The sequence below is a fragment of the Nyctereutes procyonoides genome, unplaced genomic scaffold (assembly GCF_905146905.1).
Source record: "Nyctereutes procyonoides isolate TBG_1078 unplaced genomic scaffold, NYPRO_anot_genome, whole genome shotgun sequence".
NCBI lineage: Eukaryota > Metazoa > Chordata > Mammalia > Carnivora > Canidae > Nyctereutes > Nyctereutes procyonoides.
This window is the reverse complement of record NW_026575120.1, coordinates 32,814,621-33,058,413: the sequence shown is the minus strand read 5'-3', so window position 1 is coordinate 33,058,413 and position 243,793 is coordinate 32,814,621. Positions and strand designations below refer to the sequence as shown.

Here is a 243,793-nt window from a genome sequence, read left to right as displayed (position 1 = left end):
TAAAAAATAATAAATAAAATCTATATCTATATCTATCTATCTATCTATCTATCTATCTATCTATCTATCTATTCCCAGCTCCTGCTCTAGAATCTGACACATAGTAAGCAGTCACTGAACATTTGATGATTTGAATTTCTTGGTGGAAAAAGAAAAAGAGAGAGAGAGAGAGAGAAGGAATGGCTAGGGAAATTGAAAAGAAATTTTAAAAGTGCACTATTATGAGAAGTCAAGGGAGAGGACTGATTCAAGAAGGATGAAGGGATTAACAGTGTCTAACTAATGTTTGTTTAGAGATCAAGCAGGGGAGAGGCTGAGAAAGGGCACTGGATTTGGCATGGGAGAGGTCACTGGCAACCTCAGAGCACAGGCAGTCCTAACAGCCCTCTGCCATTATGGCCTTCCCCCCCTCCAGGGGTTGCCACATAGGGGCAAGCTCTTTCATGCCAGTGAGAGGGAACTTCACAATACAAAGTTGACACAGCACAGAAAATGCACGAGTCCACTGATTAATCAGTGAGTTAGGCTTAACTTGGCTTAACAGGATCCTCAGGCTTTTGAAAGAGCTCTCCTGCATCTACCTTCCTTTTTTTTTTTTTTTTTAAAGATTTTATTTATTTGAAAGAGACAGAGAGAGTGAGAGTAAGATAGAGCATGAGCTGGGGAAGAAGCAGATGGAGAGAGAGGCTGACTCCCTGCTGAGCGGGGAGCCTGATGCAGGGCTTGATCCCAGGACACTGAGATCATGACCTGAGCCAGTCAGAAGCTTAACTGACTGAGCCACCCAGGTGCCCCTTCCCTCTTTTCTTTTCTTTTTTTTTTTAAATACTTTACTTACTTATTCATGAGAGACATAGAGAGAGGCAGAGACACAGGCAGAGGGAGAAGCAGGCTCCATGCAGGGAGCCCAATGTGGGACTCGATCCCAGGACCCCAGGATCATGACCTAAGCCAAAGACAGACGCTCAACCACTGAGCCACCCAGGCACCCCCTCCCCTCTATTCTGTCTCCACTCAAGCTAGAGGCTTCTCTGGTGCCATTCCTGCCTAGTTTGTCCATGTTCAGCCTGGACTTGATATGAGGCAAACCGAGCTATTACGCATCTCTCATCATCACGGAAATTTCTCTGCAAGGCGGGATTGCTTCTCTGAACTGCTTCTCAGGTGCAAATCTGTCCTAATCTGCCATTTCTGAGACCTCCAACAGAATCACTCCATCTTCCGTGCTTCTTTTACATTCATAGGCTGATTGCATTTATTCTTCTGGCTGTAACTCCTTTCTGTTGAATGCCATTCGGGCCTCTCCTTGCCTTTCCTTGTATCCGTGATCGGATGTCTGATCATTTTTTCTTCTAGGAGCAGAAGCAGAAAATGAATGATGTTTCTGTATCCCCCTGATTTTGCCAGTGCGATTTCTCCTAGACTGCCATTTCCACAGCTTCCCTTCACCTTGCCAAGCCTTGCTCTATCTACCCTTTGCCCTTAAAGCTGTAGCTCCTATTGTTCCTAATTTGAATGCAAAGTCTACTCTTTCACATCCCCTGTCAGCGTCCCGTCCTGCCACTGAAGCCTTTGTTTGGGGAGTCCTGCAGTTATTAAACGCCAGTCTCTTACAAAATGTGTCATTTAAGCCTATCAAAGGTTTAAGGCAGAAATATCAAGTAATTTTCTTTGGAATACCTAAAACAAGTGTAGGTTGATATTATGACTCGTTAGGACATGAATCACAAAAGAGAGGGAAGGAGAGAAAGAAGAAATCGTGTGTGGAAGAGATAGGAAGATGCGTAGGAAAAGAAAACGAGGCAGATACATTCTCGAGAGAGAGAAAAATGGACACACATAGAGCCAGACACCAGAAGAGACAAGGGTGTCAAAAGACAGATCCTGAGAAAGTGAACCGCCTCTCCCCAGGCATATCCTCCAAAGAAAAGACCAGAGGCTTCAATACAGAAAGAAGGACCAAGCAGGAAAATGAGAGCATTGCTCACCAGGTCCGGATAAGATATAACCTGCACAGATATCACTACAAACACCCATAGTGACAGCAAGACACGAACGCCTGAATATAGATACCCCCCAAACAAATATCTCCGTCTTGTGGTCTTGGAGATATTGGGATGTTGTGCATTTTCACAACTATAGACATAAATAAGAAAAGGTGGTTTCTCATTTGCCCTATAAGCAAAATGAATTTGAAACCAGGTCAAAACTCCCCCACGTTTGGTCACTCCTGAGAAAGCTATTACTCATACCATTTGTAGAAAGAAAATTGAGAAGAGGTAACTGAGACAAATTGAGACGAGGTAACTGACACAGATGGCTACTAAATCCTCTCCAGTTCTCCTGTGTTGATTATATTTCTCAAAAGACACTGAAGTTACATGGTCTTATGGCAACCTAGAGTCCCACGTAGTGCAAAAAAATTTTTAAAAGGATTTATTAAATGGGTGAATATTTGCAAACTTGTTAGGACACTAAGTGCAAATGTGTTTATTAAGTAAGTGTAACATGGTGCACACTAACCTAGCCAAATGAGATGGCCCCTGGAGCCAGCTCCTTGTCTCACCCTGTGACTTCTTTGGTTGCACTGTCTCTACCCAGAATACTCTCTAGTGCCCTCTTCTGGAGTCTTGACAACCCTCCTCTTCTGGAGTCTTCTCAACCCTCTTCATCCTCTCATCTCCTATCATAAACCCTGCACGTTCTATTTCAGGCTAAATTTAAGAACCCTACATTTCCCCCATAAGTAGTCTCCCCAGAGTCACCTTGTTGCTAAATCCAGTGGATGCCTCCCCACTTGTGTCTCATGTGACCTCTCATGAGCACACAGCACTGCTGACCACAGCTCCCCTTGCAGGGGTCACTGCCCTACGATGTCAAGGTACCATTCTCTTCAGGTTGTCCTTCTCCTTCCCTGTCCTCTCCTCCAACAGGGAGTTCTTCTTCCTCTTCCCTTACTTCAAGTACTGGTGCTCCCTGGGCCTGTGTCTCAGATTCTGTCCCCTTCCCGCTCTCATGCTCTCCTTCCGTGGCAGTTCACAGTTAGGTTTATATCCTGCTTCCACATGACTGTAGTCACAGGAGGGAAGGGAGACAAACAGGCGTATCAATCTGCCAATTCATGAGAAAAAAACAATCTGAATTCATTTAAATAATACTTCCCCACCTACATGACACCAAGTGTGCTAGCTCAATTGAATGTTCTTTGCTGCAGTTGGGCATCACATAGGTACCGGTTTAGTCCTAGTGGTCTGAAGAGAAGGTGGGCTTACCTGTCTGGCTCCAGCTTGTTTTCCTTTCATAGGACTCACTTTCCATGCCCAAGGTGGGCACATGGGGAAGGAGACCACCTTAAAGATGTTTTCAGGTGACACAAGTGACCTTTCTTCATTTTAGTTCACCTTCCGTGAGGGTATCTTAGTTTCCTAGGGCTGTCATACCAAAGTACCACAGACCGTGTGCCTTTAACAACCAAAATTTATTTTTCTTGCAATCCTGGAGGATAGATGTCTGAGATTGAAGTGTCAGTGGGATTGGTTTCTTTGAAGGCCTCTGCCCTCGGCTTCCTGATGGCTGCCTTCTCCCCGTGTCTCACATGGTCTTCCCTCTACATGTCTGCAATATTGGATTAGGGCCTACTCGAATGATCTCATTTTAACTGCATTACCTCTTTCAAGACCCTCTCTCTAAATACAGTCAAATTCTGAGCAACCAGGGGTTAGGACTTCAACATATGAATTTTGGGAAGACAGGGGATATTCCAAGGAGTACTACTGCCTAGAATCACTCATAGCTTGACACAACTGGGATAAAGTGAGAGGCAGTTACTAAATATGAATGAGGGACATCCAAACAAGTATGCCATGGACTTTGCCCCAAGATGCTCCCAGCTCATCTGTGGAGACAGGCGACCTCCACAGGAGAGGGGAGTCAGACATCTAGGGTGGGGTACACCACATGACAGCACAGCGTATGTGAGAGGCACTGTTCTGGAAGCCTGGAAGAAGAGATAAAAAACAGTTAGATTCGGGACCTGGGTGAGTCAGTCGGTTAAGCATCAGGCTCTTGATTTCAGCTCAGGTCATGATCTCAGGCGCCAAGGATCAAGCCCCTCACTGGGCTCTGTGCTGGGCATGGAGCCTGCTTGGGATCCTCTTTTTCCCTCTCTCTCCGCCTCTCCCCCTCTTCCTCTCTAAAAACAAACAAACAAGAAAAACAATCAATTACATAGGTCACATGGAGTTTTTCATATAATAACAACCACCTTTTACTGAACTTCTACTCTCTGCCAATACTCTGTACAAGCTCTATCTCCAATCTAATCCCACCTCAGGGGCTGTGGGGAGCCCCATACAAAATAATTCATACCGTGTTCTTAGTGTTGTGCTTGGTGCACACAATGAGCACACAACAAGTGGTGGCTATCATCACTCCATGGGTATTTGTGCAGTACCTACCCCGTACTCATTGCCGGGGATGTAATGTCAAGCAAGATCAACGTGATTTCTGCCCTTGCTGACCACGCAGCTTAGGGTTGCACCATCCAATATGGTAGCCGCCAGCCACATGTGGCTGTGAAAATGAAAAATTCAGCTCCTCAGCCACATTAGTTGCGTTTCATGTGCTCAACAGCCACAAATGGTTACATTTCCATCACTGCAGCAAACTCTATTAGGTGGCACTGGAAAGGGGAAGAGAGATAATACCTGTACAGCAAAGGTCATGAGAGACCCAGGTACAAGGGAAGAACAGCGTAATCATTGCTACCTCACTGTGATGCAGATGCAGGAACTGAAGCTCAGAGAGGTTAAGCAATTTGATTAAGTCCACACAGCTACGAAGTGGAAGAGCTGGGCTCTCAACCCAGGTCTAGCTTAATCTCACACTGCCTCTGGCTGTTTTGCGGAGGAACCAAGTTGGGCCCAGGTAGAAAATCTGGTTAAAGAGAAAAGACAGAGAAGGCACCCTTGGTGGTAAAGTAGCTGCTTGAGCAAAGGCTCAGATGGGCAAGGCTGGCAGAAGTCCACGGGTAAACCAGTTTCCCTGGAGAGGCAGTGACTTGCTGAACTCATGTACTGGGAATGGTAATTCAGGGCCTGCCTGCATTTATTAAAAGCCAAGGAGCAAAAAAAAAAAAAAAGCCAAGAAGCTAGGTACTTCAGCAGCAGACGCTGGCTCCTTGGAGCTTAGCACCGTCAGAACTGTGTGTATGGAGGTGACGGTGCTTAGGGCTGACTGGACTGAGTCCACTTGAGGACAGCAGGTTAGATAGAAAGGAAGGGGAGAGTGAATGGTGCGAAGCAAAGAACCCCAAAGTGGGAGCCACACACACGAAAAAAAAATGCAACCTTAAGATTTAATGGTGTGCAATACTGGGCAATCGGCTTTGCTTCGATGGGCCTCACTTTTTCAGTTCTAAAAGGGAAGCTTGGCCCAGATGGCATCTGAGGCCCTTTTTTAGCAAGGGGTGGTCTAGGATTCTGCAAATGTGAATTAACATTAGGCTGGAGTAGGAGTAGGAAGCAGTAGCCCTGGATATAGGGGCGACGAAGATGACAGAGTCAAAGGTCACCCTCACGGGGGGGGGGGGGGGGGGGGACGACTATGGGCCACTAACAAAACCAGGTGTGTTTCGAGAAGGGCTTGTCTTTTTTTAGGGGGCTGCGGGGAGTGGGGGGGAGCGTCACGGGGGTATGGAGGTTGTGAAGGATATAAAGTGGTGAGAAAATCGTGACTTTGTTTTTAAGAAAGTTCTACAGTGATCGGTTACTTTACCGCCCCCAAGGTATAGATTCTAAACTTTTTTTTTGACCTTTGACCCACAGTAGAAAATACAATTTACATCATGGTCCGTACAGTTATATATATATATAACTGAAACAAAAGGATTCTGAAACCATAGTCACCCTCGCTGAGGACAATGGATCCTAATATTGTCTATTCCCTGACATTTTTTTCTTTCTTTCTTTCTTTTTTTTTTAAGGTGGTCCCCAACCACTGAACTAATTCTATGCTCAGTTCATGTGTCGCGACCCGCAGCTTCAAAACCACTGCCTGGGGGTGGACTGGAGTCTTCTCACGTTGGAGGGGACGGCAGGGCATGGGGGGGGTGAACCCGGGGGGGGGGTGAACCCGGGGGGGGGCTCCGGGCTGGGGGGGGGGAGGAAGGAGGGTCAGGAGCCCGTCCGTCTGGTTGAAGCCCCGGGGCGCGGGGCTGCGCGGCGAGAGCGCGGCGGCAGCGCAGGTTCCCGCAGGGCTCCGGCCCCCGCGGCGCCGCACCTCCGACCTCCAGGGGTCTCCAAAGCTGCTCCGCGGAGGCGGCGGCGAGCGCCCGCTCGGCCCTCGGTTCACCGCACACCTAGCAGCGGGCGAGGCGGCCGACCCTGCCCGCGGGCCGCGCCCCCCGCCCCCGCCCCGGCGCCCCGCCCCGCCCCGCCCCGCCCGCGCGCACAAACTTCTGTCCGCCCCCGTGTCCGCGGCCGGGACGGCCCCGCGCGCACCTCGCCCGCGGGCCCCGCCCCCCCCCCCCCCCCCCGCGCCTGCCCTGCGCTCGGCCTTCCCCGCCTCGCATCCGTGCCATCGGCGCTCGATTGCGCGCGGACTCCGCGCTCCGCGGCTCGCTCGCTCGCTCGCTCACGCTCGGCCCGCCGCCCCCGCCCCCGGCCCCGGCCCCCGCCCCCGCCCCCGCCCCTCCTCCCGGCTCCGCCCGCCCCTCCTCCGCCTCCCGTGCAACTTTTGCCGAAGCCCCCGCGCACAGCCATGCTGAGCTGAGCTCCGGCCGGGCACTGGCCGCGCGCTGCCCGCCCCGGCTCCCGCCCCCCCCGCGGACCCGCTCGGGGGCCGCGGCCGCCCGGCCCCTCGGCCTCGGCCGCTGCGCCCGCCCGGCCGCCCGGAGCCCCCGCGCAGGGCCCGACCGCGGCGGCGGCGGCGGCGGCGGCGGCGGCGGCGGCGGCGGCGGCGCCCGGCCCCCTCCCCCGGCGCCGGCCAAGTGAGGCGGTGATGCGGGCGCTGGCGGCCCCGGCTGCGCCGAGAGCGGAGACACAGGCTCAAGATGGCAGATTCCGACTGAGGCTGGGGGGGCCGAGCTCGCGCGCCGCGTTCCCTTCTCCGTTGCCATGAATCGCGGACACCCCGGCCCCGATGGCCCCCGTGTACGAAGGTAAGGGGCGCCCGGGCCGCCGGCCCCGCTCGCCCAGCGCCGCCCGCCGCCGCGGCCCCCGCAGCTTTGTTCTGCCCGCGGCCCCTCGCCGGGCAGCCCCCGGCCCGCAGCCCCCCGGCGCCCCTCCCCGGGCTGCCCCCGGCCGCGGCGCCGGCCCCCGCCCCTCCCCTCCCCTCCCCTCCCCTCCCCTCCCCTCCCTCCCCTCCCCTCCCGCCGCCCCCGCCGCCCCCGCCGCTGCCCACGGCGCGGCCGCGAGCCGGAATCCGGCAGGATCTTATTTCCAGGGTGGAGGGGAGAGGCGGCGGTGGGTGCAGGGGTGGGGGGCGCGAGGGTGGGCTACTGCCCGAAGAAAAGAGCCTGGGAGGGGGCGCCTGGGGGGGCACAGACCCGTGACGGCGCTTTTCATTGATTTGGCATAAATAAAGGTGATGCGGTTTAGCTCTCCTCCTGCTCCCCCTCCTCCCCTCCTCCGCCCCCCCCCCCGAAAATTCACCTTTAGGGTGATCCTTCTACCCTGCCCCCGGCTCCCCTCCGGTCCCTCCCCACACTCCTTTATTCTCCGCGAGCCTCTGATTTTTATTTATTTTTATTTATTTATTTATTTATTTATTTATTTATTTATTTGGGGGGGGGGTGTCTATGGAATCGGAATGTATGGGGCTAGGTGATGAGAGGAGGGTACTGAGGGAAAAGTCCATCTTAGACCCACAGGCAGAACAATGAAATTGGCTAAAATCTCCCCGCATTAGCGTGTGTAAGGGAAAATGTAGTTTAGGTTTTCGGGTCGGGGTTGGGGGGGGAGGGAGGGCGCGGGGGGGGGGCGGCCGAGAGGTTCCCCTCGGTCGGCCTGGGCAGGACCTGAGTGTGGCACCTTCACCTGGCCTGGGGTCATTTTTCGGATCTGTCTTTAGGAAGAAAGAAAAAGAAGGGAGGGCAAAAGCCCTATATACACTTCCCCTTGCCCTCCTTTCTCTCTCTCTCTTTCTCTCTCTCTCTCTCTCTTTCGTTTCTCTTCAGTCAGTTCTTGTCAGCTTCCAGCCAGAAATCAAACCAGAATCAACTAAGTTTTTTTTTTTTTTTTACACACTTCGCTGTGTTTTTGTGTGCTTGTAGTAGGAGGAATCTTAAACCAAAGGGTGCCCGAGTTTTTCAGTCATTTCATCGTGAAAATGTTTTTCTTATGAAATCATTGAAAGAGCAGGCTTTACATACTTTTTAGCGTCGGTCCATCTGGCTTTTCTTTCGGTTTTGTTCAGATATTCTGTGGACGAAACAGCAAATGAGAGAGGGGAAAGGGTTTGTGTGGAGTAGAGAGGGAGGGGCGGGGAGAGGAGGGTTTAATCCTTCTATAAATCCCGAGAACAGTGCTGGCGAGTGAGACAGGGAACGCATTAATACTTTTATCTCTGTTACAAGAGGCAGATTAAAAAAAAAAAAAACTTATCTGAAAAGAAAATCTGTTATTAGTTCCAGGGCTCCAAATGAATTTGGTTTCTGGATGGAATAAAGTTACCAGTCAGGCCCTGGATAATGAGGCTGTAAATAACCTATGGACTGTAAATATTTTTTTTCAGACTCTCTTAGAAACAAAGGGGCTGTTTAGAAGGCAACAGAGCGATGTTATTCCAGGGGCTTTCCTCTTTGATTCTGAAGAACACAAGGTCCATTTAACCATTCGACAAAACAAAACGCAATTTCTGATCACTCCACCACGCAGAATGGAACGAGCCGGTGGCTCTGTGAACCTGCTAGGAGAACCCATGTCGGGCACTCATTGTTCGTCTGTGTCTATGGGAGGGGGCTACAGTCAATGCTCCCACTGTCTATGGAGTGTTAAAATGAAACAATTTTCTCTTTATTAAGTACCTCCTTGAGACTCCCTCTGCTGGACACTCCGGGTGTGCATTAGGGAGGGAACTTGGCATTGAATTCAGAACTATAGTAGACGGCTGCTTTCTCTTTTGCAAGGGCTGGGTCCGTGGGTTTGGGATGTGTTTTGTCAACTTTGTGGAAAGCCTGTCTCGGGAACTGTGCTGCTCACCTCCCATTCCTTTCGTTCTGAATCTATACGGAAGGTAGCCATACCCTCGAGGCTAAGACTTGGTTGGCACTCTCGTTCTGACTTCAGTGTTCTTTTAGTGCATTACAACAGATAAAGAATTGTGGGTGTGTAAGATGTTAAGGTTTAAGCATAATCGTGGATCTCAAAGGTCTCAGGAGCTCACTTATTTTTATTTGCAGGCTTCACTCCCTGTTCCAGCTGACCTACCTGGTCACCTCTTTCCACCCTGAGTTTCTCTCAGTCTTGTCTGTGCGCTGTCTTAACTGTCCCTACACTTTGTACCCTTTGCCTCTGCTGGAGTTTCTGGGCCTCTTTATCCTTCTTTCCCGAGCACCCCCCCTCCTCTCCCCAGCCTCACTGGGCACAAGCTCAGGCCTAGGTCTTTTTGAAGGAGCCTGTTGGTCATGCTCTAAAACAGACAGGTGACCTCCATAAAGGATTGTACTCCTGGAACCTACATTCACTTAGCTTGATGAGTGCTTCTAAGACTCCGGTGACCTCCTTTTTCCCTTCTTGGCGATATCCACTGGATTCAGTGAGCCGGATTTTTACCACATCCCAGTCAGAATGCATGGGCCCCCTGTGTGTATCCTGAAGGAGCAGGGCTTTTCCTGGGGAATTTGCCAAGAAGATTTCTAATCGTTTCCAAGCTGCTAAAAAAAAAAAAAAAAAAAATTCCAACATGGGGTTCTTCTCAGGAGCAGTATAATGACAGGTGAGGCATTTGAGCTGGAATTCGGGCGTGCACTCATTCGTTTAAGTGGGGCGCAGTTGCCCCAGGTTAGGCTGTGGGGTGAAAGGCCTGAATGCAACCGTGAGGCATCTGAACTGCCAGCGGTTTAGAGAGAAATTCAGTCTTTGAAAAAGGGTATGTTTGATAATACAAATTAATGGGTAGCAAAGTGTTGGCAGTCTCCCGCTACTTGCTTTTAATGTTAGATTTATAAATAGCACATTCGTTTTCAGGAACTTGGTACTGATTAAGTTAAACTTCTTTGAAAGGGTTTATTTTCTTTATAAAGTTAAACATTTGCCTTGCAATTGTGTTTACTCCATCACCTTGCTTAGTAAGGCTATTTTCAATATGTAGTGCAAAGGCCAGCGACATAGGTCTATATTGCCATGGGTTCTGAATTAGAGGGCCCTGAATTCCAAGTTAATTATGTTCCACCATCCCTGAGATGTGTCATGTCAATTAGTATTGGCTTACACAGACTTCCCAAAACTCTAATACTGAAATCTCTCATCAGATGGGTCTGAAGACACCTACCGAAATGCCTACCAAGAAATGGATTCTGAATCATCTTCCATTAAAAGAATTTGATGACACATGTTCTAAAATATCTTTTCCTGTGTTTGTGTTTTATATTTTTAAAATGAGTAAGTATAAATATTGTTTTCATTCTCACCGCTTTTGGGTAGTGAAGCAAGGCTCATTAATTTTACCCTTGATTCCGGACAGTGTGGTAGAGTACTGGAATCAGAGAAACCTGGGTTCGACTCTAGCTGTGTGACTTTGGGCGTGTTACTTAACCTCTTGGAGCTTTGTTTCATCTTAAGCCTCACTGGACTGTGTGAGGATTCCATTAGAATTGAGTACGTGTACAGTGCCTGGCTGTAGCAGGCATTTTGTTAGTATGTTTTAAATCCCTCTGTTTTGGGGGGCTGCTTACAGGCATGAAATAGTTTAGAAAACCAATAATAGCAACATTTCAATTATTAATCTCCTGCTATTCCTCTTCCAGTTTGGGCACCAGCAACAATAAACCCCCTATGGCCACAGAAGAAAGAGCCTTCTTAACCCCCTCTGTGACCTTTCTAGATGTCTATTCCCACTGAGTTGCTGCTGGTTTCAGGTAGAGTTTCTCACATTCTATGCCACTTTAAGAATGAGGAAACAAACCGTTAGAGCCGAGTTTCAGGGGCTGCAGCTGCCTCTGTGAAAGTATCCCGAAGTATGAAAGATAACCTTCACCCCTGACCAGGATGCATCCCTACCCAAGGCAGGCCGGGAAAGGTTGCTGCCAGAGGTGGCTCACCAAGGACCTCCTGGGGGGGGGGGGGGCGTGATGCCCGCTTCACCCCTGGCCAGGGTCTGGCTCATCATACATTCAACATAGTTTTCCTACAAGAAGACATTTGGTGCTTTATGCAAGTTACGGCTGCTTCTAGTCTTCACATTTAATTTTTTTAATGTTTCTTCATTTCTCTTCCTTCCTCCCATAGAGAGACTAATCTGGGGGAACCACCTTTGAGGTTTATATGAAACAAAGTCATGATGATCAAGAGGGTATGATATGTAACCATTTTTTATTGTTCTCTGAACAATGTAATTTGCCAGTGCTTTCTGGTAGTCTTATGATGACAATTCAGGCACTTCGGGTTGCTATCAAAGACCGGATTCAGAATAATGCCAGCCAACTTCATGGAACCATCGATAGAGTGTGAACTTGAAAGGCCCAAACTGGTAATAGTTCCATTTCATACAGCAGTCCTCTGTGGGGGGAGGAAAAAAAGGAAAAATGAACAAAAATTGAAAAGCTGGAGTATAGGGAGGTCTTTATTTTTCCTCTAAAAGAAACGGAGATGCCTGAAGTTCATTGGCGCTAAGCGTGACTTAGGCTCTACTTAGTCTGTGCGGTACACTCCACTCACATGAAGTCACTCACTGTCCTTCCAGCCCCACCAGGGGGACGCTGTCACCCCGCTTTACAGACAGGGCACAGCTTTCATGAACTCATTAAGAAGATCTAGGTAGGGTCCCTGTCCTCGAGGAGTCTGGGGGTATGGGAAGTGAAAGTCAGAAGTACACGTGGGCTCACTGGACCATGGCCTGACTCAAGATAGAATGTGTGTGTGTGTGTGTGAGTGTGTGTGCACACGCATGCACGCGCCCTTGCAGTTTTTTAATTCTTAACTCACTGATCGTTCTCATGGTGTAAAGGGAAGACCCTATTTCCCTATTTTCTCTTGAAATATTTGCTTTTATTTGGATCAAACAAGTATTTCAGAATGTAGGAAATTCCTGTTACAAGTTTCCTTAGAAATTACCATCTCTAATTACCAACTCTTCCTCTTTCATTCCTTCTTTCATTACTTACATTTTGTATCCTTGTAAATGTAAATATGTTTTTAATTTGCACAGGTTGCTGGGAGATGTTCGTTGTTTTTTTTTTGTGTGTGTGTGTGTGTGTGTGTGTGTGTGTGTGTGTGTGTGTGTTTAGGGTTCTGGGTTCTGTTGTGAATGGACCCCCTGTATCATAGGTGGCTGGAGAATTAACTCCTGGCTTTGCCACCTGCCTGAGCTCTCATATTCCAGGTGGTTTTGTGGTACCTATTTGTGGGGCTGTAGATGGGCTGGTCGCTCAGCAGATGACTCCAGGAGTCATAGAAGGAGAAAACCCAGCTCTGTCCCTCAGGGGGCTTGGAACCCAGGGCAGGAGAGGACCTCGGGAGATGTGTAGTTCATCCTCCTGTCTTCAGGAACATCAATGTCCATAACTTGAAATCATCAGTTCATCAAAACAATTTTTTTTTCCAGGAAAAGGCCAACTAGGAACCCCCTCAGTAACCGGTTCCAGGTTACCCGAATGCCAAGAAATTCCTGAGTCCGCCTGAAATCTCACCTGCCTTCGTTCAAACCTGTTTTCTTTTGCTCCGTTCTTTTCTCTAAAACCTTCCATATATTTGAAGATAATAACTGGGTCTCTACAGCTCTTTCCTCATAGAGCCTGTTCTGTGTCCTCACCCTCCTCTGAACTCTCTCTAGTTTCTCCACATTAAAAAAAAAAAAAAAAAAAGATTGGTGGTGGTCGAAACCGAATACAGTTCTTTAATAATGGTCTCATTAGTACAGTGTACACAAGAAAAATGACTTCAAGGTTCTTGCATCATTGCGAACCCCTGGAGGGCAAGAACCAAATCTGATTCATCTCTGTATCCCCCACAGTAGCTGGGCAGTTGGTTAAACCTAGTAGGCACTTCATAAACAGTTGTTGAATTGATTCTTCCTTTAATATAGCTAAGTAATAACTTACATCACACCAGCCCTGGATTGGTAACTGATAGTTAGCTTGCTTTCACCTGGGTCCTGAGTCCTTATTTGCCTTCTGTGCATATCGAGCCATCCTTTACCCCAACTGTTCCACCTTCTGCTTGACTCTGAATCTGCTTGATTACTTTGAATTCACCCCTCTACTTCCAGATCTTTAGAACTTTATCTTCCTACAGATCTGACAGACAGTATGCAGGGACCCAAGTGTATAAAGTTGAACTGCTCTTGAAAGAAGAGAAGAGAAGACACAGAAGAATCTGGATGATTCAGTGTAATATCAGTTCATCCAGGTTTAGAAAGGACAGTTTGTCAAATTCTTTACAGATTCTGAGTCAGCTAAAGCCATACCTGTTTTTCCAGGTTCTCTGTGAGGAGTAAGCTAAGTGTTCACGAGAGTGGCTACCAGTCAGCCTGGCAGCCGGGATTCCTTCCTGTCTTTGGTCTCAAGCCAACAGCAGAAAAGGCAAAACGATACTGATGAACAGGGCCATTCAACCTGTGACTTTCCGATGAGCGACTTTACCATTACAAAGTAAGCTAGTAAAATAGTTGCCAGTGAAGAAAGAAAGAAAAAAAAAAGAGCAAACCTTGAAAACGGCAAAATAATTTTGTGGTTTTTACAGCCACTTATTTCTACACATGGCATTGAAGAGATTTGTAGTGTTTTGAAAGCAGTCTGTTTTAGCAATTCTTGCCTAACTTCTTTTGCTCTAGTAGGTTCTGATTAATTAAATGCCACTGTGTTTAAGCAGAATTAAGATTGATTGACTCTTGCACGTGCTAATGCTGTAGACTTTATAAAACCTTCACTGTCACAAAAAGAATGCAGCCTAATATGTGAGCAAAAGGAGCGTTTCCTCCCAGGTTGTGCTGCCCGTCCTCAGGGAAAGATCACAGCAGAAGCTGCCATAACATTGGGTAGAAAAGTGCGTTTGGTTCACGCAGTTACAGATTGCATCCTGATGCAATAAGGTTTGTTTCTGTATTTTTACCATTTTCCTTCATATCAGTATTCCCTCATTGAGTCAACCGATGGAGTTGCTATTCACAATATAAGATGATTTTTCCAAGAGCTTATCATAAGCAAAGTGATCCATCATGCCAGTTCTGTGTAGAACTTCTAGTTTCAGAAGGTATTAAAGAAAAAATTTTAATGGTATGTGTCCCTGCAGTCCTGTTAAAAGTCCTATGGCAAGGAGATTTGGAAAACCCTGGTTTATTGCTGGTTGTGGAAGTATATGCTCCCTCTCTCTCTCTTTCTCTCTCTCTCTAATGAAGAATTTATGGAGCACTGACAAAAACCAGCATGTAAATTCTTGAAATTGTGCAGAAAGGCAGCAAGTTACACTTTCCTGAGTTCTATGTGACTGCACCTACTCCCCAGAATCCAGGCTGATCGCAGCTTCTACAGGAAACTAAATTTCAGGGGAGCTCGTTACAGTCAAGAGAGAGCAAGCACGCTTGCACATGCATTCAGCGTTATCCCCTGAACCATCTACACCCGCGGCTCCAGCACAGTATGATGACTGTTATTCATTAAGTATGACCTGCCCCATCAGGGAAAGATTAATCGATATTCATTATGTTCCGTTAACTGAGACTGGGAGGTTCTCTAATATATTACAGAAATGTTTCCTTTAGAAAACAGTTAAAATAAAGAAGCTCTCATTTCATTGTACCATGACTTCAAAAACGGATTTAAGGCTGCATAAAGGGTTAACTTTCTGGAAGATGGGTAGTTGATTTATGTTGATCAATTTTGTGGATCAGCTGATTTCAAGGATGTCGGATAAATGAGGTATTCCTATACGAAGAGATGACAAAAACAGCCAAAACTCTTGTGCTAGCTTAACAAGGTGAATAAGCAGAGTGCATAATGGAATTCATTTGCAAAGTAATTTTTGCTTGGCTACAGTGGTAAGCACAAAATAGACCAGCAGACGAGAACGGTAAGTGTTTGGGATCAGTTGTTGAAAGGTTTAAAAGGGGTTCTAATTCAAGAGACATTTTATGGTGTGGAGAAGGGGACCAATATAATCAAAATGATACTTGAACAAGGTAATTTTTCCTGGCCTGGCTATAGTAGTAGAATGAGACAGCTAGAGGGTGAGCCATACTGGGAGGCCGTGTGCTGCAGGGGAAGGTGTGAGCACCGTGGAGATGGAACTGGGCCTTTTGTTGGGGTCACATAGGAGAACATGTGTAGAGCACTTATCAGCATGCCTGACCCAGGGGTTCAATACGTGTTCCCTTTTGCTTTCCTCCCCACACCTTATGGCCATCAGGAAGGCTTGCAGGGGTTGGCAATACCGTATTTATCCTGATTTTCTGAAGAATCTCTTCTTTATATGGGCTCTCTCACAGTGAGGTCAGGGTATCTCAGGGATCTTACCGGGCACAGTATAAACCCAGTGGGATCTGCACACATTAGTATCAACCTTTGACAGGAGGAAACAGGCCGAGAGCAGTGAAGAGGCTGCCCTGGTGTCAACCTAGAGAGAAGGGAGGAGGCAGGGCTAGCTTGTGCACAGAAGGCTCAGAACCCTGAACCCCTGAGGCGGGGAGCTTCCCTGGGCTGCGCTAGCAGGTGGAGCTACAGGGGTAGTGGCTGCAGCAAGGCTGTCAGAGCCACTAACCTCCCCCAGACCCACCTGTAAGGGAGCTGCTGAGGGGTGGTTCTCCTGGGTCCTGGCAGCCCACAGTGCCTCACTGAGCTCATTGGGAGGGAGTATCTCCCCCTTCCCCAAGGAAAGCAAGGTCCCATGCCTTCAGCTCCAGCGCTTAGTCTTCTCCTAGAAAGGTGTTCATCATGTTTCCCTGAGAAAGTTTGCAGCTTGTCATCATGAGCTACTTATTAACAAAAACAGAGAAGTCACAAAAGAGAAACCAGTACAACCATGGTGAGTTTCAGAGTACTGTCTAGCTATTAAGCAGCTTTTTTTTTTTTTTTAATTCTAATCCTCCAGGTACAGTTCAGAGTCTGAGTCGTCACCCCCCCCCCCCCCCGCACTGACATGACCAGAACTTGTAGCCAGAGGCCCTGGGGAAAGCCTGGCTGGGACCCTTGGCATGAGGCCTCTCAGGCAGGGATTCCCTGGGTCCCAGGGACCTGGAGGATGGTCAGAAGAGCACGGGGCCCAGCCCATGAGATGAGCACGATGCGTCCCTCCCCCTGTCTGCGGGCAGTGCCGATAAGGGGACTTCTTGCTGTAAAATCTGAGGCAACGAAAGCAACCTGAAATGTTTCCTGTTTATACAAGCCAGGGCTGGTGATTGCTTCATGGATATTTGGCTTTCCTTTTTCTCCCTCCTCAGTCTGGATCTTACATGCTGGTTGCTCCATAAAGCATAGTGGGTGAAACTGACCCATTTCCTGTTGCTTGCTAAGGTAGCTCAATAACCAGTATGTCCCTCCCACAGTGAAACTTGACAGAGAGCCTAGTAAATCCTACAGCTTTTCTGTTTTGTCTGTCTGAGCCCTTGAGGTGCACAGGTTCTCCTCTCCTTCCTTGATGTCATCTCACCTCTCTGCTTCCACCTACTTATTACTTCCCACTCATCTGTCCACAGCCAGGCTCCTTTACCTACCTACCTGTTTGTTCTTTGTGTACCTTGGCTATGCATTCGCCTTGATATACTTGTGGGTGCGAGGGTCTAAGTGGAGGGACATGTGGAACCCTCCTGGTCCACTTGTGTGGGGCACTGTTGGGAGAAGTGGCTCTCCGACCCTGGCATCCTCAGTCACCTGGAGGGCTTGTTAAAACTCATCAGTAGGCCCCACCCTCAGAGTTTCTGTTTCAGTAGGTCTGGGGTGGGGCTCGAGAATTTGCATTTCTAATTGAGAACCCCTGTTTTAGAATGAATGTATTCAGAGTGAAAAATCAGGACCTGTTTAAAATAAGATGGTAGTTGTTTTGATGACAACTTCCCTTGAACAAGTGAGAGTCAGAGACCCGACCTTAGCATTATTTTCAGTTCTACTGCCCTTTCGTGGCCTTAACTTCCTGAAGCCATAGGACAACGTACAGATCCAGCCCCTTGGCCTTCCTGCCTCTGGCTGCAAGAGAAAAGAGGCCCCATTTTAAAACTCCAGGGTGTGACCTACTGTCTCTTGTTCTACAAGAGTTAGCCAGTCTGTAGTTCATCTAGTTTGGCCCTGGGGTCCCAGAGTAGACTGGGCAGGCGTCATTCTTGGGATGATAATATATTTCCATTCACTAACAGAGCTCTGTGATCTTCTTTGTTTGTACAAGAGGACATTGAGGCTTAGAGATGTTAAATAATGTGTCTCAGGTCTCATAAGCAACTGGTAGAGCCAGGGCTTGCACTCCACCTGATAACTAGAGCATGCTCTTGTCTTGACCGGCAGCCCAGCCTGCGCCTCACAGGTGATTTGAAGTGGTCCGTGCACCACACAACGAGATACACCATGAGGATCCCTGGAGAAGGGGTAGCCATGGTGGAGGCAGATGGTTCTAGAGTGTTAATGTCACACACACCTTCCCGAGGCTCTGCTGTCCCATTTGCCTCCTCTTCATCAACCAGGATCATGTTGACATGATGATCTGGTGTTTAGTCTGCTGGTTGGCCTATAGGATGGTTATAATAAAAGGCAGCCAAGACATGAACCCTCTTTGAGCAGCAAAACAGATAAAACATCTGAGAACAATCTTACTGAGACCTCTAAGAAAAAAGTGTGATGAAAAGATGAAAACAACAGCTAATGCCTGTCAAGCCCTAGCTGTTGCTGGTTCTGTTGTAAGGTTTCACATGTGTTAACTCATTGAATCCTTGAAGCAGTGCTGTAGGGTAGGTTCTGCTACCACTGTGATATTCAGAAGCACAGAAAGCTTCCATGGCTTGAGAGTCCCACAGCTGACCCTGACCCCAGGCACTGTGGACCCAGAGCTCACACCCCTCACCACAAGGCAGGAAGTCCTCCCAACCCCTTCCTGGAAGAGGGAGTAAAATTTGGAAATACGGTCTTCTCTGGTTTTTCTCTAAATGTAGATGTTCTTTGTTTCACTCAAAAATCTACATATATGTCTTACAATTTGAGAAACTGACTTCTGGTCTTGAAGGATGAGGTGGTAGGCACAGAGCAGTCAGGCCTGAAAGAGAAGAGGAGCAAAGGGACTAGCTCTCCCATGTGTTAAAACCATAAAGCATCAAATTTGGCACGAAATTTGACAGACCCATCAGTGGGGCAGAATGCATGAGCCAGATTTAAGGCCCTGTTGTCTGTGAACATTTAATAGATGATGAAGGAGGTGCCACGAAGCAGTGGGCGAAAGGAAACCTGATTTAACAAATGGGAGTGGGACCATATGATAGCAATTTGAAAAATCTCAACGGAGATTCTCACCTCACATCATTATACCAACATAAATTCTATGTGATTAAAATGTTAAATTCAACAAAAATCTGTTGAGCACGTTCAACATGCCAGGTACTGTTCTAGATGCTGCTGGGTGTACTGCAATGCAAAAACAGGCCAAAAACCCCTACCTGAAGCAGTGTGCATTTGAGCAAGTAAAGGGAAGTAATCCTTTTTTTGTTGTTGTTTTTGTTTTTTAAAGCTTGAAAGAACTAGAAGCGGGTATTTATTAAACCTCTGAAGGAGTTGAAATTTCTAAGCTTAGAATGTGTGGAAGAAATTAGAGGAAAACATCAATAGTTTTATCAGTGTAACATTCCCCAAATGTTAAGGTTATTTCTGGGTTTACTATCACAAGATACTAGAATTAGTAAGTCAAAGGGTATGAAAATTTATTGGGCTCTAGATGATGTTCCTCCCAAAGTATTTATATATTAAATAAATCAAACCGCCTAAAGCCTTAAGTTTACCTAGACCTTTTCATTCAGGAAGGAAACGTTCCTCACTGCTCTAGGGACTGGGTCCTCTCTTCTCATTTCCAAGGGCTTCAGTGCCATCTACATGTATCAGTAACTCCCAAACTTCTGTCTCTACCTATAGTTATATTTTGAGTTCCAAAGTCGTAGAGCCAACAGTCTATTTGCCATCACTATTTGGATGTCCCACAGGTACCACATTTAACGTGTACAAAGAAAAACTCTTGGTCAACCCTCTGAAATACGTGCCTTTTCCACAATTCTTCATTTCCATAAATGGCATCATCTTCCACCCAGTAATTGACATCAGAAACCTGGGAGTCATTCTTGACTTCATTTTACTTCACATTTAATCCATCACCAAGTTTTATTGATTTTTGCCTCCCAAATATAGCCATTCTTGTTTCTTGCCAGAGTTATGTTCTGTAAAGCTGCCACAAATACTGAATTAGCAAATACTGAACCAGTGCTCCTAGGTTAGCATCCTGCAAGCCTCTGGTCACTTTCGTCAGCCTATCAATACATAACCTTGTCTATGTGTGCTTCTCTTTAAAGACACCTTCTTTAATATATATTGTTAATTTGTTAACATTGAACTCACAGGGTAGAACATTATTTGCTCATGCTTGAACGAAGCTTACCAGCACAAATAGTTTCTCTGTAAGGTACATCACAGCCTTTTTTGCATTAAAAAACCCTAGATAATCCTTTACCACTATGCTTGGGGGCCATTTTTAAATCTCCAATAAAAACCACAAAAAAAAATGCAAACAACATGGTACTAAAGAGTGAGTGGAAAGTGTACTTGCATATAGTACAAGAACAGAACCCAGAAGGCAAGCATGGCCTTGTTTGACCTCAGCTGGGAACACATGCATCATGCATGTCTGGGAAGGACTGTGAGAGCACCCTCTGAGTACTGATTTTGGGATTACAAATAAATTCTAGTGAGTTGGTGAATTTGCAGATACGGAGTCCTTGGATAATGAAGAAGACCCACCTGTATATGGTAAACCTATCCATTTCTCCCTGTACTGTCATCCCCTGGCCCATTGGTCAGCAAACTCATTCTGAAAAGGGCCAGATAGTAGGTACAGTTTGACCCTCGAGCAACGTGAGGTTAGGGACATTAAAACACAGAGTAGAAAATCCATGTATAGCTTTTGACTCCCCCCAAACTGTTAATAGCTTACTATTGACTGGAAGCTTACTTATAAACAGTTGATTAACATATTTTGTATATGTGTTATATGTTGTCTACTTACAATAGATAAGCTAGAGAAGAGAAAATTATTAAGATCATAAGGAAGAGGAAATACATTTTCAGGACGATGTAAAAAAACTTGCATACAAGTAAGTATGAGAGTAGGGTTCAAACCTGTGTTGCTCAAGGGTCAACTGTATCTTAGGCTTTGCCAGCCAGATGGTCTGCGTGACAGCTGCTCAGCTCTGCATTTGTGAAAGCAGCTGTAGACACATAAATGGGTGGGTGGGACTGTGTTCCAATAAAACTTTATTTACAAAACAGACTTTGGCTGGGTTGGCCCCCAGACCCTGCCAGCATCATCTAACCCACCACAGTGCCTTATCTGGACTGTCTTCCTGACCTGCCTATCCCCCATGGCCATTCTTGAACCTCTTGCCAATATCCATATTAAATGTAAGTTGGATCTGATTCCTCTCCCACTTCAGATGTCCAAACACTTCCATCACACTTCAGATAAAATCCAGAATCTTGACTCCCATGGCTGTACCAGGGTCCCTTGCTGATTCGCCCAATTTCATTTTATGCCAGGCTTCCCCACTCTGCCCTGTCCAGGCCTCTTCTAGGACTGTGACTGTTTGCTGCTTGGAATCCTCTCCTGCCTCTTGCCTGACTAACTGCTCCTCACTCTGCAGTCATACCCAAAATGTCGCTTCCTCCTGTGTGAATTAGAGGGGTATCCCTCTTCTGATCTCAAGGCACCCTGTTCTTTTCCTTCACAGAACTTAGAGTTTTCAGGCACCTATTTATTCAGGTTTGTCTTCCACCTGTTTCCCCCGTTGGACTGCAGTCTCTGTGAGGGTAAGAACACATCTTGGTGTGTCTGTTCTCTGCTCAAGGGCTCTTCACACCCGTTGCACACACTTCCTAAGACTTGCTAAATCAATGAATGATTGTGTGTATGGCACAGTTTCTGTTCACACAGACTTTTGTTGAAGCTACAATATAGAGACCTAAAAAAGTCACCCTTTTTAGAGCATACAGTATATCTTCTAAGATTGAGTGATGGTTGAAAAGTCACCCTGAGAAGTGGATTTGTAAATGGGTGTGAATGTGTCATTATTGTCCAAGGGTGTGTTCTGCCAACAGGTATATCCAGTCCCGTGTTTTCTCCCTGGGACTTGAGTGCTGTGTAAAGTCCTGCTGGGCTCCCTTTGCTCCTGGAGAGTTTTTGAATTCTGCTGGTAATGTTTTCTCACAGGGAAGCGGGGATCAAGTGTGCTTGAGGAGGCATTTTGCACTTTTTTTTAAAGACTGACTATGTGGTATTAGTCTGGGGAAGAAATCTTTGATTTGTCAGAGAATCATTTTAGCAATGAAATTCCAAATTAAAGATTGTTCCCCAGTCATTCCAGGAATCCTGCATGCTAGAGATGGGCAGACAACATATTTTGGAAAGATAATACATCATTTCTTAGATGGCCTTTTGTAGATTAGCATGGTGAGATTTCAAGTCTATTTAACTTCTTTTTTGTCTAAGATTTTATTTATTTGCTTGAGAGAGAGTGAGAGAGAGCGAGAGAAAGCACAAGCAGGGGGAGGACAGAGGGAGAAGCAGATTTCCCACTGAAGCAGGGAGCGCGAGGCAGAGCTCCATCCCAGAACCCCAAGATCATGACCTGAGCTGAAGAGATGCCCAACTGCCAGAGTCACCCAGGCACCTGTAATTTTTTTTTTTCAAATGTATTATAGAAATACTACTTGTGGAAAAAGAAAGTATACGCAAGTAAAACACACACACTGAGATTACCACTGCTGTATCTTGCAGGTTTTTTCCTATGCATATACATGTATAAATACTTTTTTAAAAGTATTTTAAAGTATTTTAAAAGCCAAGGTTAGTTATATTAACTATTTTTTTCAGTTAATAGTTTCCAGCCTTGTATTTCAGTTAAGTTCATTTTATTTAATTCCTTGTCCATATTCAGATGTCCTTAGCTGGCCCCCAAATGTCCTTTGAAGCTGGTTTGTTGAAATCAGTATCTAATTGGGGCCCATGCAGTATGTCTGGTTATAACTTCCTTTTGGTCTCTGAATCTGGCATAGTCTCTCATTGAAGAAATGGGCAGTTACCTTCTTACTTTTCCATCTGTGGGTTGCTGCTTTTTTTTTTTTTAATATTGATTTATTTGAGATCTCAAGAGAGGGCAGGAGCAGGAGGGCTAGAGGAAGAGAGAATCTAAAGCAGACTCCCTACTGAGCATAGAGCCTGACACAGGGCTCGATCTCACCACCCTGAGATCATGACCTCAGCCAAAACCATGAGTCGGATGCTTAACCGACTACGCCACCCAGGCACCCCTGTGGGCTTGTTTCTTTAGGACAGTGCTGGGCTTGCTTCTCCATCTCCTGTATTTGCTTTATCTAAAGGTTTCATGGGTTCAGGTTCACCATTTTATGCTAGAATCCCTGAAGGTGATTCTGTGCACTTTATTTACCTTCCACTGAACTACTATTAGTGAAGCTAAGATTGGCCCCCAGGGTTAGGTTTGTGATAACCCCAAACCCTTCACTGTCCAGTTCCATTTTTCCTTTTGATGCCAAAAGTGATCTATGTGGTGTAACTTTGGTATAGAGACTATTTACCAAATGGTTGTAGTACCGTATGAGTCTTGCCATCATCATACATTCATTAGGTTTTGTGAAATGATGTCTTTGTAATTCTTTCATTTCTTGTATAAAGTAGAGCTCTCATCTTTGGGGGCTGTCTGGTTACCCTGAAATAATAGTTCCAATAGGAAAGGCAGGATCTTTGCTAATCTTTCCTTAATTTTCTTTTCTTTTTTTTTTTTTTTAATTTTATTTATTTATGATAGTCACACAGAGAGAGAGAGAGGCAGAGACACAGGCAGATGGAGAAGCAGGCTCCATGCACCGGGAGCCCGACGTGGGATTCGATCCTGGGTCTCCAGGATCGCGTCCTGGGCCAAAGGCAGGCGCCAAACCGCTGCGCCACCCAGGGATCCCTTTCCTTAATTTTCAAGGAAAGGAGTTGTGTAGTAGCTTTTTCAAATGGTGAAGAAATTGGGTTTTTTTTCTGTCTTTATCATTGTACAGGCATGGGTTTTTATTGATTTGGTGTGTTTTAATTGTTAATCTTTTTGTTATATCTTCAAGCAGTGAGGCCCCTTCTGGTAGCTACTATAATGTTTTGACAGGCCCTTCATAAGCCTGAAAAGCTTTCTTACTAAATGCAAGATGCCTCAGGCTCATCTTGGACTTCTCAGTGGTCTCAGTGGTTTTAGAGACCACAGTTCAAGCATTAGGAGTGGTATTGCTATAGAGGTGACTTGTTTTGAAAATTTAGTTTCAGAAACTAGATTTTTTTGTTTCACAGAACTAAAAGATACATATTGTTAAAAGTTAAGAGTTTTGATGGACATTTGCCTGTGCTTTCACTCAGTTTCCTCAATTTTGTCATTGTAAATCCTTTTTGTTCTACAGAAAAATCTTTATTTCTTATTTAACTTATAAGAATAAAGTTCAGAATACCAATGCCTATATTATTAGAAACACCAAAAACTACAAAGGAGAATTTAACACATCTTTGTCATTTTTGTTGTCCTTAGAATGTGTCCACCTAAGGATGTGCAATTAAAAACTGTTCTAAAGTACCTAAAAATAAATTCTTCCTCGGGGTGATTGTGTCTTCAGTTTGACATATGTTAGATTCACTTCTTCTCGTATCTTTTCAGTTTAAGAAATTTTTTAATTTAGCTTTTTTTGGGATAGGGAACGCATTTATATGACTGAAAGGTCAAAACTATGTAGATATTAAATCTAGATGAAAGGTATATAGGGATTTATTATTTTCTCTATATTTCTTATGTTTGTAAGTTAAAATAATTAAACACACAGTAGTCTCCCCATATCTGCAGGTGATACGTTCCCAGTCCCCCAGTGGATGCCTGAAACTATAAATAGTGCTAAACCCTATATGTGCTACATTATATGATATATCCCTATCGTAAAGCTTAATTCATAAATTAAGCATAGCAAAAGAGTAACAGCAGTTATGACAGTTATAACAATGTACTATAATAAAAGTTATGTGAATGTGGTCTCTCCCAAAATATCTTATGTACTGTACTCACCTTGTGATGTGAGATGATAAAATGCCTGGGTGATGCGATGAAGGTGAGGTAAGTGATGTAGGCATGGCTACATAGCGTCAGGCTGTTTTTGACCTTCTGACATTACGTCAAAAGGAAGATTATCTGCTGCTTTACTGCAGTTGACCTTGGGTAACTAAAACCAGGGAAAGTGAAATCATGGATGGGGGAAGGAGGGGACAACTGTATATAGAAAGATATGCACAGTGAGCCCTTGCTTTGTTCCCTCATATAACCGTCTTTGTCAATGTCTTGTTAATTAAGTCTTTCATTTTGTAGATTCAAATTATGTGTGTGTATACATATTCTTATTCTCCTTTGTTTATGCAAAAGGTGATGTACCTTATATATTCTACATCTTAACTTTTTTCTTTTAATAATGTATTCTAGCTTTCTCTCCCTATTAGTATGCAGAGATTATCTTCAGTCTTTTTTATGGTTACAAAGTACTCCATTTTATTGACACACTGTGGTTTATGGAATATTAACATAATCTTGGATTGTAACCACTCCTCTGCTATTGTAATGGATAAGCTTATATATGTGTCATTTGATATTCCTGTAGGTGTATCTCTGGCATATAATCCTATAAGTGGGATTGGATGGCCAACGGGGGAGTATGTCTTGTAAATTTTTTTAGAGATATTGATAAATTCCTCCTGTTAAGATTAGTACTATATTTCACTCAAATAAACAATAAAAGAATGTGCCTGTTTCCCTAGAGTTTTTCCTACAGAATCTGTTGTCAGACTTTTGTGGATTTTTGCTGATAGGTGAGAAATGATATTTTGATGTAGTTTTAATTTACATTTCTTAAGTAAGGTGGAGCATTTTTTTCATTTATGTAAATGTCATCATATATGTTATTTTGAACTGTGTTTTGAACTTTATCCATTTTCCTACTGTGTTGCTCATCTTCTTTATTTCTAAGAGCTCTTTGTATATTATATTGCCTGTGATATGAGTTGCAAATATTTTTTTCCTGTTGGCTGTGTGTGTTTTGATTCCTTATGGTGGTGACTTTACCCTTCAAAAGTCTGTTTAATTTTATGAAATGAAATTTATATTTTTGTTTACAGCTTTTGTATTTTGAGTCAGAATCAGAAAGATATTTCCTATTTTAGGTTGTTAAGTTCCTTCTGGCACTTTTGTCATTTCATCTTTTCCTCTTACATCTTGGTTCATGTTCTCTTTAAAAACTAAGGTATGTTCTGAGGTTTGGAGCCAACTTTGTTTTTTAATACTCAGTTATCCCAATACCATTTACTGAAAAGCTTGTATTTTTCCCATAGTACCCATAGTATTAAATTCCTGTAGGCATGGGGTCTGTTTCTAGACTATACTTTTCCATTGGTTGGTCTGTTGTCCATTATTGAGGTGTATGCTTTTATTTAATATCTGAAGGATATGGAAGTTCTTCCCCATTACTCTTCCTTTTCAGAATTTTCCTGGCTCTCCTCCCGGATTTCTTTTTTCTTTTTTTTTTTTTTTTTCCATATGAATTTGAGAAATCCACAGGTCTTGATTCAGAAAAACCTGTTGGCATTTCTGTATGGGATCACATACAGATTATAAGATCGAGTCTTCTCATCTAAGATCAGGTTTTCTTTCCATGTGTTCTTGTTGTTTGTACTTTCGTAATTTTTTAAAAAGATTTTATTTATTCATGAGAGACACAGAGAGAGAGAGGCAGAGACATAGGCAGAGGGAGAAGCAGGCTCCCTGCAGGGAGCCCAATGTGGGACTCAATCCCGGGACTCCAGGATCATGCTCTGGGCTGAAGGCAGATGCCAAACCACTGAGCCATCCAGGGATCCTCTGTACTTTCATAATGTTTAAAGTTCTTTGTGTAGAGCTTATGTAGAGATCTCAAATTTATACTTATAAACAAAGTCATTGTCTTCTAACTGGTCGTTTGCATCTATGAGGACTGTTGATTTCCATGCATATTTTTAAAGCAGCTTTATTGGGGTATAATTCACTCATTTAAAGGGTAAAATTCAGTAGCTTTTAGGACTTTAACAGAATTGTACAGTCCAATTGTACAGTCCTCCCCACTATCCAATTTTATTTTTTATTTTTATGTTTTTTAAAGATTTCATTTATTCATGAGAGACACAGAGAGAGAAAGGCAGAGAGACAGGCAGAGGGAGAAGCAGGCTCCATGCAGGGAGCCCGATGTGGGACTCGATCCCAGGACTCCAGGATCCCAGGACTCCAGATGCTTAACTGCTGAGCCACCCAGGCATCCCCCCACTATCCAATTTTATAACATTTTCACAACCCAGATGGAAATCCTGCACCCACTGATAATCATTCCCCTGTCCTACCTTCTCTTCATTCCCTGGAAACCACTAATCTCCTTTCTATTCTACAATTTCCTATAAATGGCGTCATGCAACATGTGGTTATTTACAATTGGCGGCTTTTACTTATCGTAATGTTTTCAAGGCTCATCCATGTTGTGGCAGGTGTCTGTCTTTCTAATCATAGCCCTTCTTGTGGATGTGAAGCAGTATCTTGTTGTAGCTCTGATTTGCTGGTTTCTTTATATATTTAGTTTCCTTTTGCCAACACCACCCTCCCTTCCCCCACCAGTGAGACATCATGAGGACAGGGAGTAGTAGGCTTTCACTACTAAATCCCCAGTGTCTACCATAATGCCTGGCAAATATTTGAAATTTAGTAAAATCTTATTTAATGAATGATTGGCTCTATTATATTTCTGGGCCACTTCTACTTTTTAAAGTTAAAATGTGATTTAGCACATATAAATTAAATTTTATTTTACCATGGGCAAAATATAATTAGAGGGTGGTTTTTCCCCCTCTAGGAAAGTCATGTGTTAATCCAACAGCCCAGTAAAGACAGTTTTGTATGATACATGGTTTGTGATGATGAGCATTAATTTTTCTTGCATTAGAATGAATGAGAGTTGCTGGTACATATGTCTAATAGGCTCATTATCTTTTCAGGAGGATGATTTTAAGCCGTAGATTCTGTTGTTATTGTAGACTACTTAGCAACATATAAAAAATGAAGATAAGAACTTAGGTAAAGGTGTTCTGGGCCTGGGAACAGGGTATTTTGAATGAGACCAATCAGCTCACATATATTTGAGAAGTCCTAAGTTTACCAAGAGCTGTGTTTTAGAATTTCCTTTAGAAGGTGGCTACATAGACACAGATCACATTTAACAATAGAAAAAAGTGATATTGATTAAGATTAAGGTCTTAAGCTAGTCTTAGAGAATATTTAGCAGCATAGGGACTCTGGGGTAGCTCAGGCTGTTGTGTATCCATCTGACTCCTGGTTTCAGCTCAGGTCATGATCTCAGGGTTTTGGGATCAAGCTCTGCCTTGGGCGCCTCAGTCAGCAGGGAGTCTGCTGGAGATTCTTTCCCTCTTCATCTGCCCATCCCTCCCCTCTCTCAAAATGAATCTTTTAAAAAAAATAAATACTTAACAGCATAGCTGATGAATGTGTAGGGTAAGGGGTATAAGGGAAATCTCTGTACCTTCTCATTTTTGCTGTGAACCTAATGTCTATATTAAATTTTTTTTAAAAGAGAAGATAACCAAAATAAGTATTTTTTTTTACAGGAAAAGGGAAATAATTAAATGACAGAAAAATAATCTTGAATAAGAAATGATTATTTTTTCCTTAATGTCAGTGCATGAAGAAAGATATTTTAATTATAAAAATAGGTGTGAGAGTGTGTGTGTATGTGTATGCATATGTGTGTTTGCAGGAGACTTGGGGAGGCTGACAGTCCTGAATTTTTATATCACCATGATTTTGTTCAAAATATGTGACTTTGAGCATGATTGTTACCCTTAAATTAGGCATGTTTGGGTTGGGGGTAAGAGGGAGAGACAGATGGACTAATTCACTGATTCATTCCCTCATCCATTGACTGAGACAGATTGATTTTCCTCAAGTGTCTGGGCCTGAGATGGGGAAGGTAGAACAGGGGTCAGAATCATGTGCATTTGCTGTAAGGAAACATTTGTCTGAAAGGAACTGAGAATTGAACTGTATGAGACAGAAGCAATATCTGAAGGGCAGATGGATTAAGAAAAAAAAAAGTAGCTGTGGATCCAACTTGAACCAGTGATTTGAAAGCCACAGGGAGTAGATTTAATCAGACTGTAAAGAACAACATTATAATGCTGAAATCTCCCCACAAATGGCCAGTACTGGAGAACAGTGACTCCTTGGGAGGAATTTAAGATGAGCATCTCTTGCTGGGCCTGCTGGAGAGTAGGGTCCAGGATAAAATGGATGATTGATGAGATGACCTTTATAATTCCTTCTGACAGAGAACATGGTTGTCCTGATGGGATAGAATGTGACTGAAGGATGTGGTCCTGACTCTGTTCCTCATGACCTCCATGCAAAAGGATCTGATACACCCAGTTCTGTGTTCTAGCGATGCAAAATGAAGCTTCAGTCCAGGTGTTTCATTTACCCAAAACCAGGTGACGGCATTTCTTGAGCACCTAGAATCTGTGCTCCCTGAATGATGGGAGAGACTTAGGTAAAAGAACTATTGTTGAAATGGTTCTGAAATTAATAGACCAGGGCCTGATGGGCCCTCTCTTCTCCCAGCCCTTCAGTTGGGGCCTGAGTGTTGAGCATCTTTCCCCCCCACTTCCAGGGAGAGGCCAGTTCAGATGATGGGCCTCGGAGCTCACTTGGAACAGGTCACAGCCTGATGCCTGGGCCCGTCCCCTCTTCCCATTTCTGCCTCTGGCTCCCGTCTTTGAAGTCAGGTTGCAGCCCAACGGGCAGTGCTGTCGCCCTCCTGCTCCTTGGTTATTCAGTGCAACCTTTAGTCTAGGAAGAGTGCCAATCTTCATTTCCAAGAATCATATCTCCCTAAATGGGGCAATCTGCTTTAAATGCCTTCTCCACTGGCGCCTTCCCCATCTCACGATTGGCATCATTAAAGAAACAGGCTCACCCTTTAACTGCTTGTACCTTGCTGGATCGGGGCGGGTGGCCAGGGCCCGTGTTGGGTGTGCGCATGCACACATGCACAAATACCCCATCCTTTGGTCCTCCAAGTGATCGTTTGCAGAAGCACTAGGAGTCATAGACAGGAGTGCCTGGCTGGCTCCGTCAGTAAGACACACGACTCTTGATTTCAGGGTTATGATTTTGAGCCCCACGTTGGATGTAGAGATAACTTAAAAATAAAATCTTAAAACAAAACAGACATAAGTTTTACTTTTACAACTTTCCATGTTGTGCTCAACCAGAAAAAAAAAATGTTTTTTAAAGCAGGCTTGCTACTATATGCACAAGGCTTTTGGTATCTTGCAGGAACAGATGCATGGTGAGCCAAGAGCTCCTCTCTGTGTGTTGCCCCAAGTCGGAATGTGCTTTAGCACTCACGACATTTGGTATCTTTCTCTACTGATCCTTCCCCTTTTCCTGTCGCACGTCCCATCCTCAGGTGAGTGCCACAGCTGGGCTCCGAGAACAGTGTGAGATGCGGCAAGTCTGCCTGAAATGGAATAGAAAACATGACCACGCCCCTGGGTCACTGTAAAGGCGAGCAGAAGATCCCTGGGACACATGCCCCCCTGGGCCCTCCTGCGCGTAGGTAGAGACGCCCCCTTGTGGGACGCGCCCTTGGAGTTAGTTTCCGGGTTGTGAGGACACACCTGCGCTCCTGTCTGCCTCATCTGTCACCCAGGCCCCCTTCGGGACAGAATCCGAGGTGCCGAAGTGCAGGCTTCAAGGGTGGTGTCAGACTAATTGGAAGCGGGGACGTTTGCAGTCCGGCTGGAGGGTTGGCGAGGGGATCCCCCCCATACGTCAGCAGAGCAGGTGCAGCTGCTCCTCCACGCGTGTCGGCACAGTTGGTTGTTTTTGTTTCTGCTGCGAGGACATAGAGGTCAGTGAGAAACAGGCTTTGCTTTATAGGAGGTGACTTTGGAGAATGCTGTCCTCAAAAGCAAAAGAAGCCTGCAGATGTGAGGACTGAGGGAATATTGAGTGTAGGGGTCCTAACCTCAAGAAATTAGCTTTGGGCGCTAAATCGGGAAGATTTGGGGTTTTCAGCAGTTCAGAAGTGAGGTGGACGTGATCTGGTGCAGAAGGGAGAGAGGTGAGCGTGGAAGCAAGAGAGCACATGTGCAGAGACCCCGAGGAACGAGGGGCACCCCGGGAGGCCATGCAGAGCCAGGCCGTCGAGAGTTACTAGAGGATGAGAGAACATCCTTGTATTTTGCCATGTGCGAGATTTTTCGGAGAGTGGAGGAGAGCTGTGTGAGGGGTTACATTTCAGGTGTCTCCGGGATACCTCGGTGGGTGTCCTGGAGACGGCGAGGGGAGCAAGGCTTGCGCGGGACACCGCTGACCTCCGAGCGCAGTGGCAGCAGGGAGGCAGCGAGGAAAGAGACGGAACAGCACTTGGACTTCTTCCACCAGAAGAAGATGCATCGGTGGGGGGGAGGGGGCGGCCGAGCAGGTGGGTCGGAGAACATCTCAAATAGTTTCCACGCGTGTGGGCAGGCCCACGTGTGTCTGGTGTCTCTAAGAGAAAAAGCAGATTGTTGGTGACCCGAGCACGGTTGCATTTTAATGTAGAAGCACCATTACCTGGTCCGGAGAAGACGCAAATGTCCTTTGAAACAGACTAGCAAGCTTTCTTGGGCTTCCTCCTCGCCTCCTTCCCTCGCTCCTCCTTTCTTCTTTTGAGGAAGAACAGGAGCTAGGCCTATGTAGTGGTGGAGAATTTGGTATTTATGGGGAGTCTTTCAAAGCATTTATCTGACATTAACCTCCTGGCATTCCTGAGGTTCAGGGGAGCCCCTGGAGAGCTGCACTTGGAGGAGCCTTTCGAGGAGTGTTGTTCTTACGGCATCTACCTCCTCCAGCCCTTTGTCATTTCTCGTTTATCCGTGGACCTCCCAAAGTGTGCGGTTTAGTACCTAGCACTTATAGATGGTAAAAATTGGTGTGGTTGGCCCTGCAGAAATCCATGTTTGTCCATCCGTCCATCCTTCCGTCCATCCAGCCATGCAAATAACCCACTCATCAAACAAGGAAGCCTTCCCTAAAGGCCCCCAGCTGTCTCTTCTCCCTTCTCTTGGGTAAAACTGCTAACAGCCCAGCCCAGATCAGTGCCTCTCAGTCACAGGAGTGCTTAAGCTTAGACCAATCAAGGTGGGATCCTGAGCCACCAAGAGGGAAGATGGGAGGTGGTTGGCGGTGGTGGTGGTGGGGTTGGGGGTGACATTTGAATCTAATCAGCATTCTGCCAGAGGAGAAAGCAGGATTGGATGTTAGGAAGGCAACTTATGGTGTCAGCTTCAACATATTAATAATTTTCTCTGATTGTATCATATTTTTAAACTACGGGCATTCTCTAAATTTGGGTCTATTTGCTATGGTAATTATTTTCATTGAGTTCTATCCAACTAAGTATTTATACCTCACCTTAGTCTATAAATTATGCTTTATTTTATAGTATAAATACATAAAATAACCATTACACTATAAAAAAGGATTTAAGAACAGGAACAGGAAAAATACAAACATGAAAGTTCAAAAGCAGGAGGAAAAAGTATCAAATATTTAGACAGTGAGAGACCTCTACCTTGCTCTAGCTTAGCCTCATGTCTCTGAGCTTCATTGGGTCAAAGAGAAGGGGAAAATGTGGTCAGTTCAGTAATTCTTGCTGCCAGACAAGGAAGACATCCTGAAACTTTAAGAGAAGCAAAGAGTGTTTGTTTATTAACTGTCCTTGTACTATGGGGCTCAAACTCATGACCATGAGATCAAGAGTCTTCTCTACCAACTGAGCCAACCAGGAGCACCCCACTACCACTTTTTTTTTTGAGAGAAAGAGAATCTTAAGCCGGCTTCATGCCCAGTGCAGAGCCTGGCATGGGAGCTCAGTCCCACAACCCTGAAATCATGACCTGAGCTGAAATCAAGAGTGATTTCAAGAAATCAAGAGTGAAATCAAGAGCTGAAATCAAGCATGCTCTACCCACGGAGCTACCCAGGTGCCCTAGAGGCACCCCATCTTTAACCTAAATTTTGCATGTAGACTTTTTTCATCTAGGAAGAACCGAGTGATATCATGAACAGGGTATAACATTCCCATAGCAGATGAACAGCTGGGTTCTTAGAGCTCTTCCTCACAGTTGTCCTGATTGGAAGCTCAAGGCAGAACATCAAAATGCATCCTGGCAAAAGGAATTCTAGCCTCCAAAGGGTGCAGTTTGATGCAATGCTAGAACCCAAAACACCCGGCAGAGCTGCTCGTCTCCATATCCATCAGACAGTCTTCATAAGTGTTACTTCTGGTGTGTGTATATGAATGGATATATGTGTGTATCTGTATATGCTCTCATAATTCTCTCTCTCTCTCTATATATATATATAAATATATATATATTTATACTTATATATATGTATATATGTATGTTCAGGGTTATAGTCCATTGCTGACCATGCTGTATTCTTTCTTGCTCACTGATTGAGGCTATAGGAATCGACCTGGTAAGGTTGACATCTTCTGTAGAAATTAAGGACTCTATTTGAAACATTCACAGAGGAGAGTTCTATTTTTGTAAATAGGATAATTGGGTGGAAAACTATGCTAATATCTATCTTTATTTAACCACTCCCAGGGACAAAGCCTAACTGTTAAAACCATGAGTCCATAACCAAGAAACCACTATTTACCCAGGGACAGTGTCCTCTGTATACAGGCTAGCAGTTAAAAAGAGGAGGGGAGTCAAAAGCCAGACCATTCAGTTGCATATTATTGTCTCAAGTGTATAAACAGAGAATGAGAATGAGAAGGTAGACTGAGGCAGGGCAGTAGGGAAGAGGGGAGTGTAGTAAGTGACACCACCGACCGCTAGGTATGTAGTAAAAAGGGTATGAAAGAGGGTTTGGGGAAGTGTCACACGAGACAATAATTGTGTCCTGATAGAGGTGATAATTATTCCAAGTGACTTATGATGATCTTGTGTCCTTGTGCAGATTTGAATGGCAGTACAACATGCATTGTTACACACTGTGCACGATGCCAGTGAAAGGGGTAGGTGGGAAGCAGAGAGAATGAGCATTTATAGAGCTCTTACTATGTACCAGGCATATCATAAAATGGTTAGGAGTGTGGCTTTGCAATTATGGGATCCAGCTCAGCTCTGGGCTCTAAGGCCAAGTTCCTTTATTCAAAAAAATTGGGGCAGATGGTGCTTTACCTCACCGACTGGATTGGGAGGGATCATGAATACATCACCAACACTCAGTAAAGGTTAGTTATTAGAAGGATGGCCACCACTAGATCTTTCTTTAGATAGTAGTGTGAGGTGGACCTCATGCTCCCCGTTTTACAGATGGGCAAACAGGCTTGAGGATGCTAGTTAACTACCTCGTCCAAGATTTGTCATCTAGTAAGTGTCAAAGCTAGGATTCAAATCAGGTTTTCTAGCCCTGGAACGTGTTGGTTTTTTTTCTCTGTTCCTTGCTACCGGCATTTATAGGTAGCTCTCATATCTCACCCTGAGATGTTTGGGCAGTGAACTCTGGCACATTTCTGGGTGCGCTGTGCTGATGCATGCCTTCCTGCTCTTTATGCTCATGTCTGACCAGCTTGGGCAGGGTTTTTTGTGATGACTATGACGACCAAGTGCTCTGTTAGGGAGTCTCCTCAGGAGACATTCTCCCACGTGTGTTTGCCGTGCCACCTGGAGAACGTCCTGTATGGTGAGGTAGTGCAGCCAGATGAACACGGCAGAGGTTATTTTGTGACCATGACAGTTGTCATACTTTTCCTTTTGCACTTCTGCCAAAAATCTGTGTTTTTGTCCTTGTGTTTTGGACCTTGTTAAATCAAGTACAGTGGGCTTGAGCTGACTTTATGTATAATGGAAATAGCCTCATGCAGTATAAGCCTCTGCCTGGGGTCACCACCTGCTCCCACCAAGCTGAGTAGCGAGGAACTTCTTATGGATCTTTTCATATTAATAGAATAATGGAAAACAGATGGTGTGCCAGGAGGAGTGCTTTTTCTTGGAGGCTTTGAGGGCCTGTTATGGGTTGAATTGTGTCCCCCTTCCCCTCCCCCCACCCAAATTTATATTTGAAGTCCTAACCCCCCAGTATCGCAGAATGTGAGCTTATTTGGATATAGGGTCATTGCAGATGTGACTAGTTAGAGATGACTTCATACAGGAATGAACTAATCCTATATGACTGGTATCCTTAGAAACAAAGGGGAGATTTGGACACAGACACACTCATGAGAGCTGCATGAGAGCACAAAGGCAGAGATTGGGGTGATGCTTCTACAATCCAAAGGACACTGAAGATTGCCAGAAACCAGCAGGAGCTAGGGAAGAGGCCTGGAACAGATTCTCCCCCCACAGCCTCAGAAGGAACCAACCGTGCCGATGTCTTGATCTTGAACTTCTAGCCTGCAGAGCTGTAAGAGACAGATAAACTAGTGTTGGTTAAGCCAGTCAGTCTCTGGTTCTGGGTCCCAGCAGCCCTGGCAAATGAACACAGGGCCAGCCCATGAAGAGGTGGTGACTTCCTGACTCCAGAGAGAAACGAGAGTCACTCACATGCTTTGGTTATACTTTCCATAGGAGTGTGGAGTCAGATGGAAGGCAGAGAGGAAGTAGAAAGAAGACAAGCAGTACAGACAAGCAGACCAATGTCTGAAGAATGTGAGTGCTTGTTATGCGAAGGACATTGCTCTGAGGTGAGCTTTTACCTCATGGGGTGTTTTAGATAAAGCAGTTTGCCCATTGGGGTTGGAAATATATTTTCTTCCAGACTACGAGGTGACAGTTTTTTTGAAAACTGCCAGCCTACAAGTGTCACTGTCTAGAACAGTTTTGTCTAATAGAAAACTTTCTGCACCGATGATAATGTTCTAGATCCATACTCACTAAAATGGTAGCCATTTGCCACATGTGGCTGTTAAATGCTTGAGACGTGGCTGGTGTGGCTGAGGAACTAAGTTTTAAATTCTATTTAATTTTAATCTAAATTGCCACAGTGACTGGGGCCCCTGTATTGGACAGTGTGGCTCTAGAGCAGAGTCATATATTGGGATAGGACCCAGAGAAGAAAACATTGTTGCCTGGTTTTTCACGAGGCTCATAGATCACCTTCACATTCTCAGCTAAAGGGGCTTTGGTGTGAGTGGAAGTGAAGAACACAGGAGAATCTTCTAGAGATTTTACTGAAAGATGCTTAATACAGGGTTGTATTTCACTTCTCAGAACCCAAATTGTCTTACGCTATTTAGTGCTCAGGAGAGAAGCAGGGCAGAGTAAGGAATATGAGGAGGACGTGGGGAAGCTGGGTCTGTGGTCCAGGTCTGTTTTCAGGCTGTGTGTGCTGGCTCTGATGTACCTCGTGGGACTGGTGGTCCAGTGCTAGGACTGCAGAGATGTCCAGATTAGACTACCTTCTCTGAAGGCAGAAGGTTCTCCCTTGGAGTCTTTGGTATTAGGTTGGTTATAGCAGATGCCTGGTAAAGGGTACTGGGGCTTCCTTTGCCCCCCCGCCCCCCCTTCACTGGCACCATTGCATGTGACATATTCCCAGAGGATGCTGTTTTGGAGAGAGCAGACAAGGGATATTTCGGAATCTAAAACGGAACCCCAACCCCAGCATTATTAGATGAAAAAGAACGCACCCCTGTGAATGTTTTTGGCCAGCCCTGGACAAATGACTTGTCATTGTCTCACCACTGGCTTTGGCTCTGTGCCCAGTATAATTTAAAAATCCCTTCTTTTTCCAACTTTACTTTGTTATCATTTTGATTTCACAGAGAAGTAAAAGGTTCATCAGTCTTAGGTTTTTCTAGCCCCTGAGACAAATAATGGGTGTCATGCGGAGACACTGTATGGCGGAATGATGCCTGCTTCTCCCCGAGCCCCCCTGCGTTCTGGCGGACTGGACTCGAAGCAGTGGAACGGGATCTTGTAGAAGGAAAGGGCAGCATGCTTGATCAAATGGTGAGCGGATGGATGTTCAGCTGGACTCTCTGGGTCTTGGAGGGCAAGGGTTTCGCTTAAGAAGACGCTGAGAAAAAAGTGCTTGTCAGCCTTCAGCCTGTTTGGTAACTGGTGCCACTTGCCTGGGACCCGGGGGATGCCAGTAAGCAATGAAGGCTAATAGTACTAATGCTCATACAGTGCTACCCCATATTTGCCCACTTGACCACCAACTCTCTCTTTTCTAAGAACTTCTAAACGCATTGCAGATGGGATTAAAGAAAGCAACTAAAGATACCAAGTGATGCAAGGTAATTTGTGATGAGCGCCATCAAGAGAAAACCCAGAGGGCCCCAAGTGACCAGAGATGCCTTATTTGATCTGGTTTTTGAAGGATGGCCTTGATTTGGATGGGCAGCCAGGCAGCCCAATGTTGCTGCAGGCACGGATGCCCAAGGCACGGCTGGGGGAAAGCAAGTGTCAAACCTGGTACGACAGGCAAGTCACAGGTCACAGGGTTTTCCGTTTGAATGTCCTTATTTGACTGTGGTTGCCATCAGCAGATGGAGAGTTCAGAGGGACCACGCTAGAAATCATTAATAATTTGCAGATGCAGTCAGCGGCCCCAGTGTACTGGTGTGCCGTTCCGTTCCAGCAGAATACATGCAAGGAGCAGCTCACGGCCCCATCTGCTCTGCTCTTCCTGGCTCTATCTTTTATTTAATAACCTCTCTGTGACCTGCTCATGTGAGGTCATCTATCTCTTCTTCTGTGTTTAAATAGTCTTGGCTGCTACTTGCTGTGAAGGACTTACCTAGTTAGTGGGCGGGATCGACCTCAGTGCAGGAAACATATGGCGCCTAGGACAGCGCTTGCCATGAGTGTGCACAGGAGGCAGACTCCAGCCCTGGAGCCCAAGAGGAGTTAGAGCAGGAAGAGGGGAAGGATGGGAAAGGCGAGCTAGGTATTTTGCCCAGGCCGCTGGGGGAACGTAAGGATAGTATAGTCATGGGAAAAAGGGAAACGAGGGAGGGGTAGCTTTGTGGGATGAGCCTAGGGTAATGACCTTGATTTGGGACATTTTAAGTATGAGACAGGACATCCCCGTGGAGACATTTCGCAGGCATTAAAAACCCCCAGTTGGGGAGTACTCAGGGCCCCATAATACAGTGGGAGTTCATTTGGCTCCAGCTCTCCTCTCCTTTCCTTGGCAAGTGGTTCCCCATAGAGTCACTTCGGATTGGCGGGGGGAATGTTGCTCAAGTCTCCCGAGCCTTTATCCTCACACTTGAATGCTAAATCCAGAACTCCCCGTTCCTGCTAAGTAGTTCAAAAGCTCTGAGGGATCCTTGGAACAGTCGCACCCTGGTGGGACTTTTCAGAGCACTCCTGGGGTTGGGAGAGAAATTTCAGGGTAACTGCAGAATAATGTGAGCTATAACCGGCCTGAGTGATCTTCTAGCTGGGATCTGGATGTGAGACTGGCGTGTTTGAAGGTTGCTGAATACCTGTTGACCTGCATGCCCCAACTGGGTGAACTCCATCTACCTTTTGATTCCTAACTAATCGCAGTGAACAATACACCAGCTTGTCTTCTGTAAAACGAGAGGGGTGAACATTCCCACCAGCCTTGCCGCCTTGGTTGGACAGGTCAGTTGACTGCCTTGAAGCTCTGCTTATTCATCTGTAAATTGAAGGGATTTGGCGAGGTGCCCTTTAACACGACTTCCCACACTAGCATTTTATGTCGGTCAGTGATTCTTTGTCCAGGGAGTGCTATTTTTTCCATAGGAACCGTCCTGCAGTTGCTAGTTAGCTTATCACCTTGACGAGAAGCAGCATGGAGTGGTGGGCAGAACATGGTCTTTGGTGTCAGTGACCCGAGCTTAAACCCCCTCGGTCTCATGGCGACCTGTGCGACTCTTGGTGATGAGCCATAGCTCACCGATCCTTGAGTTTCCTCACTTGTGAAAAGGGGATGTTAATACCCATTTCAGGTTCATCGGATGATACTATGCATCAAGCATCTGTGTTTGTGCCCTGTTTTAGACAGTTTTATTGAGATATTATTCATATATCATATGGTTACCCCTTTTGAAATGCCTTGATTTGTACCCTGAACTCATTCGGTTTTAGTATATTCTCAAAGTTGTGTGTTGATCACTACTATCTAATTCCAGAACATTCTCACCCCAAAAAGAAAGTCTACACCCATTAGCAGTCTCTCCCCACCCTTCCCCCTACCTAGTCCCTGGCAACCACTAACTACATCCCGTCTCTATAGATTTGCCTGTCCGGGACATATTTCATATAAGCAAAATCCTATAGTATGTGGTCTTTTACGTCTGGCTTCTTTTGCTTGGCATAATGTTTTGCCACTTGTTTCATGTTATCAGCACTTCACTCCTATTCATTGCCAAGTAATACTCCCCTGTATGGGCGTACCACATTTTGTTTGTCCATTAGTCACTTGATGGACATTTGATTGTTTCCACTTTCTGGCTATTATGAATTATGCCATGAACACTTGTGTGCAAGTTTTTGCGTGGGCATATGCTTTCAGTTCTCTTGGTATCTCATTGTAGTTTTGATTGGCATTTTTCTAATGGCTAATAATGAGATTTTTCATGTGCTTGCTGGTATGTGTCTTTTGGAGAAAGGTCTATTCAAATTCTTTGCCCATTTCTTAAAAATGGGTGTGTGTTTTTCCATTATTGAGTTCTAAGAGTTCTTAATATATTCTGGATACTGTGCCTGGCATGCAGTTTTAAATAGGCATGCAGTCATTGTGCCTTCCTCTCTCCAGGTTTCTCACAGAAGTCTATAGCCTATGAGGTGACATCTGGAACTAATTGCTCAGACGTTGAATCCCCAGTATCCTGAGTCCTAAACCATTATGTCTTGACCAGAGCTCTTCTTAGCACAGAGCCATTCTGATGAGGCACTCTGATCCTGGAACCCAAATCTGGAACCTGGAACAGCAGGGGATAGTTGGCCTGGAAATGAGCTCCGAATGAATCTATGGGGGCAGTAGCTAGTTCTATTTCTAAGTCTTGGGCTTTTTTTCTAGATGGAGAGGACTTAGGGGGTAATTGTGCTGTGTTTTTTGGGTTTTTTGCTGCTACCACACCAGGGTATCCTCCATTGTATGCTGTGGGCATCTGGAAGTTGGGGCTGAGGACCACATAAGGATATATCTGAGAACATCAGCTTCTTTCTTCAGTACCACTGCCAAGATGAGTAGCATATTTTTCCAAGAGTGATCTGGCAATTTTAAGTCATATATAAAAATGTCCCAAGGAAAATCATGGGTCCGCTTTAAAAAGAAGGGAGTTTTATGAGAAACCTTTGAAGACCTGGAAATTATTCTCTGTTCTGAGAATTGTACTCTGTGTCCTGAGACATGTTTTATACTCTGCTGCCCCTTTACCTTTGCCCCCATTATCTTCCTTCTCCATCCCTCCAGCCTGGCATGTATAACCATCCCTCAAGGCCCAGTGGGGTCTCTATAGTTAGGATCCTTTCTTCCTACACACCAGGGGGAAAAGGTGCTATGGAGCAGTGGAGGCCTGGGCTGCCCCTTGCAGAGAGCCGTCTCCACCAATTTGCCAAACTGCCAACCCACGTATTTGCCCTAAAGACTAGATGTGGCTTTGAAGGGTCATGGACAGACAATATTGATTCCTCCTCTTAAGTATGTCAGGACAGGTAGAAATCTCTTTAATGCCCAGGAAATTTGCTTTGGGGGAACAAAGCCAGCCCAGTTTGCATTTGGATGTTGCTGACTTATTGTAAAACTAAGGAAAGGATAGGAGGTACCTCTTGGTATGCTAGTCCTTTGTAGGGAACAACCGTCCACAGGGGAGCTATCTCTGGCTCCCTTTGCTCCTCTGAACTTTCGGACCTGGCTCTCCCTGGCCATCCTCCCACTGTTTCACAGAGAAGCACACCCTGCCCTCAGAACGTGTGCCATCTAGTCGGAAGGATAAGATGAATCATAAATTATTCATTGTTAGAGCTGGGAGGTTCCTTGGGGATTCTCCAATCCTGAATTTTCCAATCTCCTTTCTTGACCAAAAATATTTTGCCTGGAGGAGAAAAAAAAAAGTTGTTCTCCTCTGGTAAAGAAATTTGGGTCAGAGTATGTTGTGTGACCCTCTTGGATACACACAGTGTTCATCAGTAGATTGAAGGCAAAAGAAGCTCACTTGGATGGGACCCAGCATTTCTTCAACCATCTGAGTCTCACTTTTTCCCTCCTTTTTCCATAGTAAGTATTAATAGCTCACAGGACACTAAACGTGCTTCGGGAAACATTGCATCCTTTACAGAGATGGAAACCTGTGCTCAGAAATACTAAGTGACTTGCTTAAAGTCAACAACAAAGAGTCAGACTCAAAATCAGGTTTTCTCACTCCCAATCCATTGTCCTTTCTACAAATAATAATCCTGTCATGCTTGAATGAGGGTGCGTGGCATTGAAAATGTTGTCATTTATGCTAGTAATGAAAACAACGCAGGTTCCGGAGTCCCGCCGCCGAGCGTGGGAACCCCGGTTCTGCCGTTTGACTGGCGCGTGGCCGTGGGCGGCTAAGCCTGTTCCTGTCTCTGTCTCGCTGCTTCTGTAAAGTGAGGATGACAATAATGACCCCACGGGGAAGTCGTGAGAATTATTTGAGATAATATACATAAAGATCAAGTCCGTGTTTCTCTCCCTGTTCTCGTCACACCAGGCCCTGCTGCTTGCCTCGCCCCTGGCCCGCTCCCCCTCCCGCCCCCCGATCTAGGACTTTTGAAAGGCAGAGCGTATTAAAAACCAAGAAGTGAATATAGATTATAACTGCTATTTATTGAATGATGACAGAAAGAGTGAATGAGCAGGAGTTAGGAGCAATTACCTGGGAACACTCAGAGCTATAGTAAAGCGCTAAACATTCATGACATTGAGGAAGAGATGACTGAGGGATGGGCTAGAAGGTGTAGATCGACTGGGGCCCAGGGGACAGGCCGTGGCCAAGGTAGTACACACTTGGCATCTCAGGCCAGCTTCCTTCCCTTCTGCATCCTCACAACATGAAACCACGGTCGAGGTCTCTTTATTAAGGAAGCAGCAATTCACCTTTGGAATACAATTTATTTTAAAAGATTTTGGGGACGTCTGGGTGGCTCAGCGGTTGAGCATCTGCCTTTGACTCAGGGCATGATCCCGGAGTCCTGGGATCGAGTCCCATAGAAGGCTCCGTGCATGGAGCCTTCTTCCCCTGTCTCTGCCTCTCTCTCTGGGTCTCTCTGTGTGTCTCATGAATAAATAAATAAAATCTTTAAGATAAATAAATAAAATAAATAAAAAAAATAAAAGATTTTGGCAACAAGGTCGGTCCTGAGGCGGGAAAGGGGGCAGAAAGGTCGACCCCAGCAAGGGGGTGGGACGGTGCCAAGCATCTGGCTCCGAATGGCAGAGGGCTCCCCAGGGGCTCCCCCAGTTGTCGGGGGAGCAGAGCGGAGAGCCGACCATCCCAGGACCTCTGTCTTTCCCTTCTCTGCCAAGGCCATCCTGCCTCCCAGCCCGGCGTCCAGCCTCGGAACTTGTGTAGCTCTGGAAGCCGCTCCTTCGTCCAGGGGGTCCAGTCCGGTGCCCTACCAGGGAGCCCGTGTGGCATCTGTTCGGCAGCAGCGGGGAGGGCCCGCGGGCCCAGTAGGGATCACCAGTTGCATCGGGGCCGGGCTCTGCCCGCGTTCGGGAACGTCTCCGGGCTAACGGGCCACAGGCCCCGCGGGCCGGCCTCGGCGACTCGGCGACTCAGCGACTCGGCCACGTCTTCCTCGTCTGAGGCGCTCACGCCCTCCCTCCGGCCTTTCTCCTGCCGCTTTCTCGGCCGGCGTTTTCAGGAGCACGATCCGATCCGTGGGCCACAGCAAATAACCCTAGCCGAGGCTTTGACCAGTGGCCCAAGCAGCTTTGCCACGGCGAGGGGACAGTCAGAGGGGGCCAGGCCGCGTCCTGCCGCAGCGGGGCCGCACACTCAGCCTCTCACCCGGCAGCCGCGCGCGAGGCGCCAGGCCTCGTCAGCCTTGCCAGGTGCTGGCTCGTTCTCCGGGACGACGCGAGGCTAAGCTCGCTGCTGGCACCGAGCGAGTCACAGCTTCCCCTCATTTATTTACCTCGAGTCAAACAAACCCTGACTCCTGCTTTGAGTGCAGGCTGCGGTAGTTCCCAGATGACAGAAGGGCAGCCACCTCTGGAGAGTTAGCGGGGACCGCTGGGTGGCACAGCTCCTGGGGACGCCAGGAGGCCACTTCGGAGCACAGGGCAGCAGCTCCTCAGAAGGCTGACCCTGGAGTGCCCTCGCGACCCAGCCCGAGAGAGGTGAAGACATTTGTCTACACGGGCTCGTGCACAGGTTCACAGCAGTGTTGTTCAAAACGGGCAGAGAGCGGAAACCGCCCAGACCTCCTTCAGCTGATGGGGGGACAAACTAATGTGCTCTGTCCACTCAGGGGACTATTATTTGGCAAGACAAAGGAATGAAATGCCGACACAGGCTATGACACAGATGAACCTTGAAAAAATTACGTTAAGTGAGAGAAAGCCGACGCCTAAGGCCACTTGTACAGGGCTGTTTGTGCAAAATGTCCCAGATAGGCAAATCCGTAGAGACAGGGAGCAGATTAGAGATGCTGGGGGCTGAGGAAGGGGAGAACGGGCAGTGGCTGCTGATGGGTGGGTGGGGTCATGATGAGAATGTTTTGGAATCAGGGAGTGATGGTGGTCCCACAACTGAATGCACTTACAACCACTGAGCTGTGCGTTTTCACGGGGTGACTTTTATGTGAATTATATGTCGGCAAAGCTATTAGGTAAAAACTGCCCTGAACTTGCCACTGTAGTCAAGTCCTCTGTGAACATACATAGGCTAAGGGAAGGAGGTAGGAAGGCCCACAGCAAGAGAGGAGCAGTACGGATCCTGCCCCTGGGAACAAGCACCAAATGATGGGTTTGAATGAGCAATGCTTTGTGCTTTGTCCCAAATTTTATGTGGGGCCTATTGTGTTTGCTCAAAATTTTAGGATGCCTTGAACCTCCTGGCCCCAAACCCCTACCTAGAAGTAAGTTCCTGTTGGAACCTGTTAGAGTTCATTGATGAATGAATAAATGTTCACCCTCATACATTTAAAAAATATATTTTGTCTGGAAATAATTGTAAGCTTCCTGAAAATTTGCAAAAATAAAAGTAGCTTACATAGGATAGCCCCATACCTTTTACCCAGATCGACCATTTTCATTTTACTCCATTTGCATGCTCGCAATGATGCACACTCACTTCCTCTTTGTTGTCACATGTGTGCTCACGTGTGTATATACACACATATATATTAACATATACATGTACTTTCAGTGAATGATTTGAAGGTAAGTTATAGGTGTCATGGCCCTTTATTTCTGCACCATCAAATCCATGAGTCACAAGCTCCACACGGCTACTTAAGTTAGAATGAAACCAAATGTAAAAGTGTGTTCCACAGTCCCACTGGGCACATTTTCCATTGCTCAGTAGCCCCCTGTGGCTAGTGGCTCCCATGCTGGTCCGCAGAGGTTAAAGAGCATTTCTAGTATCACATGGAGTTCAGGTGGACGGTGCTGCTTTGCCAAACCCAGCATGGTCTGCGTGCTTCCTGAGAGTAGGGTACCTGCCCCCCACCCCTGAATTACACAGCACGGTCACCAGCGTTAGAGAACGTGACACCAATGCAACAGTTTTATCTGACAGTTCGCATCCTAGTTCTGTCAGTTGACCCAGTAATGTTCTCACTCCTTTTGGAATGAGGTCTTCAGTCTTGTGTGTGTCCCAAATCTGTGTGGTTTGCTCCCAGGGGAGGCTTTGGAGCTGAAGCCGTTGGTCAAGCTTTGATGCCAGGGTGTGCAGAGTCCTTTGCTCCAGCCCTTCTTTCCACCGCCGTGGCTCGTGTGCTGGAGGCAGCTTGCATCTCCCCTGCTCAGAATTGTTTTGGTGTCTGTGTCACCAGCTAAAGCAAGGTGCAGTTCCCCTCTCCTCCTGCCCTGACATTAGGTCTCTGAGCTGGTGGGGCTCTCTCTTTAATCAGCAGGAAAGGTTTCCTGTAAGTAAAAGGAAACCGGCCTGCTAGCTAGCACAGTATTTTTCTTTGTTCTGATACCTTTTCCCAAATTTTAGCCTGCATCTAAAAAGAGGCTCGTCTTGGTCCTCATTTGTTTTCTGTTCTGTGGCTGAGTTGTGATCCCATAGCTCTGAGTCATTTCATGTAGCCCAGGACCCAGGAGCTTCCTGCCCCAAACTCCTCCTGCATGGAGGCCAGGTCTGTAGGCCCGGTGCTGTCCATCGCACATTCCTAAGAGCTCCCCCACCCCAGCCTTGGGCATCGCCGGCTCACTTTTTTCTGGCCTGAGGGAAAGGCTGACTCTTGATGATTTTCAGCTGCACTTTGGTTGAAGAGTGGGAGAAAAGAACAAATTGCAGTTGGTTTCTACTTTTGAACTGACTGGTATTAGAGCTTATCCTCTCAGGGCTTCCTTGTGATTTAATGGGATTCAGTGGCATGAATAAGCATGGAAAACAGGTTCCCGGGCTGCTGACTTCACTTCCATAGAGGTCCCCACATCCCCCCAGTAATTCCTAGCATTTTGTGGGAGTCAGAACTGGGGAACGAGACCAACAGGTTTATTCTCTTACTTTCTCGTCTTTGCCCCTTAGAATATTCTCATACTCTCTCCCACCTTTTATTTGGATTCGGCATTTCTTAGAAGAAAAGAATACTTAGCAAGGTAAGAGTCACTGAAGAACACGGTGGGAATCCTATATGAGCCATATAGTTTGAGCCAAGAAAGAAAAGGGAAAAGGATTCATGCAGAGAGAGTGGAAATGGAGCTGATGGTTCATTTTCTGCTTAACTAAAAAAGAATGAAAAGGGCTTGGCTGGCAGGGTCAAGACCACAAGGCGAGCAGTTGAGAGCCATGTGGTGCAGGATGGCGGTGTAGTTTCGTCCTTCACCACCTTTTGAGAACTGACATACGGAGGACTTTGAGCCCTGGGTCCACTTGGCTCCCTTGGTGGGGGACTCGGTGGAGTATATGTATTTGATGCTAGTGAAAGACCAGAGAGCTCTCGCTGCACCTGCCATCAGAAGGAACACAGAAATTTGGATGTTCTCCATTAATATCTTGTGTAACAAGAGGTACCCTCGTTGGCCAGGTGGTTTTGATTGACCTGTGTGCTTTTAGAAGTGTTGCTGAGTGTTTTCGCTCGAGGGTTGTAGGTCCCTGTCACTCCTGGACCCCTGGCCTAGGGATCATGGTTTCATGTTACCTTCGAGTGCCCTTCCAGCTGTGGCTGGAGAGCAGTGTCACGGGACAGTAACTCAGAGATGCAGTCCGAGAGCAGATTTCATTGTAGGTCAGCTCTGGCCTTAGAGACACGCTCACGGGGAATCTGGGAGGCTGGAGGGGTCATTGCCACAGCTGTACCCCTCATCCTGGGGATTGAGAGAACCCCCAGGCCTGGCCACGAACACCAGGGTGTGCCTCCTTCTGCCGCTCCAAGCCAGCAAGTGCCCCTGGTCTGTCACCTGTCCCCATGGCTCCACAGTGTGCTGGATTCCTCCCCTGCTTCTCTCTTCCCCGCCAGTCACCATGCTTTAGATTGCTCTTTCCATCTCTTGTCTGTGGCCTTGCCTTACATTTCCACTAACTCCTCCCTTTGTTCGGGATGTTACCCCCTCACAGATGCTCCTCCACGGCGGGCTGGGAGCCTCTTGGCCCTGACCACTCAAGGCCATGTTCTATTCAGCCGCCTGACTGGTCCTCTCCTCCCTTGCAAGCACCTCTCATGGCTCCTCGCTGCCTCCAGGATAAAATTGAAACCACATCTGACTGCAGCTCATCTTTCCAAATGTATGTGCTGCTCCCTATGGGAGCCCTCCGCTACATACAGGCATTCTGATTCTTCCCGAGTTCCCCTCAGAGAGGGCTGTCCCTGTTGTATCTTAAGTTATCTTATTTTTATATTGTATCTGCAAACTATTCCAGGTCCTGTGGGAAGTAGATGGCTTATAAATCTTAAATAAAAATGGGTTTAGTCTTATTCCCTAGCTGCAGTGCATGTCTTCTGATGTGCAGGTCTGTGCGCTTCTATACCCCCCTGCTCCCTTTTGGGGTGCTCTGCCCTGTGCTCTGCACACCGTCCTCCCTCCGAACCCTGCAGCACAGTTACAGCAGCCCTGGGTGGTCAGTTATTTGTTCTCATGGCACCCATGTCTTCGTGTTGTTTTCACAGCCCTCGGGTTGGTGCTCGAACATAGTAGGCTCTCAGCAGACATTTCCAGATGCTCACTGTGGCCTCTTGAATCCTCAGCCGGGCAGATCTGGAGACCTGACTCCATAAATTCATTAAGGATTATGAGGTTCTGAAGGACTGACTTGTAGTAACTCATCTTCTAGAAGACTGATTGATTAATCTGGATCATTACAGAGAGAGGCTGGGCATGCCTAGGCATTTCCTCCTCAATTAGGCCTTTCTGGAACCCCAGCAAGTTATCAGATTGCTTATTGAGCATAGAATTTGAGCAAAAGGTATTGTGTTTTCGCAGGTAACTATAAATTATGAAAATGCTCTCTAGGGATATTTCTCTCCAAAGAACCTGAATCAGGCATCTAAAATCAAATACCATCTCTCTCCCTTAACAATGAAAAATCTCAGACTTCACTAAGATCGCTCAGATGACTGCCACTTATCACTGTAACATCATCCCTCCTTATTTTGATACATTCAGCATGTTACAGTTCCCAAGTTTGCAGATATTCTCCTTAATTACATTTTAGGATGATGGTGTTTGAGTCACTAACACGACAGCATCTTAAATCCTGGACTTGTAATTTCTGTCTTTGGGGATCTGCAGACCTCTGTTCATAAGTTGGTATAGCGTAGCACCTCTACTAGGGTGGGGACAGATGCTGTGTATTAGTTCTAGGAGTCTTAGTCTGAAACTCCATGTAAGTAAGGAGTCCAGAATGGTGTTTGTTCATCCATTAATGAATCAGTGGTACCCTGGGTGTGGGAGCAAATGCTATTTTTAAACCCATTGCTGACTTAAGTGATAAAGAGGGTACAGAATGTGCCTTGCCAGGCTTGTGAGCTTATCGTGAGTAATACCCATGGTTATTATGATGTCAGAACTTGAGGATTCTTTACCAAGAACATAAACATTGCATCATGCAACTGGGGCAGGGCATGAAACGACTGTTTTTCCCAGGAAAACAGCCGCAGAGGGCATAAGCTGATGCTCCCGTTAGGCACACAAGCCTGAATGCAGCCATGCCAAACTCCCATGGTCAATTTGAAGAGCACCTTCCCATTTTAGCCACTAGGATGTCATTTGTCTCCAAGCTTCCAAGCCAAATAAGGCATGTGTGACGGAGGATCCTATACCATCCCCGTGTTTTGAGACATTATTGGGTGGGGATTAGTGTGTGCACACCTGAAACCCCTAATGGCTCTGAGTATCATAGCTGTTCCATCATTTACACATTGATCTCACAAAGCTTTTTCACAGAGCATAGAAGTGATGCCTAAATGTGGAAGATAGGGATTGAACCACTTAGAATTTTTAAAGTTGTCTCTAAAAATGTGTGCTCTGCTTTTGATGTGTGAGCATGATGAGCATCAAAATATAATTACATTCAACCTCATTAATTCAGACTCATTTGGGAGCGCGGCATTAAGGAAGATTATAGTGCTAGTGAGGATGGGCTAAGTTATATGGTGGGTGGCAACAAACAACCCTCACATCTCAGGGACTTCAAATAGCGACGGTTTGATTCACCACCACACTGCCTTTGCACCTTGTGGGGACTTAGCTAGGGTCTCTGCTCCTTGTTCTCCATGTTCAGTTCTCAGGCTATGGAGCCTCCGCCCCTGGATTGTCACTGGCAGGTGGATCAAATAGGCACATCACACAGTGGCTCTGCAGAGCTTCTGCCCAGAAACAACACTTCACACTCAACTTTTTATTGGCTCAAGTTACCCATGTGGCCAAGGCTGACTCTTCAGTTACTTGGTTTGGGATATCTGAGTCATAGCAAGGGATTTCAAAGTGAAGGGCTCGGGACAATTTATGGGGATACAGAAGAAAACATTGGAAATTTGTTTTATCTCATCCTTTTAAATTTTCTATTGTGTTTTTGATAAACATACTATGGTAGTAAAATAGAATGTATATAATTTATTAAAAACATATCACATGTATTAGAAATGTTTAGTTTAACCACATGCTTAATCAAAAAAGATCATAGCTTATGTAATAGATACAAATCTGCAGTGAGTATGTTGTACTTAGAAACTGGGTTGTATCACCTCACACTTGTCTGAATGGCTAGTATCAAAGAGGCAAATTAATAAGTGCTGGCAGAGGATGTGGAGAAATGGTAACCCTTGTGCCCTGTTGGTGAGAATGTACATTTAGGTGTAGCCACTATGGAAACTGTATGGAGGTTTCTCAAAAAATAAAAAATACAGCCACCATATGATCCAGGATGGTGGGTGTCTATCCAAAGAAAATGAACACTAATTTGAAAGAATATATGCACCCTGTATTCATTACAGCATTATTTACAAGAGCCAAGGTATGGAAACAACCCAAGTGTCCATCAAACGATTAATGGATTAAAAAAAAAAAGATGTCGGGATCCCTGGGTGGCGCAGCGGTTTAGCGCCTGCCTTTGGCCCAGGGCGCGATCCTGGAGACCCGGGCTCGAATCCCACGTCGGGCTCCCGGTGCATGGAGCCTGCTTCTCCCTCTCCCTCTGCCTATGTCTGTCTCTCTCTCTCTCTCTCTCTCTCTCTCTCTCTCTCTCTCTCTGTGTGTGACTATCATAAATAAATAAAAAAAATTAAAAAAAAAAAGATGTCACACACACACACACACACACACACTATGGAATACTACTCAGCCATAAAAAAGGACAAATCTTGTCATTGTTACAAGATGAATGGACCTTGAAGGTATTATACTAAGTGAAATGAGTCAAACAGAGAAAGATAAATACCACATGAATTCACTTATATTTGGAATCGAAAAAACAAAAACCAACCAACCAAAACAAAACCCAGACTCACAGAACAGATTGGCATTTGTCAGAGGGGAGGGGGATGGGGAGATTGGTGAAGGGGATTAAGAGCCACAAACTTCTAGTTATAAAACAAGTAAGTGATGGGGATATAATGTACGGCAGGGGGAAGATGGTCAGTACTATCGTATTAACTCTGTGAGGTGACAGATGGTAACTAGACTCACTGTGGTGATCATTTCACAGTGTATACAAATGTTGAGTCGCCACGTTGTACACCAGACACTAATATAATACTGCATGTCAGTTATACCTCAATAAATTAAAAAAAGAAAAAGGAACTGGATCCTAGATATGACCAGGGTTGAACTTCTTTTTTTTCTTTTTAAGATTTTATTTATTTATTTGAAAGAGAGACAGACAGTAAGCACAAGCAGGGGGCAAGGCAGAGGGAGAGGGAGAAGCAGACCTCTCGCCGAGCAGGGAGCCTGACACGGGGCTCGATCCCAGAACCTCGGGACCATGACTTGAGCAGAAGGCAGATACTTAACCGACAGAGCCCTCCAGGCACCCTGGGGTAGAACTTCTATAGAAAACATTCCAAGGAAAAGAATGCCTATGTTTTTTAGGTAAAATGGGTAAAATACAGGCTCTGTGTCTGAATCTTCTCAAGCTCTCGAAGTTTCCCAGGCATCCTCTCTGAGTCCTTGGAAGCTGCTTTCTTCTTGATCAAACCTGCCTTTCCTCACGGAATAGCATTTGAGATAAGTAACAAATGAGTCCTATTTCATTGTTCTTCTGTGTCCTTTGTCCGTTGGAAGATAGCATACTGGACCCGTTGTATGTGGCAGGCATTGTGCGGAGTAGTGGGAGCGCGAGTGTCCCTGCAGAGAGCCAGCGTGTCGGGCATGCCGTTAGCCCTTGGCGAGCCAGCGGACCTCACCGTCCTCCCCTTGCACTGAACACATAGTTAGGGCCGACTTCCCACCAGGCACTGCTCTGAGTGCTTTCCAGGGGACCCCCAGGGAAACTAATATTATCTGCATTTTACAGATGAAGACACTGAGGCATAAAGAGGCCATGTAACCTGCTAAGACCACACACCCAGCAAGGGGCAGAGCCCACAATTGCCATGGAGGCAGAGCCGATCTGGAATGAGCTCTCAGAACACGGACCATCCAGGGGCCTCCCTGTGTTATAAGGCAGGATGTAGGCATGCTCTCCTGCGTGTTAGCCCCACTGCAAGACCCGGTACGGTCAGAGCAGGCACCTTCCCTCAGTGCCGTATGCAGGTGGCCCAGCGCCGTGGGGTTGTTGGCTAATGACCACACCGGGACTGGTTTGATGACAGTGACTCATAGCATAAAAATGTCCTTGTGGCAGACCAAAGAGCCCACTTTAATCTGTACAGCTTAGAATCGGCTCCTTGCATTGCCAAGGGACCCTTTGACCAGCTTTCACCCCCACAACATCCATACACAAATACCTGTTTGAATGTCGCAAAGAAGACAGCGTCGCATCCTTCTGGTGTGTCTATAGCGCACAGGGCACTTTGCCACACTACTTTATTCCGAGTGTGCTTCTAGCACACTTTCACTTGCCAAGCATCTTCTCACTTTTCTCTCACCTTTTATTTTTCCTTTTCCTCCTCCCCTCCCTTCCTCCCAGCATCCCTTGCCTGCTTTCCACCCATTTCTCCGACTTTTCTTTCTTGCTGTCTCCCCACCTGCCTTCTTCTCTTCCCACCACGGGAGCGGCACTTTCTCTGCCTTTGCCAACGTGATCTCTAATTGAGTTCGTGAGATGTCAGTTAAGGCAAAGGAGAGGAATGAAAAAACCTACTAGGGAACAAAGGCATGGGGACGTAGAGTTACTGTCGTGAACGGCAGTTGAGCCGTTTACATCAAGGAAGAGGGGTGTGTTCCTGTGCCCTAAGAGGAGGGTGGAATGGATCCTGGATTTGAAGAGACCCTAAGAGAGAGGCTTTTGTGCACTTAGCATCATAGGCATAGCTGTGTGACTTCTTTCACAAAGTTTTCTTTGCGTGTAGATGATAGCCTACAAGAGAAATGATCAAAGAAATACATAAACATGAGCCCAAGAGGCAGCAGACAGGTGTTGCAGTGGGAGCAGATTGCAGGGGGTGGGCCTTTGTCCTGGTTGCTTTGTATAACAGCAAGGAGTGGAGGCTTCTACAGGGCAGGCCCCGGACTCCGTCACCACTAAGCACAGAATGAACTTTTTGAAGGCTTTTGATCCACATTCTGTAATTTTAAAGTCAAACGTGGGTCATGATGGACAAACACATTTGCACGCAAAGAGATGTGTTGTACCCTGGCTGGTGAGAATGGTAAGCAAGACAAGGGAGTACAGCTGAGGATACTTCTACTGCTTTTCATCCAGGAGGCAAAGACAGACTCTAAGGGCAGTCTGCCATTTGGCCAGCATGACCCCGTGGTTGTGATAGTTACTTTATCACAGCTTGCACACACCCGTATTTTTTCACTGAAATACATACCAAATTATATTAGAGTATATTAGTTTCCTAGCGCTATTGTCATATTAAAGTACCCTGAAGTGATTTCCTTGCCTCTTCCTAGCTTTGGGTGGCTCCTGGCAGTCCTCAACATGCCTCCGCTTATGGCCACATCTCTCTGATCTCTGCCTCAGTCACTATGTGGAATTAATTCTCTGTGTGTCTGTGTCTTTCCTCCTCCTCTTGTAAGGACACCAGTTATACTGGATTAGGAGTCACTTAATGGCCTCGCCTTAACCTTGATCACATCCACAAAGACCCTATTTCTAAAGGTTATCCTCGCAGGCTTTGGGGGTTAGGACCCCAGCATATCTTTTGTGGGGACATATGGTAATAGAATTACATACAGTAATGGAACTTACGTACTTTTTCGGTATAAAGGAAAGATGGCAGTGGCACAGTAGTAGAATACCAGATGGGAAGGAATAAAGTAGGCTTCCAGTTCCGATTCTGAGTGTGCCAAGCATTTCTGAAGGTGAACCTAATAAGCTCAAAAAGACAAATCAGTTGTGGGATGGGCATGAAATGAGTGAGTCGAGTAAGGAAAACACTTGATTTTACTTTACAATATGGTACCAAACATTTAAGAATAACTAATTATTTTTTGTGTAAAAGAGTAAAGAACCTACCAGATTTTTAGTCTTGAATTAGAGTTTATAAGACATTTCTAAAAGATAGAGAAATTGATAGGGCACCGGGTGGGTCAGTCAGTTACGTATCCAACTTGGGCTCAGGTCATGATCTCAGGGTCCTTGGATCGAGCCCCAAGTCAGGCTCCATGCTCAGCAGGGAGTCTACTTGTTTCTCCCTCTCCCTCTGGCCCCTCTACCCTGCTCGTGCTCGCTCTCTCTCTCTCTCCCCCAAATAAAATCTTTTTTTAAAAATATTCTATTTATTATTCATGAGAGACACAGGGAGAGGCAGAGACATAGGCAGAAGGAGAAGCAGGCTCCCTGCAAGGAGCCGGATGTGGGACTCAATCCCGGACCCTGGGATCACACCCTGAGCTAAAGGCAGATGCTCAACTGTTGAGCCACCCAGGCATCCCATAAAATCTTAAAAAAATAAAATAAAATAAAAATAAATATTGAATCTAAGGCTTACATAGCATTGCCAGACATATACCTAGCCTCCCCAATACCTGTTCTAGTTCTGGTTCACTCGTGTCTTGAGGTGGTCAGTCATGATTTTGGTACAGTGAAGGAAGGGGGATGCAGCTGAAAGATTCGGGGACAAGGCTTTTGCAAAGATTTGTGACACAAACACTTGGAAACTAGTACCATTGAAAGTTTAACTATCTTATTTAGAACGTTTCAGGAGCAAAAGGAGGATCCTTCTAGAGCTTTGAAAAATGTGTATTTGAATGGAATTCATCTATGTTGAAACCAGAAGTATATATAGCTCGTTGAGTTTTATGATTTGTGGATGTTTACCCTTTCTATGCTGCCAAGTTTGTTTAGAAGGATTATTTTCTGGGATCCCTGGGTGGCGCAGCGGTTTAGCGCCTGCCTTTGGCCCAGGGCGCGATCCTGGAGACCCGGGATCGAGTCCCACGTCGGGCTCCCGGTGCATGGAGCCTGCTTCTCCCTCTGCCTATGTCTCTGCCCCTCTCTCTCTCTCTCTGTGTGTGTGACTATCATAAATAAATAAAAATTCAAAAAAAAAAGAAGAAGGATTATTTTCTGGTGATCATTGGTTGGAAAGAAAATACAAAGTTGGGAAATGTAATAATAGCCTCTATAGGCTTTGCAGGGAAAGGACAACGTGGGGGCACCTTGGTAGGGTAAGGTCTAACTCTTGATTTCAGCTCAGTTCATGATCTCAGGATCCTGGGATCAGGCCCCACATTGGGCTCTGTGCTAATTGCAGAGTTTGCTGGTCATTCCCCCTTTGCCCTCCCCCGTGTGCTCGCTTGCGCCGTTTATCTCTTTCTCTCTCAAATAAATAAATAAATAAAATTCCTAAAGAAAAATAAAAGGACAGTAGGGATAGCAGAAGAGAATTAGCACATGTGAGACAAGTCTGACCCAAGGAGGAAGTGAAGAAGAAACTTCCATCCCCTGCCCAACCCACAAATGATTTCTCTTTTGTGCTTATTCATGTCCTACTTCAGAAATGTTAGATAAGCCCAGAATTAGAATTATAAACTTAGTTGACTCTGTCCCATTTTGGAGTTATTGATATATCATTGCCAACTCTCCTTTATACCAAAGTTGACTACAGTTACTCCTCACTATGCATTACAGGTACGTCCCTGCATGGCCTTTCCCAGAAGTGCTGTAACATATACTTCTGCAGAATTTAATTTAAAATAACCATATTGCTTGTGTTTGTTTCCATATGTAATATTTGACTAATTGAAATACCTTCATAGGTTCTTTGAGGCAAGATATAAAGAAATCACAAAATGAGACGTCTTCTCTCCAAGGAGGGAAGAACAAGGAGAGTTCTTTTGGAATATCCTGACTCTATATCCTAGGAAAATTATACTCTACTAGAACGCTTTTGGTTGCTTTAAAACTATTGTTATGGTGGAACTGTGCCTCCTCCCCCCATGCCCAAAAAATTGTCTTATTCCTAACCCCCAGTACTTCAGAAAGTGGCCTTATTTGGAGATAGAATCTTTACAGAGCAAATCAAGTTAGAGTAAGGTCGTTAGGGTAGGTTCTAATCCAACATGATTGGTGTCCTTATAAAGGGGAAATTTGGATCCAGAGACATGCATAGAGAGAAGAGGGAGTGAAGACAGAGACCTACAGACCTTGGAGAGCCTTGGTACAGATCCTGTGAACAAGTCCTCAGAGGAAACCAAACCTACCAACACCTTGATCTTGACTTCCAACCTCTAGAACTACAAGAGAACAAATTTCTGTTGTGCAAGCCACCCAGTCTGTGGTCCTATGTTATTGCAGCCCTGGGAAACTAATGACTCTTAGGAGTAGAAGTTTGGGTTTTTTTTAAATAATTAAGAGTTGGAATTAATGCAACTATTGTTTTGAAAAGGAGTTATTTTGTTTTTCCTTTCTTCGATTCTACTGGTTTCCTGGAAAAAGAAACTGAAAAGCATATGTGTCTTCCCTTCAGCCCAGCAATTGCACTACTAGGTATTTATCCAAAGGATATAAAAATAGTGATTTGAAGGGGCACCTGCACCCATGTCTATAGCAGCAATACCCACAATAGCCAAAATATGGAAAGAGCCCAGATGTCCATTGACAGATGAATGGATAAAGAAGATGTGATACACACACACACACACACATACACACATATGCATGCACACTCACACACACAAGTGCACACACACACACACACAGGAATATTACTCAGCCATGAAAAAATGAAATCTTGCCATTTGCAACAATATAGATGCAACTAGAGGGTATCATGCTAGGCAAAATAAGTCAGTCAGAGAAAAGACAAATACCATATGATTTCACTCATACGTGGAATTTAAGAAACAAAAGAGATGAACTTTGGGGAAGGGAAGGAAAAATAAAATAAGATAAAAATAAAAAAGGGAAACAAAGAGACTCGTAACTCCAGGGAACAACCTGAGGGTCACTGGAGGGGAGGTCAGTGGGGAGGATGGGGTAACTGGGTCATGGGCATTAGGGAGGGTACTTGATGGACTGAGCACTGGGTGTTATATGCAACTAACTGATGAATTACTAAATTCTGCCCCTGAAACTAATAATACAGTAGATGTTAACTAAATTGAAATTGAATTTTAAAAAATTTTAAAAGCAGGATCCCTGGGTGGCGCAGCAGTTTGGTGCCTGCCTTTGGCCCAGGGCGCGATCCTGGAGACCCGGGATCGAATCCCACGTCGGGCTCCCAGTGCTCCCTCTGCCTGTGTCTCTGCCTCTCTCTCTCTCTCTTTCTCTCTCTCTCTCTCTCTCTGTGTGTGTGTGACTATCATGAATAAATAAATAAAATCTTAAAAAAAATTTTAAAAGCATGTATATCTTAGTAGTATCATTCTTTTTCTTCACTAGAATTATATTAGACTGGTGATTTTCAGGTTGCCTGAGAAGAACTGGTAACATGGCCTCCATATAATCCATTTCCGGACTACATGTACTTAACCACTTCAGTGAAAGGCTGGTTCATCCATGATGGTTTATGGCTTAGTTCAGGCAATATGGCCAAACCACGGAAAGGTGAATTTGAGAGAGGCTCAAAGCTGTTATAGGTGAGGTTAGTAACTTTCAGAAAGAGAAGTAAGCCTGAAGGGTAGAAGAGTTGATATTGACACATAAGGAGCCAGTAGGTAGATAGATAATGGAGAATTTGCAAATGTTGGGAAAAGGGATTCAATCCCTCAATTGAAGGATTCCAGCCTGTGGTAGATTTTGTAGATTCAAGGAAGAGAACAAAAGATTTTGAAAGTCGTGAAGAGAATCACATTTCTTGGAAAAGCAAGGAGAGATAACATGGTGCATTTGGTTCTCTTCCCAGGAGGGCACCCCTTCTTTCTCTCCTCTTGACCCTGTGGAAAAAGAAGGCTATTGGCTTATTTCCAGGCAGGCCCAGTAGCTCTTTCTCTGTTTTCATTCTCCAGGATCAATCCTTTAATTATGTTTATCATCATTTTATCCTTGACTTTTCCCTGTGACTCATACTTTCCTCCTCATACTATTTGACCATGTCTATGCCCCCAAGGATTTCTTTATTTGCCATCTGCTCTACTTTCCACACCATTTCTCCTGGGAAACAGCTTTACCCACATGGATTCCATTTCCATCTAGGTGTTGATGACAGTCCTTAGGTCAATATCTCCAGGCACGACCTCTCGTCCATTCTCCTGTCCCAGGTTTTTGGTGGGTCGTTCCCTGGTACATATAGAACATTTCCTCTATGTTGTTTTAAATGCCTACAATGAAATCTATCCAAAATAGATCTCTTCCAGCTGGACTCTCCTCTCAAAATTGGCAACACCATTGCTTTCTTAGTCTCTTTGGGATGTGAACTTTTGATTTCAGTCTTTTCCCCTTTTGGTATATTTGTCACTTTGTCCTGCTGCTCTTTGTTTAGCAATATTTTTGGCTACGTCCCTTTGTCTTTGGCATATGCATTAGCTGATTCAGGGTTACCCTTCCCTCTTCCTCTGATTAACCCTGTGCAAGGTTAGTGCACCCTACTGAAATCATTCTTTTTTCAAAATGGTTTATCCTCATTCAAGATTCAATTCAACAAATGGGAACTAGATGTCAGTGGCCCCTGACATCTTAACTTTGGTAAATTAAGCAATTTCTTGCCTCAGAGTTTCAGTATGAATAGTAGAACATTGAACATTTCAACTTGGATACCTTGTCAGTGCTTGTAATTCAACTTGTGGAAAACCTATTCTGTTATCCCATCACCCCAGATAGATAGCTTTGCTTCCATTTCCCATCTTTCTATCATGGAACCCCACTCCTTTGAGTCCCCCAGACGTATTTGATCCCTCTCTCTCCTTTGCCCTTATATCCCACCTGTCAGTCAGTGTGTCTTGCCTTCTCTTCTCTACCAAGTTTTATGTTTCTGCTCCTTCTTTTGTATTTTCTCAAGCAGTTCCTTAGTCCAGATCCTCACTGCCTCACCCCTGGACTGCTGTGACAGCCTAGATCATTCTTACTCCAGACCAGTGCTCTGTCCGCTGTACCACTGTGCATCGTCTAAGTGAAGTTTGCCTCTTTAATGAGGTAAATTGATTTTATTTGCGCAATTTTGGTCGTATTTCTTGAATGTCCTCAGAAATAGATGATGCAGAAATGGTAGATGATGTAGGATCACTGTTGGGGGTGCCTATCATTTTAGCAGGTGGTGTGCAGTTGGGTGTGCCTCATACTTTACATCTGTTGCACCTCACATGTCAGCTTCTATTTCTCCTTGCCTATTGCTGTACCCCGTCTCCTTGTTTGGTGCTCCTAGTCCAAGAACATAAAAAATGAAGAATGGTTAATAGCATAGATTTGAGAGTCAGGCAGACCTCAGTTCAAATCCCAGCCCTGCTCCTGGTAGCAAAGTGACCTTGGACAAACGAGGTCATCTCCCAAAACTCCATTTACTCATCTGTAAAATAGAATGCACATCACCCTATAGTTGCTGTGTGTAAGCCTCTGGAGTCTGACACAGAGGGCAAAGTCAACGATAGTCCCTCTGCAGTGTGATTGTGTGTTAGAGGACAACCGGTAAGACCAGGTGAAGGCTGAAGGTTTGAAGTGAGTGGCAGTAGTAGCAGTACGGCTTCACCCCAGCTTTACTGAGTTTTTGAAACTTCTAGATTATTGAAGTTATCAGAAGAGGATAACTCTGGGTAAGTAGGTTATTGGTGCACATGGTTGTTTATTGGTTTAGCATTTGTTCATGTTTTGCTACTGTGTAAAATGTTCTTACATTGTTGTCTCCAAACAAAGCCTAAACTTTCTGAAGGCATAGACCATAGGGCTAGCTGATCTCTGCAGTTTGCTTACACTGGTTAGCAGGATCTGGAACAGAGTCCTTCTGCCTTTCAAAAGATACCCCATTTTTCTAACCTCAACTCAAGTCTTACTTAGCTCCTCTAAGCTCCTACCATGTTTACTTTGGCAAGTTGCTTATGTTGGTTAGAATTGCCGGTTTGTTCTTTTTAATTCGCAATGAACTTGGCAACGCCCATGAGATTTTAACCTCCTTTAGGATGATGCCGATGTGTTAGATTTCTTTGTGTTTCCTTTTGTGCCCAACCCCAGTCTTTTTTATATAGAGAGCTCTTAATGCAATCAGTAGTATTGCTATCATCATTATTGATGGAAGAATTCTGTAGAGCTTTGGTTGATCCTAAACTGTGCTCTGATGGAATACACTATATATTTAACATTACACAACTAGTGGATAAACAGACTTTGATTGAAAACGATATAAAAGCCCCATAGACATTTAATATACACTGTTTTAGAAATGTAGCATTGAAAATTGTCTAATCTGAAATTATCTTTGCACTACTTGTGAAATATAAACTTGATAAGCAGGATGACTATCATTAAAATTTTATGAATATAGTTTTGCATGTCCATTAAGATATTTTTTTCTAATACTTTTCAACCCCTGAGGCCTCAAATTACCGTGTTCTACAAGGTAGTCAAGAGGTTTTCAGATTAACTCTTTTCTAGATGTTTAAAAATGTCCATTCCAGTGCATATTTCTAACATTCGTATATTTTTGACATTCTTTTTGACTTATTCTATAACTTTGTAGTATCATATGTGAGTAATGTGATCCCTAAGACAGACACAGCATCCCGTTGGGTATGAGACTTAATCATTCGAGTTCTGATTGTTTCTATCAAATACTTATAATTCAGCAGAGGATTTGGGGAAGTAGGGAAGTTTGTACCTCCTACTCTGAGGTGCTCACAATTGTGTTCTCTTTAATAATATAACTAGATTCTGCATGGTAATCTGTTTTACATCTGCCAAACCACAATTAAACTTTATCCACTGCTGAAAATGGTGCCATTATTTTACTTATAATTCCTTCTCTCAAGCTTTGGTAGAATTCAGTGTAGTTGAGTTCAATGTAATTTCTTTTTAAATCATAGTTGAACCCTCACTCATCCCCGTGGTTTCACCAGAGTCTGATCTTCCAGTAGATAATTTTGGGGTGGTGAAATGGAAAGGAAATGTACTCAGATGTGAAGCAACTTTTCAGTTCATCTAGTTGTGAAATATAAAATTATGAAAAAACTAAGCAAATAAGTGGGGGAAAAAAGAACTAAACGAGCCAATCCTTTAATAAATGACATCTTAAAAAAAATCTTAGGAGTTAAGACTTCAGGAAAATCAAGAAGATTTTTAACTATTCTTATAAGTAACTATTCTTATAACTATTCTTATAAGATTTTTAACTATTCTTATAACTATCCTTTTTTTATTAATTTTTTTTATTTTTTATTTATTTATGATAGTCACAGAGAGAGAGAGAGAGAGAGAGAGAGAGAGAGAGAGAGAGGCAGAGACACAGGCAGAGGGAGAAGCAGGCTCCATGCACCGGGAGCCCGACGTGGGATTCGATCCCGGGTCTCCAGGATCGCGCCCTGGGCCAAAGGCAGGCGCCAAACCGCTGCGCCACCCAGGGATCCCTATAACTATTATAATTCTTTTCAGGTGGAAAAAAAATTACCCTTAACCCTAGAAAACGAAATTTTTCATTAAGCTGTTAAGACAGAGACAAAGAGGTATATAGAATTACCTTGATGTCAACTTCTAGAATCAAGGTCTTATTTTTCCATTTATCCTAGGAGCCTAAACCCATCAGCTGACTTCCTAACTTTCAAAATAGGATTCTTGCAAGATTGAATTGAAAAGGGTAACTCTGGACTGTCCTACAGAGTCTGGCTTGTGCTCACCCTTTCCATAAAACATCCAACTCAGAGCCTAGTACATGTAGGTGCTCAGGGTTTTAAAATCTGGAGAATTGTGATAACCCTGAGGAATAGTGTTTGAGTCTGAGGCAGCAGGCGTGGTGAAGGGCATTTCTAGCCATGCACATCTCCTCTCTGATTCTGGGCATCCATCACCAGAGGTAGCCAGCGATGATTTCCACAATTTTATGACCCTTGGCTGTCATCCCAATAACAAATAAGTCATAAGCCATCCTCTTTCTGTCTGTAAAATTCCACTTCAGCACCCTGGCCGTTCTACCAAAGTGTTTTTGAAACAGTGAAAATAGAGAAAAGAGCCACTTCTCCTTTATGTAACATCAGCATATTTCCTCTGCTGCCACCCACTCTTTCCCTCCCCAAGGACTTGAGGATTGAGGAATGAGGAGTCAACTAGGTAGCAAAGGACAAAGGAGATGCTTATTTGCTTTGCCCCCAGTGGTTAAGTTACTCTAAGTCAAGGGATTGGTGATTTCTTCCTTTCTTTCTTTTTTCTTTTTTTTTTTTTTTGGTTTGGTGATTTCTATATTGTATACAATATCTAAAACAATATGAATATTTAATACTGATAACTACAGGTAAAAACAGTGTTACTACAGAATTTGGGGGAGGTTGATGCACAAAAAGCAGCAATAGGAAGAAATAGATAAATTCTTTTTTTAAATTAATTAATTAATTTTTAAAAAGATTTTATTTATTTATTCATGAGAGGCACAAACACACACACAGAGGCAGAGACACAGGGAGAGGGAGAAGCAGGCTCCCCAACGGGGAGCCCGATGTGGGATTCGATCCCAGGACCCTGGGATCATGACCTGAGCCAAAGGCAGACACTCAACCACTGAGCCACCCAGGCACCCCCAAAAAATAGGTAAATTCTGAATAAGCAAACCAAACAGTCTCATCGGGCAGAAGGATGTATATGGAGGTGTAGTCATTTTGCATAGGTAGGTATTGGGGTTTAAGATCCAAGCAAGAAGGCAAGCCTCTGTCAGGTCAATGGGATCCAGGTGAAGGTGGGGTTCAGAGCATGTGTTGAGTGTCAGGCTGAGGCTGCTTATAGGAAGGGCACATCCAGACTGATGTGCTCTTATAGGAAGACCACATCCAGACTGAAGTACAGACAGAATGGAAGCGCTGACACTAGGACAGGAGCTGCCTAGCCCCTGCCCTGTTTTGTTTTAAGTCTTGGTTTTTGGTAGAAAAATATTAGCAGGTTTTTCTTTACTCTCCAGAAGAAGGCCAGGTTCCGTAGGTGCCTGTGACTGGTCATTGCTCTATAGCCAAAGAACTAAGCTCTCCAGGAGGCCTGGCCAGTTAGACTGCTTTATTCCATTAACAGAGTACCTACCATGGATAACAAAATTAGCTTAATATTGGGGAAAACACAAATATGAGTTATAAAACATATCTCTTGGACTCAGAATATAGCCTGGTTATGGAAACATGACCTAAATGTGTAAAAAGTGAAATAGCACAAAAGTAATTCAGTTCAACAAGATGAAAGAGATTTTGCAAGTCAAAAGTGCAATTTGTGGCCAAATGGATAGTTATATGTAAGTGCCATAGGGAAAGAGCTGTGGGAATGATCACTGTGTTTTGGAGAGGTCTGGGAAGAGAAGGGATCTGAATTGTCTTGTCTATGAATACTTTGAGAGAAATTGTGAAGTTATGCCAGATGAGGGAATGATGAAAGAGTGTGGAGGTAGGACCTGTAAGAGACATTCTAGAAACAGTGAGTAAAACAGCTTAATTCTGTTCTAGTTGAAGTTGGAGAACGGTTACTAGTTGGAGATGAAGCCAACAAGGTAATTGAAATCAAATGTGATGGTTTTAAATAAAAGAGCCCTCCACTTGATCACATAGACACTATAGGGGTCATTGTATGTTTTTGGACCGCTGTACCTGGGTGGTGCAGGTGGTTGAGTATTCAACTCTTGGTTTTGAATCAGGTCATGATCTCAGGGTGGAGAGATCAGTCCCCTCATCAGGCTCTGCACTTCCTGCAGAGTCTGCTTAAGATTTTCTCCCCTTTACTGTTTGTGTTCTGTCTCTGTCTCCCTAAAATAAATAAATCTTTAAAAAAAATTTTTTTTTGGGCAGAGGAGTAACATGCTTAGATATATTCTAGGAAGATTAACCTGGTAGCTGAATATGGACAAATTAAAGGGTAAAAGACTGCTCAGGTAGACCAGATGTCTATGTTTGGTCTAGTCCTACCAGAAGGTGAGAAATGTTTTAACTATGGAAGTGGCAGCAAGAACACAAATAAAGAGATGGATACAAAAAGACATTTTGACAAGACTTAGCACATTCTTGTGCATGGATAAAAGAAGAATGATCAAAGCTAAATCCACATTTTTGGAACCAAGAGACTAGAAGAGTATTCTGTGAACAGAAAGGGGGATGTTAGAAAGGGGTGTGAGATGGTTAAATTTTTAGGAGAAGATAAGGGAGTTCAGCTTCGGAAGATAGTCTTTGATGTAGCAGGAGGCAGAAATATATTAATGGAAGGAAAGAGGGAGAGCCTGCCCATGATAAAGGCAGGAGTTGCCTGCATAGACATGACAGCTCAAACTGTTTGAATGAATGTCTTCCAGAGAGAACAGAATCAAAATGTTGGAAATGCCAACATTTTGAAGGAGGAAGAGGAAAAGGAACCACTGAGGCACACAGTGTGCAATCACACATTGGAGGAGGAGATTACAGATTCTCATAAGCACAGATAAGAACATCAAGAAGGAAGTTGTGGTCAGCATATCAGATGTTGCAGGAAGGTCAAGGGGAATAGGGGCTGAAAAAGGCCCTTGGGTTAGGCAATTAGGAAGTCGTTTACCTTTAAGAACACAGAACTATAGTGTGTGGATGTGCAGGGGTGGGAGGGAGCATAGATTAAGGAATGAGCCTGAAAGGGAAAGGGAGCATGACCACTGATTATAGGTGAGAAGAAGGAAAAAATTAAAGGGGAAGAGGATGGCTGTTACTCCTCTTGGCTTCTAAGTTGGGAGTGTGTGTGTGTGTGCACACACACATGAAGGCAGAAGAAAAAGATTAAGTCATTGATTCACTCGGCAAAACTTTATTAAGTACCTAGTCAGGACTTGGATCTAATTAACAGGGAGAAATTGAAAGCTGTAAGAGAAGGAGAGGACAGGGGAGGGAATCCAAAAGGAGGAATCATGAAAATGGGAGGATATCTTGGTGTTGGAAAGGAGAGACACAGCTTCCTCTGAGACCTGAGAGAAGGAAAAAAGGATGGGGGTGGATATAGATTCTGCAATGTTCTGAAATGAAGAGAATAAAGGTGGGAAGCAAGGTTGCTGACATTGGACTCCTGGACAAAGTGGAAGATGTCTGCTGGGAGAGGGAGGGTGGCCAGGGTGACAGGTGACAGGGTGGGAAGGAAAATGTTCAATGACCACTCCAGCTAATGCGAAGGAGTCAGAGACATGAACATAAGGGTGGCTAGATAGTGGTGCTTGACGGAAACCCAGCTGTCCTTGTGCTTCTATGAGAAATGTTTATCAGCTGCAGTTAGATGATGAGCAGTGTTTGTCTTTACTTTCTCAAGAACTTACCTTCCTCACTGTCTTATTTTTTCTTGGTAGTTTTCTTGACTTTTTTGTTGTTGTTGTTTCTAGAATCACCATAATTGTAAATCATACAACTATTCCAGAGTTATGGTCTTATAGATTTCTGAGGTTATCTCAATTGTGGCTGAGGTGTTGGCATGAAATAACAGTACTTTCTAGATAAACATATTAATAGATGAATTTAGCAGGAAAAGTTAGTGAGTGCCCACGAATGGTGCTACTTACTCCTCCCCCAAAATAAATAAATATTTTAATGTTATAAAACATATAAAATAAATGATCAGGTGTTTTGTTTAGGCCACCTAAATGAAAATATCAGACCGAAAAAAAAATTAAAAAAAAAAAAAATATCAGACCAACTGCTGATCTACTCAGCTCTACAGAATTCATTTAAGATGTCTAAGATCCCAGGGAGTACTTATGGTTCATCCAGAAGCTAGCACATCTTGAGTGGCTCCATGATTAGACCTATGTGGGAAGATGTTTCTTCAAATGAGCTAACCTGACAGAGTGTGTGACAAGGCGTAGTAGACTATGCGGGACAACTTCGTATATAACAGTTACCTGGGTCACCTAATACAGTTGGTTTTAGTAGGATTGCAGCCCAGTGAGAATTGAGGAAGAATCTGTTTCTATCATGAACAATATTTATAAAAATATAAGTAATGAACAAAGTCCTGATACTCTAATTCTGTATCTGAATCTTGATTGTATTCCTGAGTGATTCCACAATTCCCCCATCCCCCTAATTGTGGCAAGGCTGAACACCAGAACTCCTTGGCCCCACCCAAACTTGAGTGGCCAGAATGAGCTTGGGGGACGGGGGGGGAGAGGGAATAGATTCTCTTTCCCAACCTTGCTTTGAAGTAGAGGGAAAGTATTCTGTAGGACCCAAGCCATTGGCCAGAACTGAGATAAATCGTTGAATTCATTCATTCAATGGTGACTAAAATATTGATTTTTCCCTTTCTTTTTCTTGTAGGTATGGCCTCACATGTGCAAGTCTTCTCCCCTCACACCCTTCAATCAAGTGCCTTCTGTAGTGTGAAGAAACTGAAAGTAGAGCCGAGTTCCACCTGGGACATGACTGGGTACGGCTCCCACAGCAAAGTGTATAGCCAGAGCAAGAACGTACCACCTTCTCAGCCAGCCACCACAACCGTCAGCACCTCCTTGCCGATCCCAAACCCAAGCCTACCTTACGAGCAGACCATCATCTTCCCAGGAAGCACCGGGCACATAGTTGTAACATCAGCAAGTAGCACTTCTGTCACTGGGCAAGTCCTCGGCGGACCACATAACCTAATGCGTCGAAGCACTGTGAGCCTTCTTGATACCTACCAAAAATGTGGACTCAAGCGTAAGAGTGAGGAGATTGAGAACACAAGCAGCGTGCAGATCATTGAAGAGCATCCACCCATGATTCAGAATAATGCAAGTGGGGCCACCGTAGCCACTGCCACCACATCGACTGCCACCTCCAAAAACAGTGGCTCTAACAGCGAAGGTGATTACCAGCTGGTCCAGCATGAGGTGCTGTGCTCCATGACCAACACTTACGAAGTTTTAGAATTCCTGGGCCGAGGGACATTTGGGCAAGTGGTCAAGTGCTGGAAACGGGGCACCAACGAAATCGTGGCCATCAAGATCCTGAAGAACCACCCGTCATATGCCCGGCAAGGTCAGATCGAGGTGAGCATCCTGGCCCGCTTGAGCACGGAGAGCGCCGACGACTACAACTTTGTCCGTGCCTACGAATGCTTCCAGCACAAGAACCACACGTGCTTGGTCTTTGAGATGTTGGAGCAGAACCTCTATGACTTTCTGAAGCAGAACAAGTTTAGCCCCTTGCCCCTCAAATACATTCGCCCAGTCCTCCAGCAGGTAGCCACAGCCCTGATGAAACTGAAGAGCCTAGGTCTCATCCATGCCGACCTCAAACCAGAAAACATCATGCTGGTAGATCCTTCCCGACAGCCCTACAGAGTAAAGGTCATCGACTTCGGTTCGGCCAGTCATGTGTCCAAGGCTGTGTGTTCCACCTACCTGCAGTCCAGATACTACAGGTAAGAGTGCTTGCTCAGGGACAGGAGATGCCAAGGGCCCACTGGCGCTGCGTGGTGGTTGCTGGGGGGGGGTGGTGAATGACACTTCTCCAGGGTTGCCCTCAAGGCATCATCGTTTAGTCAGACAATTAGGACATGTATATGGAAATGATGGTTAGAAGCCACGTAAGAAGGGAGCCAGAATGCTCCTTGGCATAGATGTTCAGAGTCCGAAGGGATGCCTAGAGGCCAGGGTGCAGGGCTTGACAGGGGGGGGTTAGGTCCCCCGACACATAGGGAGGATCCAGACCTGGGCAGGCTGGGCCAGAGGGGCATGCATTACTGAAATCACTGCTGTAGGAACACCCAAGACTCACATGGAAGACAAGGAGGACACCTGCCCCCCGTTAGGCCACAGCAGGGAATCTGTGGGTAGTGGCTGATGGGATTGAAAGAATAGCTTGGAGCAGGGTGTCAGGGGGGATCTTAAATATCACACTAAGGGGTTGCAACCATGGAGCACGCACTGAGGTGCCGGAACAGGTAGCAGGGTGAAAGTGATGCTGGGAAGATGGCTTTTATGTCCCTGGGGAGGCAGGAGGGCAAGCAGAGGCCCAGAGGCCAGTCAGCCCCGCCTGCAGTAGAGAGCTCCAGATTTGGATTTGGTCAGGACGGAGGGAGGCCTGTGGCCACCCAGGCAGGGAGTGCAAAGCTTACGCTCCATCACTCACTCAGCAAGAACTCCAGCATGTGCTGGGCACCAGCATGCGGCACAATAGCCCTGGTCAGGCCCTCGCCATCCTGGAGTCTCCAGTGGACTGGTTCCCCACCTCAGCTGTGCGTCGGATGGGGGATGGGGTGGGGTGAGGGACAGGGTTGAAAACTAACCTGGCTTGGGTCCTAATCCCCACAAACTGAATCAGCCCTTCTGGGTGTGGGGTCCTGCATGGGTGTTTTCTAACAGCTTTTCTGGGGATCCCAGTGCGCAGCTGGGGTTTGGAGCAGCAGCTCTGTGGGGACCCAGATGAGAGAACACTGGCTTTAGAGTCCGAGAGACCCAAGGCTGGCCTGAATCCCCACACTCAGTAAGCTGTGTGGTGTAGCCTTGTTGCCTTGTTTCTCTGTGCCTTCACTTCCTCACCCATAAGCTGGGGAAGTCCGGTCACCAGCCTCAGGGTTGCTGGGACAGTGGACCGCAGTGACGCGGCCGGAGTGCTTCCCTCACTGGCCAGCTCGTGGTCAGTGCGTGAGGAGTGGAGAGAAATGGGAAGCAGAAGAGTCTGTTCTGGGGAGACATTGATGGGCTGTGCTTGAGGGGATGTCGAGCAGTCCAGTGATTGTGGAGGTTAGCAGGAAACATCCTAAAACTCCCATGAGAAGATAGCACTGGCACGCATTTAAGAGATTGCCACATAGGCCGTAAAACCAGAGTCCCAAGACTCATGTGCCTGAGCCCCTGTGCCCTGACACTCTGAACGTAGGTGTGCTTTCTCCACCCTTCCCTCTAGGCCACAGAGAAACGCTGCAAAATGGGCTACGTCACGTGGGCCCAGCTGACTGGTCACCTGTCCCCATAGCTGACCCCTTTACCCATCCTCAGCCTGTGAGTCTCGGTGGATAACCTCATGCCCCCTTTCCTGAGAGATCCGAGCCACAGGTCATGTCCCTCCATCCACGGGGACCCTGCTGTGGCTCTGCGCTGCCTCCCCTCCCTACCCCTACCCCTGCCATCTCCTGAGCTGCAGTGACCCTTCTAGGCTCTACTCTCATCCTTCCCCAGTGTTCCTTTCCCACTTTGTCCACCAGCTGCACCATCACCCCACCCCAGCTGAGGAGGAGCCTCTGCCGGCCTCTGCCTCCCCTCCTGCCTCCCTGCCAGCTCCAGGAGGGAAGGCTCTACTGCTCACCGTTGCTGTCTGTCCCTTAGCTCTGGAAGCACATGGAGAGGGAAGCCAGGAGCCCGGTGCTGTGGCCACAGTGGGGTTGGGGGGAAGGCTTGGACATTGCAGGAGAGGGCCCTGTGTGAACCCTGGGGGAAGGTTGAAGGAGGAGAATGTGCAGGGGTGAGACAGCCGGCACATGTTCTCTTTAGAAAGTGCCTTTCTTTGAAAGGTAGCTCTGGGCTGCAGCAGCACGGGTCATCTTCGTGGATCACCAGCCCGGCTGCAGAGTAGCTGGTGCTCGGGCTTTTATTACTCAGTTACCCTCGGTTGCCATTTAGCAAACAGATACCAGTTTTATTCATCTCTACTAGAAACTAAGTATGGCAACTTGTAAAGAGACTTTCAAAAACTTTAAAAGGCAATGCACACTGAGGGCAAAACTTGATGTAAGTTGACTTTGGGAGTCTTTCTGTCCTCGCATCCTCATCTTGTGCCCCAGTGACACTTCCCACCCTTCTTCCCCCAGATGGTCTCTGCCCCTGTGTCTGGGACCCAGCCTCAGGGAGTCCGGTGGGTGCGGAAGGCTTGTTTGCAGATGGTCTCAGGGCACTCCTTAGCTCTCCTCTCCCTGTCTTCTACCTCTGGCCCCTGTACCCCCATTTCCCTCAAAGACCCTCCCTTTGGGTATGATGTCACCTCCTTCTTTAGATGACTGTTGCCTAAAATTCCAGGCAGGCTAACCTCTTCCTCCTCGTGGTCACCTTGGCCAAAAAAAAAGAGTGTCCTTTGGATCCCTATGATGGGCCTCCGTGCCCAGCTCTGGTCTCAAGGACATGGTCAACATGAACGCCACATTCTGTACCCTCCCCAGGCCTCATCTGAACCCCGGAGCAGTGTGCTACCATAGCAAGCAAGACAGGTGCTTGAGGACGGTCATCAGCTCTGCCTGTGCCAGTCCTAGCTGTCTCTGAGGGACAGCCAACTCCAGACCATGTTTATCATGCTGATTTTCCCAATTGCTTTGCCTCTTATGCGGGCAGGGGACAGGACAGGAGAAAACCCTCCAACTGTCCATCGTTTATCTGAGAAGGAAGACATTTTTCAGCCGCAACTTGAGACACTGTGCCTGTGTGAGCTGCCTGGGATAGGGAAGTGAACACTCTGTGGATCTAGCTTTCCATGGGGCCTGGGGTCCTCAGGGACCCCCTATGTCTGTACTGGATGCATCATCCACTGAGGCCTCTCACATTCAAAGGGGAGGAAACTTACATGTCCCTCATTGTAAATGGGACAGTATTAAATGTCTTACCGTGCTCTCTTCCCCAACAAGTGGCATGGAAACGGTATGACAGAGAAACGTTCCTGTCCTTGATCTGAGGTTCATGGAAAAAAAGGTGGTGTCACAGGGAGGGAACTCCAGCATTTGGTTGGCCAAGATTGGGGGCATATTCCTGTAGACGCAAGCCTGTGTTTTTTAGGAAACAGAGGCTCCTTTTTTAGTTTTTTACATATGATGCATGAGTATCCTCTTCCTACTTGACCTTCCAATCTGAAGGTCTTTTATGTAGTTAACTGCCAAATCGTGCCGTTTCTCAAACTGTATTGTGCATGAGAATCACCAGGAGGGCTTGTTAAGAACACATTTCCACCAAGATCCTGCTCCAGACCCACCAAATCAGAATTTCCAGAAGAGTACCCCCAGAGAAAGTCTCCACCCTGTGTGTGTACACGTGCACACGCCCACAGAGTTCAATGCAAGGAACTGCAAGTGAGCTTGTGCAGGGGGTCTTAGGCCCTTTCTGAGAAACACTGCTGGGGAGAAAGAGATTCCCTTAATGGTGTCACCTTTCACGTGCTCACACCCCCAGAAATGGAGTTGTAGGTAATCCTTGGTACTCCCGTTACCTCACCTTGGAAGTCCCTGCCATTTCCCTATGTGGGTCTACACTGATGCCAGTTTTTGTGGGGTTTTTTGTTGGTTTTTTTTTTTCTTTCTTTCTGTTTCGGTGGAGGGACAGCAAGCAATAAATTGATGTGGGGGGTATTTCCACTATTGGTGTGACCAGGAAACTAAAAACAAGACCAAATATTAAGCTCTACTCTCCGGGAAAACAAACAAAAAGGCATACCATTCAGGCAAAGGATAGTCAGTGATTAAAATGTGTAGATTTTCTTGTTTCTGCTCTGGACTGTTCAAAATACCCTATCTAGACTTAATTTAGAATACTTAAGACCATTACTGAGACCTCAAAAAAATGGGCATAAGATTTAGAACATCATAAATGTCCACTAGTCTCCATCTTCAGAATAATCTAACCTATTTTTGTCTGATTCTTTTGGTTGCAGAGATTATCTTCAGATTGGATACATGGTTGCTCGAGGGAGAGTGGAGATCTGTTTTAATCCAATTCATTAGTCATTCACTGGGGCCTACTGTGTGTCCTGTGGTAGATGTGCTGTTCACTGGCACCTACTGTGTGTCCTGTGGTAGATCTGCTAATGGGAAGGAAGTAAAGGAAGATCTCTAATCTTGAGTTTATGGTCTCTCTGAAGTGATCGAGGACACAAACAAATCCCCTAGAGTATAATTCTCATGCTATGATATTGCAAATGTTTGATCACTCTGTAGATATTCATTGAGCCTGTAGGGGACAAATCATGAGAAAAACCAGTTAGAGAAATTCAAAGTCAATGAAAAGACTTTGCCAGAAGGGTTAATAGGGAAGATTTATTGAAGGAATCTTGAGGTGGGTCTTACAGGCAGTGAGAGACCGTGGTGAGGGAGCCTGGGAGCCCCCAGGATTGACACAAATAAGGGAAGATGGTGATATCTGGAAAGAGTTGAAGTCTTGGGTCAGAAAGTAAGGGTTAGGGGAGTGAGGTCTAATAGGGGAGAATATTAATATAGGTGTTGGCTTGGATCTAACAAGAGTAATTTAATGAAGTTAAGGATGTTAAGGAAGTTTAAGCAAATGGAATGGGAAAAAAAAAGTTGGGGGAACCTAGAGGCTAGGAGACAATAGTAGTTCAGGAATAAAAGGCAGAGGCCTTGGATTATAATGCCCATCCCAACAGTATAAATGAGAACACTTTCAGTGCTTTGAACTTTCCAGGTACTGTGACTGCGTAATTGGCCCAGAGGGGATAGTTTTCTGTGTTTGTTTTGCTCTCTTTTGTTTATTGACTTTGCTTTCTCTAAAGCACAATTCGGAAGTCTGGTCTCTTTGGAACCTGGTGTCAAATTCCACCCCTGCTACTGAGTGATAGGTTCCAGAGGGGGAGTCGGGAGGCTCCACCCCAGTGCTCGCCCTGTGTGTCCCCAGCTGACTGTGTTCCACTGAGTCATTGGTGAACGTCAGAGTGAGCCATCCACACTCCTGCATCTGGACCCCATTATGACCAAGGCCTGTGTTGGGACATATGGTTGGTCAGAGTTGATGGTTTGTCCTGTGGTCACGGGACTGTTTTTTCTCCTGTGGGTTTAGCTTGACCTCCTCAGCCCAAACTGGGAGCCCTCCATAATCTCCTCCCTATCAGTTGGGGACAAGGGGCATGGCACATGCCAAAATGCCATACTCTCACTTCAGAAAAGGGGCACAGCTTCATAAAGCCATAAACATCAGTAGCTTCAAAAATTGTGTAACTTGTGCAGATAATAAAGTATAAAGGGAAGGGTGCCTGATTAGAAGTTAGGTTTGATTGAAAAGAAGAGCCCTGTAAGCAATCACATTGCAGGCGTTAGCTTTCTCAATTAATTTACTTTTATTGCTAGCTGATAATAACAGGAAAAGGCCCTAGTTTACACTTTGAGGATATTCAGTGAAATATTCAACCCACTGACAATCTCATCCACCCAGGGAGACGGTGATAAACATGTGAAAGCTTTTCGGTTGCAGCTTTGCTTTTCCGAGGAGAAGTAACCAGTAAGTCATCTGGCTGTTAGATTATCTTCAGTTTCCCTTTACTTGTCTCTAGGACCTTGAACTGTAAGGTGAAATAATTTGAAATTAAAATTTTCTTTAGCGGGAAGCTAGAGTGGGAAGCTTTGCATATACTTGAGTATATCTGCCCAGGTGCCCCCTTCCCTCCTGCACACACATGCATGCTCACACCCATATGCAAGTACTCACACTCACAAACACAGTAGCACAGCATAAGCCCATGCATGGCATACGCAGATGTGAGTGTCCACCACAGCATCACATGGAAGGAGACACACAGACATGCAGCAGACATGCATGTACATGCAAGGACACACACACACCTTCCATTCAGAGACACGGAAGTAACCTGCACCCTCACAAACCATGTGAGCACACCTGAGCAACCTCACAGAAGCTGTGTCCATGCCCCAGAAAGTTGGCCCAGTTTCCTGCCTTGCAGCAAGGATACCTGCTATACGTCCAGGACAGTGGGCAGTGCGCCTGGAACCACTTTGGAGCCCAAGGTGTAAACCAGTTGTTTCCAAAGTGTAATCCAAGGATCCTCCTACTACAGAACCACGCGGGTCCTTCTCAAAAATGCAGAGTCCTTGGTTGCAAAACAAATCTAATGAGGCTCTCTGGCAGTGGGGCCAGGTGCCATGCATTTAAACAAACTCTACGGCTACCTCTGCTATTAAAACTACATTACTGAGGTACAATTGGCATACAGAAGGCTGTGTGTAGGTAATGTGTGCAGCTTGATGGGTTTGAAGATAAGTATATACCATGAAACTATCACTACAGTCTATGCCATAAACCGATCCAGCAACTCCACAAGTTCCTCCCCACCCTTTTTATCCAACATCATCATCATCATCATCATGATTTTATCCTTTGAGAACTGTGGCTCTAGATGGTGGGGCTTGCAGAATCTGTCACCTTTCCACCCCTTGGCAGGTGTACCATGTGCCCTGTCGAGATGGGAGAAGCAGAGCCTCCAGTGACACCTGGCTTTGAGCCATGGATCATTCACCTGAGTGGCTGACAACCCCTCTCTGGGGCACAGTTGGTACATTGCTTGCAGTCAGACCCCTTTATGCCGCAGCACTGGTGACAGTGAAGATCCCAAAATAGTTGGTAAGATAGGAGAGGGTGTGTGTGTTGGTGAACTGGGAAGCAGGTGGTTAGGAAGAGGTGGGCTGCTTGGGTGGGGGAGATAGCAGATGAGCAGCAGAGATGACAATGTATGTCACTCTTTGGGTGATTTCCAGTAGACATAGCACTTACTGCCGGGTGGCGACCAGGCTCTCCCTGTAGCCACAGCTGGGTTTGGAGCTATAATCCCCATTTATGCATCGAACAAGTAATTTTTTGAATTCCGAAGATGTGCCAGACACTGTGCTTTGTGCTGAGGTTTGAAGAAATGAGTAGGAGTGCCTTCAACTATGCAGTTCTGCCCCCAAATCTGTAATGGAATGAGCTGTCCTAGGGGAGTCAGTGGTTGGGTGTGCCAGGCTCTGCTGTCCTTGCCCACCCAGTGTAGACATCTCTCATTAAACCAAGAGGGGAGAGGGTACAAGATAAGCCTGGAGTCTCCTTTCTCCTTTCACCTTCAGCCCTTTGGGCTGCTGGCTGATCTTAAAGCTAGATGGAGGGTCGGGGCTCTTGGTCTTGGTATTGGCCTGTGGCCCTCATTCCCAGGCAGAGACAGAGATGGTGGCTTTGTGGTAATGAAAGTCTTAGGTTGGGGATCCCCAAAGCCAAGACAGAGACAGAGCTTGGGTGCAGAGAGCCCTTTCGGGAGAAGATCTCAGAAAACAGGAGCAAGGGAATGGGGAAGTGATACCATAATTAGGGGGCTGCCCCGTTCTACCTCCAAGTAGCCCACTGAAGGCCTTTGGGATTGGGCCCCAGAGGGTAAGAGGCTGGGGCTCTGGTCCCCGAGAGGTTGAGGTCCATGGACCTTTGTGCAGGCCAAGCTGGTGTGAGGACTGGGTGGGCTAGGGCAGACTGAGAGGAGGCTGAAGCAGAAAAGCAAGGTAGGTGGTGCATGACGGCGGCTGAAATCAGAGGGAACGCAATACATGCCCTGGAAGGGCCCAAGGTGTGTGCTGCAGCACTCTGCCCAGATCTCCGGGTCCTCCCCACCAATTACATGTGACCTGTTTTTAAATGGAAAGAGAATAAAAGGGAACACCTTTTCAAGCAAATTTAAGGAATATATAGGCCAAGAATTCAGAGTTGAACTCTAAACTTTGGTTGTTTAGAAGTTGAAGATCTGATAAAAGCTAATTTTTTTTTAAACTAAAATTAATGAATCTTGCCAGCATCCCACCCATTTGTAGCTGGTGAAGTGCCAGCTGGAGGTGGGAGATGGGTTGGGCTCTGGAAAAGAATATCCGGGGGCCGGGGCTTGAGGACCTTAACATGGGAGCTTGTCAGAAGCAGGGGAGGGAGGTGGCAGGAGCTGCTCTTCTCCCTGTGTTCTGCACTCACGGGCAGTAGGTGTGCTGGCACCATTCCCTATGGCTCCTTTGTTGAATGAGTGAATGGCACCAGTGTCCCCGTGTGTCTTAGCCCAGCTCACACTGCCACACGGCAGATGCCCTCATTTGCCTGATTTCTTGCGGTCTTTCACTGGTCACCTAAACCCCAGGCCCCTGGCGTCCAGGAGCTCCGAACCCTGGACCATACGGGACCCCAGTAGCAGCCCCCTGGGAGTGTACACATCTCACCAGAAACATTCATTCCCATCTTGCCTTTCCACCTGTGAGATTTCAATTTAAAACCTGAAGACAGCTGACTCGGCTTTTAACAGATTAGTTCCCTGAAATCAGCCAACATCTGTCATGTCCCATTATACCTTTGCAGAAAATTAGAAGTGACTCCCCTAGCATGGAGCAGGGGCTGAGCACAGCACGATCCGACTGGAGAGCCTTGAGGGTGTGAAGATGGTGCCGTCCTCTGGGCCTCTAACCTCTTATCAGCCTCTCCATCTGGGGGACTTTACACCCATGCTAGACAGGACTCCCTTAACTTAGTCATCCTACCTGTGAGCTTGTGAACAAAGATTTCCTGCGGAGAACGGGGCTGCTCGTACACTGCTCCACATGTGCTCAGCACATGCGAAGCCCTCAGTAATTGTTAGCGGCTAATATTTTTACTGCTACTACTGTTATCATTGTCATTATTCTTCTCATCATTACCGTATGTGGCAACAGGCCTGGCTTTGAATTCCAGCTCTACTACATTATAGCTGTGTGACTTTAGGCAAGTTCCCATGCCTCTCTGAGCCTCATTCTCTTCTCCAATAAGGGAAGAATCACAATGGCTGCAGAAGCTGTTATGGAGACTCGATGAGGGAGCAGCCTGTGTCTGATGCACCTGTGTGTACCTTGCCCCCCGGCCTGGGGCGCTTCTCATGACCATCATGCTTTCCCCCTTGGGCTCCCTTCACAACGTGCGTCAGGTGTAGCATCTGTTTCACTTGGTCAGTGTGTCACTAGTGAGCAGCATCCCCAGTATTCCCAAGCTTCCGGGGATCACGCACAATTTCTTTTTCATCTCTGTAGATGTGGAGGCCAAGCACGTGCTTTACTTTCAGTCGGTGCCAAATTGAAGGAGGGCCTGCGTGCTGGAGCATGGTTGGTGGGTTTCCTCCAGTGTCAGGAAGGGACAGTATCCAACTCAACAGTGAAGGGGTCAGCATTTGAGGAGAGGAGTGACATCTCCCCCTCTGAGTTGGGAAAGACAGGTGACAGAACTGTTTTGGCTTGGCAAGAAAGGCGGGGGCGCTGTTCCTGACTTGAGGGCACCGGCACCATCTGTTGCCATCCTGCTGCCGCCACTGGTGAACATGAGAACAGCCCTGAGGTCCTGCACTCTTCAGGCTGGACACAGAAGCCCCAGAGTGGGGAACAGCACGCTGGAAGCCTCATAAAGTTAGATTGCATCTGACACCTGCTGTGACTTCCTGCATCCTACTCCCCATCTCTGCCCACATCACGAGGGTCAGGGAGCCAAGAATGGAGTGATGTTGAGAGACTGTTCAGAGACCCCCTGCAGGTGTGTGTGTATGTGTGTGTATTGGTATGTATGTACATGTGTTGGATGTGAGTAGTTTTGGTGTGGGTGTTGGATTTGTGAGTGTATGTTGGTGTGTGTTGAATGTGTGTCTAATGTGTGTGCATTGGATGTGTGTGTGTGTTGAATGTGTGTTTGGTATTGTGAGTACTGGTATGGGTGTTGGTGTGTTGGTATGTATAACTGTATTGTATATGTGTTACATATGTGTGTGTTGGTGTGCTTGTGTGTAGATACTGGATGTGTGAGTGTGTTGCTGTGGGTTTATTGTGTGTTGAATGTGTTTGGTGTATGTATTATATGAGTATTGGTGTGGTATATGTTGGTGTGGATATGTGTTACTATGAGTGGGGATGTGTATCTGTGTTAGATGTGTGAGCGTGTGTTGACAGTGGGTATATGTGGGTATTGGATATGTGAGTGTGTTGGTGTGGGTGTTGGGTGTATGAGTATGTTGGTGTGGGTGTGTGTTATATTGGTGTCGGTATGTGTTGGCCTGTATGAGTATGTGTTGTGTGTGTTGGATGTGTGTGTGTATTGGTGTGTGTGTGTTCGATGTTTTGGAGTGTGTGCATTGGATATATGAGTATTGATGTGGGTATATATTGGTACAGGTGTGTGTTGGCATGTATGAGTGTGTGTTGGATATGTGAGTGTGTGTTGGGTATGTGTGTGTGTTGGATGTGTGAGTATTGGCATGAGTGTGTGTTGATGTGGGTATGTGTTGGCCTGTATGAGTGTGTGTTGGGTGTGTTGGTATGTTGGATATGTGAGTGTGTGTGTTGGATGTGTATTGGCATGTGTGTTGGTAGAGGTGCGTGGCAGCAGATAGACTGGTCCGTGGGATCCCCCGTATGTGGCGCCCCTTCTGGTCCTGTTCCTTGTGACTGGGGACGTGTACTCTTTAGTCTCACACAACCTCATTTATGTAAACGAGGACCGTAAAATAAAAGTTCCATGGCCAGAACACCAGGGACGTTGTTCGTCCTCCATTGACCTCCAGTGAGGGAGTTCTAGCTCTCTTTTTTGTCAATTAGAACTTCTATTGGCAAATAAAAATGCACCAAGTAGTGACCCCCTAGAATATAAATAGACTTGGCTCTGAGCTCAGATGTCCTCTCTTGTGGAAGTGGACTATCCACCCTGAACAGCAGCAGGATGGTCTCGCGATGGGAGAGCTCTGTGTCCTGCTCGTGGCAGTGGAGCCGCAAATCCACATGAGGACTAAGAACTCAGGCTACTTACATCAAAAAATTAAATTAAAATGTTAGAAATAAAACCTTTAAATCTGTTTACCCTTCAAGACCTCTTAAGGAAATTGTTGATGCCATTAAACCCTTAAACCTTATCTTGCCTGGTTTTTCTTCCTGTTTTTGTTGTGTTGTGTTGCGTTGGGGCAAAAGAGATAAATTTGTTCATCCTGTCACAGGATGGCCAGCAGGGTAACAGTCATTTCTGGCAATGGCCGGATGGGGGAACCCATGGAAACAGCTTCGGGGAATAAACAGCTGCCGGGGCCGGAAGCACTTCTATCAGGCTGTCTCTTTATTCTGTGCATTGCTTCGTGTATAGGTCATAGACTTGTCCTCTAAAACTTCAGGACAGTGACCGCCAGGAACAGAGAAGTGACACTCTGTTCCTTCTGAAGTGTCAAGAGTCCAGAAAGAAGATTAAGTCTCTGTGGAGAGCGGTCATCCAGCTTTATTATGCCTACAGGGTCCTGCCTTTGGCTGTCCCGTTTTTGTGGCCATGACCAGCACACCCATGTGTGAACCAACCCGATTGTCCCCAAACCAGCTTTTCCGTGTGGTGGGCCTCCCGTTGTGAGGAGATGTTCATGCTTATTACAGGGTAGTAGCTGGTTTTGCAGGGATTTTCTTGTGTCCCCCACAGAGAGGGCGTTCAGCCATCTTGGATGCAGAGGGTTGTCTCGCCTGTGTCTGAGTGTCAGACCTTGGAGAGGGGCCCCTGTCCCCAGCAGTCATCCCAGGCATGACAAGGCCAGTTCTGGCAGCAGGACCCAGGTCATGCACCCCAATAACTGGGCCATGGCCCAAGGCCACATGCTGGGCACAGAGCCACGTTCCTTCTTCTCCCTCCCCACTGACAGGAGCTTTTCACTTGCTCCTTTGGATAAACGAGAGGGTCACCAGCATGTGAACATCGTGTCACTGTGTCCTCTGCAGCTCAGAGCAGCCAGTTTAAGATACAGGTCTTCTGCTGTGGCTCTCCTGGCAGTGAGAGGTCCGCTGGTTTGCAGATTTGAGCTCGCGGCTGCACTGCCCGTTTGCCTCGTCCCTGTTACACTACTCAGGCTGCTCTCTCTGCATTAGGTCCAAGGAGCAATGGGCTAGCCTTCCTTGCTCTTGAACATTCTCTTTTAAGATGCTCCCCACATCTCCTTCCTTAATTCCCTGCCCTTCCTCCATTCCCTGCTCTGGCTCCCACCTGAATTCCTAACCTGGAATTCAAAGCCCTGAGTCCCAGGGCCCCAGCCCTCCCCTCACCCCATGTGGCCTCAGTGTCTGCCAGGCAACCTACACTGCCACCTTTGCTTAGACTTTCCCCCTGCCCTCCACGCTACCTGGAGCCCCAAGCCCAGCCCTTGTGAAACTGCCATGACCGGAAGTGATCTCTCCCCTCCTCAAAATGTTTGGATTTAGTGTAATCTGCCTTGTTAGTCATCCGTCCATCTGATCTTCAAGGAAATTGTACACTTCCTGGGGCTAGGGTCTGGCTCTTCAACCCCGTGGAAGAATCAGGGCTGATGTTATCAACTGGTTTTATGGTGAGCTAACACCACTAGCCACCTCTGGCTCAATCTAGGGAGATGACAGGGGGATAGACCTGGGTCCTAGCATCCCACCAAATGCGGAACACAGGGTGAGTCTCTTAGCCATTTCCTCGGCTTCTGGATCCCATGATGTTCTGTGAAGGCGTTGGAACCCATGAAGGTCTCTGTATGTGTGCGGTACTGTGTCGAAGCTTCACACAGCTCCCCTGAGGCTTGTGTGTGTAGGTTATTAATTCTGATGTTCCTGGCTCTTCCTTTTTCTTCTCTTCCCTCTACGTGTGTTCCCAGGGTTCTCCGGAGCTAATCCAAGTGGACATACCAGCAGTGATGGAAGTCTTAGACACCATGTACTTAGGGCAGGAGCGGGGGGAGGACACAGCTAAGCAAGAGCCCAGCTTTCTGAGTGTTGTCCATTGATTGCTTTTCTGTCCTGTGCCAGAGCTGCCCCTATAAGAAACGTCTCCATGGGTGACTCTCGACTTGGGGCCATGCAGATCCAAACAAGGTTTCTGCTGGTGCTAACAAGCTGTGAGATTGAAGATAGATTTTCTTTGAGAAATGGGCCATTTAAAGTTTTTTTTTTCCCAACTTCTCATGTTTATATTCCGTGTCATGGTTCAAATGGAAAGGCACCCATTTTCATCTCATTGCTTTTCTTTATAAGCTCCATTCAGCAAGTAATATGGAACACGGACTGTGTGCAAAATACAGCGGACACCAAGGGGACACTGCGCTTGGATCTGGGGAGGGTCCTGTGGCATCCTTGGAAAGAACATCTCTTCTGAGCATACACATTTAAATGACAGCCTCAGAAATGGAAGGCACCAGAGAAATTAGCCCAAGGGCCAAGTGGACCAGACTTTCTCTGGGACGGGAAAGTGACAATCTGTATTTGCCCAGGCCTATGGGTATTATGGTCATTCATGTTTTGAGTATTCCAGGAATGTGGCTTTGTGTGACCATTATCCTAACTCTGAAGGTGGTTCAGAGAGCATGAGCATCCTTGTCTCACTGTGGGGTCAGTGCCTTGTCTGGGGTCACACGTGTGTTGGTGACCAACCCACAAGTGCAGCCTATGTCCATCCAGATGATTCCCCACTGAGGACCCTTGGAACGCCGAGGGATGCAGAGGGACAGCCTCTAGCTGCTGTAGGCAGGCCGGGGCTTCTGGGTAGGCTGAGAAATGCGTTTGCTGTGAGCAGTCTCCTGTCTGTCGTCCTGCCCTCCCCACCCTCCTACAGACAGGCGTCCCGTCCTCTAGAGAGTGCCGAGGAGCCACAATTCCTTGTCATGTTGGGAGTCCCGAGCAGAATGTGTGCTCTGCGTGGACACTGTGGATTTACATACCGCTTGGTGTTCTTTGTTGCTCCCTCCCTGTCCTAGTGGTAGTGAAACGTGGTGTCCTTGACCCTGGACAAGACGATGTCCGCACCCACTGTGAAATGAACACGCTCAGGTCAGAGGCCAGATGGCACGGGCACACAGCCACCACGCACATGCGCACCCGGTCTGCCAGGGCGTGCCACACATCTGCACATTACCCCACAGTGGACACGGGCATCGGGTCAGTCTTGGCCCCAAGAGCCTACCCTAAAACTGAGGACAGGATGAGTGCGGCTAACCATGATGCTAAAGTTCAGGCCCTGCAGGCTCCTGTACTGGGAGGGACCACCCTGCACAGGACAGAGGGACCCGCACTACCCAACTCGGGGCCCGCCCTGCCCGCTGACAGCAGGGTGTGCTGAGCCTCACACCCCCCTGCTTTCCCATAAAACTTCTCCCTGCACCAGATCTGACTTCTCGCTATGGAAGGCAGACACATACGGCTCAAGCGTGGTCGTGTTCTCCAGGTACCAAAGAGGAAGCAGGAGAGACTGTACATATTCACGTTATCCCTCTTTCCATCTAGCAGGCAAGACTCACCACCCTTAAATACTTTCAATTTTGCCTGCACAGCATGTAAATTGCTGGGTTTGTTTTGCCACAGAAATTGAACATTTCTAATGAAACATGACAACACTATCTTTCCTAGCAGGTAGGAGGGGAGCACTTCTGCAGGAGATGTGCTCCCCACCACCCTTGGGAAATGAGATGGTGCCCAGCGCTGGTGAAGGGAGGTGGAGGACTCCCAGCTCTCCGGTGTCTCCTAAACAGGCTGCTGGCCACCCCAACTACCTTGCCTTAACGGACTGGACGCCACCGTCCATGAGACAGGCCATTGGAGCAGATCGAGGAGGGCTGTGGTGCTGAGTGCTATGCGCAGTTATTGTTTTTCTTATTAATTATAACCGTCCTTCAAGGACTTAGGCTTCATTTCCCTATTCACCTTTCCCTGGCCACTCCGCTCTCCATGCATCTCTCCCTCGTCTGTTGCAAATTCTCTCTGCATTTAAAATCTGTATTTTATGCCTTCTTGCATTTGAGAGAACTTTTGGACTTACATTTGTTTTATAATTTGTCCTGGGTGTTAGTCTTGGGCAACCAGCTAGACTGTAAATGTCCTGGGTGTCCGTTCTGGTGATTAACATATTCTCCATACTTGATCGGGGGAGTTGAGGATTAGAGATTTCACAAGGCCGGTTAAAGGAAAGCTGTTCTATAAATCCCCTAAGCCTTTCATGAGCTGCAAAGGTCAGCAGTAATGAAAATCATTTCAGGAATTTTTTTTTAATAATTTAGGTGTGTTTAAAAAGCTTTTTCAGGAACCTTCATACCTTGCTAGTGGGAATGCAAAACAGTGCAGCCACTGTGGAAAACAACTTGGTGCTTCCTCAGAAAAGTAGAATTTCTATACAGTCCCCACAATTCCACTTCCTAGGTCTGCACCTGAGAGGATTGAAAGCAGGGACTCAAACAAATAACTTATACGTTATGTTCGTAGCAGCATTTTTCAATAGACAAAAGGTGGAAACAGCCCAGTTGTCCATCAGTGGGCATATGTAGGAACAAAATATCCATCTAGGGACGCCTGGTGGCTCAGTGGTTGAGTGTCTGCCTTCGGCTCAGGGCGTGGTCCTGGAGTCCTGAGATCGAGTCCCACATTGGGCTCTCTGCAGGAAGCCTGCTTCTCCCTCTGCCTGTGTCTTTGCCTCTCTCTCTGTGTCTCTCATGAATAAATAAATAAATAAAATCTTTAAAAAAAAAAAAGTCCATCTATACAACGGAGTATCATTCAGCCATAAAAAGGGAGAACAGTTGGCCATTTGAACAATGTGGAGTTAGAGGCACTGACCACCCCCTCAATCAAATCCACATATAACTTTCAGCTCCCCCCAAAACTAAACTACCAAAAGCGTACTGTTGGGGCACCTGGGTGGCTCAGCCAGTTAAGCATCCTGCTCTTGATTTGTTGGCTCAGCTCTTGATCTCAGAGATCAAGCCCTAGGTCGGGCTTCATGCTGGGTATGGAGTCTGCTTGGGACTCCTTCTCTTTCCCTCTGCCCCCTGCCCCAAAGCCTACTGTTGACCAAAGCCTTACCATTAATATAAACAGTCAACACGTTTTGAATGGTACATGTATTATGTACTATATTCTCATGGTAAAGTAAGCTAGAGAAAAGAAAACGTCATTAAGCAAATCATAAAAAAGAGAAAATACATGTATAGTGCTATACTTTATAAAAAAAAAAAAAACAAAAAAAATCCACACGTAAATGGAGCCATACAGTTCAAACCTGTGTTGTTCAAGCCTGGGCTGTACTAATACGTGCTACATGTGGACAAACTTCCAAACTGGGCCGAAGAAGCCAGACACAACACATGTTGTTGATTCCCTTTATATGAAATGTCCAGAACAGATGAATTTATGCAGACAGAATGCAGATTGCTGGTTGCCAGGGCCTGAGGGAGGAGGGGGAACCACTGCTGGTGGAGAAGGGGTTTTACTTCTGAGCGGTAGGAATGTTCCAGAACTAGAGAGAGGTGATGGTTGCCTCATGTTGTGAGGTTACTAGATGCCACCAAATGGCTTGCTGTAAAATGGTTCATTTTATGTTCTGTGGACTTCACTTCAATAAGTTAAATATTTAAAAAGAAGAAAGAACTTTTGTAGGCTGAGGATTTGGAATAGGATGGGATTTTACTATGAATCGAGATTGAAGCCCTTTTGGATTTATTAGTACATTGGACCTAGAATTGTTAAAAAAAAAAAATGCCAGCTAGAATAGGAGTGGTTTTGAGAGCTGTATTCGTGCACCAGCTATAGGAATGGATTGAAAAACCCTTACAAAAGCAGAATTTTGAGGATGATTTATACTTCTCTGGTGCTAGGCTGAAACACTAGAGTAAATTGGGGGTTTTCTTTTTTCATTGTCTTGGGAAGAAAAGAAACAGCTTTATCCTAGCTGTCTTTGTGGCCTCCAGGCACCCTGGCGTATGAAAGTGGAGGTTAGTGGTGCCCTGATGAACGCGAGATTACCTGAAGGCCGGGCGCCATCTGCACAGTGAGCCAGGAATTCCCAGCGTCTCTGTGGGGTGTGTGTGTGTGTGTGTGTCCCCTTTTCTCTCCCTCCCTCTCTCCCTCTCCCTCTGTCCATTTCTCTCTCTCTCTCTCTCTCTCTGACTCTCATTCTCCCTCTGTCTTCTAAAGAGAACTAATCCTGGTCTGGGGAAAAAAAAGACCTTTGTTTATGATATTTTAGTATTCCCAAAGTATACGGTAGAGCTGATTTTAGAGTTGGCAACCCTGAAATAAAGCTCCAGTCCTGCCCCTTCCTGACTCTGCGTTCGTGGGCAGGTTACAAAGCCATCCTGTGCCTAAGCTCTGTGGGTCCCCATGCTAGGGAGACTGACGCCCTCGTACGGACGTGAGGACCAAGTGAAGCACCCACGCAGGGCCTGTGGAAGCACCCGGAAAGCATAGCCTATGAAGCAGGTGTCACCTGTGGAGTGCTGACTCCAGGGGGTCCCTTCAGTCTGGTGTCTGGTCCCCGGTGTCACATACTTCCTTTGCCCTGCCACGCTGGGGAGGTGCAGAGTACCTGGGTCTTGTTGGGTCTCTCATCAACTGTCTTCCCGGGCCGATAAAGACTCCGGCCTTTCCACCTTCCCCAGCCCTGGGTTCCACAGAGATAGTGCTATTTTATTCTCCTGGGCCTTTCGATGAGAAAGAAATTGGCGTATTACCACATGTGGATCTGCATATTGTGTTCTTTCTCTGCTGCTATCGAGAAAACCAACCAAAGTTCAACAAACGTGACATTGTCATTGGCTTTCCGGGCACCGTCTCCTTGCCTCAGCTGTTACCCTGCAGTACGCTGTCCCCTTCTGGCCGGTTCGCCCACGTCTTAACCAGTCACACGTCCACCCTTCTCCAGATCTTGATTTGTTGTTCCTTCTCCTTCCCCCTTCATCGGGAGGCAGTTCCTGGACACCCACTGTAGCAAGGCGGCGCGCTGTAATGAGCATGAGGAGGCCCTTTCCCTCGAGGACAGTGAGAAATCACTGTGATCACAGAAAAGCTCTATTAAGGGGGCTAAGATTTCATTAAACTCTGTTTCAGTAGCCATTTTTCCCCCAGTCTCGCTTCCCCATAATTTTGGGTAATTTGTCCAAAACATCTTTCACAGGGTGTATTTTGTGTCTATTTGTAAATCTCCCGGCCCTAAGTTTTTCTCTGGAGTGTGTGTGCCTTCTCTTCCTGGAAATCTGTACTGGTTGTACCAAACAGCTCCACTTTATTCTGGTGCCTCGCCTTCCTCTGGCCTCCTGGAAAACTTTTTTAATGTCCCCCAGCTCAGATATATCCCTTTCTGTTTCATGGATACAGAACTTCCCTCCCTTGTGGCACAGATGTCACGTAATTGGGTTGGCATTATCAGCGCCATCGCACGGGTAGGTGGCCCTAGGAGGTGGTGTGGAGAATCCCCCAAGGCCACCCAGCCAGCCGGTGATGAAAGGTAGCCCTGGACCTCTCAGTGGTCGTGCACTTATATTTAGGCCTTTCTCTCCGATTTGGGGCTGCCCACTGTGCTGGTCACTTTGATGACAAGGACTGCTGTTCACTGGAAACCAGGCTACAAGCAGCCTCCTCCTTAATGACCGAACACATGTGGCTGCTGGCAGTGGGAGACAGTATGAATATTAATAAACTATATTTCACTTTTATTGCTTTTTTATTAGGTTTTCATGGAGATGGTGTTTGTGAGTGAAGTCCAGGCGCTGAGCTAGAGACAGGCGTTTTGTTTTCTTTACAAAATGGCGAACCCCGCAGCCAGAGGCAAGGGTGTGCTAGGAGCAGCCAGGTAGGAGAAATGCCGGTCACATGGCAGGCCATATAGAAAGGGAGGAGCCTGTGAATTTTTATACTGTAACTGTCGACTGTCGTCTGAGGCAGATAAGTACCACCGTTCAGCAGGTCTGCAGGGGATTTCTCACGTGGCTCCAGCTGCGCCCCTCCCCATAAGTGACTCTGACACCCGCCTCCCCTGGGGTTGTCATGGGAGTGTCCCCTCCATTGGACCCCACGGCCCTCATCCAACCACCCTCCCTCTGCTCACCTGACACCTTTCTGCCAAACCAGAGCAGTCACAACATCCCCCATCTCTCATGGCCTACCATCCATCTCTATTCTTGTGTGACCATGGCTGTGCTGGCCAGCAGGGAATGAGAGACCTGTCCCGACCCCTGAATCCAGGCTGGTGGCCCTTCGAGACCCAGGTAGAGCAGGACAGCGTTCCGGTGTGGCTCCAGAGACAGGAGGTGGTCCTGTGCTGGGACAAGAGCCATCCCTCAGCATGTGCCTTCAATCTTGCCCTGCAGGACACTCTCCAGAGCTCCGACCTGAGTGTGGCTGGGATGTGTCACTGTCAGGCCACATCATCTTTGTGGTGGAGATGGGGATATTCCTCCTTGGGCCGGGTGACATACCTTGAGTCTGGGTCAGCTTGTGAGTGCGTGTCTCTCAAGCGGGGACCATGACTGGGAGAGCTACAGGGGACAGTTGAGTGAACATACTTATTTCGTGAGTCAGGAAGATCAGATGCATTTCTGCTAACTTGAAATCAAATAGTCTGCTTCACCCAAAGTGCTGAGTAATGGAGAACACTTAGGTTTAACCGTTCTTGATTACTTATTGAATGGGGGGCTGGGAAGTATGTTCCTGCTTCTTCCATTGCAGACTCCATCTCCATTTAGAATTAATTACTCCCTAGAAAGACTGTACCCTTTGTGCACACAGAAGTTGCTTGTTTTTAGAATCGAGTTATTACGCCTTGCATGTCTTTAACTTGCAGCACCATTTATTGAGTGCCTACTGCATGCTGAATACTGTATTTTAATACTCTGATGAATGCAGGTATTTTTGGAAATGTTCACACAAGTCACAGGATTGGAGAGTAAAGAATGTCCTATGTGTATATGTTTTCCAAGTGATTGAAACCCATTTCAACACCATACTTAAAATGGTCTCATTTTTCTAGACAGAAATCTAAGCAAAAGACACCATAGCACCCATTTCCTTCTGATACAGAGCAGAGGACGAAGGGAGAACGGCACTGACATTTAGCAATCACCTGCTAAAGGCCACAGGCCTACATTTAATCCTCGTGACAATCATTATCAGTCCCACTTAGTAGATGAGAAAATTGAATCTCAAGAAACCAATTGCCAAGTGGCACAAGGCTAGTAGTAAGTAGCTGCTGGGATTTGAACCAGATGTGTCTGATTCCCACATACATGCTCCTTCTACCAAGGGGCTTTCTCTCTCCCATTGAGCCTTTTCCTAATCCCGCAGGGTTATCATTATGAGTGTGATAGATGTGCTCATCTATAGAGATGCACTTCGGCATTCTATTTAGATATTTAATTCTCTTTGCTCCAAAGTTAAAAGGCTCTTGTTATCTCTGTTCAGTGAATTCTTAAAATAATGACTAGAGCTGCCGTTTATTAAGTGCCTATTATGTGCCAGGAACTTTATATATATATGCACATCATCTCTATTCTACACGACTCTTGCAGCTAAATATTTTGCCTGTTTCATCAATGGGGAGACAGACTCAGAGAGGTTAACGAAATTGCCCGCGATCACATAACCACTAAGTGATAGAGCTGGGTCTTTCTGCCTCCAGACCTGTCATGTTTTCCCAGAGCAGTCGGTCTCTGGTCTTCTCAGGCCTTAGCCGCCTCTGCTCACTGATGTCAGTATGCCAACCCCTCCCCCCCCCCCCATGTGATGTTCTAACCTGCTCATGACTGCAGAACAAGTCACCAAACTTGTTAGAGGTAATGAAAAAATAGTGCATAAGAGCCAGAGGATTTGGATCCTAGCTTCAGGCTGGACCTGTGACCTTGAACAAGTCATTAACTCCTGGAAGTTTTAGAAGTGTAAACCCCTAGTCCCTGCTTCCCTGCCTAGGCATTTACCGCACATGTAGGAGCATTTCTGTATGCTTCATCCACATAATGTGTGTAGGCTGAATTGTGTTTAGTACATATGCACACAGCTTTCTTTTCTGATGCATATAGATGCTATTTTGATTAATATATTGAAAAACATTATGTGGGTGCCACAGCTTTTTTGGCATTTTATATTTTCTGTTGCAACAAAATAAAAGTACAGTTGTTATCATGTGGCTTTGACTGCCCCCCCACACACACCCCTGATTTTAGAGATGAGGATGGGCTTCCACTTGATATGCGGGGTTGTAGTCCCCACCACAGAGAGAGCACCTGCCCTGCACACTGTAATAGGATTGCTGTGCATGTCCAGGATGTGGCAACACCATGCAGGGGGCACAGAGCCAGATCCATGGCTCCGCCCTCGCAGAATGGTGTTTGTATGAAGCAGGCTTCTGGAGGAGGCCTCTCCATAGCCATCGTGCATGAGCTTTGTGCATGGACTTTAGGATACCTGTTTGTGGTACTCAAAGGCCTTTTGGAGTTTACTTCCGGGTTCTGGTTTATGTTCTTATAGTTGTTGATGCCAAATAAATGAGCTCCAACCATTACTAAATTTATATATAATCTCTACTAAAAAGAGACTACTGTGTCAGATACTTTGTAGTTAGAAATTATACCAGATTGGTCAGTTCTCTGAATACTGGTTTACTGAAACTTTGAAAACAACAACAGAGGCACCTGGGTGGCTCAGTCATGATCTTGGGGTCATGAGATCAAGCCCTGTGTTGGGCTTTGTGCTCAGCAAGGAGTAGGCTTGGGATTCTTTCGTGCTTTGCCCCTCCCTCTGTATGCATGAATGCTCACTCTCTCTAATAAATAAACTCTTCAAAAAATAAATAATTAAAAGAATCAGGGTGCCTGGGTGGCTCAGTGGTTGAGCGCCTGCCTTTAGCTCAGGTCATGTTCCCGGGGTCCCAGGATCGAGTCCCACATCGGGCTCCCTGCAGGGAGCCTGCCTCTCCCTTTGCCTGTGCCTCTGCCTCTCTCTATGTGTCTCTCATGAGTAAATAAATGTTTAAAATCTTAAAAAAAAAATTAAAAGACAACTGTCTATATGTAGAATGCATGTTGGTGCATTAAAATCCATTCAACTGGGATCCCTGGGTGGCGCAGCGGTTTGGCGCCTGCCTTTGGCCCAGGGCGCGATCCTGGAGACCCGGGATCGAGTCCCACATCGGGCTCCCGGTGCATGGAGCCTGCTTCTCCCTCTGCCTGTGTCTCTGCGCCTCTCTCTCTCTCTCTGTGACTATCATAAATAAATAAAAAAAAATTTAAAAAAAATCCATTCAACTTTCATAAATTTTATTTGGGAAGATAGGAATTTTTTTCCCCTTTTTGTACGAGCTGGGTGTGATAGATTCAATAGCTTCCCTGAAAGGAGAAATAAGTGTATCTCATAGTACATTTCCATTCCAAAAAATATCTGGGTTCGTTTCATTAAGACACAGTTTTTAATTCATTATTTGTTTTTAATGCCTAATTTGATACTTTACAGAGTACAATCATGTCTACTACTTCATTTAATCATCAGAGCCCACTCCTTTTCATCCCCACTTACACATGTGGAAACTGAGAAGCTGCTATGCTGCAGGACACAGAGCCAGGTGGGAGTCACGCCAGCCCGGCCCCAGCCCCAGCCAGCTCTCCTGACACCGGGCTTCCAGTTTAGTCCAGTTCCTCATGCATACATTGTGTTCCATACAGAAGTGCCAGGTCCGAGTTCAAATGATTCTAAACAATATAATACTGGTGGGAGGAAAAAAAACCACAAAACCTCAGAAGAGCAAGCCTCAATGACATCGTCTCTCTCCTGTGCAGCCTTATTATATAAAAAGAGAACATGAATTCATTGGCCTCCCCTCCACAGACATGGATGCTGAAGTTTATTAACTAGAATGGTAAAGGGCTCGTCTGAGTCTGAATTACCAGCAACTGCCACGTTATTGGATGCTGGGTTTGTCAGCAACAGTGCCAGGTGTTTGCACAATAGAAACTATCGGACTATAGGGACGTGCAAGCCAGGCTCTGCAGCTAACCACATATGTAGCCAGTCCAGGGCTGGGATAACAAGGAGGGGAGCTTTCCTTTTGTCTCAGGAGGACGGTTCCCACAGAACCCCAGCATCAGGGCACCAAAGCCATCTTGACAGTGACCTAATCCCCCCCACCTCCATCAAGCCGATCCTGTTCAACACCCTTATGTGGAACACATACTAGGTCTAAGCCCTTGGCCAGGTGCTAAGGAAAAGGCCAGGTCCTCAGCAAAAGCGGACCAAAGGCCTGTGAGGCAGACTGGCCAGATTCAGACACCTGACTGGTAGGGGCCTGCTGTGTGCCCCTCCCCTGTCCATTGGGCAGGACCAGCTCCAGGACTTTGGCCCAGTTCCCTGACTCCCTGTCTAGTGCTCATGACACCAAACATAGGCAGATGTGCTCTACAAGGGGACCGCGGGCTGGTGTGGGCTGACGTGGTCTCTGTTCCTTCATGCCAGCTAACAGGTGCTCTGCAGTGCTCCGGAGGAACTTGCCCTGCCGTCCCTTTAAAATCTATCGTCTCTCCTGCTCCCTGTTTTTTGAGTACCTGACATTGGGCCTCCCTGTGCCCCTGGGCCATCTCGGTCTCAGTCCTTGTCCCTGTCAGGGATGCTCTGTCTCCCAGGGTTACTAACTCATTTCTCTGGACTCTGTCCTTTTCCTGCTCCTTTTTTTTCTTTTTTTCTTTTTTTTCCTCTTTTTCTAATTTCAGAGTTAGAAATCTCTAGACCCCAATTAGTCCTGACTCTTGTCTGGCAACATTCAAGCCGTAATTCTGGAGTTCTGAGCCACAAAACTAAACATGAGGTCAAATATTACCCTCGGGCCAGTGGGAAGCCGGTGACAGGCAGAGGTGGGCAGGTGTGTGCAGGAGAGGAGTCCCATCAGGGCTCCGTAGGTGAGAGTCACCTCTGAGCAGCTCCCCTGTAACAGGCAGAGCACCAGGCACCTCCACCAGTTTCCCTAATACACATAAACGATGTGTGAAAATAATTCTGGGCTTTTCACATGAAATATTTATTTTCATTCCAAATTGGGGAGCAAGCTGATTCTTTCTCATAAGAGAGTGTATAACATAAATAACTTCAATATGATGCTCTTAAACTAGCAAAATCTTAATGCTGAGAACTTCAGGGTTCTCTTTTGCCCATGAACTTTATTGTGGTGGCTGGATTAGGTTGTCCCATTAACACCAGCATAATGCAAACCACTTGTGTCTGATGGCGCGTGTCCGGCTTGGTAAGTGTGTCCGCCACCCCCCCCCCGCCCCGCCCCCCAGCAGAGCCTCCCTGACAGCTCTTGGGGAGGAGACCACAGGGCTCATAGCACTCACCGGGCACCTCCAAGCTGTAACGAGATTAATCTTTAGCTATTGCTCTGGGTCACCAGCTGGCAATTAGGAACATTCTCATTTTGAGAATTTCTCTTCCCATGCTTTGGGAATATTAGGGTTTGACTTGCGGTGATACCATAAGACACGAGCTCTTAATTAAACTGAAAATAAAATTGTGATATATTTTAGTATACATAAGCTCCTGAAAGTACCCCAAAGTCTTCTGAGTTAATGATCCTTTTCACAGACTTTTTTTTTTTCAGGTTCTGTGCTGGTAACATTAAATATACACATAGGCTGAATTCTCCTTGTAATGAACGTTAGTATTTTTAAGTTTGCTGTCTGGGTGTTGGTTGAGTGGGAGGTGGGAAGAGGGAAAGTAATTTTACATGGGAATTCATCTCTGATGTTAAAAATAGTAGTCACCAGAGACGTACGATAGATACACAAATATTATCCCGTACCATGTTATGCAGGGAAGCATTTGATGCTAAAATTGTAGGACATAGTTGAAAATAAATAGGAGACCAGCCCTCTGAGATATTTACCTATAACTGGGATCAGACCCCTTCCCCACCACCCCAGGAAAGCCCTTGGAAGAGAACCAGACAGGAGCCATCAGCTTCTCCTTCTACCCTTCACATCTGACCCAGACTCTAGAGGTGAGAGTAAAAAGCCACTGCTTTCAGACCTTTCTGTGTCTTCCAGTCTGTGTTTGCCACTCGGCTGCTTCTGACATTCAGAGGCCAAGTTATCATTTACTTGACAGTCATTCCCAGTTAGAGGTAGGTATAAGGACAGGAGCTGGGAAGGATGGGTGTTGTAGAGAAGTGCAAGGAGCCTGCAAAACAAGAGAATGCAAAAGGGGAGCATCTTGGTCATGAGAGAGTCATTAGTGCCAGACTCACGTGGCCAAGGAGCAAGACTTCACTAGGCTGGGTCTGGCCAGACTTCTGGGGCAGTGAGAGGGGCAGAGTGTGTGTGTGTGTGTGTGTGTGTGTGTGTGTGTGTGTGTGTGTGTGTGTACACGTGTGCATGCACACTTGCACATGGTGGCCCACTGGATTCATCCTTCCAGGCCTCGTAGGCCATCTGTGTTTGCTGACCTGACCTGGGCAGCACCTCACCTCACAGTAGGTTGGGGGTGCTTAGGTATAAGGGTAGACTTTACCCCCTGGATGTGCTCAGACTCCACTTCCCAGAGCTTGGCTGAGGACACTAGACCTGGTTCTCCCCAGAGATCTTTGCCCTCTCTGTGGGAGATTTTGTTTCATCTCATATCTAGATTATTTTCACATTTCCTCAGCCATCCACCAGCTCCAGAACTGTTATTAAGCACAAAGATGAATGGTTTTAGCCAGAATTTCATTCAGTTTAGGGCAAGAAGCACTAATTATTAGAACCGCCCTTACTCCTTGAGGTCTGCGAGTTTAAGGGTCCAGGGGACTAGTATTTCCTCCAGGTGCTGGTAAGGGGTGCCTGGCGATGGACTTGACACATGGATGGGGGAGTGAGACAGAATGAAGATGATTTACTACTCATACCCTTTGTTAAAATTAAAACCAGGGGCATCCCGGGTGTCTCAGCGGTTTAGTTCCACCTTCAGCCCAGGACATGGTCCTGTAGACCTCGGATCGAGTCCCACGTCAGGCTCCTTGCAGGGAGCCTGCTTCTCCCTCTGCCTGTGTCTCTGCCTCTCTCTGTGTGTATGTGTCTCTCATGAATGAATAAATAAAATCTTTAAAAATAAATACATAAATACATAAATAAATAAAAATTAAAACTGGAATTCTTAAGTAATATTAAGTGTTCTATGTTCAGCACATTGGCTATTGACTCTGATTCTAAGATTTACCATTAGGTGCATTCAAATCAATAATTAACGTGCACAGAGCACTTGCTGTGTACAAGCCACTGTGCCATTAGCGACAGAGAGGACAAAGCTGAGCAAAAACACTGTTCCTGATCTCAAGGACTATTAATTCTTGTGGGGGCCATCGTGGAGCATATTCATTGCTGCCATGCCCACCCGAAAGACCCAGAAGAGGGGGCCAGGCAAGTATACAGCTGGGGGTGACTAAGGAAAGCTTCCCACAGGCGATGGCTGAGCCCTGGTGGAGGTAGAATCGACATCTCCCTCTTTGGTGCCCCAACCTTTATTCTGACCCGTTTATTGCACATGTATGTTTATAGGTCTGGCCACCTCTACCCCTAGTTAGAGCCTCTGGTGCCAAGAACAGTGCTTGACTCACTGTAAGTCCTCAGGGGATGCTCCTGAATGAGTGGATGAATGAATGAAAGAACAAACCTATGGTGATGGCTTAGCCTGGGGAGGTAAGTTGGACTGAATTACAAAGGTCTAGAATGCCGTGAATGTTACAGCTCATTGGCAGTAAGGGCATTTTTCTTCCAGTGCGGAAGCAATATGGCCTGGAGTCTACACCATATAAAGGGTGGAAGCTGGGGCATAGCCGATTTGGTCCCTGCCTCTGAGCCGAGCCCCAGCATGGCTTGGGATCTGTACCAAAGTGGGCCACTCACAGAGGTGGCAAACTAAGGGGAGGAACCAGACTCAAAAAATGCCATTATGATTCTTGGGCTAGAAAGAGCAGGGCCCACTCAGGCCAAGCCACTGTGACCTGGGGCATTTCCAGGTCCCACAAGAGATTGTCCTGGAAGCAGGGCCCCGGGTCACAGACAAAGAAATACAGGGATATACCAGCTCTGAGAACTTGTGGCCTTCTACTCCTTGGAGCGGTGGTGGCTGCAGTGCAGAGTCCAGGCTGCCTTCCGAGAACCGTTTCTTCTTGGAGTACCAGGGCTGGTACACAAGGATCTTTAGATGGACTCCTGGTGGTTGCCACAGGAGTGGCAAACCTTCTTAATTTAGGTTCCTTCATTGTCCTGTAAAGCAAACCAACTTAATTTAGATTCACAGAAAATGAGCCTTTTTTTCATACATGGTGTTTAGCAGCCATTGGAGATAATCCTTCACAGTCACCTCTTGCTTGTCCACACTAAGGCTGGGGTGCAATGGAAAGGTGGATGGAGCACCAGATCTCAGTATGTAAAACGGCAGGTAATCCAGAAATCTTTCAGCTGTGGAAGTGGATATGTGCTTCTGTTTATTTATAGAGGTGTCTGGCGTTCTGAAAATTCACCATCAAGTTTTGAGATCAGCTTTTAATAAAGACGACTGAATAGCAGGACTGCTTACCACCTCCTGCCCCATCCACCTCCAACCCATCCCCAGTCCTCATTTGGGATGGCAGCATGCTTCTAGTACAAAAGCAAGCCAAGGAAGAGAAGGCTTAAAAGCTAAAGCCAGAGAGAACTTTGCAAATTTCCTTTTCAAATTGGTTGTGTGTTATAGTGGTGAAGGCATTGACCCAATTGAAACTTCTAGGCTCCATCAGAGAGCTGCATTTAATGGCCTCGCCTGTACATTTATATTAGGAAAGGTGTGTTACCAGCTCCCCCAAAGTGCAAAGTCTACCCAAAATAGAGACTGAAGAGTGGCTTTATCATATAGTGAGTCAGCTCAGCTTTATCATCTAGTGAGTCAACATCAGCCAAGAGGAAGGATGAATATAGCATCATGATATTCTGCACGGGAAATTCACGGGCAGGCAAACTGGGGTGGGGGTGCCATGTAAGGCAGTGGCCGTGTGGTCCAACTGGGGCCCCGGGCCCCGTGACACACCGAGACACAGCCTGTGGAAGCAAGCTAGCAAGCTTCAGAAGATACACAGGGCCACCGTCAGTCTGCCCGCTGAGCTTTGTCAGGTGGCTGTGTTCCAAAACAAGGGCTGCGCCCTCCCGTCCTGCTTGGGAAGTTCAGGAAACACGTTTAAACATACACGTGCCCACAGACATGAAAAGGATTCCGTCTTCTGAAGACTCTTGGCTGATCTTAACGTGAAGTTAAAAATGGGTTGCCACGTTGGAGGCATTTCTTCAAGCCAGTTTTGGATAGAGTCCCTGATTATTCTGTTCCTGGGGACATTCAAGATACCCATGTGTGTCATGGTCTGTCCTTTAAGAACCATCTCTTGCCCCATAAAAGCCCTCATAGGACAGCTTCCCCTCAACACCCGAGGCACCTTGTGGGGCAGCGTTCCAAGTGAGCGACATAAGTTCAACATTGGGTACCTGATGTCAGAGTTTGCGGGTCCTCAGGAAGAGGCAGTGCGGATCCCACTGGAATCCAGCAGAATGGCCCTCCTTCCCAGAGTGATTTGGAATGACTGCCGCCAAACCCTGCTTCAGGAGTCTTTGGGGTGAGGGTGGAGCCTTCTTGGGAGATGGGCTCCCCCTTGCTTTCCCACCTTCTCATACCCACCCACACTCTTCTTTGTCATCATCTGCAGAAAGCTTTGCCTCCTGCCCTTTCTGCCTTTGGGGATGAGAGAGCCTAGGGTCCGTGTCGAAATGATTCTTGATAAAGGCGTCCTTGGTGCTAAATATTTATTTTAAGGTAAACCATCCTACTTCTGAGAGGTGAAAAAAAGAAATGTATTTTTCATGCAGAGCCTTTTACTAGTCAACGCGTGAGTGTCTTTGGGCTTTTTTATTCGGCTCTGCAGCAGCCACCTAACAAACTGGAATCCTGAGATGAGCTGACAAGGATGCAGAAATGAAGAAATAAACAAAAAGCCATGTTAATTTCAAGCTTCAGTAGGAACACAAAAAGAAATATTAACACTCGCTGAATGACAAATAATGAAACGGCTAGGATTTGTTAATGCTTCTAGAGAGTCCTAAGCTCTCCTAGGATTCCCCGCCCGTCAGGTGGAGCCCATTTATAACTAGCAGTGCCCCGTGAAGGTGGTTCGATAGGTGGTTTAATTTAAAGATTGGTACCTGAAAACATATGGTGTTCCTAAGACGGTTCCACGGTTCCATTTACTCCTTTCTGATCTCCTCGGGGCAGTCCCATCTCCTTAGTGTAATCTTCATAATTGCGGTCCCCTGAATAAAAAGTCACTTCACCCGGCAAGGATGATCACAGAGTTGTTGTTGTATTGTTGTTGAATGTGTTTGGAAAGAAAGAGAGAGGGAGGGAGAGAGAGAGAGAGAGAAGAAAGAGAGAGAGAGAGAGAGAGAGAGAGAGAGAGAGAGAGAGAGAAAGAAAGAAAGAAAGAAAGAAAGAAAGAAAGAAAGAAAGAAAGAAAGAAAGAAAGAAAGAAAGAAAAGAGGGAGGAAGGGAGAGGGAGGAAGGGAGGGAGGGAAGGAAAAGAAAGAAAAGAAAAAAGAAAAGAAAAGAAAGAAAAGAAAAAAGAAAAGAAAATAGATCAGCCTCTGGCTCCTGTTCGTTTCCTGTTTCTTCGACATCCATGTTCTTTAGAAGTCTGTCCTCTCACCTTGACACAGTATTTTTACACACTGAGAAATATTAAGGTTCTAAAATTTGTGCTCGTGTGTCAGGTGGATGGAAGGCGCTGTCAATTTCAACTTACTTTAATTCAGTTTCGTAAGTGTTTTTGGAGTACCTCCTGTGTGCACGGATCCGTGTGAGGCGGGGTGTATGCACAGAGAGGCACGTGGTGTTTCATTGTGGACCCAAGGTGGTACGGCAAGTCAGGGGACGGGAAACGTCGTCTGACTTCTTCATTCTGTTGACATCATCTACTGCCTGTCCCTGCCTCTACTAGATTATAATGCTCACCCACAGCAGCCTGCCATTCACTTTGTATACTCAGCACTTAGCAAGGGTTTGGCACACAGTGGGCAGCCGACAAATGTCCGATGAAGGAGCTGATTGGGACAGCAAGAAAGGAAAGGTGTCACGAGGCAGGGGCCTGTGAGGTGAACAGAAGACTGTGTCGGACCTTGACCTTGGCAGGGAGTGGAAGAGTGCTCCAGGGAAGGAGACCAGGCTTTAGCCTGGACAGCCTGGAATGGGAACAGCCTAGAGTTCAGCATGGTTGAACCTTGGGATTCCTACAGAGTGGTCAGCAAACTATGGCCCGAGGGCCGGCCTCTTCTGCTGTTCACCAGGTGTCTGCAGCGACTTTTGGGCTATGTCAGCAGAAATGAGTACAGTTGATCTTTGGATAATGCAAGCATTAGGAGCACCAACCCTATGCATGGTTGAAAATCTGTATATTACTTTTGACTCCCCAAAACACTTACCTACTAATAGTCCAGTGTTGGCTGGAGGCCTTACCAGTAAATAAATAGTCATTTAACACATATTGTGTACGTCGTATATATTTCTTACTGTATTCTTACACTGAAATCAGCTAGAGAAAAGAAAATGTTGTTAAGAAAATCATAAGGAAGGGGCACCTGGACGCCTCAGCGGTTGAGCATCTGCCTTTGGCTCAGGTCAGGATCCCGGAGTCCTGGGATCGAGTCCCACATGGGGCTCCCCACAGGGAGCCGCTTCTCCCTCTGCCTATGTCTCTGCCTCTGTGTGTGTGTGTGTGTGTGTCATGAATAAATAAATAAAATCTTTTTTAAAAAAGAAAATCATAAGTAAGAGAAATACATTTACAGTGCTGTATTAGAAAAAAATCCACGTAGGGGGCACCTGACTCAGTCAGTCAAGCGGCCAACTCTTGGTTTCAGCTCAGGTCATGCTCTCAGAGTCCTGAGATCAAGCCCCAAATTGGGCTCCACGCTCAGTGTGAGTCTCTTTGTCCCTTTCCCTCTCCTCCCTGCTCCTCTCTTGTCCTTTCCTCTCCCCACCCCTAGCTCCCTTTCTCCCTCTGTCTCTCCCCTATAAACTCTTAATAAGTAAATAAACTCTTTTAATAAATAAATAAAAATTAAGAATCCATGTGTAAGTGGACTGGTGCAGTTCTAACCTGAGCTGTTTAAGGGTGAACTGTAGTTGCCATATATAGTCTGCTAAGCCAAAAATATTTGTTATCTGTCCTTTACAGAAAGAATTTGCTGACCTCTGCTCTAGAGGAATAAATAACGAAGGGCACAGTTGCAGGGGGACCATATTGTAAAGTGACAGTGTGTACGTGGCTGTCTCTGACATGGTCAGAGGTGTAGTTTAGGAAAGTTAATATGGGAATGCTTCAGTGGGGTGGAGCTTCAGAGACGGTACTGGGTGCAGAAAAAACAGGAGGATAATACAGTAGCCATCTGTTCAGGTATCGTCGAAGAAAGGCATGGTTTGGAGTCTTACCTGAAAGTTGGCTTGCCACACTTTGTCCCCTGAACTAGAAACCTTCACCCTTTTCCCTGTTCCTGTCACTAGTTTGGGGTCTGACCCTAAAGCTCCTTCCAGAAAACTTAAGTCAACCCCACCTAACTGGTCACACTCTCACCTTTAGCGTTGCTTGTGTGTAGTTGTGTGTCCCATCTCACAACCTATCCGTCCCCTGAGGCCAGAGGCCTTGGCCACACCTCTCTCAGTGATTAGCGAATATTTCGAACATAACTAGACCTTTCTAGATGTTTGTTGATGATACTGTCATTGAACAGGATGTGTTGTTGGAGGAAATATACCCTATCTCATTCCATAAATTAGTCAGAATCCAGCAGGCCAATAATTGTAAGAGCAAGCATCTGTCTGATGCACCAACATCCATCAGATAAAAGCAGTTAAACCCACGTCAGTCATTTTGGTACAATGAAACTAAAATTAGACGCAGCATCAAGACAGTCAAGATGATAGCGTTTATCCCAGTGTTAGTTTTAAGACTGATAGAGACAGAATGCTAAAGCATCTGGACTTTAGGGCAAGTTCAGTGAGATGGCTCCTACAGGGAGGAGCCTGGGGGATGAAGAGAAGGTGACGGAGGGTGTGGAGCCTCAAAGTCACCCCATCGTGACCCTAAGCCCTATCAAGGGTATGAAATGCAAAAGTTTTGGAAATGCAAATCGGGTTCTACTTAGTAATATTCATTAATGATCTAAATCAAGGGAGACTCTCCTACTTAACGAAGTAACTAATTTGCTCTGGGAATTGATGTTGGAAACAGGAGACTAATTGATTAATATGATCACTGTGTTCATTTTTCTTCCTTCTGTGGAAAGGAGCCAGTATTTGGCCCAAGCCAGATTCGGTGCTTGGGGCTAGACTAGATCATTCTGCCTGGAGTCAGTTTTGCTTTTTCCGTGTAGCTGGCCTAATCCCCATCCCTGTGCTTTGGTTCCTGGTCCCTCCACAAAGGAAGGCCGTGTCTCTAGCACTTTCTCTCTAAATCCTCATGTATTCAGGCTCAGCCCACAGCTCATCCTTTGGGTGGATTCGGACTGTCTTGCCCTTACAGACTTTCTTTAAGTCATCATTTTACCTAACCAATACCAAACAGTTTAGCATTTAATTTTTCTTATTACTTTATGTATGGGATAATGGAAAGAGATTAACAGATTCAAAACAAAAATCCCCCCTTCCATTTTACACGATGTGAAATCTGACCTCACTGAGCTGATGAGCAGACCTCATCTGGGCTCTCAGGGTCAAACGAGACAGTGGAAGGGAACCTCTATAGACCAGAAAGTGTTGTGCACATTCTGGCTACTGGCGTCATTACGATCGTTGGCTACGAATATCTCAGCTTCTCTACTACACTGATCATGAAGATCTCCAAACCAGAAATCAACAAGCCTTTAAACACCCTTTATGAGTGAGCTTTACCCTGGGCCAGTTTGCTGGCAATAAAAATTTTTTTTTTAAGGATTTTATTTATTTACTTGGGAGAGAGAGAGAACAAGCAGGGGGCAAGGGGCAGAGGGAGAGGGAGAAGCAGACTCTCCATAGGGATCCCTACGTGGGGCTCGATCCCAGGATCCCAGGATCATGATCTGAGCTGGAGACAGATGCTTCACCCACAGAGCCACCCAGGCACCCCATGGCAATAAAAATTTTTTAAGCAGACTTCCTCATGATGTCTCCTGCCACTATAAATAGGAGGCCAGAGAAGACCCACCGGGAACAACCACGGGAGCTCAGAGGGCAAACCCTGCCCCCCTCCCCGGGGTCTGCCCAGGTGGATCTCCCTCCCTACGAGCATCAGCGAGGACCTCAGACCCCAGCCCCCAGGACCCCTCACGCAGATGGCCTGCTAGACCTCAGTCCCCGGGGGCTCCCCAGCCCTCGTCCTCCTGCATTTAGTCCTACGATGAAAAGCAGAAGATGTCAGCGCTGCAGCTCAGAGACGGGGGGATCTGGCCGACCAGACTGCTCCTCTGAGGGAGGGAGAGAAACTTGACAGGGTATGAATGAGAATAAGGGTGCATCCCTGTCAAGGTCAGACGCTGCACTACTGTCTTCATTTGTTGCTCGCCAGCACGCTCCTTCTGTTCTTCTGTTCGTTTCCCCTGGCAGTCTTAGCTCCCCCCACCGCGGGCCCCAGAGCAAGGTTTCAGATACTCTTGAGTGGCCATCCCCTCCCCAACCCCCCCTCCTTTTATTTCTTCCATCCCCTCCCCAACCCCCCCTCCTTTTATTTCTTCTCCATAAAAAAAATGTTCTAACCACTGCTTTTGTAATCACCACTGTTCTAACCACTAGGACTTTCTGTTCTGGACAGATTTATTGCTATTAAAATATTTGTCTTAATTGTTGCAGGTGGTAAATTCTGCCTTATGGGATTTGCTCCAACTTGCTTTTTTTTTTTTTTTTTTGCAAGGAGGATACTGAATAGATTGTAAAAATATGAAGCCATGCCCCGACTGAGAGGAGTAAAAGTGTAAATTCTTTATAAATAATAATAGGAGTTAAAGATGAGGTAGGCATGTAACAGCCCACAATGATGAAATAAACTGTGATTCTGGGCTAATGATCTTAATTAATTCCCAAGATTAATAAAAATGTTACTTTTCATTATTGTTTTTGAAGTCCCCAGGTTGTGAAGTTGGGGCCTGAGCTGACCTTTTTACAGCAATTACTGGTTAGTTGATAAGACATATTTAGAACTTTCTTAGCTGTTCTTGTAAACTTGACTGGGCTTCCCACGTCAACAATATGTTAATCATTTTTTACCAACTTAAAGAAATGTAACATTTCATTTCATTTCACATCACTAAGTCAGAGGCTGATCGATGCTGTTAAGCATTTCACCTGTTCTGAGGAAGAATGTCCATTCCATGAGGGCAGGGATGTCTGGTGGGAGGAGTCTCTTTTATCCACTGTGTTGTCTCTAGTTTCAAAAACAGTGCCAACATACACCGTGGTCACTGGATAAATATTGAATGAGTGAGTGTATACATGAAACTAAATCAATAAACATCTCTTTATAAAAATCCAGAACAGTATATTACAATGTTAAAATCTGAACATGTACTTTTAAACAAGAACCATAAATACAGAACAAGTGGGAATGATCAAAAATTCTTTGCCCCTCTGAACTACAGGGTTCCGTGCCTAGAGTCTGGCAATGCCCGTTTCTAATAAATGCATTGAAGTCACTTCATTAAAACTTTACTCCCAACTGAAAGTACTATCAGAGAGTCTAATCCACTTTGGCACACAGATCATATAAATAGTTCTTAATCGGCTTTAATTTTCTGATCCACATTCAACAGTGTTTATAGAGACTGGCGTCAGGATAGGTGCAGAGCAATGACAATATTAGAGAAAATGTCACGTTAGCAGTTCTTTTCAAGTAAGTCTATGAATACAAAGTTCACCAGTGTTGTTTTCTATAAACCTGTCTTTAGTATAATTACTATTTCTTTTCATTATTCTACCTTTTACTTGTATAATCTTCTATTATTGTTTGAGGTGCCAGTTTCACTGTACTGAATTCCAGATGTAATACTTTGTTTTTAAAGTATTATAAAAATATCTTAATGTTCTTTCTGTGGCAAATTATTCTTTTGGTTCCTTGTTTCAAATTGTGGGTTTTGGAAGTGTTATTTTTTCAAGTTGTAATCAAAACTAGGGGAGATTTCAACTTGGCTGCAAGAAATCCAAGGGGGGGGGCGGGCAGGGGGAAGGGAGAGAAAAAGAACCCCTTGTGACCATCAGGAAAACAGAGGTGCAGCTCGACCCTCTTCCTTTGCTGCCAGCAACAGGCATGATCAATAATTACATGATGTTGCTCCTGCCAGGTAAAGAGCTGGGCAGGGCATCCAGAATTTTAATCGGGTGCAGACCTGTGGAGACCCTTTGACTCTGAACCCCTCCACCAGCCCCACGTTCACTTCTGGAAGAACAGCCTCCTTGTATGATTTCTGAACCTTCTCTGGCCAGCCTCTCAAACCAGTAACAAGTTGAAAATGTTTAGTTTTTATTGTATCAATTCTCACTTGCCAAATGTCTGAAAGCAATTTGAGAATAATTTAAACCAAATTTTTTATTTTAGTAAATCCAGTGAAAATAAATTTAACCTATTAATTGTGCTGTGTTTTGCTGCGTCTTGGCATTCCCACAAATAGAAGGTTAAAATAATGGGCATTGCATGAAGTAAATAAAGCTTAATTATCCCAGTTTAAAATTCAGCCGGGGGCATGTCTGTGCCTGGCTGCAGTGTTGACCTCATTGCCATATGACTGCCATCAATAGCTCTTTATCCTTAATCCATTTCCTCTAAAAGCCATACTAACACGTTTACAATGTTTGTGGTCTTTTTCCCCCCATCATAATTGATGTAGTTTAGTAGTATTGAAGTTTTCATGAGATATACTCTATTTGGTTATACTAGGCTTTAGCACCTTTGTGTGTGTGGCTGTGGTAGTGTTGCTAATGCAACGTTCAGTGAGACCAAGGAATTTCCCACTGCATGTGTGTGGCCTCATGGTCATCTCTCCATTTCCCAAATTTGTCTGTATAAGAACCATTCTCAACAGATAATTTTTGGAGAACCTATTACAGTCTTTTCTCCTTCACAAATGTCTCTCAAAAGGCTGATTTTAAAGAGACAATTTTAAGATCTTTCTCTGAGTCTACAAAAGAACAAAATGGACTTATTAACATTCCCTCCATCTCAACTTATGAGTATATCTATCTCCCCTCTTGAGTTTTATCTCCCCTACTACATCACCAGCTCCTCCAAGTGAGAGCTCATGGCTCCTGTTTGTGGCTTATCCTTTTAAAGGACTTAAAATCAGGTTGAGTGCACAGTAACCCACTGGCCTGGGGAACAGGTTGTGGCCTGCTGGGTGGGAGAAAGACACCATGATTCTTCTGAAAAGGTCACTCTCTACCCAGGATGATAAGCCCTCAATTTTTTTGACACAGTTGTTAGCTAAAGGGATTGACCCAAAGCAAGGGATTCTAAGGCCGTGTCCTTGGTTTTGTTGTTTTTGATAAGAAAATTGAATTGGGCTTTCTGTAAATTCACTACCTTATATAAGAAGGCACAGGTTGATCCTGCCACTTGAATCTGTCTGTGGTTATTTGATTATTTTCAAAATATCTTGACATTTGAAAGTCATATAGACAAAAGCCAATCAATGTAAATAGTTACATTTCAAGGAAAAAAAGACAGACATCAGCCCTTTTACACATCACTATTTTTAACCTCTTGGGTTCAGAGCTGGATTTTGTCTCAGCTAAATAGAACAGCTACTATTCAATCTAATATGCAATTTTAACATTCACCCAGACCATCCCAGAAAATCTGAATAACGTTTGTAACTTTTTTTTTTTTTTAGATTTTATTTATTTACTCATGAGAGACAGAGAGAGAGAGAGAGAGGCAGAGACATAGGCAGAAGGAGAAGCAGGCTCCACGCAGGGAGCCTGACGTGGGACTCGATCCTGGGTCTCCAGGATCACACCCTGGGCTGAAAGCAACGTTAAACATCTGAGCCACCCGGGTTGCCCACGTTTGTAACTTTTAATCACAAACTTAATAGCTTTATATTCTTAACAGAATTGATTTCATTTGCTAATTTCTTCTAGTCAGTCTAGAAGAAATAAATGTAATAAAGTACATTTAGCAGTGCTTTAAATGAGAGCGGTATTACCAGACACCCACAACAAAAGTAATTCATGTCTTTCCCAACATTTAACATTAATCAGATTTACTTGGTTAATACTAAGGTTATCTCACTATTATTCCTTAAAGTATTATTGATTAACTGATGTGCATCATATGCACATACATGCAGTCTTCCCTCCTACCTAAAAGATAACCCAAAGTAAAGTAGAATTATATTCATTACTTACTACTTACTACATATGAAACCAGATTGTTCTAAAGTGCAAAAGAAATTATGCTCTGTATATTATACAAATGTACAGATGTTTTCCTGGGAATGTGGCAATTTTTTTAAAGAGCTCATTCTTTCCCGTTGTTTCCCTATTATAAAAGCCAACAAGTCAGTGCCATTTGTGAAATGGCAGTCACTATTTTAGGATCCTGCAGCAGTGACTCAGCATAAGAGGTAGATCAAAAATTATAAAATTGAATTTAAAATTATATATTTATGTAGTCCTGCTACATAAGCAAATCCCACCAGCAGCCATAAATATTTTTATATCCTTTCACCTGATAACCTCATTTCTGAAAATTATAAGTAGTCAATTCTTAAAAAACTGTATGTGTATATATTATTATCTAACTGGTATTTATAAAAATTGAATATTAGAGACAACCAAAATCAGCAAATGAGCAATGAAAAATCAAAATTTGAAAAACTGGAGTATTAATAGTTGGTGGACTCTGGACTATAAGTATAAAGACTAGAAATATGCAAGAGTAATTATAAACCAGCAAGTGACAAAAGAACAATAAAATGTATGTGCACTATGATTACAACTGGATATAAAAATTTAAATGAAACCCTATGGTGTTAGAGCAGGAATACAGATTTTTTATTTAGTTATCTTTCTTTCTTATTTTTTTTTTTTAAGTAGGCTCCACACCCAGTGTGGCATCCCCTACGGGGCCTGAACTCATGGCTCTGAGATTATGACCTGAACTGAGCTCAGAAGGCAGATATTTAAGTGACCGAGTCACCAGGAACCCCTGATTTAGCTTTTTAAATTTTGTTACAAAGTGGTTTAATGCATTTCTTAATGTGTTTCCATCATAGAGCCACTCACCATGAGGCAGAACCGAACAGATCAGCCAATACTTGCATGTCGTGTCGGCAAAAATAAGGTGCCTCGTGGCATGACGGTGCCAATTAACACATCCACTCCTGCCCTCCTGAAAGAGCAGCTGCATTTTCTGACAGTTGTTACCAACTCCCAGGAAGTCATTTACACACTGGGAGAATACTGGTGTGGTGTCCTGTCTGTCCGTTTAAACCCTCCAGGAAGAAGATGGTATTTGTCAGGGCGTAAACTGACATTTGGCCTCCTGACCTCTGACATTTTAAGAAGGTGCCAGAGGGTGCCTCGCGGTTCCATGGGCCTCGGGTTCTCCGTGTGGCCACGGGGACAGTCCCTCCTGTGGAGGACACACCATGGCCAGCCCCCTTCTCCGCCAATCTCAGAACGCCTGAACCCACGATCGTTTGGTCACAGGCTAAAGAGCAGCTTGGCATTCGCACCCCATTTTAAAACTCTGATTTAATGAGTGTTCTTCTTGACCTTCTAATTAAAGGACGAAGGGCCCAAACAGGTAAAATACTTGCTCTTCATGTACACCAATAAATTATTTTGAAATACTATGGTCTCCACAAACAGGCTTACGGTGTCCTCTCCATCCTTTTTTTGATGTGTTTTGGATGGCATGTTACTGCCAGCCCTTACAGAGACTAGCTTCTGGCTCCCGACAGTCACTGCCCATCAGCGTGGCCTATTGAGTAATTGCTATATTGAAGGCACCATCTGGGCAGCTCGCTGTTTGAAAAAGTAGATCTGCTTACTGATTGTAAAGAGCTTACAGTCTAGTTGAAAACAGAATAACTAGAGAACGTTCTCAAAGTTCAAGAAGAACAGGTCACATCTCAAGCATTTGCTGAACCGAAAGCTGGGTGATCTTGAACAAATGAGCAGCAGAGTCAGATTAGCTAAGCAGATGGCGCTGGGTGTCCCAGGCGGAGTGCGCACGCATGTCAGAGAAAGTTAAGTACCAGGTGCTAATTTAAAGCAGATGAGTTTGGTGATGTGACGAGAATAAAGAGCAGTTGTAGATGTTTGATAAGTGGGTAATGGAATAAAAATTGTGACTAAGTGATGGGCTGATTGATTAATGTGGCCAAGAGGCTGAAAACAGGAGGCCCCGTCAGGAGAACACGGCCAGAGCCTGCCCGGCTTGAACACCTGCTAGGAGAATGGGAAGACACAGCGAAGTCACACCTTTTACAGGAAAAGAATCTGCTTGGCTTCATAGAGCATCAAATGTGGCATTAAGGAGGAAGAAGGGGGGGACTATAAGGGATAGAGCCAAAAGGAATTTTAAGCCTCCGGAAACTGTTGTTACGATGGTGTGGATGACAAGCTGGGGACAGGGGACCGGCGATGACATCAGAGGAGGGATTCTGAGCTATTTCAGTAGGTTGTAACTATCCAGTATCCGTAGGATGTTCATGCGGACAATTAAGGTTTAGAATTGAGGAGCAGTTAGGGCCAGAGATTGATTTGTCAATCTTCTGTGTTTTGGATAAGTTAATATGCAGAAGGAGAAAGTAGTTGGAAGTCAGGGGAGGAGTAGGTTAGTGGTGGAGGGGGGGAAGGGACGGCACAGAAGTCTAGGGCCGCAGCGTGGCCTCAGGCTCACTTCACTGGGGAAGCAGATTGGAGCAGAGGCAATGCCCAGTGTCCTCACAAGGGGACGTGGTAACATGGCAGGGAGGACAGAACCCACACTGTAGGAATGGAGAGGGTTGGGGAGAAAAGGCTTATTGGAGCAGTTGGGAAAGGAGAACAGGCAAAGCCACTGAAAGAGAAAAAGATGGAAGATGATTAAGGTGAGGACTTTTCTCAGTTGAAGGGGAGTCCAAGTGGCTGGCCATGAAGGAGGGACAGTGACCGAAAGAAGCCAGTGACCAAATGTGAGGAGGGTGGATCTTCAGGGAGCAAGGCCACCTGGAGGCCCCCGCACCACTTCCCCACCCCCACCCCATCTCCGCCTGCCTGCCACCTCTACTGGAGCAAAAACCCCAAAAAGCAGTACCAAGCACTCGTGAAACAAGATACTGAGCTTCAATGGGCTTGCGAGGACCTGGAAGGAGAACTGAGGAGGTTTCTGGGCTAGCTGGTTCTTACCAGTTACTGAGTCTCTAGGCTTCAAAGGTTCAGCACGTGGAAAATACTAATCGGAGTTAAATTTTACCCCAAAGCCTACTTGAATTTAACTTCTGCGTGGTGTTTGTACACGGTGTTGTATCCAGCACCTCATGAACCCAGTTTTACCAGAAAGTTTGAAGTTTGCTTATTTGGTCCCAACTGCATATAAATAGCATTAGGATCAACCCTGCCTTAAAGCCCCCTCTTCACTCATCACTCACTCTGTGGTTTCTATCCTCTAGCCAAGGCGTCCTAGTAATACTACCAGTAGCCTACAGCTGTGTGGCTCCTCTCAGTTGCTAAAGAGCTTTGATTATAGTCTCTGCATCTGAACCTGAGGCATGGAGGAGCCCATGATGTTGTCCAGCTCCTGAGCGGCAGAGCTGTCTTTCAGACCCGGGCCCTGTGGCTCTGCAGGTGCCCCTTGCGGCCGCCTCTCTGGATGTAAAAAAAAAAAAGAGAGAGACAGAGAGCTCAACTTGGTGACCCCCGCCCCAGTCTGGTAGTGGAGGTTGCAAAGGCCACTATTCTGTGCATACATGACTGGAAGTATTTACATGAATACTGGATAAAGAAGTCAGAGCAGCCCAGGTGGCTCAGTGGTTTAGCACCACCTTCGGCCCGGGGCATGATCCTGGAGTCCCAGGATCAAGTCCCACATGGGGCTTCCTGCATGGAGCCTACTTCTCCCTCTGCCTGTGTCTCTGCCTCTGTGTGTGTGTGTGTCATTAATAAATAAATAAAGTCTTAAAAAAAAAAAAAGAGGTCACTAGGGACCAGATTTGAGGGGGAGATGCTTCATGGAGGAAGAGGCTTGCAGTGTACCTTGAAGACAGGGTAGGAATTAGCAAGGCAGAAGGCAGGGGGAGAGTGTACGGGCTGAGGCAGGTGTAAGCAGAAATGTGCATCTCTAGTAGTGGTCACAAAGGAGGCTGTCAGAGATAGAGCCAAAGGAGTGTGGTGGGGCCAGATGACAGAGGGCCCTGAGAGTTGAGTCGGGGAGCACACTTAGGACCGCATAGAGGAGAGGGAGCTAGAGAAAGCCTTGCAGGAACGCAGGCAGGCACCTGAGTGGTAAGCTTGTCATTGATTCCCAGGAAGATCTAACAGGGATTCTTTGGCAAGTGGTTTATAAGAAACTATGGAGCAATCATAAGATGCCCATGTGACTTCCCTGAGAAAAAAGCATGCAAAATGAAACCCATTTATTTTCTGCACAGCATTCTTGGAGGGATAGGTCTGCAGGGGGAGGGGCGGACAGTAGGCAAATCCTTACCTTTATGTGGTTCTTTCCTGCTAAAAGTACATTCTGAATTTCATCTCAGCACTTGAGAAGCATTTGAGAATCTGTGAGCAGAATGGACAAATACAGACTGGACAAGGGAAGAGTTGGGTGGCTTTTAGCTGGCAGGCCCTCAGTCGAAGAGCGCGGATTAAAGATTTGTTTCACTCAGAGGAAAGTCTCCTAAAGCCACAGGATTCTGTCCATGTGAGTGAACTGAATGAAAACAGAAGAGGCTTGTTTGTCAAGTTTGTGGGTAACACAAACTTTGGAAGAACTCCTAAGTTCCTGAATGATAAAATCAAAATTGAAAAAGATCTCAATAAGACAGAAGCATGAGTCAAGTTAACCATATAACATGTAGTAAGACTCGTTTAGTCTTAGCATGTATTTTTTTAAATCAATTAATGGGGGAAACCTGAATTAATGGTAGAACATATTAAAAGATTTGGGGATGGGAAAGGCTCGGGGGGAGACAGTTATGAGGGTGGGCGGTCAGTATCCAATGGCTGTCCCGAGGGGCAATGCGGTCTTTGGACAGAGTAAGAAAGACAGTATTTAGAACAAGGGAGGCGTCGTCTTGTTTTATCATATTTTGATCACACTCTTATCGGGAGAGGGGGGAGAGGGAGCAGTTTTACTTTCGATGTGAAGGGTGGTGGTTAAGGAATCTGGGGCGTTTAACGTGAAGGAGCAACACCTCGGGGTTCATGACAACGAGCTCCCAATATGCAGAACGTTGCCGTGTTGGCGACCCCACCAACGGTTGGCGACCGGGAGACTTGTCGCGCACTGGTCAGCGGTGGACGCAGGGAATTCCAGGGTGGGCAGATTCCGATTCGGCGAGCAGCTCATCAGTGCAGGATTAGACAGAGGTTTGCTGAGTAGTTGTCAGGGATTCTGGAGAAGAGAGTTTTCATGTGGGTCTAAGGCTGTACTCCCATGGTTTCTAGCGTATGTCACCCAGCCGTGTGCTGGAGCTGGCTTGTGCCGGCTTGCAGGAGCTGACTGTTAAATAATCAGGAATGTTGCAAGCTAGCAGTGAAACTGTTGGCAGCTTGAAGTCAGCCATGGGGGCAGCCTTTATGCCAAAGAAGTCCACAAATGTTACGGATCTGCCCCCACCCCCCACCCCCAGCAGCAGTGTACCAGCACCCCACCCCACCGATACGGCCCAGAATAAAGAGTGTCTGTTAGAAGCCGTGATCCCCTGGAATGTGAAAGAGCAGATCGGGGAAGGGAACGTTCGTGTTTATGTCCTTTGGACTTTTCCAGATTCTGTTTCTCTTCATTGTACGCCGCTCCCCTTGTTGGTTCCCAAACCGTTGCCTATCTTCTGCCGAGATCTGGGGCCTGTGAGTTTCTCTGTCACCAGATCTGCCGGGGAAACTCGGATGTCTCCTGTTTCTTGGCATAATTCTTTCCTTGTTATATAGCTAGACTGGCTAGCCCTATGCAAGAGGTGGTTCCCAGCCCATTCTCAGCCACTAGCCAAAAGGACTGAATCACAGATGAATTCAGCCATTGAAATAGGATTCGGAAACACCTGGACTGTCGAGAACACGTGATTACAGGTGCAAGGTCCAACTCATGGATGTAACAGAGCCCTGCAAGCCATATGGCAGTACCTGTCCAGATGATAGGGCTATGTGGGTTGACCTCAGATCAGCCCCGGGCCCCCTGCCTTATGGCAGAGAGCAAATAGTGATTTTAATTCTATTGTTTATTTCTCATTTCTTTTTAAAGAAAAGATTTGAATAAAGTCTGAATCATCATGTAAAAGGAAAAAGCAAATGTCCTGTGGTAGACGTGCTAGGCAAATCATCCATGGTCATGCAAATTCTGTTTGAGCTTATTGAGGCTCTAAGTTTAAAAAAAAATTACACTTACTGTTCTAATATGTCTACTATGTACTATTTGAAACCCCAGAGGCTTTTCTGTTTTCCCCCATAATGCCTTGTCTCCACTCCCTCCCCTTTTTGGTTTCCCAGGAGACAGACAATAGCACCCAGGAATGGTTGGGCCACAACCAGATATGAGCTTCTATAACTGTGAGAGGCCTTTCCAGCAAAGTTCATATTTGCAGCCAGGGAAGCTGTTTGTATTTGATAAGCCTTTCTCTTGCCAAAATTACCCGTCCAGAGGTGATTTTAGAACCAGGGGAGCAAGCAACTCTGAATCTCAGTGTTCAAGTTATGAATAAGAGAGTGGAGGTATAGGTGTTGCTGTTAACGAGCAGTCAAGTATTGTAGAGCTGTGCCTACAGCCAAACCAAGTAAAGACGAGCCAGCTCCCTGTATGATGATGGGGGGTGAAGAGGGGTCAGGGAGAGCTGAATAAAAGAATGAGGACAAGGCAGGAAGAAAGGGCAGAAAAGAAAGGAGTTTACAGGCTGCAGACATGCCCTTAGAAGGACATCTGTGGTACAGGCCACGGACAGGGAATAAAGAGGAACGGCATTCCTACAGCAGAAGCTCTAGAAAGACAGGAGGTGACATGACTATCACGCTAACCAGAGGCCTGACCTGGATGGCCAGGAACCCAGGGAAGAATCCCACTTCAGATGTAAAAAAAAAAAAAAAAAAAAAAGCTACAGCCGCAGCCTGGGATTGGAATTGGGTTTACCAACCAGAGTTCTGACCCCTGCAGGGGCTCAGGGCCTGGAGAATCTAGCAACAGGATGGACTTGAGAAAGGCGGCTTATGACTTGAAAGAGTACAGAAGGAATTGAATGCCATTAAATTCAGCTGCATGAGCTGCGTACCTGGGCACACTCATGGAGCAGAGGGTTTGGTCTGAATGGCTTAATTGTGACATGCGGCAGGGAAGAGGTTAGGAAAAGAGATACTCCCAGGAAAGAAGTAGGGCAGTGAGGAACTGTGGACACCAGGGACATAGAAAAGCCGCTGAGCTCAGGAAGGTGTAGTGCTCTTCAGCCAAGAACGTCCCTCCCGACCCCTTTGCCCTTGGTGGCTACAGAGAAACAGGGGCCCTATTGTTTTGGATCAGCCACGTGCTGTTGGCCTGAGTGAGAAATATGTCCACCAGTCAGCATCTTGCCTTCCCCAGCCAGGCTTCCAGGGGAGAGTTAAGTCCTCCTGCCCTGAGGAATCCATTGTGTGTACTGAATCCACTTCTCTCCCAGATTCCTGATGCTGCATTAGAAGGTGATAGTTACTCGGATGATTCTCTGTGTTGACGGTTCAGATGAAGAACCCTCCTTGACAAAGACTGGCAGTGCCATGACCCAAGATGGGCTTTCCAGTGTAAAATCAGCAAACGTGTTAGCAACCTACTGGGGTTCTGTCCGACGAAGATGGCAGGTAGAAGCTGTGATAGTGGACCCTTGGAATTAGGCCTGTGCGAAACAAGATCTTATCCCACCTTTGAAGCGCCTGCAGAATTTGCTCTGTCACAACTCTCTGTCTCCTGTCTCTACCCGGGATTAAATCTTTTCATTAATAAACCAAATCTGTACTTCCAAAGGCTTTCCCAAGTTGAAACTTCCAGGAGAGTTGGCATTAACTTTCGTTTCTATGAAGAAAATTTGGTTTCACTTTCCCATTTCTCATGGATATTATTCCATGAAAATAATTTCGTGGAATTGAAAATGCTTGGCTCATTATCCCTTAATAGCCTGGTCATTTCTATAGTGTACATGGAATGATTGAGTGAATTAAGCTTATAATTAAATCTTTCTTATATACTGACACTCAGTTGATCTTTACCCCAATGTATGAAGTGAGCAGTAAGAATTATTCTCACCATCTTAAGTTGAGTAAACATAGGTAATAACAGTTAAGAGACTCAACCAGAAATGCGAGGTAGGTAGGTGGCAAAGTCTGATATAGAACCTAGGTCTCGGGACGCCTGGGTGGCTCAGTGGTTGAGTGTCTGCCTTTGGCTCAGGTCATGATCCTGGGATCCAGGATCAAGTCCCACATCGGGCTCCCTGTGGGGAGCCTGCTTCTCCCTCTGCCTATGTCTCTGCCTCTCTCTCTCTCAGCCTGTGTCTCTCATGAATAAATAAATAAATCTTAAAAAAAAAAAAAGAACCCAGGTCTCATACTTGATCTAGAAATCTTTTTTTTTTTTAAGATTTTATTTATTTGAGAGGGCGGGGTGGAGAACGAGCAGAGGGAGGGGGCAGAGAAAGAGGAAAAAGCAAGGAGCCTGATGTAGGGCTCGATCCCAGGACCCTGGGATCACAACCTGAGCCAAAAGCAGATGTTTAACTAACAGAGCCACCCAGGCACCCCCTGATCAAGAACTCTTAAAGGGCGTCTAGAAGAATGGTGGCTAGTCACATGGTGTGAGAGGAAATAACTCAAGTACTGGTGTTTTGGTGAGCACAGATCATATAATCACACTGTGTTCAGTGATGTGGATGTCTAAGAAAAGAAGATGCCATAGTTTTGCATGGGGAAGCTTACAGCTAAATTGGAGAGACCAAACTGCTCTACCTACAAACAATTATATTTAATAGAAGGTGAGTGAAGGAAAAGAGAATTCTGGGCTCTCTGCACTCAGAAAGTTCCTGGGGGAAGAATTGAAAGTGAATCTTGAGCAGAAATAGGCATGCATAACCAGACAGAGGCCAAGAAGAGTGCTGGTCTAGCAACCAGGGGGTTGTGGCCAGGGATCATCTGCTCGAAGGCAGAAGGTACAGGTCCTGTCTATGTGTCGAGGTGTGTAGAGATGAAAACGCCGAAGGTGAGATCTGAAAGCTCAGTATAGGTAAGGCCTGAGGATTAGGACCAGTAAAGTGAAAAATCAAATAGACAAGGTCTAAAGGGACATTTGGGTCATCTTGAGCCATTCTAACAGCACATTCTAACAGTGACCTGCAATGCCAAGGCAAACACTGTCCCACAGAAGACTCTGGGCTGGTGTGAAGCAGTAGCAGACAAGGTCGGGGGCTCTTGGTTATGGTGGAAGCCTGGGTAAGCCTGGAAGGACAGCTCGTAGACGTGGCAGTCGAAGTGAGCTCTTAGGATAGGAGAGGGAACAGGCGAACGAGAAGAGGAAGTTAGGACTCCTACATAGAACCCTGGTGGGATAAAGAGATAGGAATGGCTGCTCTGCAGCCTGGGAAACCATTAGAATTTGGGTTTCACGTGATAAGCAAATTGGTTCTTGAGGAAGGGAGTGAACTCCTGAGGGCCTCGCTTTGGAGATGAAGGAAAAGTGGTTCTGTCTCGATAAATGGGGTGGCTTAGAAAGGAACCCTGTTTTGGAGGAAGGGAGGTGATAGATCAATCTGAGGCATCCAAATAGGGACTAAGGCTTTGAGATTACAGACGAAGAGCCCAAGGAGAAAGTGGGGCCAGGCATGCAGCTGGCTGGCTGTTGACACCTGGCAGTGAACGGGTCCCAGATGGGGGCGGGGGGGCCAGGGTAAGGAAGCAAGACAAGGCAGAGGAGCCAGAGCCAGCACCGGGAAGAGGAGGAGGGGAGAAATCATTTGAGGTCCAGGAAAACACATAGACCAAAGGGGATTTTGACAGTGGTTGGAGGTCATCAGGGTCCGTCATCAAAGGGAGAGGAGGAAGCACAGGATGGGAACTGAGGAAGAAGAAGAAGAGGAGGAGAAGGAAGAGGAGAAGGAGGCCGCTCGGTGTGCAGTGCATGAAAGCGGTTCCTCTCCTTCCCTTAGAGTGGGCCTCCTTGTCCGGAGAGCACCCCTTCTTTAGGATCATAATCAGTTACCAGTTGTGTTTCTAAAATACAAGTCTAAAGTACCTTTAGATTGGATTTGTGAGTTGCTTTGGAACTGAAGGAAGGGTGTGTAGACTGTCGGGACAAGCGTCTGTCGGTGGGAGAGGAGAGAGCCGTAAGGAAGGGAAGGTGGGGCGGGCAGTGCCGTTTAAGAAGGAAAGAGGGGCAGCCGGGGTGGCTCAGTGGTTTAGCGCCTGCCTTCAGCCCAAGGCGTGATCCTGGAGACCTGGGATCGAGTCCCACGTCGGGCTCCCTGCATAGAGCCTGCTTCTCCCTCTGCCTGTGTCTGTGCCTCTCATGAATAAATTTTTAAAAATCTTTAAAAAAAAAAAAAAAGGAAGGAGAAAAGGAGGAGGAGGGCAGGACTCCCCTGCACTGTGGGTAAGACCTCCACCCTGTGTCTTCAGCGCCCAGACCACTGCTGGCGGCCGCCTTCCCTCCAGCAGAAAGCTCTCACTTGGGGTCTCCCCACAACATCCCCAGGAACCTCCTTTGCACTGCACTTAGGGCTTAATCATTCCAAAGGAGAGGCCAAGATCGGTTTATGTATCATAAATTGCTTTGTTTGCTCGTGATTTGTTTCCCTTCTCAGTAGTTCCCTCCGAGTTCCCTGGTTTGCATCTCTCGTAACTCCCTTAGCTACGCCTGGTTAGTGCCATTCCCTGTGCCCCTGTGGGCCCTTGGACTCACCCATGCGCGCCTCGGTTCCAGGCTTAGGACCCTCATTCTTGCAGGCACGTCTTTATCCAAGGGACTTCCTCCCTGGTTATGACATCCCTTATGCAGATGAATTCATTTCCATTGCTCTTTGTTGCCTGTGAATCCACGATTGCCTGGGATCAGAGGAAAACATTGCTAGAATCCTAGAATCACGGTGTTGGCAAGGACTTCAGAAATCACCCTATTCAGCCGCCCACTCACAGGAATTCCCTTCAACAGCTTTTGTTTAACTTATTAATAGCTTTTTTTCCTTGATTTAAGCTGTTCCCCAAAATAAATATCGGGTGGGTGATCTCGGGAGTGGTTGGAGAGTTGATATTACCAGGAACATCAGAAGGAGCAGGCTTTTTTAAAAAACCAGTCTTTTGCTGGCCTTGTAAGGATCGGCAGCGGCGGCGGCGGCCTGGTCCTTCCTGCGTGGGCTCTCTGCCCTCGCCCATCACTCCCTCCTCCGGGAAGACAGCGCTGGGTGCTGTCACAGGGCAGGCCCAGGGGCCTGGCGACGGGCTCAGTGAAGCCTCGACTGCTGCAGAGGTGCGGCGAGGATGCCTCTGCTTCCTAAATGCAAAGGCCGTTCCAAAGATGTGTTTTTAATGTTGGACCTGGAGCACCTCATTTGTGCAGCAGCGTGTGTGTCCCGTGCTATTAAACGCGTATGATTGTGGGCCCACTGGGTCCCTGCACCATCGGGACCCCGTTTTACTTTTTTTGCCATTCCACACACCAGGCGGCACATAGATAAAACTGTCTCTGTGTTAATAAAGATGCGGTGTTGGGGGCCGGGAGGCGTGGTTTGCTTCCCACCTGCCTTTGGAAAGGATGAAACATTGTACAGGTGGGGAGGCTTTGCTGAGGCAGCAGAGAAGTTGGAGACCCTGGGTCAGAGGTCCCGGACTGTGCTTCTTGAAGCTCTGGAAGCTTCTGTCCTTTGCTCGCCCGTCAGCTCCCAGTGGCCCATCTCCAGCGGGGGCCTCCCTCCCCTAGGTCTGCGTGTGGCGATGGGGAGGTGTGACTAGTCCCATAAAATCCCTAAACCCACTGACCATGTCACAGCACTTAACAGTTCCTAGCATTGCATTTTCCAGTTACTCATGTTGAGAGACAAATGCCCTTGTGTCTGCACTTTCTGAGCGAAAGAATCAAAGAATAGCTCATTGTCTTACCTCAAGGCCGGGGCACGGGAAGTACAGTAGTAGTATTTTCTGCCCTGGTGGCCTCTGCCCCGTACTCATACAGGCTAAGCCTGTCATGTCCTTTTCTTGTTCTCTTGAACATTCCTGGTGTTCTGTCTCTGTGCCTTTCCTTACACTGTCCCCCGGCCTGCAGGCCCTGGCCCTTCTCAGGACTCGCTAAAGTCTGCGTATCCCCAATGGCCTTCTGAAGGCCTGCCTTCCGGAATTCTCCCCCTGTGGCGTGGAGTCCACCACAGTCCACTAGAGTTTAAGCTCCAGGGGTGCATGGGTGGCCCAGTCGGTGAAGCATCTGACTCTGGGTTTTGGCTCAGGTCATGATCGAAGGGTCATGAGATAGAGCCCTGCGTCAGGCTCCCCACTGGACATGGAGCCTGCTTAGGATTCTCTCTTCAAAAAAAAAAAAAAAAAAAAAAGGATTCCCTCTTCCTCTGCCCCTCTCCCCCTTTCTCTCTCCCTCTCTCTACCTCCCTCCCTCTTTAAAAAAAAAAAAAAAGAAAGAAACAGAGTGAGGACAGAAACCGTCTTTTTTGTTAATAACCAAATACCAAGCGACCAGCATATAGTAGATGCTCAGTAAATATTTGTTGACAGAAAGGCAGCGATTGCTGTCCTGTGTTACTTCCATCTGCACTCCTCTTCTATACGCCAACACCAGATGCTGAGCTTCTTGAGAACAGAAGCCATGGCTTTGTATCACCCTCTAGCAGAGTCTTGGACACACTAGGAGCTCAGTAAATACTGGGGATTAAGTTTATTACATAATCACTCAGTAATGGTCCCTGAGCGCTGGGTGGGGGTGAGGAAGCAGGCAGAGTGTCTTGCCCCTGCTCTCTCATCTGAAGCCACCCAGGGCAGCATTTTCAGCAAGCAGAAGGGCCCCCCATCCTCCTCCCAACCAGCACTTGACTATTTAGGGAGGATATCAGGAACACGATGCTGTTAACATTACATTCCTCTTCTAAAAATTTGCAAAGGACCATATAGAATTGTTCAAGAATCCGTTATCCAGTGGTTGGCTAGTTAATTCCTGAGTAAGCCACTTTGAAAACTGATTATAATCCTGTTTCAAATGGAGAGTTGGGAGAAGGCCAAAAAGGGTATATTATTGTATCTCGTAGGAGGGGAGAATCCGGCAGATATTCACTGACTTACGGCGCCAGAGCCTTCCTTTCTTCTGTTATTGTAAATTATTGTGAGAGTGGAAAGCCAGATCAGCAAAGTGGGACTCCGGCATTGCACTTCCTCTCCGCTGAGGTCCTCCATAATGAAGACCTTCATAAACAAACATTGCACAAACTTAATGTGGGATCTCTCCTATTAAAGTTCATGCTGTTTAATGTAAAGTGGAATTGTTTCACAGTCCTCACAAGTTCTAAGGTGTCCCTTGCTTCTGGGGTAGTTTAATAAGAGAAAACTAGGTTTTTTTTATCCCACAGAAGCCCCTAGGACACTGCTCAAACAGTAATTTTTGCCTCGCTCCTCTACTTGTCTTCCTGCCTCTGCCTCTCTATTGGGCTCTCAAAATCAGGGGCCCATAGAGCCAGGAAGGTACCGGAAGTGAGCTGGCGAGGGGGTGGCAGGGGCAGCACTGGTCAGCCTGAGCAAATTGTTGCCAAGCACAAATGCAGAGCACAAAGTTCACCAGGGCTTTGGATTTTCAGGAGAAGCTGAGAATCCAGGCTTTTAGGAATTGTCACCTGATTTCTAAATGTTAATAACTAATTCAGAAAAAATGTTAAATCTTTTGCGGGCCAAACAGCTTCCAGCTCTCTGTTGGATACTTTTCCGTGGGAGGGTCGTTTGGAAGCTTGGTCCCATCCCTTCCAGCCTTGCTGCCTGTGGGTACTTGAAAACCCCCCTCTCACATCACTTCTGTTATGCCACCAACCGTTTTAGGGGCCGTTTAATTAATTCCCATCCAGAGCCTCTGCTGCTGCAGGGAAGGGACCAAAGAGAGTATCTGCTACAATGCTGGGGGCCGGGCAGATGCTCAAGTAAGGCTTGAGGAGAGAATGAGTCCCCAACTTCCTTTCTGTGCACTGTCCTCCCTTAGAGGTGCACCCACACTTGGGCATCACCTGTGGCTGTGCAACAAATGACCTCGAAACTCAGTGGCTTCACACAATAGACATGTATCCCTTCACGGTTTCTATGGGCCAGGAACTCGGCAGCAACTTGGCTGGACAGTTCTGTTGAAGTTCTCCTGGGAGACGGTGGTTCACGCTCATGGCTCGCAGGCCGCGCTGGTGGCTGCCAGGAGGCCTCCGTTCCTTGCCATGTGGGCATCTGCATGGGAGTGCTTGAGTGAGTGTCCTCACAGCATGGCACTGGCTTCACCCAGAGCCAGTGATCCGAGAGAGAGCAGGGTGTGCACAGCCGCCGCGTCCTTTATGACCTCATCTCACATGTCACATGTCATCATTTCTGCAAACTCCTGTTCAGTGTTGGAGGAGACCACAGGAGGACGGTGAAAATACCAGGGGGTGAGCATCACTGGGAGCCATCGTGGAGGCTGGCTCCATAGACTCTCCCCCCCCCCCCCCCGGTAGATCGTTTTTAAACAAATGATCCAACACTGAGAGTAGTTTTTCAGAAAACATAGGGGAATAACAATTATATCATAGTGATCCGTACCTCATAGTCATCCCGTTCACTATCGTGTTCTTGAAATCAGCCTCAGAAATTAAATATCCTTTAAAAAAAAAAAGATTTTATTTATTTGAGATAGAGAGTGCACGTTCTCGCCCAAGAGAGCATGAGCAGGGAGGATGGAGGGGGGACAGAGGGAGAGAGAGAAGCAGGCTCCCCCCCTGAGCAGGGAGCCGGATGCAGGGTTCTGAGGACCCTGGGATCATGACCTGAGCCCATGGAAGACATTGAACCAACTGAGCTGTCCAGGGGCCCCTAAATATCCTATTTTTATAGCCCATCTTAGAATTGTTTTCTCTAAATATGTCATATCATTTTTTAAAAAATAATTTTCAAAACCTACCTGTATCACCTCTTAGAGTGATAGATTCAGGTGTACCAGCTGCTTTTCAAGGAAACCCTTTCAATTATTGCTTACCTCTGTCTGCTTCACGGGGTATTCCTTGTTCTCATATTCTCTCGGTTGCCTGAGATGACACTTCTCTACTGAACCTAATGTTTTTTAAGGATTTGAAAGGAAAATCCCCAAGAAGTAGCATCCTGAATAAAGAGTAGGACCCCTTTGATATATTAATAGCACTTGTGAAGACAAATAGCCCCCAGAGATTCCCCGGGGCCCTCTGAATTAGTAGGAGGGGGCGCCAGTTAATCAGAAGCTGCAGACAGAGAGAGGGGTTACTCCAGTTCCTGTCGGGGGATCTATTTCTGGCACCTCCTTTCCAGCCTCCCACCCCAACTCAAACAGCAGGACTGAGTGGGCGCTGCTGGGACTTGCACACGTGCACACACACACACACACACACACACACACACACACCAGGCTGCACATTACCTTTGCCTTCTTCAAGAACCACCTTTAATATTCATTGTAACCAGATTTCACCTGAATGAAAATGTTATGGGGAAGGAAAGGTGCCCTGACATGATTTCCCCGAGGAAAATCCCCACTGGTAGCTAGTGCTTATTTGTTCAATAAACAAAACCTGAGGCTGGGAATTGAAGGTCAACACAGGCAAATCCAGGAGCGTGCCCGGGGGCTGCAGGGCTGTGTGGCATTGGCGTGTGCACCTGGGGAGGGGTCTGGCGTCACCGGCCCCCCCAAGCCCCACCCACTTCGCCTTGACAGTGGTCACCGAGTCGGGGCGTTGGCAAATGGAAATGAAATGTATAATTCATAAGGCCGAGGTGGTGTGCGATCTGCGCAAGGGGGGTAGTAATTACAGAATTGAGCAATGAGGCTGCAGCGTGCTAAGTAACCTTCCTAGGTTAGAGGCTGCCGTGATAGATGGCCGGCATTGTTCTCTTTCTGACCTTTTTCTGAACTTCCCCTTAGAAGAACAGAGGAAATACAGTTCTGCCTTTTTCCCATATTGTTTTTGAATAATACCTTCAGATGCCAGCTTTTGGCATTTCTGTTCTTCCGTTTGGAGCTTTGCTTCCCCCACCCCCATGCTTTGCTGCTTCCCAAAGAATAGTCTAGCTGCTAATTACTTTGTCCCAGTATTAATGGTAAACACAGAGGCTACACAAATATTTGTCCATATTGAACACAGTGTGTACAGGGAAGGAAAACCGTCCTGCAGCATCCTTTCGCTCCCTCTGCCCCCACCCCTCCCCGGCCAAGCAGGACGCTCCTGAGAATGGTCTTTGGTAATGGTGCAGGTGGACTGGCAGGTGTGCAGCACATGGCTGTTTGGTAGGAAGATGACGGAGCCAGCGACGGACTGCAGGCTCCCACTTGCAGAATCGTCATTTTAACCAGATGTCAGCGAGCATGCGGGAATGATGCTCATTCGCATTTCAGCCATCAGTGCAATCCTAGGAGAAAAGGAATACCGGGCCTGGGGAATGTGTGTCATGCGTCCTTTTTTTCCTCTTTGCAGCCTGAAACCCTCTGCGTTGTGCCCTCCTCCCTTCCCTCTACCACCATCGATTTCCTGGTCTGCACTCTGAGTCCCGGTGATGTCCCGTAACTTTGGGCTCTAGGTTCAGCTGAACTCTGTCAGCCTCTGTGAAGTCAGGGAACCCCAGAAGAGAGAAAGAAGGACGATTTCTGTTTGATTTTCACACAAATAAGCATCGTTAAAGAGGCAGCAGAAGAGTTTCACTTAGCCTTGCACTTGAATTCTAGACTTGAATGTTTGGGGTATTTGCGGTTGTTTTGTTTCTTGAAAAAACAAATCTTTTGAGGCCAAATGAAAAGGAACTAGACAGTTCTGTGTCAGAGCCTTTCAAACTGGGGACAGAATTTGGTTAGGTCCGTTTAGTTGGTTAATGCTGATTGCACACCTGCTGTGTGCAGAGGCACCACCCGCCTAAGGAGGCAAATATAGGTTCTTTCTCCTCAAGGAACTTCTGATCTCATGGGGGAATCCAGGGCAGGCCTAAATGCATACACACCTAGACCTACTTACAGAGCTGACGCTCCACAGAGGCGAGCATGACAAGCAGGCACTCGGTGACTGTAAGTGATAGTTCAGAACTTCTGTTCTTCAGCAAAAAAGAAACTGCACTCTTCACGCCCATCATCACTGCCATTCTTTTCAAACATCCACTTAATTGCCCGTGGAATATTTTTTTAGTTGAATATTTAAAAAAATCTCCCTAGCTGCCCCCGTTCTTCCCATTTTCTCTGGTTATTTCTTTCTTCGTCTCCAGATAGATAAATAGTTTCTCCTTTTCACCCACCACTCCTCCGCTTGTATGTATTTTAAAGATCCAAAACTTCCTATGCCAGGCTTCTCCCGTTAAAAACCAATAGAGCTTTATCGGTTTCTGTTCAGGTTTCCCCCACGGAAATCCCAGTTGTCAGAGAAGACCTCAAAAAAGCTGCTTGCTCCCTACCCCTTCTCCTACCTTAAAGCCCATACGTACATGAACAAACAGGCAAAGAGTAAGCAATCCCTGTTTTCATTTCTGCCTCAGATGATCAGTCCAGGTCAGCAAGCATCGTGTATTGAGCATTTACTTTGTTCTCACCTCGTGCTTGGCAGTAGGGGAAAAAGCACGAAGCCACAACATCTTCCAGGTCCTGAGTGTAAAGCAAGACAGCCAGGACTCTGCTGGGTGCTGAGAGGCCCACAGAGATCAATAACGCATCCGCTGCTTCAGGATGCTTCCAGTCACATTGAGAAGCTGGTTTTAAAATGAGAAGCTGGTTTTAAAAAATCCCAGCAGTCGTGCAAGCTCGGGGTGGAAGAGCTGAACTGAACAGGCACCGGGTGTGCCGTGGGAAGACAGAGCAGGAAGGCTCCTGGAGGAGGCACATTCCAGCCGAGAGCCTGGAAGGCTTCCGAGGGTAGCCAGAACAGGTGCCTTCCAAAGAGGCAAAGTGGGAGCACCGGGGTGCGGGGGGGGGGGCATCCTGACCCCTCTGACGCGTCTGGATGGTCTACCTTAGCCCCTCCTTTCTTTTCACTCTGCCCCCTGAGTTCCACTTGCTCCCTCGGCATCTCCCCAATTCCAGGCGCTGGTTAGCCCATTTGGCTGGAGTAGTGTTTGGTGCGCAAGAGAGCAAAATGAACATTTTAATCTCTTTGATTGAAGGGTGCTCCATTTCCCAGGCATGTAGGAGAGTCCCGGCTCGGGGATTACAAAGAGGCCCCATTGTTAGGGTGAGAAGAGCAGTTTATGGGAAGATAGGGCAGTGCTGTCTTGGTCTGGGGGGATGCTCACTCCCCTTCCACCGACAGGAACATCTTCTGTACTCCACTCTACAGCTGGCTGTGCATTTCTGTGAGGTCCAGGGCCCACCCCGGGGGTGGGGGTGGAGTGGGTTCCATCCCTCCAGGGCCCCTGGGGTTGAAGGTTCCCCTGCCTTTCAGAGCATGTGTCTGCTGCGCTTCAGCACCCCCTAGTGTGAGCTGGAGCGAGCCAGCTTTGTTTTTTTTTCCTCCGTGACCCAAACACCAGAAAGCAAACTTGAGCTTTGTTTGGTTGGTTTTGTTTCAGCTCCCTTAGGAAAAGTTGAGTGTTGGAAGGTTTTTGCCCTTGGCTGGAGACCTAAAATTTATGCCCATTTCTGTTTGGCAAAAATCCTGCTGGAACAACCAGCCAGCCTCCGTGGGAGCTCCCTCCCTTGTCCCGACAGTGGCAGGTCCTAACAGGCTGTGGTTAAGTCCACTGGTGTTTCCTGTCTTAGAATTAGGTGAAAGCTTCACCTCTGTCCTCCTCTGTGGGTTTGGTCTCCTGGCAAGGCGCTTCCCCTGGGAGCAAGGCCTGCCTCCTCCACCTGGCCCCTCTGGCCCCGCTCACACCTGCGTGCTTGCGGACAAGACACGTTCTGTACTCCCTGGGTCGGAACCTGCTGCAGAGGCCAGAACAGCTCCTGCCCTTGTATGAAAACTGGCTTAGGCCAGCTGCGTTAGCAGGTGTCAGCTCCTCTTTCTCAGTAATCCTCTCCCCAAAGTGCCGCACCGGGAAGGAGGCCTCTTCTGACATTATAGGAGTATCCCTGTTGGCATGGTGGAAATTGTCCCTCCAGGATGTTTGGCATCTTTACGCAGTGGATTCTCTTTCATATCTCAGGTCTCCAGCTTCTGCTCTCTGAATTGCTGTGTCTCAGTCGGTGACACTGAACACATCTCCCTTTCAAAGAAGGAGCAGGTCTCCCTCTTCAGTCCCTGTGTCTTCTCCTCGGCCATTAGCTGTAAAGAATGCCTTGTGATTTAGCCCCATGCGCCACATGATCACATGGTGCCGTAAGGAAAGGAAATGTGCTAAGGATGAGCCCTGTCCTTGTTACATGCAGTTCACTCGCTAAGAGTTGTGAACCCCTGGGCCTCTCTCATCCAGGCCCAGAGACCCCCTAGCAGGAAAGCATCAGGATTCTTCAGGCCCGTGTGGGTTCATTTGTTCATCCAATAAACATCTTGGAGGACTCACTATGAACCAGCTGAAGCTAAATATTAACCAAATGTTTTCCTGACACTTAAATCAGTAAAGTTGCACATAAGTAAGTAATATTACCTTCTTTGTATGCTTTTATCTGGGTAGAGGGAGAGCCTTGAATTGATTGATTAGTGTGAACGAGGCCAGCCTTTTACCCCCTGGCCTGACATCCTTGTTCTCACTCCACTGGTGGGTAACGTATCACCTCTCTGAATCAAGTGAAGGTGCTGCATTTACAATTGATCCACAGAAGTTGAAATTCCAAATTCCCTCCCAGTGCAGAGAAAAGAGAAGCAGCTTCTGGATACTGAAAGGTGGCAGCAGGTGGCAGTGGGACTGGAGTATGGGCAGGCTCCCCAGGGAAGCTCTAAATGCACAGTGCAGCCCTCAGTTTTAGTCAACAGACTAGCAACAAAGCAGAAGAAAAACAATCAACAAAAGGAACTCTAAAGACCGTCTGAGGCTTTGTCTCCTTTCTCTCTGAGTCAGCTCTGTCATCTTCCCAGCTCTGGGTCTTTGTGCTGAGCCCTGGGAGCCTGAGCTGGAACTCCCCCTAGCCGTTTGGGCACCAGCATCCTGAGGCCTGGGGGCCACGCTGCCCACCGATGCAGGGGCAGCATGGGGCCAGTGCAGGCGGAGAGGGGATGGTGCATGGGAGGGAATACGCAGGGGCTTTGCAATGCTGACCGTGCTCTGTGACTTCGCCTGGCTGGTAGGGACACTAGTCATTGCTGTCTGATAAGTCGGTGAACTATATGTTTTTGCCTTGTGCACTCCTTTGTATGTGTCTTATCTTACACAATAAAAAATAATTTAATAAAAAAGACTTGAAAAAAGAACCCAGAGCAGTATACGAGTAAAAAGATCGTTATATGTAGATACATGCAGAAACCTCTGATTCTCTTTCCCTGGCTGAGGGGCACTTACACAGACATTTACTGACCATATACTTTGGCAAAAAGGGAAAGCATAAAACCTGATGATGTTATAGTCCTGTAGGGTGTGGGACGCAAGACCAGGCCTCGTCCAGCGACCCTTGGCTTCACAGTCAAGGCACTACAGACCAGACTGGGGGTTACGGGCAAAAGAGACACAACGCCTGTCAGCAGGGTAAGGAATTACAAGGCAGTGTGAGTATCTTTGAAATGACCCATGGTGGGGTCCAAGCTGATTTCTTCCTAGGAACATTTCTCATTGAAATTTAGAAGGAATTTAGAGGCTGCCTTCAGAATATACTACAGACATCTGAGAACTGGTTTCGAATTTATTCCAACATCATTAGAAGCCTTTGGGGATTAAGTTCCAGATCCAACCTTTTCTTCTAGTATGTAAGCAAGAAAGTTAGATTTTGGTGCTGCACTTTGCAGGGATGAAGTAGTACCAGGACACAAGGATCAGTGTGGGGGGTGGAATGGGGTAGAGAACATAGTTGACCCTTGAATAACATGGGTTTGTACTGCATGGTCCTCTCATATGCAGGCTTTGGTTTTCGCTTTGTTTTGTTTTTTAATAAATACAATACAGTACTGTGAATATAATGCTTCTTCCTTATAATTTTCTTAATAACATTTTCTTTTCTCTAGCTTATTTTATTGTAAAAATACGTATATACACATAACATACAAATGTTATCAACTCTATGTTATAAGGCTTCAGTCAACAATAGATTCTTAGTAGTTAAGTTTTGGGGGAGTCCAGTTATATGTGGATTTTCAACTGCTTGATGGAGCGGGAGTTGGTGCCCCGACCCCATTTTTTTCAAGGGTCAACTGTGTATTTAGTGTACATCAGGAAAATCTCATTCCAAGCCAAGATGTTCATTGCCCGTACAGATCAAAAAACCGTCACTCTGATTCTAACATTACACTGGAAATGTCCAGTTGAATCAAAGAAGCCAGCTTCCTTTGGGAGATTGTCCAAGTGTGGCACGAGAATGATGACAACATCTAGACCAAACCATGGTTATTACAGTCAGCCTTCCATATGGATGTGATGAATCGTTCTAATGTCTTGAGCATTTCTATTGATGATAGCTGGAGACATTCAATCAGAACAGAATCACTGGTGAGGGTCTTGAAATGATCTCCATCAGAACACAGTGTTATGGACATCAGCAGTTTCGCCTGAGGTCGAACTTCTAGAACATCTGTGTAGTGATTTTGCCGCATGTGTATCATTGAGCTAGAAGTGCCCACAGGCATGATTGGGGCGTCTTTCCTAGCTCTCCTTTTAGAGTGAGAACCTTGCTACCACAGTGCCGTCCTCAGCTTATTACAGGGCAGAACTACTTCTGTGGAGTGTGTCTAGAAATCTTAAGGTCCCCTGTGTTTGGTTGGGCCACCACAAGGACAGGGTCCTCATCACCTTGGCTGAGTACAAGCTAACTCAACAGGTGAGCTTCTGGTCATCCTCACCCTGTGGCTCATCCCTGAAGCACCTTCCCTCAGTCCCTTTGTCCTTCTCACCCACCAGCACCCCAGTCAAAGACAAAGCTCTATCTTTCACATGTCCTATTCACCAAGGAAGCTGTATCTTTCTCAAAATCAAATCCCAGCTTGGCCCTAGATTCGCCAGGCCTCGATCACCAGTTAGCTCTCCACTGGACTTTCCTGGGTCCCCCGGGGACTGGTATGAAGGCATCTTTCAGGGGTGCTGGTCCCTATTTTCCTAGCGACCCACTGGTGACCAGAGGATATAATCTCCCTCCATCTGGCTGCCCTCACATGCTCCCCTGCACTCACCGTGTTGGCTCTCTTGTGTGCAGATCCCTCGAGCTTTGTGGTTCAATTTCTGTAAAATAGCCTTCTTCCAGTCCTCAGATTTCTGCTATTTCTCTGGTCCTGTGTTGCTTTGATGTGACCCCTTGCCTCCCACCTCGGGTCACCAGCACAAAATAGTGGCTCAGAGCTCATGTCAGCATTTCCGAGTCCCCTTATATTTGCAGTGGAAACATAAGATTGAACAACCCATCTGAAATACAATTTTACATTTTGATTGCTTCTGCCCCAGCCATACTGAGGTTACTTTCAATCTACATATATTTGTGGGAATGGGCTTTTTCACTGCAGTTCAATTCAAGTACACCTTATAATATCAGTGATTATAAAATACCATGGACTAATAGAGTGTCTTGGTTCCAAGGAGTTCAAACTGCTTTATAATTCTACCGACCATCATTTATCTTCATACGCTGCTGTAGAGACACGAGAGGAAAAAAAAAGAGATTAATAATCACATTTTATAGATGGTGAAATAAAAACTCTGAGAAATTGAGTAACATTTTTCCAGAAATGCACAGTTCTTTCTGTGCTCTCTGATTAGCATTGCAGATTTATTGCCCAAGTTGGGAGTGGCCGTGAACCTTGCACTTGTTTTCCTGGTGCAGCGTGAAAATGATCGAGACATCAACTCTGGTCATCCAGTTGGCCAGAGAGGCCAGGTGAGCGAGAGATTATACCGTGAAGGGGAATGAAGGCTTAGGAGAGCATCTCCCCATGCCAAGGGGAAGCAAGAAGCTTGTGGATAGGCAGTTTTCTTCCTAAAGCTAGGTGGTAGGTTTTTGGCTGTTGCTTGTATTAATCTTTGTCCTTTTATAGAAATAAATGAAACGAGAATATTTAATATATGTGCTTTAATATATTTAAACAGTTTTCCTAATATTTCACTTTTAAGGAAGAAAGTGGGTTTTTTTTTTAAGATTTTATTTATTCATGAGAGACATAGAGAGAGGCAGAGACACAGGCAGAGGGAGAAGCAGGCTCCATGCAGGGAGCCTGATGCAGGACTCAATCCCGCAACTCCAGGATCACGCCCTGCACCAAAGGCAGACGCAGAACCTCTGAGCCACCCCGGCATCCCAAAAGTGGGCTTTAAAAATGAGGGAAAAGGGCAGCCCGGGTGGCTCAGCAGTTTAGTGCCGCCTTCGGCCCAGGACCTGGTCCTGGAGACCCGGGATCGAGTCCCACGTCAGGCTCCCTGCATGGGGCCTGCTTCTCCCTCTGCCTGTGTCTCTGCCTCTCTCTCTGTGTATGTGTATCTCATGAATAAATAAATAAAATCTTTTTAAAAAATTAAAATGAGGGAAAAGGATGCTCTTTATTCGATTGCTAGGACACAGACTTATCACCGAGAAGTGATTTAATGTCTTGATTGCCTGCTCTATGCCAGGCCCTCTGCTAGATGTGTCCCTTCTGGTGCTTTGTTTAATTTCAGCCTTCTACCAGCTTCAGGAAGTCTAGGCACACAGCTAGAACCCCCGGCACTGGACTTCTACTTGCAAGTGGGTGTCATTTCCCACTCAACTTGTGTGATCTCCACACCTCTGTTGGGGGTCACTTCCCTCACCGGGTCCCATGGTCTGGATGTGATCTGGGAATACCCTATCAGCTCGCTGTGCTATTAGAAAAGCTAATGGAGCGAAATACCAAAGCTTCAATAATTGATTTGTCGAAAATGACAGTTGTTTATTCTCCTTTCTATAGAAAAATAGAATTTTCTGTGTCTTGCCATGGGAATGTTGGAAAGGAACAATCTCCCTCATTTCTTAGGTGCAAATTTTGTCTGACACTTTGTGTATGTTTAAAGTATTTTTGATGTCCCAAAATAGCAATGAGGAGAGTGTGTAAGATGATTCCGTGGGGTGGCAAACGAAGAATGAGTCAGTAACAGAACCTGGGTGATTTGGAGCCCAATGGGAAAGGCCCAGTTCCCAAGCCAGCAGTCTTACCTGCTATGGAACTGAAAACAGAAACAGCCCCCATGGAAGACACCAGAATGGGGGTTTTTTGTTGTTTTTAAGTATGTAAATTTTGAAAGGCCAAGTAGTGTGCCTCTTGTCATAGGGCATGTTGCCAAGGAGATGGTGCCAGCTTCAGGGGAAACTGCTGCCCACTAAGGGTGTGGGGTTGAAACAGAAAGGTTCCTTCCAAACGTGTAGGGAGCACCTACCACGCTCAGGCACTGTGCTCAGTGCTGCAGACACAGCCGTGACATGGGGACGGGGTGGAGGTGGGGCATGCACTCACCTGCCATGTGCCCCGGAGCCCCCTACCCCCACCCCGCCTGTCCACACTTACCAAGACTCAGCTCAGACTTCTCCCAAGAAGCCCTCCCTACTTTGCCTCTCCACCCCCTGGCCATCCCCCCTTCATGCACTGGGCATGCACTCGGCACGTTGTATGTTAGCCGTTGGCATGCTCTCACCTGCAGCTAGACAGTGAACTCCTGGAGGAGCCATGGGGTCTGGTTTATTTATTTCTCCATCTTCAGCACAGTGCATGATACATAGCGGACACTTAGGAAATGGCAGTTTGGATCTTCGAGTAAGTGAGTGAATGAGTGGAGCTGGAGCCAACTTCTCGCTCAGACTAACCACTGGTGAGAATGATTTTCACTTCAGTCAGGAGTAAATGAGCCTGAGCAATTGTCAGACGTGCCTCAGGTGTGCTGAACAAAAAGAAACAGATTTTAGGCTTGACTTTAAACTTGTCTGGGCTCAGAGCCTTATGGACCAGCAGAACAGGGAACAAGGCAGGTGCAAGATCACAGCAGAAGGGTCTTCAGTCTGCCGAGGATTACTAGAGCTGGGTAGGAAAGCACATTCCTTACCCAAGGGCTCATGGCCTGGGTGTCGAGCAGGCATTTATGGGGCACGTGAGACACAGACGAGACCCTGTCCCCCAGAAGGCTTAATGGGGGCAGGTATGCGAACATGTGTTTGGAACAGTAGTTGCTTGGCTCATCTGTATTGGGATCAGGCTGGTTATTGGTGTTCATGAGTTCATCCCCTGGTGTGGCCAGGACAGGAGAAGGTGGGTAGCGTGTGTTTGAGGGGGAAGGAGGCCAGGAGGGGACAGGCAATTGCAGAGATGGGATCAGGGTATCACGTGTGCAGGAGAATTCAGAAAGAGGGAGAGTCTGGGGGTCGTTTGGGAAAAGGTTGGAACCAAAGACAAGAGACCAGTATGGTGTTAGAGTAGAGGCCTGAGTGGAAGAGGCACAAGTTTGCTGGGATCCCTGGTTGCTGAGGGCGGTGCCAGCTTCCAAGAGAGTTAAGAAGAGATGGGCTCAGAGGACTTTGCAGCCCCTTCAGGACCCTGGGGCCCCCTGCAAACCCCGGCCCTGGGGCCAGTCCTGCCGCCGGCACCCCACACACATGAGCCCTCTCCAGGCCCCCCACTCCCACGCTTCCTGCTTTCCTTGGGTGGGATCCTGCCCCTTGGGCCAAGCTTCCATTCCCTCACAAAGATTTACCCCTTCTGCTCTCCTTGCTTTGGGCCCCCTTAGAACTTTCCGCCTGACTCACATATTTTAGCACTTTCTTATATTTAATAAAGGTTTATTCAATCACCAAATCCTGATTGATTGAATGGCTACTAAATGCCAGGCACTGTGCTGCCCTGTGGACGTAGCAGGGGAGACAGACAGTAAGCAGGTTATTGGGAAGTGCTGTAAAGTGACATTTATGGCACTGGAGATAGAGACTAACTGGTGTCAAGGGAGGCCTGTCTGTGGCGGTGACAATTAAGCTGGGGTTTGAAGGATGAGAGGGAGGCAGCCATCTGAGCACCAGCAGAGGGAGCATTCAAGGCAGAAGCACAACATGGCATGGAGGCTCTAGGTCCAGAAGGAGCTGGGGTCTTCTAGAAGTTGTCACTGAAATGACAGTGGAGAGCAGGGCAAGGTCCCGATCGCAGTGGCCCCAGGAGCCATGGAAGGAATTAGGTCTCACTCTGAGTGCAGCGGGGAGCCTCTGCAGGCCTGAGAGCAAAGGGAGAGAGAGGTGGCCCGGCCGTGCTGGCAGCCGTGCAGAGAGCGGCCAGGAGGAAGGGAAGACCCGAGAGGGGCTCCGGGTGAGACGGTGGGGGGGGGGGGGGTTTGGTCAGGGCCAGTGTGGTGGCACCAGAGGTGGGGAATCAAGGACCAGTCTGCGAGATACTCGGGGGCGGCCCCATGGGTGGACGGGTGGTGGGGATGAAGGGACAGAAGGGAACCAGAGAGTGTCCCGGGTTCCAGCACAAGCAGCGGGCCATAGGGGCCATGAGTCGGTTCAGTGACACAAGCTGGACGGAGGGAGGAGCGCACTGCGAAGGGGAGGCTGACGAGAAGAGGCCCCTTGTAAACATACAAGTTTGAGGCGACCGTGGGTCATTCCCACAGAGGTGCTGGGCCATCAGCACGTAAACCTGGAGCCGAGGCGAGGCAAACGTGGAGAGGGCCGTTTGGAAATCTGAATGGAGTCTAGACCTGTGGCAGCAGACACGATTGCTGTCGGCTTCCTAGGGCGGCGGGAACCACCCCGCAGATCGCAGGACTCAGAACAGTAGCTATTGACTCTCCCACGGGCCTGGTGACTAGAAGTCTAACATCGAGGTGTCAGCAGGGACATGCTCCTTCTGGAGCCATTCAGGGAGGATCCTTCCATGCCTCTTCCAGCTTCCGTGGCCCCGAACGCTCCTTGGCTGGTGGCAGCATCACTGCCCCCTCTGCCTCCGTCCCCACATGGCCGTCCTCCCACTGTTGCGTCTGTGTCCCCATTTCCCTCTTGTAAGGACACCTGTCCTGTTGGCTTCAGGGCTCACCCTACTCCAGCGTGACATAATCTTCACCGATTACATCTGCAGTAACCCCATCCCCAAACAGCGTCACACTCTCAGGTATCAGGGATTAGGACTTCAGCATGTCTGTTCTGGCATTTGACACCCTTCACCCCATAACAGTTACCTAGAACAAGGGCGCAAAGAGAGGAGGCAAGGGGTCCTGGCTTTGCCATCAGAGAGCAGTTGGCTGGAGGAGGACAGGCCAGCAGAAGAAACGGAGAGGCGGGACAGATGCGGGAGCATGTGGTGTCATGAAAAGCTCAGCCTTGTGTCTCAGAGTGGGGACAGGATCAGAGGGTCACCCGTGGCCAAGATGTGTGGCTCTTGGGTCACAGAGCTGAGAAGTTGACCAGTGGCTGTGACGTGACCACGTGGCCGTGCTGGTCTGGAGAGCCACTGCCCTTGAGTGGGGGCAGAGGGTGGGAGGAGGGCGAGAAGATGGGGGGCCAAGCAGAGGAACTGCAGGAGACAGCCCTGGAAATTGGGGGGTGCAGAGAAACAAGGCAATAGCCGCGGGGACGCAAAGGGATGGAGGAAGGGTTTGGTTTTGTGTTCAGTTTGCTTTGTTCTGGTCTTCTGTTTTGTTTTTAAATGAGAAAATCCAGAGCCTGTCTGTGCTTGAATGAGCTGTTTCTGTGTCTGCGTGTTTGTGTTGCACACCCCTGTAGCGTCCAGCCTTCCTTGCTGCCGTCCCAGCACTGGGGCCCCTCAGGGACAGGACTGTGCCTCCTGTTCTTTGGTCCCCCGACCATCTAGCCTGATTCTCGAGCATTCTTCATTGTGGCCACACCTAGAAAAATATTCTGCTGTGTATATCCTGGTGCCATGAACGGCTGCCGCTTCATTTTCTAATAGAAAACGGACCGAGAGCAGCCTTCACAGGCCCTATGTGCGTAACATCAGTTGACGAAACCCACATCTGGTGTTTCTCGCCAGAGAATGTCACTGAAGTGCCCTCTGCACCTGTCTTGTGTGTCCTCAGGGAACAGAATCTGGGAGTGGGGTTCCAGACTCCACACAACCTTTAGGAAGGTCAGCCCCATGGTCAAGTCCAGAGATGATCCCATGAGATGAGCCCTGCATGTTCCTAAGACCCAACCTGGAAGCTATGAGGGGCAAAAGCCCAGGTCGCAGGAGTATGGAGACAGGGGCGGAGATGCTGGATCCTACAGCCGCAGCCTGCTGGGGGGAGCTTCGCAGGAACCAGGACAGGAGCTCATCCCCCGAGGACAGACCTGAGTCTGCCCATGAGACGCTCTGGAACAGAGAGGACAGAAAAGCAGGCAGGCTCTGACCCCATTGCTAGAGGCAACCTGCAGTAATCTCATCAGTTTACGGCATCCCTCATTGCAACGCAGATGACTGGCAGGGGACTTCTGGGTGACTCTGGAAAGCCCTGGTGTGTGGCGGTAACCCTAGACACAGTGACCCAGGCCGCTGTGGGATTGAAGGCCCCATGGCACAGGACAGTCCAGCAGGGACAGATCCTAAAAGAACCTCTGGCATCCCCAGTGCACCAGCGCCAGAGGGCAAGAGCAGCGTCCCATGTCAGCAAAACCTACGAGAGGCTGAAATGCCAGGCACAACCCTGGCAGCTGAAGATGCCAGCAGGGAGGGGACAGGGAAGATCATTTAAATAGGGCCAATGGCAGCTTGCCCCCCCACACACCACACACACACACACACACACACTCCCTCCTACCACGCCTGGGAAGACCCACCCAGCCTTGGACTCTGGCAAAAGAATGTAGTGAGTGCAGACTGAGGACTGTGGCACTCTAGAAGCACCTGGCAGCAGTGCGGAGGAATCTCCAGCTCTAAGAAGTGAGGAGACTCCTTTTTACTTCTGAAAAATCAAGACTTTGTTACAAAACATGTTGGGTTTTGTTTGTTTGTTTGTTTGTTTTTCAGTGCTCTTACCTGGAGGAAAAAAGATTAGCCATGAGAGCAAATTTAAAAGAGCAAAGTGGGGAGATGCTTTTTAAGTGGGGAGAATCCAGCTCGAAGCTCCACGACAAGTGGAGATGTTTTGACCACACTCTTGCTCCCTCCTCCCGTGCTAGCTGGGTGAAGATAACCCAGACGGTGCAGTTGCCCAGCTCCCACAGCTCCCACTCCAGGCTCCCGAAAGGGGAGGAGAGTGGCGTCCTCAGGCATTGCTTAATCAAGTGGGAAATTTACAGAGAAAACAGAAGCTGGGCTAATGCATTTCATTATCAGCAGAGCGCCTTGAGCCACAGTTTTTAAAGCTGTGTTCATACTTTGAACCTGGTTTTCTCCAAAATGTACCCCTCCTTAATCATGACACATTCTCAGAAAAGAAAATGCACTCTGTGGTCTCCTTGGCTTTCATTACTAACTACATGTGAAAATTTCTCTTTGAATTTAGGTGGTTTCCTTCCGAAGTTCCGGCATATAACCCTGCCTATCATTTGAAGGGACGTAGTCCTGCAGTTGGAAATGGGTTTAGAATGGAGTTCTGACTGGTATCCAGACTGGATTCATGAACAGGGTTCTATAATAACAATATTAGAGGACTTTTTAGGAGCCCAACTTTTTAGAAGCTGATGACAAAAAAAAAAAATAGCGTTTCCTTATAAAAGTGTGATTCAGACTCCTTAGAGGATGGATCATTGGCTTAATGGGTATTGGATTGATCCCCTTGTTCTGGGTAGAGGCAACTTGTCTTCTGTATTACTGAAAGTAGAACATCTGCATTTCAGAATTCCTTTGTAAAAACCAGGCACTCTCTAAAGATGGGTTTTCTGGGTTTTCAGTTACAAAAGATAACTCCTGGGTCTCTCTAAAGTGGTTATTAGCTCATCTGGTTGGAGTGTAATGGTAATGAAGCTGATAGATGTGACTCCCTGTTCTAGATCCACCCTTTATCTCAGCCGGCCGTCTGACCACACTCCCTGCTGATGGGGAGCACCAGCCCCAAGACCGGGGGGAATCACTCCCACACAGTGCAAGAACCATAGGTCCTCTAGAGGGAAACAGTAATGGCACCCTGGATTTGAAAGACAGGATTTTATGTAGAGTTCATATAGAAGTAGCTGTCCGCCCTTCCAAATTGCTAATGATTTCTCCCATTCTTCCTTTTCAGGGCTCCTGAGATCATCCTTGGTTTACCATTTTGCGAGGCAATTGATATGTGGTCCCTGGGCTGTGTCATTGCTGAGCTGTTCCTGGGCTGGCCGCTCTATCCAGGAGCTTCCGAGTACGATCAGGTGGGTCCAGGTAGCTCAGGCATTCACAAGAAGCACTTCCTTTATAACATGACACGTGGATGAGGTAATAGGGTGTTTCCTTGTCTCTCAAACCTTGCTTCTCGTAACAGTGCTTTTCTTATTCCTTTCTTTCCCCTTTTTCTTCTCTTACTTCTGTCTTTCCCTATAAAATTGTCATTTTTCTAAAAGGTGCTAGAGCCGTTAGTACCATATGTACAGTGACAGGAAACACCCTGACCTCATTCTCATCTTTTCTTGCAGATTCGGTATATTTCACAAACACAGGGTTTGCCAGCTGAATATTTATTAAGCGCAGGGACAAAGACAACTAGGTTTTTCAACCGTGACACAGACTCACCGTATCCCTTGTGGAGGCTGAAGGTAGGAAGAACATCCCCTGCATTCCTCACCAACACCCGACACTAAGGGAGGAAGGGCATCGTCTGATTAATGGGGAGCTATTGCCATCAGCACGTGGATCCTGGATTTCGCATTGATTCAGCCAGCATGGGAGAGGGGGTGATCGTTTTGATACATGGGATGGATGAATTTGAATGTTCAAAAGCCCCACTTTGTTTGGCCTGCTGCCCATGAAGCTCAAATCCCAAGTTCTGGTGGCTAAACTCCTGGGATTTAATCACAGTAAAAACCATTATGACTTCTTGGGTTTGTGCTGGAGAGAGAAATGAACCACTACCACCCCCCTTTAAGGAGCTCCTAATCCAAACTGAGCCTGGACGCATGTGGTGAGCCCAAGTTCTACCCCCAACCCACCCATTCCCACCTACCCCCTGCTGTCACAAGTCCCCGCATTCCTGGTAGGACAGAATGTGGGGCCTTGAATATTGCCTGTGGCAGAGGGTCAGGGAGGAACATTTGAGCTGGACCCTAAAGGATGAAGAGGGTCTTCCAAGCAAAGAAAACAGCCTCAACCACATGGCTCTAGGGAGGGATCTGTTTGTCCCAGCCGACAGGTGGTATAGCGCACCACTGCACACCGTAAATTCTTGGGTGGTTTTACTTTAACGGAAACATATTTTGCTTTCACTTTGATCTGTGCCTAATAATTAAAATCAATGTATTTTCCTGGGAAGGAGAAAATAATGCAAGTCTTAAGTTTGTTTATGTTCATTTTAGGTGTTTCTTTTTTTGCAAGAGAGTGGGTGGGGTTTGTTTATTGGGATTTTTGTTTTTGTTTTTGTTTTGTTTTGCTTTGTTTTTTAGATAAACCACAGATATGATTTAAAGATAAAGTGTGGCCAGTAGTTGCAGATCTAGAAAAGAGATTTGAGAGCTAAGCAAGCACTCCAAGGCTATTGATGAGAGGGCTGGCATTTGGCAACTATGAGAGTGAGCAGCTCTAGGTCAGGCCCAGTAAAAAAAGAGTTCTGGGGTGGAAGAGGGTGAGACCAGGCAGGGACAGGGTTCATTTTTATGACATAGGTGGTTTATGTTTACTTAGTTTATGCCTACTTGTCCAGCTCTTCCTGGGATAGCAGAGCCTGGAGACTAGTGACTCCAGGTATGCCATCCTTGAGTGAGATTTTGAGGATTAATTACCTGTGATCCGTGGATGCGTCTAGAAACCTTGTAGTAATTGGAGATAGCAGCTTCCTAGACCAAGACCACCAAATGTACATGCCTCGGCCCCAGGCAGACACTGGGGCCAGCTGCTGCTCCCTGGTCATGCAGCCTTGACAAACTCCTTAAGCTCGCCATTCCTCTTTCTCCCTCTAGGATATGCATTGGTCATCATCCAACCTAGAATGGTTGTGAAGTATAGTGAATGAGCTCATGTGCTTTAGAATAGTGCCTGGCATGCAGTGAGAGCCATCTGCATGAGAGTTTGAGAAATAAAATAAAATTTAAATTTATAAAACCATGCGGAAAAGGCCTCTGCTTAAACTCAGGGAGAATGAAGGCTTATCAGGATGTGGCCTATCTTGTGGGAACTCTCTGGATCTGATTGAGAGTGGGCCTCTGACAGGTGTTTGTGGGAAGGAAAGAAGAGAGATGAGTTAGTGTGGAGGATGAACAAAGAAAGTAATTAAGGAGCAGGTCACTTTAGGAGGAATCAAAGTGTCCTCTGAAAGGTGGGGAAAGGACCCTTCATGAGAAGCAAAAGCTCCAGGGTTTTAGTCACAGTGACAAGGAAATGATTCACATGATCAATCAATCAGCTTTTGCCTCTTTTGACCAGACACCAGATGACCATGAAGCAGAGACGGGGATTAAGTCGAAAGAAGCAAGAAAGTACATATTCAACTGTTTAGATGACATGGCCCAGGTAAGCCCCATGGGTGAGTATGCAATGTTAGCCCTTTACAAACCAAGCACAGCAAGACTTCCCGCATAACATAAGATGGCGGGTAGAAATTCATATTACTCAATTGTGGTGCTTGAACAATGCTATGCACTCTTAGTAAGAATACCATTGGGTTGGTGGAACATTTTCAAAACTTTACACCAGCTCTTTCAAAATAGCTTCAGTTTATTGGTTCCCATTTGTTTAAAAAAAAAAAAAAGGTACTGGCCAATCTTAGCGATGTTTTCATAAGAATTCAAACTCATTAGCACATTTGAGTCTCATGCCCATGACTCAGTGTATTAATTCCCTCTGGCTGCTGTAACAAACACTACAAACTGGGTGGCTTAAGACAGCATCTATTCTCTCACAGTGCAAGAAGCTAGAAGTTTGACATTCAAGTACCCCAGGCCATACTCCCTCTGAAGGCTCGAGAGAGAAACTGGCCCAGCCCCAGCCCCAGTGTCTGCTGGCTCCTGCCATCATGGGTGTTCCCCGACATGCAGCTACATCACCCTGACCTCTTTATCCTTCTTCGTGTGGCCTTTATCCCTGAGTTTCATCCTATCTGGGCACCAAATCTCTCCTCTTTTTCTTATAAAGACACCAGTCATTGGTTTGGGGCCAGCTCTGCTCCAGTATGGCCTCATTTCCACTTGATTGACATCTGCAAAGACCCTGTTTCCAAATAAGGTCACATTTACAGGTACCAAGGATTAGCACTTAAACGTATCTTTTGCTGCCACACTGTTCAACCCACTTCAGTCAGTCTCTCAGCTCACTGGAGGGACCACAGGCTTTCACCTTTATGCCCAGAGAACATTCTAGAACTTTAGCTATTTTTAGTGTAAAGACTAGTCTAAAATCAGGGCAACCCAAAGAGAGTTTTTCTTAAAAGCGATGCGAAGTAAAGCTATCGACTCAGCACACTTCTTACTGAAGGCGAGTGTAACCAAAAGTCATGATTCTGAGTAAAGGATACTTGTCAGTTGATTAGAAGCTTAGATTGTCTGAGAAAACTGAAATTGCTTTCCAGAGCATGCCTGGGAAAATAATAGAAAGCACCACAAAACAAGTCTTTCAAAAGCTGTCATAGGCTTGCTCTTGAAAGAAATATCCTGTGTTCAGATACTCAGCTTGTCTTGGCCAGAGGTAAGCCCAGTGACACGGGGCCTAAATTAATTCTGGCCCTTACTCAGGGCACCGCCAGAGGACACATACACTGTGCATGTACAAAGAGGCCACATAGGCCTCTGCAGGTTAAATAAATAACCCTCTTGGCATTTCAGTTTTTACTACTTGAGTGTAGTTACTGTTTTTTGATTGTGGCAACATACGCATAGCATAAAACTGACCATTTTAACCATTCTTAAGTATCTAATTCAGCAGCTATCAAGTCCATTCACATTGTTATGCAACCAGGGTGAAGAAGTATTTCCATCCTGTGATTATTTCCAATGAGGTGTGATGTGAGGTACATTTCAACTTAGCTGATCGAAGCAGGAGCAGTGCACATCCTGTTACTTCTCTGTATTTGCGAGTGTCATCAGTGGCCCACTGCCTTCCCCACGCATGGCCTCCCTCTGCCTTTCCTGGGGAGGGAGCAGCCACAGGCTGTAGGCAGTGACAGCCCACAGCAGTGGCTGCAGCAGAGCACCCACAGCCTGCTGGGGACGGGGAAGGGGCAACTGAGAGATAGGGACAGAGTCCTGGGCAGAGATAAAGGAAGTCTGGGGAGGGGGGCACAGCAGGGGTTTTGGTAACCTGTGTGGATTTCCCTCCAGGTGAACATGACAACAGATCTAGAAGGGAGTGACATGTTGGTGGAGAAGGCAGACCGGCGGGAGTTCATCGACCTGTTAAAGAAGATGCTGACCATAGATGCTGATAAGAGAATCACTCCCATCGAAACCCTGAACCACCCCTTTGTCACCATGACACACCTCCTCGATTTTCCCCACAGTACACAGTAGGTGTCTTGCTCAGTGCTTTTTACCAGAGTCAGCAAACTTCTTCAAAATATCAGATAGTAAATATCTTAGGCTTTGTGGCCATACAGCAGTCTCTGTCACAACCACTCAGCTCTGCCGTTAGAGCTGAAAAAAGCCGTAGACCATACGAAACCAGTGAGTGGGACTGCTTTCAATAAAACATTATTTGTAAAAACAGGTGGCAGTCAGCTTGAGTGGCCCTGGGCTGCACTGTGCTTTACACCAAAAAGGAGGGAATGCTGGAGCCTGGGAGAGCACGAGGTGGGCTGAACCAGCCCCTGGGACCTGAGCATGAAAGGAGTGCCGTCCATAGACAGCAGCGTCGATGAGGCAAAGCCCTTCCAGTGCCAGAGGTCACTCCCAGAACCATTCTGGAGTGGACTCAGTCTAGTTTGGATTTGGGTTTGTGCATTCAGCCAGCCAGCCAGCAGACTGCGAGCTGTGCCACATGCGGGTACCTTGTAGGGCAGAGCAGACGGGGCCCCTGGCCATTGGAGTTTCCAGCCTGTAGGTGAGAGAAAGGCACCTAACAGGTGATCTGCAGAGAAGCAGAGTTTTCCCAGGGAAAGTAGGCTGCAACCATGGCAGGGCAGCCAGCCCCTGACGAATGACTGCCAGAAAACGAGCAATAGGTAATCAGTGGAAAGGCCGGCAAAGGCAAGAAGGCCACTGCCAGGTGGGGACCCCAAAACATGAGCAGCAGAGGGGCTGGGGTCCCAGGGAAAGAGGAAATGGACAGGGTGCCCTGTTCATGGTTTGGGTGTTTATCCTAAGAGCAGTGGAAGTCACAGAGGACTTCTAAGCAGGGGATACGTTTAATAAAGACCTACCTGGTGCTTCATCATCAAGTCAGAGGAGCTTGGAGACCACGTGCCCATCGAGGTGGGCAATGTCAAAGTTGTGAGCGGCCTGAAAGCTGTTTGAGGGGAAGCAGCAGCCAGCATGGCAGGTTGCCGGGCTCAGGGTGGGTGGAGAGAGAACTGGGAGGGCCTAGAGGGGCCCAGGGGGTTTCTTCTGATACAAAGAGACTGGAACAGGTCAAGGTGCTGGCAGGAAGTGTCTGCGGCGAGTGAAGGATTGCAGAGAAGGGCACAGAAGTTCCCTGAGATGCCAGGAGGGGCCAGGATTCCAAGGCCATTGTCGCCAGAAAGGGTACATGGATGTCAGCAGGCATGCCGCTGGACAAGGGGGGTCGAGGGTGTTCTTTAGGCAGCTCCTGTCTTTTGTTGAGAGCAAGGTGGCTGGGGGGCTGAAGGAGTGTAGGAAAGCCTGGGTAGTCAGGACAGGAAATGGAAGAGCAAACCTAACAGAGCAATATGGGGCAGCGGAGCATGAAGGTTGGACGTGAATAGTGTAGAGGGTAACCGGACCCCGCAGGTGAGGGCCTGGAGACGACAGACAGTTAGCTGGGGTCATCCAGGTGGAAGCTTTGCCAGGCTGCTAAGAGGAGACAAACTGACACACTTAGGACGTTGGCACTAGGGTGCTGTAATCTAAATGATGGCTGTGGGAGGCTTAGCTGTGACAGGGAGAGGAAGCAAAGATGAAGGGGCCAGACGGGCTGAACGGTCTGATCACCTCAAAGATTGGTGGTTTTAGCAACAGCCAAAAGATCCAGAGGGGCCAAAGCATGGCCGGGAGATGGGTGCTTGAATCTGCAGTGTGGGGAAGTGGAGTGGTTGCGGTTGCCCGGGAATGGGTGGCTGGAATCGACAGCAGGCCACTGGGATGAGAAGTAGCCGAGAGGCCGGAGCACCTGACCTCTGAAGCCTCCACCACCGAGCAGGGCATGGGGCACCGCAGAGGACCGAGGTGGAGGACCGAGGTGCCCCAGGCTTCAGTGACTGACAGGGAGCGGTGGTGCCAGAACGGGAGGAGCGTTGGTTTGCAGGGGCTGTGGTAACAAAGCACACGGAGGGGCTGACGGGCTTAAACAGCAGTTTATTTTCTCACCGTTCTAGAAGACCAAGACCAAACACCAAGATCAAGGTGTTTGGCGGCACTGGTTTTTTCTCAGGCTGCTCTGCTTGGCCTGTGAATGGCCATCCCCTCCCTATGGCCTCACGGGGTCCTTCTGTTTGCATCTGTGTCCTAATTTCCTCCTCCTCCTAGGGAATTGGATTAGGGCCCACCCTGCTGGCCTCATTTTACCCCTTTCAAGATCCCCTCTCCTGATGCAGTCACATTCTGAAGTCCTGGGGCCTGAGAACTTCAAGTTGTGAATTTGGGGGCACAGTCCAGCCTGTAACAGAGGGTAACAAGCCTCTCCACCTCCAGGGACCTAGGATGTGAAAGAATAAGTAGCCCCCTCCCTGGATGTCTGCAGGGAGGCGCTGTGTGCTCAAGGGAGCGCCAGGTTTTAGTTAGGGTTAGGAGAACACAGGGATGCATGAAGGGGCTGAGGATAAGAGACGTTTGCACGTCCTGGCCGGGCCTGCCATAGCCAAACTCCGATGGAGCCGAGTCTCAAGGCTGGACTTGACCTTATCCGAAGCTGCAAGAAATGAGTGGGTGGTGCCCTCATTACCTCCTCTGATTTCAATGCTGGTCCTTAGCAGTTGATGCTGAGTGAGATCATATTGCAGCAACCACACGGTGCATCTTTAAATTAAAACCATGTTTGAAACAACTGATCTCCAGTACGAAGAAGGAACTCAGACCCCTCCCTGGCAAGCCCTCTTTATAGGATATGTCCTGTTTCTGGGGTGGCATGGGTAAATCAAGGAGTCAGTCTGCACAACAGAAGGAAGGTATACTTGATTTACTGAATAGGATTCCCGTGAGATCGGTCTTTTTATATTCAGGGGCCAAGTGAGATATTTGTGAAACGGCATGGTAGGAGATGGAGGGTGCTCTGTAGAGGGCTCCCGTTAGCCATCTGCATAGTCGATGAGACAGTCACCCACATAAAGTCAGGGGTGTAGCTGAATGACCTCAGAGCCCTGTCACATCTGGGTTCTGTTAAGGAAGCAGCAATAGAATGCTTCACTGTCCTTGGTGAAGACCAAGCGTGGAGACATGGGCATCAGTTTCAAATTCAGAATTTGGTGTAGATCCAGGATCATTAACAATTTAGAATTCAGAAAATGGGCCCCAGAAGGAAAGACAGGTCTCTGAGCACACCTAGGCTTACCTGAGAGTAGGCCTAACCTATAAGGGTCCCTAGAACTGGCTGGGAAGACTGTGAGAATTACAGGGCAAGGAGAAACCTCCAGCCCACACTGCTGAAGATCCTTGGGGCTGGGTCAGAGCTGCCCCAACATCTAGATTACCAGGTGAAAGAGACCCCACCCATTTCTCCATACCAGGGTTCTAGAGCACAGATTCCTTAAAAACCATTCTCACAGAATTAACCCAAAGTGCAAGTTGCTTGCCTGTCTTCCTGAAACTCAAAACTCAGACCATTTCAATTAGAAAATTCTGAGTCTAAAAGCTTTGGGTTGAATTGTCACAAAACCATATAATGCTTTAAATACATTCCAATAAGAATACAAAATCCATCATTTTATTCTTTCAGCTTCCATGTGAAAGCACTTAGCAGTTTGCCTGGTACTTGGTAGATGCTCAAAACATGTTGGCATTACCAGCATTATTAGTAGTATTTTTAGCTCTTAGTTACCATAGAATAGGTTTTCCTTTCTCTCCAGGGTCACAGTCAGTAAGTGTTTATTTTGTGTGCATTGTGTGGCCATTGTAAGTAGTCATTTATTCAGAAAGAAAGGCTTCTCTGAGCATGTCTGAGTTCGGAACATCTTTCATGGAAAGGATGTTTAGGGATAGCCCACAAGCACCTGCTTGGCCCAAAATATAGATTACCCATAGTATACATTTGTAATCCTTTATTTCCTTAATTTAAAGATTTTTATTTGGGATCCCTGGGTGGCGCAGCGGTTTGGCACCTGCCTTTGGCCCAGGGCGAGATCCTGGAGACCCGGGATCGAATCCCACATCGGGCTCCCGGTGCATGGAACCTGCTTCTCCCTCTGCCTGTGTCTCTGCCTCTCTCTCTCTCTCTCTCTGTGACTATCATAAATAAAAAAAATAATAAAAAATAAATAAATAAATATTTTTATTTGCAAGAGAAAGAGCACACACAGCAGGGGGAGGGACAGAGGGAGAAGCAAATTCCCCACTGAGCAGAGAGCCCGATGTAGGACTCGATCCCAGGACCCTGGGATCAGGACCTGAGCCAAAGGCAGATGCTCAACCAACTGAGTCACCCAGGCACCTCTACATTTGTAATCCTAAGTAGCAGAAAATTAATATTTTATTTATATTCACTTATTATATTATTTATAATTAAAGTAAGTAGTGAGAATTGAAGTTTAAATGCTGTTTCACTATCCTGAATATTATTAGCATTTAGGAAAAGTCAGTTTAATGAGAAGACAAGTGAATGAGAAACAATGTACAAATCCCAAAGGACACTCTGTGGTGGATTTTCAAGAACTCAGTGGTTGAGGCCACTGTGGTTTTCTTTTCCTTGAGGCCAGTAGCAGCAACATTTTTATACTTTACTTTCCTAACTAGGAAATCCTAATTTTGATTCACAAGTGCAATGAAGAAAAAGAGGGAGAGAAATTTTATTTCATGTAACTGGGCAAGAATGAGAAAAGCAAAAGGAAGGATGAATCAGGAGGCAAAAGAGGATGTATATGCACATGTGAAGAAACTGCTAGTAATTAACTCTTCAACTGGCTGATGACCTCTCTATCCTCTCTCAAACGTCATCCTTACTCGTAAAATAGGGGCAACAATCCTCTCTCCCTCTTGTGGTTGTTGTAGGACTGAGTGAAAGGGTGCCTGCAAACACCTGCCACGGTTCTCAATAGATGGGAACCACTATTATTATTACTAGTATCACGTGCAATTCCAGTGCGGACGGACCAGGAGTGGCAACAGGGACATGGTAGTGGGTTGGCTGATTCCTTGGCCATCCCCTAGATGGCGCCGGTGCCCCAGAAGCACAAGGAGTTGTCTTAGGTAAGATGGAGGCTGGTCAGAAGCTACGGTTTCCCTGTTCCCCCATCCGAGAAACCACCCTGAAAGCCGGGAAGGAACAGTGAGGTTGGCTCAGCAGATCAGGGATCTGAGGAAGAGACGGCGAGGGCCGACAAGTCCTGTCAAGTCAAGTCCATTGTGCGATGGAGAACCTCCACCCATCCTGGATGGGGAAAGGGGGAGGAAGACAGCAGGGGAAATTCATCTGCATAACCTTAACTCTTGGAAATGCAGACTTTGCGTGAGAAATCCAGGAAGTTTAGACCTAAAGTTAAGTTGCCCTGGTTGTCTTGTTTATTACATTAACTGTTCTCTCCTTTTTCTCTCCATTTTCTCCCCTTTATCCCATGTATCCTCTTCTCTTTCCCCCACGCCTCTGCCTGTTGCATGAACAGCGTCAAATCATGTTTCCAGAACATGGAGATTTGCAAGCGTCGGGTGAATATGTATGACACGGTGAACCAGAGCAAAACCCCTTTCATTACACATGTGGCCCCCAGCACATCCACCAACCTGACCATGACCTTCAACAACCAGCTGAACACTGTCCACAACCAGGTAAATACGGAGCAGAGGGGGAAGGCGGGCAAGGGTGCTGGCGAGCATCAAGAATTGTATTTTCCCTGCGAACCTAGTCAGGAGTCCAGAATTCTCCAATACCATATACAAGAGACAGTGTCATACGCAAGGTTCCTCTATAGTCATATTTAATGATGTAAGCAAGTGTTTCCTTCCAAGCCTATTTCTTTGGAGAGACCTACACTCTGGATGGACTGCTGGTCCCACGGAGATGGCACCTTTTACTGTTTCCCTCTATCACGATGTGAGAGTGATGTAAAGCCTCCTCCTGTCATGCTTTTATGTCTGACATATGTGCCTGGGGAAGAATTCTAGCACTTGAGGGGACACTGGCGATCATGCAGTTTCAGACCCCTCCCCCTTGTCCCTGCACACATGGTCTCCTCTTGGGACAGATAAAACCTGTCCTTTCTCCAAGTTACAGGGAAAACCAATTCATTAGTCTGCCACTAGAACCCCAGCAGCTGGAACCAGAGGGGACCCGGAAAGTGAGGTTTTCTTCTCACAGATTTCCAACTTCTTGCAAAAAAAAAAAAAAATGAGCAGAACCCCACACCTAACAGGCTGTTTAAAATATGAATTATAGGGGACCCCTGGGTGGCTTAGCGGCTTAGCGCCTGCCTTCAGCCCAGGGCGTGAGCCTGGAGACCCGGATCGAGTCCCACATCGGGCTCCCTGCATGGAGCCTGCTTCTTCCTCTGCCTGTGTCTCTGCCTCTCTTCCTCTCTGTGTCTCTCATGAATAAGTTAAAAAAAAAAACTTTAAAAAAATATATGAATTATAGCCAGGAAATATTTACGGAGTGAATAACCTCCAAATCCTAGTCCAGGCTGCCTCCCTCTGACATCTAAGAGACTTTCACTTTTATTCCCAAATTCTAGTCTTAACCACTTCCCCAAAAGACTCTCCCTAGATTTTTTTCAGCCTTACTATCAGTCTGCAATGGCCTCAACATTCCTGTGTATGTGTGTGTGTGTGTGTGTGTGTGTGTGTGTACACATGCACATGCGCACACACCCCTGCGGAGGAAGGGAATGTATATGTTCTAATCCTGAAATATGAATACCTCTGCCTGGCCCTCCACTCTCCACTCTCTTCTGACAGGTCCCATACTGTCACTGTAGAGGCACTGACCCCAGCCTCCAGCACCACCACATCTCCTCCTCCCCTCCCCTGCCTATTTCCAGGCCAGTCCTGCAGCACCCCGAGTTGCTGAGACCAAGCTTTTCCTCCGTGGCCTCTCTCCCCCTGCCTATATCCAGGAGAGGCCACCTGGAATCTGCCCCCACCCACCCCCACCCCCACCCCCCACCGGGGCCATTGGTATTCTTAAAACTCCCATTAGGGGGAAGAGCTAATGCTCTCTAAGACCCAGAGTCCAGAGGAACAAACGGTCTCTCCCAGTGCCTGGCCCAACGCTCAGGCTAAGGTGTCCGTGGCCAAGCCTATGAGCTCCTTGACCAAATACCACCATGGTTTTGTCCTTCATCACCAGAACACCATTACATCAGCAGGCAGAAGGGTTTGTTTTGTTGTTTTGTTTTGTTTTTTATTTATTTGAGAGAGAGGAGAATAGGGAGAGGGACAGGCCGACTCCATGCTGAGAGTGGACCCTGACGCGAGGCTCCATTTCACGACCCTAAGATCACAACCTAAGCCAAAATCCAGAGTCAGACACTTAACTGACTGAGCCACCCAGGCACCCCCAGATGGGTTAATATAACAGAGAAGTTCGTTTAAATTGATAGTGTCAGGGAGAGTTTCAGTGTGGGGCACATGGGACCCAGGCGAGACCCTGAAGCACAGAGGCCTGGAGAGAATGCTGTGGGCCGGAGGGTTTGTGTGAGTCAGCAAGAACTGCACTCATGCTCTGCAAACAGTGAGTTGACTCTGGCTGGTGCCAGGAGCACAGAGTGCAGAAGGAGATAAATTTGGAAGGGAGGTTTGGCCAAACCATGGGAAAGGAGTGCCAGAGCAAAGTGCATTTATAGTGTTTATTAGACAGTAATTGGAGATTTGGGGCAGAGGTGGTGACATGCTCAAAGTAGTCTTTTGGAAGAATGTTCTAGCCTCATTCCCCAAGAAGAATCGAAGGGAAAAAGTGGAGGCCAGGACTTCACTAAACAAAGTCTAGGCACCAGGGGAGAGACTTTCAGCTAAGGAAGTAGCAATTGAAGAGTGAGATTCCAGGGACAGTCCGGAGGAGGCTGGAACAGTCGAGTACCCATGTGGGAACCTGGAAGATACCAGTCCCCAACGAGAGAAGCCCAAGGGACAGTGGGAAATGTGTGGTAGGGAGCCTCCAGGACAAGTGGGGCTGCTGGGAGGACAGAGAGGAAACACAAGGCACATCATCAGTAACAAAACACACACCCCACACACGTCACACGTGCATTCTCAGTCACACTACCTGGAGCCCCAGAAGAGCCACTTACTGTGACAGTATGTATTTTAAAATACTAGCACGTGCGTTACCTAACGGAGTGATTACTTCCAAACAAACCAATTTGCTTTGCACTAAAAATCAGTGTAAAGTCTAAATATTAGTAAAAAATGTAAAATGAGACTTTATCCCTTTTATCAAATTTGACATGTAGACATACCCTTCCTAAAATTCTATTTCTGCATGTATCCAGGATACCCTTGCGGCTCCTTCCCCCCGTAGCCTTCAGTCTGGGTAACCTCTAATAGCAAGACTTGTAGTAAACTGTTGAATTCGAAGATACTGGTGACCTCCACTTATCTTGCTGCAGGATCAGTGTGAAGAGGCTAAGATGGGGCAAAGCCAGAGAATTCCCAATTCAGAGCTGAGATTCCTTGCTTCCTGTGGAAGTTCATTCCCAAATGTTGTCTCTTTCCAAGAGAGACAGGAGAGAGGACGTAATTTCAGAGTTTATTTAACTCCTCTCCAGTTAAATTCTCCTGACCCTCCAGCATCTCTCCTTTCTGGCCTTCAGACTTTGTAGCTGAACACCAGCGTAAGAACACACCAAACTCAAACAAGAAACTCCAGGCTCAGTGGGTCCCTCTCCCTGGTGCTCTATTTCTATGGTGTGTTAATTTTCAGTAATGTGCTCTGCGGCCATCTGAGGGTATCTGTAAACAGTACTCCCCCTTAGACCTGAGCAGGAGAGCCCCTTCCAAGGCCTGTCTCAGGCTTCCTCTGTGTGTATGTGCTTCCATGCCAAGCTCTGGGGACCTGGGCCCCTGGGCCTACAGAGGCCTCTTCCTGGGATCATCCTCCCAAGTGCGGACTGCACCAGCAGGCCCAATGGAAGAGGAGCATGAACAGAGCTTGCACATGCAGGCTGGCAGGTCCAAATATGTGCCCCCAAAGCCCCCAATCTGTGGGACAGAGCTGGGGCAGGAGAAGGAAGGCAGGAGGTCACCTCTCACCACCACCAGCCCCCACCCATCCCCCCCCCCGCCCACCCATCACCATGTTCCAGTGTAGGACCCAAGGAATCCAAGAGTCCTCAACTCAAACCTGGCCTTCCAGGTTGCTTGCTGTCTTTAGAAGGACATTATGCAAGCTTCCAACTGCACTCCTGTCCAGGCCCCACAAATGTGAAGAACTGGCCTGGGTAGGAGCACCAGCGGTGACCCTCTCTATTGTGGCTGCAGGTGCCTGCTTTTCCCTGAGACTTCAGCTGTGTCTCCACTCCCCTCTGTCTTTGCTTTTTTGCTCTTGGTTTTTATTCATTTGTTCTTTTTTGAGTTCATTTATTTGATTTAGACTCATGTCTCCCAACATACCACCTCCCTCATTTTTTATTTTTGTTTATTTTTGTTTAATCCCCATCATTCCTTTAGGCTCCCACCTCCACCAGTGCCACTATTTCCTTAGCCAATCCCGAAGTCTCCATACTAAACTACCAATCTGCACTCTACCAGCCTTCAGCGGCGTCCATGGCTGCAGTGGCTCAGCGGAGCATGCCCCTGCAGACGGGAACAGCCCAGATCTGTGCCCGGCCCGACCCCTTCCAGCAAGCTCTCATCGTGTGTCCACCCGGCTTCCAAGGTAAGGCTGAGCAGACACAGCCCCTCACCTGCTTCTTACCGGGGGACCTCTGGGGCACAGGTCCCCGCAGTGATGTCCCTGGACTAAAGGCTTCCTTACTCTCCTGAGAGCACTGGCATCACTGAACTGAAGGGCCCGCCTCCTGCTCTGGCCAGCCTAGAAACAATAGGACTTATGCTTCTGCACCAAGTTGTTTTTCTCCCCACCTGCTGGTGCTTTTGTCCCAGGCCCAGCTCTCTGTAAATAAGCGTGCTGTTTGTGCTCTTACTGTTACGCTGATGTCAGCTTACATTTCCTCCAGTGAGCTGTCCTCTGGACGGGTTATCTATAGGGAATTGCCACTCTGGCCAGCCAGCCTCGCCTCGTTCTCATGAAAAATATCAATCTGTCTGAAAAGTATCTCCCAGGCCTGTCCCCCAGATGATTCTTTAGCCATGCACCCCAACACTCTTCTCTTGAAAGTTCTAAGAAGCAGGAGTTGACTGGGTATGAAGTTACGGTATATACAGAAAGCTCAAGTAGTTGTTTCTGCAAAGCAAACCCTGCTGGTGTAAGTCTGTGTGTGGTTGCTCAGGTTTCGAATCCGTGCCTTTCCAGTGGATTCAGGCGCTCTTCCCAACAGCCCTGGCTTTGACATACCACAAGTGTATTTTCATGTCAGCAGCCATTTTTCTGCTGTAATTTGCCAGCAGAGCTGTTTCACTTTTGGTTTTCACAGACTCCCTAATTTGACCTTCTAGTCTTTAAAAACATTCAAAGTTGTTTTCTTGTGGCTTTTAAAATTTTAAGTTAGAAACTAAAGGGGAGATGAGACCTGGCCAGCTGCCTAGGAAGGTTCTCTGCATCCAGTGGTCTCTGACCACTCAACAACCCCTCTTCTCTCCCTCACCCGGGTCTGGAATAGGGTTGCAGGCCTCGCCCTCTAAGCATGCTGGTTATTCCGTGAGAATGGAGAATGCGGTGCCCATCGTCACTCAAGCCCCGGGAGCACAGCCTCTTCAGATCCAACCAGGTCTGCTTGCCCAGGTAATTCTTTCCTTATTATTACTGGTATTGCCATTATCCATGTTAATGTTGTTCTCAAAAGAGATAGATCTCTGCTAATTCCCTCCTCGGTTATGAGTTAGGTGCTTCAACTCATTAGAATATATCAGTAATATTCTGAATGATCCCCAGGTGAATCACCTTCCTGGGTATCTTGCTTATAATTCAAAGAAGAAATTTAGACACAGGGAGAGTCTGGGGAAATTATTATTACTATTGTAGCTTTATAATGTAAATTAATATGGGAGACACAGGTTTTAATCCTAACTCTGCTAATAACTTTGCGACCTAAGGCAAGTCAGTTAATGTTTCTTTGCCTCAAATTTCTTTCTTATAAAATAGAAATGATTTTTTTTTAGTGCCAAAAGGAGCCTTGGAGATTATCTCCTTATTTCATAAGAGTCGAAAACCCAGGATCACAGAAGCTGTGAGCAGGAACCTTCCTTATCCGTTCACATAGGTACTCCAGTGGTAGAATGAGAACACAGAGGTGAGGGATCCCTGGGTGGCGCAGCGGTTTGGCGCCTGCCTTTGGCCCAGGGCGCGATCCTGGAGACCCTGGATCGAATCCCACGTCGGGCTCCCGGTGCATGGAGCCTGCTTCTCCCTCTGCCTATGTCTCTGCCTCTCTCTCTCTCTCTCTGTGTGACTATCATAAAATAAAAAAAAAATTAAAAAAAAAAAAAAAGAACACAGAGGTGAAACTGGTTGAAAATGTGTCAAGTGTTGTGGAAACTTAAGGTGACAGAGTGACACAATGATAATAGTAATCAATCCTTAATGGCACTCGAACAAATACATCATCATTATGCCAGACACTTTATAGTTGTTAATTGATTTAATCCCCACAACAGCAAGATAAGTAAGGTATTTGTTTCCAGTTGACAAACGGGAAGTGCGCACAATCCCTGGCTCAGAGTCCCACGACAGTCAGGTGACAGAACCAGGACACCAACCCTGGAGTCTGATGCTGGCATCTGTGTTCAACCACCAGGCTATACTGTTTCTACATAATCATTTCCATCACTGGGCAGCAAGGACAGTTTAACCTAAATGTTGTTAGTTTGAAAGCACACTTATTTTAAAATAAGGTAGGTTCCCAAAGCCTTTTCTCAAAGTGTTCCTACAGACACTTTATTTATGGTATCTTATGTTGAACCAGAAGTTTGGGGTTTTAATTTTAATAATGGAATTGCATAGGTCTGTCTGGGCTCTCTATTCCATTGGTCTTTCTAATGTCTTGCTGTCTTAACTATTACAACTAACACATGTTTTGTGGTCTGGTAGGGAAAGTCCTATTCCCATTTCATTCTTCAAAATTTCCCTACTATCCTTGTCCCTTCATTTCCATATGAATTTAACCATCACTTTTTTTTTTTAAGATTTTATTAGAGAATGGGGGAGGAGGAGGGGCAAAGGGAAAGGGAGAAGCAGACTCCTCACTGACCAAGGAGCCCAATGAGGGACTTGATCCTAGGACTCTGAGATCATGACTGAGCTGAAGGCAGATGCTTAACCAACTGAGCCACCCAGGCGCCTCTAACAGTCACTCTTACAAACAAAACAAGCACTGGCTCAGAATCACACAGCAGTTAGCAACTGTCTTCAAAACAAAAAGCCCTGATGTGTATTTGCCGGGCCTGGGATAAATTTATATTTACTTGAGGAAAAGCTGACATCCTTACAGTATTCAGTAGTTTCATGCATGAACACAGCATAACTATATTTATCTTGTACTCTTTTCATTAAAGGTTTCTTTTGTTGGAATAGTGAAATATTTTACAGGTTTTGTTGCTATTAATAATTTTATTAATTTTATTTTCCAATTACCTGTTTTTGGTTTCTAGGATGAAACCTGACTTTGGCCTATTGAGTTTGTTATCTAGTAGTCCTTTTACGGTTTTATTTAGGGGTGTGTCTGTGGCTCAGTTGGTTAGGCATTTGCCTACAGCTCAGTCCTGATCTCTAGGTCCTGGGATCAAGCCCTGCATCTGGCTCGCTGCTCAGCCAGGAGCCTGCTTCTCCCTCTCCCTTTGCCCCTCCCCTTCTCAAATAAATATTTTTAAAAATAAAATACTTTGAGAGAGAGAGAGCACAAGCAGCAAGGAGGGGCAACAAAACAGGAAGACTTCCTGCTGAGCAGGAGTTCCCCACTTGGAGCATGAACTGAGTTGTATCACATGCTCTTTTTGCATCTATTAAAATACTCATGTGGTTTTTTTGTTCATTCATCTGCTAATGTGAAAAGTTACATTAACAGGTTTTTTTTAAATACCTTATTTTGTGAGATTTTATTTATTTCCTCATGAGAGGCACACAGAGAGAGGCTGAGACACAGGCAGAGGGAGAAGCAGGCTCCCTCCTGGGAGCCCGATGTGGGACTCGATCCTAGGACCCCGGGATCACGCCCTGAGCCGAAGACGCTCAACCACTAAGCCACCCAGGTGCCCCCATTAACAGATTTTTAATGTTAAACTATCCTTACATTTCTGAGATGAGCTTTATTTGATCATATTTGTTTGTTAGGCTTTTATGCTTTTCAATACTGGATTGTTGGTAAATACCACGGTTAGTGTTTTTGCCTCTGTTTGGAAGTGAGAAATGGCATATAATTTCTCTCTCTTACAGAATCCTTATCTAATTTGAACATCGAGGTCACCCCAGTCTCATAAAATATGTTGGATATTCTTACCCTCTCCTTCTGTGTTCTGGAACAGCTTGTTAAAGGTGGATATTAACTATTCTTCATCTCTGTTCTTAAGTCAAGAATGACACTCCAGTGATCACTGACACCAGCTTCTGATGGCACACAAAGTTGTGTTGCTGAAAGTTTATACACAGAACCTTCTGTATTTAACGCAGACCCTCTACTTCTACATCTCCCACTGGTCCTCAGAGCCTCCTTTTGCTCACACAGTTTGGTAGTAGGGAGGTTGGAAAAAGCCAAGAAGGACCAAGAGAAAGAACTGCAAGCTCACTTCAGGGGCCAAGGAGCTTGTTCCTATTTTCTCTGAGTGGCAGAAATCCAGATGAGCCTCCCAGTGCTCCTCCTCTGTGAGCCAGAACCTATAGAATTCACACATAGTTACAGATCTTTTTTGTTTGCCCACTTAACCCTGGCAGGCCAGAAATCAGTTCTGAAAGAAACAGTAATTAACATTCTTCTTAGTTAACCTAGACATTCTTCATTATTCAGTTTGGTGAAAACCAGTAGGCTCAGCATTTCTGAATTTGTTTATCCTTTATTCATAGCAGGGAAGAGCTGTACCTTTTGCCTACTTGAAAAAGAGTCCCTAGAGTGCTGTAAATCTCCCGAGTGGATTTAATCTAAAGGTATAATTGGGAGAGGGAACAAAAAAATACTTGTACAAAGAGTTTAGTCACTACAGTGTTTCTAACAGGGACCTACTAGAAGCAATTTGAATGTTCATCAGCAGGAGATTTGTTAGATAAATTGATGTGTGTGCATAAAATGGAACACCGTGTAGCTATTAAAAAGGGCATGGTAGACCAATGTGGCTTGACAGGCAAAGATTTCTTATATTGGGTTAAAAGAACTTCCTGTGCTATCCAGTATCACCATGTGTCTTTCTGTCCATCGGTTGCTTTTTTGTTCTCTGTCACTTAATCTATGCCAGGATGTTACCCTAGAAGGGTACAGCTCTCTCCTAGGTATTTTTAAGTGGTCCCTTCAAAGGACAAAAGTAAACTAACTTCAATAACTAAACATTTAAACTAGTGCCTTCATTTTTCTCTGGGTAAATTTCTAGGTATCAGGCAAAGGCACTCCAAATATTATTCTTTAAGTATATCCAAAAAGTGGGTATCACTCTTTTTACTAAAATTTAAAGCTCTCCAAGGATTTTACTTGTGAAACTTTAGAGTCGGAGTCTTTTGAATCCATTCCTCATGTTCATTTTATTTGCTTTGCCTTTTCCTCCCCACCTTCCAGCAGCATCCCACATCCTTCAAAGGGAAACCATATCTCTGGGGTGCCCCCAAGGATGTGTGCATGTAAAGCTGGAGTGAAATCACACCCTCGTTTCAGTGATCTGGAAGTGAGCATCACAGACTGTCCTTACGAGTACAGCCTTGTCGGTACTGTCACCCCTGTCCTCCCAAGCCTCGAGCCAGAGCTCACATATTGACCACCATCAGGAATTGTGAATGAGTGGGTAAAGGTAGAGAGGTGGGAAATCCAGTTCTTGAATGAGACAATATTGAATTTATCTCATTTTCCAAATGCCAGGATCCAAAACCCCCTTTGACTACTAGAAAGGCTGGAGCAAAAATTCTGAGTGCCCTCCCACCTCCCAAAATGTGGAGATTCCTGTTTGCCATATCCTTGTAGACTGTAGCCTTCCACGATGGTTTTTGCCCTCTCCTAGCCAGTCCAGTCATAACACCTGAATCCCTTTAAACATTTCCCGAAGGACAAACATTTGGCTGGAACTTCTTAAACTGTCCAAATTACAAAACTTCAATGCTTCTCATTCAAAACCTCCTCTGGTAACATTTTCAGCAACCAGTCTGTCCAACCATTCTGTCTTGCTGTCTGCTTCTGTCTTGCATGCTGCTTGAACTGTTACTGAATAAAGACTTTTCCATGCTACTTTTATGCATTTACCACAAGTCCCTGGTCCTCAAAAGAGCCATCATTTCTGTGTATCCTCTCCATAAAGAGAGGCAGTATGCTAGCTGAGAGCATGGGCTCTAGAATTTGATTGCCTACAAGTCAGAGGCCAGTCCCACCACTTACCAGCTATAGGACTTTTGAATTTATCCAAAAGGAAGTTATTTTTGAATTTAATTTTTCTTTCAAAATAATACATATACCTAATTTTTAAAGTTACATGAGTCCACAAATTTACTAGAAAATAGTAGCTCTTGCTCTATCCCATTCCCACTTCCCAATCCCCCAAAATAACTTTTTAACTGTTTTTGTTTTGTTATTTAACTCCCAAGTTTCTAAATAACATGCTGACACTAATTTTTACTACTATTTCCATTTTGGGTATCAGTTGTCTTCCTGCTGTGGAAGATGAAGACTTAGCCACCCCATCCTCACAGTACCCACCTAGTCATGCACTCTGTCTCTCACTCTCTCTTCCTTTCTCCCATTCCTCCCATGGAAGTTTCTTATTCAACCATTTTGCATTATTTACATAATTATTATTGTTATTATATAATATTATTCTCAGCTGAGCCTCATAATATATTAGGATTCTGTTCCTTTCCTATGCAACTTGTTTTTTCTGGAGTTAATGGTGGTTTCATTTTTTCATTGGGTTAAGACTCTTAAGACCTTCCTTGTCCATGGTGGTCTGAAATTTCATGACTATATGCTTCCTCATGGGTCTTTTTTCACACATTGTCTTGGACACTGCCCTTTTAGTCTAGAAGTTTTTCTTTACCTTTAATTTTTTCCCTTCTACTTTCTCTGTTTCTCCTCCTTTTTTTCAATATGGAATGCTTCATGAATTTGTGTGTCATCCTTTTGCAGGGGCCATGCTTATTTTCTCCGTATTGTTCCAATTTTAGTATATGTGCTGCCCAAGCCAGCACTTTCTGTTTCCTCTATGTGATAATTAATTGGGTGTTGGTACTTCTGAATTAATCTAATGATTTTCATCTTTTTTCCCATTTCTCTCTCTGTTCTATCTGCTGTTCTTTCCAAGACATTTTCTCAACTTTTTTTAAAATACCTTCTATGGAGGGATGCCTGGGTGACTCTGTGGTTGAGCATCTGCATTTGGCTCACATCGTAATCCCAGGGTCCTGAGATCAAGTCCCACATCAGGCTCCCCGCAAGGAGCCTCCTTCTCCCTCTGCCTATGTCTCTGCCTCTCTCTATCTCTCATGAATAAATAAGATCTTTAAAAAAATTTTAATTTACAAAAATTAAAACCTTCTATGGAATTAACTTGTTATAGTTCTCATTTCTAAGAATTCTTTCTTATTCTCTGAATATAGATATGGAGATATATATATTCCTGTATATGATGTTTCATCTGTATGTATACACACACACACTTTTTTTTTTTTGACTCTGTGAGGACAGTGTAAGTTTTTGGAAAAAAAATTTTAAGATTTTTTATTTATTTATTCATGAGAGACAGAGAGAGAGAGAGGCAGAGACACAGGCAGAGGGAGAAGCAAGCCCCATGCCGGGAGCCCAATGTGGGACTTGATCCAAGGTCTCCAGGAACACGCCCTGGGCTGAAGGCAGTGCTAAACCACTGAGCCACCGGGGCTGCCCAGTTTTTGGAAATTTTCTTCTGATTTCTACACTGTTTTTGTTTTCTCTGAGTTTCTTTTTTTGTTTTAGACTCTTCCATGTTAGAAGCTACCTTTAATATATGGTTATCCTTGGCTATTCATTCATTTCTAAGACTGAAGCACAAAAAACTAATTTGAAAGCTACAGGAGGGAAAGGACTATTGAATGAGGGCTTCTCTCTAGTCTGACAAGGAATGAGCCCCATATTTTCTTTTTTTTTTTTTTTTTTTTTTTTTTAGATTTTTTCTATTTATTCATGAGATACACACAGGGAGGGGCAGAGGAACAGGCAGGGGGAGAAGCAGGCTCCCTGTAGAGAGCCCGACCCCAGGACCACAACCTGTGCCAAAGGCAGATGCTCAACTGCTGAGCCACCTGGGTGCCCCGAGCCCAGCATTTTCATTGGCAAATTTCCTGATCCTCCAACGTACCTGTAGTTTTTTCTCTTGGACTCTCAGTTTTCCTAGAGAGAATCCTCCACCCACTAGGGTCTGCAAACTGAGGAGTAAAGGAATGTCATGGTTTAATGTGCAGACTTGCCTGTAGATTTCCTAGTCTTCTAACTCAGTAATTGCCCTTCTGTTTTCCAGCTTCCAGGATTTTGTTAACTGTTATTGTCTTTGTCCTTATGGATCTCTGTATTGTTTTATTCCTTTGCTATCATTTCAGTTGCTACAAAGAGCAATAAATATTTAATTTACTATATTTCTGGGAAGGTTATTTAGCCTCTCTGCAGTTCAGTTTACCCATCTAACAAATGGGGAGAAATAACAGCCCTTACCTCACAGAACTGGTGTTAAGATGAAGTCAGAGGGCAGCCCAGGTGGCTCAGCGGTTTAGTGCCACCTTCAGCCCAGGGTGTGATCCTGGAGTCCCTGGATCAAGTCCCACATCGGGCTCCCTGCATGGAGCCTGCTTCTCCCTCTGCCTGTGTCTCTGCCTCTCTCTCTGTGTCTCTCATGAATAAATAAATAGAATCTAAAAAAAAAGATGAAGTCAGAAACTTGGGGTACCTGTGTGGCTCCATTGGTTGAGCGTCCGACTCTTGATTTTGGCTCAGGTCATGATCTCAGGGTATGGGATTGAGCCCCGCGTCAGGCTCCCTGCTTAGCAGGGAGCCTGCTTCTCCCTCTCCCTCTGCCTCTCCCCTGCTTGTGCTTCCCCCCCCCCTCAAATGAATAAATAGAATCTTTAAAAAAATGTATTGGCTCTAATCTTATCTAAAGTAGTAATAAATTATAAGTCTACATAAGTGTGTACAAGTAATTACACAAGTGTGGAGTATCATCTCACCTGAGTCGAACCTGTCATTCACTGAGAGGGTCAAAAATTAAAACAGCCTTTACACTTCTCTCTCTCTGAGGTAAAATGTTATCCATTTTAGGGAAGTAGAGGGAAAAAATGATGTCCTTGGCTTAATATCAAGATTTATTTTTTAAAAGTATAACAATCAGAACACATGCTTTTCATGAAAGCTGAAGTGAGTCTCAAACTCAAAGTCAATATAAATCTTATGCCAATGAAATTGTCACTCATTTAACTTTTTGAGCGCATAAACTGTTTTAATCAGTTATTTTTCTGCTGTATCTGAATTCAGTAAACTTGAAATATAGTTAACTGTAATTAATTGCCTTGGTCGAATTGCTTCTTTCATTTTATCAACAAACATTTATTAATTAAGCACTTACTATATAAACTGGTCCCTGAGCTTTTTGCCAGTATCAAAACACACCAATATGCAAACAGGGGAAAAAAAAAAAAAACAGGCAATGTGAAAAAGGTATAAGAGATCTCACGGGGTCTCATCTGCCCCCTGAGAGGGCTGGACCAGGTGAACCCGCCACTCAGATCTAAAATGTCGTTGTATCATTTTATACACATCACTGTTTGTTAAGCTCTGACTCAAGTTTGTGATTCATTTCCAGAAGTGCTTGTTAGTACATATGAGCCAAAACACACGTATTAAAGATGCAGTTTGTGGAGCACTATATTAAATAAATTATCCAAGGTTAGTGATACCCAGCCCAATACAAAGAACAAGTAACTGGATCTTTAAATTCTTGACCTGCCCAAGAAGTATTTTACCACAGTGGTATTCCTTTAAGTGTCCAAGTTTGGACAGCTGTGTTCAGTCTGAATCATCGAATAACCAGAGGCAAGCAGAAAAGGGACTGAAGATATAGAAAGCTTGGTACCCCAAACACCCTCCTGCCCCCAGTGACTCTATTCAAGGAAAAAAATCAGTAAAGTTCATTTTAGAGTTCTTAGAAAAAGCTTAACATTTATGAAGAATCAATCTGACTTTCTAACAACATCTCATTTTTGCTTTGATGGATCAAGGTAATTCTCCATTAAGCTTAGGGTCCCAGCTAAGAATTTTACTTGATCCTTGCTCTCTGATGTGGGCAAGTATCTGGTGATCTCAGAATTATGTTACTTTATTTTTTTAAACTTTTATTTATTTATTTGACAGAGAGAGTACAAGCAGAGGGAGAGGGAGAAGCAGGCTCCCCTGTGAGCAAGGTGCCCAATGTAGGGCTTGATCTGAGGACCCTGGGATCATGACCTGAGCTGAAGGCAGACGCTTAACTGACTGAGCCACCCAGGCACTCCAGAATTATGTTACTTTAGATTCAGATCACACAGGTTGGAGGTCTAGATTCTAATTAATAAAAAGGCAAAATATAAATAAAGGATATTAGATGGAAAATTTCTTGAGGGCAAAAAGTTACCTTTGTGTGGCCCAATAAGTGAACTTTTGGAAACTTTGAGTATTGTTCTTAAAGCAAATTTATAAACAAATCATTCTTCCACACAAATAAGTCCCTTCCATACGACTCTTTGCTCATGTACTACTTTTTATCTTCTATGTAGGTAGGTCACAGATGTTAATTTTATCTCCCTGTAACTTAATTTTTGCGACCAGGTCTCCATTTTCACACTCATTACAGGGTCTACCACAACCCTGGGCACACAATAAGGACTTGACTCAGGCAGACAGATTATGTGATTAACATACATATTGATAGCACACATCCTCTGCTCTACAGCAGGCCTGGCCAAGTGGGACCCAGCAAATCCTGCTTCCCCCGGCATGGCAGCAGTTGACCGGAGTGGCCACCCACACATCCGTGCAGCACGCAACTGTGATTCCCGAGACCATGGCAGGCACCCAGCAGTTGGCTGACTGGAGGTAAGCAGCAAAGTAGGTATGTCTGGGATGGGAGGCATGTCCGCTGCTCATCCAGAGAGCTGCTGGGCTAGCCTGTACTGTGAATTCTGTGGTTTATTGAGAACTTTTTAAATTAAAAAGATTATGTGGAATATGACTGCAGTGTATGGGAGTTAATTTTTAAATAAATGTACCAGGATATTAAGAAAATCGGCATCATTACTTTATGGTCAGTTGCCATTTTCAACCATAAATTCAGTTACATCGTTTGATCACCAGTGTAATTCACAGACTTGCCTCTGGATGATTTTTGGTTTGTGTCTCAGAATTAAATTCCACTCCCAAAAAACAAAGATGCGTCAGCAGTTAAAGACTGCAGACGGGAGTTCCTGAGGCTCCTAAGCAATTCTAGAAGGTGTTCTCAGTGTTTTGAGACATGGGCACACTGGAGTTGTATCTGACCTGTCAGGGGAAAGCTTGACAGAATGGGGCTTACTTGGAAGGGTAAACTGTCGCCATGTTTGCTGCATGTGTCTCTTTGGTGAATAGTCATATCTGAGAGCTCAAAGTCCTTTTTCCACAGACCCCAGAGGCCTGCGGCTGACAGCTACCAGTACACCACACCCCCTGTATCTGTTTCCAGCACCCCACCGTCCTACTCCCTGACTTTCTCACCAACACCGTGCTCTGTTGTTTCTATGGCCACTTTGCACTTTCCTTGTACTCTCCACCATACCATTCCAGCACCATCACCAGCTTCCCATGACCCTCCAGGCTCTCTCCATACAAACATCAGGGCATGCCCTCATCTTTTGACAGTCTCCATACCCAACCACGGAGCCTCCCTGAAGTTCTTTTTTTGTCTAGAAGGCTATTGTGAATGAAGAGCTCTCTGTAAAAACGAAGGGGGGGGGGGTGGAGAGAGAAGCCTTCCCAGTCAGGCCTCAAATGCAGCTCCCTCTAGTCCTCCATTTAATCTCCTGACTGGTAGGAACAGGAGAGGACACAGGCTCTCTCCTGCAGCACCACTCACTTCCCAGTGACAACACCCACCACGTCCACCCCCACTCATTGGAAGCTCTTTCAAAGAAGGTAAAACTGGGTTCAATTCTGGCTCTGCATGACCTGGGTCAAGTTGCTTAACCTTTATGAATCTCAGTATCTCCCTCAGTAAAGTGGGGAGAATCCTATCTCACAGAATTGCTGGGAGGTTTAAATAAAGATAGAATACAAATCACGTGACCTGTATCTCACCTGTATCATACTGGCACCTGGTACATGACCGGCAATAAATCATCAGTTCTCTTCCCTTCCCCCACTCACATGGGCTCATGCTGGGTGAGACTGCCTTTCCTCCCCAGCTCACTAGGAACAGCAACCAAGTGGATACCTATCCGACCACTGTTTTTCTCACCCCCTTTTCTCCTAAAAGACCACACATACATCCTATGCTACTTTTTCCCCTTGTCTTTCAGCATTTATATAGCTCACTTAATTCCAGCAAAACTCACCTACTCACACAGATTTTCCTATTCCTCCTCCCTCCTCAGCTCTTACCTGGTTACCACAGGAGAAACGCTTAAAGCCGACTTTCTTTGCAGTCTCTTCTCCATTTCATGCGTGGGCCAAAGAACATCCATAATCATGGCTAATAAACAAAAGAGAAGTACTGATGCTAGACTTACATCAAAAGAATGCCATGTCTGGAGAAGAAACAGCAACTGCAAAGCAGCTGTAACAACAGTTCCTAAATGCTAATGTCCAAAAGACACTATCAAAATCTTGACAAAAGTGGCTACCTACTTTTTTTTTTCCTATTCATCTTTCCCTCAACTTGCAATGATGAATTTCATAATATTTTCTAAATGCAAAGAAATTCTCCTTTAACTTTTTAATTTTATTATGTGCTCAGTGGGCTCTCACGGCCAAGTCTCTGAATTAATCGATGATCACTTTTAATATTTCTGTGGGAAAACAAGCCTTTGAGCTCCACCACAACCCAGATCCTAAAACTTGGAAAGAGAACCCACTTTGAGGATAATGGCTGCCAGTAGGACTTCTATCACCATGCATCTGACTCTTTATTAATTTTGACTTAGTACCAAATTCTATACACGTCTAGTCAACCTTCAGGTTAATCTGTCCATTCAGCAAGCATGTAATTAACTGATCAGCTGCTACATGCCTGAGCCTCGTGCGAGCACGAGAATTCAAAAGAATGTCAACATTTCCAAACAGCAGAAACATTACAACGCCTAGATTTCAAGGGTTTGTTGTTTTTTGTTGTAAACATAAGCTATGAATTTCTCACTTATAAAATGGCATTGCCACAGACACCCTACGTCACAGAGCGCAAGAACCCATTAAAGGCACTTGTAGGTTTAAAATAAAATGCACAGGTCACCTGTTTGGGGACCTTGAAAGGTAGAGGGAGGAGTATTTGTCTCCTCTCCCCAGAACGTAAGCTGAACTCGCAGCTGGCATTCTTCCCCGTTGCAGTGCCCTCCTCCTCACTCACCGACTGTGCTCCTGCGAACTCCTTCAGAGCAGCCCCTAAACCACCTGACGAGCTCACCTCTTCAACCCCGTGAGCTCGTGAGGACCGGCTTTTTTTTTTTTTATGGCCTTTAATTGGGGAGGGGGGGACTTTCATCTTTAAAAAAAGCCGCATATGCTTCAAACCAATAAAAGAGCCTTGTTTTCCCGCCTCCCACTCAGGAACACGCACGCTCACGGCAGCCATTACAATCCCATCATGCAGCAGCCCGCGCTGTTGACTGGTCATGTGACCCTCCCCGCCGCCCAGCCCTTGAATGTGGGCGTGGCCCACGTGATGCGGCAGCAGCCAACCAGCACCACCTCCTCCCGGAAGAGCAAGCAGCACCAGTCCTCTGCCAGGTGGGTGGTGAGCGGCGGCCTCCTCTGGGGCGCGAAGCCCCGGCGCTCCGCTCGGGAGCCTCCGCATGGCCGCTGCGTCCCAGGCGCGAGACAGGCAGCGGCCCGCGGAATGTGCCCGGCCGCCGCCGACGGGCTGGGGCTCGAAGGAGGCCCTCACCTCGCTCCGCTGCTCTGCCCTGCCGCACCCCCCGGGAGGGCCGGGACTGCGGGCTCAGCGCCTGGCTCTGAAGCCGTTCCTGCCTTTTCTTTTCTTTCTTTTTTCTTTTCTTTTTTTAAGATTTTTATTTATTTATTCATGAGAGAGAGAGAGAGGCAGAGACACAGGCAGAGGGAGAAGCAGGCTCCATGCAGGGAGCCCGACGTGGGACTCGATCCCGGGTCTCCAGGATCACACCCTGGGTCGAAGGTGGCGCTAAACCGCTGGGCCACTGGGGCTGCCGTTCGTGTCCTTTCACTTCTGAAAGAAAAAAAAAAAAAAACAGACTCGCCTCTGAAGTTGCACTTTGGAAATCATAATAATGTTCTTTTTTAAAACGGGAGAGAAATAGGCTTTCTTTGAAATCGAAGGTCAGAAATATGACTCATTTAGCTGCTTCTTCAAGTAGACGCGATAATTGCGGTTAATCCAAGACATTACCTCCGGAATAATCTCTCTGGTTCCATTTCAATCCAGTCTCATCACAATGAACTCTTAAAAATCAAAACCGAGGGACGCCTTGGGGGGCTCAGCAGGTGAGCGTCTGCCTTCGGCCCAGGGCGTGATCCCCGGGGTCCCGGGATCGAGTCCCGCATCGGGCTCCCCACAGGGACCCTGCTTCTCCCTCTGCCTGTGTCTCTGCCTCTCTCTCTGTGTCTTTCATGAATAAATAAATAAAATCTTTTTTTAAAAAATCAAGAAAAAGGCCACATACTGCATGAGCCCATTTATATGGCATTTTGGAAAAGGCAAGACTAGATCAGGAGTTGCCAGGGACTACGGGGGTGGGGGGGAAACAGTGGAAGGAAAGGAGCATCAGGGATCTCTCAGGATGATGACAAAGTTCTCTGGCTACAAGTACATTTGTCAAAACTCATCAAACATTTCCAAAGGGCTACTTTTATTATGTGTGAATTATACCTCATAAGCTTGATTATTACAAAAAACAGAGAGCTCCAAATTAAAAAAAAAAAAAAATGCGATCAAGATTGTGTAGCTGCAGAATTGCTCCTCTGTTTTTCTCCAGAGTCACTGACCTGAAAGCACTTAATTGCTTATTTGGAATAGGTTAATCAAGGTAAAAAAAAAGTCCAGGATATAAACTGTCTAGTGATTTTTGGTTTCCTACTTCCTCATCCAACCTGGTGCCAGAAACAAGGCTTGCCCTTTTTTTTTTTTTTTTTAATTCTCTTTTGAAGATTAACCCAAGAGTTGACTTCCTTTGAGTTGTCATTCTTCTTCAAGATTCTTTATTTGGGTGTTTCTGACAACTCAGGGAAATTCATCTCAGATCTGTGGCAGCCCTGTGACAACACACCCATGTCATTATTAGATTGGGTGGCGACAGAGGCCACCATCTTAACCCTTTGCTCTGTCCTGGCCAACTGTGTGGGTGATTACACAATACCAGTCTGACCCTGGGCTGAGCTTCAGCATCCTCATGGCTCACTTTGTCAAGTAGGGGCAGTAAGAACGCTTAGCCTCCCAACCTGTTGACAAGTCTCTCCCTCTTGCCTGCTTACCACCCCCCCACCCCACCCCAGCTGGCTTTATGAAGGCTTATTGCCAGTGCATTTCAAGATCAATATAATTATACGGAAAGTTTTGTTTGCCTATTTTTAAGACCAATGCCTGAAGGAAAACAGAAGGCTCTCCCTTGTTGGGTGGTGCACCCAGGCACACTTTGCTTTAACAACAGCAAGTGGAGATACTTTAACTGCTGAAGTGGTGAAAACATCATCTCAAAGTTGCAACATAGTAACAATAATAAATTTATAGGTTTATGCTAAGTGCAAACAGTGGAACAATCTTATCAGTAAAACTTATTGTGGGGTGCCTCGGTGGCCCAGTCATGTGGGGCATCTGCCTTGGGCTCGGGTGGTTGTCCTGAGGTCCTGAGATCGAGCCCCACATTGGGCTCCCTGCTCAATGGGGAGCCTGCTCCTTCCTTTCACTTGTGCTCTCTCTCGTTCTTTCTCTCTCTTAAATGAATAAATAAAATCTTAAGAAAAAAATCTTGCCAGCCCCCAGAAAGGCACAAGCAACATATCTGACACCAGCTAGATAGAGAATTAAATAAAGCTACAGAATTATTCTCATCTTCCTGCTTTCCTTTTAGCTAGAAAGTGCTAGAATCTCCAAGGACACATAAGAGTCTTAAAAGTTTTGTTGGGCTCTCACGGTACAGATACAACCAAGGTCAGCAAGAGTTGGTGGGGAGGGGGAAAGGTAGGTATTTTTTTCCCTTAAGTTACCAGAAACTACGTTTACTAATTTGATAAGGGGTCTCGAGTCAATCAAAATCAAGATTAAAAGTTCCCTGTTTACGCCTTTTCCTCTTGCATTTTGCCCACTTTTTCCGTTACAGTTCAGACAGACTGGTAAACTTCCTATGAGGCTCAGATGTCAAAGACATGAGTGTTGTTTCATAAGTGGCAGAACAACCATCAGCAAGGAAACCAAAGCTTTATGTGGCAAATAACACTTCCTTCTTTCAAGTCCCTTCAAAACAAGACCCATGTACTTTTGGAGAATGACAGGACAGAGCTCAGGAAGTCAGACCTTGACCCTGAGATGGGGGGGGGGGGCAACCCTGAGACCCTGTGCACTGCACCTGCTCCCACAGCCCAATCCTGGATACACGCCCCCTCTCTCTCTCCCAAGACCCCTGGCTGCTCCCTTTCTCCTGCTGGGAATAGGCACATGGCACTAGACCGGAGGCCAGGGGAAGCCAGGTTGCTGTCGCCATCTGTGTAGCAAGTAGCTGAAAGAAAGAGCTCAAGAGGCAGCCATTTCTGCAGTTACAGAAAACATCTGAATGTTCTGAACTTCTAACTTTTTTTAAGATTTTATTTATTTGAGAGTGCAAGAGAGAAAGCACACAAGCAGGTGGAGGGGCAAAGGGAGAGGGAGAAGCAGACTCCCCCCCCCACCCCGCCCCCCTGAGCAGAGAGCCCAAAGCAGGGCTGCATCCCAGTTCCCCAGGATCATGACCTGAGCCAAAGGCAGACACTGAACCTACCAAGCCCCCCCACCAGGCACCCCCTGAACTTCTAACTTTTTAATGGAGATTTGGCAAAGCTGGTGTTTCTAGACAGTTGGGCTCCTTGGGAGGAGGTGCGGGGCCTCCACGAGCGTGTGTGCCTGTGTCATTACAGAAACGTCTCCACCTGTGAGGTGTCCTCCTCACAGGCCATCAGCTCCCCTCAGCGGTCCAAGCGCGTCAAGGAGAACACGCCTCCCCGCTGCGCCCTGGTGCACAGCAGCCCGGCCTGCAGCTCCTCCGTCACGTGCGGGTGGGGCGACGGGGCCTCCAGCACCACCAGGGAGCGGCAGCGGCAGACGATTGTCATTCCTGACACCCCCAGCCCCACGGTCAGTGTCATCACCATCAGCAGCGACACGGATGAGGAGGAGGAACAGAAGCATGCCCCCACCAGGTGAGGCCGTGCCACCTTGAGACTGCAGGAAGGGGCAGGACAGGGGGGCGTGCTGTGTGCCGCTGGCTCACACACACAGTGCTCCATGGATCTGGACACGACAATCTCTCTCCCTCTCTCCTGGCCTCTACTTTTTGGTTTTGCCATGTCCTAGAGTCCTAGAGTGATTTCAAGAGAATGTCAGACCGATTTTCTGTAATTGTTCAATGCCAAAATAATTTTGAATCACTTTGGTTTTGAAAAACACTTATAGTCTCTATACATTTGGGGGACTTGAGACCAGTTGTATGCAGTGCCAATGTATCTCAACCCCTGTAAGCTTAAAAATCTCTGCCGTGGGCTGTTGAATTTTTTCCCAGTTGGTCAGGATATTTCTCTAGCATTGCCTTGGCTCTCAGAATTCGAAATAATTGTCTAATTAATCAGAAATTTCTCTGTGTCTGATTAACCCAATCTTTCAAACTGCCAGTTGGCTCTTCACTCAGAGAGCATTACTGTTTATTCCAAAGTAGCAAGAACTCATTTTACGCTGTATATGCTTCCTGGGAAGAAGAAAGGAATATTTATTGTATTTGCAAGACTATAAACCCTGGCACCAAAGCCTGTTGTCCTGCATTTCCCAGCCAGACCTGAATAGAGTGCGGTTTGTACTTGGGCTGCCTGATGAGCCCCTGGACCATGTCCTTCTGGAACAGTCAGTCCCCTGGCCTTCTGCACCCTGAGGGGCCCTTGTAGATCCCAAAGCCTCAGAACCCCATCTCCAGCCTGCTGGCCTCTCCGACTGGGACCAAGAGTCAGGGAAGGTGGGGGAGGCCCACCACTGCTGAGCCCAGCGCTAGCGGCCTGCACACAGACCACGACTAGGCATAGCTTTACCATTCACAATTAGGCCTCAATGATTAATTCCTGATTGGATACAATGTCACTAATTAGTAATCACAAATCTTCTTGATTAAATAATAAATTCTCACACTTGAAATCATTACTCAGTGTACAGATAGGCTAATTAAAACACTTTCCCTATAGCTATTCCTGCCTGGGCTATCCCCTCCCCATCTTTATAATGAACTCAGTATTTTGCTTATTTTCAATGAGAGAACTAGTATATTCTCATTCCAGTGTCCCTTGTCCTTGTTTGATGTCTCAGCCCTGGTCCTCAGTGCATCTCAGAAGAGGATGTTTTAGAGCCCTTCTGGTCCTGCCATCATTCATGCCAGAGGGGCCATGGCACTGGGGACACCAGACACAGTTCCTCACTCCCCACCTACCTGTGCTGGGACTGGCATCTCCGTTTCCTTTTTTTGATAACAACCCCAAGTTGAGTGAATACTCCGTCCTCACCATCACGCCATGCTCCCCAGCCCAGGAATATTGTGGGCTCGGGTGGTCCCATTCCAAAGAGAAAGGCTTCTCTAAGCCCAGAGCAGCCGGTCCACATGTTTGTAGCACTAGCCATAAAACAGGCCGGGCAGCCCCAGACAGCCCTTTGCTACAGCTGGGGAAAAGAAAAAGCAATTTAAAAATCTGACAATCAACTAGATCGGCCCTAGCATTTTTTAAGTATGAGATTTGAATTGACACAGAACCTCAACATATGTGCTCAGAAGAGAACTGAATACTGTGTCTGAGGAAGAAGAAAGAGGATGAGAGAGTGATCTCTCCACCAGGCACACGGCTGCCAGGGCCGAACACACACTGTTTCTGCGGCCATCCCCACAGCCCCAGAGAGAAACCAAACTGAAATTCTCAGCAGCAGGGGAGGGCAGGGAGCAAGTCAAGGGGCAGGTGCACATTGAGGAACCACCACCACGGGCTGCTGAGGACCAAGCTTCATAAGATGAAAAATGCAGAGGCCCACCGGAGATGTTACACCAAACAGGAGAACTGTAAATTGAAGCCAGAGAGTAATCCTGAAGGGCTCCAGCTGTCTGGTTGTGACAGGAAACTCACAGAAAGAGATGGTCATGTTTTCTGGAGAGATCGAATGACTGTTGCCTTAAAAAAATGTTTTAAGATCCAAGAAGACAGGAAAGCGTATTTGAGTCTGAGCAGGATAAAACAGAACCCCGTAGCTGTTTTATTTGTAGAGAAACCACTGTATAATGTGATCATGTTATCGTGACTACATTTTGGAGAGAAAAACGGGGAGGAAATATAATTACTTGTTCTTAAAAATCAGAATTATCATAAAATTCAACACAGTAAATATTTACTGGACCTGCGAGTGTGAGATAGGATGCTAGGAACGCAAGTGTTACATAAATAAGGTAGACAGTCTCCGTCCTCGGGAGCTTTGCAGGGTAGTAAGTGAGATACGACACATACAAATCATCACCCAAAATGGAATATCAGCCCCGTAATAACTAGCAGAGTACTGTGGATTTTCAAAGGGAAGGTAGCTTAAGGAAAGAGAAGGGAAGAAGCGATTTTCTAAGGTCAAAGGGCCAAAGGGTGTGGATAAGTAAGCAAGGGGGTGAAACTGCCGATTCCAGTGAGGCAGGTGGTGGAGCTGGAGCCTCAGAGGTAGGCTGGTAGGACCAGGAGCACAGATGGGCAGCTGATCAAAGTGAGAGTGGGAGGCAAGGCTGACAGGGATTCCAGAATAGAAAGAGGATCTGAGGGTCTCCCCTTCAGTGCAGGTGGTCAGCTTCAGGAGATACTGAGGAGCTCACAGGAAAGCATCCATCCTGGGAAAACAAGGATGTACCCCCAAGTGCAGCCTATCGGGGAGCCGCTGGACCTCCATCCAGCTGGAAGCTTTTCTAGCCTGTCAGTGTTCCCATTTGAACAAGCAAGACTTCCCTGCTTGTCCCAAACCTGATTTCTCCTGCACTGTGACCATCTTGATTCTGATCTGCTGTGTTCCCAACCTCATTTCCTATTTGCTGTTCACCTCAGGACTAGCACCCTGACTCTGTCGAAAATGCTGTTTGCCCTAACATGACGCAGCCTCAGCACAGCAAGTCAAGAGTGAAGGGGCCGATGACACTACAGGGATAGTGATCGTGGCATCACATAGCAGTGCCTGCACGCCAATGTCTTTTAGAGCCAGCGTGAGATAAATTATGGCATCCTCACAATGTTAGACCTGACTGAGGGTGTCACTAAATCTCTGGGACCAGATGACAGTGCCTAGAATTTTTAGACAAATGCCAAAGCAAAATTATTTCTCCTGACCCCCAATACTTGGCACTTTTAGTTGCCAGAGCAGAAGGATAGTCAGCAGTTCCTACTTACGAGGAAGACCCCAAAGCAAGAGAGGCCAGGCTGAGAGAGAGCAGATGAAAGGGGACCCCTCCCCTTTAGAACACTAAGTGTTCTCATTTGCACTGTCCCATGCATCATTTGATGGGATGTACAAGGCAAGTGGTTCCACTCCCATTTGATAGGTGAGGAAGCTAAGACCCAGGAAAGGTGAGTGACTCGCCGTAATTGATGAAGGTTCTAAATAGGAGAATCGGGAATCCGCTCCCATGCTGTTGAAAACACAGCAGTCTCGATTATTAGCAAAAACAACTGATTTCTCTTCAGTCATTAATTCGACAGATGTAAACTGTGGCCTGCCCCCTCCTCCAACCACCTCCATGTTCCCCCACGGTCACGCCCACTGTGTGCAGGGCACCAGGCCAAGGCTGTGGGGAATCCACAGTATGTTCATGAGTCCTGACTAGGTGCCATGCGTTGGTCAGAGTGCCGAAGCTCTAGCAGCAAGAAGGGCAGAGGTCAGCTCTTCTGATTCTTCGAGAAAGTAATTTAAAATGAGGAGGCCAACACAGCCCAGCAACCTGCTTTTTCTCAGTGAGTTGCTGTTGGAATAGGGGACCCTGTGGTTATGGTTAGAAAATTGTTCTAAAGATAGAAAACCCAAACTGGTATTTTCTGGGTCCCCCAGGATGAAGTAGTAGAACCAGTCTGATTTTAAATATTTATAAATGATTTTGATGAGAGGAGCATCCGACTGTCTATATGTGCTGAATAAGCCATCTTCTCTCCCTTGAAATCTCTGTGGACAAAGTTTATTGGTGCATGTCTTATTCAGACCCTCTGCTAACCTTGTCTTGGTCTGAAACTGTCCTTTCAAGGCCGTACCACACAACCTCCGGTCATGAGGGTAATTTTTAAAGTGTGTTGCTAAAGTGGCTCACTTCAGCCAATCAACTAGAAACTATTTCGTCCAGTCTCCTTATTCGCTCATTTGTTCATTCATTTAATTACCTGGATATTTCTGGTAGCCAGGTTTTCTTTTCCTGTGGTCATCGGGGCACTGTTCCTTTCAGCATCACTTTGTGTGTGTGAGCAGCGGCTCCAGAGTACGACAACCAATGTTACCAAGACAAAAACTTGAAGAAAGTTGATGCATTAACATCCCCCAGTATTTTGAAGAGGGATCATTCTTAAAATGGTTTTATAAAAACTAGTTGACCCAAAATGTTGTTCTTTATACTAAATTGAACATCTAGAGCAATTACTCTATTTAAAAGGCACAGTCGGGAAACTGATAAGCTGCTCCACAAAAGACTTTGGCCTGGAAAACTAACATCTGCTTAACAGAAAGCAACACACACACTCATTTATTATTACACAGGCAGAGTCAACTCAAAGCGGACCCCGTGTCCATGGTCACCTGCAACCCACTGCATCACTCCTTTCCTCCTCCTCCTGCTTCATAAGCTGGAGTGAAGAAACAGGAACCCAACACACAGTATCATTTGAAGGGCTTTGTCATTTTGCAGTGTTGACTTGTCAGATATCCCGAGGTTGAAGGAGAGAGTTCAATCATCTGACTCCTCTCAGGAGATAGGAGGATGCTTTGTCAAAGTGGACTTCACCGCATCCTCTTCACCTCCTCTTGTTCCTTCAAAACACCCCTGCGGGTTGAGTAGTGTGATTAAGGGCTGCATTTTACGAAAGGGCTGCATTTTGAAGAAGCAACACCACACCTGACTATCCCCAGCAGCCTGTCCTGACACTTCAGCACATTACAGAGCCCTCACTGACACGTCGCAACTTCCCTAGGGCAGGGGGAGGAGGCGGAGGGCAAATGGCTAGCTACCACAGGTCAGAGCCATGGTCAGTGGCCAGATCACTGAAGGAAGTGGAAGGACATTGAATACCTACTCCTGCTGTGTGTAGGGGACTGCGCCCATGGCTCCTTCCACTCCTTGCTTCTGATTTCTCTAGAAGATGGTCATGTGCGATAATCTTCCCAGTGATATGTACGTGTGTGCACGTGCATTGAGAGAGGCATACACATAGATATCAATGTGTGGATAATATAACTTGAATGTATGCACCAAATTTAAATTGTAGATTTTTTTTGTTCTCCCTAATGACTCTAAATTGAGAGCTGTGTGATACATGGGAAGGAGCACATTGGCCTGGAGACATTGGCTTCTGGCCCTTCTGCTCACAAAGTTAAGTGCACTCAGCCACGTATCTTTAATTGGGTGGAGGGGGATGGGAACAGGACAGCAAGCCATACACATCCCCTTGAAGGTGGCCGGGTCAGCAGCTCTCATCTCCATCAGCTGAGATAGCTGCCCCTGCGAACAGCCCCGTGCCCCATGCTTAGAAAAGACCACTGTCATCGGGACCAGAGGAGGAGCACAGTTGATTTACATTTTCAGTGCTTGTGAGTAGGAGGGGGGAGGATAAAAGATAAAGTATGGCATAGTGACTAAGTGAGTGCAAGCCCAGGTTAATTTAACAGCAAAAAACCTAATAACCTGACTATAAAGTGGGCTAAGGACCTAAATAGATATTTCTTAAAAGAAGACTCTAAGTGGCCAACAGCTATATGAAAAAATGCTCAGCATCACTAATGATCGGAGAAACACAAATCAAAACCACAATATCCCCTTACACCTGTCAGAATGGCTGTTAGCAAAAGAACAAAAGAAGGTGTGGATGAGAATACAGGGAGGTTCAAGTCCTTGCACAATCTTGGAAATGGAATGCAAACTGGTGCAGCTACTCTGGGAAACAGTATGGAGTTTCCTCAGAAAAATTAAATATAGAGCTACCATTGATCCAGCAATTCACTTCTGAGAATTTATCCAAAAGAGCAAAATCAGGACCTCGAGGCGATAACTATACATCCATGTTCATCACAGCATTATTCACAATATGCCAAGATGCGGAAACAACCTACGTGTCCATCAAATGAGTGCACAGACAAATGGGTAAAGAAAATGCAGCATGTACACACGGTGGAATTCTAGTCAGCCTTAAAAAAAAGAGGGAAATTCTGCAATATGCAAAAAAAAAAAAAAAAAAAAAAAAAAAAAACCTCTTAACAAGAGGCTTCTAAAATAGTCAAGTTCATAGAATCAAGCAGTGGGATCTCCCTTGCCATCCACTTGAATTAGGCAACACTTAGACCCTAGTCAACAGCACTGTATTGTATGCTGAAAATTTTGTTAAGAGGGTAGATCTCCAGTTAAGTACTCATGCAGTCAGTATATTACAACACTCTTTACAGTCTTGCAGAGGGGAGCAGGGGGACAGTGCAGAGCCCTTCGACCAGTAGTCGTACATCCAACAAATGTTACCTGCGGTTATTAATCAGTGTTTGCAGTAAGAGAAGAGTGGTGTTTCTCATTCACAGCATTGACTGGAAATCAGGGCAGTGAAGTAAGTCATGTAAAGTTTATTGGTGGAGATGAGTTTTGACCCTGGTCTCGAAGGTTGGAGCTGACTGAGACTGACAACTAGAAATCAGTGACACGTTCCAGGTAGGGCCCCACAGGGCAGGAGTCACAGGCTTGTGTCTGCTCCTCCGGCAGGGCTTCCTCCACTGGGGCTGATTTCTCTATTTCCAAGCTCCTTATTTCTTTCCATCATTTTAAAATGATGAAAATCAGCTATCGCCATGACAACACAAAGCAATTTGTGAACTCTGGAAGCTTTGTTCTTTATTCAGAAGTGATGTTCTGGCCGAGGACACTTGAGGAAATATTTCTCATTCTGCTCCTCTCTCTCAGTTCCATTAACCAATTATTAATGAGATTGATAAACTATCAATAATAATTAGACACTGTAGTGGAATGAATCCCAGTAGAATCAGTACATATGAGCCTAAAGAACCCATAGCGGTAATGTCAAATGTATGCTCATTTTCAAAGTGACTCATTTAACAGCTTCCCATTTGTTCTCGAATCTGCATAGTATATTCGGGTAGAGCACAGAGATGTTTTTAACAGCAGAAGAGATTAAAAACAGAGCTATCAGATTAATTCACCTTTTCCAAGCCTGTCACGGGCAAATCCAAAGAGGTAGGTAAATTAGCCCTGGACTGTGTTATACCTATTTGCTCATTAGGTATAATGAGCTCTGAAAACAAAGGAATGGAACCCATGAGCTGTTTTATAGAGATTTTATCCCACACTCGTTGATAGATATTAAGATACTGACATGCAGGATCCTCAGCCTCTGTAGAAAGGCTCACTACCTGTTGGGTTTCCAGCAGGAGATAGCCCTAAATTCTTACAGGTCATCCAGACTAAACTATCAATTCTTGAAAGATTCTTGCCAACAAGCCATCCTTTGGTGACAAGAAGCTCACTGGTTCATGAAGCGGCCCCATTGTGTGTTTAAATTCTTACTCCTACTGAGCTGAAGCTTCTCCACAATTTCCAAATTTGAATTTTATTACAGCTTGGCTATGTGTCTGTGTGTCTGTTTAATTTGCTCATTTTCAAAACAACTTGGAACACAAGGAAGATCTGGCCAGCAGGAATTGGCCAGGTCTGGGTCTACATGTAAGGCACACTTACTATAGACATCTATTTCCTCTCCAAATTAGGAGTAAACCAAATCTTATTTTAAATGTCTTTAATAGTGAGTCTTTAGGGAACCCTCACAGTGGATCCTTTCATGCCACTCTTCCCCAATAGATGTCAGAGCAGGTTGGAAGTGGAGGGACGTTTAGGGTCACACTAATATCTAGGCCACTGGCCAGGGTCACACCAGTGAATGGACAGTAGAGCCAGGATCAGAACACCAGCTCCCAGGACTGGGGTTGGAAGCCAGCCTCTGTTCTTCATGTGGGGTCCACCACCCACAGACTGTGCGCCTGCAGCAGAACACACCTGTGTTTGGTAAGATGACCTGCTAAGCCACTGTGTATGTGGGTTAATTATGCAGACTGGCTATGACTATGATGGAAGCCGAGAGTGAAGGACAGGCATCACATCTCCCTGCAGCTCCTACAGAACTGGACACCGTACAGAGTTACAGCCTCCGGGGCCTTTTCCCCAGGTCCTGGGACCACTTTGATGGTGTATGCATGGAGGGAGAAGGGGCCCTCGGTAGCATCTTATTTTTTTTTTAATTTTTATTTATTTATGATAGTCACACACACAGAGAGAGAGAGAGAGAGGCAGAGACATAGGCAGAGGGAGAAGCAGGCTCCATGCACTGGGAGCCCGATGTGGGATTCGATCCCGGGTCTCCAGGATCGCGCCCTGGGCCAAAGGCAGGCGCCAAACCGCTGCACCACCCAGGGATCCCCCTCGGTAGCATCTTAGTACGCAGCAGACCATACACAGAGAGGTCGGTTCTGTCATCCGGCCCCATCCCCCCAGAAAGCAGCCCCACGTCCTCCTGCCACAGCTTTCCACATCCTCTTGCTTCTCTTGGACTCCTCCTCCCTACTTTCCAGGTTCAGGGACTTTCTCCTTGTGCCCCATGTCCTAGTTCTTATGCCAGATCTCCATGCCCCCCACCCACTTCCACCCCCCACAAATCCCATCTGCTTTTCTGATTCTCAAGTATACGTTTCAGTGACATGAAATACGCTCACAGCACATACAACCATCACCACTTATTTCCAGAAGTTTGTCATCACTCCAAACAGGGACTCTGTACCCATTAAGTAATCACCCCATGCCCCACCCTCCCCAGCTCCTGGTAACCTTGAATCTACCTTCTCTAGGAGGTTGGTTATTCTAGATACCTTTTGTAAGTGGAATCACACAGTGTTTGTCCTTTTTGTGTCTGGCTTCTTTCACTTAGCGCATTTTCAAGGTATATCCATGCTGTAGCACATATCAGAACTCTATTCGTTTTTATGGCTAAAATTCCATTGTGTGGATAGACCACGTTTTGCTTACGCATTTGTCTGTTGATGGACACCTAGGTTAATTCCACCTTTACACTCTTATGCATGATGTAGCTGTGAACACTGGCATACAAGGATCTGATTGGGTCCTTGCTTTCCCCTCCTCTGCATGAATACCTCCAGTGGCATTGCTGGGTCATATGGTAATTATGTGGCTTTTTGAGAAACAAGCATATGGGGATTTTTTTGCATTCCAACTGTTATAAGTGGGAAGCATAGGTCTTTACTAATTAAAATGTATCTGTTTTATCGAAGTTAATATGAAGAGCTGTAAATATATGCAGTCACTTCATTCCTCATCTGCCTTTGAGTTCCTAGCAATTGTCACCGGTACAACTCATTTGACAGTTAATCACAGAAGGCTTTGTGACATCCATTATTCTCTTTAACCGATTATTTTAAAGCTTTTACTATTTAACTTGTCATGTTTTTATACAGTCCCCCACTGAAATTTTAATCACCTCCAGGGCAGAGGCATGTATTATATAGCTCTTTGTACAGGAATCCCCCATGGCACCTACCACAGATCTCCAAGATATCTAACTAATGAGTTTTCATTTCTTTCATATCAATCTTCTGGTTTATTCATAGACTAAAAACTTCTCCATCCAATCCATGCCTTGATAGAATCCCCTTTGCCTGGATCTATTTTTGCAATCCTGTTTTCACATGTTAAATGAGGTAGCACAACCAGTAACAGTGATAATAGCCACAAACTTTCATATGTACACTATTCAGAGCACTTCCCTGTATGTTCTCACTTCTCAAAATAAGCCTATATACGTAGGTAGTGTCATTATCCACGTTTGATCGATGAGACAGACAATCACTCAGAGGTTGCATAGCTAGCTGCCCAAGGCCATACAACCAGCAACTGCGAAGTAGTTGCTGCAGGGCCTGTGTTCTGACCCACGGACACAGTTAGGGAGGGACTCTTCTACCTTGAACCAGGAAGGACAAAATGTGCAGCCACTGGAAGAATATTTCAGCCCAGATGTCAGTAGTGCCAGGCTTCAGGGAGCAGGGGCTCAGACCTTCTGTGGGTTCACCCCCCAGCCCCTCTAGCCTTTAGCAGCCTGGATGACCTTCCACTTACCTTCTGCCCGGTTGCCTGGGGCTCTCGAGTTTGCCCACTTCTCTGCTGCCCTTAGGGTGGCAGAGATCTATCTTGGAAAGAGTCTGGCCTGGGACTGGCCACGTGACCTTGGGCAAGACACCTGGAGGTGGGAGTGGTGGTTCCATTAGGCCCTCCATAAATAGCAGCTGCTTCTCTTAGCAAATTATTTGGAAACTGACCCTGTCTTACCTAGGCAATCAATATTTCTTAAAAATAGATGATCAATATATAAAAATAGATGTAGATCTTTTTTTAAAACCCTCACAATAAGCAACAAATTCCATATCCATCATCCCACCCACCTGCCCTGGAGGCAGCCAGAATGGGTTCCCAAAGTAGCCACACCAACATAAATATCTCATGAAAGAAAATGTGCTGGCCAAGAGCCATCCAAAGCTGGTTCCTCCCTATCGGCATAGAACGAAGTTTCCGATACAGGAGGAAAATCACATCTGCTGAGCAACACTCTCGTAGGCGTCATCCCCAAGGGAGACCTTCTGACCTCACCTACACACCGTGCTGTCCCCTCCCTGATCCTTGGCTCCCGCTCTAGGGAGGCTGCAGAGGGGCCAGGCCTCCCCCTCGAGAAGGGGACCCTCAGATGTCCTGGCAGCCTGCACCACCCACTCATTCCACATGACATCCCAGCAAAGAGGTGGCAAAGGGTGTGGTGTCCAGCTCCCAGTTTTTCTCTCCCAGTGTCTCTGAACTGTGTTGTGTGTGGTCAGCCTCCTGAGACCCCGCTCTTCATGCACGCCTCTCTCTGCATCCTGCTTCCCCTTGGACATTTTGCCCCCTCGCACCCAAGTTCAGCGGATCTCCCAGGCCCTGAACCTAAGCTGACGATGGCTCTCCTCTCAGAAGTGTCCTTCTGCAAACCTGGGCCTTAGGTTGCCAAGGTCTTCTTGGGCTTTCTCTACATGCTAGGATGTCCCCTTGTGGTGGCTCAGAAGGTGCTGCCACACAGCTGTGGGCTATAGGCACCTCCCCTGCAGTTCTCCTGCTGGGGGAGAACCCAGGGCCATCTGGAAGCTTCTCCCGTTTCCAGAAGTGCCGGGGCCCCAGCTCCAGCCCTTCTCATGTCTTCACACATCCCCCTGCTGGTTGGATGGGCAACACTTGTGTCCCTAGTCTCCACATTAGGGTCCGGAGAGCAGACGTCACGTTCCTACATACACACACACACACACACACACACGTGTCCCAGAGCACAGAGGGGCTTCTCACATGGCTGGTTCTGGAATGCTAGTTGGTGTCTCACCTCACAGCTGCCTCACAATCCTGATTTCTCCCTTTCTGTTTTCAGCACTGTCTCCAAGCAGAGAAAAAACGTCATCAGCTGTGTCACAGTCCACGACTCTCCGTACTCCGACTCCTCCAGCAACACCAGCCCCTACTCCGTGCAGCACCGTGCTGGGCACCACGGCAACGCCTGTGATGCCAAGGGGAGCCTGGAGAACCACTGCACTGGGAACCCCCGAACTATCATCGTGCCCCCCCTGAAAACCCAGGCCAGCGAAGTGCTGGTGGAATGTGATAGCCTGGTGCCAGGTAACTTGGGGCCGGGGCAGGCCAGGAGCACCTGTCTGCAGGCCGGTGTTTTTGGGTTCTGCCAACAAGCGGCCGTGTTGTGGGAGAACTAGTGAGCCCCAATTACTGTAGCTCCTTACCCAAGGATTACGCTCAAGCAGCCAGGGTAGGGTTCTGTTTAATGTCACCTTGTAGAAGTGGTGTTTTCACTTTTTCATTCTATAATTAATCCCTCGCTGCCTTTACGGTGGATCTCCCACTGATTAGGTGCATAAATATGAAATAAAAGCCACCCAGCTCCCTCCTGGCTTAGGCTGCTCCTGACTGAGCATGAAGAAGCCCTAGTGGTAGAGCAGCATCCTGTGTGGGAAGAACCTTCTCTGAGTCCTGCCGGGTGAGGGTGACACATAGGCTCACTTTGGTATCCCCTCAGAGCTTGCTGTTGGGAGGACAGGTCGTAGTGACAAGTGTGCTTATCTCCTGACATGCTGCTTGAGTAAAAGGAGCCCTTCTATCCCACGAAGGCCTGAAAATTGGACTAGAATAAAGGCTGAGAGCGTAACCTTCCAAATAAGCTTAGTGGCTCCCCTCAGCTTTGGTAGTATCTCACCAGTGGAAGAATTTAGGGAATAAACTAGAAGCCATCTGCTTTTCTGCCATGAACTGTCATCAGGCCATTCAAGGCAGGCAGCACCTTCACAATAGCACTCTTTAGAAGGAAAGAGGTATGACCGGGCAAAAAAGATTTTGTTTAGATTCAGGGAGCTAGTAATCAGGAAGGACCCCCGTCTATGTCACCTCAGATCCTTCTTGGGGTGGTCACCACCATGTAAGACCCGCTGGGCATGGGCCATTCAGGTTCTGCCACTGAGAGTGACGTGAAAGTGAAGAGCAGAATTCAGGATGGGGTCTTTCTCGGGGCTTTTCCAGCCCAGTACCATAGGCCAGTCCACATAGTGCGGGACACATGGACATCTCTTTCCAGAACCCTCTATCTCTACCCAGGCAAGGGTTTTAGTAGAAACCTTGGCAGGAAGAACACTCTCTAGAACCAAAGGAATCTGTAAGGCAAACAAAGTTGTTCACCCAGGAGACAGGACTCCTTAGAGCAGTGGCCCTCAGACTTTTCTACTCATTTATCCCTGAAATAATTGTTTCAAACTATATACGTCGCACATTTTTAAGTTTCGATATGGCAAAGGATATCATTTCCATCATATGTTGTGTCACTGTTGAAGTATTAAATATGTTTGTCAAAACCTCAGAGCTACAGATTCAACTTACCCAATACAGGGAGACACAGCCCTGTTGCCTTAGAAGCAGCCACTCCTTGTCATCAGCCAGGTGGCTACACTGATTCACCTCTGTCAGAAGTGGCTTCCCTCTGACAGCCACCTCACCTCTGAATTTTGTTTCATGAATGGATGAATAGAGTAGAGAGTTCCAAAGAGCCTGTAGCCTGAATAAAATGAGACTGGACTGTCTTCAGTGTTTCTTACCAAAGACAGCTTGACTTTGCTAAAAAGGGACTGTCCGTCCCTCAGGAGCTGGTCAGGGTTTTCACACCTGGAGGCAGTACACTGTAGTAACTTCCCAGAGAGAGGAGCAATGGGAGACACGTGGATGTGAGGGAGAAGGTAGGAAAGGAAAACCAATGGATGTTAGTGCTGGTGAATCAGTTGAGGAAAAGATAACATTTGCTAACTCAAAATATGGAAATTGACCCTTTAAGTCTTTATTACCAAATACCCTCGAGTCCTCAAGAAGCCCTACATGTGCTGGCTTATCATTGTAGCCCTCGAGGGGCCATCTGGCCGGCTCACTTAGAAGACTGTATGACTCTTGATCTCAGGGTTGTGAGTTCGAGCCCCACGCTGGGTGTAGAGATTACTTAAAAAAATAAAATCTTAAAAAAAAAATTAGATTGCAACCTGCAATGCATACAGCTTGGTGTGAAGGGCTCTCCTACTTCATTAACAGTAAACATCTCAAGACCATGTTGTAGGAAGCCTGACCCTTTTATTGAACAGGAAGAGGATATAGTCCTTCTTCATCTGCGATCTGAAAACCAGGGCACCTGGGTGGCTCAGTAGGTTAAGTTTAAGCAACTGCCTTCAGTTCAGGTCATGATCCCTTGGGGCTCCCTACTTAGTGGGCAGCCTGCTTTTTCCCTCTGCCCCTCCCCTTACTCCTGTATTCTCTCTCTCAAATAAATAAATATTTTTTTAACATTTTTTTTAATTTTTATTTATTTATGATAGTCACACAGAGAGAGAGAGAGAGAGAGAGAGGCAGAGATACAGGCAGAGGGAGAAGCAGGCTCCATGCACCGGGAGCCCGACGTGGGATTCGATCCGGGGTCTCCAGGATCGCGCCCTGAGCCAAAGGCAGGCGCCAAACCGCTGCGCCACCCAGGGATCCCAATAAATATTTTTTTTAAGTTTAAAAAAACCTCTCCAAAAAACAAATTTTAAGTTTATAGCAAACTCATTAGTGGTGAAGCCCAACCCAGATTAGCAAGGAGCTGTTCACAGTCTCTTCCTCATAGTCATTTGTGCCGCTTAGTAAAATATCCCTGGGTTTTGGAGCAGAAACCTTCCTGTCTTTGATTACAGGGTGGTGCCCAACACTCTGTGGGGCGTAACCTAATATATTGAACCTTTCTAAAATCTGAAATTCTGAATTTCAAAAATGTGTGACCTCAGGGATTTTAGATCACAGATTGAGACCTACAGCACAAGTCCGTGAGTTTTGTTCCATTGAGAATGCCCCTGTTCTGAGACACCTTGGGGGAACTGTAACGTTCCTTTTAAAATATGGGTAATGGTTTATAAGAATTGGCTCAAGATAGATCTTCTTGAAGTCATCTACAAATTAATTGTTTTTAAGGGTGGCTGGTGCTAAATTTTTCTTGGCCTCTTAAATCAGCATGAGAGAGTGGCCAGATTTCCACATGTTAGAAATCCTCCAGCTTGGAGCTTTGTCGGCCTTTGGTCCTGGTGCCATTCTGTGGAAGGTCACACAATTCTGAGGAGAGTTACTGAAACTTTTAGACCACCTCATCCAACCCCTAGTGAAGACAGGCAATGAGACTGAGGACCGGCTGGCTTTGTCAGCATCACAGCAGTTTTGTGTCTGGAAACCACAAAGGCAGGAGAAGACAGCTTTGTGGAGCTCACATTTCACGCCTTTCAAGTTACATTAACCACTTCCATCATCAGCCCACTGCTCGTGGGCAGGGGGCGGCTCTGAGCCCTTACCCCCACTACCTTTCCACAAGAACTGCGTGATATCTGAACAGCTGAGAGTCTCAGAGAGATGTTTCTGACTGAAAAGAATAAAGGGTGGGGGGGGGGTCATTCTCTGTGGTAAGGCTACTGATTCTAAAGCAGCCAGTGCTGCTGTCTCTGGGGAGCCCCATGGTATAACTTTCCCTGTAAAGAGAGATTTCTTTTCCCCTGTGAAGACATGCTGCACAGTCCTTCTGGTGACAAGTAAAAAGCAGGAACTTCATGCTGGTGCCTACTCGTCCCAGCATGTGGTGTTTCTCAACACGAATATATACCGTTCATTACAAAGTCATCCAAGGCTCAGAACCATCAGGAAAGCAGCCTTCCTCAGCATCTCAGTGCCCAGTTGGCCCAGAGAGGTCCCGGTGTGACCAGGTCATAGCCCCTCCTATCCCCCCACCACCACAACTGGAGCTCCCAGGTGTTGCCTGGGTTCAAGTCAGGACAAATGCTGTGCAGGCAAGTTTTCTCCCAGAACTCACCCCTCCTTTGGTTCTCAGCTTGGGAAGGAGCCTTGGGGATTGCTCACATAACCTTCTTGGGTCCCTTAGGTGAGTTGAGGTTCTTTTGGAAGGCAACAGAATGAACTCTGTGCTGCCTTAAGACACATAATTCATTGGAAGGAATCAAGAAGGCTGAAGGAAATTTCAACAACCACATCCCAGGCTGAGCAGGACCCAGAATTCCCAGGACCTAGACCACTGGAACCCACACACCTGCTTTCTGGAGTACCACTTCACCCTGACCCAGAGATTCCCAGGCTCCCAGTTTCCCAGTTCCAGGAGACAGGATGCCTCCGCTTGGAGTGGACATCTGTTCCTTGAGCACCAGCTTTAGCCAGGAGACAGGGCTCAATAATCAAGATGTTAACAATAGCTGACACAGGTAACGCTTTTAAGAGCTCAACATGTGACAGATAACTAAGCAATCTGTAATCATTAATTGACATAAACCTCATGACGACCCTGTTTGTAGTTACCATTATTCTCCCAGTTTCCCAGATGTGACAATGGAAGTACAGAGGTTAACTCGATCAAGACCATGTGGCTGAAACAAAAAAAAAAACAAAAAAAAAACCATGTGGCTGGACCTCACAGGCATCTGGCTCCCCAGCCCACCCATACTCCGAAGCACCCTCCCACTCACCTAGCACAGACAGGACCACTAGAACTGTTTCCAGGGTGGCGGATCTTTGAGAGCAGCTGGGCAAGACTGACCAGAGTTCTGTAATGTCCCTCATGGCTGCAAGCCGTACCTCAGGAGCTTTACCTTCAGCACCTGTCTTCTGCCACACTTGTCACTTTATTCATCTCAGCAGGAGGAAATGATTCTTTTAAGGTCTTGGTCCCCTGCAGGACCCCGTCCCTTATTTGGGGGTTCACTGCTCTGACCCGGTCCCCATTCCCTGTTCCCACAATGGTGGTAGCAGGCACGTGCCCAGCTCTGTCACGCCATTTCACCTAAAACTCCTCTAAGCTCTTCACTTCCAGACTCAAGCTGTGGATACCTGGAGCTCAGGCTTTCTCCCTCACAATAATTACCACAGAATGCCCAGAGAGCTGAACTAGGAGCAGAGAGGCAGCATCCGCAGCTAGGGCCCAGGCACAGTTTGTGACCTGCTACAGAACAGCAAGGACTCTGGCTCCAGCAAGGTGGCACCATGGCTGAGTGAAGAGGAGACACCAAAGCTCTGCTGCTAGCCAGCATTCGCAGCTCTCCAGCTCTTACTGGGCAGGGAATCCCCCAAGCCACCATCCCCTCCCCATCCCCCAGGCTTTGGAGGGCCTTTGAGAGTCTAACTGGGTTTGGCTTTTTTTTTTTTTTTTAAAGATTTTATTTATTTATTTGAAAGAGAGAGAATGCGTGCAGGAGTGGGGAAGGGGCAGAGGGAGAGGGAGAGGGAGGCTCCCTGCTGAGCAGGGAGCCCAACAGGAGCCTCGATTCCAGGACCCTGAGATCATGACCTGAGCTGAAGGCAGACACCTAACTGACTGAGCCACCCAGGCCCTCTACAGGTTTGGCTTTTGCACAGCTCCGTACACCAGGGCCTGGCTGGTTCCTCTCATGGGGGGCATGTGTTGCTAATTCAGGTCCCCAAGCACCCCCCGCCATGGGGTTCTAATTTAGTGGGTGGGATGGGAGGACCCTCAAGTGCCAATGCACGGTCAGATTGGGGTCTCTGTTAGGACTCACTGCCTCCCTCCCCAGTGGGGCAGCTCTCTCTTTCCTACAGCTGCTGCCTGTACGGCAGGGAGGTTTCTCTTGGGCTTCAGTGTGCACCCCAGTCTCCCATCCCCTCCCCAAGTTTCTGGTTTCCCAAACCTTTGCTCTTCATGTTTCTCTCCCTGAGCAATTAATCAGTGTTCTCTCTCACCGGCCCCAGCCATCTCCTCTTTGACTTTGATTTCATCACCCTGGGATTTGTAATAGAATTGATCCAACACAGTTACATCGAGGGCCTGCTCATTGTGATGTATGCCTCATTCATACTTAGCATCCTCTACCCCAGCCTTGCCTGTTTTACACTTGCAGCCATGGGTGATTTTTTTCCTCAGGACATGTGTGGTCCCATTTTTCTGAGGCCCCATTATCCATACTCTGCTTATGTGTCACTGTGTCTCTGGATCGCAGCAGACAACCCCACTGCAGCCCTGGATGGGGCACGAAGAGCTACAGAGAGAGACCTTTCCTCCTTTCCTCCGTTAGCGCCTCCTTGTGCTTTTCAGTGTCACCAGACAGGAATTCTAAAGTCAAACAAGCTGGGACTTGCTCCCAATCAGTGAGACAAGCCAAAGCCCAGTGGCCAGTCCAGAGTCAGAGCCGACTCTTAGCTGGATCTGGGGAGACGAGGCTAATTTGACTGGCTGGTCTTGGGAACACACTCCTTCCTAGGAGACCACCGTTGTTTCCCCTAGGGGCAGGGTCTTCTGGGCAGCGGGGGGACCTCTGAGCCATCTGTGACCTCTTATTCTTTCCCACACAGTCAACGCCAGTCAGCACTCATCCTACAAGTCCAAGTCCTCCAGCAACGTGACCTCCACCAGCGGTCACTCTTCAGGGAGCTCGTCCGGAGCCATCGCCTACCGGCAGCAGCGGCCAGGACCGCATTTCCAGCAGCAGCAGCCTCTCAATCTCAGCCAGGTGAGTGCCGCCCGACCTGGCCTCAGCGGCCTGCAAACCACGCACATCACCGAGGCCCCTCCGTGCCTCCACTTCCCAGCGGGCGGCTGTAGGTGGGCCCACACCCAGCTCACAGGGCCGGGGACCTCTGAGTTCTTCCCACTGTGGGTAAAACACTGTGTCCTGGCTCCGTCAGACCAGGACGCCAGCAGAGTACTGGCAGGCTGACAGAGTTGGGCTAGTGGGTCTTTGTGATGAGGAAGGCCAGGCCACACACGGGGAACCCCAAACCCAGGGCAAGCAAGGATTTGGAGCAGGTGGGTGGCGTTTCGGTAGAATTATAAATGAAGGCAGAGTCTCCTCGGTAAAGCTGGCCTATGTGTAAAGGGTCTACGTCAGGTCCGAACTGCAGAGTGGACTCAGGGGCCTGTTTCCTCAGAAGCCATAGAGGGGACGTCAGTGGGGGAGCTTATGTTCAGAAACCCCTCGTCTGAAGTGGTGCACTTGGTAAACTGAGGCCGCATCTCTGTGTCGTCACAACTCTGGTTCTCGGGAAGAGAGGGCTCTTTCATTTGTACCAATATAACTTCAAACAGCAAAATGTCCAAGAGCCTAGGATTTTAGAGAACAAGATCTCACAGTGAGGGAGAAAGCAGTTGTCACTCAAAGAGTGGCTCCTCTGACACTTCATAGCTGCAGTAGGCCGTTTGGAGACATCCCGTTACCTCCTCAAACTGGTTTAATCTGTGTGTCATCCAGCTGGAGGCTCGGGACAGGGTTCCTTCTTCAGGCTAATGTTGCTTTCCCAGCCTATAGGGGAGGCATCTTCCCTCACTCCTGTGGCTTCTGGCCTCCTCCTCTCCTCCCCTCCCCCTCCTCCCCCTCCTCCCCCTCCTCCCCACTCCCCTGGCCCTCCTCCCCCCACCCCCAACCCCACCTTCCTCTCTTACCCCTTCTCACTTCTCTCTTTCCCTCCTCCCCCTCCTCCCTCCTACCCCTTACCCCCCTCACTGTCCTCCCTCTCCTTCTCTCTCCTCCTCCTCTCCCTCCTCCCTCACCCTTCTCCCTCCCCCTTCTCCCTCCCCCTTCTCCCTCCTTCCTCACCTCTCCTCTTACTCCCTTTCCTCTCCTCCCACGTGTCTGGCCCCCAATGCAGCCCTCTCCTGGTGCTTCTCCTTCTCCAGGCTCAGCAGCACATCACCGCAGAGCGCGCCGGGAACCACCGCCGGCAGCAGGCCTACATCACTCCCACGATGGCTCAGGCCCCGTACTCCTTCCCGCACAACAGCCCCAGCCACGGCACTGTGCACCCCCACCTGGCCGCCGCTGCTGCAGCAGCCCACCTCCCCGCCCAGCCCCACCTCTACACCTACACGGCGCCCGCAGCCTTGGGCTCCACCGGCACCGTGGCCCACCTGGTGGCCTCCCAAGGCTCAGCGCGTCACACCGTGCAGCACACTGCCTACCCGGCCAGCATCGTCCACCAGGTCCCCGTGAGCATGGGCCCCCGGGTCCTGCCCTCACCCACCATCCACCCGAGTCAGTATCCAGCCCAGTTTGCCCACCAGACCTACATCAGCGCCTCTCCAGCCTCCACCGTCTACACTGGATACCCACTGAGCCCCGCCAAGGTCAACCAGTACCCTTACATATAAACACTGGAAGGGGAGGGGAGGGGAGGGAGGAGGGGCAGCAGGGAGGAGGGTGGAGGGGTGAGGTGGGAGCCGAGCTTTTTATACTGAAGACGCGGCACACAAACAATGCAATGGGGCAGGGTGGGCAGGGAGCAGGGGGCAGGGACGGACACCAAGAAAACTTGAACCAGGAGGTGGGGGGACCTTAGAGCAGAGAAGACATTTTAAAAAAGAAGGGATTGAGGAGGGGGAAATCTATGCTTTTTATTTTAAAAAAGAAAAAGGAAAAAAAAAGAAAACGTCGGTAAACAAAAAACACAGCTCACGAACCCATTCTGCACCAAACTGGAAAGGAGAAGAAGAGAGCGACAGAAGATTCCTGGAAGTTGGGGGGGGGCCCCAGTTTTTGAAGAACTTTATCTATGAACTTCTCAAAGATTATTTTCATATGGCGGCAAGTGACATTTAAGAATTTGCTGTCGGGGACACCTGATGTGGAAATCCAATAGATTTTTAATTATGGAACATAAGAATTAGGGATTTTTCCAGAACTCTAAAGGGTCAGCAGCCCTCTAGAAGGTCAGGCCGTGGCCTGAGGAGGCTGATATTTGGGGGTTGGTATGGGGTTGGCCAAACCCAGTTCTGGCTCACATGTCAGGACTGATGGAGGGGAGTGGCCAGGCTGAAGGAAGCCCCTGCCAGCAGAGGGCACAGCTTCTCTTCCTGAGCACTCTGGAGAAATCCCTACAAAGCAATGTCACTCCTCCAATGTCATTAATAATGTGTGTTGCAAACTTTAGGTTTTTTTTTTTTTTCCTTTCCTGAAGATTTCTTTTCTCTTTGAATCAATCCCTAGTCACGTAGCATAGGGCTAGCGGTCGTCACCGACATCCTAGTAGAATGTAGCGGTCAGCACCCCTGTTTTCTACTTTGTGTTCAACTCCAATGATACCAATAGACTATTCCTCAATGTAATTGCACAAAAAAAAAAAAAAAAAAAAAGCAGCGATAGAACATAGGCATGTAACCAGTGTGGTGGTCCAGGTGTGCGAGCGTGAACGAGTGTGTGTGTGGATGTGAGCGTGGATGCCACCCTCCCTGCGTGTCCCTCGGCGCCGCCATCCCGGCTCTCGCATCCTTGATTTTACACCGGTCCCTCCTAGTGCCTTACCGACCGACAGACGCGGTGTGAGGGTTTACTTCCATGGTACTCCAAGAAGCTGACTGAGGCGAGTCACATCATCTCAGCTCTTCTTTTGTGCTGTTGTGACATTTTTCTCTGGTCTTTCCTTGTTTCCTTTTTTTTTTTTTTTTAATTTGAATTTGATTTTAATACCTGTTGTCTTTTTTGAGCTGTCTGCCAACAAAGGGGCATCAGGGAGCTGGCAGGAGCAGGGTGGGGGGAGCCCATGGATCTTGAGAGAGAGGTAGCAGATGGATGACTCTGAGAGCAAGAGGGACTCCCCACCCTGCACCCTCACCCCACTCTGCATCCAGTTCTGCCTGATGGGGGGCGGAGGGGGGCTGGCTCCACCATTTGTGAGAGCAGAAGTCCCATCTGTGTTGTGGGGAGAGGAGACCACCTGCAGCCTCCAGGCCTGGCACAGCCTTCCTGCTGTCCCCAAGGTGGGGAGGAGGCCTGGGACGCAGCACCAGGCCCTCACACCCACCGCACACTCATGCACAGCCCCGCCCATCTCTCTCATTCCACCTTTGTATGTTGCTCTCAGTTTTGCCAGATCCTTCCCTCTATAGACAACCATCCACCTTTGTTTGCTACTGCATCTTTCTTCACATTACCAGGCCAACCCAAGACTCGACTTCGTTTTTGGTTTTAGAGGGGTCTGGTGGGCAGAAGGTCGGAGGGACATTGATGAGGGTAACCAGGGGGTCTTAACACTGCACTTTGGAACACTCCCTTGGGCACTTAACGTTTCCAAAGAAATTTGCCCTTCGCCCGCTTTGCCCCATTGATCCATTCTGGAAGTTTTCTCAGGCTTTGAACACTGCTGGGGGTGGGGTGGACTAGGGATATCTCCATTCATAGCAGAATTACTCTTAAATACATGAATGTTAGGAGACTCTATCTGGTTATAGATGAGGCTTAGAAGGGGGTTCCTAATCGCTTGATTCTCATTGCTGAGCCTGAGCTGATCCCAAAGCCAAGTTTCCAAGGTGCAGAGAGATGGCTCCCAGTCTTGGCAGTTTGTCCTCATGCCCCTCACCCCCCCTGTAGTTTCCCTTAACCATCTACTGTGAACAGTGGTGGTATAGTGATATCCCACCTAACTCAGTAACGAAGCCAAGCCGTTACCTTAGCTGTTAGCTGTGAAATGTGAAAATAACTCTGGAAATCCCTTCCCCAACCATCAGTTCTACTCATCTTACAGAGAAATAGGTCCCCAAACTGGAACCAGCTTAGTCCAGGCCTGAGGCTGGAAGGAAGGACACCATGACCCACTAGAGGCACACATTCAGGCAGCCTGTGGGTCCCCAGCAGGTGACTTTTGAGAGGTTCACTCTGCTTGTGAAGCCACCAACTGATCGATTGATCGATACTCTTTTTCCCAGGACAAGGGGAGGTGCCACCTCTCCGAGACCACGGGAAAATGGCCAGTCCAGAAAGAGTGGGGGAGAAAAGCCTTTGGAGGACATGTGAGCCAGAGCCCTCTCAGAGCCATGCCAGCCAGGAAAATCCACCTGTTCCTGACTTGGCAGCGCCAGATGGCAGCAGAGCCCCATCACATCTCCTGACCAGTGACCGAAGTCTTGGCTGTAAATGAGACCGCATTGGCCTTGCATCCCAATCCCCTTGCACAGTTGACTCCCAGCCCTTCCTAGATCTGCTGTCCTATGGGAAAAGACAACATAGCCTTCCATTTATAAAAAAATCGCTTTGTCTACTTAAGTTGGAAGTCTCTTATTCTTTCACCTGATGTTTTCTTTATTTTCTTCCAGATCAGGAATGAAAGTTCATGCTGCTCATAAAAATAATATTATTGTACTAATTATTTTGGTTCTTAGCATTGTAATTATTATCATCTTCATCATGTTGATATTTTAGCTGGGGTTTTAAATGCACATTTCTTCCCAGTATCTTTGTGTTTTCTCTTTAATATTTAAACTTATTTTATTATATCTGTGAGTCTCTGAGTAGGCAGGAAGGACATGCAGATGTCCAGTTTTGTTAGACAAAAAGAAAAAAAAGGAAAGACCCAGGAATTAGAAAAATTCTTTCTACCATCTCTAGTCCACAACGAACCGTCAAGAAAGATCCACCACAGACCAAAAGCTTGAAGAAAAATCCAGGCCTTTTCTGTTTGCAGGCCCGATTAGACTCTTGATGACATGGTCATCATCAGTATTGTATTTTCCTACATTCTCAGTGGCCTGGGAAGAGTTCTGAGGTGGCAATCCCGGGGCCCAACCCTTAGCTGTGGTTCTTTCCCACAATCCCTGTGCTCTCCTGTGCTTCTGGAATCTGCTAACTAGATTCTCGGCCTGCCTCCCATCTGATACTTACCTGTCATGGAAAAAGAAAGCCCTTCTGCCTAGAGCTGACCCAGATGTCCATCCTTTTCCCATAACTGCACCAGGAGTGTGGCTTATCTTCTTCAGTGCAGAGACGGATGTCCCCTCCTGGAAGCCACTGGGTGGCATGAACTGACATAAGGGTGCTAGATAGGTGGTACCACCCCCTGGGAAACTTCAGCCTCAGTTCCCCTCCTTCTACTCACTAACAACACTGCTCACTTATCCAGTCTCTCCCTATTCCACCCCCCTCCCCCCAACAAGTACCTCTTCTCACCATAGAATTCTAGGGACAGAACTAGGAGCCAAAAGAAGGTAGAGGGGGATGGTAAGAGGCCAGAGGAACACTGACAAGGTCAAGCAGCTCCTCCAACCTTGCAGGCAGGGTCCCCCCTGAAAGCACTGGCCAACAGAGGAGCACAGCAGGGCCTCGAAGCCATCCCCTCAGTGTACTCTGCCTTATGCATGATGGGCTTCTTGAAATCGGCTTGAGGTGCCCACGTGCTGCCCACCAAACCCAGAAACTATGGGCCTTAGGTTGAAAAGGTGGTTTTGCTGAAGCCTACCAAGAGCATTGTCAGGTAGTGCTCAGCCCCGGTGGTGCTCAGCAAACATGAGTGCATCCTCCCTTCGTCCCCACCTGCCTTCCTTTTCTATCCCTGGCACAGAGCTGCAAGGTCAGAAGACCCCAGTGGGAGAGGAGAGGCCAGGCTCCTTGTGCGCTCCTCAGCACTTGCCCAGATCTCCCATCTCTTCCTCCGGCTCTGAGTCACCCTGGCCTACCCATCCCCAGGACCAAGCTCTCAAGTAGAGAGATGCCAGCCTTGTCTTTGTTTAGACCACAAATAACCTAGAGCATCCTCTGTTCTTTACCTGCCTCTAGACGCAGAAGTATAGCAGAGTTGAGGAGGGGAGGATTTCCAAGGACAGGTCAAGGAGAACCATGTACTTGTAGCCTCAGGAAGTCCGGGTGGAGGTGCTTCTGCTCAGTGGGTTATTCCTGGACCCATCTGGCTGTGCACACCCATGTCTCTGCACTTAGTACCTCGTTCAGGACGTTTTGGCTGTTTCCAAGGGAAGGGGTGAGCAGGCCAACGGGTGGGAGAGTCTGAGGCTCGGTGCCGATTAATACTGTGAAGTGGTGCATGTGGCTGATCGAGTTCGGAGGGCAGGGAAGGGTTGAGGCAAAGGGACGTTGTCTCCTGGACTGTATTTGCATTCTGGCCTTACTGGCGGTGAGTGGCTTGCAGGCTGGGGGAGCCAGCTGGCCTCGCCCTCTTCACCCTGGAAGACTCAACCCGCCCAAACACCAGATTGTCGGATGTAAGGAAGGGAAGGTGAGATTAGCACAGCTGCTAACAGGCTGATTTCTCTTGACCAGATCTCTGGAAGTGCAAACACTCATTTTTGAACAAGCTTGTGGTGGAGGATTTGGGTTGTGTGAGTGTGTGTGTGTGAGCGGAGCAGACTTTCTTGGAAACTGGAGAAAGGAGATGAGGAGGCTTAAGGAGCTACTGCTGACGGGCTGTGGTTGGTGAATCGAGGTGTGTCGCTGAGCTGGTCCCAGCTCTCACCCCATGCCCTCTCGGGTGCGGAGGCCGGGGTGGGGGCCGGGGCCCCTGCTGGCCTGCCCAGGAGCTGCTAGGACAGAACACAGAAGATAACGAGGTGCCCTCACGGAGCAGAGGGAATTCAGCAGGGAGGCGGGGACTCTTTCCGCAGGCCTGGCCTGGGATCTCACGATGCCGGCCTGAGCCATTTTGCCAGGAGACATTCCAGCCCCGGAAGCACTTTTGCATGCTGCTGTCGTTCTGACGTGTCTCGCAGATTTCAGACGGGGAGGCGTCAACACTGAGCAGCCGGAGACGTCCTTACCAAATTGGAAAGGAAGCTGTTAACTGTTCCTTTCTTTAGCCAAAGAACCCTTCTCAAAGACACCTCCAGATAGGGACAAGATGGCGTTCCTTCCTCTTTCCTTTCCGGGCAATAATGACATCGTGAGCGATGCATTTCCGTTGGTCTCTCTCTTTTCCTCCCTCCTGGCATGTATTTTTTTTTTTTTTTTTTTTTTTTAGTATTATTGTTCTTGTGTTGATTTCGAGCTGTATTCATCTTTCAAGAGGCGTGGAGATTAGGACCCCTACACGCTGCTGCTGTTAGGAAGCTGGAGGCACGGCACGAACGCGGGGCTTTACTGAGCTCAGGGCCCGCGGGCGCTGACCGGAAGCTGACCGGAAGCGGCCCCTCCGCCCGGAAGTTCAACTGCGTGGGGGGCGGGGGCGGCGCACGCGGGGGCGAGGCCCTAGGACTCGCTCTTAGTCTCCACAGACCGCCGGGTCAGACCCCGGTCGGGCTCCCGGAGACTTGAAGGTGGTGAAAGACCTGGAAACGCCGTAGAAGGTTCTGGGCGCCCTTGCGCGCTGGAGCGGCCCAGGCTAGGAGAAGTCTCCCCCGTGTTTCCCGCGCCTCCCGGGAGCTCAGGAGAGCCAGCTCCGCGCCCCCTGCTCCTTGCAGACGCCCGGGAAGGGGCCCTGCTGCAGAGCTCGCTTCCTCAGAGATGTCCTCGGCCCCCAGCTCGACGCCCGCAAGTAAGTCCTTGAGGGCCGGGCCCCAGCCCGCTGCGTCAGAGCAGCACGTTGGCCGCGGCCCATCTGTTAGACCCTCCCCCCGAGGAAGCAAGAGGCAGCGTTTGCTGCTCGCTCGCCCGGCGCCGCCGAGCCCGTGCGGGCCCATCTGGCGGGGCCCTCGTCGCCGCCGACTCGCCCGCAGGAGAGCACGAGGGAGAGGGAAGGAAAGGCAGTGGTGCGCCCAAATCTCCCGATTCCGGTGAGCTTGTGGTGAATCAGGACTTCACCGAGATAACCAGGTCGTCTCGCTTTTATTAATTAACAGCAAAGAGTGGCCTCACGTTTTCTAACAAACCATCTAAAGATCCTTGTGTTTACTGTGTGCCAAACACTGTGCTAAAAGTTACGCCTTGGTTATCTCGTTTCACGGAGTCCTAGCAGCCGTAACAACCCTATTGAAGGGGGTGGGGGCCCCCGCTCGTCCCTTTCCAGATGAGGCAGCGGGCTCCGGAAGCTCGGTGACGTGCCCTGGGTCACACGGCTGGCGAGGGAGCCGGGTCTTGAACCTGGGTCTGCCCAGCTGCAGAACCGAGCTCGCAGCCTCCAGCCTCAGCCACCTTCTGTGTTTGTGTGCAAAGAACAGCCCTGACGGAACGCCCCCCCCCCCCCCGCGCCATCCCAGCCCCTGGCGTGCAACCCAGCAGAAGGTCTGAATGAAGAGGGAGCCCCCAATTGGATGCAAGCAAAAGGGGCAGAATTCGTTTGACTTCTAGAGCAAACCTTAGGGGAGTTTCTTTTGATTCATAGTAGAATTCATTTCAGATTCCTTTCCAGTGTACCAACTAGCTTTAGTAGTGCTGCTACAACAAACTTTCGAGTGAAGAAAAAGAGTGTTCTTTTCTTCTTTTAAAAAAGAAAAATGAATTTTTTCTTGCTTATAGTTAATTCTAGAAAGGCAATACTAAAGGTATATATTTTTTTTAAGATGCTATTTTTTACTGCACTGATAAATATCATGACAACTCTGGTCTCTATAATCGATCCACTCTTCAGCTCTGGGTAGAACCAGATGCGAGATTCACACCAAATTTGTAAATACCGTGTGTGGGTCTGGTGTCCAGGAACTTTTTTCTTTGTGTATTTAAAAAAAAAAAAAGGAAAAGGAGAAAAAAACAAGATGACTCTTAGAAAGAGGAACGAAATAAGGGTTTTGTTTTGTTTTGTTCTGAGATAGTTTTCTCAAAGAAATGGAAAGAACGGTTGTATAAACAGAAAAATCAGCCAACTTTTAGGTTATAAGGAAGGAGAGTCTCTTGCCACAGTATGAGATTAATAGAAATACAGAAGCATTTTTAATTTGGTTGAAAGGTGACAAGAATTTACCAATGCTTTAGGACGAGATTTTTAATTTTTTAGAAAACTATTATCATGTGTTATGAAACATCTCCTCAGTTGTTTTGGGTGGGTTTTTTGGTTTCTTTTTTATTTAAAAAAAAAGAAAAAAAAAAAGCTTCTCTATTGACTGGCTCCAGGCTTGTTTGCCTAAATTCTTAGGTAGTTTACACGAGTTCTAGAACCTTCTAGAACTTTAACTCCATTGGAAGCAAACCCAACTAATCAGAATTTGAGATCCTGGTTGGTTTCAATAGGTATTCTGGAATTCTAACAGAATGCCTAAAGATTTTTTTAAAGAAGGTTTTAGATACATTATCTTACACAAACTGTGACCTAATGGCAATAATTACCTCAAATGTGGGCATTCATCCTGGTTTTAGCCTTTTTTGAAATCATGTAGCCAGCTTAATCTTGGGATTTAAAAGACTATGAACTCTGTGTGGGCTAAAAATAATGATTAATGCACACCCTGGTCATTGTTGCTTAAGTGAATTCTGAAAATAGTTGATCTTTACAACAAAAACTAAACCAAGGAAGAGATGATTCTTTGTGTGTTGTAATGAAATGTGATATTCAAATGCACATGTTAAGTATATATGTTTTTAGCTACTGTAAAATGCTGTTAGCCTTCTAAGATACCGAGAGAGCCACATTTTAAATGCATAATCTAAGTGATTGACTGTGGATACTTAAGCATATTTCTGGCTACATTTTATAGTTAAAGTGTTTTATAGTTTACATTTAAACTGGTACTTTTTAAAGAAAATTTCTGTTTATAACTGACACCTTCAAACCCCAGCAATTGCCTCTTTAGTTGGAGGCCACCCCCCCTCCAAGCCAGGTGTTTTCTACCACACTGTTGTGTAGCCCAACACGAGCATTTCCCTCCATGTTACTGGTCTCCATGTGAACACGAGAGAATGTGAAAGGATTTCTGGATTGAATGGGAAGGGATGAGTCCATAGCCTGGGCCAGATGTGAAGACCTTATGCCATGTTGTATCAACACTCGTCTCCAAAGAGGCCTTCTCTTTGAGATCCTGGAAGAGGCAGAGAGAACAGATACCTGGTTCATTGATTTTATCTTGATTTGAATGTTTAATTTCTATCAATCCACTGACTTCTGGTCACCAGGCAGTAGAAGACACTGGGATTCAGGTGGTCCTGAACATACAGCTGCTATTCTGGGCCCCCGGCAATATTCTGATTGGTGTTTGGCAATGGGGAGTCATATACCCCGTGCGCCCATATTCATTGGCTGGGTTTTCCATATATCTGCTGTCACTAATTCCTATTCTCCTTCAAAACAAAATAAATGCGAAAGGATATGTTTACTCTCTACTCTTTGTCAAACTTAGATTTGAATCCTAGGTGGGTGGAAAGAGGGGCAGCTAGATTCCTTCCTAGAAATTGTAAGTGCTGCTGAGCAGGAATGGGGCTGGGGAACCTAGGGACAGCTGGGAGAGGGGCATGGGGCATCGAGAACCCCTCAAAGTACAGATGGGCGCTGTAACGCTGCAGAGAGTGGGCCCCACTGTCTTGCAGGAACAGGCTAGAAAATGCTGGTTCCCCTACAAGTTTTGGTTGGTTTCTTGTTTTCTCTTGTGCCACAACCGAAGCCCAGAGGATCTGCTGTGATAAAGGGCTTTCCGTTTGCAGATAAGACTTTGCAGACTGCAGAACACCTGGGACCAGGAACTGCTTGCGTGTGTTCCTTCTAATGCATTCACCTTTTCCCTGTGACCTCTGTGGACAGTATGTCCTCATTACAGGTTCTTGGAAGAAACATTAGGGTAAACTATTTTTTATCTTTCCCTTCCTAATAATAGTACTCCTGTTTTCCTCTGGACTTTTCCGCAGCTTTAAACTAACCAAATTAATTTTATGTCATTGTCTTCGGGGCTTAACCATATGTTGAAAAACTGGAAGCATAGAAATTAGCTTCAAAAAAAGTGAATACTCTGTATCTGAAACTCAGCCTCCTCAGTTTCCTTTCAGCCGCTCCACACAGAACTCTATTTGCGCGGCCTCCCCACTTGTCCAAGTGTATGTCTCTGTGGCCACCTCCGCCTCCCCCCACTGCCACCACAGCCCCATACACAGGCAACTGGGACTCCCAGAATGCTCTCCAGAACCAGGAAGAAGGACCCATGTGGCCTTGTGAGCAGTGGTCTTGCCTCCCCATTAGATACTCACCTGCTTGGTTGAAGAGGCAATGGATTTATCATTATTATTATCATTATTATTATTAATTATTATTATTATTATTTTAATAGTTTTTGGCTCAGGTTATAAGGAAGAACTTGGGAAGTGGAAAGTGACTTGACCATGCCCATCCTTTGTAGCTTTCTGTGACTTCTGAATGGAACATGAAGCGTCCCCCACCCCACTTGCCTCTCCTCACTTCCAAGCAGACCACCCCAGTGGGCATTGCCTCTGCCTCGGGGTCCCCCCACGCCCCCTTTCATGCTCCCTCTCTCCCTCTTGCTTTTGTGTTACTGCTCATTTTGAAGCTGTCTTCCGTGGCTTTTCCAGGGCACAATCATTTCTGGCCCCCAAAGCATCTCCTCATCCTCTTTGTGTGCATTTTTTAACCAAATGAAGTAGACCAGGAAGTCCTACTTTGGGGCAGCAGACTTTCTAGTTGAGTAGAATCACTGTATAGATATAGATGTTGATATATATGTTAGTGTATATATATATCAAACCAAATTTCTGATAGGAAAAGTATAGCTTTACGGATGAGGAGGAAGAGGAGCTTTGAGAAGTCAGGCAGCGTTGGCGTCGTAGCCGAGCCCGGGCTGGCCCCAGGGCTGCACCTTCTCCGTGCAGGCCTGAGGCTTGGCGCTGGGTTCTTGTCACCACCTCACCACAGTGGAGGCAGGTGGCCCGGAGAGGGGGCCGCCGCTCTCTCTGGGTCCCCAGCCTCCAGGGCATAGATGAGTGAGGGGGGCAGCAAATCAGAATGACTGAAATTTTCCATCCCATTTTGCTTTGACCACATGTATTGAGCTGCAGCCTCTGATACTATATCACGTTTCCAAAACTGGGATCCATTAGGATGGAAAGAGAACAGATCTGTAGAAATGTTTACCTTTCAACTGCCCATGAATTACGGACACTGGATAGAAAGACTCACTCCCCAGAATGAGAGCCGGGAGAGGAGGAGACTGATGATTGGTCACCAGTCCAAGGAACATGGCTCCCTCCCCAAGGTCACCTTGCCCACATCTTCCTCCACCAGGTCATCTCAGCTCAATAGCCCTATGAAAGCCCCGGTCTGTTGTGTTCCTTCACTGTACGGTTTCTGTAATGAAAAGTGTTAATCCATGTTAATCCTTGTGAAAATTATTGCGTGCAACAGTATTTTCTCGTGTACCTCTTTTTCCTATGTGAATTGTCCCTCTTTTCTTTTTTATTTATAAATGTCTACTTTTTTTAAAAAACAAACCAATGTGTTGTAGACCTATATGTAACCTATTCCTTAGTCTCATATTATAGGTATGTTATAAGAATGGATATTTTACTTGGCTTTAGAATGTTTTACAAGAAAAATAATTCTTAACTGATCAAGTCCTTGCTACTAAAATGCTTGTGTTTTTCATCATGATGTCGTGTGCTTCTAAATTAATAATCATTTTCGTTGTAGAAAAATGGAGTGAATTTATATTAGTCTTGGAAACTAATAATAGCATTGTAAATTTATGAGATGATTTTAACAGAAAAAAATTATAGAAGAATATAGTTATTTTAATTGTAATATTACTAACTGTAGGGTGAGAAAGGGGGGTCCCGTTGTGGTGAACTATGTTATAGCTTGTTACTCACAGTTTCTTTTTGATCATTTTTTCGGTCTCTGAGGTGAAACGAGTTATTAATTAAAATTTGTAAACTCACATATGCATATTGTATATGTGTAGAAATGTAATCACACTTTGTCTTGGAATTACATTAAACTGTTTGGAATCACTGTACCCTTGGCCTGCCATGCTTATTTCTTCTAGAACCAGACTAGTCATAAGACTAAAGAGGTTACTGCTACAAGTAACGCCCTTGAGGAGTTATCTGACCCTTCAGAAATCGTTTAATGCCCCTGAATGCTTTCATAACCCATCACCGCGCCTGCAGTCTACTGAGATGACCGTGAATGGCTGTAGAGGGAGGGCCTTGAGCCCTTTCCGCTTCGTGTGTTGAGCAGTCATCATCACCAGCTATTTCTAGAAATTTCATCATCTCAAACAGAAGCTCTGTACCAGTTAAACGATAATTCCCAGTTCTCCGTCCCAGCCCTTGACACCCACCCTTCTCTTTTCTGTCTCTAGATATCTCATGGAAGTGGAATCCTACAATATTTGCCCTTTACTTGTTTTGGCTTATTTCATGTTAACAGTGTTCTCAAAGGTCATCTATGTTATAGCAGATGATGTCAGAATCTCCTTCCTTTTAAGACTGAATGACATCCCATTATATGTAAATACCACATTTTGTTTATCCATTCATCTGCTGTCTCCATCTTTTGGATTTTGTGAATAATGCTGTCATGGACCTTGGTACATAAATACGAATCCCTGCTTTCAGTTCTTTTGGATACATACCTAGGAATGGAATTGCTGCGTTATCTGGAAATTCCTAACTTTGTAAGGAACCGCCAAAGGAATCCACAGTGATCACACCATTTCATGTTCCCACCAGCAATGCGCTGGGACCCAGTGTCCTCACCTGGCACTCTTAGCCTGTCTTCCATTGCCAGGGTTCTGGGTATTTAGGACTGACCGGCTTCTCACCCTCCTGTTATCTGCACGTCCTGGTTCCACAAACTCACAACCAGCCGAAACTGCACCCACCTTACCTGTACCCAAAGATTTCTGCCACACCTACTTGCTGTGGCCCATCCAACCACCTATGCCTCTGCTCCCACACCCACCCAAGCTCCTGAGCTGCTGGAGAAGACCCCCTAGCCCTGCAGACCTCAGCCAGCCTTCTGTGCTCATCAGCTCCCTCTGTGGCTAATCGGAAATTTCTCATTCTCCCTGTGCCCTTGACTACGAGACCCTCTACTGGGCAGAGAAACCCAAAGAAATCCAGGTCTACAGAGCCCTTCAACCCCACCTCTCCCACAATCCCATCTGCCTCCATCTCCATGCTTTCTCCCTGTGCAGAGCTCTTTCCTGCCAAGCATCCCTGCTTTGGATCTTCATGCTTTCCACACGGGTTGCCAAACCCTTATGTGTAGTTCTCATCATGCTGTACTGTCAACATCTTTCCTGATGTCCCGTCCGCAAAACCACAAAACCCTTGCAGGTAAGGCTACCTTTCATCTCTGTTCCTAGGGCATCTATTACAATGCCAGGCACAGAGTGGGTCATCAAATATTTGGCTAAATCAGCAAATTAGCCCAGTTTCTCACCCCCCATTAACCTACCCTTCCTTGGGATCCCGGGTCTCCCAGACTTCAGATAATACCAACAAACCCCTAAATGCAGCCAATGGGTGAACTTGGTTCGGTTCAACTCAGCCAAAATTCAAATTATATAAAAAAAATCCATGCAAAAGGGACACCTGTGTGGCTCAGGGGTTGAGCATCTGCCTTTGGCTCAGGATGTGATCCAGGAGTCCGGGATCAAGTCCCACATCGCGCTCCTTGCAGGGAGCCTGTTTCTCCCTCTTCCTGTGTCTCTGCCTCTCTCTCTCTCTCTCTCTCTCTCTCTCTCTCTCTCTCTCTCTCTCTTTCTCTCTTATGAATAAATAAAATCTTTTTAAAAATCCCTGCAAAAGATTTTGACAATTTGAGAACTCCTCCAGCATATCTATTTCTTAAATTATAAATGCACTATCAGGGGTCACAGCCCATGGAGGTCATGCCCAGGAGCCTGTTCCAAACAACTAGGTATTTGTGGGGTTTTTTGTGAGTCTGGCTACATATTTCCTAACTATTTCCTAGAATATTTAAGCCTAAGCAAATATTAAATATGTGTAAAAGAGAATACACTAAAAGCAAAGTATAATGACCTCATGTCCTCTGAACTTATCTATTCACTTCTTCCTTTCTGTTAGTACTGAGCTTTAAACAGGCTCCTAGGATCCTCCATCCCCTACCTTGCACTTGTCCCGTGTGGGCCACGCAAATCTTCTCTTGGGAGATCTGTCTCCTCCAGCAGATCTCCCTTAGAAGATCTAATTCCATTACCCAGATGGTACTGCTTGAAGATAGAAAAAACCCACTGCCCAGCAACAACCCTGATCCCTGCTCCATAGGGAAGAAACAGCTAGGAGCTAGACATTCTGTATTGTGAGACCGTGTAATTCCAGTTTTTAACAGTTCTACACATGCCGATCTATAGGAGGTATACAATCCTTTATCCTAAGACCCTTGGCATTTGACAGTGCCTCTAAAACAACACTGGAGTATAGGGATCTTGTAAAGAAACTACTTGACATCGACTTTTATGTCTTTTTATGTTCTCTTTAAATGTCTTCTGTTTTATTGCAGTGGCTCTCAGGATCCTTAGGCATTGCAGACTAAGCCTGTGGACGGGGCTGCTTGTGAAAGCACGAAGTACCCACTGATAGATCAAAGGCCAGAGCCAGAAGAAAAACACGTGAATGTTTGGAGGAAGCCCTGCTAGGAGAGAAAAAAACATCACAGGTCTTAAGATAGCAAGGCCTTGAGCTCTGGATGTTGTATGTAAGTGATGCATTATTAAATTCTACACCTGAAACTAATATTACACTGTACATTAACTAACTGGAACTTAAATAAAAACTTGAGGAAAAATAAAACTAATAACTTTTTTATGATTTTATTTATTTATTCATGAGAGAGAGAGAGAGAGAAAGGCAGAGGGAGAAGCAGGCTCCCTGCAAAGCAGTGAGCCCACTGTGGAGCTCAATCCCAGGACTCTGGAATCATGACCTGAGCTGATGTTTAACCGACTGAGGCACCCAGGCATCCCAATAATAATATTTTTTAAAAGGGAAAAAAACGAAAGCTAGCACAAGTGCCAGGGCAGGAAGCAATAAGAGAAAAAAGGTAGCATAGTGATTCAGAGCACATCTTGAGAGGCTGCCATATTCGAGGTCAGTTCTAGGCACTGTTGTTCATGACCTTAGCTGGGAAGACAGGACGCTTGGGTGGCTCAGCGGTTGAACGTCTGCCTTCGGCTCAGGGCGTGATCCCAGAGTTCTGGGATCAAGTCCCACACCGGGCTCCCCATGAGGAGCCTGCTTTTCCCTCTGCCTATGTCTCTGCCTCTCTCTGTGTGTCTCTCATGAATAAATAAATAAAGTCTTCAAAAAAAAAGCTAGAAAGTCACTCAATCTCTCGAGCCTCAGCTTTCTTAGCAGTACAATGGGGATGATACTACATGTGGCAAAGACTGGCCGCATATTCATTTCCTCCTCTTGTTGAGCACACAGCTAGATTATATGTCCTAGCTTGCTTTGTAGATAAATATGACCAGAATGGGGCCCTAAAAAACTCACACATTTATCCACACTCTCTTCCCTCAATTTCTGGCCAGATGTGGAAGATCCAGTGAAGGACTTTGAGGGCTTAGAGTACAATGGGCCCACCAGACAGTAGAAGCCCAGAACACTGAATCACTTGGTGGCCTCCTAATAAAACCACACCAGGGATCCCTGGGTGGCGCAGCGGTTTGGCGCCTGCCTTTGGCCCAGGGCATGATCCTGGAGACCCAGGATCGAATCCCACATCGGGCTCCCGGTGCATGGAGCCTGCTTCTCCCTCTGCCTGTGTCTCTGCCTCTCTCTCTCTCTCTCTCTCTCTCTCTCTCTCTCTCTCTCTGTGACTATCATAAATAAATAAAAAAATTAAAAAAAAAAAAACCACACTGGACAAAACCACAAGAGAGCAATAAATAAGTATTTTTGTTATATATATTTTATATGGTCTTATAGAGTTATTTTTCTTGTTTTATTTAAATTCAAGTGGATTAACATATATTATTAGTTTGGGGGTAGAATTTAGTGATCAGTTGCATATAATACTCAGTGCTCATTCCATGACATGCCCTCTTTCACACCCATCACCCAGTTATCCCATCCCCCCATCCCTTCCCCTCTAGCAAATCTCAGTTTGTTCCCTAGAGTTAAGAGTATTATTATTATATTTGAGTCTCTGAAATTTTAGGGTTGTTTACTATAGCAATTAAGTTATCCTGACTAATACAGACATTGGTTCCTGAAAGTGAGGTACTGCTGTAACAAACATCTAAATTAGCAGCTGGACAGAGAAATATGAAAATTTACTTCAGGAGTTGGAAAGATGATGGCCTGTGTAATGCTTTGAGAAAATATGCCATAATCATGCAGTTAAAAACCCTAAGCAGTCTACAAAAACATCTACTCAAGGTAACAAGTCAATCTGGCAAGATTGTAGGATAAAAGGTCAATATGCAAAAACTGATTCTACTTCTTTATACTAGCAACAAACAGAATATGAAATTTTTAAAAAAAATTGTAGGAGCACAAAAGTAAATATTTGAGGATAAATGGGTTTTTCTTTTTTGATTGGGAAAATAACTTTATTTTATTAGGGGGTATAGGCAGACATCTAGCCTCAGAACTTCTAGAATTGCTGCTTTGTGCCAGCAGCCTTCGTGACTTTGGGCACATTGAAACACACAGCCTTGCTCAAGAGCTGGCACTCGCCCACTGCGATGAGGTCGCCAGTCCGGACATCCCTGCAGCAGGGGGCAGACAGATGCATGGACATGTTCTTATGGCACTTCTTAAAGAAGTTGTACTCTCAACATAGTGGAAGTAGTCTCCAAGGATGACAGTGCATCTTCATCTCAGTTACCACATCAGATAGAATCCACCCTCAGATGGACCCATTACCAGTAAACAGGTCATCTCTTATCAGTACAGGTGCCCTCAATGGCCTCCTTGGGCATCTTGAAGCCCAAGCCAATGTCTTTATAGTATCATGGGAACTTGTCCTTGCCAGTTTCTCCAAGTGGGACCCTCTTCTTATTTTGAAAGCTGGTTGGCTGCCCTTTATAGGCAGGTTCAGGCTGAATGTCCACCATCTTCTGGCCATCTGAAAAATCTTGAGGATATATATATATTTTTTTAATACGGGCAAAAACTCTACCCTTAAAACTTGTAACTAGTTGCAGAAATTTTCAAAAACTTTTTAAAAATGGAGAGAGCTACATTGTTGAATGGAATAGTCAAATTATTAAAATGGCATGGCTCTTCACATTGACTTACAGATCCAATGCAATCCCAGTCAAAATCCTAGTAGACTTTTTTTTGTACGATGGACAAAAACAAACAAAAACTAGAACATTAGAGACCTGTGTGATAATATCAAACAGCCTTCACTGGAGTCCTGGGTGGAGAGAAGAAAAGAAGGGTGAGGCAGGAGATTTATTTAGAGATAAAAGTGAAGAATTTTCCAGATTTGATCAATGACATCAATGCATAGAATCAAGAATCTCAGTGCATACAGGCATACAACCAGACTACACTTCTCAGGCATCCACAACTGTCCTGGCCAGTGGTCTGTGGGCCGAGTGCAGGCCACCTCTAGGCTGGCCCCTTCTATACCCTATGATCACCACAAATCTCAGAGGCTTGATTTCTCACTCACACAGGTTGCTGCACAGCCAGACAAGTGTCCAGGAAACCTGTCCCCTACATAGCAACTTAGCATTCCAGGATTCCAGGATGTCTCAGCTGTATGAAACTTCCAAACCAACAAATCAAGGTTGGGAAGAGGAGGGAATATATGAAGAAGTGTGCATTGGCTCTTAAATGCTTCTACCTAGAAATGACGTGTATTTTTTTTTTTTTTTTTTTTTTTTGGTTAAAGCAAGTCACTAGCTTCAAAGAGCCTGAGAAATATGATCTTTCCATGCACCCAGAAGGGAAGTGAAAAGGCTTGCACGGCAGTCACGTCTACCACATCTTCTGAAACACATCCTTTGTGAACAGCTACATCCAAAGGCCCTGGATGGAGCAAAGCTGTTCCTTTCCCTGACCTGCTTAGTCTATGGTATGAGCAAAGAGAAAAAAGATCTTTACTTTGTTAGCCTCTGAAATTTGGGCATTACTGCTGAAGCTAGCATACTCTAGTGTACTACTCAACTTACATTATAATTTAAAAAGATAGTAATACCTTTTTTTTTTAAGTGGCCTCCATGCCCAGTGGGGAGCCCAACACAGGGCCCGAACTCATGACTCTGGATCAAGACCCTGAGATCAAGATCCAAGCCAAGATAGGAGGAGTTCAAGGCTTAATTGAGCCACCCATGGGCCCCAATAACATCTTTTTTTAAGCACTTACGTTGAGCCTGGTACTTCATGTGTAAAGTGCTTAGCACAGTGCCAGGCCCATATCAACTCTTAATTAGTATTAGTTGTCATTGTTATCCCAATTTGTCTTAGATGTGTATGTATTTGCTTAGATAGGTTCTATGCTATAAACTACAGGAATTGTGAGGCCGTTGAGCATATTGATTATCTTTTTCTCTAAAACATGTGCAAGTTTTCATACTTTGTGGGAGGCTGAGCTGGAAACAGAGGTTTCCAGGATCAGAGATAGCATGGTATAGAGGAAAGAGCATTGGAACTAGTGGTCAGGGTTAGTTTAGTTCAACACATAATATTTATTGAGCACCGTCTATATGTACCAGATGCTGGAGAAACAAAGAAGTGTGAGGATCCTTTGTTCGCCATCCTTATACTTCTGCTGCAAGGATGGTGAACAAGTAAACAAAGCATCACACATGCAATAATAAGAGTATAAACACAAAAAAAAATTAAAAAAAAAATGGGATCCCTGGGTGGCGCAGCGGTTTGGCGCCTGCCTTTGGCCCAGGACGCGATCCTGGGGACCCGGGATCGAATCCCACGTCGGGCTCCCGGTGTATGGAGCCTGCTTCTCCCTCTGCCTGTGTCTCTGCCTCTCTCTCTCTCACTGTGTGCCTATCATAAATAAATAAAACAAAAAAAAATTTAAAAAAAAAAAAAAGTATAAACAGGGAACAGGAGTGCCACAAGACCTGAGTTTTAGCTATACCACTAGCTGTGTGACCCTGAACATGTTACTTAACCTCTCTGGGCCTCATGAATCGCGAGACTGGGGTAGATAATTTCCAACCCCTGAAATTCTAAACCCTACAATTCTCAAATACGTGTGAGGCAGACAGGGCAGGCATAATTTCTGCTTTAGAGAGGTGAAGTCTGGGGTTGGAGAGGTTTAGCACAGCGGCCTGAGCTCCTTGGCTGCTTGTCACCAGAGCTAGCCCCAGACTACTCTCCAGCAGGTCTTTGGAGCCACACCTCATCTGTCTCCACTCCGGAGCGCCCTGACAGAGAGCAGGGATCTCTGATGGAGATGGCAGGAGGCTTTCCAGATGCCCCCAGTTTGAGTCCTATACTTACAACCTGGAGCTGTTTGCAGACCAAGAAGAGAAAGGAGGCAGGTGCCGCACCCACCTCCACCCCCTCCTCGTGTAAGCATTCAGCAGGCCTTTCTGGAAAACCAGGTCACCTTCTACAGAATGACACGGTGACGTTAGCACGGTTATCCTGGTGAACACCAGAGCCATCAGCAGCCAAGCCCAGTCAGCGATGCCTGGTTTCCATTCACAGCCACGTCCTCATTAGTGGGGCTCTGGGCAGGATGCAGAGGACATTCCGAGGCTGAGGCAGCTCTCCCCCGCTATATCTCTGGGCCACCGCCACTCAGCCCACCTGGTATGTGCACACTTAAGGAATGTGAGTGAGCTCATTTAATTGAAGCAAAACACATGAAAGACATCTTTGCTGTGCCTCTAAAACCATGCCATGGCCACCAGAACCTGAAAGACAAAGCTGACCACAGCAGCCTCTGCTATCTCCCGCTGGGGCACACAGTTCACGGCGCTGTGAGCAATCCAACCGTCATGGGAACCATCTTTTGAGCAGGTGCTATGTGTGCTACAAAGAGGCCCACAACACAATCCCTACCATCCGGGGGTTTGTAACTGGGTGATGGAGTGGTCAGATGAAGTGAAGAGAGGAGTCACAGATGACAAGGTGGGAGACTCCAGCCACATGAGAGGCTCAAAGTGTGGGAAGTTTGGGGGGGAAGGAAGTGGTCCCCAAGAGACCCTGCTGTCCTAGAAGGTGGGAGGGAGGCTCTAGGCAGACCTTGAGGGAAGAAAAGGATAGAAGGCATTATATGCATTACCCCCACTTTTGGTGGGTGATCCATATGAAAATCATCTGGAGACAAAAGTGTCCAGAAAAAGAATTGCCTGGGGGCATCCAACTTGTTTTCCCAGGGTGGCCCCACACCTGCACATACATGCACCCTCCCAACCATCCCTCCTCAGAGCTGGCCTCAGAGCTGGCTAGGCAAGGGACATGTTGCCACATAAGTGGCTTCCCAAGGGCCCTGTGTGGTGGGTGTGGGTGCAAATCCCACCTCCGCCACCTGCTAGCTATGTGATATGCAGCCAGTCCCTTAACCTCCCTGAGTCTGTTCCTCACCTGTAAGCGTGGGCAGGCAATGCTGACCTTGCAGGGAGGAGGGAGACTAAGCAGACACCGGGTGACCTGGCAGCAGAGCGCCGTAGGCCTACACGGTCCTCCCTTTCGTCCTCCACCTGCACAGAGACCATCTGAGTAGGCCCGGGGTGCGTGCTTAGCCTTCTACCGGAGCCCTGGCCGTTCCAGCGGTTCGTTGAGGATGGGCCTGGTATCTGGGATCTGGGTTCCAATCCACCCAGGGAGCAGCAGCCCGGGCTCCCAAGGTAAGCACACTCAACACCAGGGGGGATGCCTCTGCAGGGCAAAGTCTTCTACAGGGGGACTAAGGAGTGGGGCCCCGGGAAAGGTGCTCCCTTGGGCCCTCCAGGTGGAGGGAGAGGTGCGCTGCAGCGCCGAGCTGTGGGGCGGGGTGCCTACCCTCGGGGCGGCTGCCACGGGCGCTGCAGCTGGCCGGCCGGGCTCAGCCCACGTGGGAGCACGAGGCTCCTAGCCAGTTCTCACCTGGGGAAGAATCGCCTACATTTCTGAAGTCTGGCGGCCAGTGTCTCGTTCCTATCCTGTGCTTGGTATGGTCCCTCCTTGGTATGAACCAGGTAGGAAAACCGAAAAGCATTGGCGACCCCGAGTCAGGGTTCCTTTAGCTGCTAAACTGATTTAGCCCGGAGGAATCCAAGGTCAGGAGAGCTTATTGGCCAGTGTGTACCTGGAAGCCGCAGGTGGCAGGCTTTGGATACCTGAGTAAGAGGTGAGATCTGAATGCATGGGTTCATCGTCCCTTGCCTTGTCACGCTGCTGCCTTCCTGCCCCCTCCTTGCCCGTTCTCCCCACAGTTCACCGCTCAGAAGCCCTGGCCGGGTGCTACTCTCCCCGGGGCCTCGGGACCTGCCAGGCACAGTTTCACTGCCTGTGGCAGCACTTCTTGCCTCGGACATTTCTGTGGGTACCACATGCGAGGCTTTTGAGCCTCACCGTCCTTGATGGGGAGATCCTGGTGAGGACCACGGGCCTGTGCCCGACGTAATAGGTGGGAAGGAGACACCCTGGTCCTTCCCGCCCCGTTCCCCAAGTAGCATTTGTGCAGCCGACCGCCCGCTACCTCAGTCCTCAGCGGCTCCACCAGCGCCCCCACCCGCACTGGGAAGGTGCCGAGCTTCCTGACACCCCCACCAGCGCCACCGCAGCACTGAATGACTATCACCTCTTTATTGGTCTCTCTGGTTCCTCACTGGCTTCCCACCAAAGACAAAATAGGAAATCACAAAATTGCCAGTATTTTACTGGATATCTGGGAAGCATGTGGAAAGTTCAGCAAAACCCAGCTGACAGTTTTGTCCACAAACCAACAGTAAAAGGACTGAGCAGAGCAAAGCAGGACCTGGTTTCCCTCTGATCTACTTTCTGAAAATGGGCCATGACCCAGATTCCCCTACACCCTGCTCACAGGCAGGCTGCCCGCATCTCAGCCAGAGCCAGCTGCAGAGAGGAGGCTGGGGAGGCCCGAACCCCACCGGGGCGAGTTCTGGGGCTCCAGGTGTATTGTGCTGGGGGGCACCACTTGGAGCCTCCACAGGCCCAGGAAGCGGCCAGACCCTCAACTCCTCCCTAGGCCGACCAAGGAAGAAAAGGCCATAGGACCTGCATGCATTCTTATCCCACTCACCATGAACATCAGCTTTTCTGCTGGGCTAATCCTCCTGCTCCCTGCACCGCCTTCTCCCCTAAGGCAGAAGAAATCATCCCTCAACCGTGTTCCAGAACATTCTGGCACTTCATAAGTTGTTGCCTCTGCTCCCTGTGTGCTCCCTGGGGGATAAAACTGTTGATCCCCATGCCTGGCATGGTGTCTGGCACGTGGTAGGTGTGATGTGAATAAATGTTTGTCATACTGACTTGAATAGTAATGAAGGAACCAGATGGAGCACACCGTCAGACATCTAAGAATAACTCAGTAGCCCAGTAGAATTAAATGGTGCCCTGAGGCCACAGAACGTGTTTTTGTCCTCAGTGCCACCTTGGTGGTGGCTCCTCCCAGACAGGTACCCAGAGATGTGGCCCTCTGTCCCTCCCCCAAGCCATAACCCCAGAACAAATGGCAGCAGGTTTTTCTAGATGCCAGTCATCTCTTTATTCCATCAGTGACCAACACGACAGCACCACAGACACAGCAGGGGCCTGCCTGGGAACCCTGGGCAAGGCCAAGAGGGTGGCTGTAGGGGGCCCCATGTGGGGCAGTCCACCCTCCCTGCCTCCCCAGCACCCAGGAGAGAAATGATTGTGCAGACAGTAATGCAATCTGTGTCAGTGCCCATCCTTCCTCCAAGCACCAGGGATACATGGGGAAGAAATATTCCAGCGTGGGACCAGGAAGGGACTTGGGGTGACTAAGGCTGGACTCTGAACTCCAGAAGAGACTGTGTGCATGCCTGTGCATGCGTGCGTGTGTGTGTTTGGGAGATGCCTACACTACTGAGCATGTGGGATTTGACTGCTAAGCCACAGGACCTGCCTGGGGCCGAGGAGACCAGGAACCAGGGCTGTGTGGCCTGGAGCAGAGGCCGAGGCAGAGGCCCACCCCCCCTCACTGCTTTGCCTGGGAGAGGAACCTAGGGCAGGCAGGTCTCAGAGCCTGACTGGAGGGCCACTGCTGGCCTGACCCACGTCATGTGTAGGCCATCTTGCTGCACACCCAGGGCCGGGTCATCAGACACTCCGTTGACACCAACCTGGTGGGCTCCACGAAGACACACTCTCCCAGGCCTGAGATGGGGAACCTGTGGCCAGAAGACAAGAGAGCAGGCACTTACAACCTGTCACACGTAGTCCATCACTGGGTGGCCCTGGAGGCCCTGACCTGTCCCCTCCCTCTGGAGCCACCTTCCAGTACTTTTAGCCCCTTATAGAACTTTCTAGTGTGGCCCCTCCCCATTGTCTATGTACTATGGTCACCATGGTTCCAGCCACCCTGGGGATGTCCACAGACATCTCCTGAATACACCCTGCACTTTCCCATCCTTCCAAAGTCAACTCGCTTGTGCCATGAGCCAGTATCGTGTTCAGGACCCCCCTCTGCCCACCCTTCTGCCCCGCAGCACCTGCCTGAGCCAGGGGGCACCACTCGTCACAGCTTCATGGAAGCCTGTGTCTGTCTGTCCCCACCAGTCCCCCGGGTGGTCACTCCTGAGCAGTGGGCTCCATGCCTCTCTTGTCTTGGCTCCCCTACAGCACAGAGCATCTAGCACAGGAATTGCTCAGCAGAGATGAGCTGAATGAAACTACATCACAGGGGTGGACCTGATTAACCCCAGCCTTTGCTACCCAGGCTGTGTTGCCCACGAACTCCCTGCCATCTTCGGTAGATGTAGGGGATGAGGGTCCTTTCTAGCTAAAATCATTCCGTGGAATTTCAAGATTTCTTCTTAATCTCACTTGGTCAGCCTGATCTGAGGCCCCTGCCAAGGCTGGAGCTGGGGTCTCACAAGAAAGGGCACCAGAAGGACCTCAAGAGGGAGTGCCGGGTAGGACCACCTCAGAGCCAGGGAGACAGAGCCCAAAGGCCCTTTGGTTGGCCGATGGTCAGCATGCTGGGAACCCCAGCCTCCAGGGTTCTCCCAGGTTCTGGGAGCAGGAAGCTATCAGAGGGAAGAGAAAGGGGCAGAAAGTGCAAGACATCTCAGCAGCTCTAATGATAGATCTGGGATGAAGGCAGGAAAAGGAAAGAGAAGAAAAGGAAGAGAAAATGAAAACAAAGAGAGGTGCAAAATGAAGGGCACAGGAGCCGGGGCAAAGGAGGGAAGAGGCTGACTGGATGCTCACCCTCCGGAGTCACAGGGACTAATGCAGCCCTGAGCCAGCCTCAAATGGGAAGGTAGCTGATCACCAGCTTCCAGCCATGGTGGAGGGTCGGGGGTTCTTGGGTGCCCTCCCACTTCTTATACCTTGTGGACCCTCCTCCATCATCATCATCATCATGTGAGCAGCTGTGCCCCCACCAGGCTCCTCAGGGCCTATTAGGGTCTGGACTAGGAATTTGGGTTCTTATTCCCCTATATGCCCTCCTCTGTGTTCCCCTAAGCCTGGATCACCCCCCCATACACACACACACACACACACACACACACACTATCACTACCCCCACTGCCTCAGCCAGACACTCCCACCCCCACCACCCATGACCACTGCCCTCAGCACCCCTGCAAACCAGTCCCTGATATCACACACCTGCCACCCCGTCACACTCTCATGTTGTGTGAGCAATCCCAGCACTGCACACACTACCAGCATACTCCAGCGGTGTTTTCTCTAAGAGAGGATTCACGGTGCCCAGGGGCCTGAGCCCCTTTCTTCCATAGGAAAAATGTTTAGGCAACACACAGCTGCCCAGAATAGAGGCCCCATCCCCCCTCCCTCGAAGGCAGCTATGGTCATGTGGCTACGTTCTGGCCAACACAGAAGAGGGACATCTAGGGTATGTCTTCCCCTTCCTCTGAGCCACAATGAGCCATGCAGAAGAGCATCTACATGGGTGGGGAGCCACAAGATGGAAGGAACCTGGGCCCCATTAGCAGGAAGCTCTGATGACCACATACAGGAGAGCCGCCGAACCAGGCTGGGCATTAGGGGATAGAGAGCGAGAAGTAAAGCCATCTTCATTATCATGATCTCGGCCACATGCTGCTGAGCCCTGAGGTCACTAGCTCTAGCGCGCAGAGAACCAACTGGTTCTCTCTCCCTCGGGAGGTGCTGTCTGGGGAGCTAGGCCCTTCCCAGTCTTAGTGGCCAGAAGATGAAGCCTCAGCTCACGTGTCCGGGTCGAACGGGTCCCCGTTGACCCAGTGGAATTCATCCCCGACTCTGCGCAGACCAATCCAGGGCTCCCTCCGTGTGAACTTGAACATAAACTCCTGTACCAAGGAAAGAGAAAAGCCCGAGTTTTCTGCAGTCTCCCAACTTTTCATACATCCCAGGACTAACCTCAGATCAGAAGATGGGCTCCCAGATACACAGACACTGAAAAGGGAATCCCTCACTGCACCCTGAAAGTACGGAGCTGGGGTCAGAGAGGGCCCTGCACTCACACTGACCTCCCTCTCAGCAGCTGTTAGGCCCTGGGCCCTGGGAGCACGCCCACCAGAGCAGGGCACCTGGAACAAGATTTGTCCTCCTAGCTCAGCGGTCCAGCCTGCCAGTCAGCATTCCTGATTTGCAGGAAGCCTGGAATTGCCCATTTGATGGATTATCTGGGACAAAGCACAACGTTCAATTTGGTTGTCCTACGCACATACTGCTGGGCCTTTCTCTGCAGCAAGGAGACATTATACTGTTTATCAGAGACAAACGGAAGTGACTGTGAGATTACCTGCTATTTCGGATCGCCACTGTTACCCTCAGAATCCAAAGTGAGCAACAGAGTCATTCACTGTGTGTCTTTCCCATTTCTACTGATAAAACTGTTTCGGGTGTTCAGTGGGTGCTCATGTCCTGATATGGACCAGTGGAAGGTGCCAGTGTGTTCTTTATTCACAAGCGCATTTATGATTTGTAATCCTCACACTTTATGATGCTGAGTTGAGCTCAGCAAACCAGCCTTGGATTGAGATCACTGGCTTTCACAACAGCAGTGGAACAGGAGCCCCTTGGAAATGTGCCTGGAGCCTACAGGGCCCACCAGCACACCCCAGGCACACGTGCTCTGGAAACATGTCACAGGGGACGCCAGATCCCAGCAGCAGGGTTCTCCCCGAAGGACACCCCCGGCCCAGCGCTCACCAGCTCCTTCTGGCTCTGAATCACAGCCAGCGCGGCCTCATGAGTATGGCAGTACTGCCTGCCTGTGTTCCAGTCTCTTGGCTCCTCAGAAAAGAAGTAGCATTTCCTTCCGTAGAGCAGCCAGTCCTCCGGGCAGGGCGCTTCGCACTTGATACAGCCCTTGGAAGCTGCAGGGGAGATGGAGGGGACTCAGTGTCCACAGCACACCTGGCCCCTGCCCGGGCCTGAAGAATCCTGCTCAGCGACCCAAAGCTCCCTCCACCTGCCTGACTTTGGTGCCCTCCAGTGATGACCCAGGTGGCTGTCTTCCCAGATGAGCACCTCTCAAAGTGCCTGGCAGGTAAGAGGTTGGTGACCAAATACATAAGGAAGGAAAGGGCACCTGGGTGGTTCAGCGGGTTATGGGTCTGCCTTCAGGCTCGGGTCATGATCTCAGCGTCCTCATCAGGCTCCCGGCTCAGTGGGGAGTCTGCTTCTCCCTCTCCCTCTGATCCTCCTCCCTGTTGGTGCGCTCTCCCCCCGCCCCTCCGTCTTGAAAAAATCTTTTAAAAAATAAACAAGGAAGGGAAATTTGGAGGCTGGTTTGGAGGCAGTATCACCCCCAGGGGAAGTGACAGCAGATTAGCCCCTGGGTTAAGATCTCCTCTCTCTCCCCAAACTCCCCAAGGCATGGAAGTGCAGAAACACAGATCTAGAAATCAGGACCTGGAGACCACATGTCCATGCTTTCCAACCAGGGTGGGAACCATCTGCAGGCTTGGTGGGCCTGATCTCATTGGCCATGCCCTCATTAGTAACAGCTCAACCTGTTCCACTGCTGAACTGCTGTCAAGTTCATTTTCAGCTGAGTCCCAACCTGCCTTCCTGTGACCTGGCCCTACAGGTCTAGGATCTGGCCTTGGAGTGACTCAGAGCAAGCCCAGTCCACCTTCTACCGCCTATTCGAAGAAGGATGCCAGCCTTCTCACATCCAGGTTTCAGTGGGCACCATCTCTTCCACAGCTTCTTGGAGAGGATGCTGTCCACACCCTTCTCCATCCTGCCTGGCTCACTGCGGTGTGTCCACATTGTCACCAAAATGCTGCCACCAGAACAGACCGGAACACACCAGATGTGGTCTTACCCCCAACAACAGTGATTGCCACACTCCTTCCAGTTGCTATGGGCTCCTTCCAGGCTACAGACCATGTCCATGAAAAGAAACAGTGGGTATGTGCATGCGTGCTTTTCTGGGTGGGCAAAAAATACTCTTCGATTGTTTCCATGTGATCTATTTCCAAGCCAGGTCTCCCCCCACATCCAGAACATGTAGAAATCACTTTTTCAATCCATTTGAAGATTTTATTCTTATTTCTTCCACCTTTATCTCATTCACACTGGCTCATCTGAGTTTTGAAAGATGAATTTTGATCTTGATTTTTTCCACCCTGTCATATTAAACATCCTTCATCTGTCATCCTGAGCATCTTCGTATCACCTACAAATTCCATACGCATCTTTTTGTTTGTTTTCATGCAAGTGATTGATTAAAATGTAGACAAAGACAGAGCCAAGGACAGGCCCACAGTACTCCAGCCTCTAGGGATCTAGGGCCACTCGACACCAATTAAATCATCGACACTCTGGCATATCTGCTCAGTGAGCCGCAGGACTACTTGGGAAGTATTGAGCATGGTGTGGCCACATTTCAACTACTTTCCACAAGGACCTCCAGAGAGACTCTATTGTCCTTTACTACAATCACAACACACTATGTCTTCGCATGGCTCTGACCTTCCCAAGCTAGCACGAGGACAAAAGGAAACGAACTTAGTTTGTAGTAATTATTCTAGGTGAATCTAAGCTGGCACCAATGGTCACCAAATTCTTTTCCAAACACCCACAAAGCCCCTGATTATCATGCACGTCCAAAGGTGAGGATTTCATGGGAGCTAATGCTGTCAATGGACCTTCCTCCCCTTTGTAGGCGCCTGCCTCTGGTCTTATGGTGCTCCTCAAAGATTAAAGACAGAGGCACTGAAATCACTTTGCAAACCCATCAGAGCCCACAACACACTTTGACTTGAATCCATTGAAAGCAGCCCAATCTCCTGGTCATACAGCCTTGCCTGTTCTTAGAGGACTTCCTCCCTTTTATTCCTTTCTCCCTTTCATCCCACATAAGAAGCCCCCAACCCCACCCCCGGGGCAGTGAGGCCTCCGTAACTGGACAGAGGAGATGATGTCATAACTCATCCTTTAAAAAAAAAAAAATCCTCAGCATTTAGGGGGCCTAACACACAGCAGTGCTCCCTAAATGTGTGTTAAATGAATGAATGTGATCTGTAAAGGCTCTCATCCCAAAACCCTCTCCTCCAAGAAGCAGTGTCTAACTCACCTCAAGCTGGCTCTGCATCCTCGTAGCATGTACGGAATAGTACCGGAGTCTCCTCACTACCTCCCCGTGTGGCTCCGTAAAGGGGACGTGTGGAGTCAACGTGTGCATGTATTATTTTAGGCTAAACTCTCACCTAGAAACAGCAGCAGTCTGTTTCCTAAGCTTCGTGCCCCACAGAACCTTCTGGAACCTTTCTTTACCTAATTAGACGTGATACTGACAAGGTGTGTACACACTGACTCCCGTAAATGTCTGACATCCATGCTCACCCAGGATGCTCATCACCACCAGGATGGCGAACAGAAGGACCGCGATGGCCCCCAGCAGGAGACGTGTGGTGGTGTCTGAGGAGAGAAGAAAGCGGGTCAGTACCCAGCCATCCACCCCGCTGCCAAGCCCCACCGCCAGCCCCAAGTCCTGATACTGGGATAACCCTGGCCTGGACCCGGCAATCTGAGTTTTTCCAAGCCCTCTGCAGGAATCTGATGCGCGCTGAAGTCTGAGAGCCTCTGTTCCAGAGCCCGTTTCCGAATCTGTGGCACTGCTGCCCCAAACCCCTCCCTCCAAGGCTCTGCCCTTGCCCTTCCCGCAGCGGTCAGAGCTTTCAGTCCTCCTCTCCTGCTGCTTCCCTACCTCCTCCCCAGGGTCAGCCACGTGGACTCCTTGAAAGAACCCAGCCCGTCCTCACAGCCCTGGGGTTGGGTCTTTGCCCCCAGAGCTCTTCTCCACCACTGCTACCTCTAGAATCCTGCCCAGCTTCACACCGTCCACCCTCTTCACCAAACCTCCCCTGACCCGCTGCCTTCCCCCGCCTTCTGATTTTTATTTATTTTTTTGTCATCACTGAAAATTTATATTTTATTTTATTTTTTTTAATTTTTTTTTATTTTTTTATGATAGTCACAGAGAGAGAGAGAGAGAGGCAGAGACACAGGCAGAGGGGGAAGCAGGCTCCATGCACCGGGAGCCCGATGTGGGATTCGATCCCGGGTCTCCAGGATCGCGCCCTGGGCCAAAGGCAGGCGCCAAACCGCTGAGCCACCCAGGGATCCCTCTATTTTATTTTTAATGGAAGAACCCTTTTCAACTTTAGACACAGACTCTATTTAAGTTTCTCTTACTGTCATAAAATAGAACATAAAAGTTGCCATTTTAACCATTTTTAAGTGCACAGCGGCATCAATTACATTCATGCTGTTGTGCAACTATCCCCACTGTCTATTTGCAAAACTTTTTCACCCCCCAAACAGAAACTCGGTACTATTGAAGCATCCACTCCCAGTTCCCACCTCCCACAGCCCCTGGTGACCTCTAATCTACTTCCTGTCTCTATGAATATGCCTATTCTAGAGATTTCATAGAAGGGGAATCATACATTATCTGTCCTTTTGTGTCTGACTTATTTCACTTAAGTTAGTGTTTTCAAGGTTCATCCATGTGTACGATGTGTCAGAAGGGCATTCCTTTTTATGGCTGAATAGTATTCCATTGTATGAATATATATATATATACATATATATATATTTGTTGTATATGTATATATGTATATTTGTTGTTGATTAGCCATTCATCTGTTGATTGACTCCTGGGGGGACACAAACACCCAGTCCCTAATAATGCTCTTGAAGTAGTGTCCCTCAGAACCTTCTGAGCTGTTCCAATCTGATTTTACTTTCTTTTTAAAAATTTTTTTAAAGATTTTATTTATTTATTTGAGAGAGACAGCACAAGAGCACGACTGGGGGTGGGGCAGAGGGCGCAGCAGACTCCCCACTGAGTAGGGAGCCTGAGGTGGGGCTATCCCAGGACCCTGGGATTATGACCTGGGCCAAAGGCAGCTGCTTAACCAGCTCAGCCACCCAGGCACCCCTGATTTTGCCTTCTAAGCCCACCTGCCACCCTGGAAGCTCCCCTCGCCAGCAGCCTGAGGACCTCTCTGCCTCCCTCGTGTGCGGCCTCTCCCACACCTTCTGTCCTACAACATCCTTTTTCTTGGTTGACTCCCTTGCTTTGGTGGAGCACATCTTCCAACAGGTGCCTGAGATAGGGCAGAGCAAGACCACTGCACATCCCCCAGCAGCAAACTTTCACCATGTCCTGCCTCTAGAGTTGTGAACCCAGAGCCCTGAAGACTATAGGTTGGAAAGAATTCTCCTTCAGAATATTGAAGGCAGGGGGATCCCTGGGTGGCGCAGCGGTTTGGCACCTGCCTTTGGCCCAGGGCGCGATCCTGGAGACCCGGGATCGAATCCCACATCAGGCTTCCGGTGCATGGAGCCTGCTTCTCCCTCTGCCTGTGTCTCTGCCTCTCTCTCTCTCTCTCTCTCTCTCTCTCTCTCTGTGACTATCATAAATAAATAAAAATTAAAAAAAAAAAGAATATTGAAGGCATTACTTGTCTTCTAGCTCCAGTGTTGCTCTTGAAAAATGGCTCCAGAGCCATTCTCATCCATGATCTTTTTAATATCAATTGCTTCTGCCCCCACTCCCCATGCCCTGGGAAGCTTTTAGGATCTTTTCTTTATCACATAATCTTCTAAAAATTCATCATGCATGGGGCACCTGGGTGGCTCAGTCAGTTAAGCATCTGCCTTTGCCTCAGGTCATGATCCCAGGGTCCTGGGATCAGAGTCCTTGTCAGGCTCCCTGCTCAAGGAGCCTGCTTCTCCCTCTCCCCTGCCTGCCACTCCCCTGCTTGTGCTTGCTCACTCTCTCTCGCTCTCTCTCTGTCAAATGAATAAAGAAAAAAATAAAAAGAATTGAACAATAAAAATTTGGAGCACCTGGGTGGCTCAGTGGCTGAGCATCTGCCCTTGGCTCAGGTCAGGATCCCAGGGTCAAGGGATCCAGTCCCACATCGGGCTCCCTGCGGGGAGCCTGCTTCTCCCTCTGCCTGTGTCTCTGCCTCTCTCTCTGTGTCTCTCATGAATAAATAAAAAACAAACAAGTAAATAAATTAAAATTTTTTAAAAATTTCATCACACATGCCATGCTTAGTTTGAGTCCATTTTCACCCACTAAAATAGGCAATCAGTGGGCCCATTCAATCTGAAAGTTCATGTCCTTCAGTTCCAGGAAATTTTCTTTAATTATATCATCAGTGGTTTCCTCTCACCCACTTTCTCTGTCTACTTTCTGGAGGTCATATTCTTCAGATGTTGAATCACTTGAATTGGTCCTCTGAGTTTCTTTCCTTTTTTCTTTCTTACCCATTATCTTTTTTGCCTTTTTGCTCTATTTCCTGGAAAGTTTTTCTCAGCTTTATCTTCCTACTCTCTCCTGAATTTTCCATTTCTGCAATTATGTTTAATTTCCAGGGTTTTTTGTTTTGTTTTGTTGTGGTTTGCCACTGTTCTCTGAAGATCCCCTCTCAGAGCATCCTGTTTGTAATGATGCCATATGGGAGTTGCCTTGGTGGTGCAGTCAGTTGAGTGTCTGACTCTTGGTTTTGGCTCGAGTCTTGATCTCAGCATGGTAGGAAGCAGCCTGGCCTCCAGGGTCCACATTTGTGCTCCACATGGAGTCTGCTTGGGACTCTCTCTGCCCCGTCCCTACCTAAAATAAATAAATAAATCTTTTTTAAAAATGATGCCATATTTTCTCTGCTCTCTTTGAGGATATGACTGATAGTTTTTTGGAGGGGGCGGGGGAAGAAAGGAGAGGTGGATAGAAAGTTTATTTCTCCCTGTATAGTCTGTTTCCCCCAAATTGCTATTTTTCTTTTCTGATCATTTGGTCTCTAGTTTCCATGTCATAGAATTTCCTCAGATATCTGGAGATCCTTGGTTATTTGTTTCTGATTAAAGCAAGAAGAAAGAGTCCATTGGAGCCTCTGAGCCCAGGGAGGGGCTTATCAGCTGTGGGGTCCCAGCAGAGTGACCAGGCTGGGGTGGTCCTCGGGGTGCTCTGAATGCTAACTTCCTCAGGTTTTTCCCCTAGGGCGGGCCAGTTCCTGTAGAAGGTTCTTCTGTTCCCTCCTGAAGGGTGTAGGCTTGACAAGGAGGAGAGGCTGGGAGGCCATCCTAAGCATTCATTATGTAAATGTCCCACTAATTGCTTGCTCCCAAATGTACTGCCCTCTCAGCCCTCTCTCAGATTTAGCCTCAGGCTCCTGCCAGGGCAGGGAAGAGGACCTGGGCAACTAAATCCTTTCTAAAATGTTCAACCAGCCCTCCTGTTTGAGCTCTGTCTTCACTCAGTGCCATGATGACTGGTGCCCCCCTCTCCATACTTTGGGGGTCCTGCATGTGACTCAGGCTGCTCCTCTGCTCCCCGCAGGCCCCTAGGATCAGTTGCCACTCATCATTGATCCCTAGCTCCCAACTGTATTGTTATTGTCTTCTCTCTCGTTCTCCTTGTCCTTATGGCCTTTTAAAAAATCCCTTTACTGTTGTTTTCATGGGCTTCTGGAAGGAAAGAGGAAAACTGCATGCATTCAGTCTGCCATCTTTACCTGCAAGGGCAGGCAACATTTTGAAATCCTTCCTACGAGCAAGGTCTGTGCTGGCAAGTGACCAGGAGTCCAGGAACAGGTGGCTGCAGGCTTGGTAAGAGCAGAGACTCATGCCTGCCCTCACCCACTGCTTGGTTGTCCTCAATGACAGCTTGTCGCAGGGCTGATCCCCCCCTGAGCTGTCTCATGAGTGTGTGTACGGATCCTTCCTCTCTCCTCTCTCCGCCCCCTTCCAGGCCTGCACACACTGGCACTGTAAGTCTGTGCATGGAAGATGCACAGGTCCAAATTCCAGCTCCATCTCTTTCTAGATGCCACTTTTCACTTTTTCTAGATGGCAGAGTTACTTCACTTCTATTTTATTTCATTTTCTTCATCTTTAAAATGAAAGAGTAGTAGTATCTGCCTCTTAAATTTTTTACAAGAAGCCAATGTTCAGTGCTTAACACGGTGTCCAGCATAGCAAGCTCTGATTCAATGTTAGCAATTGCCATCAGGATGATGATGATGATGATGATGAGCCACAGGCTCCTTTAGGGAAAGGGCTATGCTTTCCTCCCCTTTGGATTCCCTAGAGTAGCCTTGCCTCGCATGTTAACAGAGCACCCACTGGCACTCAAAATCCTGAGGGGGATTTGGCTACACTGAATGAGAATGTCCTTAGCCTTAAACCCGGCTGAGTTGGTGGGAAAGGCCACACAGATACACAGCTGCTCTCTGGGGGTGGGGCACCCGCGCATGTTTCTCCAATATCACCAGAACCCGGGACCCCTTCATTCTTGCACGGGGACGACTGCTCTGGACACGGCACTGTGGGCAGCAAAAGGACGCTCCAGGGAGTCCTGCTTCCTTGTTCCAGCTGCACCCACGGGAGCCGGCTATGGGGCCTGATGATCCAAATCAATGCTGTGTTGTTTCCTAGGGTGGCGGTAACAAAGCCCCACACACTAGATGGCTTCAAACACCGCAAGTTTATTGTCTCACAGTTCTGGAGGCCAGAAGTCCACGGTCAAGGTGCCAAGGGGGCCGCACTCCCCCTGAAAGCTGGGGGAGTCCTTGCTTGCTTCTTCCTGGCTTCTGAGGGTTTGCTGGCGACCTTCCTCATCCGGCTTGCAGTCCTCTCATTCCAGGCTCTGCCTTCTACTCACATGACCTTCTTCCTGTGGCTCTGACTTTATGTGACCATTGTCTTGTGAGGACACCAGTCACCTTGGATTAGGAGCCCACCCGCTCCAGGATGTGCCTATCTTAACTCATCACACTTGCAATGACCACATTTGTAAATAAGATCCCATCCTGAGGAGCTGGTGCTTAGGACTTCAACACATTTCTTTGGGGGGGCAGGGGGAGATAAAATTCAAGCCATAAGAAATGTCTAACTCGGGGCCCCTGGGTGCCTCAGTCAGTTAAGCGTCTGCCCTCGGCTCAGGTCATGATCCCGGGGTCCTGGGATCAAGCCCTGCGTCGGGCTCGTTGCTCAGTGAAGAGCCTGCTTCTCCCTCTCCCTCCACTGCTTCCCATGTGCTTGCTTACTCTCACTCTCTCTGTGTCAATTAAATAAATAAAATCTTTAAAAAAAATTGTCTAACTCTACACTCATTCCTTCTATGCAATGGTCCATAATAGATGGACTTGGCAAGTACAGTTATTTGTGTTTATAAATGTATATGACTGAGCCTCATGCCGGAAGGGACAGCTGAAAATCTGGCTCCCGACTCGGACAGATGTCTCATCGGCCTCACACCCAGAACCCAGAAGAGACTCACCGCTGATCTCTCTGAGTTGTCAGGGCCAGAGTCTGGTGAGCATAGTCTTGACTCTTTGAAACTATCAAATGTAGAGTTTGGTAATTTTTAAATTTTAAAAGGCTTTGCTAAATGCATGTGTGTGGTTTTGATCAGGAAGTTGTGGGCTGGTGCCTAATCAAGAAACTTTCAACATTAAAAATTCAGAATCGGTGAGCTCTGAAAAATCTATAGCCTGGTGATATGCAGAACCACTCTGTCCCCCGCTGTACCCCCAGGCCACTCTTCCCCATCCCCACCCCCGATGCCAGAAATATCCCCGTCTCCAATCACCCCCAGTCTTTCTAGAACCCAGGCTGAAGCTCTGGGTCACCTTGCCCAGCCCCTCCCGCAAGGCTAGGGGGTGGTGGAAGGGTAGAAGGAAAAGGTAATAGCCACAGGAAGAGAAGAAGGCTTGATCAGGAGAACTTCTGTTTGGCTTTCTATTTATAAAGTTAATTGTTTATCGGAGGAAAGTCGCGAAGTCCTAAGCTCTAATCCTGGTTTACATTTAAGAAATTCTCCATTTCACTTAAGCCGTGAGAAGGAAAAAAATGTCCATGCTGGAGGTGGCAGGGTTGTCTGAGGAGCATGGGCAAGAGAGGTACACGCATCACAAATACAATTCAGTTCGGACCAATGAGCTTCATGAAGCCCAACGTCCTTGGTCCATGCCCGACGACACAAGAACTCTCACGTCAGAGGGTCCTTGTGGCAAACATGCGTTGGCAAGCAGCGTGTGTCCCTGGGCAAGACACTTAGCCCCTCCGAGTCTGGTCCCCCATCTGCAAAACAGATATAGTGCTCACCGGTCCCCGGAGGGTATGTGCAAGGAGTAAGTGGGACAGTACTGTGAAAGCCCCCGGCAAGGGGTCCAGCACACGCGCTTCAGAAACGTCTGGCGCATGATAATAAAGGAGCATAGGCCCCCCTGAGTGTTTAGCATGATCCAGTCAAAAAGTCTCCCACTTGTCTCAAGACAGGTACTAGGCTGTTAAGGGCTGCATGGCCCTTGGTCCCCAGACCTGGGCGACCCATCATCCCATCATGGGTAGTGTCTTGGGTCAGGCAACTGGGCTCGTTATGTGGACTTCAGTTGGGGAGGGGAAGCAGACTCAAGGTAGGTAGGCCAGCAGTCAAAAAGGGTTTCAGCTGAGCTCCCCAATCAGGGATGCAGGATGCCAAGGCACAGAGCCAGGGAGAGGAGTCACCTGCACAGCGTACCCCTCTACACCTTTATCTGGATGGCCCTGAGAGGTGGAAATCATTATCTAGCTTATATGTAAGGAAAGTGAGACTCAAGTTTGAAAACCCGCCAGTCCATAGTGGTGGAAGGCTCTGGCCTGGGTTTACCTGACTCCAGAGTTTGTGTTCCTTGAATCTCACCACCTGCCTCAGCCCGTCCTGTGATTCTGCCTGCATAGCAACACCCTAGAGAGACCAGCCCCAGTCCCTGTGGTCCCCTCCTCTGACAGGAGATGGGGATGCCCAGGGAACACCCAGTAGGCCCTCGGAGCATCGGTGGAGGAGAACCCCCTGGACTCAGACCCAGATACTAAAACTACTGTAGAAAAGGTTCATAGGGGAGTGCCTGGGTGGTCAGTCAGTTGAGTGACCAACTCTTGATCTCAGCTCAGGTCTTGATCTCAGGGTGGTGAGTTCAAGCCCCATGCTGGGCTCTGGGCTAGGTGTGGAGCCTACTTAAAACAAAAAACAGTCCATAGGCCTCAGCTGCTGAGCCTCTGAGGCTCACAGGCATTAAGGGTGGGCTGCTTCCGAGTGGACCACGGGGAGAAACAGAGGTGGCATGAGATGCAGAGCCACACCGGGACAGGCAAGACAAGGCCGGACCACAAGTCGGCACTGAGTACGGATCGGCTGGATTCTGCAGGGGCCGAGGGCCAGTGTCCCACTGGGCTGCCTTCCTGCAGGTGGTCGGCCCAGCCCAGGTTGGGAGCAGGAAGCAGAACGGGTCAAAGTTGGGGGCAGGAGGTAAAATAGGAACCAGCAAGCCGGAGAGGCATTGAAAGAGGCCACATCACCCCCGAGGCGGCCCTAACCATCAGGGGGCTGGAGTTAGGTTAGGGCCGCCCCTGCAGGACCGCTTCTGTCTGAATGAAGACACACAGGCAAAAGGCGGGAGCCACTTCAAGAACTAGCTTGGGCGGGAGGGAAGCAGGGATCACAGACAATGCCGGGCAGGGAGAGGGGTTTGTCCACCTTTATTCAACTCAGCTCTTCCCAGCCCGCAGTGGCTCTTCTACTCCGTGACCCAACACCTTTGCTTCCTTCGTCCCAAACCCCCATCCAGGCATCAGTCCACCCTCCCTCCCGAGTTTTCAGAGCCCCCTCCCCGGGCAGTCCACGTCCTGCCCCACTAGCCTCCGGGTCAGATGCTAACATTACTGCCCTCACCTTTCCCTCCTTGGCGAGGCACCTGCCCTGGCAGGCGTGGGCCAGGTCCCGCCACCGACCACCACTCTACCCTCCTCACTGACCTGGCCACTCTCCCAAGGGCAAACCCACCGTCTCATTCTATATGTAAAACCTCTCAACAGCTCCTGCAGAACCAAGTCCCAACTCTCTGGCGAGGCCTGGGTGGCCACTCACGGTCTGGGCCCTCCAGGGTCCTGTCTTCCCATCCCTTCCCACAGCCTGGTACTGCAGAGTCCAGTTTGCCACAAGAGCCAGGCTAGTTCTGGCCACCTGGCCCCGGAACGTGACGCTCCTTGAGCCTGGTGCACCCTGCCTTTCTCCACACCCAAGGGGTCACCCACTCCAGAAAGCCTTCCTTCTCTAATAATACTTGGTCCCTAGGGGTTGGGTGACCACAGCTCTGGGCTTCCCTAGCTAATACCGCTGCCCAGATCCCCAGGTTCTGCCAGCAGCACCCCGCGGTCCAGAGGGCCAGCCCTCTCCCTTGCCAGCTGGAGCATCTCCCACACCACCCACCACCTGGAGCCACAAAGTTTCCCCACAGAACTCGGGAACTTGAGATCTATTTTTCAGTGGGTTACTGCCCGCTTGGCTAGCAGAGGTCCCTCCCCGAGCCCACCTGCCTGGAAGGGGTGGGTGGCCCGCGTGACCTTGCAAGGAAGAGCGGGGCATGTGCTCCACGTCTCCCCCTCCCTCCCTCCCTATGCCCCCTTGGCCACCAGCCCTACAGCCCCACCCCCACTTCCCGGGGCACCCGCACCGTCTCGGGCTCTACACCTCTTGTCGCTCTGCCCAAACCACTTGCACTGCTGCAGATTTAAGCCACCGTCTCTCCTCGCCCGCCGGACGGGGCCAGTCGGTGACCGTCCCCCGCGCGCTGCAGGGGCCGGGCCCGAAGCGGGCTCCCAAGGGCAGAGGCGCTCGGCCGCCGGGCCGGTCCCAGCCACGTCCCCCGCGTCCCCGCCGCGAGGCAGCCGCTGCCCTCCGGGAGCTCGGCCAAGGTGACCCCGACCGCCTCGGGCCGGGCCGCCGCCGCCGCCGCGCGCTTACCCTCCAGCGCCGCCTTCCAGCTGGTGCTGCCCTCGTAGCCCGACCCCGACCGCCGCAGCAGCGCCTCGGGGCCGCGGGCCTCCGCCTCCGCCCCCGCCTCCGCCTCCGCGGGCGAGCGCGGCCTGGGCGCGGCGGGCGCGGGGCGGGCGGCGGCGGGCGGCGGCGGCCGGGTCCGCGCGGGGGCCTCCCGGGCCGGCTCCATGGCCCGCTCCGCCGCGCCGGGCGCTCTGTGCCGCGGGTGCCCGTCGCCTCCGCCCGCCGAGCCGCAGCCTCCGCGGGAGCCGGGCGCGGGGCGGGGCGGGGCGGGAGGGGACGCGAGGGAGGCGCGGAGCGGCGGCAGCTTCGCCCCCCGCCTGCCCCCCCTCCCTGGGCGGGGCGCCAGGTGCTGCGGAGCGAGCGGCGCGGCTCCCCTGCGGCGGCACCTCCCAGCCCCCCAGGACGCGAGCGAGGTTGGCGGGGCTGAAGCCGGGACAATGCGGGCCCCCTCTGCTGTCCCGGAGCCAGAGCGCGGGCGGGGGGCTGCCCGCGGCCCTGACTGCACGGAGGAGACCAGCGAGGCAGCAACGGTCCCAGGGCAGCAAGGCCAGGGACACCTGACAGCCAGGCGAGCATCCACTAAGGCGAGCATGCACAAGGTGAGCATCCACAAGGTGAGCATCCACTAAGGCGAGCATCCACAAGGTGAGCATCCACTAAGGCGAGCATCCACTAAGGCGAGCATCCACTAAGGTGAGCATCCACAAGGTGAGCATCCACTAAGGCGAGCATCCACTAAGGCGAGCATCCACAAGGTGAGCATCCACTAAGGCGAGCATCCACAAGGTGAGCATCCACTAAGGCGAGCATCCACTAAGGCGAGCATCCACTAAGGCGAGCATCCACAAGGTGAGCATCCACTAAGGCGAGCATCCACTAAGGCGAGCATCCACAAGGTGAGCATCCACTAAGGCGAGCATCCACTAAGGCGAGCATCCACAAGGTGAGCATCCACTAAGGCGAGCATCCACTAAGGTGAGCATCCACAAGGTGAGCATCCACTAAGGCGAGCATCCACTAAGGTGAGCATCCACAAGGTGAGCATCCACAAGGTGAGCATCCACTAAGGCGAGCATCCACTAAGGCGAGCATCCACAAGGTGAGCATCCACTAAGGCGAGCATCCACTAAGGTGAGCATCCACAAGGTGAGCATCCACAAGGCGAGCATCCACTAAGGTGAGCATCCACAAGGTGAGCATCCACTAAGGCGAGCATGCACAAGGTGAGCATCCACAAGGTGAGCATCCACTAAGGTGAGCATCCACTAAGGCGGCCATCCACTAAGGCGAGCATCCACAAGGTGAGCATCCACAAGGTGAGCATCCACAAGGTGAGCATCCACTAAGGTGAGCATCCACAAGGTGAGCATCCACTAAGGCGAGCATGCACAAGGTGAGCATCCACAAGGTGAGCATCCACTAAGGTGAGCATCCACTAAGGCGGCCATCCACTAAGGCGAGCATCCACAAGGTGAGCATCCACTAAGGCGAGCATCCACAAGGTGAGCATCCACTAAGGCGAGCATCCACAAGGTGAGCATCCACTAAGGCGAGCATCCACAAGGTGAGCATCCACTAAGGCGAGCATCCACAAGGTGAGCATCCACTAAGGCGAGCATCCACTAAGGTGAGCATCCACTAAGGCGGCCATCCACTAAGGCGAGCATCCACAAGGTGAGCATCCACTAAGGCGAGCATCCACAAGGTGAGCATCCACTAAGGCGAGCATCCACAAGGTGAGCATCCACTAAGGCGAGCATCCACAAGGTGAGCATCCACTAAGGCGAGCATCCACAAGGTGAGCATCCGCTAAGGCGAGCATCCACTAAGGCGGCCATCCACTAAGGCGGCCATCCACTAAGGCGGCCATCCACTAAGGCGGCCATCCACTAAGGCGGCCATCCACTAAGGCGAGCAACCACTAAGGTGAGCAACCACTAAGCGCCAGGGACTTCCACACACAGGAGCTGACACACAGCCCCAGTTTATTATTTTTATTTTAAGATTTTATTCATTTATTTATTTTTATGTACTCATGAGAGACACACAGAGAGAGAGAGGCAGAGACACAGGCAGAGGGAGAAGCAGGCTCCACGCAGGAAGCCCGATGCGGGACTCAATCCCTGGGCCCCAGGATCACACCCTGGGCTGAAGGCAGGTGCTAAACCGCTGAGCCACCCGGGCCGCCCACATCCCAAGTTTAGGTTGAAAATTGGTCAAGAGCCACTTTCTGAAGGCTGCACCCCGCAAGTGAGTGGTTGGTGGGTTTTCCGACTCCCAGGCCAGGGCTTCTCAATGGCCTTCACCCAGCCTGTACTCCCTCCCTGGCTGACCCACAGTCACCTGAGGCTCTCCCCCTGAATTTTCCCTCTCACATCCCCATCCCGCATCTGTTCCCTCATGTATGGTCCCTCGTCCTCAACAAATCCTGTGTCTCCATATGGATGAGGGCCTAACCTGCACACACATTGCAGGTTTCTAGGCCTCTTCCTTTGGATGGGGCTTGAAAGTCAGGTTGCCTTCCCACCATACTAGTGTATGCCCAGAAGTCAACCAAGTCACCTAGGATGTGCAACCAGAAGGCACATTACCGTGGACACCAGGGAGATCTTCACTCTTGGCAGAAAGAGGGCTAGGAACAGATCATTTATAATCACTTCACTTTACCAAAGTAAATAAAGTGAAAAATTGAAAAACAACCCAAAAAGAAGAAAAACTAAGTACTGGTTGTAGAACATATTTTATTACATGGTTATGTTTTGGCATAGTCTCCTTCACAGCAGCTATTCTTGGCTGTCAACAATCAAATTCTCATTGCCAAGTCCATGTGAGTATTGCTGTATGATTCACTACTACTCCGCTCAAACCACAGGGTCTTCTAGGTCCTTCTCTCTTGGGTTCAGGAAGACAAAGGGACCAAAGGAGGCATTTGGTAGGCATCTTTCTATTGAAGAAATGCTTCTCTGCTGGGGCAGAGGCTCCCCTCTGTCAAGTATTTCTCTCTGGCCCAGGGCTCATCTTGCTGACACAAGCCTCCTCTGTCCTGCCCCCCTTTTTTTGTACCAACAGGTTCCCAGTGATGTGTGGGGTTCATCCTCTTCTATCAGCCCCTTTGCAGGCCATATGATCACTTAGAATCTTCTTTATCCTCAACCTAACCCTTATATGTAGCCCCTATTTGCGACCCCAAGTGGAGCACACAAATAGAATGTTGGAAGTGGAAATAGTGGGGCTCATCAAAAGACTTTGGCCAAGAGATTTCTCAATCTCAGGCCAAGTGTGAGACTCACTGCCAGTGATACGGAGGCCCAGGAAATGAGCATGGGCTTGGTTCATTCCTCAGCCTGCACATCAAACGATGATCGTGGTGAATAAATCTTTGAAGCAGCGAAGAATTTGGCCCAGCCTGGGGTTTCCCTAAGCTGCTCCAAAGATTGTCCTCAGGAGAGTCCATGAGAGTTACAGGATTTGACTGTGGCGATAAAGGTGGGCAAAGTGGCAGCTGGTAAATCCCCACATCACCTTTTCTGCACCCGGGTTGAGCACAGCCTGCTTCTCGTCAGCACAGCGGGGCCTGGAGATGGCCCTGGGGATGAGCCAACACCAGCCTTTGTGACTTGCCAGTGTCCCTGATAACACAATTCCCTTGGGATTTCAGAGGGCTTCTAATGCAGTGAAGTGGCTGCAAAGCCAGGACATGGTCCAGTCTCTATCCCTGACTTCTCTTTCCTTAATGGTTCAAATAAAGCCCTGGCCACGATTGGCATTGCCCCAGCCAGGGTCATGTGTCCATCACCGACTCAGTCATTGCACTGGGGTCCAGGCTATTTGTCCAAGCCTGGTGATGGGGTCATGGTCATCTGCACTCAAATTGCGGGATTGCCGGGGAGGAAGATGTGATTCCCCAAAGGAAATGCAGGCTGCTATTCCTGGAAGGAAGTGGAAAGGCTGCTGGTGAGGAAAAAAACAACAAATTCTGTGCCATATATTTGGAATAGTATGCAGCTGTTTAAAAGCAATAAGGTAGGGGCACCAGGTGGCTCAGTTGGTTAAGCATTTGCTTTCTTTCAGCTCAGGTCATGATCTTGGGGTCCTGGGACTGAGTCCTGCATCGGGCTCTCTGCTGGGTGGGGAGCTTGCTTCTCCCTCTCCCTCTGCCTGCCATTCCCCCTGCTTGTGCTCTCTCTCTGTCAATAAATAAAATCTTTAAAAAAAAAAAAGAATAAGGTAAATTAGCATATGCTGGTTTGGAACAATCTCCCAAGATAAATTAAGTTAGAAGAAAGCAATATGCAGAGGAATATTGTATGTAGCGTGTACTCATTTGTGTCACCCAAGATGTGCGTGAACATTTTTGCAAGAATCCACAAGAAACTGTTGAAGGGTGTTTATCTCTGTACAGTGGATCTGGGAGTAGATGGTGGAAGGAAGATTATTTTTGTTTGTTTTCTGTCCTTCTGAATGTTTAACTGGGCACCTGCACATTTTCATTAAACATCCACTGACCAAGTCTCACCTTTAAGTTGCATTCAGAACATCTATGTTAGGATTTTTGCCTCATTGCCACCGGAGACGATCGCGGGGTACGTGTAATCTGTGACCTGGCCGAGATTTTGATTGAGAGGCAATTGGTCTGGGATAGCCAAGCCTGGGGGCCACAGACCAGGAGCTGGGCAAAGCAGAGCTAACTGTCATGTGCCTCGGTCAAGAGCAGAGGCGGGAAAGACCTTCAGAGGGAGAGGGAAGCGGAGGGCTTGGCTCTGGAGCTCAAGGTGGGGATTTTACTCCTTTCCAGAAACAGGGGCCTGGATTTGGAATCCAAAAGGTCTCTGGAGGGATCTCAGGCAGCTGCAAGCCCACTGGGGCCTTTTTTTGGCACCCTGGTCCCAAGGATGCCCTAGAGGTGCTTGATTTTGCTTTGGCCATTAACACGACTTACCAAGAGGGTGATTAATGTTTATATCTAGTTCACACTTATCAGAAACATACCACAAATCACCAAGACATGTCACATCAACTCCATGGTATTGTTTCTGGGTCCAGGGAGGGTGTCTGTTGCTATGTTAAAACCTCACCAGTTGCCATGTGGGTGGTCAGGCTCACAACCTTACAAAATGGGGAGCCTGAGGCACAACCCTGACTCACCACCCAGGAACTGCCAGCCACATTCCCAGACACCCTGCTTGCCCGCCCTACATGAAAATCAAGTCGACAGGAATAAAAAAATTCCTCCTTAAACAAATTCATTCAACAATTACTGAGCATTGGGGCATCTGGGTGGCTCAGTAGGGGATGCATCTGCCTTCGGGTCAGGTCATGATCCGGGGGTCCTGGGATCGAGTCCTGCATTAGGCTACCCACTCAGTGGGGAACCTGCTTCTCCTTCTCCCTCATCTTCCCCAGCCCGGATCATGTCCTCCCTCTCTCTCTCTCTCTCTCTCTCTCAAATAAATAAAATCTGAAAAAAAAAAAAGAAAGAAAGAAAAAAAGAAACTATGGATCATCAGTGACCTGCTGGGGACTGTGTTGGGTGCTGGGAATACAGAGGTTGACAGTCTACCCAGTCCTGACCCTCAGAGCTTCCTGATGAGGGTCCCACCAGTGGGTGGAGGCTGAGCCTCAGTGGTCTCTCTTTGCCTTTAGAGGTTCCTGGGTGCTCTCATCCACCGCAAGGGTGAGTGCCCTGGGTACCAGCTCTGAGAGTGACCAAGGCAACTATGTTTAGCATTTCCTGATGGAACCAAAATCTGCAGGCAAGAAAAGCTGGTCCTGGCCAAAAGATTGACTTTTGGATAAGAATGATGTCTTCAATAATAATCCTGCCAAAAACCACTGCCTCATGCATTAGCCCTCTCCCTAGAGGGTAATAGGAACCCATAAGTGACAGAAAACTCAATTTGTACAGACTAGGGAAAAAACCCAAATCTGATTTCGTGTCTTTTTTCCTACAAGGACAAAAATAAACACTTCTTTTATTGCAAAACGAATGCATAGGATGTTTTCATGCAAACAATGTAAACATTTTAAAGATAAGTTTTCTTTAGTGTTTGTATGCACATACATGTATGCACATACAGTATGTGCTCCTAAGCACTTCTAAATATATATAAAATAAATGACTATTTTTTTTCAAAAGTAGAGCTAATACATTCTGCAACTTGCTTCTTATGTCATTTCCTATAGCTCTATTGCATTCCTTGTCAACACTAACAAAGAATTACATAGTGTGGAGGTATCAATATTTTTATTCCTTCATTATTTGTCTACTGGTGGACATGGAAATTGTTTCTAATTTTTTAATAGTACAAACAACACTGCAAGGAACATTCTAGCACATCTAATTTTGTGCCCTTGTAGAAGTGTTTCTGTGCAAGAGATTTCTAGAAGTGGAATCAGTGGGGCAAAACTTCTCCGAGATGGCTCAACTTGATTTTGAGGTGAAGAATACTGTCTAAGCGAACATCTGCAGATCAGAGAGTTATCAAATAATAGACAAGATTAATTATTCAGAGTAACCTGGAAAGTTTGCCCAAGGGTATGCTTTGGGCTGTTGGGCTGGCCGGGTCAGGAATGTTCCAATCGGTTTTCTCATGAGGACAGAAAACCAGCAGCACAGGATCCCTGAGTCAGCCTCCCTCATCCCCCTGACATGAAGTGGAGAAAAGTTTTGCTGTCAGCATCAGGATTAGTCATGAACTGAACACATCCGGAGACCCCACGTGAGGACGACTCACACAGAGGGAGACAAACCCTCAGACTAGAGGGTTCTGGAGAGAGAGCAGCGCCGGGAAGCACTTGGATGTCAGCATCTGCGCTTACACAACCGAGACTGATCCCCTGCCTGTTAGACAATAAGCTGGGGGTCAGTTTCTCGCTTATTCTTAAACTCACCTAGAAATATTTGCTATCTATCTATCGATCTATCATCTATCTATCTATCTATCTATCTATCTATCTATCTATCTATTATTTATTTATTTAGGAATGTTTGCTGTCTAAACCTCTTAGGGGCACCTGGTGGCTCAGTTGGTTAAGCGCCTGCTTCCGCACAGGTTATTATCCCAGGATCCTGGGATCGAGCCCTGGGTCGGGCTCCTTGCTCAGCAGGGAGTCGGTTTCTCCCTCTCACTGGGCCCGCTGCTCCCCCTGCTTGTGCTCTGTCTCTATCAAATAAAATCTTTTTAAAAATTTTAAATAAACTTCTTTTTAAATAAAATTAATACAATATAACACAATAAGACCCTGAGTAAGTCTTAGTGTTTTCCTCTTGTGAGTGACCCAGAGGTCTATGATAAGCAGTCACGTGTGACTTTTCAGAGAACCGTGTAGAACCTTCACCTGATCTAGGGGTCGGGCCCTGCAGTTTTGCTGTTGTCCCAACATCACTGAATATTCAGCAATGCTCCAGAAACCATAGGAAGTAATGCAACTGTTTGGAAGAGGGTCATGAGGTAAGAATAGGTGGGTAACTTATAGAATGAGAATAAGCACAAGAACAGCTCTGGACTGAGATTTCTTTAAAAGATTTATTTATTTTTGTGTTAGCGCGAGCGAGCATGAGGAGGGGGAGGGGCAGAGGGAGAAGCAGACTCCCCCATGAGCAGGGAGCCGGACAGAGGACTCGATCCCAGGAGCTCAGGATCATGACCTGAGCAGAAGGCAGACAGTTAACTGACTGAGCCACCCAGGCACCCTGAGAATTCTTTTTAAGGAGCAACATAGGAACCGAAGAAACATTCCCATGTTCCAGGGTTGCTCGACTTCCACACTGTCGACTTTTTGGTCCAGAAGAGCCTTTGTCAGGAGGGCTGTCCTGCACACGGTCTACCCACCGGACGGTCACAAGCACCTCCACTCGGCTGTGACCATCGGGATGTCTCTAGAACTACTGCCATGTTGGAACATTTGGAGATTCTAGAAGCTCGAGGGAAGTATCTCCCCGGGAGACCACGCAGCTGCTGCGGACCCCGCCCAGGAGCCGCTTCGGACTCCGGGTCCTGTTCGGTGTGTTCCCTCGTCCAGACCAGAAGCAGGAGAGCGGCTCGGAGGACCAGAAGCCCACGAGCAAGAGCCCCGAAACTTGGTCTGGAGCCGCAGCGCGTGCTTGCAGGGAACCCTTCCAGAAAACTGGAAGCTCCAGGGCCGTCCTGCCCGGAGCGAGACCGAGGGCGAAACCCCAGGTGAGGGGCCGCTGTGGGCGCCGCCGGCAACTCCGTGCGCCGCCGAGTATTTACTGAGCGCCTGCGCCCGGGGTGTGAGCTCGGGGGGGCGGGGGGGGGGAACAGGCCTTTCAAGGTGGGGAGCGCGGCCGGATCGTGCAGTTCACGCACAGCTCCCACCTGGCGTGGCCTTGAGCCCCGGGTCTGTGCCGCGGGGGCCCCTGCTCGGCCCGCGTGCTGTCTCCCCGCCAGGGCTCACATCCTGCCCGACAGAGCGCTTCACCTAAAACCAGGCTCCCCACCCAGCGCTGCGGACGGGAAGGGGATGGAGCACGGGGGAGGCGGGGGGGGGGGACGGAGGGTGGTGGAGAAGGCAGGGGGAGGCAGGGGGCAGAGCACAGGGAGGGCGGGGGGGAGGGGGAGGGGGCGGAGCACAGGGAGGGGGCGGAGCACAGGGAGGGGGCGGAGCACAGGGAGGGCCCTGGGCGGGGGGAAGGGGGCGGAGCACAGGGAGGGCGGGGGAGAGGAGGAGGGGGCGGAGCACACCGGAGGGCGGGGGGAAGGGGGAGGGGGCGGAGCACAGGGAGGGCCCTGGGCGGGGGGATGGGGCGGAGCACAGGGAGGGCGCCTGGGGCGGGGGGGAGGCAGGGGGCGGGGCACAGGGAGGGCGGGCGGAGGAGGAGGAGGGGGCGGGGCACACGGAGGGCGGGGGAGGATGGGGGCGGAGCACACCGGAGGGCGGGGGATGGGGGCGGAGAGGGTGGAGGGGGCGGAGCACACGGGAGGGAGGGGGGCGGAGCACAGGGAGGGTCCGGGGCGGGGAGGGGGGGAAGGGGGCGGGGCACAGGGAGGGCCCAGGGCGGGGAGGGGGTGAAGGGGCGGAGCACACGGGGAGGGGGGCACAGGAGGTCCGGGCGGGGAGGGGGAAGGGGGCACAGGGAGGGCCCAGGGCGCGGGGGGGGCGGGACGAGGGGGCGGAGCACAGGGGGGAGGGGAGAGGGCGGAGCAAGGGAGGGCGGGGGGAGGGGAGGGGAAGGGGGCGGAGCACAGGGAGGGCCCGGGTCGGGGAGGGGGCGGGGCTGAGCACGGAGCCCCGCCCCCGAGCCCCCGCCCCAACCCGGGCGCCGCCCCTCCCCTTCCCCCGCCCCCGGCCCCCCCCCGCCCTGGGCCCTCCCTGTGCTCCGCCCCCTCCCCTTCCCCCGCCCCCGGGCCCCCCTCCCGGAAGGCGCCGGGCGTTCCCTTTCCCTCCTCAGGCCGCCTGCGGGGCAGCGCCGAGTGGCGACGGGTGCGCCACCTTGACACAGCGTCGCCACCTAGTGGCAGCGGGATGCGCTGCGGCGTCCGGACGCGGAGCCGCCCGCCCTTAGGGGCTCGGCCGGTCGGGTCCGTGCGGGAAGGCGTCGCGGTGGGCAGGGGGCCACGCCCAGGCCCTGCGGGGGCGGCGGAGGGTGGCCCTCGGCTCGCCGGCTCCCCGCGGCCCGAGGACGAGGACGAGGACGGGGGGGCCTGGCCAGGGCCCCGCGTGGAGCGCCGGGTCTTCCGGGGGGGTCTTCCGGGGGGTCTTCCGGGGGGCAGGCCCGCGGCCCGGTGCGCCTGGCTCGCCCACGGCCGCGGGTCACTGTCCGCGAGCAGGCCTGGCCTGGGGGAGCTCGCTGTCGTCGGGAGCCGGGACGCGGGCCGGGCCCGGAGGAGCCCCTGGGGGTCTCGAGCCCACGGCAGGCCTGCCCTCCCGAAGTGCCAGCGCCAGGGGACAGGGCAGGAGAGCACAGCCCCGGAGAGCCGCGCAGACGCAGCGGACACCGCGCGCACGTGCCCCGCCGCATCGCTCGCGTGGGCCCGAGACTCCGGACCGGCTCTTAGACGCCCCCTGAACTTCAGGACGGTTTCTCGCATCCCCCGGGCTGGCTTCGTGGAGGGAAGCTGCTACGGGGCAGAGAACCCGGTGGGAACTCCGCTCGGGCCGCGGCCGCTCGCTGCTGGATGAGGGGTGGAGGGAAAGGGAAGGTCGCTTTATCCTGGAAGCCGGCAGCTGGGCCGCCGCTGGACTAACGTCTCAGCACCTTGGCCATCCCCTGAGGGGTGAAGCGGGGGGCGGGGAAGGGGGGGTTGCAGGGGAGGGAAGGCGGCTGCACGCTGGAGAGGAGGTGTCCTGGTCCTTAGTCCCATGTTGTCGGCATGACCCCGAGCAGACTTGCTGGTAGCTGCGGCCGCTGATCTTACCTTCCGAGGTGGTCTGGAGCTTCACCCCCCGCCCCCCCCAGGCCGGCAAATCTCAAAGTTCTGCGGCAGACCAAGGGATTTCGGTCCGCAAGCACCGAGGGCATAAGCTTGAAGCGAGGTAACCCTTAGGACTGGTTGGCATGCTGATCCAAAATCACCCACACCCTTTAAGGGAACAGCTGCATTCCGAGCACTGTCCTCCCAAGGGCTGATGACCCCCTTCCCTGCGTGAACTTGGACTGAGAGAGAAAGAAAATTCTCAATAGGCACCACTCAATAAGCCCTGCAGAGAGAGAGCCTTGGCCTGACTGCTGGGGTTCCTCAGATTTAGAATATGGGGTGGGTATTCAGCACCTCTTACCCACAGCTTTGGACCTTCGCTGCCATTCTTGGGCAACAGGAGAAACCCCCCACCCATAATGGAAAAGTGCAAGTAGATGCAAAGAAAAGATGCAAAGATAGATGCAAACTGAGGACAGAAAGGGCAGTCAGAGCTGCCATGGATGTTTGTGCAAGTTGCTCACTGCACAAGGGCACCTGGTGGGGGGTGAGGGGTGAGGGGTGGGTACCCGGCGCTGGGATCTGGATCTCAGCCCTTACCTGACCACAAAGCCCCGCAGCCTAGCAAGGGCTGTGGCTGCCCAGAGGAGGGTGAGGACTCTTCAGATCACCTGCTCTCCCTGAGCCTGCCCCGAGGGCGTGCCTTTTCCTTCCTGCCACCCTTGGGGAGTTTCATGACTTCTTTGGTGAAAAGGCTCCTGCGTGGAGCCCCAGCCCAGGATTCTTTGGTTTCTATGGGCCAAACTCACGTCACTTCACTACCCACAAGTAGTAACTCCCTTGGAGGTACACAGTGTGTTAGCTGGGGGTGCAAACTTTTCCAGTGTTTGTGGTCTTCATCGGGGGCACTGCTGAGGAATAATGTCAGTGCTCTTGTAGAAGCCTGGTATTTGGTTATGAGGTTTTTCAGGCAGAAAATATGTATTTGCACTGTTCTCTTGACTCTGACCTGGTTCCTTAAACCAAGCTGTGAACAGCCTGCCCTCGTTTCTCTTGTTCCCAGAATACTTTTTTTTTTTAAAGATTTTATTTATTTATTTGACAGAAAGAGAGTGTGTGCGCGCGCGCACATAAGCAGGGGGAGGGGCAGAGGAAGAGGGAGAAGCAGGCTCCCCGCTGAGCAGGGAGCCCCGATTCCATGGGAGGGAGTTTCCGTCCCAGGACTCTGGGATCATTGGGTCAAGGCAGACCCTTGACCAAGTGAGCCACCCCGGCACCCTCCCAGCCCCCCACCCACCATAACACTTTAGGCAAGGACACACCACTAGACTAAAAAAAGGTCATGATAGTCCCTGTGGACAGAGATTAAGGTGGGCCCAAAGGTGGATTTATATTTCTTCCATCTGGTCTATAAAATCTGAGTGGCTAAGCACTTTTTGATGTTTGAAATGGGTGAGGTATTTCCCCCTGACCTACCAGAGGACCAGGTAAATATACGCATTTCCTAAGGCTGCTGCAAGAAAGTACTAGGTAGTCCCAGGTGGTGTGGACCACAGAAATGTCCCACCTCACACAGCTGGAGTCTAGAAATCCAGGATCAAGCAGTCACCAGGGATGGCCCCTTCTGAGGGCTATCAGGGAAAACCTGCTCCTTGCCTCTCTCCCAGCCACCAGTGGTTTGCTGGTTATCTTTGGTGTTTTCTGGCTGTAGATACGTCACACCAGTCTGCCTTTGTGTTCACATGGTGCTCTCCCAGTACGTGGGTCTGTGTCCAGATCTCCCCTTTGTTAATTTACAGTTATACTGAGTTAGGGCCACCCTAATGGCCTCACCTTGACTAATGGCATCTGGGTGACCCGATCTCCCAATCAGGTTCCGGGGGTTGGGATTTGCACGTAGGAATTTGTGAGGACATAATTCAGGTGACAACACCAAGAACTGCAAACAGGACAGCACTAAGATCCGCATATTCTACTCAGTGCCATGGTGACAGGAAAAGGGATGTTGGAAGGAAGGGCAAGTTCAGCTCATAAAAGCTGTGAGCAGGATGCCTGGGTGGCTCAGTTGGTTACATGTCTGCCTTCAGCTCAGGTCATGATCTCAGGGTCCTGGGATCGAGCCCCATGTTGGGCTCCTTGCTCTACAGACAGCCTGCTTCTCCCTCTCCTGCTCCCCCAGCTTGTGCTCTCTCTCTCTGTCAAATAAATAAAATCTTTAAAAAATAAAAGCCACAAGTAAATTTTTCTTTCTGCATTAGGTTTGTATCAGGATTGTGTCTTATCTGCAGGTAACCAATAAAATCTCCAAGTCAGACAGACAAGACAAGCCAGTCTCTTATTCCTGTGTTCCCAGACTGTAAAGTAGAGAGGGGTTTCAAAAGCCAGGATAGAGGATCCCTGGGTGGCTCAGCAGTTTAGCGCCTGCCTTCAGCCCAGGGCATGATCCTGGAGTCCCAGGATCGAGTCCCATGTTGGGCTCCCTGCGTGGAGCCTGCTTCTCCCTCTGCCTGTGTCTCTGCCTCTATTTCTCTCTGTGTTTCTCATGAATAAATAAATAAAATCTTAAAAAAAAAAAAAAAGCCAGGATAGAGCCTGAGCTGCCTCCGTGGCCAGGGAAATGTATGTGTCTAGAAGGCCTGGCCAATCTGGACTGCCTGAGCCATCATGGACCTTGCAGATCGTTATCCCTTTGGCTTTTCAAATCATAAGTTTTCTTAATCATCATTGTGAAGTGTCCTTAAAGTTAACAATAACTGCTTGTTGTAGTTGAGGAGTTTTGCTTGCAGAAATAACTCTGGCTGCAAATCAGTGTTTATTTTTACTTTTTTTTTTTAAAAAGATGTTATTTATTTGAGATAGAGCACAAGCCAGGGGGCAGAAGGAGAGGAGAAGCAGACTCCCCACCAAGCAGGGAGCCCGACATGGGGCTCGATCCCAGGACCCTGGGATCATGACCCAAGCCGAGGGCTGACTGACCCAGGCACCTCTGCAAATCAGTGTTTAATTCTTGAGCATGTGGCCAGAATGACTATCATGCTATCTGAGTCATGGTGTTTGAGTCATTTAAATCTGTCACATATAAAGTCATCCATAAACCCAGTTTGGGGCTCTGATGACACAGATGGAGAACAGCCCGCCACCAATGGCCTGTGAAAGCTTCATGGGCAAAGATGCGGTGGAATCAATAAGCCACTAGTTAGAGCTTTGTCCTGTAGACCAAAGGTCCTTGCGTTGCTGTTCGTGGGTGGCCTTCAGGGAATCTGTGACCCCCCTGAAAACTGCAAAAATACACGTATTTTACTACAGAGAGGAAAAGACTCCCAGCTTTCATCAGACTCTCACAGGAATCTATATACAAATCAGTTAAGAACTTCCAACCTTCCTGACTGTCATGCCCTCACCCATCTTTATGCTAAAACAGTAAATCCAATTTTCTTCTAATGTGTAGGTGTTCATCATGAAATTTAGAATTGTTACCGAAGGGAGCAAGACCTTTAAACTTGACGGTGGTCAGTCTCCCAGTTTGGACCTTGAATTTCCTGTCAGGGTTCTATATATATGGATTTATACTTTAGAATGTGCAGGGTAGGTTCTTGTGGACGTGAATTGGCATATTATGTGGTCCCCTGTGGCCTGGGATCTCTGATGGGTCCCCACTAATAGAAATGTCTATTCCTTTAGGGAGAAGCAAGGACCTTGATGGAGCCCGTGGACTTGGTTCCAAGACTGTCAGGGACATAAGACCCTTCCCCAAGAAGTTTGCCTCTGTGGAGGGTTTTTGTTCATGTCAGCTAGAGTTGTGTGGCAGACGACTTCTGCTTGGCCGAAGGATGCGTATGTTTGTAATTAGGACAGAAACGCGTCCAATATAATCTGTCTCTCTGTGTCTCTCTCTCTCTATCATGCTCTTATTTGTTTGACCCTCCTCCACCAACTCTACCCTATTACATATGTATGATATTATATGTATATATAATGGATAGTATTCATGGTACACAGTAGAGAAAGTTCTGTCTGCATTATAAAAAGGACAACCAAATACCAACTTTTAAAGAAATAAAATAGGAAATTTTAGCAAACCGTTTTAACTATTTTCTTTAGTAGATTTCCTTCACAGCCAGAGATCTTCAATAGCCTCCCCATCAGACATTACTTCTTAACTAATGGGTTTGACTTTTACTTTGGGGAGAGAAGTTTCTTTTTCTCTACTTGCTTGCATTTTTACTTCAATGTCTTCTAGAAGGCTGGGTCATTTTGATGCACGTGTACAGTTTCCCAAGATCTCCACCTTACTGTGTGCTGTGACTGTCTCTCTCTCTCTGGCCTTCCCTCTCCTTGTGTTTGACAGGCTGGCAATCATATTAGGCTCATTACTATGCAGAACTGTACAGCATCTGCCCAAATATTCTAGCTGTTTGTGAAGCGTTTGCACAATACCACCAACAGTCAGTATGGCCTAATGACATGCCCGTCCCTGGCCAAGCCTTATGCAGCAGGGTTAGCATCAATGTTCTTCCTGTTGTGTGCTCCTGGTCTCGTTAAATGCCTGTGTTGTTAACCTGAGCCTTGGAAGGTCCTTACAACTCCCACTTCCAGGGCAGTGAGGGGATTTCAGGCTCTTTCTGGGCCGTGTTTTGTCAGATGTGAAGAGTCTACACCTCGAGGGTGGTCACAACTGGTGCAGGAGACGTTGGCCCAAGTGTCCATGGTCATGCAATGTCCAGGCTGTGGGTTTCCCCTGAGGGGGAACGGCTCGGTCTATGGGTCAGACTCTGTCAGACTCCTGAGGCCCTAGGGACACATGCTTTGGATTAAGGCCTGAGGGAAGATCTGGCTGTGAGGTGTTCTGGTATCAGGACTGGCAGGGAGGAATGGCCGTGACGTGGGGACAGCATGTGGAGAATCCCTGAATTCTGGGGCTCTTCCCTTGTGAGGGGAGAGGGTGTCCCTGGGGAGTCACAATGCTCATGCAGGGCCCTCTTTTCTCTCGCATGGACAAGTCCTTGAGTGTTCGAGGCCCTTCAGATATCTGAGACAAGTGTCGGGAAGCAGGCCCACCTATCTTGAGGTGAGCAGAGGGGGTGGAGGGGACGTTTAGAGGCAGGTGAGAGGGAGCCATCACAGAAGCAGAACAGGACTGAGAAGGACCAGGGCCCAGCAGGGCATGGAACTCTAAGCTTTGGGCAGGCGACCCCACACCTCAGACAGGGACCCCATGCCTTGGACAGGCAGAGGCAGCCAGGTCAGTTCAGTTCTGATAGAGCCAATTTCAGCCCAACCCAGGGGAGACCGACCCCCAGCTGGTTATGGGGTTGCCAAGACCTTGTGTCTGGTCTTTCATCCTCTGCAGCCCGGAGCTGCCTGTCGGCTCCAGCGCTGCTATCTAGCCTGGCATCAAGCGGCCCTGCTTCCCTGGGGGCACCCCCCTTTTAGATCCAGGTGGACCCAGAATCAGGCTCTTGTCCTCCCTGAGCTCTGCACAGTCTAGCCTGGAGTGGGTAGTCAGGGCCGTGCAGAAAGACCCCCTCACATCTTCTCCGTAGCGAGTTACCCACCGTGGCCCCGGGCACAGGGTCCAGTGGAGGGGCTCTTGACCAGGGTGTGCCCCAGCAGCACCGGCTCTGAGTGCTTAGCCCAGGGGCGCACTTACCTAGACTGTACTGTGAGGATTGAGCCCCCCTGGAGCCGAGCACCTCCTCACGCCTGCTCCAGCCAATGGATGGGAATAGTCTGATTCGCGGTTAACCATCTTACTCTCCTATTGACTCGACACCAAAAAAGAAGGATTTTCTGCTTCTTCCTCTTCGCAGGACATTTGGACTTTTTGTCCTGAAAATGACAGTGTTCCTAGCCCCAAGGGAGAACTGAGTGTCTTATTTTTAAAAGCCTTGATTTATAAAATAATCATAGCACAGAAGATTTGGTATAGAGGAGGGAGGACTTGGGATTGAGTCCAAATAACAGCCCAAGGCTGGAGGACACTGGGTGAGGACAGGTGTTCCCACAGTGCCAGAGACCTGCTCCCAAAGGGCGGGGTGGCGGCAGGGCCTTCCAGGGGCAGGAGGGGCCGTGGGAGGATAAACGGGCATGTGTGGAGGCTGCCTCTGCACCGTGCAGCTCGGAAAGGCCGGCCAGGAAGAGAGGAGTCCATGACACTCACACACAAAGGTTGTATTAGGGTTCTTTAGAGAAATAGACTCAATAGGACATACCTTGGAATTTCTCAGCCTCTATCATTGGGTGAGCCAATTCCTCATACATATTGTAAAGGATTATATTTATTACAGGATATTAAAAGAAGTAGTTCACCCAATGATAGAGGCTAAAAAAAATCCCAAGATCTGTATTCAGCAGGCTAGAGACCCCGAAGGCCAAATTTAGGGCCTCCTCACCAAGGTGCTCCTGGGCATTTGCTCTCAGACCTGGTGATGAGGGTCTCCCCCCAGCCCATGGGAGTCTTTTACACACTTGTGATGTGAGGTGATGGTTGCTGCTTCTCTGAGTCTCATGTCCCCTGCCTCCCCCTAGTCTCCCGGTGCTTGCACCTGCCGGCATCCAGATTGTTTCAAGTGCTGAGCCCAGATGCATAGAGATTAGCCACAGTGGGAACCATGGGGCTTCATCCACAGGAGGGTTAGGTCCACCCCAGATTTTACCGAGGGCTGTGTATTCACACACACACACACACACACACACACACACACTAGTTGCTCATGATCCAACATGCATGCACTGCTTTCCATGGGAACAGTTCTAGGGGTGGAGCTCCCAGCAAGAGAAGATCTTTGTTTTGACTTGCAAGCAGGTAGCTGATGACTCAGGGAGATGTTTTCCTGCTCTTCTAGAAGTCTCCTTGGATGAGCTTGCGTGCATCCAGGTGGAATGTTTTTTCAGTCCCCGTTGCAGCTGAACCCACACACCTGACTAAAAGGCACTTTTGTCCCTCCATCGGAGCCATGTTAGGCTCTCCTCTGCCCAGCCTAATGCAGGCAGATCCTCCCCTAAATGAGGCACAAAGTGGACTGCCTGTCACTCCCAACTGATGGCTAAGGTCTCAGAGAGCAACAGAGACAAGGCCAGGGCTGCGGAGTGGGTGTGCGGCCAGAGGAGCTTGAAAGTGAGCCTGCTGAGTAACTGGGCCGGTACCTCGACCTCAGCCCATCTCCTGACTCACATGGACCAGATCAGTGAGAGTGGGGGGTGAAGCCTCTAGGACACCCAGGTGTGGGGTTAGGCCGGCCAGATGCGGGGAAGGAGAAGAGATAACTTTGGGAGTCAGAGATGCGTGAAGGCATCCTGGGCAAGCTCCTCGAGCTCTCCGACTGTTTCCTCACCCCTACAGTAGGAATTCTAGTGCCTTCCTCACAGTTATGACACAGTAAACAGACACAACAGCTGAATGCGATGTACAAACTTGATTGCATCCTGGTTTGAAAAAAATTGGGGCAATTTAAATATGATCTCTTTAGTATCGTCTAGTATGGAGTATTTGTTCATTTGTTCGTTCGAGAATGGTATTATACTCATTTAGGAGAACAATAATTCTTTTCTTTTTTTAAAGATTTTATTATTTATTCATGAGAGACGCACAGAGAGAGGCAGACACAGGCAGAGGGAGAAGCAGGCTCCATGCAGGGAGCCCCACGCGAGACTCGATCCTGGGACTCCAGGATCACACCCTGGGCCGAAGGCAGCCGCTCAACCACTGAGCCAGCCAGGCACCCCGGAGAACATGAATTCTTAGGAAATGCATGCTGAAGTATTTAAGGGCGAAGTTTCCTGAGGTGTGCAGTGCACGGAGATGGTTCAACAAGCAAAAGCGTGTTTGCAAGGAGACAAAGACAAAGCAAATATGGTGAAATGCTACCTGCTGAAGCTAAGAAGAAGGTATTCAAGGGCTCACTGTTTATTCTTTCCATTTTTTTCTTAATGTTTAAAATGTGTCAAGAGTTGGAGAGAGGGACGCCTGAGTGGCTCAGTGGTTGAGCGTCTGCCTTCGACTCGGAGCCTGATTCCGAGGTTCTGGGATCGAGTCCTGCATTGGGCTCCCAGCAGGCCGCCTGCTTCTCCCTCTGCCTGTGTCTCTGCCTCTCTCTGTGACTCTAATGAATAAAATTTGAAGAAAAAACAGGGGAGAAAAAGAATAAATGAGCAAGGTATGCCAAGCAGCCTACGCAGTGCCCATTCGGCAGTATTGTATAAATATTCACTAAGCCACTGGGGGTGACAGCAGCCAAGAACCAGAGACAAACATGCCAGAGTCTGCTCTGGGAATACAGCAATGATTTCTAGAAGGCCAGAGACGAACGCTAAACAGCAAAACAAGTTTGTGAATTTGTTAACTAAGCTAGTGCTGAAGTGCTCTGAAGACAGTCCCCAGGTGAGGGACAGGGGACCAGGGGGGTGGGAGTGCCTCTGACAGGTGGAATGTGAGCTGAGGAGAGACTGTGCCAGGGAGCTGGCCATGCAGAAACTACCCCCCTGCCATCTGTGCCAAGAGCCTGTGAGAGGGGGGTGTTTGCTTCCTCCCTAGGAGAAACCAGCCATGCTTTAGTTTATGCTTTTATAACTCTTGGGTCTGTTCAGACAAGTCAGATACCATCACTGTCCCTGGCCCAGTGAACTCCATGGTGTAAGGGCAGGAAGGAGTGACAGGGTGCCTGCGGAGCCACTTCCTGGAAGCCGCCCATGATCTGGAACTGGCCCCAGAGGCAGTCTCAGTGGCCCTTTACACAGACCATGAGACTGGTAAAGACACTTCTCGGTAACACGTTTAACAAATGGAGGTGTGGTCAACTTCATAACTAAAGAAATGCAAATTTTGTATTTTCACCCAGCAGATTGCTAAAGACTGAGAAAAATCATATCAGAGCGCCTGGGTGGCTCAGTGGTTGAGCGGCTGCCTTTGGCTCAGGGGGTGATCCTGGGGTCCTGGGAGTCTTGCATCGGGCTCCCTGCAGGGAGCCTGCTTCTCCCTCTGCCTGTGTCTCTGCCTCTCATTCTGTGTCTCTCATGAATAAATAAATAAATAAATAAATAAATAAATAAATAAATAAATAATCTTAAAAAAGAAAAGAAAATTGATAATATCCAGTGCTGGGGTGGGGGTGGGGCTTTGGGGAACAGCCCCTCATCTGTGGTTCCTTTAGTTTCCTATATAGAATTTGGGGAATTTTGACCACACTTGGGCTCAGCAGTTCCATTTTGATGAAGCTGTCCTGAAGATGTCATCAGTTGGATTTTTAAAAACAAGGCACAGGGATGGCACTGAATTATAACTGTAGCTTTTGCAGTGATTTTGCAGAAACAGGACTGCCTGTCCAAATGTCCGCCGGCAGGAGACTGCTTGAATACATGATGTATGCGTATGGATTTAATATGAGTAAAGTTTTGGAAATAAAATATATGTATATATAATAATGACATAGGTAAGATAGGCATAGAAAAAATCCGGAAGACTCTATATTGAAATATTAATAACAGAGATGTCTGGGGCATGAAATCACTTTCCATAGCATGTATTTCTGTAATATTTAAATTTTGTATCACAAGCATGTATTGCTGTTATAAGCAGAAAAAAAAAAAGGCTTTTGACGTGGGAGAGAAGGATGGAAGGGAGGATGACGACAGCAGACAGTGGTTCTCCTCTGGGGGCAGCCAGGATCTGACCCCAACTTGAAACAGTTGGAGAATTCATCTGCCTTAGGGCCTCCCACCAAAGTTGTCAGTGGCCTTCTGACGACAGCACCTGCAAAGCTGGGCCCTCTCCCCAGGGACCCCCACCAAGCCCAAGGCAGCCGGTGGTTGAATTTGGGCTTTCTGCCACTTGCAGTCGGGAGTGGCCAATGATGTCCTAACTTGAGGTAAAGAAGGGAGGTAGGGGGAAGATAGTCCAGGGGCTCTTGGAATCCACACCTGTGGACGACAGGCTCTAGGAAGGGCTGAAACCAGGGAAACTCCAGGGACCTGAGGAGGGGTTTGCGGGTCCTCTCCCCAGGGAGTGGCCCTACTGGAGTTTTGACAGCTCCCCGCCCTGGGTCTCTTAGATCAAGTGCCAAAATTCCTTCGAGGGACAGTCTGATTGGCCTGGCTGTGTCGGCCACAGGGTGGGGGTGCAGTGGGGGCGCAGAGACCACCTGCATCCGTCCAGGGCAGGCAGCCATGTGGACGGGTGACTTGTTTGCTGTGGCTGCCTGCAGTAACACGGTGACACAGACTGAGCCGCTTAAACAACACAAGTGTGTTATCTCACAGCTCTGGAGGCAGGAAGTCCAAGGTCAGGGCGCAGGCAGGGTTGGTTCCTTCTGAGGTCTGCGGGAAGAGAATCTGTCCTGGGCCTGTCTCCTGTCTTTGGGGGCTTGCCAGTATCTTTGGCCTTCCCTGGCTGGTAGACACATTGCCCTGACCTCCACCTTCATGTTCTCACAGCGTGCTCCCTGTGTGTGTGTCCCAATATGCCCTTTTTATAAGGACACCCGTCATAATGGATTACGGAACCAGCCTACTCTGGGAGGACCCCATCATCATAGTCACTGCCCTAATTTCAAAGTCACATTCTGAAGCTTGGGGGATTAAGACTTTAACATATGAATTTGGGGCAGGGCAGGGTGGAGAGACAAAACTCAACCCATACATAACTGTTATGGTTCAGGTCCAGAGAAAGATCTGGGCTGCAGGGAGAGCTGGAGGAGAGTCAGTGACCTCCTGGAGAGTGAGAAGCCTCTGGGAGCAGATGGGAAACCAGCAGAGTGCAGTGTTAGGAGAGCCACAGACGTGTGGCTTCTGAAGAAATC

General features: G+C 47.7%; 2 protein-coding genes, 1 non-coding gene and 1 pseudogene across 9 annotated transcripts; 1 reads left to right on the top strand and 3 right to left on the bottom strand.

Moving 5' to 3' along the window:
- Positions 1-6,945: 6,945 nt before the first annotated feature.
- On the top strand, positions 6,946-198,847 carry HIPK2 (homeodomain interacting protein kinase 2). 7 transcript variants are annotated; one of them, XM_055335246.1, is made up of 16 exons: positions 6,946-7,159; positions 65,104-66,187; positions 133,862-133,985; positions 134,247-134,366; positions 136,186-136,272; positions 138,075-138,259; positions 143,678-143,840; positions 147,756-147,882; positions 148,787-148,908; positions 158,256-158,398; positions 161,096-161,275; positions 164,630-164,911; positions 176,456-176,700; positions 182,953-183,110; positions 184,274-184,720; positions 187,295-196,189. In XM_055335246.1, exons 1-16 carry the CDS (start codon positions 7,141-7,143, stop codon positions 187,475-187,477), a joined length of 3,669 nt encoding a protein of 1,222 aa, XP_055191221.1. In that variant the 5' UTR covers positions 6,946-7,140; the 3' UTR covers positions 187,478-196,189. The 7 variants fall into 7 exon arrangements, with proteins under 7 accessions (XP_055191221.1, XP_055191219.1, XP_055191225.1 ...); XM_055335244.1 differs by having other exon boundaries at positions 147,675-147,882; XM_055335245.1 differs by lacking the exon at positions 6,946-7,159 and adding an exon at positions 35,187-35,245 and having other exon boundaries at positions 147,675-147,882.
- Positions 154,385-154,491, bottom strand: LOC129516236 (U6 spliceosomal RNA). The gene has a single exon (XR_008665718.1). It is a non-coding gene; the product is annotated as a U6 spliceosomal RNA (small nuclear RNA).
- Positions 198,848-200,793: 1,946 nt separating the features above from the next.
- Positions 200,794-201,265, bottom strand: LOC129516205 (40S ribosomal protein S11-like; annotated as a pseudogene).
- A 5,565-nt stretch (positions 201,266-206,830) lies between these two features.
- CLEC2L (C-type lectin domain family 2 member L) lies at positions 206,831-222,787 on the bottom strand. Its single transcript, XM_055335328.1, has 5 exons — positions 222,586-222,787; positions 213,132-213,206; positions 210,486-210,652; positions 209,520-209,620; positions 206,831-207,490 (listed from the first exon to the last, which is right to left on the bottom strand). Exons 1-5 carry the CDS (start codon positions 222,785-222,787, stop codon positions 207,379-207,381), a joined length of 657 nt encoding a protein of 218 aa, XP_055191303.1. The 3' UTR covers positions 206,831-207,378.
- Positions 222,788-243,793: the final 21,006 nt, after the last annotated feature.

Coding starts and splice junctions, on each gene's coding strand:
- HIPK2 (XM_055335244.1), top strand. Junction 136,273..138,074: donor GTTTAGATGACATGGCCCAG/GTAAGCCCCATG, acceptor ATTTCCCTCCAG/GTGAACATGACAACAGATCT. Junction 148,909..158,255: donor AACCAGGTCTGCTTGCCCAG/GTAATTCTTTCC, acceptor TCTGCTCTACAG/CAGGCCTGGCCAAGTGGGAC.
- CLEC2L (XM_055335328.1), bottom strand. CDS start 222,787: ATGGAGCCGGCCCGGGAGGCCCCCGCGCGGACCCGGCCGCCGCCGCCC. Junction 210,653..213,131: donor GGTGGTGATGAGCATCCTGG/GTGAGCATGGAT, acceptor TCTCCCCTGCAG/CTTCCAAGGGCTGTATCAAG. Junction 207,491..209,519: donor GACCCGTTCGACCCGGACAC/GTGAGCTGAGGC, acceptor TTCTGGCCACAG/GTTCCCCATCTCAGGCCTGG.